Below are 245,457 nucleotides of genomic sequence, written 5' to 3'. Positions count from 1 at the left end.
AATATAGGCTGATTCATGTTCCCTTGCATTGTGTAACTAAGGGCCATGGCTAGTCTGGCTTTCACCAGACCAATCTCAATCTTTTAAGAAATCAAAAAATAAATAGCGGGCAGATCAGGCTGGGTTCACCCAGCCTAGTCCATAGGCACCCGATATTGTTTCATTTAATTGTTTAATTCCGATTGAGATATCCGCGCTCTGGCTATTCTAAATGCAAAAATGCATCAGGGAGTTATGACAAAACTGTAACTAACAAACTACATCCTAATAGAAAGCTGTTAGCTTCCCTAAGCTACAGGTAGGCTTATAAGGTAGGCCTATTTACAACATAAATTGTCAATAGGCTATGCTGGCGACACAAATAAAATCTCCTTTGGAAACCAATGGCTTACGCCTTACAGTATCAGGCGGACTTAAACTGCCATATCGTGGCGAAAAGTTGTAATAAAATTCACGCAGCTCCATGAGTCAAGGAAAGCGCGAATGAAGTAGTCACTTCACCCACTACACAGTAGCTTAAGGTGTGTTGCTAAAGCAGCCATAATGAAATGAAGGTGTCATTGTTTGGGTACTTCACACACAAGTGCTTTTTAATTTCACAGTCTACAACTACCAAGCTGAAATCAAAGCACATCGATTCCCTTCCGATACCCTGCACGCACTTAAAACAAAATAAACAGGCGTCTCAGTCTCACGCATGTATAGGCAAAACTGTATCAGACTGGTGTAACATTGGTAAATCTTTCATTGCACAGAATGATTTTTGTAGCACGTGCAACAAATGACAGTCGAAAGATACAATTACAGTGCTGCTATCAATTTGCTTGGTATAACCGCATTTATAGTTTTCTACAAATGCAATCGATCAAATTGGCCTCCATCGCTCAACCAACGCTAACGGTAACATTACCTAGGTCCTTATTGATATTATAAGATTAACATACCTGCAGTAAAAACCAAGCATGTCCGATAAACATCCTCAGATTTATTTCGGCTTCAAGAAGAAATGGGAATTACATTTCATGTGAACATCATCCTATCCTTATTAGACGTTCTCTGCGGTAAACTACAGTCCTTGTAGGAAGCGTCCATTGTTTTTCCAACCCACTTTTAACTTCCAACAAAATTACGTCTCACTGACGTACGACTACTTATCGCCAATACTGGAAATGCAGCCATGATGATGATGATGAATATTTATTTTGGCTTTCTTTTAATCCTACTGAATTTGTAATTATGTATCGGACGTTCTAATACCGATAGTATGTGGGTGCCTGTGTGTGTGTGTGCATGTGTATATGTGTGCACCGCCATCTACAGGCCAATGAGTGTACAGTCACTAAATGTACACATAACCTAATTTTTTTAGACCCCCCCATCGATGAAATTCCCCCAGAGAATGCCAGGTCAATCATACACATAAAATTTGGTGCAGCTCTGAACATCTTAACTGAAGATAGGGGGGATTAAAGCAGAATAATATTGCATTTTCATTTTTTACCGGGGGGGTGCAAATCACAAATGAGTGATTATGGGCCAGATTGATGTGGGCTCTTGAGACCAACATACCATAAAAGTGACATGTAAAACGTGTCCAGGCTATGAACTCATAAACATGAACAGCATTTTGTCATCATTTGTCATTCACCGTGCTGTGAACAGCATTAAGATGCTAGGTTAAAGAGCTTGAGATTCAGACAGGTGAGCACCTGGAAATGGTTGTGCATCGTGTCAGAAAATAGCAATTTGATCAGTGATCATGCATCATCAGCGCAAGCTTGGTTTGAAACTTTCTGGGGATGGTAATTTTACACGATCCTTCATCACTGGGCTAGTGTGCCCTGCTGTGTTAATAAATATGACCGTGCTGATGCTAACAGCTGCAGCTCCTTCAAATCTAGGTTCTCTCATGCATAGGCTCGCTTTTGCCAATCAAAATGAATGCAAAATAAAAAAAAAAAACAGTCCTGCTCCTAACTGAAGAAACGTTTACGTTACCAACAATGTTAACAACAAGGATACAAGGATACAAGGAAGTTTATTGTCACATGCATATAGTTACTGGAAGTAAGAAATGCAGTGAAATTATGTCTGGTGTCAGCCTATTTGTGCATTAATGGGGGTAAAGAGTGCAGTAGAAGAGGGGTTTAGTAGATTAAGTGGCAAGGGCTGCATTGGGTGGGGGGCACCAACAAGGAGCACCCAAGAGCAACAGGGGCAAGGAAAAACTCCCTTACCAAGGAAGAAACCTTGGGCAGATCCACGGCTCAAGGGGCTAACCCAACTGCCAGGGTCTTGGTGTGTGTGTTGGGGGATGACAGGGGAGATAGGATAGTGTGCTGTGTATGTGGGGAGAGGGCAGTGTGCAATATGTGTGTTGGGGAAGCTTCCTCATGAGACAATGTGCTGTGTATTGGGGGGGCTGTCTGCTGTAAGTATGTTGGGGATGTGTGTTGGAGAAGCTTCCTGATGAAATAATGTGCTGTGTATGTAGGGGGGGCAGGGACTTACTATTGCAAGCAGAGTACTGTATGTATGATGTATGTAAGTGATGACAGTGAAGATGTGTGTGTGGGCGGGAGGGGAGTGGAGCAGTGACTGTGTGTGTGTGTGTGTAGTGTGTAGGTGGGGGCAGTGTGCTGTAAGTATGTAGAGGATGTGTGTTGGAGAAGATCCTGAAGACAATGTGCTGTGTATGTAGGGGGCAGTGTGCAGCAAATATGTAGAGGAGGCTTACTGTAGCAAGCAGTGTGTTGTATGTATGTGAAGTGATGACAGTGATTATGTAAGTGTGTGTGTTGTGGGTGGGGGTTGGGGGCAGAAAGGCTAGGCAATCAAGGACATGGGAAGATGGAGGAGAAATCAAAAATAATAAATAAAAAGTTCTATGGAGATGTGCAAAAGTCAGATATGTGTGTGTGTGTGTGTTTTTTGACATGTGATGAAATAAGAAAATAAATAAAAGGTCTGTAGCATGGGGAGAGCGATGTAAAAGTGCTAAAAGTCTTGTAGGTGTGTGTGTGTGTGTATGTGTGTGTGTGTGTGTGTGTGTGTGGGGGGGTCATGATTGCTGAGTAGTGAATGAGTGCAAAGTCAGTATAGTGTGAGTTCAGAGTTGGGAAATGTTTGAGAGTGCTGAGGAGTGAATGTGTGCAAAGTCAGTATAGTGTGAGTTCAGAGTTCGGATGGCCTGGGGATAAAAACTTCTCCTGAGTCTCTCAGTTCTGGCTTTGTGACTACATAGGCGTCTTCTTGATTTCAGCGGTAGGAATAATCCATTGTTAGGATGAGAAGAGTCCTTCAGAATCTTTTGGGCTCTTAGGAGTACTCTTCTGGAATAGATATCTTGTAGAGCAGGGAGTTGAGTTCTTATAGATACGTTCAGCTGAGCGCACTACTCTCTGCAGAGTACTACAATCTCTAACTGTGGAGTTCCCATACCAGGTGATGATGCTACCAGTTAGAACACTCTCAACCGCTGAAGTGTAGAAGGCCTTCATGATGGATGTAGAAACTTTGAATTTCCTTAGCTGACGAAGGAAGTAGAGTCGCTTGTCTGGACTTTTTTTTTTCAGAACATATTGAGTGTTAACAGTCCATGTTAAGTCTTCAGTAATGTGGACACCAAGGTATTTAAAACTTGTGACTCTCTCTACAGGTTGCCCGCTGATCATTAGTGGGGTGTAACTGTAGTTCTGCTGCTACCTTCTGTAATCCACTACCATTTCCTTGGTTTTATTGATATTCAGTGTCAAGCTGTTAGATTGACACCACTGTAAAACACCTCATCAACCTGACCCAAGTAGAGCTGTTCATTGTTGTTACTAATCAGGCCCAAGATCACTGTGTCATCTGCAAACTTGATGATGGAGGTATGACTACTGTTGGCTTTGCAGTCATGTGTGTATATGTTGTACAGCAGTGGACTCAAAACACAGCCTTGGGGAGCACCAGTGCTGATGGTTAATGAGTCAGATGTCAGACCCCCACTCTAACCACTTATGAACGGTTGGTGAGGAAGTCAAATATCCAGTGACACAGGGTGGTGTTCAGTCCTAAGGCCTTCATCTTTGTGACCAAGGTGAGAGGTACTATCGTGTTGAATGCTGAACTAAAGTCAATGAACAGCATCCTCACATAATTCCCATTCCCTCCTCCAGGTGAGTTAAGGTGGTGTGCATAAGGTTTGAGATGGCATCCTCTGTAGACCTGTTGGCTCTGTAAATTGAATTGGAGGGGGTCAAGGAGGCAGGGAGGGATGAGCAGATAATGTTTTTCACAAGCTTCTCAAAACACTTCATCACTGTAGACGCCAGGGCTACTGGGCGGTAGTCATTCAGACATGATGGACTTTTGTTTTTCGGTACTGGAACAATAACAGACTGCTTGAGGCAAGTAGGAACTGTCTCTTGAGCCAATGATGTGTTAAAGATATAAGTGAACACAGGAGCTAACTGAGCAGCGCGGGATTTCAAAACCCTGTTAGAAATTCCATCCGGTCCAGTAGCTTTTTCTACAATTAACCCTCCTAAAGGCATTGCTCACATCGACCTCAGAGACACAGAAAGGTGCATCCTCATTTGCTTCACATGCTGCAGCTAGTCCAATATAGTCTGTGTTTTTCATGTCAAAGCGAGCATAAAAAGCATTAAGTTCATCAGGGAGGGGCATTAAGTTCATCAGGGGCTTTACTCACATTCATCATAGGAGGGGACTTTCTTTCAAAGCCAGTGATGGTTCGGAGTCCTTTCCACACTCGTGCTGGATCACCCTCCAAGAAATCAGCTTCAACTCTGTCTCTATAGCGTCGCTTAGCATCTTTAATAGCTCTACGTAAACAATAAAATGCTGCTTTGTAATCCGTCATATCCCCTGAAATAAGCCCAGCGTTATAAGTCATGGTACGTGTCTTTAATGCCGTTCTCACTTCTCTATCCACCCATGGCTTCTGGTTAGGGAAGCTTCGGATCTTTACAGTTGGGATGATGGAATCAGTTAGCATATTGATGTAACTCAATGATACTTCCGTAAACTCATTGATGTCAACAGAGGGAGACAACAAACTCCACTGCTGCAAGTAGGCCTACAAAGTTAGCTGAAAATATGCTTCGCCATAACTAACCAGCTAGCTTTGTGATAACAAAGTCTTACCTTTTATGTGTTTAGTCCACTGAAAGTTATCCACATATCAAACGATTAAATCCACAGTTATGGAGGAATTGTTTTGGGGAAGCAATTGCACTATATCCCACTTTTGCTGCACTTTTTAAAATTAAACCACTTAAATCCATAGCCTAGATGAGCATTGCGCATAACGTTACAACTATGTTGACATGATGGTAAAGCTAAATGCCCAAGAAACGTCACATCAGAAAGGTTGTACAAACGCAAAATTACACTTAATGACAGCTTGTTCGTAGTGTAGCCTAGTGCTGCCGAATTGAAATGGGATAGGCAAGGTTTATCTTATATTAGGCTATTATGTGTGGCACATTTATTGGGCTTTTAGCCTCTTTTAATTTATTTGATGAGGAACTGATAAAAACTGAGCAGCAGAAAGCTGTCATAGTCGATACATAAATAGTTTATTATTATAATTAGGTCATTAATACTATTACTTAACTACTATTACTGTTATTACTATTATTATTATTTGGATGAGCCAATAATGTAAATCTGAGTCTGAAAAGTTGGCTACAAACAGTCTATACTGCTGTAACCGCAGCTGCTGCTATTATTAATTGTTAACTTCCGGGAACTCTTTGAGGCTTCCATGAGCCGCCATTGTTGGAAAAAAAAGGAACATTAGCGTCAATGGAGTTGTCGCAACTCTACCTGCTCTGGCCGGAACCATTATGGCTCTGGCACTTGGCATATGAATGGCATAGGATTCCAAGTGCCCTATTGTGATGCCATAATCGGCAATGTTAAGTCTATGGGGAAATTTTCAAGTCAAGTCAAGTCAACTTTATTTCTATGGACCCTTTCAAGAGGGTTCCATTATCAGCATCATAGTTGGCCCCACAAGACTTCCTTTTCAACATTCCATATGTTATCTTAATGCAGAGGAAGTAGATTGGGGCCCAAATAGAACATTCAAGCATTGTTTTTGTTTTTATTGTTGAAAGGGTCTATAGCACATTTAAAAACAACTGAGTTGAACCAAAGTGCTTACAAACAAACATAAAACAATGACAATGGTACAACAACAATAATAACATAACATGGGAGAAAATTAAATACATAATTGAAATAATAAACAAATTGATCAAAAATAATAAAGAGAGTGTGTGTGTGTGTGTGTGTGGGGGCATCACCATGTCAGACCATGCTTGAACCCGCCCATAAGACCTTCATCCGAAGGTAAAAGTTCTCACAGCTGGTTCACCGCAGGAAGTTCTGCAGCATGCGCAAGACCCTCCTCCCGTCAAATTTGCGTTATTGAACGCACAATCTATCTGTAACAAGACTTTCATTTTAAATGACCGCTTCACGTCTTATCACCTGGACTTTTTGTTTATAACGGAGTCTTGCTCAGCGGTAATGATGTCATTCCACTTGGTGAACTCTGCCCTCCTCACTGCAGCTTCATGAATTCCCCTTGGGCTACTGGTCGTGGAGGTGGTCTGGTCACTGTTTATAATAACAACTTTAAATGTAGAATTGTACAAATTGATATGTTCTCCACTTTTGAGGTACAGCTTGTAAAGATAAATGCCACCCTCCTCTGTGCATTAGTTTACCGACCACCAAAAATTAAGTTTAATTGTAATTTCATTCAAGAATTTGCTGATCTACTATCTTTTATGGCCTCTCGCTCTGACAATTTCATGATTTTAGGGGATTCACATTCACATCTGTTGCCCATCAAAACCTTTGGTTAAGGACTTTTTATGCCTTAGACTGTGTTGCCCCACTAAAACAAAAGTGTGTCAAAACTATCACCACTCCATGGTTAAATGACACGACCCGTTCTGTCAGAAAATCTTGCAGGAAAGCAGAGCTAAATGGAAAAAGAGAAGCTTCAGGTCTTCTATGACCTTTTCAGAGATTCTCTAAAGACCTACCAAAACTCTGTTAAGGCAGCAAAGGTTGAGTATTATGCTCAGCTTATCAACAATAATGCTCATAGGCCAAAAGTTTTATTTAATACCATTAACTCTATTATAAATCTTGCCTCTGCGTCATCTACTCTTGCCCCTTCAACAGAAATCTGTAAGAAGTTCCTCAACTTCTTCATCGATAAAATTGACAAAATAAAATCTCAAATCTCACCTCCAGATTCGAATCCCTCAGTGATAGAACTTTCACCTAGCTGCCTCCAATAGTTTCAGGCTATATCTTCCTCCCAGCTTTCTGAGGTGGTCTCCCATATGAAATCTACATCCTGCCACTTAGATGTTTTACCTGCACGCCTTTTTAAAGAAGTTTTTACCAATCATCTGCCCTCTTGTATTGGCCATAATTAATCACTCACTAACCAATGGAGTGGTCCCCTCAGGTTTTAAACGTGCAATTGTGCAACCTTTACTTAAGAAACCTAACCTTGAGCCCAGTGACCTGAAGAATTATAGGCATATTTCTAAATTACCTTTTCTGTCAAAGATACTAGAAAAGGTTGTCCTCTCTCAGGTTTCTTCTTATCTGAGTTCAATATATGTGATAAATTCCAATCAGGTTTTAGATCTCTGCACAGCACTAAATCGGCCTTGCTTAAAGTCCAAAACGACATTCTCTTAGCAGTTGATTCTGGATCTTGCGCCCTCTTGGTGCTTCTTGATCTGAGTGCAGCATTTGACACCATTGACCATAACATCCTATTAAAACGCTTGGAGGATGAAGTTGGTCTCCAGGGTTCTGTTTTGCAATGGTTCTCTTCTTATCTTAGTGATAGATCATTTTCAGTTAGTTTAGGCAATTTCTCCTCTTCCTCTGCCCTTATAAAGTGTGGTGTTCCTCAGGGTTCCATTTTGGGCCCTCTTTTATTCTCTCTTTATATGCTACCCCTCGGCTCAATTTTTAAGTATAACATTCAGTATCACTGCTATGCAGATGACACTCAGTTTTACCTGCCTGTTAACACTAATGGCATTTGTTCCTTGGAGAATATTTTTAACTGTCTCAGTGACATCAAATGCTGGATGGCAAGAAATGTTCTTCAACTGAACGAAAGTAAAACTGATATAATTATTTTTGGCCCTCCAAGTGATGTTTCTATCTTGAAAAATGCACTAGGACCTCTCTCTGCAAACTGCCACAGTGAAGTAAAGAATCTTGGGGTTTTCTTTGACTCCTCTTTAAATTTTAATAAGCAAGTAAATAGTGTGGTCAAAGGCAGCTTTTTCCAGTTAAGAACCATTGCAAAACTGAAGCCCTTTTTGCCCTTCTCCGATCTTGAAACTCTTATACATGCTTTCATCTAGACTAGATTATTGTAATTCATTATATGCAGGCCTGACCCACTAAAATGCAGCAGCTAGATTATTAAGTGGCTCTAAGAAACATGAGCATATAACTCCTGTGTTGGCTAAGCTGCACTGGTTACCTGTGGAGCACAGAGTTAAGTTTAAAATTTTACTTTTTGTCTTCAAAGCCCTCAGTGGTTTGGCACCTAGTTACATAGGTGACCTACTAATTCCTTACAGCACTCCAAGATCACTTAGGTCTTCATCTCAGAATCTTCTCTATATCCCCAAAACACGCCTTAAAACTAAGGGTGATAGAGCCTTCTCTGTTGTTGCCCCCCAACTCTGGAATAGTCTATCTGTACATATTAAGTCCTCTCCAACCATTGACTGCTTTAAGTCTAACTTAAAGACTTTCATTTTCTCCCAAGCTTTTAATCTACCTTAATACCCTTAATACCCCCCCAGGGTGCGATTTGTGTAAAAACCAGATGGGGGGGTGGGATCCCCCCACCCAAAAAAAATAAAAAATGAACGAACGATTCATAGCCTAGTAATGTCATGGCTAATAATACCCTATATTGTTTTTGCCACCTTTGTAACATTTTAGTTTTAGTTCACTGTGGTGTATGACTTTAAACAGTGAGTGTGCTTGGTATGATGATCAGCTCCTCTAATGCAGGGTAGGACTACGTTTTGACAAGCATACTTCTCTTCTCTACTTCTCTACTTTTGCTGCCTCCATCCTTTCTGTATTTGTTGTGTAAAAAAACGTTGTATATGATGGCACTGAAGTCTTAAGTTAGTGAATTGGCTAACAGTGTTAGTTGGTAACCAAATAGCCTACACATTGCGCCACACGCCATGGAGGTTACGTGCATTCTCTCCCTGCTGATTTGTGTTCAGTAGCCAAGTCGTAATATTGCAAAAGTTGAAAAAATAAATGTGTTTATTGTAGCCTACAGAAAATAAATAGCCTATCATACTGTCAGTTAATTGCCTACAGTGCAGTGAAGAGTTTGGAGAGTAAAGTTATAGGGCAACTTGAAGTTTTATGAAAATAATTTACGAACCAGAACATAAAGACCATGAAGCTTCTATTTCTTGCAGCTGTTAAAACACCCGCTAGATAGTTTAAATACCCACCAACATTCGTTTTTGCAGTACAGATTATTTCTAAAAGTTATTTGTCTACTACTGGATGATTTATCAAACGAGTGCTTTCTCGTTCGTCTTCCGCAAACTACAGGTGTTTCTGTAGAGAGCCATTGAATAAGCGATGCCAAGCAATTTCTGTAGCACTTTGTGACATTCAGCAAATATCTCCTCATTTAATGCAAGTTCCTTCGGACAATAGGCCTACGTTCTACTCTACGTGCAGTTGTCCTCCATCTCAGTTGCATCAGTTTTCTAATTTTGAAGGTTCTAAAACATTATTATGCTTCACTGAATCCTTCTCGTTTTCTTTCATTTGTCCAGCTAACTTTTCCATTGAACCTAGCCATTTATGATGGATTACACACTCGACATTCTGAAATGTCCTGCACGATCAAGGCCAAATTAAGTTATCACGCAGCCACTGTGTCAGCAGCATTAGACGTTTCTGATGTCAGATTATTATGTAGGCTAGCCTACTAGACTGTTCTCACGTTGCAGCGCTTTACTTATATGAAGTAGCATTAATCAATATGAGGGGCAGAGGGGGATAAATGCTGTCCCCCCCCGACGATAAAAATAATTTAGCAGAGGTAGGGATAGGAAAACCAGAGGGGGGGAAATCCTAACCATCCCCCCCTACAAATCGCACCCTGAGTGAAGTTGTCCAAGATGTGAGAGACAGATTCTCGCTGCGTTGTTGGTCGCTGTAGATTCTCCACTGACATTGTAGGGAGCGAGTTGTTTGCGGGAGCGGACTGCTCTGGAAAACCGCGTTGATTAGGCAAGAAATCCCATGGAAATGATGGAGAGATGCTTTTGGTCTGTCGCCTTTTGGATGATAGAGCGGCGTGCGCCTCTGTGCAAGTAGCGTTTCCGCCGGAGGATCCCCGCTGCCCGGCAAAGGTGGAGCACCTCGATGTTGATGGTGTCGGTGGAGGCGAACTGTCAAAGTTCAAGGGGTGTGTACTGAAAGCCCCCCATAGCCAAAACACAAACTCCAACACGGCTTGATGCATCAGCCAGTCCAAAGTGTGCAATTTAATCACCTAGCTAGCACGAAGCCTCAATCTCAGTCAACCGACTAAACCAGCAGCTGGACAGTCACCGACTATATGAACCCAGCGTATTCAGGATAGAAAAGGAGAGACACACTAGCAAGCTCGAATCCAGCACAGCTTCCACCACACAAGCAGACAGCAAGTCCGATAGCAGTGAAGGCCTTGCTGATTGCAATCGGCAGGGGAAAAAAAAAAACAGCTGATCAGCAGGCGAAAAAACAGCGCAGGTAGAACTCGGACTAGAGGCAGACTTCATAAAACGCAATAAAAGTGTGGAAAAACAAAATAAACAGTTTAAATAAAAAAGGCTATCTATAACTGTACAGCTAAATTAACGAATCTACAATAATTGAAGAAAAATAATCAGGAATAAAATAGTAAAATATTAACTAGAAAACGCAATTCCAGGGAATTACCAGTGCATGAAAATGCAAAACATATGGTGTGAAATATATTGTTAAAACAGATGATGTGCTAATTGGCAACCAACATGATGAGGTTTAATATAGTTGGAATGACTGAACTAGGTAGATGAGGTTTAATATAGTTGGAATGACTGAACAGTTAAATAGGTGGATAGTTTAAAAGGTTAAATTATTTGCTAGGTAGATGAGATTTAATATAGTTGGAATGACTGAACTAGGTAGATGAGGTTTAATATAGTTGGAATGACTGAACAGTTAAATAGGTGGATAGTGTAAAAGGTTACATTATTTGCTAGGTAGATGAGGTTTAATATAGTTGGAATGACTGAACTAGGTAGATGAGGTTTAATATAGTTGGAATGACTGAACAGTTAAATAGGTGGATAGTTTAAAAGGTTAAATTATTTGCTAGGTAGATGAGGTTTAATAGTTGGAATGACTGAACTAGTCAAACGGTTGAAGCTGCATTAACTGTGTTAGAAGAAGAAAAAAAAATAATAAGAAGAAGAAGAAGAAGCCTAGGAAGAACAGTACAGTGCATTTTCATGCACTGTAACTAGAAAATGTAATTCCAGGGAATTACGAGTGCATGAAAATGAAGCTAGGACAGACATAGCATAGCTTAATACAAGTTGATAGTTTAGAAGTAGACAGTTTAAAAGTTGAATGTAGATAGTTTAACAGTTGTTAATAGATAGATAGTTTTAATAGACAGATAGTTGGATGTAGATAGTTTAAAAGTTGTTAATATACAGATAGTTTAATAGACAGATAGTTTAATGGATGTTGATACACATAGTTTAATGAATGTTGAAAATTTAAAAGTTAAATGTAGATAGTTTTGTAGTTTAAAAGTTGTTAATATACAGATAGTTTAATAGACAGATAGTTTAATGGATGTTGATATACATAGTTTAATGAATGTTGAAAGTTTAAAAGTTAAATGTAGATAGTTTAAAAGTTGTTGATAGACTGATAGTTTAATGTGTGTTGATAGACAAATAGTTTAAAGGCTCTATATAGGTAGATAGTTGACGATAACTGACAGTTGGAATGGCTCTAATGTTTGCTAGCAGTTATGCTAACAAAGCTAATAATGTTAACCAAGTTATTTAGCTAACTTAGCTCATGTTTTCTAGCAGTTTTGTAAAAAATGCTAACATGCTAACCATGTTACTTAGCTAACTTAGCTAATCATTTGTAGCAGTTCCTCTAAAAATGCTAACATGCTAATAATGTTAACATGCTAACTATGCTAACCATGTGACTCAGCTAACTTAGCTAATCATTTTTAGCAGTTATGCTAAAAAGCTAATTATGCTAACAATGCTAACTAGCTAACTAGCTAGTGAGGACTTTTATTTTGAAATAGTTGAAGGCAGAGGACACAGTCAGAGACTTTCTAATGTGGAGACACAGCACTCAAAAAAATAGTCCATAGAAATGCATAGGGCTAGTTTGTCACGCCAATATGGCCGTTGTCTACACATATCCCACCCCTTCCTCTGCAAAACATCGACATGTGAATACATTGAGCCAATCATGTGGTGTGATGTGAATACATTGAGCCAATCATATGGTGTGTTGTGAAGACATCGTGCCAATCATGTGTTGTGATCTCGCCGCTGGAGCAAGATTGGTGTCGTGAAGCCTTGCGCACGCGCAGTTCGACCCAAAGACTGTGCCCGATGAGAGCCCATAAAACGTTGGTATATGGCCACCGAGTGGAGGGACTTGCCTAAAAAGACTTTGATACAGTTGATGGGAGTCATAGTTGACTGACAGTTACAACAGTTGAACAGTTGACAGTAGTTGAACAGTTAAAAAGTTGGATAGTTTAAAGGGACTTTTATTTTGAAACAGTTGTGGGCACAGGAAGCAGTTTAACAGGATCTGTAGTCTTAATACAGCCATATTGTATGCTTAAAGACTGAGACAGCCTGAGACAGTGGCTGCAGGTGGCCTGAACACCTGGCATAGGTTTCTAATTACTGTGCATGAAAATGCACTGTACTGTTCTTCCTAGGCAACTTATTAAAGTGCATGAAAATGCACTGTACTGTTCTTCCAAGGCAACAACATCAACTAGAAATGCAATTCCAAGGAATTACCAGTGCATGAAAATGCTAAAGTTGTGATGTAAAATTTCATGGATAGTTAAAACAGATAATACAGAGATGGTTACTACGGTGATGCTAGGATAGACATGGTGGTTGCATAGCTTAATAAAAGTTGATAGTTTAAAAGTAGACTGTTTAAAAAGCTGAATGTAGATAGTTTAAAAGTTGTTGATAGACAGTAGATAGTTTAAAAGTTGTTGATAGACAGCTAGTTTAATAGATAGTTTAATGATAGTTTAAAAGTAGACCGTTTAAAAGTTGAAGGTAAATAGTTTAAAAGTTGTTGACAGACTGAAAGTTGAATGAATGTTGATATTCAAATAGTTTAATGGCTATGTATAGGTAGATATTTGTGATAACTGAAAGTTGGAATGGATCTAATGTTTGCTAGCAGTTATGCTAAGATTTTTAACTATGCTAACCATGCTACTTAGCTAATGTTTTATAGCAGTGCTAGCAATGCTAACCATGCTACTTAGCTAACGTTTTCTAGCAGTTTAATGAATGTTGATATTCAAATAGTTTAATGGCTGTGTATAGGTAGATATTTGACGATAACTGAAAGTTGGAATGGCTCTAATGTTTGCTAGCAGTTATGCTAAGATTTGTAATTCTGTTAACCATGCTACTTAGCTAATGTTTTATAGTAGTGCTAGCAATGCTAACATGCTAACCATGCTACTTAGCTAACTTAACTAACATTTTCTAGCAGTTTTGCTAAACATTTTCTAGTAGTTTTGCTAAACATGCTAACTATGCTAGCAATGCTAACATGCTAACTATGTTAACCATGTGACTTAGTTAACCAAGCTTATCATTTTTAATAGTAATGCTAACTATGCTAACTAGCATGTTAACTATGTTAACCATGTTACTTAGCTAACTTAGCTAATCATTTTTAGTAGTTATGCTAACTATGCTAACTAACATGCTAACATGCTAGCATGTTAACTATGTAAACCATGTTACTTAGCTAACCTAGCTAATCATTTTTAGCAGTTTTGCTAAAAATGCTAACAATGTTAGCAATGTTAACATGCTAACTTTGTTAACCATGCTAACTAGCTACAGTGGGTAGGAGTCATAGTTGATGAAAAGTGTTGACAGTTGATGACAAGTTAAAAGTTGTTGATAGACAGCTAGTGAATGTATATAGTTTAAAAGTTTAAAAGTTGAATGTAGATAGTTTAAAAGTTGTTGATAAACAGCTAGTTTAATAGATAGATAGTTTAAAAGTAGACCGTTTAAAAGTTGAATGTAAAAAGTTCAGTAGCTTAATGGGTTACATTGTTTAACAGTGGATTATTGTAGTGAGGACTTTTATTTTGAAACATTTTTTGGCAGAGGAAACAGTTGAATAGGATGTGTAGTCTTAATTGACCCAGATTGTATGCTTAAAGCCTGAGGCTGCAGGTGGCCTGAACACCTGCCATAGGATTCTAATTGCTTAACGGCCGTATTATGATGTCACAATCGGCAATGTTAAGTCTATGGGGATTTTTAAAAAGTTTTTTCTTTAATAGTTTAAAAAAAGTGTAAAAAGTTGAAAAGTTGAAAAGACATAGCAGCTTGGTCCGTTTGAAGACCTACGTTACAAAGTTTGAACGAAGTTAAACTGTTCAAGAGAAATTGCGTACGGAAAAAGTGGTAAGCGGAAGAAGAAGTTGTTGAAGTTGCCTAGGAAGAACAGTACAGTGTATGTTCATGCACTGTACCAACAACTTATTATTATTATTCCGCTTACCACTTTTTCCGTACGCAATTTCTCTTGAACAGTTTAACTTAGAAACTTCGTTCAAACTTTGTAACATAGGTCTTCAAACGGACCAAGCTGCTATGTCTTTCAACTTTGAAACTTTTATACTTTTTAAACTATTAAAGAAAAACTTGTTGTGCGGCCCGCCGGCCAGTTTTCAAAACCCAATGTGGCCCTTGAGCCAAAATGTTTGCCCACCCCTGATCTACATTCAACTTTTAAACTTTTAAACTATATACATTCAACTTTTAAACTGTCTACTTTTAAACTACCATTAAACTATCTATCTATTAAACTAGTTGTCTATCAACATCTTTTAAACTATCTACATTCAACTTTTAAACGGTCTACTTTTAAACTATCATTAATATATTATTTTATGTTAATATAACTCTTAAACGTGTTCTCACGACTAACTCAAGAAACACTACACCAGTGTGCTGATGTAGTTGATCAATGGTTAGCCACTCATTTGGCCAGTCCGTTCACATGCAACCTTGTCATTCGCGCCAATTGTAGAAGCCTCGAACACATCTCCTAAGACTTATCATTCAGTGCCCAGATCTTTGAACTGTGCAGTGCGGCTTTCCAGTCTTACATTGACGTTGTTCTCAAGATTTTCACACCACATCCAAGGTAGGTTATTTAGAGACCATCATTTCTGAAGTTGAATGTAGCCTTAATGTTCATTATGTCTTAAAATGTGCCCGGTATCTAAGTTAACTAAGTCTTGTCTGTTGGTTCTAGCTAACGTTAGCTTTTGGTAATCGGCTCGTAACTTGTCATATTTCGTACTTCAACCAAGGGAACAATTAAGTTGTAATGTAGTGGAACTTTGATATTGGACATAATTTTTCTAACGTTAACGTCTAACGTTAGTCAAATAGCTTACTGACGTTAGCTACTGGGTTACACTTAGCGAAAATGGTCTTTGGAGTAACGTTAGATATAAATGCAGTTGTTGGCATGCTAACGTTATAGTCACTTTCGTCACTTGCCTTGTAATGTTAACCGCCTTGTGTAGTTCACGTTATTGCAACCAAGGCTATATTAACCCTCTAGGCGCCACAGTCGACTTTAGTCGACAAGATGCGGTACTGAATAAAACGGCCGATTTAGTCAAATAGGGTGTCATATTTCGTTCGACCTCCACTCCACTAGATGGCAGACATGTCATACGTCATCCCCGAGTCGGAAAAAAGTCACGCTTTAAACTAAACTTTCGCGCTACAGCTGCAGTGAATCAGTGCGTGCAATACCGGAGCTAGTGTGCGCGTGTGAGCTATTTTTATCAGAGCGATATTGTCAACTTCAGCGGTATTTGCATTAGATTATCGTCTAATGGCATCAAAAAGTTTACCTGAAATGAAGTGTTGGGTCTTCTATTCATGGACCCTGATTCTGAAGGGGAATATCTGCCTTCAGAAAATGACGGTGATTCGTTTAGTGAGGCTTCAGATGCGTCCCTGCCTTGCAATGATGCAGCTGGACAAAGTGAGAGTTTACTCCATAGTTTAGCTTACACCAAGCACAAACGTTGAATCGTTTGCCCAATGTCACTGGTGGGAATAAAGTTTCACGGGTTCGGAGTGTTCATCGGGAAGTTAGCAGGGTGTTAGTGGTGTGGCAAACGAGGCTGGAGGTAGCCTAATGTCCATAGCGCTAGCTTCTGTCTTCTGAACGTGTGCCTCTCCACAATTGCGGTGACAGTAACGTGGTGGAGCCTTTGTCTAATGCCACTGGGTATGTTAGACGAGGTCGAAGTGCTCATAGGACAGTTAGGGGGGAACGTAGTGGCAGTGTGGGGAGTCGCAATGAGAATGACAGTAGGCCTAGTCCGAAAGCTGCATAAATTCTCTCACCACTTTCGGTGCCAGCTGAGGCAGATCTGGCCATGCTGCTCGCATGGTGGAGGTGGTAACACGCTCTCTCCCTCTTCCACACACACACACACACACACATTAGGTCATGCAAAGTCTATCACAAGATGATGGGAATGCCGGCCCTGTATGGATAGGGATAGGGAGTCATTATCTCTACAGCAAAAGGCCTGCTACAAAAAAAAAAAAAAAAATGTCAGCCATTTATTAGTAATGATTTACACTGTTGATTGTAGGACATACACTATGTGTTCCTTTTTGTGTGTTCATGTCCTTGTGATGTGTGTGTCTTTGTCAGCTAAGAAAAAAACAAAAACATCAACAAAAACAACAAAAAAAAAGAAAAAAAATACTAACATTGTCTCTTGTCTTGTCTCATCATCTCACTCCTGATCTGTGCCTTGCCGTGGCAAATGAGCTTTTGAACTAAACAGGTCTTGTCTACTTGTGTTTGTGTGTCATCTGAATAATATATATGTGCCCCATACATGGAATCAGAGTGCCTACTGTATGTAGTAAATGGAAAATCTCTACAGCAAAAGGCCAGTCTACCCGCTACATGCATTTGGTTTGTTTCTGCCATTTATTAGTAATGATTTACACAGTTGTTCACTACTTACTATTTACCTGAGCATTCAGTATTGTACAATATAGCATACAGAAGGTGAGGGACATTTTGGGGGGAAAGAAGTGGTATATTTTATCATTCAAACATGCGACTTTTCATGAAAATTCTATAATCCAAGATGGCCGCCACCATATGATGTCATAATATGCAAATTAGATATAAACATTTAATCTCTACATAAACTTTGGGTCATCCTTAATATTTCTCTAATTTACAGAAAGTCTCTATCTCTTATCACTTTTATGATATTTTATGTCAAAATTGATCGTTTCGGAAAAAAACCTCTGGCGCCTAAAGGGTTAAGTAATGTAGTACTGATTAGGGTTATGTGCATGATGTTGCAATTATGGAATCCGTTTACTAATACCGGGAAAAAACGGTGGCTTTACTGGAAAATTTCCAACATTGTGCTTTTCTTCCACAGGTTAGCGAATGTGACCTCGCCCTCCTATGTTAAGTCAATGTGGGCTCATAAATTTAGCGCATGCTAACGTAGAAATACAGAAAGTGAACTTTTTATCCCACCCCTTCCTCTGCAAAACATCGACATGTGAATACATTGAGCCAATCATGTGGTGTGATGTGAATACATTGAGCCAATCATATGGTGTGTTGTGAAGACATCGTGCCAATCATGTGTTGTGATCTCTTAGCTGGAGCAAGATTGGTGTCGTGGAAGCCTTTAGCGCCGCGCGCCAAGAAGTTCGACCCAAAGACTGTGCCCGATGAGAGCCCATAAAAACGTTGGTATATGGCCACCGAAAGGAGGGACTTGCCTAAAAGACTTTGATACAGTTGATGGGAGTCATAGTTGACTGACAGTTACAACAGTTGAACAGTTGACAGTAGTTGAACAGTTAAAAAGTTGGATAGTTTAAAGGGACTTTTATTTTGAAACAGTTGTGGGCACAGGAAGCAGTTTAACAGGATCTGTAGTCTTAATACAGCCATATTGTATGCTTAAAGACTGAGACAGCCTGAGACAGTGGCTGCAGGTGGCCTGAACACCTGGCATAGGTTTCTAATTACTGTGCATGAAAATGCACTGTACTGTTCTTCCTAGGCAACTTATTAAAGTGCATGAAAATGCACTGTACTGTTCTTCCAAGGCAACAACATCAACTAGAAATGCAATTCCAAGGAATTACCAGTGCATGAAAATGCTAAAGTTGTGATGTAAAATTTCATGGATAGTTAAAACAGATAATACAGAGATGGTTACTACGGTGATGCTAGGATAGACATGGTGGTTGCATAGCTTAATAAAAGTTGATAGTTTAAAAGTAGACTGTTTAAAAGCTGAATGTAGATAGTTTAAAAGTTGTTGATAGACAGTAGATAGTTTAAAAGTTGTTGATAGACAGCTAGTTTAATAGATAGTTTAATGATAGTTTAAAAGTAGACCGTTTAAAAGTTGAAGGTAAATAGTTTAAAAGTTGTTGACAGACTGAAAGTTGAATGAATGTTGATATTCAAATAGTTTAATGGCTATGTATAGGTAGATATTTGACGATAACTGAAAGTTGGAATGGATCTAATGTTTGCTAGCAGTTATGCTAAGATTTTTAACTATGCTAACCATGCTACTTAGCTAATGTTTTATAGCAGTGCTAGCAATGCTAACCATGCTACTTAGCTAACGTTTTCTAGCAGTTTAATGAATGTTGATATTCAAATAGTTTAATGGCTGTGTATAGGTAGATATTTGACGATAACTGAAAGTTGGAATGGCTCTAATGTTTGCTAGCAGTTATGCTAAGATTTGTAATTCTGTTAACCATGCTACTTAGCTAATGTTTTATAGTAGTGCTAGCAATGCTAACATGCTAACCATGCTACTTAGCTAACTTAACTAACATTTTCTAGCAGTTTTGCTAAACATTTTCTAGTAGTTTTGCTAAACATGCTAACTATGCTAGCAATGCTAACATGCTAACTATGTTAACCATGTGACTTAGTTAACCAAGCTTATCATTTTTAATAGTAATGCTAACTATGCTAACTAGCATGTTAACTATGTTAACCATGTTACTTAGCTAACTTAGCTAATCATTTTTAGTAGTTATGCTAACTATGCTAACTAACATGCTAACATGCTAGCATGTTAACTATGTAAACCATGTTACTTAGCTAACCTAGCTAATCATTTTTAGCAGTTTTGCTAAAAATGCTAACAATGTTAGCAATGTTAACATGCTAACTTTGTTAACCATGCTAACTAGCTACAGTGGGTAGGAGTCATAGTTGATGAAAAGTGTTGACAGTTGATGACAAGTTAAAAGTTGTTGATAGACAGCTAGTGAATGTATATAGTTTAAAAGTTTAAAAGTTGAATGTAGATAGTTTAAAAGTTGTTGATAAACAGCTAGTTTAATAGATAGATAGTTTAAAAGTAGACCGTTTAAAAGTTGAATGTAAAAAGTTCAGTAGCTTAATGGGTTACATTGTTTAACAGTGGATTATTGTAGTGAGGACTTTTATTTTGAAACATTTTTTGGCAGAGGAAACAGTTGAATAGGATGTGTAGTCTTAATTGACCCAGATTGTATGCTTAAAGCCTGAGGCTGCAGGTGGCCTGAACACCTGCCATAGGATTCTAATTGCTTAACGGCCGTATTATGATGTCACAATCGGCAATGTTAAGTCTATGGGGATTTTTAAAAAGTTTTTCTTTAATAGTTTAAAAAGTGTAAAAGTTGAAAAGTTGAAAAGACATAGCAGCTTGGTCCGTTTGAAGACCTACGTTACAAAGTTTGAACGAAGTTAAACTGTTCAAGAGAAATTGCGTACGGAAAAAGTGGTAAGCGGAAGAAGAAGTTGTTGAAGTTGCCTAGGAAGAACAGTACAGTGTATGTTCATGCACTGTACCAACAACTTATTATTATTATTCCGCTTACCACTTTTTCCGTACGCAATTTCTCTTGAACAGTTTAACTTAGAAACTTCGTTCAAACTTTGTAACATAGGTCTTCAAACGGACCAAGCTGCTATGTCTTTTCAACTTTGAAACTTTTATACTTTTTAAACTATTAAAGAAAAACTTGTTGTGCGGCCCGCCGGCCAGTTTTCAAAACCCAATGTGGCCCTTGAGCCAAAATGTTTGCCCACCCCTGATCTACATTCAACTTTTAAACTTTTAAACTATATACATTCAACTTTTAAACTGTCTACTTTTAAACTACCATTAAACTATCTATCTATTAAACTAGTTGTCTATCAACATCTTTTAAACTATCTACATTCAACTTTTAAACGGTCTACTTTTAAACTATCATTAATATATTATTTTATGTTAATATAACTCTTAAACGTGTTCTCACGACTAACTCAAGAAACACTACACCAGTGTGCTGATGTAGTTGATCAATGGTTAGCCACTCATTTGGCCAGTCCGTTCACATGCAACCTTGTCATTCGCGCCAATTGTAGAAGCCTCGAACACATCTCCTAAGACTTATCATTCAGTGCCCAGATCTTTGAACTGTGCAGTGCGGCTTTCCAGTCTTACATTGACGTTGTTCTCAAGATTTTCACACCACATCCAAGGTAGGTTATTTAGAGACCATCATTTCTGAAGTTGAATGTAGCCTTAATGTTCATTATGTCTTAAAATGTGCCCGGTATCTAAGTTAACTAAGTCTTGTCTGTTGGTTCTAGCTAACGTTAGCTTTTGGTAATCGCTCGTAACTTGTCATATTTCATTTCAACCAAGGAACAATTAAGTTGTAATGTAGTGGAACTTTGATATTGGACATAATTTTTCTAACGTTAACGTCTAACGTTAGTCAAATAGCTTACTGACGTTAGCTACTGGGTTACACTTAGCGAAAATGGTCTTTGGAGTAACGTTAGATATAAATGCAGTTGTTGGCATGCTAACGTTATAGTCACTTTCGTCACTTGCCTTGTAATGTTAACCGCCTTGTGTAGTTCACGTTATTGCAACCAAGGCTATATTAACCCTCTAGGCGCCACAGTCGACTTTAGTCGACAAGATGCGGTACTGAATAAAACGGCCGATTTAGTCAAATAGGGTGTCATATTTCGTTCGACCTCCACTCCACTAGATGGCAGACATGTCATACGTCATCCCCGAGTCGGAAAAAAGTCACGCTTTAAACTAAACTTTCGCGCTACAGCTGCAGTGAATCAGTGCGTGCAATACCGGAGCTAGTGTGCGTGTGAGCTATTTTATCAGAGCGATATTGTCAACTTCAGCGAGTATTTGCATTAGATTATCGTCTAATGGCATCAAAAAAGTTTACCTGAAATGAAGTGTTGGGTCTTCTATTCGCGGACCCTGATTCTGAAGGGGAATATCTGCCTTCAGAAAATGACGGTGATTCGTTTAGTGAGGGCTTCAGATCGTCCCTGCCTTGCAATGATGCAGCTGGACAAAGTGAGAGTTTACTCCATAGTTTAGCTTACACCAAGCACAAACGTTGAATCGTTTGCCCAATGTCACTGGTGGGAATAAAGTTTCCGCGGGTTGGTGTTCATCGGGGAAGTTAGCAGGGTGTTAGTGGTGTGGCAAACGAGGCTGGAGGTAGCCTAATGTCCATAGCGTAGCTTCTGTCTTCTGAACGTGTGCCTCTCCACAATTGCGGTGACAGTAGCGCAGTGGAGCCTTTGTCTAATGCCACTGGGTATGTTAGACGAGGTCGAAGTGCTCATAGGACAGTTAGGGGGGAACGTAGTGGCAGTGTGGGGAGTCGCAATGAGAATGACAGTAGGCCTAGTCCGAGCTGCGCAAATTCTCTCCACTCGGCGCGCGCGAGGCAGATCTGGCCATGCTGCTCGCATGGTGGAGGTGGTAACACGCTCTCTCCCTCTTCCACACACACACACACACACACATTAGGTCATGCAAAGTCTATCACAAGATGATGGGAATGCCGGCCCTGTATGGATAGGGATAGGGAGTCATTATCTCTACAGCAAAAGGCCTGCTACATAAAAAAAAAAATGTCAGCCATTTATTAGTAATGATTTACACTGTTGATTGTAGGACATACACTATGTGTTCCTTTTTGTGTGTTCATGTCCTTGTGATGTGTGTGTCTTTGTCAGCTAAGAAAAAAAACAAAAAAACATCAACAAAAACAACAAAAAGAAAAAAAAATACTAACATTGTCTCTTGTCTTGTCTCGTCATCTCACTCCTGATCTGTGCCTTGCCGTGGCAAATGAGCTTTTGAACTAAACAGGTCTTGTCTACTTGTGTTTGTGTGTCATCTGAATAATATATATGTGCCCCATACATGGAATCAGAGTGCCTACTGTATGTAGTAAATGGAAAATCTCTACAGCAAAAGGCCAGTCTACCGCTACATGCATTTGGTTTGTTTCTGCCATTTATTAGTAATGATTTACACAGTTGTTCACTACTTACTATTTACCTGAGCATTCAGTATTGTACAATATAGCATACAGAAGGTGAGGGACATTTTGGGGGGAAAGAAGTGGTATATTTTATCATTCAAACATGCGACTTTTCATGAAAATTCTATAATCCAAGATGGCCGCCACCATATGATGTCATAATATGCAAATTAGATATAAACATTTAATCTCTACATAAACTTTGGGTCATCCTTAATATTTCTCTAATTTACAGAAAGTCTCTATCTCTTATCACTTTTATGATATTTTATGTCAAAATTGATCGTTTCGGAAAAAAACCTCTGGCGCCTAAAGGGTTAAGTAATGTAGTACTGATTAGGGTTATGTGCATGATGTTGCAATTATGGAATCCGTTTACTAAAACCGAAAAAACGGTGGCTTTACTGGAAAATTTCCAACATTGTGCTTTTCTTCCACAGGTTAGCGAATGTGACCTCGCCCTCCTATGTTAAGTCAATGTGGGCTCATAAATTTAGCGCATGCTAACGTAGAAATACAGAAAGTGAACTTTTTATAGATGAAATTAAACAAAAAATTGACATAATCTTTGGTATGTGTACTGCTCAGAACTTTAAGAGTTTTTAAAAAAAAATCATATTTAGTATTTTTTTTAAAGCTTTGAAAATAAGTTGATGTAAAACCAGTAACCGCCACCAGGTGGCATCATTGCATGTCAAATTCCTGGAAGTTGATGTTTGCTTTGTTGGAAATTTGTGGTGGATCCCCAGGCTGCAAGCTGAAGGTAAAATGCCTTGGAGGGTGTGCATCAATTGGGTAAGGTAAGTGAAGAGTTGCCTAAGACTGAGAACCAGGCATAGTTCCTGGAACTAACCCTAGAATGTCCAAGTTCCGGTATATCACCTACCCGACTTTAGGTGCTCATTTCCCGCAGACATGTGATAGAGAGTGCCTACCTGGATCTAAGTCAAAAAGATGGATTTTGGAAGTGCACATCCAGGATATCAACTCCCCGACTTTAGGTGCTCATTTCCCCGCAGACATGTGGTAGAGAGAGTGCCTGTCTGGAACTAAGTCAGAAAGATGGAAGATGAAAGTGCACATCCAGGATATCAACTCCCCGACTTTAGGTGCTCGATTCCCCGCAGACATGTGGTAGAGATAGTGCCTGTCTGGATCTAAGTCAAAAATGTTGGAATATGGATGTGCACATTCCGGAATGTCAACTCCCCGACTTTAGGTGCTCGATTCCCCGCAGACATGTAGTAGAGAGTGCCTACCTGGATCCAAGTTCTGGTATATCACCTACCCGACTTTGAGTGTTCGATTCCCCGCAGACATGCAGTGGAGAGAGTGCCTGTCTGGAACTAAGTCAATAAGTTGGAATGTGGAAGTGCACATTCCTGGATGTCAACTCCCCCACTTTAGGTGCTCGATTCCCCGCAGACATGTGGTAGAGAGAGTGCCTATCTAGAACTAAGTCAGAAAGATGGAAGATGAAAGTGCACATCCAGGATATCAACTCCCCGACTTTAGGTGCTCGATTCCCCGCAGACATGTGGTAGAGATAGTGCCTGTCTGGAACTAAGTCAATAAGTTGGAATGTGGAAGTGCACATTCCTGGATGTCAACTCCCCGACTTTAGGTGCTCATTCCCCGCAGACATGCAGTGGACACAGCCTGTCTGGATCTAAGTCAAAAATGTTGGAATATGGAAGTGCACATTCCTGGATGTCAACTCCCCGACTTTAGGTGCTCGATTCCCCGCAGACATCTGGTATAGAGAGTGCCTGTCTGGAACTAAGTCATAAAGATGGAAGATGGAAGTGCACATTCCTGAATGTCAACTCCCCGACTTTAGGTGCTCATGTCCCCGCAGACATCTGGTAGAGAGAGTGCCTGTCTGGAACTAAGTCAGAAAGATGGAAGATGGAAGTGCACATTCCTGAATGTCAACTCCCCGACTTTAGGTGCTCATGTCCCCGCAGACATGTGGTAGAGAGAGTGCCTGTCTGGAACTACAGTGGGTCCCAGTTAAAAATTGACACTTCATTCACGATCATGGTGAATGGTGAAATGTAAGTACAACTGCAGCCGCTTGGGGGCAGCATAGTCCGCTGTGGAGTTCCACAGTCGAACCAGACGGCGCATTCGACAGCAAGGGCTGTGATTGGCCGAGTTTTCAGTGCGTTTTTTTAGCAGCCCCTGCAACATGCTAGTCCACTGTAGCCTAAGCCTTGTACATAATGTTAAACATAGTTTTGGATTCAGTGGCAAGATTTCTTGATTGTACAGTGTCTGTCTCTCAGTAATGTTTTAAAATGAGAGCTTCGTCAGCTGGCAGTAGGCTACTTTGTCGGTAGTCATGAGAAGTTCGCTTGCTAACAGAACATAAATATGCTGCCCAGAAACCTTGTGAATAGTTCTGATTTTTTTTACTACACTAACGAGGTTGAAATATAGACTTTGCCTACAGCATCTCCTTAACAGTAATGTTAACAAAATGACAGCATTCATATGACAAAGAAAAACGAATTCGGTCACTCAAGACTGTGCCACAGCAACCAGTGTAGGCTACAGTCCTACCCAATAGGCCTACTCGAAGCAGATAGCGTTGTCTGACGGTCGAGTGGGTTAATGCACGTATTTCCAGAACAGGTCTGCAAATTTCAGGTAGTTCTGAGTTCGAATCTAGGCAGGAGCAGAGCCATATAAAGGCCTAGGCCTATTGTTATCATTTTTTGCAAGGTGTTGCTCCTGGCAATACTTGTTTATAAGACGTTTGGTGATTAATTGATAGCTGTTTTTGGGACACGTTAAACGTTCTTTATAATGAGCGCATCCGGGGAGTAAAACGACTGTTACGCGCTGTTAGGGACCGTTTGTTATTTATAAACGGGGTCCCCGGAGGGATTTTGAGCGCTTCAATCAAAAGTTGCATGACCCTCCCCTGCCTGCAAGAAAATTATCAACAACCCTCCAGCATCCTTTTCAAAAAAGACATGACCCTCCCCGGCCAATTGACGATACTTTCCACCCACGCTATAAAGCGCTATGAAAACACATCGATTAAAGCTGTCGTTCTGAACTCACCCTCTGCTTTCTGATCTTACACATCACACTTCACCAAGATGGTGGCCATTTCAGTAGATTTACTCAGTAGCATTGTTGTGGAAACACAATAAGCATGGAAACTAAATGCACACTTCCTGCAACTGCATTAGCCTACTTGAAATAAGTTACTCCTCTAAATATTCACATGAAATAAAACATTGAGACCATTCAACAAAGCACACTGGGTAATAACAAATTCAACACATGAACTTGTTGCTATGGACTCATCTCTAGGCTTCCTCAGTCATTGTAAAGTTGCCGAAGCTGAACATTATCCAAAACTCAATTTCTCAGACGAGCGTCAATTTGGGAGCTTGCTACACTCCTTCCTTCTCAAATGACTTGAAAAGGCCGTTTGCACAATTTCACAAATAATCACAGAGACCGAAAAATACCTAACATGCCAACTTTTTCTGGGTTTAGGCCTATCATTTTAACTTTTCCCCGCTGTCTTGCCGTTTTAATATTTTCCCGTAGAATATCCCATATTACTGTTATACTCTCAATAACATTAGTCCTGCATTCTGTCCTGTCTCTGTGTTGTCCTGTTGTTACCCCTTGCCCTTCCAGAGAAACAGATTTATTCAAATCATCGCTTTGCTTGCTTGAATGCTTAACTCAGAGTGATGTTAACCTACAGGCCTATTTAAGTTAACGACGGGTTGTCGTGGAGAGCACGATTCATTGGCGCTGCAGTGTTCGGCCATAGGCTATGTCTACGTTATGCACCTGCCAGGCTAAGAGCCAAAGAAATCCCCTGTATATTCACTCCAAGTTGGTCTACCATAACTTACCAACTCTACACTGTAGACCATAAACTGGCTATTTATATGACCAATGTATTTGTTAAACTTTATGAAGCAGAATTACGCACTGCTACTTGGAACGTAACACATTTTTGTTGGCAGGAGAGAGAATGACAGCGATTAACAAATTGCACTTGTTGCTGGTTACCAATAAATAGGGCCTACTATATATTTTTTTGCAAACAACAAAAACAGAAAGGATGGAGACAGCAAAGCTAGAGATGGGCAGGAACAAGGTAAATTGGTAGAAATGCTTGTCAAAACGTTAGGAGCTGGATGTGTGGATGAATGAAGCACAAGTATGCTTTATAAGCATGCACACTGTTTAAAGTTAGGCTAGACTACACGGTAAACTACAAGCAAACCAAAGTTAAATTTAGCTTTTTTAGGGCTGGATTAAGTTGACCAAATGGATATAGGCTGTTAGGCGTGAATAAAGTAGGCTACTTTGTTGCTCCAACCCTTCCAACGTTAATGGGGACGGATGTTGACATTTTCCGTATTTTGCGTGAGAAACCCGGGAAATCTCACTTATTTTCATTGTTCAATGTTGACAGAGCTATGGAACGAAAGAGAACGTTATATGTTGAAATGACAGAAATCAACAATCAAACAAGCCACTTTCATTTTTTGCTGTTTTCATTAATACAAAAGATGGGTGACCCCCCCTCCTAGACAAAAAAAAGTTAGGTGACCCTCCCCTCAACAAAGAATAAAAAGACATGACCCTCCCCTATTTTCCTCCGGTGACCCCATTTATAAATAACGAACGGTCCCTTTCAACTGTAGGTTACAATGACTGCAATACAAAAAAATATGCTGTTAGTTTAGTTAGTTTTGTGATGTTTTGCACTTTTGCCTCATGTGTTTTCAGGTTTGAGGGCTTTTTTTGGCAAGATTGACCTTGGTTAGACTCTGCATATGTTATTTCTCCATGGAAAATAAAGTCAATTTTCGACACACGCCTGTTATTAGTTCAATAACAAGTGTTGCTTGTTAAAACATGTGACTAGTGAAACTCAAATGATTTTAGAAATATTTAGCCAAAGCCAAAAGTGTTAGAGAAGGAGAGACGCCGGTGAAGCTCAGATTTTCTTAATTTTCTTTATTCTTTAGTAAAGTAGCAGAACATTAAAACTTTGACTAACGCTTCGATGTTCGTTAGTCAAAACATCAACACATCGAAATGTTAGTCAAAGTTTAATAATGTTCTGCACCTTTTACTGAAGAATAAAGAAAATTAAGAAGACATCTGAGCTGCACCGGGCGCCTCCTCTCTAAAATATCTGTCCTGGCCTGGTTGCAACGAATGTGGCCAAACGACAGAAGTGCGGGAGAACCCTCCTTTGTCTACCAAAAGTGTTACTTTAGGCCCCCAAGGCCCCCCACTGCTTGTGAAAGAAGGGGATGGGGAGGGGGGGCTTAACGTGAAAAAAGCTTAATGTCACAAAACGGCAACGAGTCATTTTAGGCTACAGGCCTTCCTAATGGTAGGCTACAGGAAGTGGGGAGGGTATGGGATGACCAGAGCCGCCATCTATCGTATTTCCAGGCACACAGCTCGTTATATAGCCTATCGACTGCCTTAACAGATAGGCTTTGTTTGGTTTGGCCTTACAGCCAACTCAATGCTCTTGTTGCTTGCAGTTTGTTAAATAAAGCGATGCAGATTACATTATTTATTTCTGATTAATTGGTGCCTTTTGATGTATTTTGCAACATTTGCTTGTTAGGCTGGGCTACTGCCAATGTCCTGTACAGGTCAATGTTCAACAATTGCTGGTGTAGGCCTAGGCTATTAATCAATTAGGGACTGTTCGTTATTTATTTAATTAAGGGGCTACCGGAGGAGTTTTGGGAGCGTTAGTCAAAAAAGACGTGACCCTCCCTCGCCAGCAAGAATTTTTTCTATGACCCTCCAAAGTGATTGAGAAAAAACGCATGACCCTCCCCAGTCCCAACAATTTATTGATGCCTTAGGCTACTGGGTCAATTTGGGAGCTTGCATGCTACGACTCCTTCCTTGAAATGCCTTGAAAAGGCTGTCGTTTGCACAATTTCACAAATAATCACCGGACCTAAACAAACCTGTCAACTTTTCCCCGGTTTATCGCTGTGATTTTAACTTTTTTTTCCTCGCTGTCTTAGGAGGAGCTGCAGGGCCGTCGCAAGGGGATGCGAGGCCCTGTGCGAACTTGACAGATGCAAGGCCCTTTTCACTTACGTGCATGAAATCATGCGATAGCTTACTTTACACATAGCCAAGGCTACCGTCGGTGTATTTTAATAGTAGCCTAGTCTAATAAGCTACACCAGCTTGCCTTTAAGAGGGGAAATTCAATTGTATAGCCTATAACATTAGCTGAGTCACATATTTGGCCATATGGTGTTTATCATAGGCTACATCACGAAACCAAATAGTGTAACAAAGGCGAACACTTTAACAGGGGGAATTAATTGGGCATGAATCATTGTGCTGAACGGTATTTGTCAATGAGCAGAAACACACACGACATTCAAACTATTGATAAGATGTACTGGTCTGTATCTATAGGCTAACATTGGACAAATAAATGACACTGACTCGCCATATACTGACTCAGGAAAAAAAACATTTTCTTGCTTTGACGCAAACTCAGCAATGAAATCATAGGCCAGTTTGCAGGTAGCCTAACGTCTTTTTCATAGAAGGGAGAGCCCAGTCTCTCCTGTGACATGGAGGTGCGCAAATAGTTTTTAATAGCCTGTTCAACTTCGAAAAGCTTCATTCACCCGATGCCAATCACTGATCGCAATTTCAAAGTTCGAAAGCTTCATCTTTTAAGTTTTAAGTGCAGTGGCCCCTATCTGCCCCTTTGGAATTATATCTCGAGCCTATTATAAGGTCCAGTGCGTTATGTCCTGGGATTCGGATGTGCTCAAAAAAGAAAAAGAAAAACACTTTTTATAGATGGTTATGAGGAGCAATGTGAGAGAGAAATTTGATGATCATTGATCGTTGTTTTGGGACGTTAAGCCTTTTCCATAGGCGCCAGTGAAGGAGATTGAAGAATGACCATTTTTTATACTGAAAATATTTCTTAACTACAAAAACTCAGTGTCTAAAAACTCAGTGTCATTCAGACTCAACCCTCTTGTTGTTTTATTATCTTTTTCGTTGTCGTTTGAACGTTGGCAAGCAGGCATGTTGCGGTTGCTGGTGTACAGGTTATATAATCAATTAGCTAAATCATTTGTCCAGCTGTTTAAAAAATTTTTCGTGCTACATTCAAACGCAAAAGGTGCTTTGATATATTTTTCGCTTTGAACGCCGGCAAGCAGGCATGCTTTGGTTGCAATGAATGAGGATAATTGCTTTTTTTTTGCATTATTTTGAATATGACTCGCTCCAGTCTCAACAGCACGTGCTTTTTTTCCACACGCTAAGTTCTAACACACATAGGCCTATCCTCTCCCTTTCTCTCTCTCCATCCTGCACACAGTGCTTTCTTAAAGGAGCTGCACCATTTTACAACAATTGCATCTACATTTTCATATTAGAATGTTTTGTCAAGTGTAAGCTTAAACTACCGTGATCAATTTAAGTTCCGTGCCCCCGCTCGTCATGGAAGCAGTAAGTCAGTCGCATCAAAATAGTAGTGGCACCCAAGTGACACCTTGTGGTTGTTTGTGTCAACTGCAGTTTGTGCCATTTCTGCTGAGAAAATGGGGTGCGTGATTCATGAAGGAACCCGTCCAAACTTAACGGGGACCTACTGTAAGTCAATAAGTTGGAAGTTGGATGTCTATATTCCAGAATAACAACTCCCCGACTTTAGGTGCTCATTTCCCGCAGACATGTGGTAGAGAGTGCCTGTCTGGAACTAAGTCAGAAAGATGGAATGTGGAAGTGCACATTCCTGGATATCAACTCCCCGACTTTGAGTGCTCATTTCCCCGCAGACATGCAGTGGAGAGTCCTTGCCTGGATCTAAGTCAAAAAGTTGGATGTCTATATTCCGGAATATCAACTCCCCGACTTTAGGTGCTCATTTCCCCGCAGACATTCAGTGGAGGGTCCCTTCCAATATTTCCAAGAAAGAGACATCACCTTCCAGGAATTAGCTGACAGCACCAGGCTTAAGCACCCCTCCCATGAGCTTACCTTACCCGACAGATGCATGCCTTCCAAGGCTTCATAACTACAGCACCCAGCCATGGGGCTCCATGCCTATATAATATAACCTGTATAATTCCAAAAAAGCAATGTCACCTTCCAGGAATTAGCCCTAAGGTTGACCATAGGCATGGAAAAAATGAAAAAATGTGAGAAACTATGCCCTCTGTGGGCCACAGAATTAAGCAGGTACACCCTGGGTAGCCAGGTAGACCATGGGTAGCTTGGTATTCCATGGGTTTTCGTTCAAAACCTAAGTCCAAAAGGAGAAACTCGCTCAAAACCCTGGGGAGGCCCGCTTCGGGCTGCCGAGGTGTCAGGACCACCGATCCCTCCCTCCCCTCTTTTTTTTTCGCTCCGTTTTGGCGGGCGAAAAGCTACCCGGGAACTCACTTAAAAGCCCCCTCTCGGGGGGCTGACTGAGTACCAACTCCGCCGGAACGGAGGACCCCGAGAGGGGACCTCCGAGAGCCCCAGTTCCCAGCCCGGGGCACTCGGTTGAAAAGACTCACCCACATTCTTTTCATCCCCGGATCTCAGGGCCTAAACAAACCAAACAAAGAGTACAACTCTTAGCGGTGGATCACTCGGCTCGTGCGTCGATGAAGAACGCAGCTAGCTGCGAGAATTAATGTGACTTGCAGGACACATAAATCGACACTTCGAACGCACATGCGGCCCCGGGTCCATCCCGGGGCTACGCCTGTCTGAGGGTCGCTTTCCCATCAATCGGAGCTCCGCTTGCCGGGGCTCCGCAGCTGGGGCGTCGCAGGCTACCCGCCTTCGTCCCCCTAAATCCAGACCCGGGTGCGCCTCATGCGCCTCGGCGACGGTGGACGTCTTACCTCCCCCGCTCAAGTCGGAACGCCTAACCCGCCTGGAATGCGAGTGCCCAGTGGGCCACTTTTGGTAAGCAGAACTGGCGCTGCGGGATGAACCGAAAGCCGGGTTAAGGCGCCCGATGCCGACGCTCATCAGACCCCAGAAAAGGTATTGGTTGATATAGACAGCAGGACAGTGGCCATGGAAGTTGGAATCTGCTAAGGAGTGTGTAACAACTCACCTGCCGAATCAACTAGCCCTGAAAATGGATGGCGCTGGAGCGTCGGACCCATACCCGGCCGTCGCTGGCAAGTGAGGGGCCTTCGGGCCTGGGGACTTATGCCGTGACGAGTAGGAGGGCCGCCGCGGTGGTGCTGAAGCCTAGGCCGCGGGGCCGGGTGGAGCCGCCGCGGGTGCAGATCTTGGTGGTAGTAGCAAATATTCAAATGAGAGCTTTGAAGGCCGAAGTGGAGAAGGGTTCCATGTGAACTGCATTTGAACATGGGTGAGTCGGTCCTAAGGGATAGGCGAACGCCGTTCTGAAGCGTGGGGCGATGGCCTCCGTCGCCCCCGGCCGATTGAAAGGGAATCGGGTTCAGATCCCCGAACCCGGAGTGGCGGAGACAGGCGCCGTGAGGCGTCCAGTGAGGTAACACAAACGAACCCGGACAAGCTGGCGGGGGCCCCGGGAAGAGTTCTCTTTTCTTTGTGAAGGGCAGGGCTCCCTGGAATGGGTTCGCCCCGAGATAGGGGCCCGTGCCCTGGAAAGCGTCGTGTTTCCTGCGGCGTCCGGTGAACTCTCGCTGGCCCTTGAAAATCCGGGGGAGACGGTGTAAATCTCGCGCCGGGCCGTACCCATATCCGGCAGGTCTCCAAGGTGAACAGCCTCTGGCATGTTAGAACAAGGTGGGTAAGGTGGTGGGTAAGGGAAGTTGGCAAGTCAGATCCGTAACTTCGGGATAAGGATTGGCTCTGAGGGCTGGGCCGGTCGGGCTGGGGTGCGAAGCGGGGCTGGGCCCGTGCAGCTGGAGGAGCGGCCGTCCCGCGCCCGGTTTCTGCCTTGTGAGTCGCCGCCCGGAAGGCGCTACGGACAGGTCCTCGCATCATCGCGCCGCCCTCTCGGGGGCGGTCGTCGGCGGGGTCGCCCGTCGCGCGCCGCCTACGGCGTGCGTGGCTCTGGCGGGGCCGGGTAGCGGCGGTGCGCGGCGGCGACTCTGGATGCGCGCCGGGCCGTTCTCGCGGATCTCTCCAGCTACGGCGCGCGCTGGGCCCCTCACCTCGTCTGGGCCTCGGCCCGGGCGGACGGGGGTTCACCCGGTACGTGGCCTCGGCCGGCGCCTAGCAGCCGACTCAGAACTGGTGCGGACCAGAGGAACCGACTGTTTAATTAAAACAAAAGCATCGCTGGCCCCCCAGCGGTGTTGACGCTGATGTGATTTCTGCCCAGTGCTCTGAATGTCAAAGTGAAGAAATTCAATGAAGCGTGGGTAAACGGCGGGAGTAACTATGACTCTTAAGACGCGAGTGCAATGGGCTATGTGCTTACGGATATGCGGTTTGGGAGGCCGCCTAATCAGACCTGTTGAGCTCAGCTCCTACATCTCGGGGGCTGGCAAGGAATGATGGGTAACCTAGAAGTGGATCAAGGGTGAGCCCAGCACCCTTGGGTAATTACCCAAAGAGCGTGATTAGGGTGAGTTCACCCTTGTGGCTGGGGCGATAGCTCCAATGGAGTAAAGGATGAGGGGAACCCGAGCAGGAGCCCTAGGTTACATGATTGGGTGAGAGGGCACCCAGGGTGAAGTGGAGCACCCAAAGTGGTCTGTTTGAGGTGTGATCCTTGAAGGGAGCCTCATGTGCCATATCAAGAGAATGAGGGCTGGGGCAATTGATATCCTGTTGTTCTCCAAAGCCACATGTAGGCCGGTCTATCCACATGGTTATAAAGCCAATCCGAGGTGCCTCTGGGGGTGGGGTAGGCGGCAAGACTTTGCTCTGGTCGGGTGGGTACCTGGTCCCGTGGTATCTACCCCTTGAGAAGCTCCATTGGAGCTTTGGATTACTCACACTAAGGGCAACTTACAGAGATAAGCGGTAGAGGATTCCAAGTCCTGGTCCCAACTTGCACTTCCCGCGGGCCAGTGGGCCGTTCCCAGCTTATGTGTAAAGGCACTGCGATCCTTGAACCCCACCCATTCATAAGACGGCGACTGGTCATCAAGGTACCAGAGGTTGGCTGATGGACAGTCCTTGTCCGCTGATTAGATGGTACTGACCGACAGCCGGTCTTTGTGCCGTGATTGGAGGAAAGCCCTTGAATCGGTCTGGCCTCGTATGCTTTAGCGACCCGTTTCCGTGGGTGTGGTGAAGATGAGATATACGCCTTGAACCTGTGTTGCAACTGTGCGCAGGGGGGGACCCCTTTCCACTTCCCTCCCCTTCCTCCCTGGCGGTGCAACTGCCCAATGGGACAAGGTATTCCCTCCTGTCACATCCGCCCCTCTCCACAACCCTGGGCAGGTGCACGGTGGTCCCCAGTTGTGGATGGATGGCGAGCGAGTCAGTACTTGGCGTTGCTGGTGCTGATATAGTTCTCCTGTTCCCGTCTGCAGCAGGGCATACTGCTCAGGATAGGAGGCTCCCAACCTTCCCCCTCTTTCCCTTCTTTCCCGCCCCTCGGTAGTCCTCCAACACTCCTTCCCCCCTCGGCGGTACTCGCGGGTGGTTTGTACAGATGCTGGCTTGGATGGAACTCCTCTCAGGGCGGGAAGGCACAGTGGATCTATGGTGCAACCGGATGGGGGGTCCAGAGCCCTAAGAAGCTGGAAGACTCCCCTGTGCCCGGAAGTTGCCATGGCGGGGGTCCCACCGCCTGATGTCGCTATCACGATGCGTTGGACATCCCACCGTGGCCAAGCTCCGATAGGGCGACTTGGGACCCGAGCGGCTTGACTCGTTAAATGCCTAGCGGTGAGCAACAGCAGTCCCAATCCCTGTACAGACACTCGTACGGTTGTATGTCAATGTGAAGATATGCAATGAAGTGCGAGTGAACGGCGGGGGATAGCTGTATCTCTCTTGAGGTAGCCAAATGCCTCGTCATCTAATTAGTGACGCGCATGAATGGATGAACGAGATTCCCACTGTCCCTACCTACTATATAGCGAAACCACAGCCAAGGGAACAGGCTTGGCAGAATCAGCGGGGAAAGAAGACCCTGTTGAGTTTGGTGTCGATACGAGAAAATGTTGCAAATTATAGCACCCCTAGAGCGGTCAAGGTGCCAACATGAAACTTGGTGAAACTTGGTGAAATTAATCATGGGACTGTCCCCAATCAGTGTGCCAAATCTCACAACTTTTTACCAGTGGTCAAATGTCACTAAATATATTGAGTGTCTTCAGGATGTGGTCCCGAGTCCTTGTACCAAGTTTGGTGTCGATACGAGAAAGTGTCGCAAATTATAGCACCCCTAGTGGTCAAAGGTCGCAAAATTGATTGTGCATCCTCAGGATGTGGTCACAAGTCCGCATACCAAGTTTGGTGTCTATACAAAGTCAAAGTCAAAGTCAAAGTCAGCTTTATTGTCAATTTCTTCACATGTTCCAGACATACAAAGAGATCGAAATTACGTTTCTCACTATCCCACGGTGAAGACAAGACATATTTTACCAATTTTAAGTCCACAGACAAACATAACATTCAAGTAAACAAAAAAGTAAGTAAATAAGTAAATAAGAGGGCACATATAATAATGAAAAAATAAGAGCAGCAAAATTTTGTTGAAATTGTGCATAGACAGTCAATAAAAAACTAGTGCAAAGTCAGGCCAATAAGAGGCTTGGGTAGTTCTGTTTGACCTGAGTAATGAAGAAAGTGGCATAGTGGTGCAAGTTATGTAAGAGCAGCAGAAGTGTTGTGTTTTCAGGACAACAACACCAAGTTGTAAAGTGTACAAGTGTGCAAGTGTTCAAGTGTGCAAGTGGAGTAGTGCAGGCCCATTGTGGGTCCAATGTCCAGGATGTTATGTAGCTGAGGGTGGAGGGGGGAGGGAGGGAGAGAGTTCAGCATCCTTACAGCTTGGTGTATGAAGCTGTTGGTGAGTCTGGTAGTCTTGGGGAGCGCAGGCTTCTGTACCTCTTCCCAGAGGGCAGTAGATCAAACAGATTGTGAGCGGGGTGACTTGCATCACTCACAATTTTGGTCGCCTTCTTGGTGAGGTGGGTGGTGTAAATGTCCTTCAGGGAGGGGAGTGAAGCACCAATGATCCTTCCAGCTGTGTTCACTATGCGCTGCAGGGCTTTCCTGTTGTATTCAGTGCAGCTTCCGCCCCACACAGCGATACAGCTGGAGAGGATGCTCTCAATGGTGCCTCGGTAGGATGTGGTCATGATGGCTGGTGGAGCACTTGCTGCGCCTGAGTTTCCGCAGGAAGTACAGGCGGCTGAGCTCTCTTAAATGAGTGATGCAGTGTTGGTGGTCCAGGAGAGGTCTTCGCTGATGTGCACCCCAGGAATTTGGTGCTGCTCGCTCTCCCACCACAGCACCGTCGATGGTCAGTGGCAGGTGTTGGGTGTGACCTCTCCGAAGTCAACAACAATCTCTTTGGTCTTGCTGACGTTCAGCAGGAGGTTGTTGTCCCTGCACCACGTGGTCAGATGGTCGACCTCCAACCTGTATTGAGTCTCGTCGCCCTTGGTGATGAGACCCACCAGAGTTGTGTCGTCTATACGAGAAAGTGTTGATAATTATAGCACCCCTAGTTGTCAAAAGTCACCAAATTTATTGTGCATCCTCAGGTTGTAGTCACGAGTCCACATACCAAGTTTGGTGTTGATACGAGAAAGTTTTGCAAATTATAGCACCCCTACTGGTCAAAGGTTGCTAAAATTATTGTCTGTCCTCAGGATGTCCTGCGAAAACTTGTACGTGTTTTTGATTAAATCCAATATGGTGGCCGAATCAATTATGATGACATCACAAGTTGGCTTGTGTCGGCCTAAGGACCTCCAACAGTATTAGCAGACACCACTAGTGTACGTGTTTTTGATTAAATCCAATATGGCGGCCGAATCAATTATGATGACATCACAATTTGGCTTGGGTCGGCCTAAGGACCTCCAACCGAGCCCGTTCTTTACCAGACACCACTAGTGCGTTTTAATTCTAAGCACAACAGCAGCTACAGGCCAAAAGGCATGTTTCTTAATTACAGCGCCCCCTAGAGGTCAAAGGTCACCAGATTTCTTGAGCGTCCCCCTGATTGGGTCCTTAGTCCATGGACTAAGTTTGTTTATGATCATGGAGGTATTATATATAACTGGAGAGAGTGACTAAGTCCCGCCCCCATTCATTTCAATGTACCATGCTAGGCTAGCTATTTCAGCCAAAAAAGTTTGAAATTGACCGCAGCCATCTTTGCAAAAATGGCGTTTCATGGGTGTTCGTTTCCAGCACCAGCTAGAATTAGCCTATTAGATTCCACGTTACAGACGGAGACAACATAAGGTACAACGGTATGTCGTTGATGAAGATTGGACATTCCCTCAGAGGAAAAGAAGTTGTTGGGAACGCGCTTCACCTCGTTATAAAAAACAAATTTATTAAATTGGTTGGGATAACATTTTGGGAATGGCGGTAGAAGTTTGCCCTGTCTCTGAAGTCCTAGGTTATTTAATGTGATGTTCATATGTGATAATAAACAATGTGAATCAATATTGAGTCACTTTAGGCTACACCAATAATGAACCCTAAATGCTATATTTGGACAGGTTGTATTACGCAATAGGCTAGCCAACGAAAATTACTAAAATTAAGGAGACATATGGGATGTAAGAAACTTGTGGATAGCTGAAATATTTGCTGCACCCAGTGTGCATTTGCAGCTTGTTAAACCCGGTTAAACCTAGGCTACATTTGCAGGCAGACAAAATGAAGCCAAAGCAAGTTGGACTTACCGATAAGTGCACATCCCTCGGGTATTGTGGTTTGAGCAGGCAAAGAGTCTGCAACTGTTGTTGGATATTTGGCTTTTGCCTCAACTGGCAGCCTGGTCATTTAAATCAAATGCATAGCCTAATCATGTCAATGTTGCAAGAAAGCAAACTAAATAAGTCATTGACATTTGTTTCGTTTTAAAACACTTGGGGAGACATAGGTTACATCCAGATATTGCTTTGTCATGGACTACAGGTAGGAACTGCAGCCTGTGCATTTTAAAATAGTTTTCATGCACAATGCAATGAGTAGGCTAATAATTATATATATATATATATAATATATGTAATAGATGCAATGACCTATATATATATAGGTCATTGCATCTGCTAAAATGTATGGTCATAGTCAGTTACCTTGTCAACCCACACATAAGGCAAATAATAGCCTAATATGACAACATTTACAATTTTCTTTTATTAACGACAAAGTCCGGTATAATACAGACTAAACCATGTAGGCATTAAGTCAAATATCAGTAGCTTAATCCAAGTAGTTAGTTGTTTTATTTGTCGTATTCCAGAAATCCAAACCAACATGGACGTCTTGAGGGCCGCCGTGCCCAACACTAAACTCGTGCATGAGCTGTCATCTACCAATCAGCATGTGCAAACTGGTGCTGGAAGTTGCAACCATGTAATGCCATGTTTTCAAAAATGTCAGCGGCCAAATGCCATGCTAACTGGCTGACGCTAACCCTTCAAATCCTGACCCCCTGGTTATGATGGATGAATGGGTTGCTGAGATATGAGCTCACTTCCTGTTTGGCGGCTTTGCCGCAAAATTCGATTGGCTGTTACGCGTGAACGTTTTTAGTTCCGAAGACAAAAAGCGATGCATTAATGAGGCATGGTCAGTAGATGATATCTTTGAAGTTTGGTATCGATCGGACAAAATTTGTGAACTGTGAAGACTTTTAAGTGTTTTTGATGAAATCCAATATGGCGGAAAATCCATCAAGGCAGAAATTGACGTCATAGGGTGCGTTGAACTCGGCTTGGTCCAAGGATTCCAACGATACCTAATTTTTGACAATCGGCCATACGGGTCAAAAGTTACGTGCGTGAACGCACATCCAACTTTGGCCTGTTGGTGGCGCTAGAGCGCTTAAGTTGCCGACATGAAACTTGGTGACATTAATCATGGGACTCCTAGCCTAATTAGTGTGCCAAATTTCACAACTTTTCACCAGACGGTTCTATGGGCTGCCATAGACTTCAATGGCAGAGGAATAATAATAAGAAACAGTAGAAACACAATGGGTGCCTTCGCAGCTTCGCTGCTTGGCCCCCAATAAGAAAACATAGAAACACAATGGGTGCCTTCGCAGCTTTGCTGCTTGGCCCCCAATAAGAATACATAGAATCACTATGAGTTGCCTCGCAGCTTCGCTGCTTGGCCCCCAATAAGAATACGTAGTATCACTATGGGTTGCCTCGCAGCTTCGCTGCTTGGCCCCCAAATATAACCGCAAGCGGTGATTTACGGGATCCGAGCAAAACGAACATGAGGTAGCATACCTTTTTAGTTTTACATATGCTTTGATTGTTTGGGCCCAATTGTTCAAAAGAAACGTGATCGGATTTCGGTTATCGGATTTCAGTTACCGGATTTCGGCTATCGGATTGGATCAAATCTTGAAAATGGCTTGTTCAAAGGGAAACAAGGATCCTGAAATTGGGTTAGATCACATAATCTATTCTTGGTTTTGATCTGGATAAAACCTTCACTTTGTGTTGTTCAAAACTTTTGAGTTGGATTGGAATAAATTTGATGCATAAAATTAGGATTACCCTGTGCTTTAACGTTATAGTGTGCTAACGTCCACAACCTAATAGTATTCTAACAATACCCTATTCTAGTGTGCTAACCTCCACAACCCAACAGTATTCTAACAGTAGTATTCTAGTGCGCTAATCTCCACAACTCAATAGTATTCTAACAATACTCTATTCTACAGGACTATGCATTTGTCATGGATAAGATGAAGGGTCTGATAATAGAAGGCAGTGTTTCCCACAGAATAGGATTGTATTTGTGGTGGTAGGTGAAGGGGGGTGGGGGTGGGTTCTGTGTTGGAGTCAATAAGATGAACAGCCTATAATTACGCAGTTATACTTGCCTTGCACGACAAGTCCTGACAAGTAGCTGTAACGTTATAGTGTGCTAACCTCCACAACCTAACAGTATTCTTAACAGTATTCTATTTTAGTATGCTAACTTCCACAACCCAACTGAAGGAACTGTAGGGGGCGATGTGGGTTGAGGTAGAGTGAGTGTGTGGCGAGCAGGCAGAGCCTCGGTCAGAAGGCTCAATGGTATGGAGTGATGACACGGAGATGGCAGGTTTCGGTGCAACACAAGTGAACTTTATTTGAGTTTCAATTCATCTGTTCTTTTGTTCTTTCCTTGTATGTGTGCTGCATCAAAGAGGAAACAAACAGAAAATGGAGTAATCAGTGAAATGGGGTAAATGAGTACAGATCCCAACTCACAAACGACCCAATTGACATTTGAACAATAAACTGAAATCATATGGCTATATAAGGTACAACTAAACAATACTTGACATCCCAAGTCAACCAACATCACCTAATCATCTCTCACATGGGACTCCAACACACCAAACCAACAAACAAAGACCTTAACTTTACACATGATGGCAGAGCTACTCTACAAACTGATAAACATCACAGAAGTCATAGTGAGGGTCATTAAAGTGATGACTTACGTTAACTCAAAGACGCACACAGAGCAGGACACACTGGAGTGCTGGGTTGAGATGAACAAAAAGAGTCAACTGAGGCGAGCAAACAATTTATCCTGGTCTGAGCCCCTGCTCCGGAGCTACAGGGTTTCCCAGCAGGTAAACTGGGTGTGGTTAGGTGGCAGAGCCAGACAATCCTGCAATTTCTCCACAGCACTTTCACCTCAAGCCCTCCTTACACTGACAGACTTTGGAAAGATTTGCAAAGATTTGGAAAAGATTTTTGAAAGACTACAGTCTCAGACCCTCTCTCATCTAAAGACAAGTAGTAGAGTTTTAAGTCACAGACTATGGGTGTGTTCGAAACGGGTAAAGTTGCTGTCTTTTAAGATATCTAACTGGGGAGCAAGGCAGCAAGTGCGGTTCGAAACCGAAAAACAAATTCTGCTGCCTTTTAAGATATCTTAGAATTCCCAAATAACGGTCATTTTTGAAGGCAGCATCGATGCACACTTCATGCTGCCTCCTACCCATAATCCCTTGCGGCAACGTCTGAAACAGCTGTGAAAGGTAAACAAACATGGTGGATGACATCGGTAATGGCTGCTGAATCTGTTTAAAATGTCATTTGTGTGATCTTATTTTGCTTAGATTTGCAGATTACAGATTAGAAATAAACAATTTACTATCTGATTATGCCATTGTTGTAACCATTAATAGCGTCTGGTCTGATATATCTGCCGGCCGTAAAACTAATTTATACCGTTAGCCTGCTAGCTTACGTAAGCTAATTTAGTTTTACGTCAGGCCTTTGCTAACGTCATACCGTAGTGTTAACCAAAGATTCTAGAGTGCTACGCTCATTTTTAAAAGATGCATTTAATCCAAAGTCATGTCTAGTGAGACAGCTCTCTATGTAGGGAGGGAGGCAGTAGGCAGCTGTCTCCCGTTTGGAACACACCCTATGATTTTGCAATGACTAGGGATCTTGCAGGGTCACTATTTACAAGACTGCAACACGATTCCTTTAAATTATTACCCATCGTGCAATAGATAAAGAGGAACTGAAAATTATAGCCTACTAAACTCAAAGTCATATTTTCGTGTTTCTGCAGCATTGTTTCATGCGTGACATCCTTAACCGATATAGAGTTGTTCTGTCAAGTGGAAGAGCCGACTAAATATGTATAAGAAATGACAAATATTATAAGAATAACAAATAATTATAGGCTACAGCTGTGTCGGAGTCAATAAGATAAACAGCCTATAATTATACAGTTATACTTGCCTTGCACTACAAGTCCATATTGACAAGTAGCTGTAATGTTATAGTGTGCTAACCTCCACAACCGTACAGCATTCTATTGTAGTATGCTAACATCCACAACCCAACAGTATTCTAACACTAATGCTTCAAGTGGGATTTGAACTCTCAACCTAAGGATCACCAGTACAAGGCATTATCCCACTGAGCCACTGTCAACCCTACATGTTAGCCAGTCACATTCACATAGTAATAATGTGTATTGGTAAACACACAATAAAAAAAACTCCAAGCATACATTTGACAATAAAATAAAGGGCTTCCCTAAAAGAGTACACCTGAAAACGTTTTGAAATTCTGGGGCAATTAGACATTTGTAGAGATGAACACTAATGGATGAAATATAAATAAGATAGACGTAATGATGAAGGAAAAATAGTAAACAAAGAAGTTCCCCAAAATGTAATAGATAGTCCCGGCATTCTGATTCTTGGCAACTGATGAGTGTGAATGTTGATTGGCTGATGTTCAATGGTGTGAATCTTAAATGACAAATCCTAAAGCTCTAACAGGGATTCGAACACTCAACCAAAGAAACACCAGTACAAGGCATTATCCCACTGAGCCACTAACAATCATACACATTGGGCAGTCACATTCACATGGTGAAAATGTGTGTAAATATGATGAAGGAAAAATAGTAAACAAAGAAGTTCCCCTAAATGTCAGAGTGTCTCGGCATTCTGATTCTTGGCAACTAATGACTGTGTATGTTGATTGCCTGATGTCGTTCAGGTGCTGTTCAATGGTGTGAATCTTCAATAACCAATAGTATTCGACCTAGAGCCTAAATCACTACGGGGGATTTGAACTCTCAACCTAACAAACACCAGCACTAGGCATTATCCCACTGAGCCACTGACAATCCTACATATTTGGCAGTCACATTCACGTGGTGAAAATGTGTGTTGGCAAACACACAACATCAAGAAAATTCCTAGTATACATTTGACAATAGAATAAAAAAGAGTGCAGGTCTGAAAATGTGCACTGTTAATGGTATCCACATAATGATGGTTGTATGGTTGTTCTCCAAGGAAAAAAATGTACTCATATAGGAATATGGGTGATATAGGAGAAATGGGCTGAGTGGTCGAACTTTATTGGTCTATATCTCTGAAATGGAACAACATATCCAAATTCTTTTGATAACTTTTGTGAGGCTTTGTCTAAACATTGTCTGTGAGAATTTTGGTGAAGATTTGATAATTTTTGAAGCCTGTGAAACTTTTTATGATGTTGGCAAAAGTAAACAGTTTTAGAGCATAAGACCAGGTTGAAAAAGATGCATCTGAATGTAGAGATTAATATGATGAAAGAATTTTGAGTCTAGGTCAATCTGGTAAGGAGAAATAAGCATTTTTGACAAGAGCGCCACCTTTGGGTGCAGTACCCCAAATTTTGGGTTATGGGTAGTGGGGGGTACTGGTAACAATACTTGAAAATGTGAAGTTTCTAGGACTAACGGTTTATAGGAATATAGGTGATCTAGGAAAAATGGTCTAAGTGGTCTAACTTTATTGGCCTATATCTCTGAAATGGAACAAAATATCAAAATTCTGAGCGATAATTTTTGTGAGGCTTGGTCTAAACATTGTCTGTGAGAATTTTGGTGAAGATTTGATTATTTTTGAAGAGTGTGAAACTTTTTATAATGTTTGGCTTTTCCATGAAATTGTGTCAAAAGTAAACATTTTTAGACCATAAGACCAGGGCCAAAAAGATGCATCTGAGTTTAGAGATTAATATTATGTAAGAATTTTGAGTCTAGGTCAATCTGGTAAGGAGAAATTAGCATAATTAACTTTTTTTCCAATAGCGCCACCTTTGGGTGCAGTACCCCACATTTTGGGTTATGGGTAGAGGGGGGTACTGGTAACCATACCTGAAAATTTGAAGAGTTTTAGAGTTACGGTTTAGGCTGCAGTATGACTTTTACAGAATTTTGGCCAAAAATGAACGGTACAGAAACAATAGGGGTCCTGCAGCTACGCTGCTCAGACCCCTAATAAGAAAAGGTAGAATCACTATGGGTTGCCGCGCAGCTTCGCTGCTTGGCCCCCAATACGTTAAGGTGATTGAGTGCTGTATTTCAGTGTTTTACTTCTTTGTGTATATATTTTAAAAAAGACGCTGTTATTCTCAGTCCTGCATATAGCCCGTGAGGTTGTTTTTTTTTTTTTTGTGGGGGTGCCCTTTTTCCAGGTCGGAGCAACTGCCCCTCAAAATTCCTGTGCACGTCTCTGGATGTGAGTTTTGAGAAATTCATCTACTTTTTCCCCAAAACACACCAGCACTCGGCCACGTGAGAACCAGCGCACATCTGTGTGCAGGAGGAGTGTTTGATGTGCCTCATCCTTGCATAAATCTGCAAACAGACACTGTCTGGTGGCGCGACCTTTGATGAAATTTACAATTTTAATTACAGTCGCGAGTGTTTCACTGAGGTTGTCAGACAGTTTTTTGCTGGCCAGTGCCTGGTGGTGTATCATGCAGTGAAATATTATGCAGTGTTGGGCCTTTTCTTTCAAGCGACTGTTAAATCCCTTGTTTTTACCCATCATCGAGGCAGCGCCATCTGAACAACATGCAACTACATTCTCATAGAGAAGCTTTTGGGACGAGAACTAAGAATCCACTGCTGTAAAAATATCCTCACCCCTGGTAGTGGTGGTAAGGTTGACAGACATAAGAATGTCCTTCAGATCTTCCCCCTCTATAAATTGTACATAAACAATGAGCACAGCCTCATCTGCTACAGTTGTAGTTTCATCAAGCTGTATGGCGAACAACCCCTTTTCTACCAGCTGCTGCTCGCAGTTATTTGCCATCTTATCAATTTAGTCTTTCACTGTGTTGTTCGAAAGTGGCAAAGTTTTTAGTTTCTCCGCCACCTGTGGGCCACACAGTTTCTCAACTATTTTAATGCAAGCTGGTTTGATGAGCTGCTCGCCAATGTTGTGCGTTTTTTATGCTTTTGCTATTAAAAGCGAACACTTAAAAAGAAGCTTCAGTAGCCTTTTGTATATCACTGCCAGTCCTATTAAATGTGGCTCTGTTATCCATTGGCTTGTTTGCCTTAAGAAGCTGTTCTTTCAGTAGAAAAAAACCCCAATCATTCCCAATCGTTTCAGGATGCTTTGTCACCTGGTGGCGCTTCATTTTGGTGAGTTTCATGCTATCATTAGCTAGCCTTTCGCCGCATATAACGCACTCTGGTCGGCTGTCCGTTCCCTGTGTAAACCCCATCATAATGTAGCTCTCGTGGTAGGTCCTAATTTTCTTTTTCACCCTAGCTGAGCTGTCACTGTCATTTTAGCGTTTGTCAGCCATAGTTTCAAAAGTATTTATTCATTTCTTTACTAACGTTAACTTTGTGCGAACAAGTAAACTCGTGGGCTCAGTCAGTATTCGAATGTTCTATCTACGGAAGCTGATACAGATAAAAATTACTAAAGGTTTTCATAGTTATTATGCTTTGCTTTTAAACAACGACATGGGAAACAGTCAATCCATGTACGTGGGTGAGCTTTGGAATCTTTGACAACAATATTTCCCAGACATCCTTGCTAATCGAAAAAATAATCAACAGATTAGTGCAATTTTTCGTATTTAATATCTCCGGCACATAATTACAACACATATTTTTTATTTCTTTACTTTTTCAAACTTTCTCGCTTCAAATGGCATCCGTGGAATTCGTGGAATTTTGTTTTTACTTGACACTCGTTGGTGTCAGTCCATATGACTGTGTTTGCATTGTGTTAAACTTTAATGTACAGTGTACAAATGACGGTTCTTAAGATACTTTAAGATTCTGCATTCCGTTCATGCTTACTGTTCTAACTCGCTTTTTTTGTCACAGGTGTGTTTTGATCATTCCAATTTCATACTAGACTACATGTATTTTTCGCCGGGTAGCCTCTCTGTTCAGTGGAGGTGAATTGTTTTGTTTAGGTGCATTGGAAGACGACTTGTGTTTTTAGCTGCGATTTCTCTCAATAGGGAAGGGACAGGATTTAGGGACTTGGATAGTGGGGAGAATGGGGGAGAGTTTTACCTTTGTGCGTGTGTGAATGTGACTTGGTTTTATTGTTTTTTCTATGTATTCGTTACTCCTTTTATGTGTTTTTTGTATGGTTTTCATTATGTCTTTATTTTAGCTCAGGCTCTCTGGTTACTCCTGGCTGTAGGTGCTGTCCTTCCAGCTGTTTTATTACGCCTGCCTTGTTTTTTTATTCAGCCTAACTTCAGACATGGGTGAGAGGGTTAGAACTAATGCATCCTTAAAGGAACACGCCACCCAATGTCAGTAGTAATATATGTTCTTCCCTTAACTTTATCATACCTCTCCCGTGTCGGCACATGCACTCAAACGGTCTGGTGCGCGGCGCGAATGTGTTAGCATGTTGCGGGCTCAGACGTAGCCATAGAGGGAGGAAGATAGCACTAATCAAAAACATTCACGTTTTCCAGCATGTCGAGGTAGCTCCGTGTCTTTGTGTTTTTTTACCGTCTTTTGTTTACTTTTTACTAAGCAACTTTTTTGGATTACGCACTTTGAGGAGTGTTTTCATTCTATCCTATGGATATGGATCTATTACAATGCTCCAGCGGCAACAAACTTGTGTACACAAGGAATCAGCTGCTTGCAATATGACGGAATGCTGGTAGGGTTCACGTAAACATCCCGGAGGAGCTGTGGTGCTTTCGGGGGTGCAGAGCGGGAGTTAAAGTGAGGACTAGGCGTCGGGAGAAGAAGTGGCAACACAAGCCCTCAGTTCCTTCGATGGTTATGGGAAACGTGAACTCACTGGCCAACAAGACTGACGAACTGGCTGCCCTGGTAAGAAATCAGAAGTTGTACAGGGATTGTAGTTTGCTATGCTTTACGGAGACGTGGCTAACAAGCCATATCCCCCCGGCTAACGTTGAACTGCCCGGCTTCAGTGTAGCTCGTTTGGACAGAGACAATAAACTTTCTGGCAAAAAGAAGGGAGGCGGACTGGTGCTATACATAAACAACAGATGGTGCAATCCCGGACATGTTACAGTGAAGGAGACTGTATGCTGTAAGGATGTGGAGTTACTAGCGGTCAGTCTACGACCATACTACATGCCGAGGGAGTTCTCGCACGCCATTGTTGTTTGTGTTTACATTCCGCCTCAAGCCCTCCCAGACACAGCGTGACGTCATTCACTCTACAGTCGCTAGGCTCCTAACTCAGCACAGTGATGCCTTCTTTGCGGTCTCTGGTGATTTCAACCACATTTCACTGGATTCCACCCTCACAAACTTTTACCAGTTTGTTGACTGCCCAACTAGGAAAAACAGGACAACACTGGGGAAATTGGACCATAACCTCATTCATCTTCAGCCAATGTACAAGCCAAAAGTTCAGAAGCGGATGAAGCTTTGAGAGACTGCTTTGAGTCCACTGACTGGAGTGTGCTACTGAATGGAGAGGACTTAGAGGAGGTCACACATTGCACTACTGACTATCTGAACTTCTGTATGGACATTGTTGTTCCCACAAGGACTGTACACTGCTATCCAAATAACAAGCCTTGGATAACCAGTAATGTCAAAACCCTTCTCAATAGGAAAAAGATGGCGTTTAAAGAGGGGGACATGGCAGAGCTGAGGCGAGTACAGGGGAAACTCAAGAATAAGCTGAAAGAGGCTAAGGAGGACTACAAAAGGAAGATGGAACAGAAGTTGCAAGAAAACAACATGAAGGAGGTGTGGGACTGTATGAAATCCATCACTGGCCTTAAGAAGAGTAGCAGCTCTGAGGAGGGAGACCTGGACAGGGCGAACCAGCTGAACCACTTTTACAACAGGTTCGATTGCCCTGCACCAGCTCCAAGTACTACTCTTGTTTGCGTGCCCGCCCTACCCCCACCTCCCAGTCTCCCAGTCTCTCCAGCTCTGCATCCTGGCTGTTAAGGAAGGCTGGCTCTGTAGTGGGAGCTGAACTGGAGTGCATCACTTCAATATCTGACAAAAGGACCCTGAACAAACTGATCAACATCTTGGACAATGAAGTGGGACTGGCAATAAACGCAACTAAAACAAAATAGATGCGGGTCAAAACAGCTGGGAAGGCCAAACCTGTGTGCTGCAGAGGAACAGAGCTGGAGACAGTGAAGGAATTTACATACCTTGGGAGTGTCATAAGCAATGATGGAGGGACAACCAAAGACGTCGAGGCTCGAATAGGAAAAGCAAAGGCTGCATTTGCCCAGCTGAAACCAGTCTGGAGGGCCAGGAGCATCTCCCTCAAAACCAAGCTGCGGATCCTTGAATCCAATGTGAAATCCAACCTTCTATACGGATGTAAACATGGGGCTTTACACAACTCAACATCAAGAAACTCCAAACTTTCATCAACTCAAGACTACGCTTCATGCTTGGAATCTGGTGGCCCAGGAAGATCAATAATCAAGTTCTACTGGAGAAAGCAGGCCAGTGGAAGTCACCATCAGAAGAAGAAAGTGGAGATGGATAGGCCACACTTTAAGACAGCCTCCTGCGTCCATCACGAGAGCCGCTCTGGAGTGGAACCCTCAAGGGAAGAGAAGGAGGGGAAGACCGCGGCTGTTGTGGAGGAGAGGTGTCATCAAAGAACTAGCCAGAACCAACACCTCGTGGCAGGGGGTGAAGAAGACCGCACATGACCGGAAACGGTGGAGACACTTCGCTGAGGCCCTATGCTCCTGAAGGGGAGAAGAGGATTAGGTCAAGTAAGTCAAGTGATAATCATGATTAATCATGTTATAAATAAAGATGCATGACTAAAATCAGAATATGGTGTTGCAAGAGGGTATTTTTCCATTTGACATGAAATTGATCTCCCTCTCAAACACTGTTTTTTTTTCAGGAATAGTACACAAGTTCCAAGATGCTGTGTGGTGCTAGGGGAAGAGTCATCCAGTCAATGCCAAGGAATCCACTTTCAACCTCTAATCATTGGTGACCTGTTTAGAACTCCCCCAACAGTGCCAGCACCAACATCAGCTTCGATGAGAATGTCTTGTAAGCCAGCATCCCTAAAACGCTTGCCAATGCAGGACAAGCCATTCTTTCACACAAACATACAGGCATTTGAGGGTGTTTTGGGCGGTAACCAGGTACGGCATGCTGTTGGAGGTGCAAACAAACGCTGCATCGTCATTGAGATCACATAATAAGGAGCTGCCTCAAGGGTTATAAAAAGTATTTTGTCGTGTTTAGTTGTATAATGAAAGTACTGTTTTTATAGCCGTCCTTGTGTTCACTTCTGGCTCCTTGGCTATCAATTTGGTAACTATAACGGGCTATTTGACATCTTTAGAACACTAAACATATCGGAGGTGTCAAATATTGACTTACTCCAGTCTAGATTTTTTGACGTTAATCACTCCTATGATGTATTGTTATTGTCTATCCAAAGTAAATTGCCTGTTTCAAAGTTAACTGATGGTCAAATCAACCAAAAATCTGATATTGTTTGCACCCCCAAGTGGTCTGTGACATATGTTTGTGTTAAAGAATACAGGTATGAAACTCACCCAGTCTTTTCTTGTATGCGTCATTACTCCACCGTATCTCTTGAGCTTTGGCATAGTTAACTTTATCAAAGACTATTGCTAGATTTTAAAATCCACACATTTTTCAAAATGTTCAGGGCCTGTCCTCTTTTTTCTAATGCTAGTAGTCTCAATGCTAGTAGAGTGTGGATCAAGAGATCTCATTGTTTTTTCTTTCTCTGATTGATAGGGGTAGGTTTATCAAATTGAATTGTTTTTTGAATTATGGTGCCATTTGTGTTGTCGTACCTTTTCCAGACAATGTTTCCTCTCCAAAATCATTGTTATTCCAAACTAGAGTGATTTGGATATTTTGGGGATGTATGTTTCACCCAGTTCTAATTGCAGCTGTGCCAGTTAAAGGAAAATTCCGATATTTAGCACTTTGAGTCCCTTTTCTGGTTTGTTTTGGATGAGTGGTGGACACCGAAATTTTGACGATTGGTCCTGTCTCGACTTTTCTGACTCGTTTTGAATCGCCTTTGACTAGTCAGAGTGGCTGCCTACAGGCATGCTCAAACATGTCCTAAAACAACCCTTAACGTTCGTTTTCAAAACTGTTCAACTCATCGAGTGGTTAGTGGTGCTCGTTGATGTTCCAAAACAAGTAGCATAGCGAAATACAGTTTCTGTCGTGTTTTATTTGGCATTTTGTAAAATCCCATTGATTTCTGTTGGAAGACTCATTGCATGTTGATATTACTGCGCCACCGTCTTAACCTAACTCTCGCCAGATGAATTTCATTCCGCCTAGCTCCACTCACATCCATCTGGGATTGGTTCCGTTGAGAGTGATTTCAGCACAAGACTGTATGGTAGAGCCAATCAGGGCGCTTGGGCGGGGAGTTTCATAGATGTGGCGTGGCGTAGAAGCGACTGTGAGACTGTTCTCAGCGTCACGGGTTGGCTTCGATGTGAGTGGTTAAAGTAGCACGTCAATAGATGACGGACAAGTGGCTTATCCAATCTTATACAAGGATTTTTTAACAAGGCCCAGCCTTCTGAAGCACCACTCCAATGGATCGATCCCAGATGGATGAGTGGAGCTAGGCGGAACGAAATTCATCTGGCGAGAGTCAGGTTACCACGTCTATGCTTCAGGCTCAAATATTGAGCGGAAGTTTATACGCGGTTGTGAGGTGTCTGAAAAAATAGTTCCACAATAGCAAATAAGACGGCTGGAAATCATACATTGCGCCGATATATTTGATTTTAATAATCAACGAACACCACTAACCACTCGGTGAGTTGCATAGTTTTGAAAACGAACGTTAAGGGTTGTTGTAGGACATGTTTGAGCATGCCTGTAGGCAGCCACTCTGACTAGTTAAAGGCGATTCAAAACAAGTCAGAAAAGTCGAGAAAGGACCAATCGTCAAAATTTCGGTGTCCACCACTCTAGGTTATCCAAAACAAACCAGAAAAAGGACTCAAAGTGCTAAATACCGGAATTTTCCTTTAAGTAAGTAAGTAAAGTTAAATTTTAGAGCACATTTAAACACAGCTCGCACTGACCAAAGTGCTGTACATAGCGCTTTAGCCAAAGAATAATAAAAGGGGAGGAACAGTGGCCCAGACCATTAAGTATGCCTATCAGCTGTGCTGATCCATTCAGGTGACTCACTGCCATAGCTAGTACACAATGTTTAGGCATAAGCCATCTCCCCTTTGTGGACAGACTCAAAATGTCCTGACAAGTTGAGACAATTATCTCAGCCTCCTCTTCACGGACATTCACTTGGTCATTGCCAATGCAATGATCTGTTATCATGCCTGTAGCCAGGCAATAAAGTTGAAGAGCTTATTTGGTATTAGGCTTGAGGCAGAGGAAAGTGTTAACTGTTCTGCTGTTGGTGGCCATGTGAGTTTAGGGGTTGACTGTAAGTCTCCTCTCATTTGTGTCATCAGTTTGAATTTGATGTGTTCAAATGATCTTTTCCTTTGATTAAAATTCTCCAGGCTGCCAGACTATTAGTATTTTGTTGTTTATTTTGTCTTGTACACTGTTGTTTTGTGTTCCTCATTGTCAATGATTTCATCCTTTGTAACACAAATAAAGATACATTTAATAAAGACATAAATTCAACATTTAAGTTTACCAGTGTTTCTGATTTATTAAGTTTACTAGGCTACTGTCTCAGTGTTAACACATCCAGGTTAACTTAGCCGTGTACTTTACCACTACCAAAAGCCACTAAACCCTACATGCATTAGCACTCAATGTTTTAAGACATCTTCGTTCAGTATTCAGAGAATTTGACCGTTACTATTTTTAGAAACATTCTACTACAACATGTGCACAAAGGAACCAGGTAAGAGGCAGACAACGAATTTGTAATACATAATTGTATTTTTAAAAACTTGCAATAATGTCACCATGAAGTCAGGATCTGAGGAAAGTTTGTCAGCTGCTCATACCGCCGCTGTATGTAGTTCCGGCATTTCGATACAGTTTTACAGTTTGCGGTCCTGTTTAAGTTGTACATGGTTGGCTGACATGAATCAATGACGTTAGGTACTCTGTTCTGATTGGGTCAATGACTAGAAGTATCCGTGGATGTGCCCGAGTAGTGGTTAAAATAAAAGTTTGTGAAAGTGTACGATCAAACATGAGCTGCAAACAAATTTTGGTAGACATAGTTGAATTGTTTTATTCCATACATAAAATATGGGTTAGTCTATCGACGTCAATCAGCCAACAGTATCAGCACTGGTGCTCCACAGGGTTGTGTGTTAAGCCCCCTGTTGTACTCACTGTTCACATATGATTGTGCAGCCACTGACCGCTCCAACACCATCATTACATTTGCTGATAACACCACCATAATTGGCTGCATGAAGAATGGTGATGAGTCTGCCTACAGAGCAGAGGTGGCAACAATGATATCTTGGTGTCAGGATAACAGTCTGCTGCTCAATGTAACAAAAACCAAGGAGCTGATAGTGGATTACAGATGGCTGCTGGGAGAAGAATACGCACCCATTCACATCGGGAATGCAGCTGTGGAGAGAGTCAAAAGCTTCAGATTCCTGGGTTTAAACATCAGTGAGGATCTGAGCTGGACACACCATATTGGTGTGGTAACAAAGACAGCGGCTCTTCTTTCTGCGGAAATTTGGCATGGACTACAAAATATCGACCAACTTTTACCGCTGTAGAATAGAGAGCATTCTGACTGGTGGCATAATCTGACATGGTATGGTAACAGCACTGCCCAGGATCGAAAATCGCTACAAAGAGTTGTCAGATCAGCACAGTGCATTACAAGGACTGAGTTACCATCCATCCAGGACCTCTACAGTCAGCGCTGCAGAAGAAAGGCCAAGCGTATAGTTTCTGACACCAGTCATCCCAGCCACCGTCTTTTCACCCTCTTGCCTTCTGGCAGACGATACAAGAGCATAAGGACCCGTACCAGCAGATACAGGGAGTTTCTACCCGCAAGTCATCAGGTTGCTGAACCGTCCTTGGAAATCCCCACATAATGGCACTTCGTTTTTTTTATTTTGTTTTACACTCTCCCTCCTCCTCTCTCCATCCTATTTGTTATGATATTTTTTTAATTTATTCTTGAAGTTGAATGGACACTTGAGCACAAGGAATTTCAATGCTGATAAATACTTATTTGAGTACATGATAATAAAGTTGAATTTTAACTTTTCACTATTTTTGCCTAAATCATATTTTAAATCTATTGATCAAGCTATCGTTGGGAGGATAGACACCTAGAATTAGGAAATCCCTACTGCAGCAGGGCTCACTCAGTGGAGGGCTCTCACTGCCAAATTGTATGTATTATTACTGGGCAGCAAACATCCAAAAGTTTTTGTCTTGGGTACATAGCCCGCAAACCCTGTGGTGCCAACTTGAGTCGAGGTCATGTGTGTCGTCCTCTCTTCCTGCTCTTCTCTCCCATTCCGACATCTCCCACTCGTTACACAAACAACCCAGTTGTCTGTGCCTCTTTGAAAATTTGGGATCAATTCAGACGTCATTTTAAGTCATGCTCTCCCTCTTCTCTTATGCCTATATCCAGTAACCATCTTTTTCCACCCTCTTTTCTGGACCATGCATTCTGACTGTGGGAGAGGAATGGCATACACACATTCAGTGACTTATATAAAGACAGAGTTTTTGGTAGCTTCTCTAACCTTTCTGCCCTGCATGACTTGTCCACGACACACAGATACTTTACCGTCTCAGATACTTTCAAATTAGGCATTTTGTCTCAAACATGTTTCCTGAATTCCCCTTTCCACCCCCAAAGCAGGCATGGGAAGACTTCTTTAAACTCAAACCTACTCCGAGGTTCTGGTCTCGCAAATTTATCAGGGTCTTCTGTCACTTTACGCAGCGAGCTGCTCCAAAAGTGCAGCTGCTTGGGAACTGGGGGTACAGAGAGCCATTGACAGAATGTGTACTTCATCATCATGTGCCTGTTTTTTTGAGTCCACTGCTGTACAACATCTACACACATGACTGCAAAGCCAACAGTAGTCATACCTCCATCATCAAGTTTGCAGATGACACAGTGATCTTGGGCCTGATTAGTAACAACAATGAACAGCTCTACTTGGATCAGGTTGATGAGGTGGCACAGTGGTGTCAATCTAACAGCTTGACACTGAATATCACTAAAACCAAGGAAATGGTAGTGGATTACAGAAGGCAGCCAGCAGAACTACAGTTACACCCCACTAATGATCAGCGGGCAACCTGTAGAGAGAGTCACAAATTTTAAATACCTTGGTGTCCACATTACTGAAGACTTAACATGGACTGTTAACACTCAATATGTTCTGAAGAAGTCCAGACAATGACTCTACTTCCTTCGTCAGCTAAGGAAATTCAAAGTTTCTACATCCATCATGAAGGCCTTCTACACTTCAGCGGTTGAGAGTGTTCTAACTGGTACCATCATCACCTGGTATGGGAACTCCACAGTTAGAGATTGTAGTACTCTGCAGAAAGTAGTGCGCTCAGCTGAACGTACTATAAGAACTCAACTCCCTGCTCTACAAGATATCTATTCCAGAAGAGTACTCCTAAGAGCCCAAAATATTCTGAAGGACTCTTCTCATCCTAACAATGGATTATTCCTACCGCTGAAATCAAGAAGACACCTATGTAGTCACAAAGCCAGAACTGAGAGACTCAGAAGAAGTTTTTATCCCCAGGCCATCCGAACTCTGAACTCACACTATACTGACTTTGCACACATTCACTCCTCAGCACTCTCAAACATTTCCCAACTCTGAACTCACACTATACTGACTTTGCACTCATTCACTCCTCAGCACTCATGAAAATGAGGAGAATTTTGAAATTCTGGCTCGCAGTTTGGAAGGGGCATACAAACTTTAACAGAGCAAGCAGGACCCGTTTTCTGTCTGACTCAGGTGACGTGAACATTGGCTACCTGCATGATAAGGTTTTCAGTTCACTGCTGCTTGACACTACCTTGCATGGAGACATATTTCACGTTAACAGTGGAGATGTTAGCAAAACTATAGCGTTTGGTAAATGGAGATGCAGATCATCTTCCTAATTAATTTCTTAATTAATTCTTAAACAGCCCACAATATGCGCTCACTCCAGCGAGACGAGTGAAATAAATGTGGGCCTACAAGTCGCGATTTATTAGGCTACCCAATCGCTATGCTGTTTTCATGAACATTGCAGGAATCAACTTCATTCACCTATCCACGAGTGGTTCAGTTTGTCAGTTTCACTTTCGAAAACACGCATACACATTGAATGAGCACTCATAGCCTACCACTTCCACCTAATGTTATGCCTCTATATTTTATGAATTAAGAAGTATTTATTGACCAGGAAAACATTTAGTTTATTTTTCTTTCGGTCCGCGGTTCCATAACACCATTCAGTTGTGCTGCAAATTAACAGACAGAGCATAATCTAGCCTAAATTCATGGCATTTTTTTTTTTGGGGCCCCCATTGGCTCAGGACCCCTGTTCACGTGAACATTTAGCACAAGCCATGATCCATCCCTGACAGTGAGGTGAAGCACACACTAACCTGGAGCAGTGAGCTGCCTGCTACAGCGGCACTCGAGGAGCAGTGAGGGGTTAGGTGCCTTGCTCAAGAGCACTTCAGGCGTGGATGTGGGCAGAGGAGAGCAGTGCTCAACCACTCCCCCACCCACATTTTTCCTACTGGTCAGAGATTAAACCGGCAACCCTTCGGTTGCAAGCCAAAAGCCCTAACCAGTAGGCCACGGCTGGCCCCCAAGAAATGGTATGAAAGTCTTAAATTTAACTTGTTTAAACCTGTAGACACCTCACGCTCCCGGCACATATCATAGGCGTTTGTGTGCACCTGGCTGACGCTCTCTCCCATGCAGGTTTAGTCGGGCAGCCTTTTATTGTCAGCTGACTGTGTGATGTTAACAACCTAATTATGTAATGATCTTCAGATCAAGCCTCACAAAAGTTACCAAAAGAATTTTTTGATTTTCGAAAGCATTCGCCCGTCACAGCCAAACAAAATCGGTGATGAAGCCACCAAACAGGAAGTAGGGTCATATCATGTAACGGTTCCACATATTAAAAACAAACTTGGGACATGGACTCACTCAGGACTCCATCCACCTTATTCAGACGGCGGGCATTGTAAACCAAACAAGGCTACAAGGTACACAAACCATATGATTGTTGTAGGTGGCGAAAATACATTAATGATATAGTCGGTTTACCCTGTAGCCTCGCTTTGGTTTACACAATAGCCGCCGTGTGACAAATTGCAAGCATGCAACAAAGTTCACCTTGCACAAAGCGACTTAAAGTATATGAACACTGCATTAGTTAAAAATGATAGTTTTCATATTTACGAAAAACATACATACAAACCGTAACTCTGTAAGAGAAATAATTTTTTAAAAGTGCATAGGTGTTCTCTGTTCGTGTATATTCCCAACAGGAGACCACTATTATCTGGTGTGTAATCCTGGGGAAAAGCCTTGGGTTAGCCCCAATCCTCAATGGAAATATTGACAATGGTGAACCCATCAAATAATCACTGAAATTGTGCCATGTCTTACAGTCAATAAAGTCTTTATTTATTACATAATTATACTACAAATGAAACACTGACACATGTTCTACTGTAAATACACATGCATACATTTGTACAAGAGCATGTAATATTACATGCTGTGCCCTTAGTTCTAACCAATTCAACTAAACCATAAAACAGCCCATGACCCTTCAGACAAGCATGCAAGTGAAAGTGTATTGAAACAAGGTGAGACCAGAGATGCCTTTTTAATGGAGCCACATGACATAGGTGCAAAGTGTTAGGATCATTAGCTGCAAATTGTTCATGTAATAAATAATATGTGTATGTATTTGATTGATCAGAAATGACAGCACCAAGGCAAACATTTTTTGTTTGAAAATATGATGGAAATTGTAAAAACAGTTTTCATTTTCATTGGCAAACTGCAAAGTCTAACTAGAGCTAATTTAACCTTGACAACTCCTATATGACCACTACGCTTGCTATGTTAGTGGCGGTCCTAATAAATAGGTAATGTCAATTTGCTATTTTTTTAAGTATATTTTTTGGGGCTTCTTTGCCTTTATTATGATAGGACATATAAGAGGCAGACAAGAAGCGAGTGGGAGGGAGAGATGGGGTGGGATCCGGAAATGGTGTAGTCAGTTGTGCCCCAGCAGTTTACCATTACCACCATAACCATCAACACTGATGAATCAGCTCAATGCTCCCACATGCCACTTTATAGCTACAGTTAATGCACAAGAAATTTCCTGGTTGAATAGACTTTGCACTTATAAATTAGAGCCCAATGTCTCATATTTTACATCATTACTGGACAAAAGATAAATATAGTTTTGTATAAAAATGATAGCTAGTGACAATATTCAACTTGAGTCACAAGAAACTAATTTTCCCTTAATAAGTATAAGCTACTGATCACTACTACATTTTTTCTAGTCGTTGTCAGAAGCTGTAGGCCAAAGGTGAATGTCACTTGGGTGTGTGAGGATGGAAGCTAGGGCTTCTGAGGCTGAAAGTGTCACCGTTGAATGAATGGACAGATGCAGCTTTGCCACAGACCAGTGACGGTTCTGCATCCTTTATTTCCATTGCACGCTTGTAGAGCTCAGCAGCCTTCTCAAAGTCGCCTTTCTCATAACTGAGGGAAGGATGATCATATAGTAAGAAATTGGTTAGTTTTTTGCATTCTTCATTTTAATCAGTTTGTTTACTCTTGATTATATGATACGATACAATACTTCATTGTCCCATAGGGTCTCCTATGCTGCTCATATTTATATGATAAAACACATACAGTACCTGAGCACCGCAAGGTTTTTCAACGTTTCTCCAACACGAGGGTGAGAAGTCCCCAGACTGTCCTCATACACTCTTAGGGCTTGCTCATATAGGGGCAGTGCTTCATTATGCTTTTTCTGCATTGGGATCAACAAAGAAACATAATGGATCAAACAACCAAAATCGGATCAACACACAAAAGCACTATAATTCCTAAAGCAAAGCAGAGTATTGTTCTTCTAAAGTTTTCTTTATTAGGGTGCTTGCTAAAGCAAAGCACACCATTGTTCTTAAGTTTTCTTTATTAAATAAATTAATTGTGAATTAATATGTAATTTAATGTTTACATATGCAAATTAGGCATTATCTAATTAAATATATGCTAATTTGCATGCTCAGAGTGGGAGAGAAAACAGCCTTCAAACACAGCCAATGAGATTCTATTCTCAGCCTAGACTCGCCTTTGAACTTTCGCGATCAGTTGCTGATACAAAGGAAGTGTCCATATATGTATCACATAGCGTGATACAGGAAAAACAGAGCTTTCCAACGGTACTACACATGATGTGTTTTGGAGCACGGTCGCGGTAGTACATGCAAGGTTAGAATGCTAACTTTTGGTGAATTTAGGAGAAATATACAGGTGTGAGTAAACACAATGTAATGAAATAAACACTTAAATGTGTAAATCAGACTTTTTTGTTGTAGTAGTGTGACAGAATACATAAGGTAGCAATCTAGCACAAAATCTCGAAATTGACCAGTTCATGAAAAAACAATGCTTTCACCTGCCGTCAATCTGCCTCGTTGATAGGCAGATTGTTTAACCCAGGGGTGTCCAAACTTGTTGACTCAAGGGCAACATTGGGTTTTCAAAATTGGCCGGCGGGCCACACACAAAAAATAATATATATTTATTTTTATAATAATATATATTTATCATTTAAATGACAAAGTAATTTTGTTAATTTCTTAAGAAATACTGTTAATTTGATGCTGTTTAATTCATTTATAAATGGTGCGCTGTCACTTTAACATTCTTTTGCCAGCTCCATTCAAATATAGTCTATGGCTAGTGCTGTGCATATGGCTGTACTCTCCCACAGTTTATAAATTGTCAGTAGTGGGAACTACTGTTGCCATCGCAATTTCCTAACAACAATGACAATGCTCTCTCTTTCTCGTGCACGCTCAAATGCGTTCCCAATTAAATGGAGTAGCATAACGTAGTTAGATCTGCTGCAATGGAGATACTATGTATCTCGATGTAACAAGCTGTTTTGACATTGACATTGTAAATGTTCTCTAAGAAGAGTGTAAAGCAGTTTGGAGTAGCCTAAAGTTAACCACAAGGTCATCTGTCTTGAACCGTTTAACTTTAAAGGACACAACTGCTATGTACTTTTCATCTTTGTAACTTTTATACTTTTTAAACTAGGAATTAAAAACTATTAAACATTTTCCCATAGACTTAACATTGGCAATTATGACATCACAATACGTCCATTAAGCAATTAGAATCCTGTGCCAGGTGGCCAGGCCACCTGCAGCAACTGCCAGTCTCAGGCTTTAAGCAAAGATTCTATAGTTAATTAAGATGAATCTTAAGAGGATTCACCAATGGAACGAAATGGCACTAGTTCCGGACTCCTAAATAGGCGTGTCAAAACGTAAACTTTTCTCTGAATAAGCAATAAGAACATATATGCCAATGCAACACTCGGACATGGAATGGATAATTTAATTTTGCCCGTTAACCGAGCTAGCTAGTTAGCTAGCTAACGTTAGCACAGTAAACGGAAAGTGAATGGGAACGGCTAGTTATGTTCGCTACCTAGCTAGCAGCTAAGGACTTTGGTTAAACTTATATATTGTTGCAAACTAACCTGAAATAACATACGTTCTAGCAAAAAATATGTTAGGTTAGTTTATCAACTGCTCTGAGTCTAGGGCCTTTGAGAACAGGTGGCTGTGCACGAGAGCTTTGCTGAGACAGTGACAGATCACAAACAAAGCTATTTTTGTCTTTGTTTCGTTCGAAAATACAATTTCAATGTCAATGTTACGCAGACATGTGGGTTGTAGAAAATGGGTTCATAACTTACATTGCGCAACGTAGGGCTAAGGGAATGGTCATAATCCGAGAACATTTTCATTTCTCCCATAGGAATACATAGACACTGGACCTCCCGCTAGACTGCTAAATTTTGCGAACCCCACGTCACAGCATGCCAGAATTTACCCTCTTATGAATCGTCTCGCTTTATCAACCGTCTCTGATTTAAGCATACAATCTGGCTCTCTTAAGACTACATATCCTGCTCAACTGTTTCCTCTGCCCAGAACTTTCAAAATAAAAGTCCTCACTACAATAATTCCTTATTAAATAATTTAACCATTTAAACTATCCACTTCAGCCATTCCAACTATCAAACCACCAACTACCTAGCAACCAACATAGCAACCACCTCAAGTACCCTAGCAACAGCCTAGCAACCATGTCAAATACCCTAGCAACAGCTTAGCAACCACTTCCACAGTTACCAATAGCCACCTAGCAACCAATATACCAACCAATGAGATTAACCTAGCAACCAGCATAGCATCGGCCACAACTAGCAGCAGCCTAGCAGCAGCCTAGCAACCACCTTAAGTACCCTAGCAACAACCTAGCAACCATGTCAAATACCCTAGCAACAGCCTAGCAACCACCTCAAGTACCCTAGCAACAGCCTAGCAACCATGTCATATACCCTGGCAACAGCCTAGCAACCACTTCCACAGTTACAACCTAACAACCATTATAGCAACCAATGAGGTTAACCTAGCAACCAGCATAGCAACCACCACAACTAACCTAGCAACAGCCTAGCAACCACCTCAAGTACCCTAGCAACAGCATAGCAACCACTTTTACGATGAAAACCTAGCAACCAACATGATTACCCTAGCAACCAGCATAGCAACCACCATAGCCATCATAGTAACAGCCTAGCAACCACATCAAGTACCCAAGCAACAGCCTAGCAACCACTTTTACGATGACAACCTAGCAACCAACATGATTACCCTAGCAACAGCCTAGCAACCACCTCAAGTACCCTAGCAACAGCCTAGCAACCATGTCATATACCCTGGCAACAGCCTTAGCAAACACTTCCACAGTTACAACCTAACAACCATTATAGCAACCAATGAGGTTAACCTAGCAACCAGCATAGCAACCACCACAACTAACCTAGCAACAGCCTAGCAACCACCTCAAGTACCCTAGCAACAGCATAGCAACCACTTTTACGATGAAAACCTAGCAACCAACATGATTACCCTAGCAACCAGCATAGCAACCACCATAGCCATCATAGTAACAGCCTAGCAACCACATCAAGTACCCAAGCAACAGCCTAGCAACCACTTTTACGATGACAACCTAGCAACCAACATGATTACCCTAGCAACAGCCTAGCAACCAGTATAGCAACCACCATAGCTATCATAGTAACAGCCTAGGAACCACATCAAGTGCCCTATCAACAGCCTAGCAACCAAGTCCTATACCCTAGCAACAGCCTAGCAACCACCTCAAGTACCCTAGCAACAACATAGCAACCATGTCAAATACCCTAGCAACAGCTTAGCAACCACTTCCACAGTTACAACCTAGCAACCAATATACCAACCAATGAGATTAACCTAGCAACCAGCTTAGCATCGGCCACAACTAAGTTAGCAACAGCCTAGCAACCACCTCAAGTACACTAGCAACAGCATAGCAACCATGTTAAATACCCAAGCAAAAGCCTAGCAACCACTTTTACGATGACAACCTAGCAACCAACATGATTCCCCTAGCAACAGCCTAGCAACCAGCATAGCAACCACCATAGCTATCATAGTAACAGCCTAGCAACCACATCAAGTACCCTAGCAACAACATAGTAACCAAGTTAAATACCCTAGTAACAGCCTAGCAACCACTTCCACAGTTCCACAGTTACCTAGCAACCAATGTGTTTAACCTGGCAACCACCACAACAAACCTAGCAACAGCCTAGCAACCACCTCAAGTACCCTAGCAACAACCTATCTACCACTTCTATGATGACAACCTAGCAACTAACATAGCAACCACCACAACCCAGCAACTAACATAGCAACCATTTTAATTACAATCAAAGAAGAATAACAACTTTTGTTTAAAATGAACAGTAACTGTTGCTTCTTACCAGTTGGCAGTAAAGGACTGCTAGGTTGACCAATGCAGTGGCCACACTGGGGTGCTTCAGTCCAAAACTCTTTTCACGAATCTCCAGTGCCAGTTCATATAGAGGAACCGCTTTCTCCAGCTTACCCTACCATGCAAACATTGAATATAAGTCATAAATACAGGATAACATACTTTTTACTAGGGCTGTCAATCGATTAAAAAAATTAATCTAATTAATTACATACTCTGTGATTAATTAATCTAAATTAATTGCATATATAATTTTTGCTGTGAAAGTATTTTAAATATTTAAATTCAAATGAATAATTGAATAATCAGCATTAGTGACATTAAAGTTCAAAAACTCTTTTATTATTATTTTCACTGTTCAAATAATGGCCATAATAATCTATGATATGACCTAATATGCTGAGGAAATAAATTCAAAAGTGCTTCGGGTTTTCAAGTTTTTTTGTTCACATACAAGGCATTTCAGGCCACAGATATAACCTAGGGGACACTCCCCTCAATGTCAACACTTGCAGACATTGCAAAGGACTTTATTTTCAACACTTTATTTTTATCAGCACCATTAGGCCGTTTTTTTAAAAGTAAATGTTCCAATCAATGATCTAGGCAGCACGTTTTCTTCTCTCTCCTTCATTTTACAGTCTAATTTTTACTGACTAGAACGGCTCGGGGTCAAAGGTCATACGGAATCGATTAATCTGCACTATCTGCCCCCGTTTACACGAAGGGAAGACGCAGATATTTCCCTCCGGTTTGACCTCTCATTTACACGAAAATCCCGTTTTTATCACAGAAAACGATTATTTCTAAAAACTCTGACCAAAGTGGAGATTTCTGATAACACCGGTTATGTGTTGTCGTATCAACTGGAAGAAATGGGGTTTTAGGTTCTCAAATGTCACATTACGCGCCAGAAAATTCTTAACGTCATGTGAGCGCCCTATGTTTACAGTTTGTTTGGCTACTGATCATGGATGCTATTAAGGTGGTGCTCATTTTTACGTTTGTGCAAACGCTTTTGTAAACAACTGTTAAAATGTCATTCCTGACATTAAAATCCCTCAGCAGGAACAGGTGTTGCTGTGCCTTCTTGTACACTGAGTCAGGCCTCTACCTGCTCAACTGCCTGTCCATGCAGCATCAGGGGTTCAAAGAGGGGTGGGGGGAATTGGATGTTCGCTTCCCCCCACAGCACAGCTTCTTGGAAGTTAAGTTCATGAGCTTGCCAACCTATTAATTGTATGACGAGAGGGAATTCACATCCCTGATGTGAGCTACCAGGGCCATGTCATCGGCATACTTAAACAGTGAAAAGTCCTTGTTGTTGCAGGTGATGATAGATAGATAGATAGATAGAAAGAAAGAGAGAGAGAGAAAGAGAGAGAGAGAGAGATACTTTATTGATCCCCAAGGGGAAATTCAAGGTCTCAGTAGCATACAGACATCACACACAACATGCACTTACAGCAGAAAAAGTATATCATATAAAAAAAAAACAGTTGAACAATAAAGACAGTAGAAGATAAAAAATACCAATATACTAAAAATACTAAATATACTAAAACAAATATCCACATAGTGTGCTTAAGGATGAATAAGCATGAGGCGCTTGCAGTGACAGTTATGTTTGTGTAGACTGAGAATAAAATAGGGGATAAAACACAGAGCTGGGGAACTCCTGTGTTTAAAATCATGTTTTTGGATTTAAAACCATTGACCTCCACATGGCACCACATAATGGGTGTTTTGTAACCAACGAGGCTTGTGAGGAGAACTAAACATATAATTTTTGAATTAAACAGTATGACCAGATATATATTACTCTACTGCTGAATTAGTTCATGCAATCAGTAATTATGCTGCATATTCAATCCAATTTCCCACTTACCCTGCGCTTGTATAGTATGGCAAGATGCTTGATAGTGTAGGCCAGGGAGGGATGGTCTGGAGCAAGGGCCCGCTTGCGAATATCCAGGGCCTGCTCATAAAGGTCTTCTGCATTTTCATATTCATGGCATTCGCAGTGCAGTGCTGCTAGGTTATTGAGTGACTGGGCACAGTCTGGGTGCTCTGTCCCTAGTACACGCTGCCGCATCTCCAGAGAACGAGTCAGGAACATTTTAGCTGCACTGGGAAAAATGAAATGCACACACAGATGCTCACAACACTGAAAGGGCAAAACTGCATCATTCTAAAAATATATCGCCACAATTGGCTATGAATGGGGTACATGCAGAGGCGGAACACTGTACAACAGATGACCATGGTATTTGTTCAGTTAAGTAAGTTATGACTAGGCACAGTGGCAACAGCAGGCCTCTGTGACACTGAACATGGGTACCTCCTGCAACACTTGGTAATTGAACCTGGGGCTTCCACATTGTAAGCTGCATTGCTGCATTAACTGCACCATCATGTCTTACAAACACATTAAGAAATAAACACATGGGCATTGATAACTTGCCATGTGAAAAACAAAAAACATAAAACATAAACATAACATTTCTCTGACATATGTTGCTCTTGAACAGTCAATGAGTGCAGCGGAAGCACAGGTCAGAGTCGCTGAAAAGTCAGGCTGCAGATCAGCAGATCCATGGACAGACCTCTGATAGCAACACAAAACACCAGTAGCATTGTTGGCTGTTTAGATAGCTCTGGAAGGCAGCGCAGTCTGAAGCCACAAGTAATTTCTCAAGTCAAGTCACTTTCATTTATATAGCACATTTTTGTGCAACCCAAAGCGCTCCATATATGTATAGACATTGACACACAGGACAAAAGATGCCGGACAGAGCGGCATAGTCGCTAGCATACCCTTGACACCAAAACATGACAAACAAATTTACAAAATAACAAATGACACACAAGATGGCGGACGGAGTGGCGTACAGTAGTAGTTGCCAGCATACCCGTGACACCAAGACATACAACAAACAAATAAAGAATTAATAAAAGGTAAAAAAGAAAATAAATTTAAAAAGAAAATTTCATGTTAAATTAGTCCAATTGGTTGCATCTAACTGGCTGAAAAATGTCCAAGGGCAATGATGACTTGGGTGAAACCGTGCACAGCTGTGTCTTTCTAACTGACCAACCCAGAAGATTTACTGGCAGTCTGGAGAGCACATTGTACATTACAGTGCCTATAAAAAGTATTCAGCCCCATGCTAAAGTTGAATAAAAAGAGGAATAAAAAAAATCATCTTTTGGACATGGATCTTAATGCCTTAATTAAAAAAATGAGGAATTGAATGGAATTAAAATAGACCCACATCATCACATCCCCTTCACCATACCTAGAGACACTAGTGTAGTGTCATACCTTTCACATTTATGTGAGTACCTAATAGGGGTAAGTGTTGATTTTTGATTGAAGTGTTGTCACTCCCTTGTCAGTCAGTATTGTGATTGTATATAACTAAGTGTAAGACTTCAGCAGATCCCTTCTGCAGAAATGTGTTTACTCGTCCGTATGGTAGCACTGTGCCATGGTACATGCACTACTGGCTCTTAGGGAATGGGAGATGGCACTCTTACTGTTTTTCTTCTAATTGGTTATGGGTGTTACACCCAACAAACATTCATGCTTAAAGGTTCTCTCTGTGAGAGTTTCTCGCACCTAGTGGTTAGGTGTTATATTGCAACCAACCTCCTTAGCGACGCCTCATTTATAGTATGATAACTAGATGTCTAAGATGTCTTCCACCACGACCTCGTTGGATATTTCTTCGGGTGATGAGGTTCGTTAGTTTAGCTAATGTTGTGAAGTTGAAATTTTATTTAATCATTTGGTATGTAATTCTGCAATAACTTTTATGCAAGGCAGTAAATAATAATATAATAATAATAATAATGCTATTTTGGTACTATATGTCATTGATCAGCTAGCAATTCTGCAGATGAATCCAAGCTAATGTTACCAAAGTGCTAATGTTATTCAACAATCCCACAATGAGTTTGCTAGCTATTATGTTGGCATGGGTATATATTTTTTTCTTTCTTACAGCAGAGAGTGAGAGGAGAAAAAACAGGGAAAGACATGCAAGGGAGATAAAAGCATTGAAAGAAAAGGTTAAGAAATTAACAAAAGAGCAACACAAACTAAGAAAGCAGGAATGGCGGAAAAAGAAGGCTCAAATAGAAAAGTCAAATGTCAAACTAAAAGATAAAATTATTGTAGATTCTCCATGAACAGAAACAGAGAGGATGATAACGGGAAGCCAACATCGGAACTCAACATTAAGAGATATCTTCTTTTCCACAAGAGCTAAGAAGGAATTATACAACTCATGTGGCACAGAAACGAGCCGTTGAAAAATCAGGTCACAGACAACTGGCATTACACTGCAAAAACTGCGTATCTAATAAAATCTAACCAAGATTATTATTAATCTTATATCAAGATAAAAAAACTAGTTTGTACACTGCAAAAAATGAATTCTAACCAAGTGTTATTGATCTTATATTAAGATTAAAAAATCTATTTGGTATTGTTTTTAGTATGAAAAGACTTACCTAGCACCCTCTCAAAAGATCATTTTGACTTAATTTAAGAAGACTTTAACTTATTTTAAGGAGTCTTATCAAGACAAATCTGCTCAACGCACTGGCAGACAAATTTGCTTTTTATCTTGATATAAGATTAATAACACTTGGTTAGATTTTGTTAGATAAGCAGTTTTTACAGTGTATTGTTTTCAGTATAAAGAGACTTACCTAGTGCCTTCTCATGAAATCATTTGACTTAATTTAAGAAATGTTTGACTTATTTTAAGACATCTCATACTGAAAATAAGCTTTATAAAATATTTTTTATTCCAGTGCGATTGTCCTAAAAGCAAGCCAATTTGTCTGCCAGTGCTTTAAGTAAATTTGTCTTGATACGACTCCTTAAAATAAGTCAAAGTCTTCTTAAATTAAGTCAAAATGATCTTTCAAGAGAGCGCTAGGTAAGTCTTTTCATACTAGAAACAATAGCAAATAGATTTTTTGATCTTATTATATGATTAATAGCACTTGGTTAGATTTCATTTTTTGCAGTGCATCAAAGGCAAGGTTCTAAAGAAGTATCGGCTTCTTCATAGGCTTCGCCAGTTTGGTGTTAGGTACAGACTACTATCATGCTCTTGCAGTGAGCCATTGGATTGCCAATGCTTTCCCCCAGCTACTCTTTGTATAAGAGACTGCTCAGAGGAGCAGCAAACTGATGCATGGGCCAGGAAGAGCCGTCCTTTGGCCATGTTGATGGAGGAGATTGAAGACGAGTTGGGAGAAGAAGGGGATTCGGTCAATGAAATGTAAGATTTGGTGGATGAAATGGAAGAGGACCCATTGAAAGATCCTGGGGGTGCTACTGTTGATATAATTATACAATCCATCCAGTCCAATTCAATCCAGTCCAATCAACAATCACCTGAAGTAGTCTCATATCTCAGTAATCCCAATCCAGTCCAATCAAATCCAATCCAGTCCAATTAAATCCAATCCAATCAACAATCACATGAAGTAGGCTCATGTCTCTGCAATCCCAATACAGTCCAGTCCAATCCAATCCATTCCAGTTCAATCCAATCAAATCCAGTCCAGTCCAGTCCAATCCAATCCAATCCAATCCAGTTCAATTCAATCCAATCCAATCAACAATCACATGAAGTAGGCTCATGTCTCTGCAATCCCAATACAGTCCAGTCCAATCCAATCCATTCCAGTTCAATCCAATCAAATCCAGTCCAGTCCAGTCCAATCCAATCCAATCTAATCCAGTTCAATTCAATCCAATCCAATCAACAATCACATGAAGTAGGCTCATGTCTCTGCAATCCCAATACAGTCCAGTCCAGTCCATTCCAATTCAGTCCAGTCCAATCCAATTCAATCCAATCCAATCCAATCAACAATCACATGAAGTAGGCTCATATCTCAGCAATCCCAATCCAGTCCAATCAAATCCAATCCAGTCTAGTCCAGTCCAGTCCAATCCAGTCCAGTCCAATCCAATCCAGTCCAGTCCAGTCCAATCCAGTACAGTCCAATCCAATCCAGTCCAGTACAATCCAATCCAATCCAGTCCAATTCAATCCAATCAACAATCACATGAAGTAGGCTCATATCTCTGCAATCCTAATCCCAATACAGTCCAGTCCAATCCAATCAAGTCCAGTCCAGTCCAGTCCAGTCCAGTCCAATTCAATCCAATGCAATCCAGTCCATTTTAGTCTAGTCCAGTCCAATCCTTCCAACTTCTGCTTAATTGCTTGGCCCCCTCATTGCTGCTTGCAGCTATATTTGGGGGCCGAGCAGCGAAGCTGCGAAGCCCCATTGTGTTTCTATGATTTCCAAACAGGAAGTGAGCTCATATCTCAGCAACCCATTCATCTATCATAACCAAACTTAGTACATGGACTCAGGACCCAATCAGGAGGACGCTGAAGAAATCTGGTGACCTTTGACCTCTAGGGGGCGCTGTAATTGAGAAACATGCCTTTTGGCCTGTAGCTGCTGTTGTGCTTAGAATTAAAATCCACTAGTGGTGTCTGGTAATACTGTTGGAGGTCCTTAGGCCGACCCAAGCCAACTTGAGATGTCATCGTAATTGATTCGGCCGCCATATTGGATTTAATCAAAAACACGTACAAGTTTTCGCAGGTCACAAATTTCAACGGATCCTCACCAAAAATGGCAGAGACCATCTTCAGACCATGCCTTATCAGTGCATTGCTTTCTGGAACAATTGACAGAAGCATTCGGCTGTAACAGCCAATTAAAATTAGTGGCGAAGCCGCCAAGCAGGAAGTGAGCTCATATCTCAGCAACCCTGCCATGTATCATCACCAAACTTACTACATATATTCATAGTAAATGGTTTGTATGTGTAGTATGTGTCCATAGCTATAACATAGAATACGCTGTGGCTATACAAAAATAGTCAACAATGCTCTAGATTGCTGGCACTCTGGGCCAAAGCTTCCAAAAACAGTGCGGCATTCAAAGTGTTAATGCTACTTCATATAAGTAAAACGCTGCAACGTGAGAACAGTCTAGTACATAATAATCTGACATCAGAAACGCACCATCATTGTCAGCGCTCATGCTGCTGACACAGTGGCTGTGTGATGACTGGTTAATTTGGCCTTGATCATGCAGGACATTTCAGAATGTCGACTGTGTAACCAATCATAAATAGCTTCAATGTTTCAATGGAAAAGTTAGCTGGACAAATGAAAGAAAATAAGAAGGATTCAGTGCAGCATATCGTCATATTTCAGAACCTTCAAAATCAGATAACTGATGCAACTGAGATGGAGGACAACTCCACCTTGAGTAGAACATATTGTCCGAAGCAACTTACATTAGATGAGGAGGTATTTGCTGAATGTCACACAAAAAATGTCCCAAAAAAAAGTGGCGCAGATCCGACTGCCCCCAATGCTAAAAAAAAATCTAGAGGAAACACTGAGTACATATACAGTACATACATTCATTGTCAGCTAAACTAAAAATGGAAAATGTTGAAGTAAATTTCCAGGACAACACAAGATTTTGAAGGCTCCCTAGCAGATGGTGATATTATGAGAAATTATACTTACTCCAAATTATTCTGTAGGTAATAGAGAACACCTAGTTCGTTGAGGGTTTTAGCACAGTCAGCAGTGTCTTTACCCAATGTCAGCTCCTCCAACTGCAGAGTCCGCCGATGCAACAAAGTAAATCCATACTGCAGAGAAGTATTTGGAAACATGGGTACACTTACAAAGGCAAATATAGTAGTATTATCAATGTAGTACATGTATACACACAAATTAAAACAACGGTTTAAACAGAAAAATACAACTTCTTTTATATCTCACCATATGGCCTTTTTGGTGAGCCATCTTTTGACGAATCCTGACAGATCTTTTTCTCAACTTATCAGCCTGTTCATACCTACAAAATGAGATTTATTAATTTAATCCCAATGTGCTAGTGTAAACAGATCAGGCCTTACAACTTCAACTATAATAGACTACAAGCCTAAGAGAGCTACAACTTTACAAACAACAATCACACGCATGTCATATTGCTTAAGTATAATAGTACTAAACAAGTAACATATTTCTGATCTCAGATTATTAATTACCAGCCGAACCTGAATGAAAAACTAACTCCTTTTCCCTTTCCATATCACATTATGACACATTCATCAAAAAACAAGGACAAAGTTGTATGTACTTGTTCTTCTTTTGGTAAAGTAGGGCAAGGCAATCAAGTTCTCGTGCAACTGAACCATGTTCTGGACCATAAGCACTTTCACTGATCTCCAGTGCCTGCTTGTAGAGCTGCTCTGCATTTCCAAACTTTCTCCACAGAACATAGATTCCAGCTAGCTGGTGTAGAGACTGTGCAACACTTGGATGGTCTGGATCCAGAGCTGTCTCGCGGATCTCCAGGGAACGCTGCAAAGGTGCTACTGCCTATAAGAAAGAGCAGATAAATGAATATTCATCTCGTGTGCTAACCTAGGTCTTTTATTAATGGTTTAATTTTATAATAATGTGTCTACCAGTATTTTTCAACTTGAGATTATTAGGAGCTATCCTCGAATATCCTTGGAAAAAATATTCCTCTTTAGTGTTTAATGTAAACACGTAGAAATACACATGAAATGTTTTATTTCCCATGACTGATATTCAGTTTATTAGCCTGTCAGTGATCTGCCTCATTTAGGATCTTTGCTAGCAAATGCCTTTGGCTGATAACATTGTATCTCCCTGTAATAAACTAAAATTAGTGTGCTTGCTAAAGCAGGCACTGCTTCTTATTATTTACATTCACCTATTTTTTAGGCCAGCTGTTGCTCCTGAGCTAAAGCGTGCGGCTGGAACCGGTGTATGTTGCTTGAGAAGATGGCGTCACTGACCCTTGTCGTTCTTCCGCCCAATATTGGATTTTATCAAAAGCGAAACTAAACTTTCACAGGTCACAAATTTTGTCCAATCTTCACGAAACTTTACATACATTATCCTCAGTCCAAGTGTCACAACAGATAATGGAAGGATTTTTGATTTTTAAATAAACGAAATCTGTGTAGCTGCCAAACAGGAAGTAGATCATCTCAAAAACGCTTTTTACATATCAACACCAAACTTGCTACATGGACTCTGGACTCCATTGTGAGGATGCACAATACATTTGGTGTGCTTTAGGTAGGGGCGCTGCAATCGGCCAAGGTGTATTGGCGTTTTGGATGTTGCATTAATGCACGTTACTTTTGACCCATATGTCAAAAAAAAAATTCAAAAATAAGGTACTGCTGGAATCCTTGGATCAAACAAAGTTCAAAGCACTCTATGACGTCAATTTCCGCCATATGGGATTTTCCGCTATATTTGATTTTAGCGAAAGTGAAATAAAATTTTCACAGGTCACAAATTTTGTCCGAATTTGATGTAAATGATCTTCACAAAAGTTAGTGGAAGGATTTTTTATTTTTGAAAGCGTTCACCCGTCAGAGCCAATCAAAATCAGTCAGTCAAAAGGCACTCAGGACTAATGTAAATTATCAAAGAAATTACCAGGTAAATTATGATTTTGTATTGTGTTGTGGTCATGCAAGGAATTCTGGGTATACAGATGACAAGTCCGAACTCGACACACCCCATGACGTCAATATCCGCCATGTTTGACGTTCCACCATATTGAATTTCATCAAAAACACTTAAAAGTTTTCAAAGGTCAAAAACTTCATCCAATTTTCACGAAACTTGGCACAGATGACCTTCAGACCATGATTCATAACTGTATTGCCTTTGACACCCATACTAAAAACTGGTCGCCAGTCACGACCGATCTCGGCAAGGCTTTCACATATCAAAACCAAACTCAGTACATGGACTCAGGACCCAATTAGGAGGAGGCTCAATAAATTTGATGACTTTTGACCTACAGGTAGCGCTATAATTAACAAAACTACGTTTTGGCCTGTATGGGGTGATGTGTTTGAAATTAAAACATATTAGTGATCTCTGTTAATACTTTTGGAGGTCCTTAGGCTGTCACATATCAACGTTTGACATTAACATAATTGATTGGACCGCCATATTGGATTTCATCAAAAACACTTAAAAAGTTTTCACAGGTCACAAATTTCATCCAATTTTCACGAAACTTGGCACAGATGAGCTTTCATGGATTGAAACCAAACTTTGTACATGGACTAAAGACCCAATCCTAATCCAATCCAGTCCAATTCAATCCAATCCAATCAACAATCACACGAAGTAGGCTCATATCTCAGCAATCCCAATCCAATCCAATCCAGTCCAATTCAATCCAATCCAATCAATAATCACTTGAAGTAGGCTCATATCTCAGCAATCCCAATCCAGTCCAATAAAATCTAATCCAGTCCAGTACTATCCAATCCAATCCAGTCCAGTCCAATTCAATCCAATCCAATCAAATGAAGTAGTCTCATATCTCAGTAATCCCAATCCAGTCCTGTCCAATTCAGTCCAGTCCAATCCAGTCCAATCCAATCAACAATCACATGAAGTAGGCTCATATCTCTGCAATCCCAATTCCAATACAGTCCAGTCCAGTCCAATCCAGTCCAATCCAATCCAATCCAATCCAATCCAGTCTTAGTCTAGTCCAGTCCAATCCCAACTTCTGCTTATTTGCTTGGCCCCCGCGTTGCTGCTTGCAGCTATATTTGTTATAGTTTTTGTGTGGATGTGTGGCACCCCCAACCAGCGTTGCAAATGGTTGGCTGTGTATGGGTAGGCTATGCAAAATTCTTGCTGGCCTCTTGCTGGAGATGGCCTCTTTTAGGTTTCTGCTAATTACTTACCGTGTTGTCCCAAGTATACACTAAGTGTTACCTGCTCTGTTCTCTCCCTCCATTCTCCACTGTGCCTGTTCTGCTTATCCAGGACCATGGATGCAGAGGACAAAAAGGGTGAGCTATATATGACTGAAATGGTCCGATAAGATCATTTTTTATGTTTGAGGTCCCCACGATGGGACAGTCTTACAAAAAGGGAGGTGTTGATCCAGCATCTTCCACACCTCACATAACACTCCTGACTTCAGCCAAATCTGCTGCATCCTCCTTACCATGTCCCTCTTATAGTTGTACAGAGTATATGGAGAGCTACCTATCCCTTCTACATTGTGTCTTTTGTGTAGTTCACACACAATTGTTGTTCAAACTTATGTTACAGTGTCAGCATAGCTACCTCAGTCTTTTTTGCATTTGTTCCTGTTGTTTTAAACACACATTGAAAACTTAATAAACTGATTGTTATTTGTTTAGCCTGGTTCTAGTGTCTATTATGCTAACCTGCTTTTGCCCTATTGCCTGTGTTCTTTGATTACCTTCCTGATGAATGTAGGTCCCTGTCTTTTTAGTGTTCCCTGCTTGTCCATTGTGTAATGCCGCATTGCCCTTATGTTTCCCGTGTTCCTTGTATCCTTGACTTGAGTAAGTGAAGATCATTTTTGACTGTAACAGGTGCATCTTGTCGTGCATTTAGATCCAAACCCCTGCAACCTTGTCACATTTATGTGTATTTATATTTATGTGTAGGGGATTAAGATTTATCCATTCCATAGATATTTCACTTATGGCCATATAACAATCACTTCCCTCATTCCAATGCCAGATCTTTGCCACCAATGCATTGTGTGATCGAACAATCTCACAGTGGACTCAAACTTGCATTCTCAGACAAGGGACGTGGTGACATGTTAAGGAAGTGTCCAAAACCTACAGTATAGCCTCTGTCACTAGAATGTCTCCTAAGGTGTCAGGGATTGTGGTTTGAGGTTTATCCACTGCACAGACCTACCTGCTGACCATGGTTACATAGGCAAACAGTGAAAAATGATTCCAATGTTTGGAACGTTACCAATCATAATCAACCATAATCTATTTCATATGAATGGGCTGAGCAGAGAAAAATCTTATGTGAGTTTACATAGGCAGGTGTGCAGTATGTTGTGTTTCAAAACCTGAGTAAGTAGACCAAGGTCCTTTAGAAAACGGCCAAGTGTTTCATACAAGTTGGCTAGTCTTCTCATGCCGTCCTCAGTCTCACAGGTTTGCTCATAGCACTTCAGGGACTCAAAGTATTCTGTTGCCATGGATACCTTATCCTTCCCTACAAACTGCCAGTAGGTCAACAACTCTGAAAAATGTCCCCTAAAAGGGAAAAAAAGAGAGGGATATCCATTTGGACAATATTCAAGATAGTCAAGAGAAGTTAATAGCCATTCATATAATAAAATAAATAAATGTCCCATCACCTCTTGTAGAGATTCTGACAGACAAATAAGTTCAGCAGACTCAGTTGGAGCTTTGTCTTATCCTCTTGTTGCTGTAACAGCCATGGCAGCTCATCAGCTACACGCCACGTTACCCTGTGTTGACTATAGAACACAGAAACTGCCAGCTGTTCACTGTATATCCACATATACCCTGTACAAAAAAGTTTAGGTTGACAACACAAATAGAAACGTTACCTGAGCTGCCTGCTGAAATGGTGAATTAGCCTTTCTCTGTGTATAGAGACGGTTACCCCTCCATCCATCAGTTCAAGTCTGACTGCATCACATGCCTGCACAATAAGAACTTCACTGATTTTGTGCTGCAATCATGTAAATCCTTGTAAACCTTATTTCACAGATCACACATTTGTTTTGCCTTTATAATATCAACAGGGAAGTGGAGAGAGACAGGAAGTGAATGTGAGAGAAAGAGATGTGGAGGGATCGGGACATGACCACAGCCAGAACCAAACCTGGGTCCCCATGGGCACAGAGACCCAAATGTGGCACCACAGCTCCTCCCTCATATGATTTTAATAATAGCCCTTCAAAGATGGTTGTTATTCTGGCGATGCTGAGAGTGTGTGTGTGTGTGTGTGGGGTGAGTATGGCGTGTGTATGTGGGATCAACATCCCCTACCACCAAACCTTCACTCAACACCACCATCTACATGCCGATGAGTGTGTGTGTGTAAGGGGGTGGGGGGTGAGGTGGGGGGGTGGCTCTACTGTGCGCCCATTTCACTCGCACATGCGAGTAAAAATGATGGCGTGTGAGTGCAAAAAAATATTTAGGCACACTGGTGTGAATGACTTCTAACCATGTCAATGTTTGTCTACAAAATACACCGCAACATCGAGAAACATTACTGGTGCGAACCATAGAATCACATTGCGAATGCAGCATAAAAACTACACCTCCCATCAACGTTAGCAGTTTCGCATTGTGACTCGCTAGTAGTCGCTTCAATCAAATTCAAGAGCGCACAGAAAAAGCGGTACAGTAAGTTAGCCAGCCAACATGCAAAATAACTAATTTCTTCAATCCACCGAATTCATTGGATATTGGAGGAACAGGATGAGATTCTGAGAATGCAACGTGAGAGGCAACATGCCTTAACCCAGTTGACGTATTGGCTGCAATATGCAAAATATAGCTGTAGTGAACAGGCAGAAAAGTATCCTCCCCTAACACTCCCGTTTTCTTCAAAGGTAGAACACAACTGACAAGTCCAGGCTTCCACGCATGCTTGTTTACAAGCTGAAGTGCAAAACGAAAGTAGGCCTAACATTTGCCTACTGCCCCCATCAATGCAGATATTTCAAATAAAAATAAATATCCTTGATTAGACTATGTTGGGTTTTGTGGAAGAGAAAATGGACTGTTTTAGTAGTAGTATTAGGCAGGATGCAGTCAGATAGGTCACCATGGGCATATCTGGATTAGCTACAGATGGATTCACAAATAAATAAATTAGCCTACATTTGTCAGGATACTTGATATACAGGCTAAATGCAAATATGGCAATGCTTTATACTATTTTACATTAACAAAATGTAGAAAAATAGAACAGACTGAAAATAAAGTAGGCACTAATATTCTTTAAAATCTTGTTTCCTGTAAATGTCGTCAGTCATTCTTAATCTTTGCAATTGGTGCACTGGCTTGTAACTGTTAGCTGCAGTGTAATGTTAGATTATGTGTAAATTAAGTACAGAACTGACTGTGCGCCTGTTAGGGGGGGTGGTCTGGGGTTGATGGGGTGTTGGTGTATGTATTTGGGGGAGGTATTGGTGTGTGTGTGTGTGTGTGTGTGTGGGGGTACATTTCAACATTCACATCTTACTTTCCCCCTACTCAACACCGCCATCTACAGGCTGATAATAATAATAACAATAATAATAATAATAATAAGCTTTATTTGTATAGCACCTTTCATGCAAAGAATGCAGCTCAAAGTGCTTTACATTTGAAACATTTAACACAATAATAGAGAAAAAAATATTAATAACAATAATACATTTTGAGGCTAACGCAGCAAGTGCTTGCAGTAGTATAGGCTTTGTTATAGAGTGTGACTACCCGACCCGAGCCTGACGGGACCCGACGGGTCGGGTCGAGTTCAGACAAATATTTAGAAATTATAGTTGGGTTCGGACACATGGGGGCGATATGCATTGGAAGCTTTACATTTAAAATAGCTTATTATGTAGGGTAGCCAACAGGTCTGCTTCACATGATGCATACATTTGTTTTTTGAGAATAAAATAAAATGTAAAAAAAGACGTAACATCTTTCTACCTGTGTGCAAGATTTGTTTATGTAGCCGTGACAACGCATGTACATTTCAGTCTTGGGTGACGTTAAAAAATATAGTTGTTAGCCTATCAGGAGATTTTAAGACCAAAGAAAACGAAGCAAATTAAGTCTAGACCTATGTGGAGGTAAGCCTATTTGCGTTCCATACTGTGGTATGTAATAGGGGGAACCCATCTGCTTCTGGCTGGCTGCAGTTCTAATGGCAGCAATCGAATGTAGAATAATCCGAAAAAAGTAGTCTACAACATAAAATGAGTTAACTAAAACCTAAAAGTTAACTAAAAGCGCTCATACTCTCAATTTCAATTTTATTTGTAAGGGACAATGTGCAGTTAAAACATAAATGTAACCATTTGATGCATTGCTCCATAGTTAGCCTTAGGCTAATTTACATCTGCAGTCCCACAGGAAGCACAAATACAAATACAACATTTTAAAAATCAAACATCGCTCAATAAGTAAAAAACAAGTAACAAATAGCAATGAATTACATTTTGTATCACAGGTACATTCACACACATGCACCACATGATCCAAGTGGTGTAGTGGCATGCACAGCACACAACACAACCCATTCACACACACACACACCTTATCAGCACGATTGGAGAGAAGATTGAGACTAAAAGTTATGAGGAGTGATTAACTAACAGTGTGCATGCAGATAAGTAATTTTTTAGATCAGCTTTAAAGCTACCAAACAAACCACAGCTTTTTACATTGTCTGGGATAGTACTCCACTGGGTAATGGCTTTAAAAGAGAATGCTGTCTGCCCAAAGGCTGAAGAGCGAAAGGGTAGTGCAGTGTAGTTGTGTATGGAAGCTATTCTAGTGGACCTTACAGACCCAGCGGCACGGTAAAAGACAAACTTGCGCAAACAGGTAGGGGCCAAGCCTTTAAACATTTTGTAAACTGTACACAGATTTGAACACACTCTAAAATGTTCAAAAGTGAGTAGATTATGTTTGTGTAGTATCCCACAATGGTGATACCTTAATGGCTTTTTTCAAATACTTTCAAAGCCTGTTTGTACAAAGATTCTAAGGGCCTGATTGTTATTGGACTTGCCTGCCCCCAACAGGTAATAAAGTATGAGATGTGCGACAAAATGAGGGCATGGAGAAATATCTTTGCAGCCTCTGTGGACAGAGAGGATCTAATCTGTCTAAAACTTACCATGTTGTATTTAATAGTTTTTGTCATTTTCTTAATGTGTTTTTTGAAGTTGAGATTTGAGTCTAATACAACACCAAGATATTTAAATTCAGTGACAGTCACAATTTGTTCACCCTTAATGCAGATGTTTACATCTGGAGTGTGAAGCTTGGTTTTGGAAAAGAACATGCCTTTTACATTTAAAGTAAGGCAAGATTGGTATAGCCACTCAACCACTACATCCAGGGCACTGGCTAGTTTATCAGCTGCTAGCTGAGCTGATGTAGGATGTGTATATAGAACAGTGTGATCGGCGTATAGTTGTGCCTCTACTCCATGACAGTACTGTGGAAGGTCATTGATGACACTGTATTCTGTTGGATAGGTATGACGATATCCAAGCAAGTGTACTAGACGAAAGGTTGAAGTTGGCGAGTTTAGATATAAGAACGTTGTGATAAACGGTGTCAAAGGCTTTACACGTCTAAGACTACAGTTCCAACAACTCCACCTTTGTCAAGATGTAATCTAATTTGCTGTGTTAAGTGTAAGGTGGCTGTTTCTGTAGAGTAGTGTTTTCTAAAACCAAACTGGGCAGGATTTAAGCCAGGGTTGCAGCTGTTAATGTGGTCAGTTAGTTGTTTTATAACCACTTTCTTTGCAACCTTAGAGACTACTGGCAGTATACTTATGGGTCTATAGTTACTGACTACATCTACATATACGAACTACAGATTCGAAGATGGGAGTCACAATTGTGTTTCCAGTTGTTAGGAAAAGAACTGTGTGTAATGGAGAGGTTTACCAAGTGAGCAATTGACCGATCCCAAGCCCCGCCCCCTTTTACTATGTCACAATGAGGACGTCGGAGGACCTCGGTCAATTTAGAATTTTATAGTGTCCATTCTATAGCCTACAATACCGGTTATGTGAATGCTAATGCTTTTTAAGTAGCCTAAGTAACTAAATAACTAAAGAGCTCAAAAGGTTCAAATATATGCCTGGGATACTTGTAGAAGTGACATCCGATATCCTGACCGTGAAACGTTGACAGACATAGGCCTAACTTTGCATAACTTTGATAGGCTGCTACTTTTCAGTAAAGAAATCTGAGTGTGTACGAAAATATTCCCTTTTTTGTGTTCATAACTACATACAAAAACATAACTAAACCTGGTTTCCACTGTTGAAACGACAACATAAGCCTACGCAAAAAAATTATACCTAACTTGCAGGAACTGAACTCACCCTCATACAATTGGAAGTACGCGAAATAGGCTACACCTTCAATCACGTATGCCTTTTACACACAATAAGAATACTTTCAGCTTTTAGGCATAGGCTACCTTGCCATGTTTAACTTGGGATAGAAGACTGTTCACAGAAATAAGCTAATGACCATTTTTTCAACAAACGGAATAACCTACTGCGATGCATCATTGATGGCTGAACGAGAGATAGCCAATGTCTTCTAAAGATCAAATCATGTGCCGATTGAAAACCTTGCTGTATAGGCTATGCAGTCTCGAAATCGCCAATATTAGGCCTACTACATTGCCCACATTTAAATTAAGTATAGCCTAAGCGGGCACTGATGAAGTCTTGTGCAAGACAAATCACGCCTGCAAACTGCAGATATGTCGTATGCGCTGTATGGGTAAACTGGTAGATCTAGTGGTTTCTTTTCAATAGCCTACATTTGTATCATGTTTATTTGAACTCTTCCTTCTAAAGCAGCCATTCAAAATAATAAGTAGGCTATCGGCCTACCGGGCTTAAGCTATCTCTCCACCTCCCAACATGAGCTGCTTAACAGGCTAGCCACTCTCCCAAGTTGCGTGGGAACTTGGATCTGCAACACTTGGACCCGTCTTTAATAAATCCTCGAAATATGGTTAGATTTTGTTATGGACACGTCAACACCATATGTTTGCACAGACCTGTTTATTGAATCAGTCACATCTGCAGCAAATAAGGTAAACTACCTGCTTGTGATAACGTGCTAATTGTTTATCCCCTGTTAACATGCATCCCATTAAGATCCGTAACACCAGATTGGTTTGTCCTCAATTTGTGGTATTCCACCTCGTTGATAACAGCAGACATTGTGAATGTGTCCTTCCAAATACTGAAGGCCCTTCTGGCCTCTGTTTTTTGAATATATCAATATTACAATATTACTTGACGCCCAGAAATCTAGCATACACTGTTACACTCTGCTAAATGGTGCTGCGTACCCATGTTGAACACGCGTTCTCGCACACTTTCCTGCAAACTTGTCCGACTTCACAACAGTAACTATGGGACTGACAATGGGAGGAGGGGCTTGGGATCGGTCAATAGAGGGAGTAGATGAAAACTGTGTTCTGATGGAAAGGATCTCTGCGTTTTGAGTTCCTTAAGGTGCAGATCACTTTCTTTGCTTCTTCTTCACTGATTATGCCCCGCAACATTCAAATTGCCTTTTTAACCCTTGTGTTATCCTCAAATCTTACCGTCACGCTTTATCCTTGGGGTCAATTTGACCCCAGCTAAATAAACCCAGTTGTTACCCAGTTTTTTGTGACAGGTACTTAACAAGAGTGTAATAACCACCATCAAAAGCCCTACAAAACAATCCCACCCCCCCCACACCCCTTTATGAACCTTGGAACCCTGGTTGGCAATATTGCCCATCCAGTGTCAGCAGCCCAAAGGCTTGCTGTTGCTTCCCCTTTTGACTTACACAGTCCTGCCAAAATGATTTGATATGTAATATGTCTTGTTTATTTTTAGGTATTTAGGCATTTGTGGTGTGGTGTTGGTGTAGTGTTCTGAAATCTTTTTTGGTTAATTTCCTTGTCACCAGAGTTAAATTGTGATCAGACAAACCGGTGATTAGATTACAACTTTGTGTTATACTTTCATGTTTATTAGAGAAAAATAGGTCAAGTTGTGTACTTGAGCATTTTGTGATTCTGGTTTTCCTTTTAGTCTTATCTCCCCAGTTAAAATTGAAATCCCCCATGAGAATAATTTCTTTGTTATGATTACATTCTTTCAAAATACCAGTTAAGTTGTTCATAAAAAGTGTCATTGGCAGTCGGGGGACTACAAAATTCTATAATGGTCAAAGGCTGAGGTTCCCCTGTTAGAGCATGCGTTGTGCTAGCCGGTTGCCGGTTGAGAGGGGTCTGTTTGACGGGATCCGCAGTATCTGGTTAGGTTCAGCCATCAAAATTAAAGCTCATCAGGGGGTAATATTGTGGAAACAAACGTTGGGTAGGCTAAATTTATGGTCCATACTGTAGCATACTGGCATGTATAGACTCAAAGCGGCAAAAGCCGACGTTCCTAACCCTGCTCACAAGTGCCACCTGGTGGTTGTTTGGGTCGATCTCTTTGTAAATTACGTTTGATTAGAACGTGTTTCATTCATCCCGGCTCCCCCTGCTATAATTATCTCTAACACTCTGAATTACACCTCAACACTAAATTAATGATGTGTAATTGAAGCCTATCATCGGATAGCCTAGTAATATGGGTAGGCATTCAATGTGTTTGACATAATTAATTTGACAATATTTCCCATCTTTGCAGAGGAAAAGCTCTGTGTGAAGATAATTAAAGGCCTGTCTTATAGATGCCTGTCTCAAATACTAGCCAGTGCAGTTTGGCGATTTGGGAAAATAAAAGCCTGGGCTATTATTTGAAGTTTTACGTTTAACGTCTCATCCAAAAGGAAGGCATCTCCTGCAGTACAGTGTCCCAGTCACTGCTCTGGGGCATTGGAATCAACTTTTTGGATCAATCAATTTTTTGACCAAAGGGAAGAGTGCCACCTACTGGCCACCCACTAACAGGTGGAAAAAATCCGAAGAAAAAAAAAAAAAAATAATCCTATATGACTGACACTTCGCTACCACGGCGGTCATAATAATATCTTATTGGTAAGATAATAATAATAATAATAATAATACAAGTTTTATTGGTATAGGGCAGGGGTACTCAAATGTAAACCTGAGAGGTCCACTTATCAAATTTCCATTTACTCCAAGCTCCAGAAGATTTTTTTAAATAGGCTACAGAACTCCAAAAAAGAGAAAGTCTCAAACTACACAAAACAATGTGGTGTTAATGGGAGAAGTGACCCAGCCTCGTGAGACCATCCTGATCTCGCAAGCTTCAGTTTTCCACTCGCAGATCAGTCTGGCATCTCTCCGATAAAGAAAATTTGGAGCAGTTCGCCAAATGGACGTCCAATCAGTGTTGGTTTTGAGGCGGGTTTAGGTGTGACGCAACGAGAAGTTACTGTTCAATCTAAACAACATGGCGACTTCCACGGATGAGATGAGTATATCTATCACTGAAGTTTTATCTGAATTAGAGAGTATTCCTGGGGAAGCTAGGAATCTAGGAGTCTCTGCAATGTAGCTGGGAGGAATGAAGGACACAGACATCCTCCACGGCCAATTCCAGTTAGTGTTTGGTAGCCCTGAATCTTAGTTACTTAACGAGAAGGAATATGCTTTTTTCAGAAGTGTAGCCTACCATGAAAACTTGGTGGGGATTGTCGTTGATGAGGTTCATGTCACATACGGTAAGTTTAAAAACGTTAACGTTAAAACAGAGCACTATGACATAAGTGTCTAATTTATTAAACTTTGGAACCACGACTCCATCCATAAACTTCAACCACGACTGCATCGTTTGAGTTTTGACAGTGATTGACAGGTGATGGCGGGTGGCATGTGACAGGTTGGGTCGAACCATCCGGGGGGGACTCTGGGTTTTTAGGAAAATGAAATTGAATAGCCTACTGAAATATACAATTAATTTTATGAACTTATATTTTCCTAAAAATATTTATTAAATAATTGTTTTTAAAGTATTTTTGCATGGATTCTACTTTTTAAATATATGTATATTTTAACCCTAAGCTATTTTAAGGGCATTTTCACTACCTTTATTCATAAGGATTTATTCTGGTGGCACACACACATATTATATATTGTTTTTTTCAGCAGAGCCTAGGCTATCCAGATCATTTCATATTAGTACTAGCATTGATTTTATTTTGATTTTTAAAGAATTAAAATATAAAAATTATAATATAAAAATTCTTATATTTTGACATGCATCTCACCACAGCAAGCTCATAGCTCTACAGTGGGCAGTGCTTCGACTTGGCCAGCTTCACTCGCGGTCCGCGCGTGGGATCACGCGGTATCACGCGACTTTAATTTGTATTTTTCCAGTGAGACGCTGCAACAACCCAAACAACCGGTAGATGGCTCAAGTGAGAAGGGTGTCTCGTAAAAAGAAATGGAGCCTGGAAAACCCTACACAGACTTCACACTACAGACTTTAGCAGACTGGTTTAGAAATAATTTAATAGCCAGAAATATGCCTGCCCTGCCCTAATAAACAAATATGCGAGTGAATCCCGTTTGCAGCCGTAGAAGAAACGCAGGACAAATTAAAACATTCTGGTTTTCTCCGAGTGCAACGATGATAGACAGACATCATTTGGACAAAATATAGAGCATATTAACCTCCGTTGCTCAGCCAAATGCCTTCCTGTTACGTCCTGTTATCACGGAGTTACAGGCGATAAACGATTTTTGATGGTCACAACTTTACTTCATTAGCGGTTTATTTTTTTTTTTTTATTATTAAAGAGTGTTTTTCATTTAAAGGTTTGACTTCGTGCTTATTCAGTAGAGCATTTAGTGCTCTCCCCAATCCCAGACGTTCACATTGCATGTTTGTTTGTAATGGATGCAACCGCGAGATAGGCTATGCATTTGACAGCAATGAGTGGTTAACAGACATGAACCAAGACATATAGCCCAGCAGCAATCTAGGGACTGTTCGTTATTTATTGAAGGGGCCACCGGAGGAATTTTAAGTGCTTCAGTTGCAAGTTGCATGACCCTCTCTTTCCTGCTAGAAATCGTTCAATGACCCTCCGACAGAATTGTTAAAAAAAGACATGACCCTCCCCTGCCAATTGTTGCTGTCTTCTTCGCCCACCCACAGCCACACACTGTGATAACGTTCTTAAATCAATCTTTCCCCGTGGAGCTTGCATGCTACCAGTCCTTCCTTTTCAAATGTGTTGCGCCTGTTTGCACAATTTCACAAATAATCATATGTGATTAATAATATGACAAATAATCCCTGTGCAATGCATGCCAACTTTTTACGTGTTTATCACGTATTTTAACTATCCCCCGCGCTGTCTTGCCGTTTTAATGTTTTCCCGTAGAATATCCCATATTTTAATACTCTCATAACAGCCCTGCCATCGGGCCTGTCTCTGTGTTGCCCTGTTGCTACCCCTTGCCCTTCCAACTAAAACAGATGTCTTCAAATCATCGCTTTCCTTGCTTGAAGGCGAACTTAGAGTGATGTTAACCTATTTAAGTTTAACGGGCGTGAATGTCGTGAGAGCACGCTTCATTGGCGCTTGCATGTGCGGCCTTATGTCTACGTGCGCACCTGAGGCTACTCAGATACAGTGGGTCCCCGTTAAGTTTGGACGGGTTCCTTCATGAATCACGCACCCCATTTTCTCAGCAGAAATGGCACAAACTGCAGTTGACACAAACAACCACAAGGTGTCACTTTGGGTGCCACTACTATTTTTGATACGACTGACTTACTGCTTCACGGTAGTTTAAGCTTACACTTGACAAAACATTCTAATATGAAAATGTAGATGCAATTGTTGTAAAATGGTGCAGCTCCTTTAAGAAAGCACCGTGTGCAGCGATGGAGAGAGAGAAAGCGAGAGGGGATAGGCCTACAGTATGTGTGTTAGAACTTAGCGTGTGGAAAAAGTATGTGCTGTTGAGACTGGAGCGAGTCATATTCAAAATAATGCAAAAAAAAGCAATTATCCTCATTCATTGCAACCAAAGCATGCCTGCTTGCCGACGTTCAAACGAAAAATATATCAAAGCACCTTTTGCGTTTGAATGTAGCACGAAAAAAATGTTTAAACAGCTGGACAAATGATTTAGCTAATTGATTATATAACCTGTACACCAGCAATTGTTGAACATTTACCTGTACAAGTACATTGACAGTAGCCCAGCCTAACAGCATGTTGTAGGCCTACTGTAGAAATTTCACTTAAATTGCAACCGCAACATGCCTGCTTGCCAACTTTCAAACGACAACGAAAAAGATAATAAAACAACAAGAGGGTTGAGTCTGAATGACACTGAGTTTTTAGACACTGAGTTTTTGTAGTTAAGAAATATTTTCGTGATAAAAAATGGTCATTCTTCAATCTCCTTCACTGACCTTATGGAAAAGGCTTAACGTCCCAAAACAACGATCAATGATCATCAAATTTCTCTCTCATTGCTCCTCATAACCATCTATAAAAAAGTGTTTTTCTTTTTCTTTTTGAGCACATCCGAATCCCAGGACATAACGCACTGGACCTTATAATAGGCTCGAGATATAATTCCAGAGATGACGGCTCTGGTCATCCCATACCCTCCCCCCACTTCCTGTAGCCTACCATTATGAAGGCCTGTAGCCTAAAACGCCTCTGCCGCTTTGTGACATTAAGCTTTTTTCACGTTAAGCCCCCCCCCCCCCATCCCCTTCTTTCACAAGCAGTGGGGAGCTGGGCACAAAGTAACACTTTTGGTAGACAAAGGAGGGTTCTCCGCTTTCTGTCGTTTGGCCACAATCCGTTGCAACCAGGCCAGGACAGATATTTTAGAGGAGAGAGACGGTGCAGCTCAGATGTCTTAATTTTCTTTATTCTTTAGTAAAAGGTGCAGAACATTATTAAACTTTGACTAACATTTCGATGTGTCGATGTTTTTGACTAACGAACACCTTCCCACCTCTGACAGCTTAAAAGAAGTCAAGTTTAATAATGTTCTGCACCTTTTACTAAAGAATAAAGAAAATTAAGAAGACATCTGAGCTGCACCGGCGTCTCACAAAACACTTTTTGGCTTTGGCTAAATATTTCTAAAATCATTTGAGTTTCACTAGTCACATGTTTTAACAACCAACACTTGTTATTGAACTAATAACAGACGTGTGTCGAAAATTGACTTTATTTTCCATACGGAGAAATAACATATGCAGAGTCTAACCAAGGTCAATCTTGCCAAAAAAAGCCTCAAACCTGAAAACACATGAGGCAAAAAGTGCAAAACATCACAAAAACTAACTAAACTAACACACGATATTTTTTTGTATTGCAATCATTGTAGCCTACAGTTGTAACAGCGCGTAACAGTCGCTTTTACTCCCCGGATGCGCCATTATAAAGAACGCTTTAACGGTCCCAAAAACAGCTATCAATCACCAAACGTCTTATAAACAAGTATTGCCAGGAGCAACACCTTGCAAAAAATGATAACAATAGGCCTAGGCCTTCATATGGCTCTGCTCCTGCCTAGATTCGAACTCAGAACTGCCTGAAAGTTCCAGACCTGTTCTGGAAATACGTGTATTAACCCAGTGTTTCTCAAAGTGTGGTCTGGGGACCACTGGTGGTCTGCAAGCTATCCCAAGTGTTCCGCGAGCAGACGTGGTAAAATATGATATAGATGAGTGGTTTGCAATATTGAACCAACTTGTATGTAAATCCAAACAGTTCTGCAACACTGTCTATGTAAGATATGCCAGTTTAAATCATATGAATCCTCTGACACAATAAGCAAAGTGAAAATACAATAAGCAAGGTGGTTTAGTGAGTAGGCCTATTGTGCAGATATACTGTTGAAGTAGGTCTAATCTATTTTTTTTTAGCTAGGTGGTCCATGCATTTTTTATTGGTTAAGTGGTCCTCCATCTGAAAAAGTTTGAGAAACACTGCATTAACCCACTCGACCGTCAGACAACGCTATCTGCTTCGAGTAGGCCTATTGGGTAGGACTGTAGCCTACACTGGTTGCTGTGGCACAGTCTTGAGTGACCGAATTTGTTTTTCTTTGTCATATGAATGCTGTCATTTTGTTAACATTACTGTTAAGGAGATGCTGTAGGCAAAGTCTATATTTCAACCTCGTTAGTGTAGTAACAAAAAATCAGAACTATTCACAAGGTTTCTGGGCAGCATATTTATGTTCTGTTAGCAAGTTTAACTTCTCATGACTACCGACAAAGTAGCCTACTGCCAGCTGATCTAAGCTCTCATTTTAAAACATTACTGAGAGACAGACACTGTACAATCAAGAAATCTTGCCACCGAATCCAAAACTATGTTTAACATTATGTACAAGGCTTAGGCTACAGTGGACTAGCATGTTGCAGGGGCTGCTAAAAACACAGGTTCTGTGTTTCGTTCATGTCAGTGACTGACACGAGAGAAGCGGGGTCTGTGTTGTGTTGCGTTGCGTTAATTTATTTTCATTGGGCATACCGTGTCGCGGCCGCCCACAGCTCTTCAGTTCTGACAGAGCCAAAATTACTCCTTTTGAAACAATGAGTGCAGGAAGCGTTTGTATGGTTATATTGCTTGACGGGGGGGAGCCCAAGCAGCTTTCAGCCATAAGGCTACTTTTGAGAACATTTCAATTCACCCGACACTAATAGGCTATTCAAAATGTTGAAAACTATTTCGCCATAGCCATAAAGCAGTTTAATTAGATGGAATGTTAGTTGTAAACAAACAAGCTACTTGGTGAGGCTTGGCCTCACAGATGCGCCCGTAGATGGCAGGAAAAAAATCTTCACGATAGGCCTATTAACTAACCACCCGATTCACGCTGGCTGGGGAAGGGGGGCCATCAGACATTTGTGCCCAGTTAATCCGTCCCTGCCCCCAACAAATCACACCTTCCCACCTCTGACAGCTTAAAAGAAGTCAAGAGGACTCCTTCCTCATGACCTATTCACAAACCTGCGGCATTTTGCCGTGTTTTGAAATCCTGTGCAGCTACAGGAGCTTCCAATCGTGAGGAAGCAATTTTGCATTGTAGGCATAACTAACATGCAATAACGCCGCCAACAACAACCAAAACTATAGGCTAATCATTGTCAACATGTAAATTAAATGTAACATTATTGTGAATCAAATTAAAATGTTCTCTTTTGCAAACGTAGGCATAGTAACAGAATAATTTAATAATGTTACAAAGATACTACATCAATCCGTATGTTTCATTAGGCTACTAGGCTTTTTGTTTTGCCTTGATTCATTTAGGGCTAGGCCTTTTATTCAGGGGTCAGATTCACAAAAAGAATTTTAAGGCTAAAAGTAGCTCCTAACTGGCTTAATTTAGGAGCAACTCCTAAAAAATAATGGGCGTGTCACTGCTAACTTTAGGACTAATTTTTTCACAAAAAGTAATTCACGAAGCATTTTAGACCTAAAAGTAGCACCTAAGTCTGGGACAGCTTAAGTCGAGAGTACTCCTAACTCACTAAGACCTATTCATAAACAGCTTTTTTGTGGCATTTTACGTCGAAATGTTTTGAAATGCGTAGCCAATCGCGAGGGAACATTTTTTTTATTTTTTTTTTATTTGGGGCAAGCCTGCATTCATTTATTCATTCATTCATTCAACCTTTATTTATTCTCGGAGAGTCATTGAGGGAAGCCCTCATTTTCAATGAAGCCGAGATTACAGAAGCGAAGCAAAGCGCTCCACAAACAAGGCAACATTCGAGGCCTTCTGTTGAAGAATTGTATATAAAGCCTGCGCTAACAGTAATCCTCCTGCCCCTGATAGGCCTACCACAGCTGTGGATAGTGTGGAATGTTCAAGTAACATCCAATGTGTGTCTCAATTGTCCCCCGCTGACCACCTCACACATTTCTCTAGATTTTGCAACGAACTTACATGACACAATGCCATAAAATATGCCAGTTTTAGGACACAGAATAATGTTTGTAATGATACCAGGTAGGCCTACGTTTAACAGTAACAAGTGTAATGAGCTATTCATTGTCGAAGGTGCATGGTGAAGTGAAATTTTACTTTGAAAACAAACATTTGCCGATATCATCGCCGATCATCAGAATATTGCAACAGATTCTGTGTTCTGACTGCAGGTAACTTGTTAAGCCAGTTCTCAAACTTTTATTTCATTCCCCCACTTTGATCAAGGGCATGACTGATGATAGTGGAGATAGCGTTATCCCGGTGGCTTTTGCAAGTCAGCATCTTCGACGGTAGTCTATTAAAAATATACGTGCTGATGTCCCAAACGGAGAGCCGTACTTTATTGTTTTAACGATCTCTATGCTACTCACAAAAAATGTAGGCATGGGGACATGATGAAGTAGGCTATCCAACTGTCGTGTGTGTTAAATTATTGTGATTACGAGCCAGTGGTTTTCAAACATTATGCGTGACTCGGACATCTAACTAAATGCAACAGGCTCATATCGTCCTCGCATTCGCAAAATGAGGACCAGTGTTTTGTCAAATTGCAAATAGCTATTCGTTTTAACGATTTTTTTATGATAGTAGCCTATACAAAAAGCACTTCATACTATCTTAATCTTGGAATATGGGGAGGGAAGTGGTGTGTCTGCAGTCAGCCAAATATGAATGTAATTCTGCGGCATAAAGCAGATGTATTTGTTTATTGTAAAGAAAAAGAAAAATGACATGTCAAGCAGTCAATTGACTACATTGCAGTCAAGAAGTAGGGCAAATTGTTTTGATTTGCGTAGTTGCGTTACCCCTAACACTGACAATAACATAGACAGCAAATTAAGATATTTTTTTGTTTTGTGGAGCGGCACTGGTAGGCTATCAAAAGCAGATTTCGATTTTCGCTACCACCGTGTAGTCAAGCCTTAAACCATACCCAAGTAGCCTTAATCGAGGTAATGTTTAATTACGATTTATTTTGTTATTGAATTCGTAGGCTGGGATTCCTCTCGATAACAATTACGTTTAAAGGTAGCCTAGCCTCCTGCTTTTTCAGAAGGGGCGGCAGTCAGGCTACTGACAGAGCGATGTACAGTGGCAGAGCGACGCACAGTGGCTGAAAGTGGTACTAAAGCTTCACGCCTCGTAATGCGCGACTGAAGTGGCCATTTGAAAGCGATGCCCACTGTACATGCATTAAATGTGTGTGTGTAGGGCAGACTGTCCTGAATCTGGCACTATCATTGCCATGGTGGAGGAATTCTCTGGGGCTGAGCAATTTACAGACATATGTGGTATGTGCCTTACAGAAATAAATGGCATTTTTTTATTTAGTGATTTAATGACCTTTTTGCGCTCCATATCTGTGACACAAACTGATCTGACCTGACTTAACCCGAGTTTACGGATTATAGCCTGTGTGTGCCTATGGTGTCTGCACTCATGATTCTCTACAACATTTTACTGCATTGCCATGAACAAAGTAAAGGCAAAAAAGGTGTTTCTTTGCCGAACAAATTGGGATGCAATATATGAGCCTTGAATTGGATGCCATGCAGGAATTTGTTTAAGATCTCAAAACCGGATTATGAACATGCTTTGCCATAGAGAAACACACAATAGCGTTGGATTATAAACATGCTTTGCTACAAAAACAGACAACAACGTGAGGTAAGTCGAACTATATGAAGTTATTATTTTGCGGTCACTTTGTACGTTTTATAACCCAGAAGGATGTACTTGGTATCAAATGATAGCTCCGTGTCTCCTCTTTCATCTGACATGTGTGGCATATCTATCCGATCACAAGTCCACAAGTAATTCAAACGAGAGTAATGGCTGTGCAGTATTGGTTTTTGTACATGATTATTTTGTAGTCACTTTGTCTGATTTCATAAGCCAGAAGGATCAACATACTTGCTATCAATGGATAGCCCTGTGTCTCCTATTCCATCTGATATGCTTGCCATATCTATGCGTTCACGGGTTCGCGAGTAATTCAAACGAGAGTAATGGGTGCGTAGGTGAACGCAGAGAAGTATAGAAATATGATGCAATTTGATTTAAATTCATGATTTTTTAGAATGTTCATAGTTGATCGTACAGACAAGTGCGTTGTCTCGTTGGAAAGCCCCACTTCTGCTCTGTCACGCAAGAAAGGTTTCATCTAGCTGCGATGAACAGTTGCGGAGCAATGTAACAGAGAAGAAAGGGTGTGTTTTTTGACGCACTTTGCGTCAATTGGGTTCTAAGGGTTAAAATCTCACGTACCCCCTGGAGGGCCTTCACGTACCCCCATTTGAGAACCACTCCAGTCCGGATGCGGACTGGAGTCTGCCTATTGAGTACCCCTGGTATAGGGCCTTTCTCAATCTCAAACTTTATACGAAATAGTACTAATTCATGACAGAAGTCTTACAGGTCCAGCATGCAGTGCCGCTGCTGGCCATTTCGGTACCCTAAGCGAGTTACTTTGTGGTGCCCCCCCTTAATTCTTAAATTGTTAAAATATTTAGATGATAACTCAAAACACCTGAAGTAAAATACAAGGCCTATAATTTACAGACCATTACTGTGTGTTGTTAAACACTCATTTCTTCAGAAAGTGCATTGTCACTTTAAGAGCAATGGGCCTCATTCACCAACCGTTCTTACGAAGAAATTTGTTCTCAAAACCCACTGACGCAGTTTTTACGAAGATTCTGGCATTCACCAATGTTTTCTTGTTCTTGGTAAGAACAGAATCTACAGACACTCAAGAGCACTCTTACGCACATTTGAGAACTTGACTTGTTTGTGCAAAATCAATGGTTATTGCATTTTCATCATATCTTCAAATATTTTATAATTTAATATATTTTTGAATAAAATGTCATAATTATAATAAAAGAAATATAATAAATAAAAAATAAAATAATGCCATTATTTTACAAAGCATTAAGGTATTTTGAAATAAATAAACAAAACAAATAACACTTTATCACTTTTTATACTAACTACTAACTACTAGTCTATTTACTGTTCAATTCTGGCAGCAGTGCTTTCACTTTAAAACATGTGTCATATATGGTAATCAAATTGTCTTGCTCATGTAGTGTGTGACATATGGTAGAAATGAAAGGTGGTGTCTCACCCTCAATTTGTGTGCACAATGCCCTGCAGTATCATGCCCTTTTATGGGGATTGACAGGGTGTTTACCTATGCTAATTAAGAACAATTGGCACACCCCGTCAACTTAAGAAGAAATGGTATTCAGCATGATGAGAACGAAATTGCGAACAATTCTTAGGTTTCAGAACACCTTTGTGAATCTGCTTAAGAGTTTTCGTAGGACCTTCTTAAGAACACAGTTACGAAAATTCTTCAGAAGATATTGGTGAATGAGGCCCATTGAGTCTTTATGTTCTCATAATACCCTTTTGCCAGCTCTTGTTTACAAGCCTTGTTTGTTTAAGCCACATTGATAGCACAATATTAACAATAAAATGCACAATATTAAGTTTTTATAAGCAGCCTTCATTGCTTTGGAAATGGAAGTGTGTAATGACATATTGCTTCACATTTCTGTTTGCAATTATAATTGAATTATGAGCCTAGTAGCCACCTAGCTATCTAAATGGAATGTGTTTCAGTCGGCTCGGCATATTCATGTAAATGCTTAGAAAACAAATTATTGAGGACTCACCGATTCCATTCTACAAAGGCAAAGTACAGTAGTAGACTAGTCTTTATATTCTTGTCCATGTTCCAAATCACATTGATTGCAGCCTATGTTAAAGAGCCCTCTAACCAATCTGAGTTTAAAAATGGTATGTATGGGAACTGGATAACCAGAGGCGGTTGATAAAGCGAGACGATTCATAAGAGGGTAAATTCTGGCACGCTGTGACGTGGGGTTCGAAGCTGTCATGCCCATATAGGAGTCAAGTGAGAGGTCCAGTGTTTATGTATTCCTATGAGAGAAATTATAATTTTCTCGCAATATGACCAATCCCTTAGCCCTACATTCAGCGATGTAAGTTATGAACCTATTTTCTACAAGCCAGTTGTCGAGGATGAGTGAAACACAGTTTGCCGTATGTGTGTAATGTACGTGGTGGGAGCGGCGACACTGCCTGCATGTAAACAAAGGCTTTAATACAATACTCCTAAGACTAAAATTTCGTTAAACTCAAAGGAATAGTCAGGATTTTTGTTAACTGTGAACAGAAGGGAATCAATCACCTTTTGCAATTTCCTAAAAAAAAAAAAAAAAAAAAAGACAAATGCCATGTAAGTGAAACTACATTGTAGAATAGGTCAGGGGTCACCTAGAGCCTCCCATGATATCATGGATTTTCATGAACAAATGCATTACTATTTTTATACCCTTTATTTTTTCAGTAATCCTGAAACACCTGTAAATTTAACAAATGGCACTCATGAGGTTTATACGTTTAAATCTCACATGGCTATACTTTAAAACATGGTTACACGTTTCAGCATTACTGCCTTTATAAGCGCATGTGAAAATGGTTGCCTTCCTTCCACATTTTAAAAGTGATCACATGATTGTACGAACAACAGGTAAGTGGTCACCTGTAAAACTTTTTGGATCCCTAAACTGAAGAGCACCAGAGGAACACCCAGTCCTTTACACTTGCAACACCCCTGGCAAATTGTTTGTGAATACACACCTGTAAATGTCGGAAGTGTATGATACCACAATCTAGAGTCAGGATCAGCAGATATTCCAGTCTGAACAGCATAGAGCAGAGGGTGGGGAAGGCCAGTTCAGGTAATAGCTCCAACAACTCTGATTCGCTGACACCATTATGACTGGCATACAATAAACCCAGCAACTGTGAAGATAAAAATATTGTCAAACACACTCACACAAACGGAGGGAAAATGTCATCATAATTTTATTAACAGTTAAAGATAAGCAAAGATTGTTTATTTATCCAAGTCAGTTCAGAGGGTGTCACCTGTTTCATAATGTTTCTCTCTTCATCTGTTCTTAGTGAGCCTAGCATCATCCTCAGGCAAAATCGAAACAGTGACACTGTATCATGGCACATTACACACTGCAGAATAGTCTCCTCCAATGACCAGCTGATCCTACTGCTAAAACACACCACATATCACTTTATTATAATAACAAGAACAACAACAATTGTTATTATTACTATTACAGTGCATGAAAATACACTGTACCATTATCCCTAAGCTTCTTATTACAATGCATGAAAATGCACTGTACCGTTATCACTGGACTTCTTATTCTTATTACAGTGCATGAAAATGCACTGTTATCCAAAGTCTTCTTCTTATAATTATTATTATTATACAGTGCATGAAAATGCAATGGACTGTTATCACTGTTCTTCTTATAATTGCATTGCATGTAAATGCAATGGACTGTTATCCCTGTGCTTCTTCTTATTACTCTTCTTCCGACCACATTAATACAGCTGAAACCACTTAAGCGTTTGACTTCATTCAAACGCTCCCACATTGGTCTTGTAACGGATATGTATGCGTGCCAAACAGGAAGTGAAGTGATCTCAGCAAGGCTTTCGCGTATCAACACCAAACTCAGTATATGACCTCAGGACCCAATTAGGAGGAGGCTCAATAAATTTGATGACTTTTGACCTATAGGTGGCGCTATAATTAGCAATATTACGTTTTGTCCTGTAACGGGTGATGTGTTTGGAATTAAAACATATTAGTGACGTCTATTAATACTTTGAGAGGTCCTTAGGCCGACACATGCCAACATGTGACAACATAATTGATTCGACCGCCATATTGGATTTCACCAAAAACATTTAAAAGGCATCAAAGGTCACAAAGTTTCGCCGATTTTCACGAAACTTGACGCAGATGATCGTCAGACCGTGACTCATAAACGCATTGCTTTTTGGAGAAATATTCAAAACCGGTTGCCTGTGACGACCAATCACGTTTGGCGGCGAAGCCGGCAAACAGGAAGTGAAGTGATATCTCATCAAGGCTTTCGCGTATCAACACCAAACTCAGTACATTGTCTCAGAACCCAATTAGGAAGAAGCTCAATTATTTTGATGATTTTTGACCACTATGTGGCGCTATAATCACAGTAAGTGGGCTCATATTTCAGCAATGCTTTCACATATTGAAACCAAACTTAGTTATGGACTTGGGATCTTATCCTGAGGACACAAAATAAATCTGGTGACCTTCAACCACTAGGGCGGCGCTATAGTAACACATGATTAGGTCATATCTCAGCAATGCTTTGACGTATCAAAACCAAACTTGGTTCATGGACTTGAGACCACATCCTGAGGATGCACAATCAATTTTGCGACCTTTGACCACTAGGGGTGCTATAATTTGTGACACTTTCTCGTATCGACACCAAACTTGGTACATGGACTCGGGACCACATCCTGAAGATGCTCAATATATTTAGTGACATTTGACCACTGGAGGCACTATAATTATCAACACTTTCTCGTATCGACACCAAACTTGGTATGTGGACTCGTGACTACAACCTGACTACGCACAATAAATTTGGTGATGTTTGAGGTATGCATATGTGTGGGGGGTTATTGGGGTGTGTGGGAAAGGAGGTTTATCCGTGTATATGTGCGTGTGTGGGACGGGGGCGTTAATTGGGTGTGTGTATAATGTAACAACATTGGGTTGCAATGTTTAAAGTGCTAAGATTGTTCACAAAAGTTTGTGAAAGCATGCACATCAGAGTACTGCTTTACTAATGTAAAATATAATTAGGCCTACACTAGTTTCATTGTTTTTGCATTGTTGCATGATGCTTGCATGAAAAATACTTCTAAAAACAACAGCAATTATATGGGTGCCGTTGTTTTGGGATGTTTCCTCATGCATGGGATGTTTCCCTCATGCAAGCATCATACACTGATAGAGTATATATATGCTATTTAATTACATTTCATATGAAGGGACTCATCGTTAGGTCGGCTTTAAATAACATACATAACCTATAGTAATTTAACGTTGTCTGTAAGCTCCACAGATCGTGGCAAGATAATTGAATTGATTGTGGACTTCGGGCAATGATGGGTAACTTAACTTGAATAGTAGTGTTGCGTGGATGTGCAAAATATCTGTATGAAAGTGTGTTTCTTAATGTTATAATCTATACAACTGTAATCATGACTAGGTTTGAATGGAGCTAGCTGGGCATAGAACTGGGTTGAATGGATTGGGAAAATACTTTTTTTTTTCTTTTTTTTTTAATGACCTATATGAACATGGTTTGGCTTTAAAAAATGATACATGACCTTTACAACTGGTGCTGGCAAGGCATTGAACTGGGCTGAATGGATTTGGAAAATATATATATATATATTTTTATATATATTTTTTTTTTAATGACCTGTATCAACATGGATTGGCTTTAAAAAAAGATGGCAGAGCGCGAACATTACCTTTAGAAATGGTGCTGGCAAGGCATTGAACTGGGCTTCATTCGAGGATTCCAACGGTACCTCATTCATGAGACATACGGGTCAAAAGTTACATGCACACACCTTCATATACACAGACAGCCCAGCCCAGCCCATTAGATGGCTCAGAACTCTGCCAGGTGCAAGCTTAAACAATTAGAGCTGTGATGTCACAATCGGAATTAGAATCCTTGAACATTCTGCCATTCATTTCAATGGGGCCCAAAAAACGGGAATACCTCGAAAACGACAAGGGCCAGCGACACGAAAGTAACAAGTAAGTTACACCGGTTCGGGCCTGAATTTTTGGAGTTCGAACTGCCTCGATAGCTCAAACGGTCTAGGAGCAGTAGTTCGTCCAAAAAGTGGGTGAAAAGGAATAATAAATAAATATAAATAAATAAATAAATAAGAAGAACAATAGTGGGCTTGCTGGATCAAACCCACTAATAATAAGTAAACTTAAGAAGAACAATAGTGGGCTTGCTGGATCAAACCCACTAATAATAAGTAAACTTAAGAAGAACAATAGTGGTCTTGCTGGATCAAACCCACTAAAAATAGCAACTTTGAAGAAACTAGAATATAAGACATGTTTTTGGTTATTTCACACTTTTTTGTTAAGTACATAATTCCACATGTGTTCATTAAAGGAACACGCCACCCAATGTCAGTAGTAATATATGTTCTTACCTTAACTCATTGTGTGCCAAAAACGTAATATTACGTTTTTCCTTTCCATGCGTTGAGTGCCAAAAATGTAATATTACGTTTTTAGTTTTTTTTTTTAATTACGAAACTAGACACTCTAACACACCTTATATGTGATTTTGGGAACTCTGTGATGAATGGAAATGAAATATATGACGATCGAAAACTCATGAAAACGCACAATCTGGACATTTTATCTGGACATTTTATCATAACTCGGTTGCCGCTTTGGGTCGAATCAGTGATGCATGCACGTCAGATCAAAACCAGGCCATTTTCGTGGGTCTATCACTAGGTGGCAGTCTCGCCAGGTCTCGCTGATCACTTCCCGGAAAGTTTACACAAGTAAGTAACAGGCAACACTTCATATTTTATGAAAGACGTTATATCTCCATTTCTAGAAAAAAAACAGTGATGGCGTGTAGAAATACACGGTTTGCACCCACCGAGAGCTTAAAGTCTCACCTTTTAAACGAGCCATTGTATGTGTTCATAGCTATAACACAGAATATGCTGTGGCTGTACAAAAATCATCAACAATGGTCTAGATTGCTGGCACTCTAGGACAAAGCTCCCGAAAACAGCTTGGCATTCAATAAGTTAACTTTCACGAGTTGAGTCAAACCTCACCCGTGTCGGTACATGCACTCAAACGCTCTGGCGCGCGGCGCGAATGTGTTAGCATGTTGCTTTGCTAGCGGGCTCAGCCGTAGCCATAGAGGGAGGAAGATAGCAGTAATCAAACACATCCACGTTTTCCCTACTTAAATACAGTTGCACGAGTAGTTGATAAAAATGTGTAAGGTCACACAACATGAAATGTGGCAATTTTCCAAGCGAATAAACAGGAGAACTACAATGTGTGGCACAATAGCACTTAGGAGTACTTCGACCTAGTGCAGTAATATTAATTAACACCTAATTGTAGATGCGCGCCAGAGCGTTTGAGTGCACGTACCGACACGGGAGAGGTATGACTCAACTCGTGAAAGTTAAGGTAAGAACATATATTACTACTGACATTGGGTGGCATGTTCCTTTAATAGTTTTGATGAATCTACAAAGTAATAGTCATGAAAATAAAGGAAACGCATTGAATGAGAAATTTGCGTTTATTTCTCTGTGATAACAATGCTTTTTGGCAAATCTTATACCGTTAGAAAGCCTGTTTAATTCCCTTATAACCCTAATGTCTGACTAATAGCTTAAAAAAGTTATTTGGCCAAATCCAAAAAAAACTTTACTTACTCTGTTAAAAGTCTGACCAAAACGGAAATATAGAGAGCATTGCAAGTTGCCGCAGATTTACAGTGTGTCTCCAATTTCCTCTCCTGCAAAAGACAACCATGTTAAATCTTTGAAAACACAAATGTCATATGTAATATGTACATACAAACCATAACTAACACACACACCTGTTCTTTGCCGAGTTTAATCCCAGCTGTCATGCAATGCATTGTCATCATGTTCCTCATCTCTTTGCTGCTCAGTGGGTCTAGGTGTATTGTAGGCCACAGTCTATAGTGAATCAACAAATAATATTCTATTTAAATGACTTATTAAAAATCAATTAATAAGTCATTTATAATTAATAACATTTAAAAGTAAGCAGGATGATCCAAAGTGATTTACAAGACTAAGAACAACGCAAGAAGCTCAAAAATAACATAATTCAAAGGAAAATTACATCAAAACATTGAGGGGATCAAATATTCAGGGGGTTCCTAAAACAAATAAAAAACCTTCTTTATTTAATAATTGTAAATAAAACATAGTCAATGGAGTGACGGGTTGATGTAATGAGTTTTGTAGTTACCATGTCTTAAGAAAGACATGAAAAGTAGTGGTCGAGACAGCAAGACTATAGAAAGAGCTGTTGGAGCCTTATGTAGCTTAATAGTAACAAAACCTAGGCTATAATATCTGCATAATGTTGGCTGTCATGAATAAATAATCAGAAATACATCTTTTTATTTCAATAGTTAATATAACAATATAGTATTAACATTTTAATAACAATAATAATAATAATAATATCAAAATACAAAAGTGATTTCAAAACAAAAGCTCCCCAAAACAGAACTGGAAATAAGGCAAAAAAGTAAAAAAAAAAAAATTAGAAATGCATTAGTAGTAATACAAGAGAAACTATGCAGTTTTGGCAATTCGCTGTTTTCTTGCTTTTTGCTCACAGGTTTCTCTGCAGAGCTCCCCCTACAGCCTCGCAGTATATGATTTACGACACTCATCAATCGGTCAGTCTGTCATTTTCCTCTTCCCTGTTCCTCCGACAGCGGTTTACTTGCTTTCGGCTTCTTTTCGCTGGCTCCGTCATGACGAATGATTGAGTGAACTCCATCGCTACATTGTTGTAGCCGGTGCCTGGAGTGTATGTGTGTAAATGCAGTAAAGCAATTTGTTACACTCGTTGCTTTCTGACACTGAGGCCGTCGGCCCGCCGGCCCAAAGTGGCAAGGGTGGTTTTTCCGCTTACAGATGCTAGGGGGAAGCGAGACGACCACCATTCAACCCGAAAAAAGTAATATAACCATTCCAATGACTCCGAAGCTGTTAAACTAAGGTAAATTAAGCTAAAAACCTGCATAGTTCCCCTATAAAATTCAAGGATTCAAAGATTTGTGACACCCCAATGGTGACAAATGTTACTCTACAAAAAGTAACAGTAGAAAATTATGAAAATACATAACCAATTATCAGTCTCCCCAACCCAGGCTATCATAGCCATCACATGCCTAGCATTTTTCACACTGCTTCCATCTGGCCGCAGATACAGAGCACTGAACTGGGCAAAAGCCCTATTCAAAAAACTTCTGTCCTCACCGCCATCACAGTGCTGAACAAACTCTAATGTGGACTTTGTACTATTTCATGGTAAATATAAGCACATTTTCAATTCGATGCCACATTTCACAAATAATTAGGTAAACTGGAAGCATGAATGGGGAAAAAAAAGAGCATCCCAGAGAGACTGAGTCTCTCATAAGTAAATATGTGGATACTCTGCAGGCGCGTAGCAAGCGTGGGGGATGTGGGTGTTATAACGTACACACTTTTGCTGGAACACGATTCTATCCCCCACACTTTTTGTCAGATTAAAACGAAAGTAAAATATGGAAATAAACGCTCACGTAAAGAGTTGGAACCGTATCTACCATAACGTACACACAGACACAAATAGGTCTGTTGATTTGATTGAACGGTCATCCAGCCAATCACATCAAGCCAGTGAAGAATCAGAGCCGCTCTGATCAAATTCAAAGTGTGCTTCTTTCAAGGCTGTGCTGCTGCTTGGGTCTGCATTATAACGTCTGCAGTGAGCAGATTTCAGGTAGAATTGAAATGATAATTGTTACCGCATTATGCTAATTTAGTAAACCAAAATTCACTGTCTGACTGACAGTTTTTGTCACAATGTAGAAATGCAGGGAGTCAAAGTGAAAGCGGGAGTGCGTGCACCAAGGCACTTTCTGCAGAAAGACCTTTGGCTACTGTTCTCAGAGCATTATGCTTTCTCTGTCTATGATCTGCAGCTTTTCTCAAACTATGGGCCTCCTCAACAATTAACCTACTGGTCCACGTGGCCGCGAAATTAAAAAAGGCTAAAAGTTTCCCCAATCAGAAATACTTATTAATTTGGTGTCATCACTAAGGGCGATGAGGCTCACACTACAGAGAAGTAGACCTGCTGGCTAAATGGTGCAAAGACAACAACCTCCTGCTAAATGTCAGCAAGACCAAGGAGATTGTTGTCAACTTTCAGAGAAACTAGGAAACTAGGATCCTGTCTACCCTAACCCCCCCCCGCTTATGAGAACGCTTATGAGCGCTCATGCAATGTGTGCGTCCCTGCAGCAAGTAAAAATGGAGCTAACATGGGCTAGAAGCAACAATAGTTTAAACAACAACGTGGCTTCCTGTAACTATCAATGAAAAAAGCATAGAAATTGCAAATCATAATCTTTAAATTTACATCAATTAAGCTGGCTATATGCTGCAACACAATTTATTTATATTCCCTTTGCATATGTTTGGGTAGACTTCAAACGTTTTTGAATTTGAGCTTACAGTTCTGTCACTATTCTGTGTCTTTTACATTTATTTAATAATAAATGTAAAAGATACCTCGAAATTAGGCTGCTGTCTGTTAGGCAATTTATTGTAGCCTGCTAACCCATATGCACAAAACATAATTTCTGAAATGATTTCTTGATTTATAACATGAGAGATAGTCTCCATGTAGGGTAGTGTCAAATAGTGAAGTGATCATGTAGGCCTACACACATATGAGGGGCGCTGCTTCTTCTGTCCCTCCCAAACTGCATTAAAATGGTGCGTTTAGCAATCAGAATTTCAATTTTTTTTTCGGGGGAGAAACTCCTGGACACCAATATAGTCCGCACCCCTCTTAGAAAATACTTACAACGTCCCAGTAGGGAGTTATTTATAATTTGGCCAGATTGTTTCATTTTCCTATCCCACATGTGCACACTTTTAAAAAGCTTGATACGCCTCTGATACTCTGTGTAAACCTGTGTGAGCAACTGATGACAATATAAGAATAATGTTTCTTATCATGAAATTGCGAACGATTTGTGGATTTCACCATCTACAGTACATAATATCAATAAAATATAACAAATAACAAATCCAGAGAAACCTTTAAAACGGGTCAGAGTTGGGGGAGAAAATGTCCGTGGTCTTTTGGACCTCAGATGGCACTGCATTAAAACAAGATTTTTTTCTGTAAAGAAAATCATTGTATGGGCTCAGGACAGTTTAATGCTCCATGCACAAATTGTACATTTTATTAAGACATCATACAGAAATGCTACCATATTATCTGAGCCTGAGCTCATTTGGAATTCATAGACTCCTCTTGGCTAAAGAGGAGATAAACTATTCAACTGTCCAACGCATCAAACTTGTTATAGTGCTCAGTTCAAAACCGAGCATCCATGATGGTGTAGAGGTGCATTAGTGCCTATAGCATGGGCATTTTGCACATCTGCCAAGGCAAAATCAATTCTGAATGATGTACACAGGTTTTGAGCAACATAAACTGTCATCCAGACAAAGTCATTTCAGGGAAGACCTGGAATATTTCAGGAAAACATGAATTCTGCACATATTTAAACAGTATCTCTCTCGCTAAAATGGCCTGTCTTCAGTCCAGACCTGTCTAATTGGGTGCATCTTGGAATGAAAAACCTAATGAAGTCTCCAGAATGTTGAGCAAATGAAATCCTATATCGGACAGGAATGGGACCCCATTTCATCCTCAAAATTCTTTGCAACTGGTGTCCTCAGTTCCTAAACATTTACAGAATGTTAAATAAAGAGGTAATGCAAAACAGTGGTAAAAATGCCCGTCCCAACTTTGCTGCCATTAAATTCAAAATGAACATATTTTTTTCCAAAAAACAATAACATTTCTCTCCTTCAACAGTTGATATGTTGTCTTTGAACAATTCTCAATTAAATATAGGGTTTACATGATTTGTAAATCATAGCATTCTTTTTTCATTGACACTTTACAAGGCGTCCCAACTTTGTTGGAATTGAAGTTGAAAATGGGGATGGTATGTATGTTACATGTTATATGTCATGTGTCTTCATGTATTTTGCTGTGCCCACATTCTTATCTGTGGAATATGGAATGATGTGTGGAAACTAGGGCTGTCAGCGTTAACGTTTAAATGTGTACATACTGTATGCACTTTGGTATACCCATAAATATTGGTGTTATTCATATACCTCCAAGCCTGTGGGCAGGTCTCCACATTGACCGACACCAGGACTCTAACATTAGCAGGTAGAGGGTCAATCAGCCATTTCATGTTTCGCTCTGCATTCTACAAAGACCAAAAATATTAAGTCAAAACAAGTTCTTTCATATACCAAAAACATAACATATCTCTTGGCATAAACAACCAAAGCTAATAGGGCTATTTTCATAGATAGAGTTCACAAGTGAAGCTGTCCCTTATTGATGTGAGCATGAATAAACTCTCACAGAAGAAAACACATTGATAACACATTAATAATAATTACAATACAACAATATTATTAAAAAATTTACAAAAACAATAATTACAAAACAACAATAGAGTTGTATATCCGCTGTATCCATGCACTTAGTTTCTAATATTCTAGTATTTATTTACATTAGGCTTTGACATTGTTGTTTATTAGTGCTATTCACCTTAATGTAATCTTACCAACTTTTTAAAATAGTTTAGTGTTTAGTGTAAATTCAACTATTGTATTGTTGTTATTTGTATGCTGATTTGGACAAAAGCATCTGCTAAATCAGTAACAGTAAACCATGATTAAATTCTCAACCATAACAATTACCGTTTTAACTTTCATTATCTTAATTACCACGGTGAATTATTACAGTGTGAAAAGCATGTGTGAAATTCTTTCCAGCATCATCCAAGTCTCCTAAATCAGCTGCACGCAAAATGGCTTGTGGGCCTGACAACCATTTTGTGATGTTAAATTGTCATACCGTTACATCTTTACTCAGAAATGTATCAGTCTTTAATTTCAACTTTAATTGTCCCCAAAGGGCAATTCATTTTGCAGACAGAGAAATACATAAAAATAATATTAGGCACAAGAAACACTGGGTGATTCCAAATTGTTTAACAGTATACAATTCTTTCTCATTTAAGCAGTGTTCATTCAGAAGTTACATGCATGCCAATGTAAAACTAGAAAATGTAATTCCGAGGAATTACCAGTGCATGAAAATGTAAAACATATATTAACATAAAATGCAAAACAAACTTTTATTTGGTTTGGTTATTTCACAGGGAATTATTGTAGTGAGGACTTTTATTTTTAAACAGTTGTGGGCAGAGGAAACAGTTGGTGGGAGTCATAGTTGATGACAACTGACCGTTGGAATGGCTGAACAGTTCAATAGTTGAGTAGTTTAAATAGTTAAATTATTTAATAGTGAATTAATAGATGTGCATAGGTAGATAGTTTAATGGATGTTGATAGACAGATAGTTTAATGGATGAAGTGAAGAAAAAGAAGTGAAAGAAAGTGGGAAGAGAAAAGTGAGCTATCCATTTCAATGGTGAGAGACACAGGGTCTGTTCGAAATGGGTAAAACTGCTGGCTTTTAAGATATCTAACTGGGGAGCGAGGCAGCAAGTGCGGTTCAAAAACGAAAAAACTAATTTTGCTGCCTTTTAAGATATCTTAGATTTCCCGAATAACGGCCATTTTTGGAGGCAGCATCGATGCACACTTCATGCTCCCTCCTACCCATAATCCTTTGCGGCAACGTCTGAAACAGCTGTGAAAAGTAAAAAAAGATGGCGTATGACATCGGCAATGGCTGAAGAATCTGTTTAAATATAATTTGTATGACATTATTTTGCTAAGATTTGTAGATTTGAGATGAGAAATAAACAATTTACTATCTGATTATACCATTTTTGTAACCATTAATAGCGTCTGGTCTGATATATCTGCCACCCGTAAAACTATTTTATACTATTAGCCTGCTAACTTATGTAAGCTAATTTAGTTTAACGTCTGTTACTGTAGTGTTAAGATTCTAGAGTGCTACGCTCATTTTTAAAAGATGCATTTAATCCAAAGTCATGTCTATATTCTAGTGAGACAGCTCTCTCTGTAGGGAGAGAGGCAGCAGGCAGCTGTCTTCCGTTTTGAACAGACCCACAGATAGAGGTTTCATTGAAGTTGCTGCAGTCAGTGAGAGAGCACAGGTGCAGTTGATTGTATTCTAAGTCGTTAATAGCCTTTTATGATGCTAATGCAAAGTCTATGGAGAAACATAAGCTTGTTTTTTTATCTCAAAAAGTATAAAGCTTACAAAAACGAAAAATGCATTGCTCAAGTGTCCTTTTCAAAACCTACGTTACAAAGTTTCAATGAAGTTTCCACATTAAACGGTTGAAGCTAAATTAGACGCAGACATTTTGGTTAGAAGAATAATAAAAAGAAGAAGACTTCGGCAAACAGAACACTGCATTTTCATGCACTGTAATAAAATATTGGGATAGATAAGAAACATGCGTATCCCCTATTTATTAGTTTTGCTATTACACTGATATCTGTTTTTATCAACCCCCAAGTGACCATAACCACATTGAACCCCAGACATAGACTATTTGCACCTGTATTTGGTCAACAGAATCAATGACAATAATAATGTTGCCATGACGACGTGGTGATAATCGTTCCAACCAGCGAGGAAAGTCTTCCAGGACCTTGCATGGGTCCATGGTAAGCCCTGAGATGGACCAGAAGTTCTGTAACAGCTGCAGCAAGCATACATATATATATATATATATGTGATATATGTATATATATATATATATATATATATATATATATATATATATATATATATATATATATATATATATATATATATATATCACAAATACAACATTGGTAACCATCAGGCTTGTCACTCATAAATTAAACACATGCACTATGCATTAAAATATTTGGTAACTTCAAAGAATATTTCTTGGATTTGTATCACAAAACACTTCAGGGTGGCAATGCCTGTCTACACAGCTTTACCTTGACTGTGAGGCGCCTGATGATGAGCACTGGCTCTGCACTTGTAGAAGATGGCCGACCAACAAAGTGATAGAGAATGACTGTGTTGGGAGAGTGTCTTTGCTGCAACTCAATCCTGTGGAACATTTATAGTTTCAAAGCGTGTACATACAGCTACTCCATGAAAATTCAGAACCTTCATGCACAACAATAGCAGATATTTTCCCTCAGCAATTGGTATCTCGTGTGATCTTACATGCATGTGATACTGCATCTCAATTGCTGATTGAATACACAAATACATAAGACATCGGAAATATACCTGCATATCGATAGCCGATTTTGCACAGTTTACAGCTATAGAACTGTAAATATAGCCAGTGTTCTATTGCTACAGAATTAACAGTGCCGTTGAAATAACAAACACAGATCTGGGAACATAAACAGTACACTATGACTATAGAATTCCACATTTTATTTTGATTTTGACACCATCTTAACCCCAAACCAACTGATTAAAGGATGTAAATCAATTAGGGCTGGGATAAACGATTATTTTTTAAACGATTAATCTAGCGATTATTTTTTCGATGCATCAATTAATCTAACGATTCATTTTTCAGTCCGATTCTATTTCTATTCGATTATCGATCATCTCCCCATTAATTGACTAATAGCAATTTATACATGTTGATTTACATATCTGAATGAAAAAACATGAATTCCTTAACATTGCAATATATGTTTATTGCTCTTAAAATTCCAAAATAAAAGACTATACAAGTGCAAAGTAATGCATTTTTAGTCAGAGGTAGCATTCAATAAAGTTCAGTAGTGTATAGGTCTAATTGAGTGCCTGTCACTTTAAGATGTTCGTAACACTAACACAGTTAAAAGGCTGCTGATGTGTGGATGCAGTTCATAACGTAGTTAGTTCAAATAACGGTTCATACTTCTCCTTGGGACAAGCACTATTGAGTCTTGGAAAACACTTTTCCATTTACATCGGGATTTTGTAAACATTCACTGTCAGAGTCAATAAAATGAGCCCTGCATGAGTAACAAAATTGACAAGCAGCTGTAAGTAAGCATGCTAAACTCGACATCCAAACAGTAGGCCTATTCTAACGTTAGCTTTGAGATACTGCTTGATTGCATAATTTAACTTAGTTTAGTCAAAGTCCTTTTAGGCAAGTCCCTCCACTCGGCGGCCATATAGCAACGCTTTTTGGGCACTCATCGGGCATCCTATTCAGCAGAAATCTTGGCGTGCGCAAAGGCTTCCGCGACACCAATCTTGCTCCAGCAGCGAGATCACAACACATGATTGGGAAGATGTCTTCACAACACACCATATGATTGGCTCAATGTATTCACATGTCGACGTTTTGCCGAGGAAGGGGTGGGATATGCGTAGACAACGGCCATGCATGTCTATGGAGGATTTTTTGAGTGCTGTGTCTTCTCATTAGAAAGTCTCTGGTTTAGTCTCCTCAATGTACTATGTTGTGATAAGACCTTAGCAGAGTTAACTTTAATGCAGCAGTTTTGAACAAATTTGTGCTGCATCGTCACGATGCTAAGCGGATTTAATAGCAATTTAGCCAGCCATCTTCTATGCAATGCTTCTATGTGGCAACAACAATCCTTCAACAATCGTTACTGTTTTGTTAAATGCAGCGGGCTCGTTACGAGAGAGAGAGAGCGGGCGGGTCAAGGAAAGGCTGCGTGTGTAAAAAGCGCAGCTCAATTAAAGGATTTGATCTTATCTTTAATTTAAATAGGCCGGTTTTGATTTTGTGGTGCCCCGCCACAGATTAGCCAACATATGGGAAACACTGATGGTGTTACGCTTGACGAATCGACGCGCATATTTTGCGTCTACGTATTTTTTGCGTCGATTACGTCGACGCGTTGTCCCAGCCCTAAAATCAATGTTTGCCATCTGCCGGTTGTTTGGGTTGTTGCAGCGTCGTTGCAGCGTCACTGGAAAAATACAAATTAAAGTCGCGTGATCCCACGCGCAGACCGCGAGGGAAGCTGGCCAATTTGAAGTAATGCCCACTGTAGTTGTGTGTTTGTTTTAATAAAGCTCTTTCTTTGCATAAACATGTTCCTGGCAAATGTTCCTTTCCTCTATAAATTCAGACCCCGTTTACACGAGCATGTGTATTTTTATAAACAAAGACATTTCCCTACGTTTGAGCCTTTCATTTAGACGCAAACAGAGAATTCGCCCTGTAAAACGGTTATCCAAAAAAAACTGAAAAAGTGATTTTTTTGGAAAACTTTGTTTATGCGTTTGGTTGTAAACTGTGGTAAACGGAGTTTTGGGCAGCCAACGTCACAGTATGCGACAGAAGTACACCAAATGTGCGACCAATGTTTACATTTACATGTTCTCATGTGCGACTTTTCAGGGTTCTGATTGGTTAATGTGAGCTTGAGCTTATCGTTAGACTGCCACTGTGGTTTGGCGTGCTCATGACAGCATGTTTGTACACGGGTTCGTGTAAACACATTTTAAAAAAAAACGGTCTCGTGTAAATGCAGTTTTATTTGCAAACGTAGATGGCCAGATATTAGTTTAGGAAAATATCCTGCTTCGTGTAAACTTAGTCTCATTCATGCCCTTGATAATAGTGTAGCCTACATAGGATAACAATGACATGAATATACAGCATAATAACTAGGGCTGTCAAAATAACTGATTAATTTCGACTAATTAATTTGAGAAAAAATAACTGATTAAAAAAAATAGTGCAGATTAATCGATTCCGTATGACCTTGACCCCGAGCCGTTCTAGTCAGTAACCAGACTGTAAAATGAAAGAGAAAGAAAATATGCTGCCTAGATCATTGATTGGAACATTTACTTTTAAAAAACAACCTGATGGTGTTGATAAAAATAAAGTGTTGATTAAAATAAAGTCCTCTGCCATATCTGCAGCAAGGAATTTGCATATCACCAGAGTTAGTCAACTCTAAAGTCGCACATCAATGCAAAGAAATAGAGGTCACATCAGCCAAACTGAACTGAGGTTTCTCACCACTAATCACCCTGTGACTCCTGTGATATACATCCTGCCAAAGGTGCACAAAACATTAGTCAAGCCTCCAGGGTGCCCAATTGTTGCGTGTAATGACAGCCTCATGGAGCCTCATTATATGTTGACTGCATTTTAAGACCACTGGTCGTAAAACTCCCCTCATATCTACGCGACACCAATGACTTCATCGAACAGCTTTCCAATGCCCAAATTAATTGTGACACTAACAACATGTTCTTGACCACCATGGATGTAGTTTCACTATATACGAACATCCCGCATGATAAGGGCATTATTTCCATCGAGCACTTCCTGAACCAACGAAGTGATCCACAACCCCCCACACAGTTTTTGGTTGATATGGTCCATTTACAGTGGGCAGTGCTTCGACTTGGCCAGCTTCACTCGCGGTCCGCGCGTGGGATCACGCGGTATCACGCGACTTTAATTTGTATTTTCCCAATGTGACGCTGCAACAACCCAAACAACCGGTAGATGGCTCAAGTGAGCAGGGTGTTTCGTAAAAAAAATTTGGAGCCTGGAAAACCCTACACAGACTTCACTACAAACTTTAGCAGACTGGTTTAGAAATAATTTAATAGCCAGAAATATGCCTGCCCTGCCCTAATAAAGAAATATTTGGTTAACTGCGAGTGATTCCCGTTTGCAGCCGTAGAAGAAACGCAGGACAAATTAAACATTCTGGTTTTCTCCGAGTGCAACGATGATAGACAGACATCATTTGGACAAAATATAGAGCATATCAACCTCCGTTGCTCAGCCAAATGCTTTCCTGTTACGTCCTGTTATCACGGAGTTACAGGCGATAAACGATTTTTGATGGTCACAAGTTTACTTCATTAGCGGTTTATTTTTTTTATTATTAAAGAGTGTTTTTCATTTAAAGGTTTGACTTTGTGCTTATTCAGTAGAGCATTTAGTGCTCTTCCCAATCCCAGACGTTCACATGGCATGTTTGTTTGTAATGTATGCAACCGCGAGATACGCTTGTCATAGGCGCCAATACCGTGGATGCTCCGTCTCTCGGGCACCCACTGAAAACATCGAGCACCCACGCGGTGACAGCTTACAGTCCCGCTAAATTTACATTCATTTAAAATCAAACATCGCAGTTTATGTTAAATTCAGCATCTCTCATAATGTGATTGGATATGTTGCTGTCAATTCCCTACTTCATATACTAACCACCAATGAGAGCGTCTCTATATGAAAATTCCTGACACTTCCCACCTGAAGAATTAACGAAGGCTTTTATCGGGGATCTTCAGCCCCCTAATGTTTAAAATGTATATAGCCCTGAATATCATTTTAAAAGTAATAATAATAATAATAATAATAATAATAATAATAATAATAATATGCTTTATTTGTATAGCACCTTTCATACACAGAATGCAGCTCAAAGTGCTTTACATTTGAAGCATGTAACACAATAATAGTCAGTCAGTCATTATCAATCACTTTTCTTTGCTGTTTATGATCTACTCAGCAACATACCAAAAAATATAGAAAATGGCGTCATAAGACTGGCAGCCTTAACCCTCTTACCCCCACAAGCACGCCATATGGCAACTGTGGCAAGGAAAAACTCCCATATTCCAGGAAGAAACCTTGAGCAGAACCTGACTTAATAGGGGAGCCCATCTACTTCTGGCTGGCTGCGCCTCCAATAGTAGCAGATGTAGAATAATCTGAAAAAAGTAGTCTACAGGATAAGAGGAGTTAACTAAAAGCTTTCCTGTACAGGTATGTTTTCAGATCTTTTTAAAAAATATTTACTGAACTCGCCTGCTTGATGTACAGAGGCAGGGTGTTCCATAGTTTGGGGGCATAATGGATAAACGCAGCTTCTCCACTTTAGATTAGAATTGGATGATCTAAATTTCCTTTGTGGTTGATAAGATATTAAAAGCTCAGAGATATATGAAGGTGCTATGCCATTCAGAGCTTTGTAAGTAATTAACATAACCTTAAAATCAATTCTATAGGAAATAGGGAGCCAGTGCAGTTCAGCCAACACAGGGGTGATGTGTTCTCTCTTCTTAGTCTTAGTTAAAAGTCTAGCCGCAGAGTTCTGTATGAGTGCCAATTTCTTTAGATGTTTTTTGGGAAGACCAGTGAAAAGTGCATTGCAGTAGTCTAACCTGCTAGTGATAAAGGCGTGAATTAGTTTTTCTGCATCTTGTTGAGTTAAAAAGGCAGCACTTTGGCAATGTTTCTCAAGTGGAAATAGGCTGTCTGAGTAACTTTACTGATATGGGGCTTAAAACTTAACTCTGCATCTAAGATGACACCGAGGCTTGTTACTTTTGGTTTGACCTGGTGTGCCAAGTTCCCCAGATTACTAAGAATAATATCTCGCTTTAGTTTTGGTCCAACCAGAAGTACCTCTGTTTTGTCATCATTTAGTTTCAAAAAGTTTTTGCTCATCCACTGATTAATGGAGGTTAGGCATGCAGTGAGGGAGCAAAGGCCATCTGGGTTAGTTGGCTCCACAGAAATATACAATTGGGTATCATCTGCGTAGCTGTGGAAGTTTACATTATGCTGACTTATGACGTTTCCCAATGGAAGCATATATAGAGAAAATAGCAGGGGACCAAGGCAGCTCCCCTGGGCCACACCAAAAGGCAAGTCATGTTTTTCAGATACATGATCTCCTAGACTGATATAAAAAATCTCTGCCAGTAATGTAGGTTTGAAACCAGTTTAGAGCATTATCAGAGAGACCCACCCACTTCAAGGCGTGTGAATTAGGATGCTATGATCAATGGTGTCAAATGCCGCACTCAAATCCAGAAGAATAAGGATTGAGACTTTGTTTGAGTCAGTAGTCTGAGATCATTGACTATTTTACTAGAGCCGTTTCTGTGCTGTGATTTGATCTAAAACCTGATTGTAATTTTTTCAAGGATACTGTTTTCGTTGAGGAAGGTATTTAACTGATTACAAACAACTTTTTTTTTTTTTTTTTGCTCAAAAACGATAGATTTGATATAGGCCTGTAGTTGCTCAGATTGGTATGGTCAAGATTTGACTTTTTAAGTAAAGGTTTCACAACAGCGGTTTTAAAAGCAGTTGGAAATATACCCGTTCTAATGAGGTATTTATTACCTTGAGAAAAAAGGGAGCTAAGCTATCATATACTTTTTTGAGGAATGTAGTAGGGATTGGATCTAAAACACATGTTGAGGAGCCGGTTTGAGTTATAATTTTACCAAGCTCAGATTGAGTAATAGTGCTAAAGGACCTTAATTTTGGGGGGCTGTTTTTGGGTGTACTATCAAACATATTACTTGTGTTACCAATAGCCTCCCTTATAGAAATGACTTTGTTTTTGAAGAAGTCTGCAAATTCTTCGCATCTTAGAGAGGATGCCTGACTGAGTGTATCAAAAGGTGTTTGATGCAATAGCCTATCAATGGTAGAGAACAACACCCTAGAGTTTCCACTGTTTTCAGCAATTACCTTAGAGAAGTGGTTCCTCCTCTCATTCGAATAGCTCTATTATAATTTGCTATTTTTTCTTTTAGAATGGCACGATGAACCTGTAACTTAGTTTTTCTCCATGTTCTCTCAGCTTTTCTACATGATCTTTTTAGATCATGGATATTTTCGTTCATCCAAGGTGTCAGTTTGCTACAGGGCCTTTTTTAAGTCTTTAGGGGTGCCACTCTGTCAAGCAGAGCACCTGATTCACGATTGAGAGCCTCTACCATTTGATCAATGGGATGATGTAAAATATCTAAATTTATGGAGTCTATAAGAGCTATGAACTGCAGTTCTACTCTAATGTCCAAGAGTCGCGATTTGATTGCAATTTCGGGATGAATTTTTGGAGTATGTAGTACTATATTAAAAGATACACAATGATGATCAGACATATTTATATCATTTACTGATAAGTCTGTGACTTCTATCCCTCTAGAAATGACTAGATCGAGGGTGTTGCCAAGGTTGTGGGTGGGTCCTGTAACATGCTGCTTTAGCTCTAAACTGTCCAACACATTAAGGAACTTACTGGCTTTAGCATCAGTTGTCTTATTGACATGAATATTGAAGTCGCCATTTACAATTATCCGATCATAGCTAGTGATGATGAGCGACATAAGTTCAGAAAACTGGTCGAGAAAGCCAGTCCATAGTTTAGGAGGGCAGTATAAGGTTAATAGAAGTACAGCTGGGTCAGCCTTCAGAGTGAGAGCAATATACTCAAAGGAAGCGAATTCGCCAAAGTTGACTCTAGTGCAGCTATATTTGTTTGAGAGAATGGAGGCAATTCCACCACCTCGTTTGCCTTGTCTAATTGAGTGGAAGAAATTATAATTTGGGGGACAAGTCTCAACAAGAACAGCTTCGCTGTCTGAAGTCAGCCAGGTTTCAACAAGAAACAGAAAATCCAATTTTTTTTCACTAATAAAGTCATTGATTGCAAAGGTTTTGGTAGTAAGTGCACCTATATTTAGTAAACCCATGTTAGCTGAAAATGCCTCTGGCTTTTGAGGAATATGCTGAGGTATGGAAAGAATATTTGTTAGGTTTCTAGTTTTAAATTTGTCTTTTCTTTTTACTATACGTTGGGTAGAAATCAACGTTGGAATAGAACTATAAGCATAAGTCATGCTATTGCATGACGCAGCTTGATCTATGGTAGTAGTATTGTATGTTACCCTGCAGAAAACATTCTCAGACCCATCCACATGTATAATGCCATTCGAATCAATACCTGGGGGGCGTGAATCTGTAATATTTTCTACAGAATGTCAATGCCTCAGTGTGGACGCTATGTTGTCAGAGAGTAGCCTGGCTCCATGTTGGTTTGGGTGGAGACCATCACGCTTCAGCATACTGGGCCTCTCCCAGAACAAGCCCCAGTAGTAGTCTGACAAAGCTTATCGTTTTGTGACACAGCTAAACACTGGTACCTCATAGAACGTCTATAACATAGCCTAGGTGGTCGCAACTCACAAAAGTAAGCAGATAGAAAGAACTCACGCAAATCTAGCCTACAACACGCAGACAGCTTTATGCTGGGGGAGAGAGCATTGCCAAGACCAACACTTTTTATGATTGTTGCCTTCTGATGGTATCTTGCTAATTCACTGAACTGCATTAGGTGACACAAATGGTATTGCCTTTATCTTATAACTCCTTGTCTGAGCGACTACCAGGCCTATGGTTTTTAAAAGTCAGATGTTCCCTGACAAAGACATTCGAAAATTAAGAATGTTTATTGACTTGAAAAATACACACATTTTTGCAAACTCCCTTCATTCAACCCTTGAAGACATCGCGGTCTGGTGCGCTATGTAGATCGTTTCTCGTACCATTTAATTTCTCAGAATTTAGGTCTCCTAGGCCTACAATAACGTCATCACCAAATACATCTTTTAGTTGATCAACCACAAAGAGTAGCATAGGCCTACTGTGCTATTTCACACGCATTATAGCAACCCCCACTCACCGGGGTTAGTGGAAGGTGTTAATAGACGATTGGCGTAGCCTACAGTGGACTAGGGCTGTCAAAATTGCTCAAAAAATGACGCTCAATATCCCCTCTAAAATAAACACATGTATTCAATATATTGGAATATCTAGGCTATATTATTTGCCAGTGATGCGATCATGTCATCTGTTTTTAACTTTTTGTATGGTTATTGCTTGACAGGGGGGGATCCCAAGCAGCTTTCAGCCATAAGGCATTTCCTAATTCACCTGACACTGATATTCAAAATGTTGAAACTATTTCGGCATAGCCTATAAGCAGTTTAATTAAATGTAATGTTAGTTGTAAACAAACGGGCTACTTGGTGAGGCTTGGCCTCACAGATGCTTCGTGCCTTAAATGGTAATACAAATCTTCACGATAGGCCTATTAACTGACCGCCCGATTCATTTGGCTGGGGGGGCAGGGGGGCCATCAGACATTTGTTCCCAAGAGTCTATGAATTGTTAACCCGGCCCTGCCCCCAACGAACGCAACTTTCCACCTCTGAGATAGCTGAAAAGAAGTCTAGAGGACTCCTAACTCACTAGACCTACTTACTGTAGGCTGCACAAACCACAAGCCTGCATCGAGGCAGGCCTTCTGTTGAAGAATTTTATATAAATCCTGCGCTAACAGTAATCCTCCTACCCCCGCTACCACAGCTGTGGATAGTGTGGCATGCTCACGCTTTATGTCTCCTTCTTGCAAACTAGGCCTATAGCCCAACCATTTACGTCTTCAAAAAATAACTTGCCAGATATGCCTTCATAAATTTGGGCTTCATTCAGCATTTTGTTCTTCCACTGGAAATGACTCTTCTACATTTGCTGCCTCTCTGCATCCTTTCTGTTTGTATTGTTTAGAAAATGTTTGACGTCTTGAGTTAATGCATTAAACATTGTTTGCTGGTAACCAGCCACAAATAGTCTACAGATTCTTGCGTGCGTTCTCTCCAAAATGTGCCCATTCTATAGGCTATCCAAGTGCATAATTCTGCGGCATAAAGCAGATGTATTTGTGTATTGTACAGAAAAATAAAAATAACCTGTCAAGCAGTCAACTGACTACATTGCAGTCAATAAGTAGTGCAAATTATGAAACCAAAACGTGGGTCATAGTTGTCTAAGCCTCTGCTGTGAGGCCAAACCCATGAACAAAGGCGCATTGATATCTGCAATAGTTTTTTTTTTGGCGAAACAAGCTCACAACCGAACCAGTCATACTGAAGGGAGAGGCAACTGGCATGTGATCTCCCCACGGGCCAATGGATGTACAAGTTTTCTCCTGTGCCTACGATATTTAATCCAGTGTTGTCAAGTTGCAAAATGCTATTCGTTTTAACAAATTTTTATGATAGTACCCTATACAAAAAGTACTTCATACTATCTTAATTGCTTTATACTCAATACTTGACCAATGGCTATTGCATCTGACTATTGAAAGTGAGAATGTGGCATGTGATATACTGTGTAGGCTTCATAAAATAAAATAAAACAGATTGCTAATGGCCTACAAGCTGATCTGGGGGGCGTTTCCCGTACAACTACGGTTAGCTTTTTACTAACAGGATGCATCGTTCAACTAACCAACATGTAAGTTACGACTGTTTCCCAAAACTGTCGTACTTACATAGTACTGTAAGTTTGGACCATGATAGTTTCCAAACTTCAGTAGTCTGGACTAAGGTGGTTAATGACGTTTAGTAGCACGTGAACGGGCACCTGCACATACTTCTGTGGCGCATTGCGTTAAGGCCGGCAGATGACAGCCGCCGTTGCACAGCAGTTACCAGTCCCCTGTCCAAGAGTTCGAATCTGGGTTAAGATGTTGACAACAATATTGACATCGTTGTTTATCTTTTGTGCAGATCATATTATCAAAATCAGAATCAGCCTTCTTGGCTTGGTTTATGAAACTAACAAGGACCCCCTCCATGAAAATCAAAGGCTACATATTCTCAGCTGACTCGTCAAAAAGTGCGCACCACCTTATTATTATCTGCAAGTGTGTGACTTCTACTTACGTGCACATGGCTGCAAATTGACTTTTAATTTATGTATTTTCTGGTGGTTAGAAGTGTAAATATCAATTAGAAACCTAAATATATTTATAATTATTAATTTGCAAACAAATAACTGGCATCAGTGACAGGTCGAGAGGTGTAGTTGTAACTACACAACTTTACGATAGTGGTTGCGAACGCTCGCTGCTACTATGGTTTTGGGAAACACTAACGTAGTGGAACGATGCATTGACTATGTAAGTTCCAAATATGAATGTAATTCTCATGCATAAAGCAGATGTATTTGTTTATTGTACAGAAAAATAAAAATGACATGTCAAGCAGTCAATTGACTACATTGCAGTCAAGAAGTAGGGCAAATTAATTTACTAAAACCAAAACGTGGGTCATAGTTGTCTAAGCCTCTATTGGCGTAGCCTGTTAAAAAACGCGCCAGATAGTATTAAATCGGCAACAACATTGTTTTCTGCAGAAGCCTACCCAAGGCTACAGATTAATTCTGAACAGTTATTTCTCTACTGGCTCAATTATCACACCACTGTTTTGATTTATGTGAAGGCGCTAACCCCAACACTGACAATAATGTAGACAGCAAATTTCAATTTCGATTTTCATTACCACCGCGGTGGTCAAGCCTTAAGCCATACCCAAGTAGCCTAAATCGAGGTAATGTTTAATTATGCATGATTTATTTTGTTATTGAATTCGTAGGCTGGGATTACTCTCGGCAACAATTATGTTTAATGGCAGATACTGCTTTTTCAGAAGGGACCGCAGGCAGAGCGATGTACAGTGGTAGAGCGACGCACAGTGGCTGAAAGTGGTACTAAAGCTTCACGCCGCGTAATGCGCGAATGAAGTGGTCATTTGAAAGCGATGCCCACTGTACTTTTGCATAAGAACTTTTTTCTGTTTGAGAATCAGTTTTACTTACAAACACAAGGGGCAGCAATGGGTTGGAGATTTTCCCCAGATTATGCATGTCTTTTTATGGGCTACTTGGAGGAGAGATACATTTGGAACAATAATCCCTTTTTTGAAAACATTGTGTTATGGAAGAGATTTGTGGATGACGTGTTTTGCCTGTTTAAGTGCCCTTTGGAAACCTTCAATGACTTTGTAACATATCTCAACAACATGGTACACTCCATCAAATTCAATGTAGTCATTGACAAAGAGTCAGTGTCTTTCCTGGATACTGTTGTACACCTCGACGGGCTCAATATATGGACGACGCTCTACACGAAGCCAACCGATAAGAACAGCATCTTACACGCCACCAGTGTGCACCCACCTGCCTTGAAACATGGCTTACCCTACACGCAGTTCCTCAGAGCTAAGCGCATATGCACCAACACATCAGATTTAAATTTGGAAATAACCAGGATGTACAAACAGTTTAGTTTGAGAGGATATCACAGTACATGCCTGAACGAAGCTCTAGATAAGGTGCTCTGCACCTCAACCCCTCCAAAAAGAGACAAGCGCTCCTCCGTGGTCTGTACCACTACGTACAGCAAGCACAGCACGCAGATCAAGGACGCTGTCAAAAAACACTGGCACGTTCTTAGCAGTGATGACACATGCCGTGCCCTTTTCCCAGACCCGCCCCTTTTTGCCCATCACAGGGCTAGGAACATAAGAGACTTCTTGGTCAAGGCTGACAACTTTAATGCACGCAGCGGCGTCGAGCGATTAAGCAGTCGTTCATGCGCCGCTTGCCACAATAACTCAGTTAAGAAAAATACCGTCACTGGTTCTGTTACCAACAAAACATACAAACTGAAGCAATTCACAACCTGCTCCACCCGTAATGTTGTCTATCTAATCACATGCCCATGTAAAAAACAATATGTGGGAAAGACTAACAGACAAGTGAAGACACGCATCATCGAACACAGTGCCATTAGGCGCAAGGATGAAAAGTCGCCAGTAGCACGGCATTTCAATGAAGCGGGCCATCCTGTGTCCTCTCTCGCATATACTGTGCTTGAACACATCACACCTGCACTCCAGAGAGAGTGCTTCTGGATTTTTACATTGAAAACGGTCTATCCTTTGGGGATGAATGAAGAACTGGTTCTTTCTTGCTTTCTATAACCTCTTAATGTATAATCATTCAAATGCTTTATAATAATTTTCATGTTATTTCTCATATGTATATCTGTACATTGTGATCTCTAGAAGTGTATCTATTTATTTATTTATTTATTTATTATTAGGTAATGGGAACTACCCAGGTCCTCTTAATGGTGTTCCACCTTATGGTGAACGGGGGAGCTCCTGAACCGACACGTCACCCTATATAACACCGGAAAACCTGCCATGCGCTTCCTACTGGAGACATTGAAAATGGACTAGGCCAGAAACGTCTGTTGCTCCAGTTTTAGCCTCTGACTTCTTTTGTAACTTTTCGGCTACAATACATATTTTTCCACACGAGCCTTGTGTGCGCCTCCTTGTTTCATTACCTTAAGAAATAGTGTTGACATTGAGGGGAGTGCAATGAATTTATTTTCATCGTCTCCCCTAGGTTATATCTATGGCCTGAAATGCCTTGTATGTGAAAAAAAAAATTGAACAGTGAAAATAATAATAAAAGAGTTTTGAACTTTAATGTCACTAACGCTGATTATTCAATGATTCATTTGAATTTAAATATTTAAAATACTTTCACAGAATAATTTAGATGAATTAATCACAAAGTATGTAATTAATTCGATTAAATGTTTTAATCGATTGACAGCCCTAATAATAACAACATATATATTTATACAACAATTGGGTTCTATGGAACTATTTATTTGTTTCTGATTGGCCGAGAGATGTTCCATGAGTTGGAATATCCCTGGACATTTCAACTCAGACTTTGCACAGCTATTAAAATAACTCCGCGATACAATGCGAAGATTTGACACAATGTTCTCATCCCAGCTCTCCACTATTTCAAGCAATGGGTCCCTATCTTTTACTGTCTATGGTTACTCCTTAGCAAACCATAACGAAACAGTGCTTCACCACATCTGTGGATTAAGCCACACAGTCAACTCAATGTAAGTAAGATAAACAAGGATGCTAATTGTTCTTAGCATTGCCAGCATTGTGTATAATATGATTGTCACTTGGAGGAGACTAACGTTAGCATAATTAGCTAACCGCTGCTAACGCGGCTAGCATCGCACGCCAGGCTGTGCACAGTAATATAACATTTATTCACCATAAATTAATAAAGTTGAGTGGTTCTGCAATGTAGACAATGTTTCCGTTTTTTTGCAGTACCATGTCCCTTACATGACATGGCCCATTGTCCTTGTAACATGCATTCAGCAAACCTAGATATGAATGTGATTTCAGCCCGACTTTCAACATTTCTTTCAAGAAGACATGTAAACCACCAAGACCCGTAACGAGGAATATGGAATGTTGGTTACCTAGCAACCAAGATGCTGTCTATTGAAAAGGGAACTATTTTTTGATGCGTAAGAACGATGTCGAAATTAACATTTTTAAAACAATAATGGGGTGTTTTCAGATTATTTAGTTTGTTGTAGAATTGTTGTATAAAAAAGCAATATAGCACTCGTGATCGTGGATTGGTCATGGATATTCCCGGCTGTTGTTTGTTGCCTGCACCACTCGGCCTCCGGCCTACATTAGCTCTGGCCTAACAACACCCGTGGGAATATCCATGCATTGACTAATCTGTGGCGGGGCGCCACGAAATCGGCCGCCACACATAATTATTCTATGTTTAATTTAATTTAATTTAAATTAAATATAACATCAAATCCTTGCATTGCCATTGAGATGCGCTTTTTATGCACGCAGCCTTTCCTTGTCCCGCCCCACTCTCTCTCGCAGCTCCCTGCCCCTCCTCTGCATGTGCATTTAACAAAATATTCACGATTGTTGAAGGATTGTTGTTGACACATAGAAGCATTGCATAGAAGACGTCTGGCTAAATTGCTATTAAATCTGCTTAGCATCGTGACCATGCTGCGCAAATTTGTTCAAAACTGCTGCATTTAAGTTAACTCTGCTAAGATCTTATCACAACATAGTAGGCTACATTGAAGAGACTAAACTAAGTTAAGTTATGCAATCAAGCAGTATCTCAAAGCTAACGTTAGAATACTCTTTGGATGTTGAATTTAGCATGCTTAGCCTACTTACAGCTGCTTGTCAATTTCGTTGAAGGGCTCATTTTATTGACTGACACTGAATGTTTGCAAAATCCCGATGTAAATGGAAAAGTATTTTCCAAAATTCAAAAGTGCTTGTCCCAAGGAGAAGTACAAACCTTTATTTTAACTATGTAGAAAACGTTATGAATTGCATCCACACATCAGCAGTGACAGGCACTCAATTAGACCTATACACTCTGGCTCTCCACATACGTCATAGTACGGTTCCGACAATTTGTAGCACAGACAAACGCGACATTCGCGGGTTGCAAATTGTCGGCAACTGCTGAAAATGAGGGAGATCTCCAGGGGTTTACGGGGACAAAAATCACACTTTTCACGCAGTGTCAATTTCTTTATTTTGAGTTTGGTTTACCATTCCCTGTCAGGTAGAAAGCATAGACACTTGTCTGTCCTATATGCTTTTGCCTATCCTTCTAACACAGACATAGACAGAGGCACCAATTCCAAATAGCATTTCCACGTGTAATATGAGCGCGAAAGATTGAAACTCTGTAGTCTGATAGTTTGCCAGAAAAAAGATTTGCTAATCATACAATTGCTTGAATTCAGCTCGCTCCAAAACAAATAAAAATGTGAGAATGCTGCAATAATAGATAAGCCATGTGAAACTGCTTAAAACTGCAGAAACTTTTGCTAAAGCCTATGGTACGCTCCCGCGTCTGCGTCCCGCGGCCCGCGGCACTGGTGAGCGTGTGACGAGAATTGCGTCATTTTTACGGCATGCGTTGTGTCTGAGTCGACCGAAATTTAAGACCGCGCGTCAAAGTGATGCGTAGACTGCGCATGTGTGAAACGGAACTGCTGTAAACACTCCCCTCCAGTAGGTGGACCACATAGAAGAACAACACTTAAAACCAAAGATTCTAGAGCGCTTTGCTTAAAACCTAGAAACAAACCTAGACAGAAGAAGACTTGTTTGGTTACCAGAACGTCGATGGAGCAGAGCGCTCAGCATAGGTCCTCAGCTTGCCTGGCTATCGAGTTACGTGAAACACCACGACATGGAGTCAACTTCGACCGATGTAAAGCCACAATCCAGAGATACATTCTTTAACATTATCTTTAACAGTTACTTTACCATCTGTGGTGTAGAACCCAGTATTTCAAGACACCACATTTTAGATGAGTTGGGGACGTAATTGTCCGCTCAGGCTGGCCGTTCTGTGCGTTATCTTTCATTGTCGAAACAGGGTGGATGCATGGGCTCATTGTGGCTACTGGCTATTGGCTTGATTTGGTCATGAGCCCTGGATCATAGAGCACTGAATGAGATGGTAAACAATAAAATAAAACTAATCATAGACTGTAGAAATGCGCTACACAGCACTAAAAACCGAATAGTTTATTTATGGTTCGACTACGGATATTTCACGTCATGTTCAAATAAAATGTGACAGCCCTACTATCTGCATAGAGAGCTGACATGTCTTTGGATTAAATGCATCTTTTAAAAATGAGCGTAGCCTAGCACCTATTATTGAACAATGCTAAAATCAAATCGCGAAACCCAGAGCCATGTCTTTACTTTGTATCGCACCAATATTGCTGCCCTCGCGGCACCGAGTCACTTAGCTATAGGCGAAGTAGCCTAATAAGCAAATAGGCTAAGCTATAAGCAAATAGGCTAAGCTATAAGCAAGTCTCCCAGCTATACAAACAGGTGTAATGTGTGTGTTCTGGTGGATGATAAATGGAGCGATGGGCCAACTTATCAAACTTCCCATCAGACAGGCAAAAGTACTTGTGGTGCTTTTTCCTTCATTAGCTCTTCCTTCGTTCAGTGCTCGCACATCCCACGTTCTTCTTTTCTTCAGGCGTTTCAGGCTTCTTTGGTGGTTGTGTCCTACTTTCAGGCTCGACGTACCGCCCCCAGTCAGTGTGGCAGAGTATCACAGTTAATCCGTAGTGCGCAGGCGCTAACCTTAATGATTTAACGAGCATTCAGGACAGCAGAAGTTGGAGTATGCTTCACGTTCACGGCAAAAATGACGCACGTCTTGGACACGCGCAAATGTGACGCAGGACCGTACCAGAGCCTTTGGACTTAAAGAATGTTTGCTCAAAACTTAAAAATGTGTTGCTTAGATTCAAAAGATGTTTGCTTAAAACTTGTGTTTTCTTAGATTTAAAAAGATGTTGTGTTAGATTCAAAGTGTGTTATGTTTAAATTTAATTTAATTAACTATATTTAAATGTCTCACTTTGGCCTATAGGACACTGACTGGATCTGCTCCTAGTTATTTTAACTCAATAATCAAGGTGTACATCCCCAACCGCCCACTGCGGTCTTCTGATGAGTGTCTTATGTCGACCAGTCTTAAACACTAGGTCTAATTCAAGACTCTTTTCCTCAGTGGTTCCATGTTGGTGGAATGAGTTGCCCAGTGCTCTCCGTTCCTGTGGTAGTTTTGGGTCATTTAAGAGGGGTCTAAAGACATTCCTGTTCAACATGTACTTAGTTCTTTATGGTTTGTAAAATATTGTTTTATTTCCTTTAGGCTGCTGATTAATTTGACATTATTGTTTATTATTGATATTCTCCTTAATTTAGTCTTACCATGTCATTGTTTTTTTTATATTATTGATTGAATGGACATTATTGTTTATTATTGCTTTTTCCCTCATTTTCATTGCTTATTTTATTAGGCTATTGATTGAATTGACATTGTTGTTTATTATTGCTATTCTCCTTATTATAGTTTGACCAACATTCTAATCTGTTCCCTGTTAAATTTTTAAATATTAGTAAGTAAGTAAGTAAGTATTTAATTGTCTCTCTGGCGAGAGAAATTTGTCACACAAGGAGCATCGGCGATACAAACACAAAGATTTAATAAAAAATTCCACCTTGGTGGACATTAAAGATTTATTCTATTCTATTCTATTCTTACATAGACATACATAAAACATGAAACACATGGTATCCCCCCCCTCCACAAAAAACATTATAAAAACAATCATAGTCTAGGCACTCCAGCGCATGCACACACCTGCTCACACACCCCATACCTCCCCCGAAATACACACACACAATCCCCACACACACCCACAGCTCATCCCTGCTGAAAAAAAACAGCAAGAAATTACAAACCAGCTTATGCTGGTAGCTGGTTTTAGCTGGTCTTTGCTGGTTTTCTTCCAGCTCTTGCTGGTCTTTGCTGGTGTAGCTGGTTAGGCCGACACCAGCTGGATATGCTGGCGTGATCATCTGATGAAGTTGGTCATGCTGGTTTGACCAGCCTGTCGTGTGGGATACAGCTGGTGCAAGATGGTGACCAGCCTGTCAAGCTTGACATTGTTGGTGTAAGATGGTCATGCTGGTTTGCTAGAATGACCAACATAAGCTGGCATGGCCAGCTAAACCAGCAGTGTAGACCAGCAACACCAGCTGAAATGACCAGCCTGAGGTGGTGCGACAAGCAAAACCAGCTGAATTACAATCATAAGTTGGGTAAACCAGCTGAAGGTATGTTTTCGCAAGAGTTTTGCTGGTCTGCAGGTCAACCATCATAGGGTGGTCAAACAAGCTGGTTAACAAGCTGGTCAACCAGCAAACCACCTTAAGCTGGCCATGCTGGTTTTTTCAACAGGGATCAGATAAATAGTATATATAAAAAAGATTAGTCCATAAGGATGATTGCACTGCCACTAGTTATTGCACTATTGTCCCAGCAGTTATTGCACTATTGCCCAACCAGTTATTGCGCTATTCCATCATTGAGTAGCTTAATTGATAATGATACTAGGGATAACTTGAATTTATTTAGCCTACAGAATGGGAGTCGGTACTCCTTATTTAGGACATGGGTTGGGTCTGTGGCTTAAAACTTAAAACTTCCTAAATGTGTCCTCATAGATCTCCTTTAAGGAGGACGGTGGCTGAGTCCCCATTATTTTCCCTGCCCTCTTAACAAGGTTCTAGAGCTGTGCTTTGTCTTTTAAGGTCAGGTTGCAGAACCATGTTGTGATGCCATAGCGTATTGTGGACTCAATAGTACCTCTATAAAACAACAACATAATCTACTTATCCACATCATGGACCCTTAGTCTACGCAAAAAATGTAGCCGCTGACAGATCCTTGAACAAACTCCACATGAGAGCTCCACTGTAGCTTACAATCCAAAGTAATACCCAAGTATTTAAACTGAGTGACTTGATCTACTACCTGTCCTTTGATGGACACAGGCATATGATCACCCACACCCCTGGGATCAAAGATCATCTCTTTTGTCTTTGTCGCATTTAAAATAAGGTTGTGACCGTCACACCATGACACTATGCACTGTATCTCTGTATGATACACCGTTGTGTCTGAATTAGCATACAGAAGGCTTAATAGAGCCGTATCATCAGAAAACGTAATAACAATGCTCACTGCACTCACTTCTACAGCTATTGGTATATAACGTGAAAAGAATTGGAGAACTTACACACCCCTGTGGGGCTCCCATATTGATATCCTTTATGCTAGAGAGAGTAGAATTGACCCTCACCTGTTGCTGCCTTCCAGTGAGGTATCTGGGGGAGAAATGTGTTAAAGCTGAGCTAAAATCCATGAACAATAGTCTGGCATAGGCCTTGGGGTTTTCAGTATGTTTAAGTACAAAATGAGTTGTTGTATTGAGAGCATCATCAGTACCCCTGATAGGCAAATTGGTAGGGATCTGGAAGATGTTTTACCTCATGTTTTAAAATACCCACCATTATACGCTCAAAAACTTTTATTATTACCGAAGTCAGGGCCACAGGTCTAAAGTCATTATTATCCTTTGGCCAAGGTTTCTTAGGGACTGGAACGTTAAATCTTCCGGGTTGGTCTGTTATAAAAACACAGCTGTGCGCCATTTCACGCAAGTCATCATCATCATCATCATCATCGCCCTTGGACGTTTTTCAGCCGGTTAGATGTAACCAATTTGACTAATATAAAATGGAATTTTCTTTTTTTAAATTTAAAATAAATTTTAAAATGTATATTTTATTATTTGTTCGTTCAGTTGTATGTCTTATATGTCTTGGTGTCACGGGTACGCTGGCGATTACGCCACTCCTCCGTCCGGCATATTTAGTCTTTTTTGTAAATTTGCTTGTTTATGTCTTAGTGTCATGGGTACGCTGGCGACAACAACAGTCCGTCCAACATCTTTTGTCTTGTGTCAATGTCTTGTGTGTGGAGTGCTTTAGGTTCATGTGAGCACATGAAGATTTTGCATGTGCACACAAAACTTTCACGTGCGCACATGAAACTTTCACGTGCGCACATGAAACTAAACTTTAGATTTTGTTTTGCTCATGTCCCCTTAGGGACTCCGTACAGTACTGGCTTGTTATCCTTGGTAATTAGGGCTGTATTTAGTTATTTTAAGGTGTATATTATGTAGATTTAGATCAGGGGTCTCTAACCAACAAATAGACTTCCTCGTAAAATCCTTTGACTTGGAGTTTGACTTACTTTAAGACGTCATCCTGAAAACAAGCAAATTTAGCTCCCAGTACATTAAGCAAATTTGGTTGTCGGTGCATGGACAAACGTGTCCTGATAAAGTCCTTAAAATAAGTCAAATTATTATTAAATTAAGTCAAAATGGTCTTGAAACGAGCACTAGGTAAGTCTTTTTATATTTAAAAAATATCAAATACATTTTTTGATCTTAATATAAGATTAACAACATTTGGTTACATTTTATTTTTTGCAGTGTGAAAACTTCTGCCAGTGACAGTTGTCTGTACCAATTGCCTTTCATACCACAAAGGCAACAACATGATGTTCAGTGATCAATATAAGGAGGGTTACTTAGTATCACAAAGACATAAAACTGTTTTTTTCCAATACCATTTTGCAAGCAAGACAGATTTTCCGGAACCTGGTCCACCAGACACAAGCAGAGGGGGAGTGGGAGGAGGGGCTGCCACCAGATCATTCAGACGAGTAATATACTGACAAGGGAAAACCAAGAACAAACTATATTAGTCTCCACATTGCAATGCATAAACTGCTTATTTCATACAATCTAACCTGTTACATTGTAAGTGTAAGTGTTATTAATCTTATATCAAGATCAAAATCTACTTGGTATTGTTTTGAGTGTAAAGAGACTTGCCTAGTGTTTTCACATAATACCAAATAGACTTTTTGATCTTAATAGAAGATTAATAACACTTAGATTTTATTTTGTACAGTGCATAAATAAATTAAGATATTATTGCTCATATAATGATATATTATGAGCTTCATACACATTATAGAAAAATCTTGGATTACAAATGAAAATTGGAAATTTGGCATGAACATAAACGAAAATGGGAAGAAAAAAATTCATTCGTTCTGAAATTCATTTTTGATAACCAGTTAATCAAAAGATAGAGAGGAACCTGCACACCTGTATTACATATTGCATTCAAGCAGTTTATAACATAATGCGGCAGATTATAACAAAATGCATCAGTTTTTACAAAATGCAGCAATTATTACATAATGACGTGAAACTTTATTACATTTTGTCAAGTTGTTACATAAAGCGGTGAAATTACATAATGTGTTGTTACAGACCTTCATTACATGAACTTTGTTCAAGAAAACACTACATATTTATCACGAGCTCAGAGCTGGAAACTGCCAATTGGGTGTCCTGACTAATATTTCAATTAATTAACAAGGCATTCAATGGGTCACCACTTAAACATCCGCATCCACATATTAGTCATTCTCCAGGTACAAGAAATATACTGTATATTTTGAATTACAACAAATACACATGATGTGTACAAATTACTACATGACATTAAGAACAAGTTTTTCATTTAACCAATTGTTATAGCTCTGCAGGTGTATATTGTCTGCTAAATACCATAACCATAACCAGACAGCTTTGTGTTGTAATAAATTAGTATCTAAATCACCGCCTCTTTTTGGACGCTTCACTTTCTTTATACCACATACTTGGAAGGTACTGATGTGTTTAAAATCATTAGGGTGAACCGCCACAGGACAGGGTGAATCACAGTCAGTTTGTTTAATGGTAAAATTGTTTGTAATGTGTTTGCTTATTCTTTGTTTGAGGGGCCAACTTGTTTTACCAACATAAACTAGGTCATGAGTGAAGGAGCATGTTATCGCATCATTGATTTTGTATGTTCTGTTGTTCAGTACAACTATGCACTTTCTTTTCTCGTAATGGCCACACCTACTGCAAAAACTGTTTATCTAATATAATCTATCGTAATGGCCACACCTACTGCAAAAACTGTTTATCTAATATAATCTAACAAGTGTTATTATATCAAGATCTAGAAAAAATCTAGATAAAAAATCTAGTTAAAATTGTTTTCAGTATAAAGAGACTTACCTAGCTCTTCCACGTAAAATCATTTGACTTAATTTAAGAAGACTTTGACTCCTTTTAAGATGTCTCATCCTGAAAACAAGGAAATGTGTCTGCCAATGAGTTAAGCAAATTTGTCCTAAAAATAAGCAAATTTGTCTGCCAGTGTGTTAAAGGGATATTCCACCATTTGGGGAATTACACTCATTTTCCAATTGATTTTTACCTTTCTCCAGTTCATCCAGCCGTTCTCCGAGTCTGGCGATACCACTTTTAGCTCCAGCCTAGCATAGATCATTGAATCGGATTAGACCATAAGCATCTCGCCTGCTAGCATCATGTTTAAAAGTGACTACGATTTCCGGTAATTTTCCTTTTTAAAACTTGTCTCCTCTCAAGTTAGAAAGTGTGATAAGACCAACGGAAAATGAAACATGGTGATTTTCTAGGCAGATTTGACATGGAACTATACTCTACTATACTGCACTAGCCTCTGACATCCTTTCATCCATCCATGAGCCGGTGCTGCGCTTCACTGTCTGGTCGAAGGGATTTCTCGGGACAGCTGGACCTAGGCTACTCTGCGAAAGATCTGCCGAGGCCGCCGAGCTGTTCTGCCCTACAAAGCCAAAGAGCAGTATCTGCAAAAATGCCAAACTGAGAAAAACAGCTTTTTGTGTTTTTCTTACACCAAGTATAAGCATCAAATTATATTCAACAACAAGGGGTACCATTAGATAGATGAAAGTGAGGTGAATATTAAACATTTTGTTTTTTGACATTTAGGCAACATTTGATAGTTTTATAGGCTATACTGCGCTTTGCCTTTGCATTGCTGCTTATACTTACATGGCCATACAATAACATGTTGCAGTAAGTGTAGCAAGTGATCATAATCACTCACTTTTTATATTAATTGAGGAGGTAATTACTACATTTTTAGTGAAGACATGCTGCTTGATGCCTTAACAATGGCAACTCTGTCATTTATAAACATTTATATAAAAATGGAACAAAATCAATCGGGTATTCATGTAGACTTTTATGTCAAGCAATATTGCATTGCTGCACACCAAAATCTAACCTTTGACACCTTTGCACACTGCTGCTTATATTTGTAAAAGTACATGTTAATTACTTTGTAAAATCTGATTGACTATTTTGAATGAATATGATACTTTCACTGGCATTTAATATTGTGAGACATGTATCATGAGTGTGAATGGTAGTGTGCCTTTTTAGAAGAAAGTCCAGGGCCTTTTTTAGTCTCAGTCCGTCCCTGTGCACACACACACACACACACACACACACACACACACACACACACCCTATTAGAGTAAGGGCAAGTGAAACAAAGGCAGAATGCAGTAATGGCAAGTGAAATCAAGGCAGTAAGGGCAGATACTGCACTCTGCCTTGGTTTCACTCTACTTTTCTATACAAACTGCAAACTAAAAATGTAAATTTAGCTAAGAAATGTATTAACCCTTAGAACCCTAAGTTGTTTTTAGGGCATTTTCACTACCTTTATTCATAAGGATTTATTCTGGTCATTGTAAGTGCCACACACACATATTATATATTGTTTTTTTCAGCGGAGTCTAGGCTATCCAGATCTGCCATCAGTTCATGTATTAGTACTAGCATTGATTTTATTTAGATTTTTCATCTGATCTATATCTCACCACAGCAAGCTCATAGCTCTACGTGCATTTCATGTGTGTGTAGGGCAGACTGTCCTGAATCGGGCAATATAATTGCCATGTTGGAGGGATACTCTGGGGCTGAGCAATTTACAGAAATATGTGGTGTGTGATTTACGGAAATAAATGCCATTTTTTATTTAGTGATAAAAAATTACCTTTCTGCGCTCCATATCTGTGACACGAACTGATCTGACCTGACTTGACCCGAGGTTGCGTGTTAGCCTGCGTGTATGCACTCATAATGATTCTCAACTTTTTACTGCATTGCCATGAACAAAGTAAAGGCAAAAAAGGTATTTCTTTGTTGAACAAATTGGGATGCAATGTGAGCCTTGAATTGGATGCCATGCAGGAATTTGCTAGGATCTCAAAACCGGATTATGAACATGCTTTGCCATAGAGAAACACACAATAGCGTTGGATTATAAACATGCTTTGCCACAAGAACAGACAAAAAGCGTGGGTAAGTCCAGCTATATGAAGTTATTATTTTGCTGTCACTTCGTCTGTTTTATAACCCAGAAGGATGTACTTGGTATCAAATGATAGCTCTGAGTCTCCTCTTTTATCTGACATGCGTGGCATATCTATCCGATCACGGGTCCGCGAGTAAAACGAGAGTAATGGGTGTGCTGCGTTGGTTTGTGTACATGACGTTATTATTTTGCAGTCACTTCATCTGTTTTTATAAGCCAGAATGATCGATAAACATGGTACCAATGGATTGCCCTGTGTCCCCTCTTTCATCTGATATGCTTGCCATATCGATGCGATCACAGGTTCGCGAGTAATTCAAAACGTGAGTAGACTGAAAATATGATGCAATTTGATTTAATTCATGATTTTTTTTAATTTTCATACTTGATCGTACAGATAAGTGTGTAGTCTCTTTGGAAAGCCCCACTTCTGCTCTGTCATGCAATAAAGGTTTCATCTCGCTGCGATGAACAGTTACGGAGCAATGTAACAGAGAAGAAAGGGTGTGTTTTTTGACGCACTTTGCGTCAATCGGGTTCTAATGGTTAAGTAGCCATATGGAATTTTAACAGATTGAAGACCAGACCATGTACATCTTATTTGTGCAAAAAATTTTTTTTTGAAAAAGTGCAGATACTGCTCTTAGCCTTTGTAGGGCAGTGTTTCTGACCTGTGAGCTGCCATGCCAACTGCCTGGAGTCTTAATTGAGCAGACTAACGTTAACGTTGAAGTCCACTGAGTTGCTGATCAACAAGATCGCCCACGACTTCAGACTGTTATGCTTCCAGTGATCTCCAGACTAACAAGGCCTAACATTAATGTTATCTCCAGCATGCTAGTGAATCCACCGGGTTGGTCAGTTGTAAAGAACTTTGTTGGCATTGCATCGGTTGTAAAGACACAGCTGTGAGCAGTTTCACGCGGATCATCATTGCCCTTGGACATTTTCAACGGGTTGGAAATTGGACTAATTTAACATAATTTTTCCCCTTTTTAAATGTATTTTCTTTTTTTGGTACTTTTTATTTGTTTATTTGTTTCATTGTCTGTTGTGTATGTCACGGGTACGCTGGCTCTGTCCTATGTTTGTTATTTTTTAAATGTATTTGTGTCACGGGTACGCTGACGACCACGCCGCTCCGCCCGGCACCTTTATTTTTTAAGCGAACTTGGGTGTCTTGAAAGACGCTTTATCAATAAAATGTATTATTATTACTATTATTATTATCATCTTTGAGCTTTTAACATCTTATCAACCACAAAGGAAACTTAGATCTTCTAATGCTAATCTTTTCATTGTACCCAAAGTGCTCCACAAGCAAAGTGGAGTGGAGAAGCTCCTTTTTTCCATTATGCCCCAAAGCTATGCCTCTGTACATTAAACAGGCAAGTTCAGTGAATATCTTTTAAAGACCTAAAAACATACCTGTATAAGAGAGCCTTTAGTTAACTTTAACTCTTATCTTGCAGACTGCATTTTTGGATTATTCTACATTGGACTGCTGCCATTAGAGCTGCAGCCAGCCAGAAGCAGGTGGGCTCCCCCTATTAAGTCAGATTCTGGTCTAGGTTTCTTTCACAAATATGGGAGTTTTTCCTTGCCAAAGTTGCCATATGGCGTGCTTGTAGGGGGTGAAGGATTAAGGCTGCCAGTCTTCTGGTCGTTGAGGTTCTTTAAACATTTTAATATAAAATCATGTAATCACAACACATACTGAGATCTAGTGATGGGGACGAGACCGTCTATGCCGAGTCCGAGTCAATACTGAGTTTTGAAGGGTCGAGACTGAGTCCGTTGGTTTTCAAATACAGTCGAGTCTGAGTCAAGACCAAGTCTTTGAGGAAGCAAGTCTGAGTCGAGACCGAGTTCTTTAGGAGTCGAGACTGAGTCAAGACCAAGACCATAAAAACATGTCAGTTTTCATATTCATGATTTAATTTCACCCCAGTTAATAATCAACAGTTAGACCTACAGACTAAGCTAGATTGGGAATTGTTTAGAGGAGCAGTCTTAACGTCTTAATATGGACTATGCTGACCTACTGACGGCAGCAGAGCCATAGAGATAAATACAGGATAGTACAAAAATACAGGATAAATACAGGAGAGTAGAAAAAAAATCCTGAGCCTGAACTTTTTTTCCTGGGTGGTAAGCAGGCCCCTAAACCAAGATATATGCCTTGATCAACATAATTGTCAAGCGGAATCCAGGGGTGTCCTCCCATGGGAGAAGATTTTGATAAAAAGTCCCTTAGATGATAGATTCTGGTGACTTTTGTGGATATAAATGAACATCATTCAGACATGAGATGAACAATGGGACCCTGGGCCTGGTAGGCCTGTTCATTAATCCTGCTTTAACTAGTCACTGACTTACCTGCATACTTATTGCTTGTATAGCATACTGAGACTACAGATACTACAGCCATACCAAGAAAGGTCAGTGGGTGGCAATTATAATACTCAAAAGTAAACTAGGAATTGATTAGTAGCCTAACAATTGACTAAAGGGTATGAACAAGTAGACACCATTTATTTTAAACATGTTATTCTTTATTCTATAAGTTTGTCGGACAGATTTCTTTTAAATTATTTAGTATATTTAGTATTTAGTTTTGTTAGTTTTCCTTATCTTCTACTGTCTCTATTGTACAGTGGAGTTTTGTTATATGTATATACTTATATTTACCCTTTCTGCTGTAAGTGCATGTTGTGTGTGATGTCTGTATGCTACTGAGACCTTGAATTTTCCCTTGAGGATCAATAAAGTATCTATCTATCTATCTATCTATCTAAATTCTGGCGAGATGCCGTGTGTAATAACATATCCCGCATGCCTCGAGACGGACAGATGCGTAAGGACTCGTGCCGTGGTCTAGTTCCATATAATATTTTCCTTGCGCACAAAGTGCAGAAACATGCTCCTGGTTGCAGGAGTTTTTGACATCAACTTCCAAAGGGCTTTTCGTCTCTACCCACCTCCTCTATCCAAGACCAGCGCCATTTATTCTTTTTACCTTTATCGACAAGTTTGGTGTCTTCCCCTGGCTTCATAAAGTTGCACTCTATGACTTTGGCTACGTTTCACGTTGCCAGTGTGGGAAACACATTCGTATTGTATGGGAAACACAAAAGAAATTTGCACGTGAGATCCCGCAAGCTCAAACCTGATTTTTTTTTCCCGCAGAAGCAAAGTACGTCAAAAACACACCCTTTCTTCTCTGTTACATTGCTCCGGAACTGTTCGTCGCAGTGAGATGAAACTTTTAATGCGTGACAGAGCAGAAGTGGAGCTTTCCAATGAGACTATGCACTTGTCTGTACGATCAACTATGAACATTCTAAAAAATCATGAATTTAAATCAAATTGCATCATATTTCTATACTTCTCTGCGTTCACCTACGCACCCATTACTCTCGTTTGAATTAGGCCTACTCGTGAACCTGTGATCGCATAGATATGGTAAGCATATCAGATGAAAGAGGAGCTCTCTGTGAGACACAGAGCTATCCATTGGTACCAAGTATAATGATCTCTGAAACAAAAAATAAAATAAAATGGCACAGCACAGAAAATTATTATTGATAGTTTTAATTCTCAATTCATTATCAATAATAATTTTCTGTGCTGTGCCATTTTATTTTATTTTTTGTTTCATATCAATTCTACCAATAATGTACTGTAAATGAAAAAGCTGAATAATCCTGTCTATGCTGAAACTAATGTTTTTGTTGTGGCTGTTAGGGGCAGCCGTGGCCCACTGGTTAGCACTCTGGACTTGTAACCGGAGGGTTGCCGGTTCGAGCCCTGACCGGTGGGCCGTGGCTGAAGTGCCCTTGAGCAAGGCACCTAACCCCTCACTGCTCCCCGAGCGCCGCCGTTGAAGCAGGCAGCTCACTGCGCCGGGATTAGTGTGTGCTTCACCTCACTGTGTGTTCACTGTGTGCTGTTTGTGTTTCACTAATTCACCGATTGGGTTAAATGCAGATATCAAATTTTCCTCACGGGATCAAAAAAGTATATATACTTATACTTACTTATAGTAAGTCCTGCGATAATCCTGCTTTGTAACTGGCATTTTTTTCTATAGCAGATGCCTTGAATCTGTTGATGGTTATTCTATGTTATTTGTAACTCAATCTGTCCATTATTAGTAATTTTTCAAAAATGTATTCCGGGGGAGCCGCCCCCCTAGCTTAACTGTGACTAACTCCTGCTGCTGGAAAAATATCTCAGGGAAACAATGATTTTAGGTTCCCAAATCAAAGCCTACGTGATGTTTACTAGGAAAATGGTCCATTCATTGTGCCCACCCAAAAATTACACTTGCCCCCCCAATCTGAGCAGTCTAGATCCGGGCCTGTAAGAAATGGTTATGGATATGGTTATGGGATTTGGCAGACGCCTTTGTCCAAAGCGACACACAAATACAAAAACAATATAATATTTAAAATTCAACAGGGAACAGATTAGAATATTGGCAATAATAGAATAATAATAAGAGAATAGCAATAATAAACAACAAGAAGAGAGAGAAGAAATATTCTTTTCTGATTGGCTGGTGGGGTGGCTATTAATTCTGAATAACAGGACACGGTTCCATATCAATGCTTATGAATGGTAACTATAACAACCGGACGACAGTTGCAGCGCTCTAAAATCTTTGGTTGCAGGTTTCGCTACAATGGAATCAACTGTAAACAAGCTAACTGATGCTATTGAAAGTTGTACAACTAGCTGAACTAGTGAACTTTTTAAACGGAACCACGTGTTTCCTTTGCTTTACAGTGGCAACCGGGTGATAAGCGGGGAGTTGGGGAGTTTTTTGCCCCTCACCCTCGTCCATTAATTCCGTATAACAGGACACCTCGGCGGCCGTTATCCCTTACTTAATCAACAGCCTAATGGAAATAAAACAATATTATACAAACCATAACGCATAAGAAGCGCTTAAAGAAATAAGTGCCCAAAACGATCACAGGAACGGAGAGCACTGGGCAACTCATTCCACCAACATGGAACCACTGAGGAAAAGAGTCTTGAATTAGACCTAGCTTTTATGAATGGTCGACACAACACACTCATCAGAAGACCGCAGTGGGCGGTTGGGGATGTACGTATGTCTTGATTATTGAATTAAAATAATGAGGAGCAGATTCAGTCAGTGTCAAAAATACAGAAGCCAAAAGCGTTCAGCCGTGACAGCCAATCGACATTGCCGACGAAGCATAGACGCATGACCCCATTAGGAGGACATGCAAACATTTTGGTGACCTTTGACCTCTAGGGGGCGCTGCAATTAGCAAAACTGCATTTTGGCGTGTAGCTGTTGATGTGTTAGGAATCAAAACTTACTAGTGTACTAGTGGTCTAGTACTAGCGTACTAGTGGTGTCTGGTAATACTGTGGGAGGTCTTTAGGCCAACACATGCATGTCCGTGACATCAATTTAATCAAAAACACTAAAAAGTTTTCATGGATAACAAATACCAAAATTGGCACAGACCATTTTCAGACCATGCCGTATACATGCATTACTTTCTGGAATTATTGACAAAAGCATTCGCCCGTAACAGCCAATCAAAAAGCCACCAAACAGGAAGTAAGCTCATATCTTAGCAACCCTTTCACATATCAAAACCAAACTTGGTACATGGACTAAGGACCCAATTAGGTGCTCAAGAAATTTGGTGACCTTTGACCTTGTGCGCTGCACAAATTAATTTTGGCTTGAAACTGTTGATTTGTTTGGAATTAAAAACTTACTAGTGGTGTCTATTAATACTGTGGGAGGTCTTAAGGCCGACAAATGCCAACTTGTGATCAATCTGGCTGCCATCTTGGATTTTGTCGGAAACACAAAAACATTTTCACAGGTCACACAGTGACCTTATATCGAAGCTGTGAAGGCACCCATTGTGTTTCCACCTATTCTTCTTCTTATTATTCTCCACTGGAAGTCTATGGCAGCCCATAGGTAAAAAGTTGTGAAATTTGGAACATTGATTCAGGACAGTCCATAATTGATTTCACAAAGTTTAAGGTCTGAACCACAGCCAGTCTAGTGCCACCAACAAGTCAAAGTTGGCATTACATCCATGCGATTAACTTTTGAACCGTGTGCCCGATTTTGAACATCGATATATAGTATCCTTGGATGACGCTGAACTCAACGCTTCCGCCATATTGGATTTGATCAAAAACACTAAAAAGTTTTCACAGGTTACAAAATGGGTCCGATTTTCACCAAACTTGACACACAAAATTTGGAAGCTCATTCTGAGGAGACCTTCGACCACTAGGGGGGTGCAAGAGTTACAGGAAATCAGCTAGTATTTCAGCAACACTTTCATGTATCGAAAACAAACTTGGTACATGGACTTGGGACCCCATCCTGAGGACGCACAATAAATTTGGGGTCTTTTGACCACTAGGGGGCACTATAATCACAGGAAGTAGGCTCATATCTCGGCAACGTTTTCATGTATTGAAACCTAACTTTGCACATGGACTCAAGACCCAATCCCGAGGATGTAAAATGAATTTGGTGACCTTTGGTCACTAAGGGGGCACTATAATCACAGGAAGTATGCTTATATTTTAGAAATGCTTTCATGTATAGAAATTAAACTTGGTATATGGACTGGGGACACCATCCTAAGGACACTTAAATTTGTTGACCTTTGACCACTAGGGGGCGCTAGAGTTACAGGAACTGAGCTCATATCTTGGCAATGCCTTCACGTATCGAAACCAAACTTGGTTCATGGACTGGGGACACCATCCTGAGGACGCACAATCAATTTAGTGACCGTTGACCACAAGGGGCGTTATAATTAGAAACACTTGTATCAACACCAAACTTGGTACGTGGACTCATGACCACATCCCGTGGATGCACAGTAAATTTGGTGACGTTTGACCACTAGGGGCGCCATAACCCAACCCCCCCATACACACGTACACCATTTCATCATCCACCCCCATACACAGACACACCATTTCATCATCTCACCCACCCCCCCAAACACACACACTTTGCTCTGGTGTAAAGTGTACCCATTGTCACTTCCGGAACAGACGTCATGGAGGACTACATAGAAGAAGCCCTCAAACAAGGATATAACCGTTATTTAATGCTTCCTGCTGCTTCCAGCTTCTTTTTCGTGCCCATGAAGAATAGAGGGCTTCGCCCATGCATCGACTACAGGTCCTTGAACAAAATAACAGTTAAGTTTCAATATCCCCTTCCCTTTATATCCTAATTCACCGCCTTGCGAAGTGGGTGGGTCTCTCTGATAATGCTCTAAACTGGTTTCAAACCTACATTACTGGCAGAGATTTTTATATCAGTCTAGGAGATCATGTATCTGAAAAACATGACTTGCCTTTTGGTGTGGCCCAGGGGAGCTGCCTTGGTCCCCTGCTATTTTCTCTATATATGCTTCCATTGGGAAACGTCATAAGTCAGCATAATGTAAACTTCCACAGCTACGCAGATGATGCCCAATTGTATCTTTCTGTGGAGCCAACTAACCCAGATGGCCTTTGCTCCCTCACTGCATGCCTAACCTCCATTAATCAGTGGATGAGCAAAAACTTTTTGAAACTAAATGATGACAAAACAGAGGTACTTCTGGTTGGACCAAAACTAAAGCGAGATATTATTCTTAGTAATCTGGGGAACTTGGCACACCAGGTCAAACCAAAAGTAACAAGCCTCGGTGTCATCTTAGATGCAGAGTTAAGTTTTAAGCCCCATATCAGTAAAGTTACTCAGACAGCCTATTTCCACTTGAGAAACATTGCCAAAGTCGCGGCCCTTTTAACTCAACAAGATGCAGAAAAACTAATTCACGCCTTTATCACTAGCAGGTTAGACTACTGCAATGCACTTTTCACTGGTCTTCCCAAAAACATCTAAAGAAATTGGCACTCATACAGAACTCTGCGGCTAGACTTTTAACTAAGACTAAGAAGAGAGAACACATCACCCCTGTGTTGGCTGAACTGCACTGGCTCCTATTTCCTATAGAATTGATTTTAAGGTTATGTTAATTACTTACAAAGCTCTGAATGGCATAGCACCTTCATATATCTCTGAGCTTTTAATATCTTATCAACCACAAAGGAAACTTAGATCATCCAATTCTAATCTTTTAATCATACCCAAAGTGCTCCACAAACAAAGTGGAGAAGCTGCGTTTATCCATTATGCCCCAAACTATGGAACACCCTGCCTCTGTACATCAAGCAGGCGAAGTTCAGTAAATATTTTAAAAAAAGATCTGAAAACATACCTGTACAGGAAAGCTTTTAGTTAACTCATCTTATCCTGTAGACTACATTTTCAGATTATTCTACATCTGCTACTATTGGAGGCTTAGCCAGCCAGAAGCAGATGGGCTCCCCCTATTAAGTCAGGTTCTGCTCAAGGTTTCTTCCTGGAATATGGGGTTTTCCTTGCCACAGTTGCCATATGGCGTGCTTGTGGGGGTAAGAGGGTTAAGGCTGCCAGTCTTATGACGCCATTTTCTATATTTTTGATATGTTGCTGAGTATAACATAAACAGCAAAGAAAAGTGATTGATAATGACTGACTGACTATTATTGTGTTACATGCTTCAAATGTAAAGCACTTTGAGCTGCATTCTGTGTATGAAAGGTGCTATACAAATAAAGCTTTATTACTATACAAATAAAGCTTTATTATTTGTCCCAGCAGTCCTAGAACTCCTCAGAGGTGCCAACATCTTTACAAAACTTAATTTACGGATTGCTTATAACCTGATACGGATCAGACAATTATGGCCATTATGGGCTCACGAATGCCCTCTCTGTTTTTCAGGGCTATATGAACAAGGTACTTTGAGATGTTTTGCACCGTTTTATAACAGTGTACATTGATGACATCATGAGAAGTGCTCTTTTGACACCTCCGAGTCCCCGTTCCTGGGATTACCACATCGGCTTGGAAGGTGTATAGACGAGGGAAAGGTCAAGGCTGTGCGAGAGTGGCCTGTGTCTACCTCCAGCGAAGAGTTACTATGCTTCTTGGGGTTTGCCAATTTTTATAGATGCTTTATATGTATGTAACCCCTTTTTAACGAGCGCTAAAGGTTAACTTAGTTACACTAAACAATGGCTTGACAGGATCCTGAATTCTCAGTGGTGGAATAGTGAGTTGGCTGAGACTCCTGATACCATAAATATAACTGCATAGCTGTGTAGTAGGATTATAAATGGTGAATATAAATATGAATAATTATAAATACAAATTTAGTAGCGCGGTGCCTCCACTGTAAAAATACTACACTTACCTTGGGCTAGTGTATTATGCACTTCTACAGAATTTAAATAACAATGTGAAAATAATAACGGAGTGTCTATTTACACCCCTGGTACGAATAGCCTTGGCCACACAGCTGAGTTATTCATACCCTGTGACATAACAACAAAAAGACGTTGCTCACGTGCACAAAAAACATGGCGGACATTCGTTTTTCGTCAGCAGAAAGTGAAGAATTCTGAAAGGTTTTAGATTGAAAAGTCTTGTTTTATTTTCATAATCTTGGTTCAGTGAACACATACAACTATCAGTTTGTTAGTTAACAGAAATTTTGTGAATATGACGTTCAGGCCTAGAAAATTATAAGTTTACCTGCAAACACTATTTCCTTGTGGAAGCAGATAGTGCAGTGGTCACAGACAAGGGCTGGCATGCGGGAGACTGGGGTTCGATTCCTGTGTGATGTGTTTTGGCAGAGTGAGTGTGCATGTGTACTAAAGTGCGGATCGGGCCGCAAATTTCTGTCCGAACCCGGCCCGCGTCCGACAGAGTTGCGTTCGAACCCGACAGGCATTTTCATTTTTATGTCCGAACCCGACCCGAGCCTGACGCAGATGATGCCTCAGTTATTCCCATGCTAGTGATTAAACGTTCACGTTTGTGGATAGCCTGTCTTTTTAGCCCATTAAACGGAACACACAACAAAATATAGCTGCAAGCAGCAATGAGGGGGCCAAGCAGTTAAGCAGGAGTTGGGATTGGATTGGATTGGATTGGACTTGACTGTGTTGTGTTAGATTGGATTGGATTGGACTGGACTGGATTTGAAGGTCACCGAATTTATTGTGTGTCCTCAAGATGTACTCCTAAGCCCACATACCAAGTTTGGTTTAAATCCGTGAAAGTGTTGATAATTATAGCACCCCACAGACGAGACGAGAGGAAAAATGTTCGTCAACAACCTTTTTTTCCATGACTAAGACGAGACGATGACGAGACTGCACTAATGTCCTGAAACACTGACTAAGACTATCTTAAGATGCATTATTGTTGACGAAAAAAGACAAGACTAAAATGTTTTGCATGAAATAAAAACTAAGATAAAATCTCTCTTCATTTTTATCTACAAAATGAGAAGATAGAATAGCTGTTACGTTTTCAAAATATTCCGAATGAGTTGGTTCATGCGCAGCAGCTTTCCTGTAGGCTAGTCTACGTGCTGTTGCTGCAACCCTGTGGCTGCAGCACAAAACTACATGGACCAAGAACACTGGAGATTTCTGCCCGAGTTAGCAAGCTAACTACCTAAGCTTTATGCCACAATGCTACATACCCAGAAGTTGAAGCTTCTCTCATACATATACAAATTAGCATCCTCCAGAATGTCCATACGAAAAATTTCAGCAAGTAATGTCAACTATTTTACTAGTTACACTGATGATGCAAAGTTTGCTAGCAAGTAAGCTAATATGGAAAGTTCGCTAGCAAGTTAGCTAAGATGGAGAGTGTGTGTTGCGTTTGGGCGCATATCGCCATCTAGCGTGGCGGAGTAAAACATTCATACTTGGGTCTAAGACGGTGTTTCTCAAACTTTTTCAGATGAAGGACCACTTAACTAAATCAATAAAAAAGAAACGCACGAAACACCTAGCTAAAACAAAAATTAAAAAAAAAATAGCCTACACAATACTCACTGAACCACCTTGCTTATTGTCTTTGCACTTTGCTTAATTGTGTCAGAGGATTCATATGATTTAAACTGGCATATAGACAGTGTTGTAGAACTGTTTGAATTTACATACAAGTTGGTTCAATATTGCAAACAACCCATCTATATTATTTTACCACGTCTGCTCATGGACCACTTGGGATAACTTGCGGACCACCAGTGGTCCCCAGACCACAATGTGTGAAACACTGGTCTACGAAGATCATGACAGGTCTACAAAGATCAAGATCAGTCAAATCTTTTACTGTCTATGGTCAAATCCCAGCCGAAATATAACTGTAGCTTGACTTACCTGTGCATGTAAACATACTGACTGACAAAAAATCTAAATGAGTAATTATAACAGACGAGTAGCCCTGTGGACACACAATATTGTTAGAAAATTGAGATGTGTGAAACATTATTTGACTGAAATGGTAATCAGAAATAATTTGTTATAAAAAAAGACTAAAATGTTTTGACTAAAACTGACTAAGACTAAGATAGCTTTAGTTTTCTTTTGACTAAAACTAGACTAAAATGACGAGACTTTTTGTTGACTAAAACTTGACAAACAAAAATGATATTTGAATGACTAAATATGACAAAGGCTAAAAAGGACATTTCGTCACAAGACTAAGACTAAGACTAAATTAAAAATAGGTGACAAAATTAACACTACTAGTGGTGAAAGCACACCAAAATTAATTGTGCATCCTCAGGATGTAGTCCAAAGTCCACATACAAAGTTTGGTTGCGATAGGTGAAAGTGTTGCTAATCATAGAGCCCCTAGTGGTCAAATGTCACCAAATTTATTGTGGGTCCTTAGGATGTGTTTACGAATCAACGTATCAAGTTTGGTGTCGATACGTAAAAGTCTTCCTAATTATAGCGCCCCTAGTGGTCAAAGTATACCAAATGTATTGTGTGTCCTCAGGATCAGGTCCCGAGTCCATGTACCAAGTTTGGTTTTGATAGATAAAGGCGTTGCTGAGATATGAGCTAATTTCCTGTATCTCTAGCGCCCCCCTAGTGGTCGAAGGTCACCAAATGTATTGTGTGTCCTCAGAATAGGGTCTCAAGTCCATGTACCAAGTTTGGTTTCAATATGTGAAAGCATTGCTGAGATATGAGCCCACTTCCTGTGATTATAGCGCCACACAGTGGTCAAAATGTACCACATTTCTTAAGCCTCCTCCTTATTGGGTCCTGAGCACATGTGGTAAGTTTAGTCTTGATACGAAAAAACCTTGCTGAGATATCACTTCACTTCCTGTTTGGCGGCTTTGCCGACAATTTTAGTCGGCTGTAACGGGTGAACGGTTTTAGATTTTAAGACGAAAAGGGATGGTCTGAGGCTTGGTCTAAAGATCATCTGAACTAAGTTTCGTGAAAATCTGACAAACTTTGTGACCTGTGAAAATGTTTAGGTGTTTTTGATTAAATCCAATATGGCGGCCGAATCAATTACGATGACATCACGAAACATTCAATTTTGACATCTTCATTTCAAAAGGCTATATCTTAAAAGTGATAAGAGATAGAGACTTTCTGTAAATTAGAGAAATATTAAGGATGACCCAACGTTTATGTAGAGATTAAATGTTTATATCTAATTTGCATATTATGACGTCATATGGTGGCGGCCATCTTGGATCATAGAATTTTCATGAAAAGTTGCATGTTTGAATGATAAAATGCACCACTTCTTTCCCCCCAAAATGTCCCTCACCTTCTGTATGCTATATTGCACAATACTGAATGCTCAGGTAAATAGTAAGTAGTAAACAAACTGTATAAATCATTACTAATAAATGGCAGAAACAAACCAAATGCATGTAGCGGTAGGCTGGCCTTTTGCTGTAGAGATTTTCCATTTACTACATACAGTAGGCACTCTGATTCCATGTATGGGGCACATATATATTATTCAGATGACACACAAACACAAGTAGACAAGACCTGTTTAGTTCAAAAGCTCACTTGCCACGGCAAGGCACAGATCAGGATTGAGATGACGAGACAATTAGTATTTTTTTTCTTTTTGTTGATGTTTCTTTGTTTGTTTGTTTTTCTTAGCTGACAAAGACACACACATCACAAGGACATGAACACACAAAAAAAAGAACACATAGGCCTAGTGTATGTCCTAAATGGTCAGGGAAATAGGTAGAAAATCAACAGTGTAATCATTACTAAAAAATGGCTGACAATTTTTTTTTAATGACTCCCTATCCCTATCCATACAGGGCCGGCATTCCCATCATCTTGTGATAGACTATGCATAGCCTAATGGCTCCCCTGCCCCGTGTCACCATCTCTGCTCCTGCTGCGAGCAGCATGGCCAGAACTGCCTCGCGCGCGCGCGTGCGTGCCGAGTGGAGAGAATTTGCGCAGCTCGGACTAGGCCTACTGTCATTCTCATTGCGACTCCCCACACTGCCTCTACGTTCCCCCCCTAACTATCCTATGAGCACTTCGACCTCGTCTAACATACCCAGTGGCATTAGACAAAGGCTCCACCATGTTACCGTCGCCGCGATTGCAGAGCAGCACACGGTCAGAAGATAGAAGCTAGCGCTACATGGACATTACCTCCAGCCTCGTTCGCCACATCACTAACACCCTGCTAACTTCCCGATGAACACTCCAACCCCGTGAAACATTATTCCCACCACTGACATTGGGCAAACGATTCAACGTTTGTGCTTGGTGTAAGCTAAACTCTCACTTTGTCCAGCTGCATCATTGCAAGGCAGGGACGTATCTGAAGCCTTACTAAACGAATCACCGTCATTTTCTGAAGGCAGATATTCCCCTTCAGAATCAGGGTCCGCGAATAGAAGACCCAACACTTCATTTCGGGTAAACTTTTTGATGCCATTAGAGCGATAATCTAATGCAAATACTGTGACGTTGACAATATCGGCTCTGATAAAGTGGCTCACACGCATTTTACTAGCTCGGTATTGCACGCACTGATTCACTCTTTAACAGCTAGAAAGTTTTGTTTAAAGCATGACCTTTTTTGGACTCAGGGATGACGTATGACATGTCTGCCATCTAGTGGAGTGGAGGTCGAACGAAATATGACACCCTATTTGACTAAATCGGCCATTTTATTCAGTACCACATCTTGTCGAGTAAACTCGACCGTGGCGCCTAGAGGGTTAACAGACCCCACTAGTACATTTTAATTCCAAACACAACAGCAGCTACAGGCCAAAACACATTTTTCCTAATTGCAGCGCCCCCTAGAGATCAAAGGTCACCACCGTTTTTGAACATCCTTCTGATGGGGTCTTGAGTCCACGTAGTAAGTTTGGTTATAATACATGAAATGGTTGCGGATATATGAGCTCACTTCCTGTTTGGCGGCTTCGCCACAAATTTCAATTCGCTGTTACGAGAGAACGGTTTTAGTTCCGAAGACGAAAAGGGATAACTTTTGTGCGGCTTGGTCTGAAGATCATATGTACAGTGGGCAGTGCTTCGACTTGGCCAGCTTCACTCGCGGTCCACGCATGGGATCACGCGGTATCACGCAACTTTAATTTGTATTTTCCCAGTGAGACGCTGCAACAACCTAAACAACCGGTAGATGGCTCAAGTGAGCAGGGTGTCTCGTAAAAAGAAATGGAGCCTGGAAAACCCTACACAGACTTCACTACAGACTTTAGCAGACTGGTTTAGAAATAATTTAATAGCCAGAAATATGCCTGCCCTGCCCTAATAAAGAAATATTTGGTTAACTGCGAAAGTGAATCCCGTTTGCAGCCATAGAAGAAACGCAGGGACAAATTAAACATTCTGGTTTTCTCTGAGTGCAACGATGATAGACAGACATCATTTGGACAAAATATAGAGCGTAACCTCCGCTGCTCAGCCAAATGCCTTCCTGTTAGCCCTGTTATCACGGAGTTACAGGCTTATAAACGATTTTTGATGGTCACAAGTTTACTTCATTAGCGGTTTATTTTTTTGATTATTAAAGAGTGTTTTTCATTTAAAGGTTTTACTTTGTGCTTATTCAGTAGAGCATTTAGTGCTCTTCCCAATCCCAGACGTTCACATTGCATGTTTGTTTGTAATGGATGCAACCGCGAGATAAGCTACGCGTTTGACGGCAATGAGTTGTTAACAGACATGAACCAAGACATACAGCCCAGCAGCAATCTAGGGACTGTTCGTTATTTATTGAAGGGGCCACCGGAGGAAATTTGAGTGCTTCAGTCAAAAGTTGCATGACCCTCCCTTGCCTGCTAGAAATTGTTCAATGACCCGCCGACAGAATTGTTAAAAAAAAGACATGACCCTCCCCTGCCAATTGTCGCTGTCTTCCGCATGCGCTGCTTTGCGCCACAGCCACACACTGCGATAACGTTCTTAAATCAATCTTTCCCGTGAGCTTGCATGCTACGTCCTTCCTTTTCAAATGTGTTGCGCCTGTTTGCACAATTTCACAAATAATCATATGAGATTAATAATATGACAAATAATACCTGTGCACAGGGACCGAAACAATGCATGTCAACTTTTTCCGTGTTTCTCACGTATTTTAACTTCCCCCCGCTGTCTTGCCGTTTTAAATGTTTTCCCGTAGAATATCCCATATTTTAATACTCTCATAACAGCCCTGCCATCGGGCCTGTCTCTGTGTTGCCCTGTTGCTACCCCTTGCCCTTCCAACGAAACCGATGTCTTCAAATCATCGTTTTCCTTGCTTGAAGGCGAACTTAGAGTGATGTTAACCTATTTAAGTTTAACGGCGTGAATGTCGTGAGAGCGCGATTCATTGGCGCTTGCATGATCGGTCTTATGTCTACGTGCGCACCTGAGGCTACTCAGCTACTAGAGAAATAATTTCCCCTGTTTGTATGTTCACTCCAAGTTGGCCTACCATAACTTACCAACTCTGCACTGTAGACCCTAACTGGCTATTTATATTTTTCTGTGAAATAAGCAAATGTATTTGTTCAACTTTATGAAGCAGAATTACGCACTAGGCTACTTGGAACATAACACATTTGACAAAGGACAGATGTATGTTATAGTGACAAAATATACTTTCAGTCTTTTACGATGTCTTTGTCATGGGAAAGTTTTTTTCCCCATGCATTTATTCTAGGCTACTGTCAGTGACTGCCGTGAGAGAAGGGTTCTGTGTTTCGCCCATGTCAGTGACTGACACGAGAGAAGCTGGGTCTGTGTTGCGCTATGCTAATTTATTTTCAATTGGGCATGCCGTGCCGTGTCGTCCACAGCTTAGTTCTGACAAAGCCGAATTTACTCCTTTTGAAACAATGAGTGCGCGCGTTTGTATGGTTATATTGCTTGAGGGGGATCCCAAGCAGCTTTCTTATAAGGCTACTTTGAGAACATTTCCTAATTCACCCGACACTAATATTCAAAATGTTGAAAACTATTTCGGCATAGCCTATTAACTGACCACCCGATTCACGTTGACTGGGGGGCAGGGGGGGCCATCAGACATTTGTGCCCAGTTAATCTGGCCCTGCCCCCAACAAATCACACCTTCCCACCAGCTGTGACAGCTTAAAAGAAGTCAAGAAAGAAAGGAAAGCTGGCTCTGTAGTGGGAGCTGAACTGGAGTGCATCACTTCACTATCAGACAAAAGGACCCTGAACAAACTGATCAACATCTTGGACAATGAGTGTCACCCACTCCACAGCACTATTGTTAAGCAGAAGAGCCTGATCAGCTGGAGACTTCGCTCACTGCCTTGCACAATGGACAGACTGAGAAAGTCATTTGTCCCCAGGGCCATTGAACTGTTCAATGCCTCACTTAAGGGAAGAGGAGAGATATACTTCTCTGCATAGTCTGTCTGCCTCTTCACCCCCTCCATGTTTGGTACTGTCTGTCCACTAGCCACTTGTACCACTGTCTTTATGCCTCACTGTTTGCGTGCTATATTAGCACATTAGCACATATGCACAATATATAGATATATAGACTTTACTTTACTTCTGCATTGTTGCACTGTTGGACTTACTCATTTGCACTCACCATGACCACTATCACCATTGCACTACCACCATGACACTCATTCACACAGAGCACCTTACCATACCTTACTATGCACAGAGAATCACAGGCTCAGTCCCTGCCTCAGTCATTGCAAGCGCCTCTGATTTATTAATCACCACTATGTGGATACTGTTTTTAGAATTGATTTAGATTAAGCTATTTAGTGTTAGTATAATTTGTATTTTTGTCATTTGTATTTTAGTATATTTAGCATATTCTTTATCTTCTACTGTCCTTATTGCTTAGTTGTGTTTTTATATTATATACTTTAATTATTCTTTCTGCTGTTAAAGAATGTGTTTGTGTTGTCTGTATGCTGCGGAGACCTTGAATTTCCCCTGGGGATCAATAAAGTATCTATCTATCTATCTATCTATCTATCTATCTATGAGGACTCCTAACTCACAGACCTATTCACAAACCGGTTTTGTGGCATTTCGCCTGTTTTGAAACCCTATGCGGTTCAAGAGCTTCCAATCGTGAGGAAGCAATTTTGCACTGTAGGCATAACTAACATGCAATAACACCACCAACAACAACCAAAACTAGGCTACTCATTGTCAACATGTAAATTAAATGTACATTATTGTGAATCAAATTAAAATGTTCTCTTTTGCAAACGTAGGCATAGGCATAGTAACAGATTAATTTAATAATGCAACAAAGATACTACATCAATCCGTATGTTTCATTAGGCTACTAGGCTATTTGCTTTGCCTTACTCTTGATTAATTTAGGCTAGGCCTTTTTATTCAGTTATTCATCATCTTCTGTCCTTGTGTAGCGCACGCATTCTCAGACCTGTCACCTGCCACTCATCGTAAGGGAGGTGTTTGGAATCATTCCCGCGTTACAATCATCAGCCAATCAAGGTGGTCACTTCAGTCAAGCTCGTGCATGACGTCATCCATAGCAACGAAGACTCACTCACTCTTAGACTGTTAGTCAAAGATTCTAGAGTGCTCAGCTCCAGAATCTGTTCAGGAGTTGTCATTTTCCCTTGCTAAGAGTAGCCTAGGTCTGAAAGGCTTTGTGAATAACTTAATAAGAGAAACTCCTATAGCTAAAATCTTTTATTGCTATTTAGGAGTAGCCTACTCCTAGTGGTAAGATAAAAAGCTTTGTGAATATGGCCCCTGGTGTCTAACCCAATGCATAGCCCATTTACACAAAATAATGGTCGAATATTAGGCTACTGATGATCATTGTTATTTAAGAAAAAGCATCATACCGCACATTGTGGCGGGTCTGTTATTTAACCTACTTACTGTAGGGCAGGCCTTCTGTTAAAATAATTTTATATAAAGCCTGGGCTAACAGTAATCCTCCTGCCCCCGATATCACAGCTGTGGATAGTGTGGAATGCAAGTAATAACACAATCCAATGTGTGTCTCAATTGTCCCTCGCTGACCACCTCACACATTTCTCTAGATTTTGCAACGACCTTACATGACACAATGCCGTAAAATGCCAGTGTTTAGGACACCGAATAATGTTTGTAATGATACCAGTTAGGCCTACGTTCAACAGTAACATAAGTGTAATGAGCTATTCATTGTCGAAATTGTCAAATTCTTACTTTGGAAAACAAACATTTGCCGAGATCATTGGATAGGGACTATGCCTACTTGTTTATTTTTTACAATTCACTCAAGGGGAACAGGGTAAAACCGAACGTTAACAGATGGTAACGTTAAAGATTAACATATAATGCTATCCTGTTATCTTAAGCTAAACAGACACCAGTGTGGAAAGAAAAACAGTCAGCGATACATTACAAACAATATACCATACAAGTCACAAGAATAATCACATTAATATAGTATTAATCCCATATATATATTAAAATAAAACCCCAACCCCCCCAAGCACTGGCCGTTGGAGCTCGGTGGTGCACAGGTGGCAGCTCTCTGAGCTGCAGGCAGGACAGCAACCGCTGAACGGCCCTCCAACTCGCCGGTGATCCAAGCAGAGACGAGAACGTGTGTGTGTGTCAGTGTAAATGCAGTTGACGTTACTCACGACCGATCACTCAGAACCGGGAGATTCCGCTCAGTCCTGACTCAGAGGAATGGGAGGCAGCTATGTCCCAGCTAGCCGAGGATGCCACTCCGGTGGAGGATGTTGCTACAGTCAGCCGGCAAACCTCAACAGCCGCGGGTAGTTGGCACTGGCTGTTGGCGGCTCAGCACCGGAGGCAAAACGCAGTCGTCCCTGGGAGGTCTGGCTCCGGTGGGCCCAGCACCGGAGGCAAAACGCAGTCGTCCCTGGGAGGTCTGGCTCCGGTGGGTCCAGCACCGAAGCACAAATCGAGTCCGTCTCCGAAGGAGAATGCAACAGGAGCTAAGTCAGCTACCCAGGTCAGGATAGCTTCAGCTACAAAATAGCACCGACAAATAGCTAGCGGAAAGTCTGACCAGCACTTGACCCGTAACTTAGAAGAGAAAATCTAAGGAGTAAACAAGTACGATGCGCCGATGTTACGGAGTAAGTGGGCCTATTAACTTGTCCAATGGTCTCCACAAACTACAGACAGCAAAGTATTCTCTCTCTCTCCAGTGCAAACTCGGACCGGGACTGACTTTGAGCAAAGATTCTAGTTCCTGAGGTGTTAGAATGTTGTAAAAACATTTACAAATTATTATTGGATAATATAAAATTCAAATAAAAACACAGAGAACAAACAAATCTGATTGGTCTGTACCGAATTCCAATCAACATATTGCAAAAACATAAAGCATTATGGTCATTGTAGTGACAAAAATTAAACAGTGCGGTAATAAACACTATAAACAGATTTTACAGGTGCTTACATGTAATTACAGCATGATCACTGCGCCACTGAACTCTCTTAAAGGGCAAGCCCAAGGACCTCAATTGAAAATCCCAGGGCACAGGTGGAATCCCAGAGCACAAGGAAGCCTTCACCTCAGCGCCCATCCTTCAACACCCAGATCCATTGAAGTCGTTCATCATTGAGGTTAATGCCTTAATCACAGGGGTGGGCGCAGTCCTCTTTCAATAACAAGGGACATCTCCTGACCTCCTACCATGCGCCCTCTATTCCCAGAAGCTCACCTTGTGAGCTCCTCACCATCAAGCTGGCTCTGAAGGCGTGGTGCCACTGGCTGGAGGGGGCCAAGTATTTCAAGATCCTGACAGACCACAAGAATCTTGCATACCTGAGAGAAGCAAAGTGGCTGAACCCCCGACAGGCCAGGTGGGCCCTCTTCTTTCCTAGATTTAATTTTCAGCCTATCGTCCAGGGCCCCACAACATCGAGGCTGACACACTGTCTAGGATCCATGCTGCGAATGACCTCGAGGACACTCCCACGTGCATTGTCCCTTCCGAGAACATCGTGGGGACCATCCAGTGGGGACCATCCAGTGGGCCCTGGATGACGAGATTCAGGAAAGGGCCAACTCCCAACCTGCTTCACCAGGGACTCCCGTTCACACCATGTGCGTTATCAGATTTGTAACCCCAGTCACACAGTTGGTCTAACACAGATTCAGAGCTCCAAATCAAACCGCTTGGCAACCAGCATGAGTTGGAGCAGTATCCTATGCATCTCTGTGGAAAAATAATTACTAATGTATGGAATAGGAAAGTGACAGACACACCTTGTCAAAGTTAACGTGGGTTGACGTGCTGCACATTTTCTGATATGTTTCAATTTGTTCCTGTTCATCATGTTCGTCCCACAGAACATCACTTGCTTCCACCACTTGGTCCTCCTCAACATGCTCATGATCATCAACTGACTTTAAGCCCAACAACTCCTGGGAGCAAGAAAATTAACATTGAAGATTATTTTTGCAGAAATTAACATGATCAAATAATGTAAATAATATTTCAAGAGCAAATTTAGAGAGTTATTTAAAGAAAACAATTAGGATCTAGCCTACATGTAGATTCATAACAAAATGCACATCAGCCTAAATCCTGATTATTCTCAAGCTTTATGTAATAACTTGACAAAATGTAATACATTCGCTTCATTATGTAATAACTGCTGCATTTTATTTTACTGCAAGTTATTACATATTGCAGTTGTTATTACAAAATATAGGTGCTGCAAAAAAAATGGATGAACATGTTGCATTATGTAAAACCAACCAACCAAAATTGATGGCTTCATTGATAAAAACAGCATAATGTGTCTCTTAAATTCTTCTGTCCTCAACGTTTCCCGCACTCGGCACTCTCCATCGCTTTCTCGACTCATGCAGCCTGACTTTTTTGGGGTTACGTTTGAACTGCTTGATTAACTTTGGGACGTTGACTGATGGAACATTGAGGCCTGAAGGGAATTTGTTTGTTTGTTAAGAAGTTTTTGCATCGTTTCACAGGTGTCAGGAATTTTCCTGTAGCCTATTACAAAGGCAACTTTGAACTGCCTCAATCATTTGTCTACTCTACTCAGTCATTTGTGTTTAAGATAAAATTCTTCTTTAAGTTATGGTGTAACGAAGACAAATGGTTTAATCAAATTGTGTTGACCTGACCAATATTTGGCAAACTCAGCTGGCAATATAATTGACTACTGTAAATTAATCCCGTCATATAGAATAGTAAATTAATCCCGTCAATCCCGCTACATGATCATGACAAACGGAATGTTCTGTAGGCCTAGGACTATAGGAAAAAATATAAATTAGTGCTGAAAATAAACTTGACCATGTGCAGGCCTGAACATTTTTAATTAAAATTTTTAATTTTAATTTAAATAATTAATTTTTCACTTCTTAGAGTTTTTTTCTTCCGTTTTTTCTCTCGCATGTGTAATTTTCCATCAAGGATTCCCGGGACACTGAAAGACCGGGGTGCACGAAACTTGGTGGGCATGTAGCCCCACAAGGATAGCATGGAACCAGGCTGGACTGGACCCCCCGAAAGGAGGGTAGGGCGGATACAGTTTTCTATGAATATCTCGAGAATTGTAGGGCCTAAGAGGACCATCTTTTTTTGTATGTTGGTCTTAAGCGGCCATGTCAAGCCATCCCATAACCACTCATTTCATGTATAGCGCCACCTAGTTAAAAATGAAAAAGCAAAAGAGTACAGAGCACAGAGTTTTCTGTGAGAACTGTAGGGCCTAGGGTGACCCATTTTTTGCGTATGTTTTCCTCTTCATGACGCATTTTTTGACTGGTGCGACTTATGTGACTTAGAGTCCGGAAAATACGGTATATACACTTTACATTTGATGTTTGTTAACATTGTTAAATGATGGTGATTCACTAGTCCCCTACAGTATTTTGAAGGAAGGAACCAGTTCTGTATGCATTACTGTAACAGATGGGCTAGGTTATTAGTAAAGTAGTTGGACACATGCACACACACATACATGCACACACATGCACATAAACACACATACACACACACACACTCCCTCACACACATGCACCCACACAAACAAACACACCTACATACACAAACACACACACACACAAAAAAAAAAAAAACACTTGCATGCAGGCACACACACTCAATTAACACACACAGAATCACACATATACACAAAAACAACCACACACTTTAAACACACTCAATTACACACAAAAAACACACACTCTGCACACACTCAATCACACAAAAAATGTAAGCACAGCTCAACTTTAAGATACTCAAATAGCCTACATGCATGCTTGTGATCATTAAGGCTACTTTGACAAACTCTTAGTCATGAGCTGTATCCTCTGATTTTAATATTTACAGATATCTAAGCGATATTTGTAACATTTATTTTGTATTAGGCCTGTTATGAAATCATGTATTGAACAATTTAAACACAATGTGAAACTTAAAGCCCAAAGATGGATACATGCATGTAGAAATTTGCTGCAAATTCAAAACCGGATTACTCTGGAACGGTTAACTGTACAGGGGAATGCTTTACATCTTTTTGTTTGGTAAGGTCTGTTGTTTATTCTGATTTATGGTATGTCCTGTGTTGAGTGAAGAGTTTGTGAAATATTCCACCAAGATGAATGGGTGGGGAGATGTATGTAGAATAATATGATTAAATTCCCATGATGTCATACATGTGATGTCTGTGTGATGAGTAGGCTACTTTGTGAGCAGACGTGTACGAAGTACACAATTCCTTTACTTAAGTGAAAGTATTGATACACCTTGTCAAATATTACTCTAATGCAAGTGTAAGTCAGGGGCCGTATTCATGAAAAAAGTCTTAAGATAAATCCAGTAGCAGCAACTGGAATCCATGCATTTCCACAGAATTATTTTTGGAATCTGATCCCTTATCATGCCTGTTCGTTCGTACTCGTCGCTCGACTTATCGTGACTAAATTCAAGATGGCGTCGAACGGTAAAATCCCTTAAGGTACTGTCTGTATAAATCGTCTTGTAAATAAACTACCAGTGCTTTTTCAAAGTTCTCAATGCCTCGTTTTAAATGTCAAGGCCCTTGGAAGTCTACCAATAAAGTATGGAGCTACTTTGAGCCTCGTAAACAGTGATTTATTTGCATGGCTAGGCCGATGCCCGAGGCACCCCCAACGAAAAACTGTTGGTAGCATTGACTAACTAGCGCCAGAGTGCAGGGGACAAGCCGAGGTGAGCTATGAGACATACGTTCACACTCGGTATCATGTTTCAACACACTTTAGGTCAAAATCACACTGGAATTCTCCTTTAAGAATGTTCTTAAATTCACCAATATTTTCTTCAAGCAACACCAAAGAACTTTTCCTCTGTCGCACGCACTATTTGTTTATCCAGCACCGGCTTTGCAAATAACAATGTCCACAGACAAGGTAGAATATGTTGCATGATTTTATGAAAGTACGATGTATTGCGACATCAGATGCAATTTGTAGTTTCTCATGTCTCATTCCATCGAACTACAGATCCGTTACCCGATCCGGCAAACTTACATAGTGCGGTTATAGCCGATAGAGGGCCGCGAAGCGAATACAGAAAGTGCCGTTCACCCTGTTACGAGTTGATGAACCACTGAAACGATTTTGGAAACATTATTTTAAGGTACAAAAAAACTCTTTGGTGTTGCTTTAAGAACTGTCGTATTTCTTTGGAACTTTTGTTTTCTCACTTAAGAACTTCTTAGATAAGAAAAGCCTACATCATTCATCAACAGTGTTAGTTACCATTAAATGATGAAACCACGTTTCAATGACAGAGACACACCATTCAGTGCCATTAAATCTGACTAGCGAGTTATCTGCTAAAAACTTGCTTTAAGAACCGTTGCTAAGGGGGAAAGCCATGCCTTCAACAGCACTCGCGTTAGCTTATGTTTGAAACGGTAGGCTAGGTATTTTATATTATCCAGATCTATGTATTTCTAGGTTGAAATGTGCAGTTTTTACTAGAAAATACGGTCATTTCCATGGACTTTGTGTTTAAGAAATGAAACATGTTCTAAACGCTGACGTCGATGTGCGTCACATGCTGTCAAGAACCCTTCGGTTATGCCAGTTTTGAGTAGACAGAGGGTTTACCGAAAACAATAGCAGCAAGCTAAAATTAGCAATAAATGGTAAGCTTATATATTGTAAGTGCACATAATAAAGACTGATATTTCAAACGAGCTGTCTAAAACGGTTAAATGTCTTTATATGAATGACTTTAAGAAGCTCAACTTTACACTGTAACATTTTTAAGACAGGTGCAGGGTTATCTTAAAGTTACAAGGAAAATTGAGAAGAAATGTAAGAATTTTGTTTTCAAGAATCTCATTTGTTCTTAAGTGTTTTCTTAGGAAACATCTTAAGAAGAAAGTTAAGAAAAAACATAAGAACTTTATTCATGAATATCAAATCTTCTTAAATTTGTTCTTAAGACAAAAGATAGCACCACTTAAGACGCTTTTTTGTCTTAAGAAGGCTTTGTGAATACGGCCCCACATTTTTGACTTTGTTGAAGCACAGAAGCTTGCTTTTAAAAATACTTAAGTATTCAGAAGTACTTTTCCTTTTTAATGTATTGTAATGTAATGTTTATTTGGTCATTAATAGGGTATACATCCTTTGGTCGGTCATAGGACTTGAAAAGACCTTTAGTTCCTTACAGTGGGCATTACTTCAAATTGGCCAGCTTCCCTCGAGGTTCGCACGTGACCTCAAGCGGGATCACGCGACTTTAATTTGTATTTCTCCAGTGACGCTGCAACGATGCTGCAACAACCCAAACAACCGCCAGATGGCTCTGGTGAGCAGGGTGTCTCGTAAAAATAAATGGAGCCTGGAAAACCCTACACAGACTTCACTACAGACTTTAGCAGACTGGTTTAGAAATAATTTAATAGCCAGAAATATGCCTGCCCTGCCCTAATAAAGAAATATTTGGTTAACTGTGAGTAAATCCTGTTTGCAGCCGTAGAAGAAATGTATACGCCCTGGTTGACAGTAGACGGAGGAGGAGCGCACAGTCTACGAACACCCGATGCTGCAGCTCAGCCACGGCAATACTACTTTTCAAAGTAGGCTAGTATTGCCTGGCAATACTAGTTTTCATACATGAGACTACACTAATAAATGTAGACGTCACAAACTGCTGCTGCGCGGCGCTTATCATCGAAGTGTTTTTCACCATGCATTTATTCTACTGTCAGTGACTGCCGCGAGAGAAGAGGGTTCTGTGTTGCATTCATTTCAGTGACTGACGCGAGAGAAGCGGGGTCTGTGTTGTGTTGCGTTAATTTATTTTCATTGGGCGTGCCCTGCCGTGCCGTCCACATCTCTTCAGCACAGCAGCAGCAATGGCAACTCTTTGTTTAACTTAAGTGGTGTTCAATGGTGTTGGTAAGTAAGCCGAGTTAGGCCTGTAGGCCTAAATCAACATTGAATTAGTTATTGGATGATATTAAAAAGAATCGGAATTATTTGTGGTTGAGCTGGAAATTTCTAGCCTAGAAATCTAGACGCGCCCCTAGCGGCTGCAAATTACATTTGCTGCCAGGGCTAGTCTAGCAACTCTCCGTTGGCTTGTGACCTCCAGAAATCGAAACTTAATCAGGCCAATGAAATCGTGTATAGAGCCGTAGAGACGGTTTGGCTTGAATTCCCTACTTGAAAACAAATAAGATGGATGTTGCTGCTGGCGAACAGTGTGACACGAGTTAAGCTTTTATTAAGGAGGCAAACGTTTGAACTAGCCAACTAGCTCTGCTGGTGGGAAACGCATGGGACTCATAGCGCTGCCGCTGTCCTATTGCGTGCAGAGGGAATTTGAAAGACAACTGATTATCCCGCCCCTCGGTCTGAGCACTGCGAACGGTGAGTGCCCAGACCCTACATTTTAATGTGGGTCTGGCTCGTCAGGCTAGGAAATTTCAACTTGGTGATCAAAAAGTTTTGGATTTCATGTTGACCGCGACTTCAGAGCATTGTTATGTTGTGTCAGTGTAAAGTTAGCTAGCCTAGTCTAACCATTATTTGTCTAAAACCACAGGCTCACGTTAATCTAATGGGCTTTGAGACATCTGTTTTGTCTTGTGACAAAGTCTCCTGGTTCAGTTGTTTCCAGTTTCATAGAAACGAGGGTGTTACATTTGCAGTAGCCTAACTACAAAATCCAACCTAATAACATTAGGCCTACCAAGGCACTGCGTTGATGTTTCTCCATTTCTTGTTCTCTTCACCTATCAGGCAGCCAGTGACGTTGGAAGTGGGGGTGCGGCCACCCCCGAAGCGCACTAAGACATTTTCCTTGTAGACATACCCATGGTTACACTAGGCAGGCAACTGTGCTCTGTTCCCAGAGCATGCTTTCTCTGTCTATGATCTGCAGGCTTATAGTGCCTCCTCGACGAGGAGATTGCTAGTCCTTGGATAATGTGCTGCAATTGAATGGTAGCCTATGGAACCGCGGACCGAAAGAAAAATAAACTAAACATATTCCTGATTAGAAAGTATTTTCATAATTTAGTGTCATCAAATAAAGAGACATGCAATTAGGGGGTAGTGGTGTCAGCGCTCATCCAATCTGTGCGTCTGCTGCGCAAGTGAAAGCGAACCACTGGAGATGGCGTGTGCAACAAACAACGTTATTTAAAACAATGAATGAAGTGGGTCTTGCTGTCCATGAAAACAGCATAGAGACTGGCTAGTCTAATCCAAAAATGAAAATAACAGGTTTTTGAATTGTTTTTCATAAGGGTTATATAGGTTTTCTATATAGGTTTTCAGAACAGACAAGTCACATACAATCCACTTGGCTTTTCAAAATTAGAGCTGCAACAGATGTCACGCAGCTCAGAATTGATTACAAACCGTGTTCATAGACATAAACTGTTTGCTTTTGTTTTAGTAATGATTAAAAAATAATATAAAAAAGTCAGTTTGGGTTTTCGAAACACATATTTGAATGGTAGGCTATGGATACATTACTTGGTTTAAAAAAATTAAACCCTACAGCAAGTAGCCTGTCTTGGTAGGGACGTTTGAATCATGTATATCCGACATCAAATCAACTGAAACACTTCAAAATAAACGTTCAAATAAATCCCAGAGTTCGGTTTCGTTAAGGTTGCATTATTTACCTAATTTACATCTGCATTGGATGACTTTTTTACTGGAAGGGACCGAAATCCTATTTTTAATCGATTTCCTAACGTTCTGGGCCTACCCGTTTGGGCTTACTCCTTTTGAAACAATGAGTGCAGGCATTTTCAGGACTTTCAGGATATTCTCCTCCAGGCCCGCGGTGGGTAATCGGGAGAATCCCCGGTGGGCCGCTTCACTTTTGGGCCGGTCGAGGAAAAAAATATTGACATTTGTCATGTTAGTCTATAAGTAGGCTATACATGTTCCGCATTCTGTGCATGACACCGTTGCCTCTGCATGGGTTGTAGCCTACCATGTGAGGGAGTTCTCCCCTCCCAAAAAAGGGTTGGTTAGGTCCATATAGCCCGTCTTTTCCAAAAGGTTTTCTCAGTCGGGCGGGCCCTACAGTAGCCATAAGCGTCAGGAAGGATGGATGGTAGAAAGAGGCCAGGAGGGACTGAAACGGCCAGGTAGAATGCTGCTAAATGTGCATAGCTTCCAGATTGCAGACAAAAGTGGCAACTGGTAAAGAGAAATAGCATATAGGCAATGATTATTAGCAATGTAATTATTGGGCTAATATTGGACGTTGTAGCGTTGTCAAGCTATTCGCAAGCAACATATTAAATTACTGAAAATACTAGCCTTTTGTATCTGATTCAGAGACTTTGCAGTATGCAAATATTGATCACAAAACTGAAGCTTGATCTGTGTAGGCCTATGCGGTAAAAATTGTAGCCTCTGAACAGCAGACTAACCAGTCGACCATTGAAAATGATGAGCCCTAAATTAGTGATGAGGAGGCCATGACTAAGGGACAAGTAGAGAGGATAAATTAAATATATTTAATGTAAGAAAGAGCAATTATGCTACATGATAAACCTATATGCCTTGTTTGCTCAGAAGAGGGTGTAGTAAAGGATTAGCCTAGGCTAAATCACCAAACAGCCCATGCAAAAAGCATGTAGCCTAAACATTAGTTCAATATGCCTCTTTGTGGAAGCGTGGGATTGGCTACATTTCAAAGGCTTTTTCTTTCTTTCTTTCTTTCTTTCTTTCTTTCTTTCTGTTTTTGTTAACTTGTGGAATAGTGGAATATTTTGTGTTAACTTCTCAGTTGAAGTGAATTATTATATAACCTTTACACATTTGTTGAACCATACTAATAAAAACTACATTAATTTATCCAATTTCCACCACTAAAAAGTGGCCCCACTCCGGCCCTGTTCTCCGCTAAATGAAGTGCATACAAATCGAACCCAGGACCTAGACTATTTCCACCTCTGGGACAGCTTAAAAGAAGAAGTCGAGAGGACTCCTAACTCACAGACCTATTCACAAACCGCTTTTTGTGGCATTTCGCCATGTTTTGAAATCCTATGCAGCTACAGGAGCTTCCAATCGCGAGGAAGCAATTTTGCATTGTAGGCATAACTAACATGCAATAACGCCACCAACAACAACCAAATCTAGGCTACTCATTGTCAACATGTAAATTAAATGTAACGTTATTGTGAATCAAATTAAAATGTTCTCCTCTTTGAAAACGTAGGCATAGTAACAGATTAGTTTAATAATGTTACAAAGATACTGCATCAATCCGTATGTTTCATTAGGGTACTAGGCTATTTGTTTTGCCTTACTCATGATTCATTTAGGCTAGGCCTTTTTATTCAGTTATTCATCATCTTCCGTCCTTGTGTAGCGCACGCATTCTCAGACCTGTCACCTGTCACTCATCATCGTGAGGGAAGTGTTTGGAATCATTCCCGTGTTACAATCATCAGCCAATCAAGGTGGTCACTTCAGTCAAGCTCGTGCATGAGTAATGACGTCATCCATAGCAACGGAGACTCTCTCTTAGTTTAGGAGTTGTCATTTTTCCTTACTAAGGGACCGTTCGGTATTTATGGAAAGGACCACCGGAGGAAAATAGGGAAGGGTCATGTCTTTTTATTCTTTATTGAGGGGAGGGTCACCTAACTTTTTATAGTCTAGGAGGGAGGGTCACCTAACTTTTGTATTCATGGAAACAGCAAAATTTGGGCCGTCGCCCAGGGCCTCGCGTCTGATGGGCCTCGCACCTGGCCAAAGATGACATTAAGCTTTTATTCTTCATTAACACCTATTGTAGCCTAAGCAAAAAGCTTAATGTGGCTTAATGTCCTAAAACAACGATCAGTGATCACCAAATATCTCTCATATTGTTCCTCATAATCACTAAGAACCTTCAAAAATGTAGCATGAAGTTACCTGACGTGACGGCATGTTTTTCTTTAATCTCCTTCACTGACGCCTATGGACAAGGCTTAACATCCCAAAACAACAATCAATGATCATCAAATTTCTCTCTCATATTGCTCCTCATAACCATCTATAAAAAATGTTTTTCTTTTTTTTCTTTTTGAGCACATCCGAATCCCAGGACATAACGCACTGGACCTTATAATAGGCTCGAGATATAATTCCAAAGGGGGCAGATAGGGGCCTACTGCACTTAAAACTTAAAAAGATTGAACAAAGCTTCCCGAACTTTGAAATTGTGATCAGTGACTGGCATTGGGTGAACGAAACGTTTCGAAGTTGAACAGGCTATTAAAAACTATTTGCGCACCTCCATGTCACAGGAGAGACTGGGCTCGCCCTTCTATGAATTGAAAAAGACGTTAGGCTACCTGCAAGCTGGCCTATGATTTCATTGCTGAGTTTGCGGCAAAGTAAGCAAGAAAATGTTTTTTTTTTCTGAGTCAGGATATGGCGAGTCAGTGTCATGCCTACAGACCAGTTTCCATAGTGCACATCTTATCAATAGTTTGAATGTTGTGTGTTTCTGCTCATTGACAAATACCGTTCAGCACAATGATTCATGCCCAATTAATTCCCCCTGTTAAAGTGTTCGCCTTTGTTACACTAATTGGTTTCGTGATGTAGCCTATGATAAACACCATATGGCCAAATATGTGACTTAGCTAATGTTATAGGCTATACAATTTCCCCTCTTAAAGACAAGCTGGTGTAGCTTATTAGACTAGGCTACTATTAAAATGCACTACGGTAGCCTTGGCTATGTGTAAAGTAGGCTATCCCATGATTTCATGCACGTAAGTGATAAGGGCCTAGCATCTGTCAAGTTTGCACAGGGCCTCGCACCCCCTTGCGACGGCCCTGCAGCTCCTTCTTAAGATAGCGAGGAAAAGGTTAAAATAGGCTATGCGATAAACCCGGGAAAAGTTGACAGGTTTGTTTCTGTCCCGGTGATTATTTGTGAAATTGTGCAAACGACAGCCTTTTCAAGGCATTTCAATGAAGGAGCCGTAGCATGCAAGCTCCCAAATTGACCCAGTACAAAAGGCATCAATAAATTCAGTGTCATAGAAAAATTTCTTGCTGACGAGGGAGGGTCACGTCTTTTTTGACTAACGCTCCCAAAACTCCTCCGGTAGCCCCTTAAATAAATAAAGAACAGTCCCTAAGAGTAGGTCTGAAAGACTTTATGAATAACTTAATAAGAGAAACTCCTAGCTTAAATCTTTTATTGCTATTTAGGAGTACTCATAGTGGTAAGATAAAAGGCTTTGTGAATATGGCCCCTGGTTGAATATTACTGATGATATTTCATTGTTATTTAAAGAACATGCAGTGCGCGTAGGGCACCAAAAACATCTTGCTCGTAAAAAAAAATCATCATACTGCATATTGTGGCGGGTCTGTTATTTAGCCTACTTACTGTAGGCTGCGCAAACCACAGGCCTTTATTTTGGGCAAACCGAAGAATTTGATATAAAGCCATGCGCTGACAGTAATCCTCTTGCCCCCGCTACCACAGCTGTGTGAGCACGTCCCTGGATAGTGTGGCATGCTCACGCGTTATGTCTTCTTCTTGCAAACTTGACCTGTAGCGCAACCATTTACGTCTTCATAAAATAACAACTTGCCAGATATGCCTTCATAGCTTAGGGCTTCATTCAGCATTTTGTTCTTCCACTGGAAATTACTCTTATTTGCTGCCTGCTGCATCCTTTCTGTTTTTATTGTTTAGAAAACGTTTGAGGTCTTGAGTTAATGCATTAAACATTGTTTGCTGGTAACCCGCCACAAATAGCCTACAGATTCTTGCGTGTGTACATTCTCTATTCTCTCCAAAATGTGCCCGTTCTATAGGCTGGCCAAGTTCGTAATTCTGCGGCATAAAGCAGATGTATTTGTTTATTGTACAGAAAAATAAAAATAACCTGTCAAGCAGTCAATTGACTACATTGCAGTCAAGAAGTAGGGCAAACGTGGGTCATAGTTGTCTAAGCCTCTATTGCGTAGCCTGTTAAAAATGTCGCTAGATAGTATTAAATCACCAACAACATTGTTTTCTGCAGAAGCCTACCCTAGGCTACAGATTAATTCTGAACAGTTCAGAATTAATCTGAATTAATTCTGAATTAATTCTCTACTGGCTCAATTATCAAAGAGGTGCTTTCTCTTCGTCCTCTGCAAATGAAGCAGGTAGTTCCGTATAGAGACGTTAGAATAAATTAGCGTTTGCAATTGACAACGTTGTGATATGTACACTATCACACTAACTTTGCAAAGTTAACTTGAATGCATCAATTTTGAACAAAGTTGTGTAGGCTACACCGCGCCAGTTGTACAGTAGTCTGCATGAACAGTTCTTGCACAAGACACTGTTTTGATTTGCGTAGGGGAGGTGCGGGAGGAGGTTCATTCTCTTCACAAATCTAAAACATTTTCACTGCCGAATTCAAAACAAAATAACTTAATTATGAGTAGATTATGTATCATTTAATAATGTAGACTAAAGATCTAGCTATTTGGTGAATGCCAGGTGATTGTCTAATTTTATTCCAATTTTGCAATGATCATGGAGGATAGCCTGGTTAACACCAGACCACTTCTCAAATCTCAATTGCTAACAGATTCATCTGGGTTCTCCCAGGCTACATGGAGGATGTTCTGATGAAGAATCTGTTGTCACCATCATTACCACAGCCAATTCAGCCAAGTTCATATTGAACTATTGAAAAAATTAACTTCAAGATGGTCATGCATTTAAAGAATCACAAGTGGTTAAAAGTATTTCATGTTCATATTTCCAATGTAGTGGAGTCAGAAGTACAGTATTTGTCTTTCAAATGCAGCGGATTCATTTCAATCGGATTAAAATAAAAATGTCCATGCAAAGGTGGCTATTGATTCCAATGGGAAAGACAGCTAGATGCTAGTCACACGTTACATATTGATTCACAGGACATTCAATCCTTTTAACTAACACAATGGTTATGAAGAAATGTGTATATGTAACTGACTCATGCCGAAACTGTGTACACTACCAACCTAATTCGTTTCCAATACCCCAGTGTTGAGAGGACAAATTTAGCCCCTAGCTAACACTTACCATAATCTCGATGTAAAACGGTTAGCTTGCTAGCTAGCTATCTAACAGTGGAACTTCAGTAGCCTACGACATAAGCTTAGCTATCTCACCTAGTTGTAGGAAATATGTAAGTGATGGAATTAGAATGAATCCCATGAACAAAAAGATAACTCTTACACCAACCTTATTTTGTGCATTTTATTCACGTTTGTTCAACGATTTAGTAAGTATAAATCCTGTTCCCTGCCCACTTCGATGCAGCTCCATAGGTTTCCATTATATCCACGTAACGTAATTGCCCTAAAAGGAGGTGGTGGGTGGGAATATTGAAATGTTTCGGCTTGTGATGTCAAAAGCCTTGCCGATTTTGACCAGCTCACCCTGGAGGCTAAAGGCAGGATACATCCAGAAACCCTTAGCTCACTAAAAACAGCATGGATGTTTTTTTTTTCCAAGTTTGTATGTGTGTGGAAGCACCAGAGACACACAATAACACATCAAATCCCAGAAAAAGTGATTTTTTCATAATATGGGCACTTTAAAGTCGACACGTCGAGATTAAAGTAGATATAATATTTCAACTTTATTCACGAAATGTCGAGTTTAATGTCGACATGTCGACTTTAAAGTCAACATGTCGAGTTTAATCTTGCCATGGTAAAAATATTTTTTCTCTTCATGTGTGGCCCTAATACTCCGTCGTAATTTTCTTTATACTGTCACAATGTCTGTTGACGGCACAGACTTTGAAACATATCCACTCCCTTGCAATCGACATCTTCCACACACAATAATGTGTAACTTTGTAGTTTTGAAATATGCCACTTAGAAAATAGTGCTGCCTTGTGCACTGTTCATTAGAAAATATGTACAGAGTAAACTGTCATATTGACAACAAGACAAAATAGTTTGACAATCTTGACATAAACAATAGGGTAAGGACTTGTCATTTTGATTGGCAATCTTGTAAACAACAGTTTTAAATGCAGTTGTTTAGTCAGTTCCAAAGAAATACACATCCATGCTTGCATTATTTCCATGCATTAGCGATTGTATTTGCATGTCTGGATTTTACGGACATTGGAAATAGGCTTCAATGGCGGACTGCATGGTGGCAGAATACTTTAAGCACTAAGGCCTATATGTTTTTATTTGTTCTACCTGTATATGTGGCTACTGGATCAGTGTCTATTATAGGCTTATATTTAAATTTAATTGCTAATAAAGTATGATGTGTGCTGAAGAAGACATCAATTTTGGTTGTTTATTACATTATGCACCATATTAAAAAAAGTCTTTGCATCAGTCAGCATCAACAAAGTTACAGTTCAAACGTAACTTTGGTACAAAATGAAAACGAGATTTCCCCCCAAAAAAGTCAGGCCATGTGAGTGGAGAAAGTGATGGAGAATGCCGAGTGTGGGAAACGTGGAGGACAGACGAATTTAAAATAACATTCACCGTGCTTTCTGTAATAAACATGTTTCTTCTTCAATAGTACCATGGCTTTATTTCTTCATTCAGAGCTAATGACCATCAGTCAGCCTTTGCGTAAAGAAATGGGCTTTACATTTGAACAAGTGAACATTTGAACAGTTTCACAACTCCTATATATGACCTATATTAATTTTGAGTAAAATACACATTGTTATGCTGTTTTTATCAATGAAGACGTAACTTTCGGTTGGTTATTATATAATGCACCATATTATTACATTTTCATATTGTTTTTTCTTTGCAACACCTGCATTTTGTAATAACAGCCGCAAAATATGTAATAACAACATGGTCAAATGTATTACATATTGCATTCAATCAGTTTATTACAAAATGCGGTAAATTATTATAAAATGCGGCAGTTATTACATAATTAAGTGATATGTGTGTTTGGTCAAGTTATTACATAATGCAGTGTTACAGGGATGCCTTTGAAGTTTCAAGAGAACCCATGGCAAACACTGGAGAAATTAAGCCTTGACAAATTATGTGCGCACCCTCTTGGCAAACTTCAATTGCACCCGGGTTGTCATTCTGTCTACTTTCCCCTCCAACTTTCTATCAAGGAACATTGATCTTGGACTGCAATGAAGTTGAAAACTATAAATTTGCCTTCTTTAGGCAGACCATTAAATGCCAAAACAGGAGAAGCTGTAACTCTGATCAAAGTCCTGAAATTGCTTAATGTTTTTTTTATTTATTTATATATATATATATATATATAAATAATATAATATATATATTTTTTTTTTTTATTCTCATATAATATAATATAATATAATATATATATATATATATATATATATATATATATATATATATATATATATATATATATATATTATATTATATTATATGAGAATAAAAAAACTAAGCCCATATTCTTTTGTCAGATGCTCTCAGAATTTGCTCTTCAATACACAGTAAGGGCACTGTTAAGAAATGTCAAGGTTTTAACACAGCTCACACCTGCTTAATTATTTCGTCCAGCTGATGGTAGATCAGAGCAGCGCCATCCTCTGGAGATCCAGTATGGTCCACTACCTTAATACAAAATTGTCATAATGTATTAAGATTTTACAGACTGCACAGAATATTCCATTTTTTTCAGACTGGATGCTTTTGGTGTGGTTATGCTACATGGCAGAGATAAAATATAGCCACCACTGTAATCAGGAGAAATAGCACTTTAAATGGTATAAAATGTAATTAATAAGTTTGAAGGGAACACACATCATTTTTAAAACTCATGAAGATGAGTCTTGCTGGGGGCTAATCTATTGAGGAATAGCTGTTTTAGCTGGAAACACCAAAAGCTCAGTTTTTAAGAATCTGCTGGGAAACGCTATCTGCAACATCATTCAGTATGACCGGTTCGGTGGTGGGTCACTTGTAGTCTGGGGAGGCATATCCTTGAAAGGGCGCACAAACCTCTACAGGCAAGACAACGGCACCCTCACTGCTTTAAGGTATCGGGATGAAATCTTCAGACCCATTGTCTGACCCTGTACTGGTGCAGTGGGCCCTGGGTTCCTCCTGGTGCACAACAATGGCTGGCCACATGTGGTGAGAGTGAGCAGGCAGTTCCTGGAGGATGAAGGAATTGGTACCATTGACTGTACCACACACTCCCCTGACTTAAATCCAATAGAACACCTCTGGGAAATTTTGTTTTGCTCCTTCCAACACCGCCAGGTTTCATCACAGACTAATAGAGAGCTCAGTGATGGCCGTGTCCACATCTGGGAGCAGATCCCCCAGGACACCATCGCCATCTCATTAGGAGCATGCCTCAACGTCATCAAGCATGTGGGGGCCATATGAAATGTCATATGAATACCATTTTGAGTTGCTGCGATGAAATTTTAGGCAAAATGGACTAGCCTGCCACATCATTTTTTCACTTTGATTTTCAGGGGTCTTTGAACTCAGCCCTCTCTAGGTTGATAATTTCCAAAAAAACATGTGCCATCCTTTCATTCCTAACACATTACCCAGTCCATATGTGTATAGATATCCAGCAGTATTTTAACACAAAACACTGCTGGCTCAATCAAAGATTATTTACCAGGAATAAAATGATATTCAACTCAGGCCTGGCCCTCCTAAAGTCCACCACCAGTCTAGTTCCCTAGTTTTAGCCACATTTAAGACAAGGTGGTTGCTCCCACACCATGTCAGAAAGCAGTCCACCAGTTGCCTGTTCTTCGCCTCGTCTCCACCACTGACAACCCGCAACTGCAGAATCTGAGAATTTCTGCGGGTGACATGACATTTTCCTGGAAGCCTGAGGTGTTCAGTGTGAAGAGGAAAGGCACAGTCAGACAGCACAGTCCCCTGTGGTTATGGATTATTATACTGTGATATTATGATTATTGCAATTACCTTGATCTTTGCATTTTTGTCTGCTTTATTGATCCTTTCCAGCAGTTCTCTGGTCGTCCCACTGATGCCAACCTTCCCCTCCGCTGTTCGAAGATACAACAGGAGAGGCCTGGAGTCTGGGGTCTTGACAAAGGCCTCCTCTGTGTCCTCTACCACATAGCTACAGAGACTAACAGACAGGTAAAAAAAAAGTATATGTTGGCACTTTACAGTTATACTTACAATACTTTGGTTTGTCTGTAGAAACCCTCACCACACTACCACAGACGTGTAATTATATTTTGAGTAGTGTTAATTTCTTCAGATGAGACGAGAGAAAATATGTTCGTCAACGACCTTTTTTTCATGACGTAAGACGCGACGATGACGAGACTGCACTTATGTCCTGACTAAGACTATCTTAAGATGCATTATTGTTGATGAAAAAAGAAGAGACTAAAATGTTTTGCATTAAATAAAAACTAAGATAAAATCTCTGTTCATTTTCGTCTACAAAATGAGAAGACAGAATATCTAGCCATTACCAGGGTTCGTACGGGTGCTTGAAATCCTTGAAAATGCTTGAATTTTAATGTTGCGTTTTCAAGGTTTGAAAAGTGCTTGCATTTCGGATAAAGTGCTTGAAAATGCTTAAAATTGTAAGTGTATTTCTTTTGACACAAATAACTATCTGACGGAATAGTTAGCTTAGCCCTTACAAGCCCGACCGTTCTAATTTCGTTAAAATTTTAACGATGACCAATCATCTAATATCTCAGCTGTCCAATGACTGATTTTATTTCTGAAATCTTCCCCGTAATGCTGACAACATAAGCTTCAATTTGATATGATTGGTTAAAAGGGGTTTATGGCGCCAAATGTTTTGGATACTTGAAGATGAGTCGTGAAAAAAACTTTTCACTTCAGTCGTACATTTTAACATGGACCGCCAGATGCCACCTGCACTTCGTTGGAGTTTACCTCGACTGGAAACCACACAGCTGGATAAACTGAGGTAATATATATTTTACATCGTTTCTAGTTATGGTTAATCTTAATTTGTAGTCATAAAATCATGTTATTTGACAGTAATATGCTTTCTCATCAGCGTCAACATTATGGCATAGCGGGGGCTAAGTGCATCGTCATGTAACTTTAGCTAGCTGCATTACTCTGAACTGTTTGCAGTATTCTCGTTTGCTTTTTATATCAGTTATTTTCATTTGACAATTTCATTTAAAACCTGTTAGTATATAACCTGTAAGTAAGTTTGTTTTCTAGTACCAATTTGCTTGTTAGGTAAGCATTATATTGGCAAGTCAGTATAGCATACCAAAGCTGAATAAATCAATGGGCCCCAGCGTTTCTAAGTTCGCGTTCTCTTACATGAAATAAGTTGAGCGATATTTTTACTCCTCTCAATACGTAGTTGTAGAAAACAAGATGTGAAATCACGGTTCTGTCAGAAATGTAGTGCTAATTAACGTGTTGCCTCTCATCGGGGTTGTTACCTCGCTAGGCAGTTTGTAGTGAACTGTTTTACCTTGCTTCTAAGTGACAAACATCAGACGTGCTTGTCTCAACATTTTCTAAGATGGCATGACTTGATATTCTACTCTTCTCAATATGTAGTTTTATAGAAAACATGATGTGAAATCACATATTATGTCAGAAATGTCATTATTGCATTTAAGCAGTTAGTTACTAGGTGAAATGTAATCTGTCTTTATCTTAATGCCAGCCAGGCAATCAGATTTAGGGTAGCTAAACCCATGTGTAATAAAATGACTTTTCATACTTCTTAATATTTTTGAGTTACTCAAAATGCTTCAATAGTTTAGGCTACCTCTTCTTGTGTATGTATGTGCACACACGCACACATCTGTAGTTTTGTGATTTTATTTTTTTAATTAATAAATGTATTACATTTGTACGATTTTACTGTTGTTTCAGATGGAGGATGACAAGACCTACACAGACCTCCTTGCAGGCCTGAAGAGGTGGCTGACTGCTGATGAGCTTGCGCTCACAATGTTGAAGACCATGTGAGGATGGAGGAAGAAGGTATAGATTTAGGTGGCGTGCGTAGGGTGGTGTAGACTGCCACTAAAACACTGTGAAATAGACTTATGTTGATTTTTATGTTGTTGTCCCAGGCATATGTGGTTTTACCAACCGGAACGGGTGGGAGGTTGTGCTTAGTAGGCGTTGTATGCAAACACACAGTGCAGGGGCATGGGACGAAGAGACCCCAGAAGAGTTTCACAGTTTTCTGGGATTGATCATTGACATGGGACTTCACTTCCCTCCCTAATATCCATTGCTACTGGGGAACCAAGTCTCTGAAGGGATCAGGGAGCGTTGACCAAATGAGAAATACATATTGTGTACACTTTTTCTCCATTGACATTGCCGTTTCAGTAGTTTCTTATTATTTCAAGTTTGGCAATGCAGAATCTGGTGTTGAACCTAGGTTTGGTAGCTACAGCCAAAAAGATTTTGGCTTAAAATCTATCACAACAGCTGGCAGGCATTTCCGTCAAAATTTCAGCCTCGCCTTCAGCTGCTCCAACTACTACTCTGTCATCTTTTCATCAAGTACATATTCCTGTACAGCAGGAGCCAAAGAAAAATTGTTGGCTTTGTTATAAAAACAATACATAATAATACTAAAGTAGCTTGTATGGCCTGGAGTTTAGCGGTAGGTGAATGCTTTTTTGGTAAACAAAATTGCTGTCAGATTTGGCATTCTACAGAAGGGGATGCGTTTCGTTATGAGTCATAGGTCCTCTGTGTTTAACCTTCAGGTTCCCCACCCCACCTTTCCCTATCCTCCTCTGTGTGTGTGTGTGTGTGTGTGTGTGTGTGTGTGTGTGTGTGTGTGAGTTTGTGTTTATATGTGTGTGTATGTGTTTATTCTCAACAGACTTGTTCTATGTAATCCACTTTCAAATGTTTAGAAACATTGATTTTTGAGTGATGTTGAAGTTGATTGTATTCCTAGCTTTTCATAAATAATACATTTTATAGATGTATATCATTTTCATATTACACTAATTTATATAAGGAAGTTGTATCTGTTGAATCAAATGTATTCTATGTCTCTTCAGAATTGATCTTCAATAAATATACAGTATACTTACTTCCTGTATTACTGGTAAGGTACATGTTTTTCTTTTATATATCATTATTGTTGACTGTAGCATTTGCTTATATACAAATAAATGGTTTATTCTTATGGACCAAATAAATCTAAACCATTGTGTCTGACTTCATTATTAGTTTTTATGCATACTTTTATGTTTTTGGTGAGAAAGAGAATGTGATTTCTGTCAACATTCTAAAATCCCGTTTCCTGCATTATTTTACACTTATCACTTAATTTATCATAACTTTTGAAAGGTTAATGATATTCCAATTCAGTCTTTTTTGTTAAATAGCCCACAACTTGCTGAACATGTCATACACTCTATATTTTTCTCCATCTCGTATAGAAATATGATGAAAATTCATTTTTATGCGAATGAAATTAAATTTTTAACAATTTCGGTATACATTTGGAGAGGATTTTCAAAGACTGTTCATTACTATATCAACATTACCATATGTATTTTACATCATTTGATAGAACTGACCCTTCTGATTACAATGGTATGTATATCCCATTGATGGTATGTATTATACTCAAGAAATAAGGTTTTTTGTGTAAGGAGGTCATCCAGCACCAAAAATGGAATGTTCGGCACAAGCACGAAAGGGTTAGCCTATTAGATGCAGAAAGTCGGAGAGTTTAAAAATATGAAAACTTCTCCACCATGGTCCTCGTTTGCGCCTCTGCGTGTGTGACTGATCTGCCCAGTCTATGGATCTGCCAGTCTGTTTTCATGCCTGACAACGCCCCCCTGCACACAGTCGGAGATGACCATCAACATGAAGTGAGGTTGCCGTTTTAATGAGCGTTGGTTAGAAAACCGCTATTTCGGACTGCTGAACAGAAATCATGGATCATACAGATGCATTGCTAGCTAGTTCGCCATTAAAGCGAACATATTGTAGTGAACTGAGCCTAGCTGGTTATGTGTGTGTGTGTAATGTTGATTTTAGTGAAAGTATTTATTTGCGTTTACCTTGTCATGTATGTGTTAGCTTGTGTAGTTTTTCTTTATTTTGTACCTCATGTATTTACCCCATGTATTGTATGTGACTACCCTGTTTGTGTATCGTGCTTGTTTGATTGACCTCCCTTGTGTTACCTGTGTAATGGTGTTCGTGTGTTTTAAGTGTTGGTTCAATAAAAACCCTTCAAAGACAACTTTGCAGTTTGTTACATTGGTGTTAGAAGTGGGATGTCGACCCCTACTGGACGGGAACCGGCCGGTCCCTGGTGTGACAGCGGCGGCAGAAGGGAGCGCCCCAGCGTAAAGTTGCCCCACTACAATGGCGAAAGGCCGCTGGCGACATACCTGGTGCAGGTCCGGCTAGCAGCCGAGCTGAATGGCTGGTCGGCGGAGAGAACGGGCGTACAGGTGGCGTTGGCTCTGGAGGGGGAAGCGCTACAAGTATTAGAAGACCTGCCACCGGCGGAGCAAGCAAGCTGGACCGCAATGGAAGCAGCTCTGCAACGGCGATTCGGCCAGAGAATCTTCAACAGCGATGCCCGAAAACAACTCGCTTCCAGACGGCGACACAAGGACGAGAGACTGGGCAAGTTCGCGGCTGACCTGCAGCTGTATGCCCAGTGGGGATACCCAACGTACAGCCAGAGTCTACATGAAGAGATGGCACTGGAAGTGTTTGTGTGAGGCATCCACCCAGAGCGGCTGAAAGAACACCTTCGCCTGAGCAGCCCCAGCTCGCTGTCCGCGGCCCTCACGGAAGCCGAACGGGTGGAAAACATCTTCCGCACAACGGAGTCGAGGCATTGCGTACGCCAGACATTGATGGAGGAAGACTGGGAGGAACTGGAGGTGACGCGGCAGACCACGGCACAGCCACCACAACGCCGCCCAGCGGAGACGGATGCCAACGGTGTGGCGAGCCGGGACACATCGCGTGGTACTGCCCAGCCCCGGCACCCCTCACGCTCGCGCCCCAGTTACTAGAAGAAGGTGGCACAGCAGGAGGGGCTATGGATTGCATACGGCTGGGCCGGCTCGGCCAAACCAGAGGACTGTATGTGGACTGTACGCTAGACGGGACCCAGAGGCTGGGAAGAGACAAAAAACCGCATCACAACAGTTACCGGAGAGCGAGCGGAACTGTATGGACAAAAAGTGGTGTGCGCGTGCATCAACGGTGAGACGGCGAGCCGCCGGCTTTGGGTGGCTAGCATTCAGGATGATTGCATTCTCGGCCTGGACGTGCTAGAGAAATGGGGGGCTGTGTTGGATTTCCCGGTTCACACTATACTTGGGGACGAGCAGCGTAGTGTTGCATACGGCGGGGAAAACAGAACATGAAGTGCGGAGAGCTGGCGCGACTAAGGACCCTCCAACTCGCTCCACACAAGCCCACAGAAAGCAAACACGCAAAGAGTGCTCGTCATCCAAGACTCCGCCCCTCCCGACACAAGCCCGCAAAACTCAAGCCCGCGAAAACAACAGGTCTCATCCAGGTCCGCTTGCTGAGTCCGCCACTGATCAGCTCACGCCCACCAGGGAGGAGCCAAGAGAGCGGGTTGAGCAAACACAACTCTCTGCTTAGAGAGTGCAGCCCTCTGTAGAGACAAGGCAAGCCGTAAATGAACTCTGCACTCTGTAGCTGTAGCTGTGAGGGGCTGAGTGAAGCACAGGGTAGCCAGGTGTGGAGGCTACTAGCAGCGTACACCGACATCTTGGCAGCAAGAGATGAGGACTGCACCTGAACGAGCCTGGTCCAACACGATATCGACACCGGTAATGCCCGGCCCATCCGACTTCAACCTCACCGCTTGCCGTTCGCCAAACGACAAGCAGCTGAAGAAAAGATCAAGGAGATGGCCGCGGCAGGAGTAATAGACCCAAGCAGTAGTCCCTGGGCTGTGCCAGCTGTACTCGTCCGGAAGAAGGACGGCTCGTGGCGGTTCTGTGTTGACTACAGGCGGCTCAACCAGGTAACCCGGAAAGACTCCTACCCCCTCCTCCGCATTGATGATGCGCTGGACAGCATTACCGGCTCCTGTTGGTTTAGCTCGCTGGACTTGCGCAGCAGCTACTGGCAGATTGAGCTAGCCCCGGAAGCTCGGCCGAAGACAGCGTTCACCATCGGGCAAGGGCAGTTCCTGGTACTTCCGTTCGGCCTATGCAACGGTCTAGCGAACTTCGAGCGGCTGATGGAGCGTGTCCTGGCAGGCATTTCACCAACATGCTGCGTGGTTTACCTGGACGACATCCTGTGTCATGCGACAGACTTCACCGGTGCCATAAGAAATCTGGAGAAGGTGTTCGACGTCATACGGGGTGCTGGGCTCAAACTGCATCTGAAAAAGTGTCACCTGTTCCGGAGGCAAACCAGGTTCCTGGGCCATGTCGTGGGGGCTGCTAGCCTGACGAGCCAGACCCACATTAAAATGTAGGGTCTGGGCACTCACCGTTCGCAGTGCTCAGTCCGAGGGGCGGAATAATCAGTTGTCTTTCAAATTCTCTCTGCACGCAATAGGACAGCGGCAGCGCTATGAGTCCCATCGTTTCCCACCAGCGGAGCTAGTTGGCTAGTTCAAACGTTTGCCAACAATAAAAAGCTTAACTTCGTGTCACACTGTTAAGCCAACAGCAACATCCATCTTATTTGTTTTCAAGTAGCAGGGAATTCAAGCCAAACCGTTGCAACTCTGCCATCAATCATTATGTTAGGCCCACCCCTAGCGACTCTATACGATTTCATTGGCCTGATTAAGTTTCGATTTCTGGAGGTCACAAGCCAACGGAGAGTTGCTAGACTAGCCCTGGCAGCAAATGTAAATGTAATTTGCTGCCGCTAGGGGCGCGTCTAGATTTCTAGGCTAGGGGGCTGCCGGAGTCGCCACCGACCCAGCTAAGGTGGAGACGGTGAGATGTTGGCCTGTTCCAGGCGAAGGTGCTGAGCTACAGAGCTTCCTGGGCCTGGCGTCATATTACCGGCGCAGGTGGTCGCATACTTCAGCCGCTCACTGGACCGAGCAGAGAAGAATTACTGCGTGACCCGCAGAGAACCGTTGGCTGTGGGGGTGGCAGTGCGCCATATCCGAACCTACCTCTACGGCAAACGGTTCCTGGTGAGAACGGACCACGCGTCGCTGACCTGGCTGCTGAACTTCAAAGAACCAGAGGGCCAGCTGGCTCGCGGCGCTCCAGGATTAGACATGGAGATTTGACACCGGGCGGGCCGCCTTCATGGCAACGCGGACGCCCTGTCCGCCGGTGGACGTGATGTCAAGGGAGGAGATCCGGAAGGCGCAATCGGAGGACGCCACACTCAGCCGAGTGTGGTCATGGATCGAAGCCGGTCAGCGACCGCCATGGACTGACGCATCAGCACTCGATCCAGAGACCAAAGCGATTTATTCACAGTGGCTGGGAATAGTAGCACGTCAAGGACTGTAGACACTGGCGAGCTCGCAATAGACAATCTAACATTTTCCAGTTGCTGGTTCCTGCTGGATTATGAGCCTGTGTACTGGAACATGTACATGGGGCAGTGGGGGCGGCTCATTTTGGCATTGCAAAGACTCTTCATCGGCTGAGAAGCCACTTCTATTGGCTGAGATGCAGGCTGGACGTTGAACTCCATTTTCACTGCTGTGACGCCTGCACAGCAAAGAAGGGCCCCACGCGAAGCTCGCACGCTCCGCTGCAGCAATACGCAGTCAGGGCTCCCATGGAGCGGGTAGACGTTGATGTCATGGGCCCACTGCCAGTCACAGAGCGGGGAAATCACTACATGCTCGTAGCCATGGACTATTTCACTAATTGGCCAGAGGCGTATGCAGTGCCAGATCAGAGCGCCCAGACGACAGTGGACAGACTGGTCACTGAGATGTTCTGCCGGTTCGGGGCACCGGAAGAGCTCCACAGCGACCTAGGGCGGAATTTCGAGGCGGAGGTGTTCGCTGAGGTTTGCCAGCGCATGGGCATCCGGAAAACGAGAACGAAACCTTTGCATCCACAAAGCAATGGGCCAGTGGAACAGTTTAATCGGACGCTGGCAGTACAGCTGGCCATATTGGCCGACCGCCGACAAAAGGACTGGGACTTACACTTGCCCAGAGTTACATACCCATAAGTTGAAGCTTCTCTCATACATACGAATTAACATCCCCCAGAATGTCCATACGAAAATGTTCAGCAAGTAATGTCAACTATTGAACTAGTTGCATTGATGAGGCAAAGTTTGCTAGCAAGTAAGCTAATATGGAAAGTTTGCAAGCAAGTTAGCTAAGATGAAACGTTTGGAGAATGTGTTGCGTTTGGGCGCATATCGCCATCTAGCGTGGCGGAGTAAAACATTAATACTTGGGTCTACGTCTACGAAGATCATGACAGCGGTCCAGTCAAATCTTTTACTGTCTATGGTCAAATCCCAGCCGAGCTATAACTGTAGCTCGACTTACCTGTGCATGTAAACATACTGACTGACAAAAAATCAGAATAAGTAATTATAACAGACGAGTAGCCCTGTGGACACACAATATTGTTGGAAAATTGAGATATGTATTTGACTGAAATCGTAATCGGAAATAATTTGTTTTATAAAAAAAGACGTAAAATGTTTTGACTAAAAAGATACCTTTAGTTTTCTTTTGACTAAAACTAGACAAAAATGACGAGACTTTTAGTCGACTAAAACTTGACTAACAAAAATTATATTTGAATGACTAAATATGACAAAGACTAAAAAGGACATTTCGTCACAAGACTAAGACTAAATTAAAAATAGGTGACAAAATTAACTAGGGCTGCACAATTAATCAAATTTTAATCACGATCACAATTTTGGCTTCCCATGATCAAGTTTGAGAGATCGTGCGATATTAAAAATGTGCGCTCTACCCATAGAACTCTCCGCTACAAAACAAATCAAGCATTCCTTAAACCTGTCTGACCATGCGCCTGCATGTAGCCTTCTAAAAACAGCTGTTCCCTGCACTGCTCAGCCTGAAGTTTCCTGGATGCACTATGGTCTAGTAGCATTATGTTAAAAGACTATATAAAAAAAACTGTCAAAAATCAAATGTGTGTCACAGCAGAAGGCGAAGAGCTTCGAAGTGGATCATCTGTTGTTTGGATTCGGATGTCAGGCAAGTGAAGTTAACCAGGAACAAGTCATAAGCAAAGCAGGGCTCTCAACTCACACCGTGAAACACATATATCACACAACGTCACGCCACACAGGTTAACTTTTAGTCCTTGTTTGCTTCCTCCGAGGCTATAATAATAAGAGTTGAGCTGGATTTTGTTTAAGGCCTATGTAATTTACAGACTACATGTGTGCAACCTACGATGCGTTTCAAGACACAACAGTCAAAACGAATTAGCAATAATTCAAATGTAGCCTACGCATCAGTGTTTTAGGTTAGGCCACTTCAACCTTCAACCACTTCAAATAACCAAATGACTAAACTCATGGACGAGAAGCAGAGCCGGAGTGGCTAATCGGGAGCTTTGGGAGGATTCCCGGTGGGCCATTAAAGTTTTGGGCCAGTCTGAATATTGTGAGCTTAAATACAGTAGGCTATTGTTTTTAATGCTCATTTGCTCTCGTGGCACTTAAGCAGCTGAGCTGTGCGGTTGCAGCCCTTCAATAGCAGTCTCCCAAAATTATACAAAGTAGCACGCACAAAATTAGATTCGCAACCAAATCTATATTCGCAGTAATTTAGGGTAGGAAATGTAGGGGGAAAATTTGGGTGAGCCAGAGATTTTTCCCTGACAAAAACTTTCCATGACTACTATATAATGAATGGCACAATATACCGACCAATGATTTCAAGAGAAGCCATGAAGCGTTCAAGAATATTTTACTTTTTTAGAGCAGGAGAGGAATAAATGGGCATTAAACAAAGTTGGGCTACTCAAGCAAGCAGTAAAGCTTATAACCAGATAAAGGCTCACACCAATCTGCGTGAAATATTTGTATTAATGTATTTTGGCAAGTAAATTTTAAAAACAAAATTCCCTGATATTCCATGACTTTGCCCTAAAAATTATAAAATTCCCTGACTTTCCATGTCTGAAATAGACTTTCCAAAATTCCATGATATTCCAGAAATTCAATGACCTGTGGGAACACTGATGTTGTCACTAAAATTAATGAATAATCGTGATCTCAATATTGATCAAAATTGATTATCATTTTGGCCATAATCATGCAGCCCTAAAATTAACACTAATTTTGAGCATTGTTAGTTGTATAAAATAGCGATGTGGCACCTTGCCTGGTTAGCATCACTGCAAGCCCATTCATTGATCATGGAAATCGTAGGTCATGGTTTAAATGGCAACACCAATGAGCCATTTCCTGAATCCCACATTATTTTCCCACATGCACAACAGTAAGTACCGAGGACAAAATAAAACCTCCAGAGATTTAAAAAATAAATCTTTAGTGAGACCAGTTCCTTATTATGTTTCAGGCGGCATTAAATTCAGCCATTTCATCACAACTAACCTGTTAACAGAGGGTTTAAGTAGTAACACACACATTGAGCTCCTCTCCATCTCTCGTTGGCGTTCTGCAGCACTTGCTGTGTTTTCAGGAAAATACACATTCAGATAGAAGTGGCCCATGCGCTCACAAAGCCTCTGCAATTTGGGGGAATATATCTGCAATAAAGAGAGGAAAACATTAATTAGATAACCACTATGTCTCTGTTTGATGCACATTCTGTTAATAAAAACTTAATGACTTTGTGGCCATAATACCAGTAACCACCAAGAGAAAAACATTTAGGCACAATCTAGCCAATTGGATCTGGGGCTCGTTTCTAGAAAGCGTCGTTTGCTAACTTGCGTCGCAACCTTGGTAGTTCGCTCCATCGTTCTTGGATTTGGTGTTTCTAGAAAAGGAAGTTCGAACTCTCAATCGCAAACAAGGACGCAAAGTTGAACCACTGCCCCTGGGCAGTCGCACTTGTGTTGTTCCTTGGTAGTTCCAGTTGGTGTCCGGAGCGCCTAACCACAAATCACAACCGCCTAACTAAAAATTACGAAGTGGATGTTTATCTTGTGACTTAATGATTGATCTATCCTGTAGCTTAATTTTGATTAAGAGACTGACTCCCCTACTTGGCTCATTCTTGCTATTTATGTTAATTCAAGTATTGCCTTGCTTTTTGATAGGCTAGTAATTATAATCCGCACAGACTCTTTAAATCAGCACAGTGATAAATGGTATAGTGGCTAAAGCAGGTGACTTGTTATCCCAGCGTTGTAGGTTCGATGTTCTTATGATGTGAGATTGTCCTCTTGCTTCTAGCTACCTGCAGGTGAACTAGTGTGACACGTAGATTCAATTGTTTTTGACTGATGTCTTGGTCTCTCGATGTAGAGTAACTAAATGTATGGTAAAAACTATTGTTGCGTCTCATAGGCCTACTCTTACTCAGAGGTGAAAAGAAGAGGTTGCGAACTCCGGCCGAGCGCGCAGTGCACCGACGCGCTACCGTTAAGCCACGAAACAGTTGTTAAATTTTGCGATACCCAGAAATTTGTCCAGGCTATATATTTTTTCCAACACAGATATTTAACACAAATAATGACTCATATTAGTCGGCTTAAGTTAACTGTTTTATATGCTTGCAATAGGTTTAGGTTTTTGCTGAAGGCAATGACAATGCCAGCATAAATCACTCGGTTTCAATTAGAAAAATGTTGACATTTGCCGTGACGGGACATTTCTAGGGGGTGGGGTATTACATGTTGGCACTGTTTCCCCACCAATTACATATATCGCTGCATCATCAACAATGTTGTTGGAACTACGGTGTTCGAACGTCCGAGGTAGCGAATTGCGACACAGGTACGATGCTTTCTGGAAACAGGTGTAACAATGTCGTTGTGTGATCGCAAGTTGCATCGTACCACGGTGGTTGAGCAACGTCGTTGCTAACTTTTCTAGAAACGACCCCCTGAGCAGTGGGTGGTCTGACTGCTGACAAGTGTTATGTTTCTAAACATACTGTTACTAAAACGGCTATGACCACTCTCTCATGTCAAGGTTCCTAGAGGACAGAACAGCGACACTAGACTGGATTGAGGCAGAGTGAGAGTGGCTAATGAACAAGCATTTCCGTATTCAATGCTTGCAAGAGGTAGGGAAGACTATCCCCCTGTATGCAGGGGTCAGGATTTGGATGGTTAACTTCAGCCACCGACATTTTTTTTTTAAAAACATGGCGTTCCATGGGACCACTTCCAGCACCACTTTTTACATGTTGATTGGTGTATGTTTCCTTGACAGCTCATGCATGAGTTTAGAGCCGAGTATGAGCTTCCTTCATGTTGGTGATAAGAGACAATAAGACGTATAATGTCTATTTAATTTAAGGATTTAAGAAATAATGTCTATTTAATTTAAGGATTTTTGACCTACTGCATCGTTCAGGCTATAGCCTATTATATCAGACCATGTGGCAAATAAAAGAAAAAAAGTAATATAATTAAATATTTCTGGGTTGGCATGGTAACTGACTGACACTGAAATTACATTTTAGCAGATCTGTAGTGACTACCTCAATTCAATTATTAGCATTCTCACTGTGTGTTATGTGTAATGAAGATTATTTTTGTAGTTTGTGCCAGTAGGTAGCCCATGACAATGTAGCATTGGGATCATGTACAGCCCCAAAACAGAAAAAATTGGGACGTTGTGTAAAATGTGAATAAAAACAGAATGTGATAATCTGCAAATCTCTTAAACTCCTATTTAGTTGCAAAAAGGACACAGACAACATATGTTGAAAATTACAAATTTGACTGGAAAATATATGTTAATTTTGAATTTGTTATCAGCAACATGTTTCAAAAAAAGTTGGCATAGGGGTAACAAAATACTGGAAAGGTGTAATGATAAAGAAAAACAAAAGGAAGAATGTGAAAGTCTGTCAGTGTAAGGAGGGCTTAAGGCAAAGCAAGGCACCTAACAGCTCACTGCTCCCCGAGCGCCGCTGTAGCAAGGCAGCTCACTGCTCTGGGTTAGTGTGTGCTTCACTTCACTGAGTGATCGGTGTTTACTAATTCACAGATGGGATAAATGCAGAGACCAAATTCCTTGTATACCCAGGTATACTTGGCCTAGAAACCTTTACATTATTGGCCTTAACCCTTAAAGGTGTAGGTTTTTGAACATTCTAAGTTCCGCAACAATTGAAGGTTCTAAAATTCTATGTTGAATTCAATGAACCCAGATATTCTTTAGAATGTTAATTTCCCAACATTCCCGTCACACCGGTGTGACGGTACTCCTTTAAGGGTTAAGCCCTCCTTACACTGACAGACTTTGGAAAGATTTGCAAAAGATTTGGAAAAGATTTTTGAAAGACTACAGTCTCAGACCCTCTCACATCTAAAGACAAGTAATAGTGTTTTAAGTCACAGACTATGATTTTGCAATGACTAGGGATCTGGCAGGGTCACTATTTACAAGACTGCAACTAGATTCCTTTAAATTATTACCCATCGTGCAATAGATATCAACAGGAACTGAAATGATAGCCTACTAAACTCAGTCATATTTTTGTGTTTCTGCAGCATTGTTTCATGCGTGACATCCCTAACCGATATAGAGTTGTTCGGTCACGTGGAAGAGCCGACTAATGATGTATAAGAATCAAAACAACAAATTATCATATTCATGGGTTTCATCACGTTCCTTGCTACAGCTGTCACCTACTTTGCCCCTTCCTGTTTGGTGTTGGAGAGAGGTCACTATTGTTTTTTATAGTTCACGTCACTATTTGCATGAGCCACGACTAGAAAGACTTGATTCATAACGGCAAAACTAGAAAAGGACTGACTCCGACTGACTTAAAACCGCTAAGATTGGCACCTTAGCGCGCCGCGATTCCAGTACAACTCCCATGATTTCTGTCCGACTTTAAAAATGTAGTCGCTGACTGTGAAAACAGACCAAAATCGTACAATGTAAGGCCGCCATTAGTTAAAAGTCTAGCAGCAGAGTTCTTAAATGCTTTTATTGGAGACCAGTAAAAAGTGCATTCTTTTGTTAGTAGTCTAACCTACTAGTGATAATGACATGGATTAATTTCTCTGCATCATGTTGTGTTAAAAATGGCTGTACTTTGGCAATGTCTCTCAGGTGGAAATATCATATCATGACAATAGGAAAACAATTCACATCATACAGTACAACACAATCTACTATCATTAAACCATCATGAGACTGTTCTCTCTTAATATGGTCTGTGAAGGCCCCCAGATCTTTGCGGTGGATGTCTGACAGTGGGGCCCATCATGACAGTCTAAAGCGCATCGTCACTAGTCAAAAGCTTATTCAAATTAAGTAGGATGTCCAGTCCACATTGGGAGTGCTTTTGTTATCAAACGTCGAGCACATGGCGCAACAAGGTGTTCCTAGGTTTCAGTCATGGGTGTGTTTGGGGCGTAACATCATTTAAACCAATGAGAATGACATCTGTCATTTCCTTTAATGGTGCGAAGCGCATAGTCAAAGAATGCATCAGTATTTTGACAGTCAACAGCGCATTTGAAGGAGGCTACTTGTGAGACCGTATGGAATAGTCATTCCACTAAACCATGCTTTACTAAAACCTAGCATAGCTTCATGCATTTGCACTTCTCTATTATTTGAACTCAAAGTGAAACTAATAGGGCTGTCACTTTACGTTCGAAAATTGATTGCACAATCGATTGGACCAACCAACACAAGTTTCGAAAACTAAAATAGGGAATCGATTTTGACCAAATATGTACACTTCATTTTAAACGAATTAAACAAATAAAACAAATAGATTTAACAAAACCTACAAACAAGCAGAAAAAGAAAATAAAGAATTCCGAAAGTGCAGTTGGCATTGCGGAAGCTAAAAAGAAAATTCCCACCAATTTTTCGCAACGGAAACAGCTGTTTCAATCGGCTGCTTTGCTGCTGGTGTTTTGCCAAAAAATGGAGGACAAACGCAATCAACCTGTGCGACATGAGAGAGAGACGAGTGATAAACCCTAATAACTTGAGGACTTCGGGTTTTGGGTAGATCAAACTATGGAGAAGGACAAAGCGGTATGCAGTCCTGTGCAGTGTGCAAGGCTGTGCAGCCGTGAGTTCCTACGTAGGCGAAATTTGTGACATTTATAATCGTAAACACAGCCACGTTGAAGCCTGCAGTAATGTTTTTCACTGATGTTATGGCAGTCCACTCTGCTTATTGTTTTTCGAGAATGTTGCACTCCTGTTTGTCATTGTGCACAAAACTTCACGCCAATAAATCATCAGAAATATTGCTGGCCTGTGCGTCTTTAAGCGCCCTCTTTACGTTCGTCCTAATGCCCGTTAGTTGTCCGTGGATTGGATTTGGCGTTGAAAATGGAAATGTCTTTAGACATAGAAAATCGATTTTACAATCGATTCAATGAACACTTGTTATTTGAACACGTCTCAAAACGACACGATAAGTCAACGACAAGACAGTTATACGCAGTAAGTTACTTTTACTATTAACTGACAATGGGTTACCATCTAAAACATAGGCTGGAAAAAGCAACACTTACCCTAATATTGTTCAAATGATTGAATAAAACAATATTTATCCTGCAGAGGAGTTGCTTATATCTCGTGACAGTGCGTCTTCAGCCATACGTGTCTCTCGCCTCTCCCCTAATCACTTTTAACCGTCATTACCAATTTGCAAATGATGGTGAATAACTGCTCATCATGAAATGTACAGTATTCCATAATATCTTTATTCTAATTATGTTTCCCATTGTAATCGTGCAATTTGTAATGTTTTGCATGGACATGCACTGGTTTGCGTTCATGGATGATAGAAGGATGGTTCATTGTGCACCCACCAATTATGACTGTTGACAATGCGCTCTTAAAATAACAAACTCGCCATAGACTTCTGACGAGGATTCTTTTGGTCAGTGGCGTAATGGTGTACAATAGCGATTTTTAGACAATGCGCTAGGCCACTCCCTAGATTGTTAATTGCCACACCCCTGGGCGCATTGTTTAAAAAGTAACCGTGCAAAATAAGAAAATAAATTTTGCGCCGGGTGGAAAACGAGTTTTACGCCATGCGCCAGGGTGCAAAATAGGGCCCAAAGTGTAGCGCAGCTCTTCCAGGTACAACGAGGATACCATATCATTCAAACATATCTTACAGCAAAGAGGGGATACTGATTTCCATTCCCTTAAAATAACCCTTTTGGCTATGACCATACCAAACATAAGGGCCTGTTGTAATTCTATAAAGAAAGTCACTGAAAAAGGGGAGCAACCCAGTATTGCAAAGAGTCCGTCAGGTCTTAATGGCATTTTGAACCAATTGCAAGCGGCATAGAGAGTTACAGTAGTCCAGTCTGGTTGTGATGAAAGCATGAATTACTTTTTCAAAGTCATTAAAGGTAAGGAAAGGCTTGATTCTAATACAATGTGCATATGGAAGTTGCTCATATTGGTGAGGTACACACACTTAGGAAATGTGGTGTGTGTAGCTGAAACTACATGCCAACCACGAGACTCAGGCCCTGTTTAGACGACAACGAAAACGATGCAACCGGTGATGTTTTTCTGCGTTTGACCCTGTCCTTTAGACACAAATGGAGTTTTTAAAAACTCCGGGCTAATCGTTTTTTTGGGAAAACTCTGTTTGTTTGTTTGCGTCTAAAGAGGTACAAACTGAGTTTTTTGGCAGTTCAAAAGAGAAAGAGGAAGTGATTCGTTGTTGTTGTTGATATTTTTCGGGATTCTGATTGGCTAACATGGGCTTGAGCTTCTCGTTACACTGCCACGTACAGGTTTGGCATGCTGTTGAAGGCATATACCCGGGTTAGTGTAAAGCAGTGGTCGCCAAACTTTTTCTTCCGAGGGCCAGCTTACTATGCCTGGCTCTAAGAGAGGGCCAGAGACTCGGAGTATATCAGTAACCATAAATAGCTTAGTGCTGTGAACATCAGCAGTCTACCTTAGTTGAATATTCCATTACTTTTAATCTATAGGCTATTGTAATTTAATACCATTGTTAGCTGTGTTTATATTGCCATCATGCCATATCAGTGTAAAATGTAACTCAAATTATATAATACTAATAAAAAGGCTTTTGCATTCCCAAAAGTATATTTTATTAAAAATGTGTGAACTCTGAACTCTGAAAATGTAAAGTTCTCAAACTATGAGAATTTTATGAAGCGCTATAGTGGTCTGAAATTACCACCATTCTAACTTTCACTCACCTGAACTTGTGACCTCTTTGTAGGCCTATGAACATTTGAACGAGTGAATACAAAATAGAAATAATTATCCCAGAAAGTCCCAGAAATATGCCTTGAATAGAAGTTAGTTAGTTATTAACAATTAATTGATAAACTTGTGCAATACTTTGAGCACTGATGCAGTCAGCATAGGCCTCTTACATTGTTTGCAGGTAGGCCTACATTTCATTCCGTTTTTGATGGCAAACACGAAACAGCGCCAAAATAACCACCAGTGGACAAAAATAGTATTACATGTGTACTGTTAAGACTCGCCATAGAGAATGAATAGGGGAAATTGCGGAGGTTATAGTTTGACGATGTCGTACTCCCGTGCGGGCCGGTTGCTATATACCACGGACATGTTTTGGGGGGCCACCCAAAATGAGGTATCGGGCCGTAGTTTGGGGACCACTGTTGTAAAGAAAAACTTTTCTGAAAACTGACAGGTGTGCACAATGTTATTTTTGAAAACGAAGAGGGTGAAATCCAGGGCTTTCTGTGACATCTGTTGAATGTGCCAAATTTCATGAGATTTCGCCCATGGGAGTCAAATCCACTACAATAATCCATCAGAAATAGGGATTTGCACCTTCAGTGCAGGCTACAGCACTGAACAAAATATTTGAATAAGCCTGGTACATTACAAAATGTGAATAAGTAATGGACCTGAATACCTTCTGTATGCACTAACAGATGAATTTAACGAAAATGTATAATTACAAAAAATAACTGTGACTACATAACCACAGTTTAAAGTTGCTTGTGTTTGTACCTCTATAAAGTGATGGAGCTCTTCTCTTGTATCCTTTGTGTGAATGAGATAGCAACGCACTGTGTTGCTCCACAGGCCTTTAGAGATATGAGGAGACACCTGCAGCAGGCTCACAACAGCTGCATCCCAGTCATCTAGGAGAAGCACACACACCATCAAACACACCTTGTTCATTTTGCAACACTACAATGGCATTAATTCATTAATATGTGACCTGTTATTTTTGCAAAAATTAATGCATGACTAATAGATTTCTTTATTCTTTACCTTATGCCCCAATGACAAAATATGTCTCTCATGTCTGACCCATTGTTATTAATTGAGCAGTTAAATATGTTGTTCCTTTTTTCTAGAGGTGACTTTTTATTTATTTTATGTAAATCATAATACTATCGCATGCATTAGTTTTGCGCAATGTTGCTAAGCAACATGTATTTATATATTTACACAATTGTAAAGTAGATGTGAGGGGTAAGCCGATACATTCTTTTCTACAGAAAAAACAGCATTAATTATTTGTTTTCGAAAATAATTCCTAATAGAGCCCAACCAATTTATCAGTTTTGCCATTTATAATGGTGGATAAATATTTTTAAATGAAATAAAGGAAAACAGAATACTGATCCTTCATATAGATCTCCCAGTATTGTCGTTACGTGGCTTGTCCACCAGATAGTGCAGCTCCTTGCTGAAAGACATGCATGCTGCTTGACTTGTTTTGTAAGGTAGGAAGTGGAACCAACAACAAATTGTAGCTTGCCTTTCATTATAGCTTTCTGAAGCGGTTTGTGTGATCATGGTCGGATGATTTTCACATGAATTGTAATCGGACATGCTTGGTTTTTACTACAGTAGGCTAACGTTAATCTTAGGGCCCTACCTAGGGACTGTCTAAAGCGCATGGTCACTAGTCAAAAGCTTTAGATTTAGTAGGATGTCCAGTCCACATTGGGAGTGTTTTCGTTATCAACCGTCAGGCGTATGGCGCAACAAGGCGTTCCTAGGTTTCTTAAGGCGAGACACTACAGGGTAAAATGTTTAAATAATAGATATCACCATGAAACTTCCTCAGTTGATTACTTACCTTACTCAAGTATGAAAAATGTATTGCAAGTTTTTGAAAATTGTATGTTTAATTATGCAAATTATGCATTATCTAATTAAATATGCATGATTTTGCATAACTATATATATATATATATATATATATATATATATATATATATATATATATTTTTTTTTTATATTTTCGGTAGATAGATCTGAACATATGATATAGGTGGCCCCCTAAAACATGTCCGTGGTATATAGGATCCGGCCCCGCACGGGAGTACGACATCGTCAAACTATAACCTCCGTAATTTCCCCCATTCATTCTCTATGGCGGGTCTTAACAGTACACATGTAATACTCTTTTTGTCCACTGGTGGTTGTTTTGGCGCTGTTTTGCGTTTGCCATCGAAAACGGTATGAAATGTATAGTAGGCCTACTGTACCTGCAAACAATGTAAGAGGCCTCTGCTGACTGCACCAGTGCTCAAAGTATTCTAAAAGTTGATCAATTAATTGTTAATAACTAACTAACTTCTGTTCAAGTAATAATTCTGGAACTTTCTGGTATAATTATTTATATTTTTTATTCACTCGTTCAAATATTCATAAAGAGTTCACAAAGTTCTCATCAGGTGAGTGAAAGTTAGAATGGTGGTCATTTCAGATGTTTCTGCCACCACTTCATAAAAATCATAGTTTGAGAACTTAAAATTTGTAGGATATTGCTTGTTCACAACTTGAGCTGTGTATGCAAAGTTCAGAGTCCAAAATATACTTTTGGGACTCCCTGCTTATAGTTTTGAGAATGCTATTATTAGTATTATTTCATTTGAGCTACATTTTACACTGATATGGAAAGATGGCAATATAAACACAAAGATAGATTAAATGTAATGGAATATTCAACTAAGGTAGACTGCCTTTGTTCACAGCGTTAAGCTATTTATGGTTACTGATATACTCAGAGTCTCTGGCCCTCTCTTAGAGCCAGGCATAGTGAGCTGGCCCTCGGAAGAAAAAGTTTGGGGACCACTGGCCTACACACATTATAAAGGGCATAACAAACAGAAAATATTATATTCATTCTATATTCATTATCTTTGAGTTCAGTTGAAAATAAGGAACTTTTCAACATGAGTGCATTGCCATTTTATAGGCCTACAGTCTATGGTGCACTGTCACTTGCCACACACATCAACGCCGAAGTTTTTAACAGGCAAACACTGGATGAACAATGGATTTTATGGAGCAGGGACCAAATGAAGTCGTGATTTACACGGCTGCAAAGTGCGATGCTGGTGTGCGGAGTTGTATTGAAAAGAATGGAATCTAATGTGAATGAATGTCGAAAGCAGAGTGCATCACAAATAGTAGCAGCCAAAGAGGAATGTTGATAACAGAACAAGTGACGGTGAAAAAATCTTTGGCGGCACACAACCTCTATGCACACAACTAATGTGTCAGTCTAGGCTACTACTACTCTTTGGCCGGCTCGTTAGCCCAACCAAGTGTGTGCAGCATGCCTTTACGTAGCCAACTAACGGCGCATCATCATAAAGACACATTTAATCTGCATCACGCCCCATTTTAGCGGAAAACACATTAACATTATACCAAAGATTGTTAAGGCGGAGCAAGATATTTCATCAGGAGCCACTTCCGGGAACCCGGATCGCATAGGGGGTCAAAATCCCCTTTATGCAGAGCAGAGGCAGCGACTGCTCCATTGAAGTCTATGGACATAGCTCAGAATTTCACCACATATCACGAGGTCTTGGTTCTATAGAGTTAGGAATGTGAATTTCGGGCACATTTTCATGATCCTCAAACCCTTCTGAACATTTCAGGTACATTTTTAGCATTTTTGAGCAATCCAGTCTGGAGAAAATCAACCTTATATCAGGTGTGCGCCGGTTATTTCTGCCGCTGCTGTTGGCGGTTGCAACTTACGCTTCGTCAATACGTCATCGACACGCCTCTTTATGCAGACAGGATTCGATCCCCATTTCGCGCCCATAGACATGAACTACGACGAAGTATCTTGCTCCGCCTTAACAATCTTTGATTATACCATTGAAAGACAGCTAGTAATCACACGTTGACGTTACATCTAGTTATTAATTCACAGGACATTCAATCATTTGGCAGTTATGAATTACTGTGTTTATGTAACTTACTCATGTCGAAACGATGTACATTACCAACCTTATTCGTTTGCAATACCCCATGTATTATACAAATTTAGCATGTACACTTACCATATCCCATGCAAAACAGTTAGCTTGCTAGCTAGCTAACTGTGGAACTTCAGTATAACATAGCCAATTATCTCACCTAGTTGTAGGAAATTGGCTACGTTCATATTACAAGTGATAGAATGAATGTGTGACTTATGTTTAGTTCATGTTATGACATGTAAAGTTAAGCTTGCTGAACTTAGTCAGCCACGGGCAGTTTAACTGTGCCTATCTATACATTCGTGACACTCCTGTTAGTAAACTGGAGAGAGCAAAACATATAGTCCAGGCAAAGTAAGGTCTGACCCAAAACTAATTGCAACAGAATTTCTTTTCACATTTTTATATTTCAATTGGTGATCTAAACACCATAGTAAAAGTCCATGCAAATCCAGTTGGTGGAAATATGTTAAAATGAGGGTTGTTTTATGCATTATCCTTCAGCAAATACTGACAAAACTGTAATTAGAATGTTATAGAATAAGCATTCTAAAGAATATCTGACCCCATCTAACTTAACATGGAATTTTTGAATATTGCATTGTTGAGGAACATTCTTTTATTTTCAAAGAGTTAGTACATTTCTCAGGCTTATTTCAGACTGGTTTGTTGCTAATTGGTGTCTATTTTTACATGTTGGCCCTTTAAATCAATGGAAATGGTTGTTGAGTCTTTAAATAGAGCCAGTGTGTTGTTGCATGTAAGTGTTCCACAATGTTAAAGTTGTACAAACACATAGTTAAGCATTATTTAGCCTAGGAAAGTGTTTTTGGTGGTCTGATTTAGAGGCCACTGAATCATATACAGTATAGGCCTATCACACAAAAGTATCAGTCCATCATTTTCCAAGACTTATAGTAATTGACCTCTTGCCCGGGGGTTGACAGAGACTGTCTATCCAATCAGAGGGGCCTGTATGATGCCTCTTTACTTTGCACAATTTTGGCTAAAACAGTAATCAGACAGCACAGTATGTTTATGTAAGTGAATGAATAAAGGAAAATTATAAAAGGCAAAGTTGAAGATGGACATGACAATGTCCAAATTCGACAGAAAGGTGCAGATAACTGCAGCTAGCCTCCAAAGAGGTGACTGTTGTGACGTCTGGCAAAAGGTGCATGATACTAATAAATATAGTTTAAGCTTAATAATTAAAATGCCTGCCTATGCATGGGTCATGGTTTTGCCAAAACTATACATATTCTAAAAGCATATGCCCTGTACATGAAATATAGCATTAATCAACTTATGTCCCATCTTCCTTCATACCATGCATAATACATACTCATCTATTCTGTATAGGCGAATCAAGTGAACAGCTGATACATTTTGGCCTGCACTATTAAGGGAAACAAATTAAACATCATAAACTACATATTTTCTAAAAACATATAACCTCTAGAAGTGATGTGACACCAATTAGGACATGTCCCATCTTCCTCCATGCAATGCACAATACATTGCCATCTATTCTGTATAGGCGAATCTAGTGTAAAGCGGACACATTTTAACATATACCGTCTAGGGAAAGCAAATTAAACACCCTAAACTATATATTTTCTGAAAGCATAAACCCTCCAGAGGAGATATAACACCATTTAAGATATTTCCCATCTTCCTCCATGCCATGCACATACATTGCCCTATATTCTGTATAGGTGAATCTAGTGTAAAGCGGATAGATTTTAGCCTATACTGTCTATGAAAAACAGAATAAATACCCTAAACTATATATTTTCTGAAAGCATATTACTTGTAGATGAGATATAACACCAGTTAAGACATGTCTCATCTTCCTCCATGCCATGCACAACATATTGCCCTCTATTCTGCAAAGGCGAATCTAGTGTACAGTAGATACATTTTGGCATGTACAGTCAAGGGAAAACAAATTAAACACCCTAAACTATATATTTTCTGAAAGCATATACCCTCTAGAAGAGATATTACACAATTTCAGACATTTCCCATCTTCCTCCATGCCATGCACAATACATTGCCATGTATTCTGTAAAGCTGAATCTAGTGTAAAGTGGATACATTTTGGCCTAAAATGTCCAGGGAAAACAGATTAACCACCCTAAACTAAATATTTTCTAAAAGCATATGCCCTCTAGATGAGATATAATACCAGTTAAGTATTATCTATGCCTTGGACACGGTACATATTCCTACATTGCATTTACTCTGTATTAAAACACATTGATTTTAATATATCGCTGAAAAAGCTAGAGCATTCAAAAATGTTCAATGTTAACATTTAAAATCATATTATTGTTTAATTTGACCATCATTTGTCCTCAGATTCACCCCTGTGGGCTGAATAGTAATTGAGATATAGGGCTATATTTGTCTAATACACATGGTCACTAGCAAATAGCTTAGGGGTTTGTCCAGTCCACATTGGGTGTGGTTTTGTTTTCAAAAGTCCGGCAAAAAGGTGGATCTTATGTTTCTTAATTAGTCATGGGTGTGTTTTGGGCTTAACATCCTTTAAATTAATGAGAATGACATCGGTCATTCCCTTTAACAGCAAGCAGTACGACTTCAAAAAGCGCATCGATATTTTGATAGTCAGCGGCGCATTTGAAGGAATCTGCTTGCATGCGAGACCGTATGGAACAGGTATTCCACTAAAATATGCTTTACTAAATCCAAGCAGAGTATAGCCTACACACATCTGCACTTGTGTATTATTTGAAGTCATTGTCAATGTGAAACTAACTTCTCTGTGGTATCATAGTCAACGACAAAACAGTTACACACAGTTAAATACTTTTACTATTGACTGACAATATGTTACCATTGACAAAATAGCCTGAAAAAGGCAAAACTTACCCCAATAGTGTTTAAATAAATAAGAAACCTAAAGGACTTTTATCCTGCAGAGGAGTTGCTTACATCTTGTGACTTTGCAAATGATGGTGAATAATTACTCATTGTGGGACGTATTTCCTGATATCTTTATTATAATTATGTTCCCCATTGTAGGCTAATCGTGTAATTTGTAATGTTTTACACATAGACTGTATATATAGAACTGGACAGTGTGGCTGCATTCTACAGTGTTCTATGGAATTGAAGCCGCCGAGGCGACGCCATTTTTGTCTATTGGTGTTCTTAAATACGTCTAAGAGAGCTTATTATGTTGATTATAGACTGTGACAATTTAGTATGGTGAATACTAATGAGCTAAAAACAGAAATACGGACAGCGAATTAGATGCTAACGTTAGCAGCTACATTAACTTTACCGTTAACGGGAGGCTAAGTTAGTCGTTGAAGTGAAGATTAGCACACAGCTCCCGTAACAGTCGATGCATGATATACTTGGTTTTATTAGTTGTTGCTGTTTTCAAATATCTCAATCTTAGTGTATGCCATCTCAACATGGAGTAACCATTGACTGTACATGGGGATTAATAACACTAGACAGTCAGTACAGTATATGATGTGATAAAGCAACGGTATGATGTGATAAAGCAACGCAAGTTAACGTTAACGTAATGTGAAGCATGAACCTCATCAACCCGTCATGTTAATGTAACTACTTGCCAGTTTGCCAGCGTTGCATTTTTTCTAACGTTAACGACAGACACCTCTGTTAGAGCTACTTCTGTGATGGTAGGTCGGTAGCATAGACTGTAAAAAATAGGTAGCACTAGGTCGGTAGTTGTAGACCGCATAAGTGAATGATCGATAAATGAAACGCCTGCATTAAACACTCACGCCAAGAACCAGTCACTTCCCAGGATATCGGTGAACATTTGAGAAAGACCTTAGTTTGTCATCTAACGTCCATGATCAGTCATACTGATAACGTTATTTTTCAAGCTGACGCAAGTTAATAACATTCACACCGCATATTTAAATGTGTAGTTAACATTAGGTAGGCTGTGAAGTTTATTGCACACATATATTTAATTAATTGGTATTACTAGTGGTGTTGAGTGCCTGATTAGATGCTTTGTAATGTTGTAAAATTGTCTGACTAACTTTATTGTAACTTTCCTTTTTGCAGGTAAGATATGGGTAATGGCTGAATGTACTGGAGGTGGCGGCAAGGTGGTCTCCATGGTCTACATTAGTCTGCAAGCAAGGGAATGCCTACGTGAAGTGGTTTGGCTGGAGTGGTCTGAGGTGGCATGTCCTCCCCCTTTCTCCAAGTCCCCTGACATCCATCTCCCTGACATAATCACCCACCGTCACTGGATCAACCTGAAGCCCCTTATACATGGGACATGGCACAGCACCACTACGTTCTGAAAACGCATGACTTTCAATAACTTGAGTGGCACCAAGAAAGGTCTGCCGCTGCTCTGAACCTTCTGTTAATGTGACATCATTCATACTTGAGGCTGTACACATCCCTTTGTTTCTATTTTCTTTATTGAGGTCACCCAAACTTCAACTTTCTGTATGCCCCTGAACTCACACAAATTGTAAATTGCAATGTGCCATTTAACCAGTGGTGTAGTCTAGTTAGTTAGTTGTAGTGGTGGGTATACTGTGAGCAACCCCAAATGTTATTAAATATGTATCCTTGCCTATTTTAAATGGGTATACTGAGATGATGATGCTTTTTAAATGGGTTTACTGTGTAGTCCTGTGTATCACGTAGACTATACCATACCACGGTCATTTAACTGCCTTGGTATTTAAGTCAGAGGCCATTGCTTAGTATTTAACTGTAGCCTACACAAAGATGTAGACATTACAATAATATTAATATCAGAATAATTATTGGTTGATACTAAATCAATATTGAATGTTTTTTTAATTTATTTTGTGTGATATATCATTCAGAATGCTGCAACATGACTGGTCTTCAATCAGCCAAAGAGGACACATCGTAACTCCTCTCTTAGTTACTCTTCATTGGCTCCCTACTGTAGCCAGAATGAAATTTAAATCTCTCACTTTGGCCTATAGGACACTGACTGGATCTGCTCCTTGTTATTTTAATTCAATGATCAAGATATACATCCGCCCACTGCGGTTGTAGACCTGTTGAGCTCAGCTCCTACATCTCGGGGGCTGGCAAGGAATGATGGGTAACCTAGAAGTGGATCAAGGGTGAGCCCAGCACCCTTGGGTAATTACCCAAAGAGCGTGATTAGGGTGAGTTCACCCTTGTGGCTGGGGCGATAGCTCCAATGGAGTAAAGGATGAGGGGACCCCGAGCAGGAGCCCTAGGTTACATGATTGGGTGAGAGGGCACCCAGGGTGAAGTGGAGCACCCAAAGTGGTCTGTTTGAGGTGTGATCCTTGAAGGGAGCCTCATGTGCCATATCAAGAGAGTGAGGGCTGGGGCAATTGATATCCTGTTGTTCTCCAAAGCCACATGTAGGCATAGCATCTACGAAAGAACAGCACATATCTTTTTTCACAAAGAATCGGTCACAACTAACAACGATGTCTCTTACAAACAACTACACAATGTATGACTATCAATATGTATTTAGTCAGACTGTGATAAGATATAGCCTAATGATAATGACAGCATGGATGTGCGCTGGTGCACGTTCCTGTGGACGAGAAAAGCAGGGTGTAATTGTGCACTCGTCCATCACTGTTGATAATGCACTCTTAAAGGGACACCAGGCAACGTTTAATTACTCATCTTCGTAAGTTGGTATATGGTTAAATGACTCATTACAGGGCGAATGAAGACTCTCTCGCCCGCCCCTACTGCCTGTAGGAAGAATATCCCGCTTGCAAGTTCAGTGTATCGTACCCGCCGACCGAAGCAGGATCAGTTTACATCCTGCATTCACAGCACAGGGGCAGGCTAACGAAACGCGATTGTTGCAAACGTGTGTATAATGGCAGAGCCGGCGAAGAAGCAGCGAAAACCGTTGACGGAAGATGCAAACAAAAAGGAAAAGGGCTTCAGACCGAGCGTGTGGGAGTTTTGTAGAGAAAAGGCATCAGGCTTGCCTGGTGTCCCTTTAAAATAACATAAACAACTCGCCATGGATTTCTGACCAGGTATTTCTTGGTCAGTGGCGTAATGCGTTTTAGGTAGTGTACGATAGCGATTTTTAGATAATGCACTAGACCCCTCCTTAGGTCGTTAATTGCCACACCCCTTGGTGCATTGCTCAATAAAAGAGACGGGCATAACGATATTGTACAATAGTGTACAATATTCTAAAGTAGAATAGTGTTGCATCGTGATGATTATACGCTTTGCGCCGTGCTGTTGACTGTCATGATAGGGCCCATAGCTATTGTAACCTCTTGGCAGCCATTTTGGTGGCCATCTTGAAAATGACCCCTTTCTCAAAGTCAGATTTTACTAGATTTTAGTATGTTATTTAGCATGTCTAACAGTACCAGAATCCATAAAAAAACCTTTTGTATCAATTCTTTTGATGTTGAACCCTATATTGACCCACCTAAAGTTACTCAACTTGCACTGGATCATCTTCCTGAATGTCAATATTATCACAAGTGTGGGCAAATTTCTAAGTCAGCACCAGTCAGAGGCTACATTCAATGTTTTGCACTTTTATGTCATCACATAACCAAAAGTATTGGTTTTACCAAAAATAGTTGTCAATATTTTAAACTACAAAAATACATACCTATAAAGCATTTTGATACAAATTATTCAACTCCGTCAAATACAAATTACGTATATACGATATATTTTGTATTTGAAATATGGAATACATGTACCATAAATACTGCTCATCCCTGTAGGCATCACTTGTTCTGAGATACCATGTTTGGTTCAGGAGATATAATGAAGAATATAGGTGTAATTCAGTTATAGTGGAACATTTAATAGTTGCCACAACGACCATTAGGGTTTTTTGATAATTGTTTTATATCTGAAAATGTTCAGGGCTCCAAACTGTACAAGTTCACCAAGTTTCATGCTTATATGAAAGAATTTGACCTAATTTTCACATCCTGTACTATAAAAGTTCAATAAAACTGCCAAAAGGTGCAGCTTTTCGCTATTGACCTATGCACACATAATTCCAATTTTGACAATGTTCCACCACTTGGATTTTCATGGACTTTTGGTATGTGATTTGGGAAGGTTTCATGAACTGAATACAACAAAAATCATTTCTGTTGCAATTAGTTTTGGGTTGGGTGATTTTTTCACATAGATTGCCTGGACTAAATAGGAACATGGTCACATTAACCCCATAAACACACATATAACTCTTACACCAACCTTATTTTGTGCCTTTTATTCATGTTTGTTTCAAGATTTAGTAAGTTTACTATAAGCACGTTTCGCTCTCCACTTTGATGCAGCATAGATTTCCATTATATCAGTCATCTTCCCCCTAAAAGGGGGCGTGTATGCAGCACATACAACATTCTGTTCCATTCCATTCGTCAGTGCTTATTGTTTAGTTTCTGGTCTGGCTAGATCGGTGTGGTGTTGTAGTTGTTCTAACGTTACTAGTTGTTCCAACAGCATGTGAAAAAAACGACAAAGTTTGTTACACCAAAATGAACGTTAATCTCGCGATAAAAAAATTGACGCCGTTAAAATAGGTTTCCGTTAACGCCGTTAATAACGCGTTTAACTGACAGCACTACTAATAACTGATAATGGCCCTCAGTTTTCTTCAGGCTCCTTCTTCTCATTTGCCACAGACTATGATTTCAGACATGTGACCAGCAGCCCATACTTTACACAGTGCAATGGGCATAGAGAGCTGTGAAAATTGTCAAGGGCCTATTGAAGAAAAATGCTGACCCATACAGGGCTCTGTTGGCCTACAGTCACACCGCTGCATCACAGACTATCACCAGCAGAACTCCTGATGGGCTGGAGACTGCACTCACCATTGCCAGTGTCACCTGTTCAACTTAAACCTCAATGGCCAAACAGGAAAGCCTTTGCAGACAAGGACAAACAACTAAAACACACACAGACAGCTGACTTTTAATCACAGACACAAAGCTACTGTAAGACCGAAGCAAAAAGCAGGAGTCTGGATCACAAATACAAAAGAATCTGCCACAGTGCTTAGAAAAGCAGACACTCCCCGCTTGTATGTAGTGGAAACAGACTCAGAAGAGGTGAGGAGAAACAAAGCACACCTCAGACCCCTCCCAGAGATACAAGCCCCACCACCAGCCGTGGAGGACACAGAACAGGCAGCAGGGCCAGAAGAAGGGGAAGGGGAGGGGGGTGGATACAGAGGGCTTAAAGACTTTGTAACATAGTATTCAGCACCTAGAATTAAGCATAATAGACAGTGCCATGTTTATGTTTACTCTGTCTAATATCTTTGGTTCAGGTTTAATATTTCGAATAGACTAGGTGATCTACAGTTAAGGCAGTCCTATCAGGTATGAACACTTTTATTTAAGGTTTTGTCACTACTTTGGGAGAAGGGGAGATGTAGTATGACCCTCAGGATGCCCCGTACCTGGGGCCGTAGAAATATATCTGTGTGTTGTCATGGAAACAGTTCAGTAAATATGCCAGCAGGTTAAAGACATGTCGTTGTCTGTGTTCATTTATAATACAAATTACTACAATGGGGTGTGTTGAGTTTGCGGTCATCTTGAATTTCCCCTTGGGGATCAATAAAGTATCTATCCATCCATCTATCTATCTATCGATCTATGATAAGTTGGTCAGGTATCATATTGTCACAATGTTGTTGATTTGCTTTCAGAGGTGCAGTAAATGTTGCGGTCAAATATACAATGCGGGTGTATGCATGATTAATCCTGGATGCTTTGGCCCTTGGTTTGGCATGCTTGACATAATTTGGCCTTTGGGCCAAACTATTTGGGGACCCCTGCACTACAAAAATTGCTTATCTAATCAAATCTAACCAAGTGTTATTAATCTTATATCAAGATCAAAAATTCTAGTTGGTATTGTAGCCCAGGGTTAAATCACAACCCTCTAGCTACTAGCTAACTGCTTTTTCACATATGGATAGATTGATAGAAGATAGATAGATGCTTTATTGATCCCCAAGGGGAAATTCAAGTTTATTTTTGTCTAACCTACATGGTATAGCTATTAGTCTGCTAGCTAGCTATTAGTCTACTAGCTATTCTCCCAAATGGACCATTGGCATTTTGCTACTTTGTTTACTTTTGTGGTTTGTGTGAGATGAACTGTAGTTTTCATGGTGGGGAAACCTAGTTTGAAAGCGAAGACAACAAATGTCATAGGACAAGTTAACTGTCAGCTGTCACTCTCCGCCTATTAGATTGCTCAGTGGGTGGGATCTGGTGGGGGAATAGGGGTGGAACCAGGGGGTCAAGAGAGTGCAGCTTCGGCATGTTAGCATACGCCATTTTCAAATATGGCACTGCATGGAACATTTGGACCCAGCTCCATGCACGAAAATCCGTGTTGGGCACGAGCTCTCATGCGCGTACATGTTGGTGGGCGGGTACCCATCCGGCGGCTACAGCCAAACGTTATTCAGTGCGTAATTAAGGAGCTTATGAGAAGACATTTATATTATGGTTATGCATGACAAATAAAGATAATTGTATTGATCTTGTTTCGTTATTGTTTGTCCCGAACAAAAATAGCCTAAATATGATGAAGGACAATAAATTACACAACAGCGGCATAAAGCCCTTAATTGTCTCATTATAGCCTACACCATGGGTTTCCAACACGTTGCTCTCTACCCATCACTAGCAGCCCCCTTTTGAACTTGCCAGAGGCTGAAGCAGTATGCTACTACATTTAAACACAATTGTTGCAACAAACAAGTGCACCATGCATTATAAAAAATAACTCAACTTAGGCTACACAATAAGGTTTCCATTACAGCACAGCGCACATTCAATGAATGAAAGCGGCTGCCTTGTCTCGCAATAAACAGCTGGAAATTCCGACACTTTTTCAACTACATGAAACCTCACAGTGAGCCATCAAATACCCCCTATATTTAAGTGCCCATCAGTCTCAACATTTAGATATATAATAAAACAGTCCTAAAGTAAATTAAATCCCAAACCAAACCGAAAATCATCTGCTTTTGATAGCCTGGTATGCCGCTCCAAAAGAAACACACGTCTCACAATAAAACGCACAAAGTAAGAAATAAAGGTCTGCCTCTCGCCCTAAGCCCAAGTAAATAGCAGACCCCGGACATAATTTGAGGATTTACGGAAAGTTTGCAATCATACATGGACGTCTGGCGATGCTCTGGCCGTCTGTGGCTCTGACACCCATTTGGATGGTAACTCGACAGGTGAGCGCGAAAATTGGATGTTGTGGATGCGTAAGTAAACTGTTTTTTGCAGAGTCCGCAGACTACATTCTCTTTAACGGTTACTTTACCATCTGCGGTGTACAACGCAAAGTATTTCCAGACACCACATTTTAGATGAGTTGGGGACGTATTTGTCCGCTCAGGCTGGCCGTTCTGTGCGTTATCTTCCATTTTCGAAACAGGGTGGCTATTGGGGGCTCTGGCTCGTCATTATTGTGGCTACTGGCTATTATTGGCTTGATTTGGTCATGGGCAAACGCTAGAATACGTTTAGAGCACCCGCTATGAGATGGCAAACAATAAAATAAAAAACAAACTAATCATAGACTGTAAAAATGCGCTACACATGGCACTAAAAACCGTTTTTAGTTATTGACATTGACGTTATTGAAGTTTCAGCCCCCTCAGCTTCGGAAGATTAACCTAGCATACTGCTGCTAGTGATGTTAGGCAAGCAGTCAGTTGCTCTGAGGTAAACCGTAACGTTAGTTTTAATAATATCCTATAAAAATCGATGTTGGTCCATGCGTCATTTCCAGCTTTGGAACTTGGCGCGTGGTCAGAGCCGACTGGCGCTGGATCTGAACCCCAGTGTTCAATATGACGTTGACTATGAATTTACTAGCCTAGCCTCCACCATTCATTTGTATGGATGGCGGGACTGAGGGCTGTATTTTGCACACTGGCGCATAAAACTCGTTTTCCACCCGCGCAAAGTTTAATTCGGTATTTTGCACGTTTATTTTTTTTTTTAAACAATGCGCCCAGGGGTGTGGCAATTAACAACCTAGGGAGGGGCCTGGCGCATTGTCTAAAAATCACTATTGTACACCTGGTCAGAAGTCTATGGCGAGTTGTTTATATGTTATTTTAAGAGCGTATTGTCAACAGTCATATTGGCAGGTGCACGCACCATCCTTCTATCATTCATGAACGCACACCAGCGCACGTCCATGCAAAACATTACAAATTGCACGATTACAATGGGAAACATAATTAGAATAAAGATATTACGAAATACTGTACATCTCATGATGAGTAGTTATTCACCATCATTTGCAAATTGGTAATGACGGTTAAAAGTGATTAGGGGAGAGGCAAGAGACACGTATGGAGCACAGCTGAAGACGCACTGTCACGAGATATAAGCAACTCCTCTGCAGGATAAATGTTGTTTTGTTCAGTCATTTGAGCAATATTTGGGTAAGTGTTGCTTTTTTTCAGCCTATGTTTTTGATGGTAACCCATTGTCAGTCAGTAGTGAAAGTAACTGCATATAACTGTCTTGTCGTTGACTAACACCTTGGTGAAGTTAGTTTCACTTTGCCAATGAGTTCAAATAATAGATGAGTGCAAAGGCTATGCTAGGTTTTAGTAAAGCATGGTTTAGTGGGATAACTATTCCATACGGTCTCGCAAGCAGCCTCCTTCAAATGTGCCATTGAATGCCAAAATACCGATGCATTTATTTGACATCTGTCATTCCCTTTAACTGCGCAAAGCGCGAGATGTCATTCTCATTGGTTTAAATGATGTTATGCCCCAAACACACCCATATAACTTATTAGAATACCTAGGAACACCTCCATGCGCTCGACGTTTGATAATGAAACCCTTCCCGATGTGGCCTGGACATCCTACTAAATTTGAATAAGCTTTTGACGAGTGACCATGCGCTTTAGAATGTCATGATGGGGCCCTTAGTCACTCTCTCCAGTTATATATAATACCTCCATGGGTGAAATACACACACACACAGACAAAATGACAGAAATGTGGGTTCCTACAAGAGAGGTAACTACCAAAACAGTATGTTACATTGAAAGTAGGTAGTAACCCCCACCCCCCTTCAGAAAAAGCGAGTAAAAGCGGGAGGTTAATACACACCAGCGCGGGTGTTTTACGTTTTTAGTTATTGACATTAACGTTATTGAAGTTTCAGCCCCCTCAGCTTCGGAAGATTAACCTAGCATACTTCTGCTAGTGACGTTAGGCTAGCAGTCAGAGTACACAGCTTCATTACTTGAGTAAAAGTACAGATACCCTTTGCTAAATTTTAAAAAGTACAACAGTCAGATGTACATTTTCTAAATATTGCATTACTACCGCCAAAGTGCTTACATTTATGTACAGAAACATCCTACATGGATTTATGAAAAATGTTAATACCTTGGAGAATGTAAAAGGAATTGAAAGTAAAATCAAGTAATTTATATCTTTTTACCATGTTGCCAGGGATGGGCAGTATTTCTAATACATGTATTTCAAATACATATTTTAAATACAAAATACTATTTTGTAATTGAAACACTTGAAGCGAAAACTATCATTAACTTGTTCAGAAAATTCAAATAGTCTGGCAAGGTGGGGCCACAGGTTGGCACATTCCCGGGATGGACCTGGTTTCGTCTCTTATCGAAATCTAAGAAGGTGAAGGTGATTGCTGGCTGTCCCAATCAGCGGCGCCTGCACAATCCAATCACGTTTGAGAGGGAAACAACAAATTGAGGGTTTCCGAGATTTTTGCTTTTTCCTTTTTTAGAAGAAGTAGTAACAGGTACTCACGGCTATGGATAGAAATGTAGTGGAGCAAAGAGTACAATATTTGCCTCTCAAATGTACTTGAGTAAAGTCATGAGTACTCCCCAAAAATGATACTCGAGTAAAGTATAGAACCCTCAAAACTGTACTCAAGTACTGTAATCAAGTAAATGTACTCCGTTACTGTCCGGCTCTGGTCAGTTGCTCTGAGGTAAACCGTAACGTTAGTTTTAATAAGAAACGTCTCACTGAGATTTATCTAGTTTAACCGGTGTTCAGTTAGCGCCACAGGATTCCAGGTAAGCATGTGGTTCCACTGAGTGGCCGTCGAGGGAGCACCGCCGCCCGGATAGCGCCACTGGTGACCAGGAGAAAGCCAGTGGTTCCTCCGACTACGAGGAAGAACAGCCACCGAATAGCCACCTGTTGATCGCGCGGCCCTATTGTGCGGGAAACACACTCTGGTGCATGTTGGTATGTTGCTTAAAGGAGAATTCCGGTGTGATATTGACCTACGATAAACCATGTTTCAACACACTTTAGGTCAATATCACACCGGAATTCTCCTTTACGAACTTCAACAGGCCTGCAATGGGGGTTTTATTTTTATTTAGCAAGCTTGTCTATGTCTTTATATGTTTACTGTATGTTGAGTGACCAGTCACCTTAGGGTAATGCTATCAGTTTTCAAACGTAGAGATTATTTGCACTACACTGCATACTTGTTACGGATGATTGATGTCAATGTTGATTTGTGGGAGTTTACATACAGGTTTATTGGCGGGTTATGACTACTTCCACACCGAGATTTATTGATTAACCTATACCTACCTTTGGAATCGCTACTTTTTAGTGTACCTTTATATATCCACACAGAGATTTAGTAGATATAAGCTAATTACCTTTTGAATCACTACTTTTTAGTGTACATTTTTGACACATATCCACACAGGGAATTATATTTACATTTTACTCATTACTTTTGATATTCTGTTTCAATATTTTTCATGGAGACTGACCTTTAAGGTGGTCTATACTGACGCCATTCACTGGCTAATACAGAGCGAAGTATAACCTTTATATCGTAGGGGTGCTTAAGCTACTCTGGTTAAACAGCAGGCTTAACAGGTGAGAACCATACCCTGGGACCCAGGTTACACTAGCACACCCCTCTGAGGCAAAAGAGGGCTAAAGCATTGTATTCAGTATAATGAGACTTACCTAGCCCTTCCTCGTAAAATCATATGACTTGACTTGATATGAGTTTGACTTATTTTAAGACGTATCATCCTGAAAACAAACAAATTTGTCTGACAGTGCGTTGAGTAGAATTGTCTTATTAATAATAATAATAATAATAATAATAATAATAATAATAATAATAATGTTCTTTCCAGAGAGCGGTAGGTAAGTGTCTTCATACCAAAAACAATACCAAATAGATTTAGAAACATGATTCCTTCATCAGCAGCTAAATAAATGACTATTGGGCCCAAAATATCTGCATATCTGCATCTCCATTAGAAAATGATATTGCTATTGGTCCTTAAAAATACATACACCTGTAATGGTCGACCCCTGTTTGTGGTTTATTGTTAGTAGGACATTACAACCTTAGTTGGTAAGACACACAACATTTTAATAAATATTGAAATGTGCAGACCTCTGCTAACATTGGCGAAGGGTCCCTCCACATCCATCAAACTATGAGCAAACTCTGGCCCCCGATAGCTCTGTTGAAGCTGCATCATACTCCCCATAGATGGCTCACTGCCAAGCACACACCCATTCCAGTATTCACACTGCATGCCACCAGCTGTAGATGAGGTAGAAAAGAGGCAAACATTAAGCTATGATGGATCTCCAGATGTTATGTAATTATCGGTTTTCAATCAGTTCTGAATAATCATCTAATTGGTCGTACCAGCCACTGTTGTTTGGTTTTCATCAGAGTCAGAATCTTCAGGGACATAAACCTGGACACCTTGAGCCTGTAGATGCTGCAGCTTTGACTCCAGATCCCGCTTGGCTCGCAACAGATCCTGGATTTCCTTCTCTTTTGTTTCACGAAATATCTGTTGATAAATAAAGAGCATTTTCAAGTCAAGGTAGTTGAGATTTGTGAAGGATGTCAGTCATGGTCATGGTTAGTGAACGGTGCCTGCTATGTCAACATATGATGTCTTAGGTGTTTAAGGAAGTGAAATTCATTAGACTATAACTGTACAATATAAGTTGACAAAGGTGTTATATCTTTTTACTTATGATGGTTTAGGATTAACTTTATGGCCCAAACCCTCCCCCAAAGGGGAAACTGAAACAGAAACAACAGCAACAAGACAAAGGAATTTTAATTGAATTGGCTCTGCCCCAGAGGAAGTTGAATTTGAATTGGAATGACAGGAAGTGGAATAAATTCATGGCATTTAAAAGAAATTCCACACAGTCACACAACAGAAATAATGTGTTGAATATCACATACATTCTGTGTTGGAAAGGTTACTTTAGAAATGTAATTGGTTACCGGTGCTGTTATACACTACCGTTCAAAAGTTTGGAGTCACTTAGAAATGTCCTTGTTTTCATCATTAATGTTGTAAATGACTGTTGAAAGAAATGGCTGATCTTTAATGCAATATCTACTTAAGTATACAGATGCTCATTGTCAGTAACCATTCATCCAAAGGCACATTCTGTTTACTAATCTGATATAATTTTAAAAGGCGAGAAAATATTGTAGAACCCTTTTGCAATTACGTAAGCCTATAATGTAATCTAAAAACTGCTGCCCTGATTAAAAAAAAAAAACAATGCAACTGATCTCTATAATGGAGTGAAATGTAAATTTCTAAGTGACCCCAAACTTTTAAACGGTAGTGTAAGTAACCCATTATAAATATGGTTTTCATTACTTTTTTTTTTACTTTATCAAAGCAGCATTCAAAATATTTTTTGATCTTAAGATAAATAACACTTGGTTATATTTTATTTTTTGCAGTGTAAATAAATTAAGTAATTTTGTGCACAAACTGACCCAAGGTGTGCTCAATTTCTCTGACTTGTAATAAGTTTATATTGAAGAGGTTCATTAGGCTTACTGTTTTACTAATTCTTACTGTTTCTCTGTACAAGCCAATAAGGTAAAATTGTGTACCTGACAAGTTTCGGCTACCTTGCCTCTGTAGCCTTCATCAGAGGGGTCACGTGATGTTGGTGTGACGTCGTCTGAGCTGTGTTATATGGAGTTTCTCTCCTATATACATTTTATTGCATGTTAGGCAAGGGATCTCGTATATCACATCACACTTTTTCTCAGGGGGAATCTGATCCTTAGGATGTACTAGGATTTGGCGAAGCTTGATGTGTGGCTTCACTGGTGTGGTGATGTGGTGTTTCCTCATTGCTCGCTGTACGCGTTCTGTGACCCCCCTGACGTATGGGAGGGTGACCATGCCTAGGTTCTCAGGCCTCGAATCTTTTTCTCCTCCTTGTTATTTCTCTGGACCTCTCTCTTGCCTTTGTTTATGGCCCAGTTTGGGTAGTTGCAAGCTTTGAGTGCCTGTTTTATGTGGTTCTCCTCCTCCTCTCGGTCATGGTTGTCAGTGATGACCTTGGTACGGTCATATAGGGTGCGGACCACTGATAGCTTGTGTGCTGTGGGGTGCTCTGATGCCCATAGTAGATACTGGTCTGTGTGTGTGGGTTTTCTGTATATTTTTATCTTGATGCTACCATCCTCAATGTGATGTATTTTCATGTCCAGGAAGGCGATGGATCTATGGTCTTCCTCCTCATGAGTGAATTTTATGTTTCCAGTTTAGCCTATGGTGTTTAGATGGTCTGTGAGTCTTAGGGTGTGTGGCGGTCTTGATCTTCTCCAAGATGTCGCCCACATAAGCGTCTCCAGAGGGTCAACCTACATTCTTTGGGAGCAGTGGCGATGGCTTTGGCTTCCAGGTCCTCCATGAAGAATCCACTCATGATGGCTGAGAGGGGGTCCCCCATGGCAAAACCCTCCTTTTGTCTGTATATGATCCCTCTGAAAAGGAAGTATGTGGACTTTGCTACAAACGTTAGCAACTGGACTATGTCTTCAACTTTTAAGTTTGTTAAAGGCGGAGTGTTGAGTCTGCTTGTAGACGGTTCTGCACTATATTTATTGTGACGTCCACTGGAGTTTTTGTGAACAGAGAGACTACATCGTGGGATATGAGTATCTCGTCTGCCTCTACTTTCACTGTGCTTAGTTCCTGTGCCAGTTGCTTTGAATTTTTACAGTGTTGCTTTGTTCGGCCCAGGAGAGGTTTTATAATCTCAACTAGGGCTTTTGAAAGGTTGTATGTTACTGAGCCTATGCTGTCAACAATGGGACGGAGTGGAACGTCTTTTTTGTGAATTTTGGGGGTGCCATATATTCTGGGAGTGATACTGGCTGTAGGTACTAAGTACTTGTAATTGTCCTTGTCTATTTTTCTCTCGTCCACTAATGGGTTTAGCAGAGTCTTCAGTTTCTTCTTTTTCTCCTCTGTAGGGTCCCTCTTGAAGATTTCATAAGTGTCTTTATCGCCCAGCATGTCTATCATTTGTTTTTCGTATTGTTCTGTGTCCATGATGACTGTTGTTCTGCCTTTGTCTGCGGGTAGCACTTTGATGGTTTTGTCTTTGGCTATTGACTGTATAACTGGCCAAACTGGGCCATAAACAAAGGCAAGAGAGAGGTCCAGAGAAATAACAAGGAGGAGAAAAAGAAAAAAGGTTCGAGGCCTGAGAACCTAGGCATGGTCACCCTCCCATACGTCAGGGGGGTCACAGAACGCGTACAGTGAGCGATGAGGAAACACCACATCACCACACCAGTGAAGCCACACATCAAGCTTCGCCAAATCCTAGTACATCCTAAGGATCAGATTCCCCCTGAGAAAAAGTGTGATGTGATATACGAGATCCCTTGCCTAACATGCAATAAAATGTATATAGGAGAGACAGGCCGGCAATTCAGCACACGAAAAAAGGAACACCAGAAAGAATGTGAAAAGGAAACATCTGGAACGCTCACCCGTGCAACAAGAATGAAAGCAACACAAGAAAATCTGAAATCTGCCATTTCAGACCACTGTAAGAGGGAAAACCATCTTATGAACTGGGACGCAGCCAAGGTCATCAGAACGGAAAGCAACAAATTCCATCGATGGATCAAAGAGGCGGTTGAAATCAGGAAGCGGGCCCCAAAGACTGTGAACCGGGATGAAGGAGCCTACCAGCTATCCCACACCTGGGACACAGTCCTGCAGGGCCGCCCCCGGCTGTATGAAAAACCACCAGACAGCAGAGGGTGCCCACCCCGGGCACCCCAGGGGACACGGCCATCCCGATGGAAAACTCCATATAACACAGCTCAGACGACGTCACACCAACATCACGTGACCCCTCTGATGAAGGCTACAGAGGCAAGGTAGCCGAAACTTGTCAGGTACACAATTTTACCTTATTGGCTTGTACAGAGAAACAGTAAGAATTTGTAATAAGTTTAGTTTCACATTAAAGTTTTTAAACTATTTATCATGGCATCCAGTTTCAATGAAATGCATAGACCTGCTCGCAACAAATATATTAGCTCTATTATTAGTGACCCAAGTTTCGGCATTGTTTGACACTTCTGTGATATTAAACCAGTATGAATATATCTTGATGCATCTTGCAATGGACCGGATAGCCCTACACATTAAGCTTAACAACAACAAACAAGCTAGTTTATCGAAAATAGTGTTGTGAACAGAGTTGGGTGTAACACGTTCACATTACATTTGTCAGTAATGAGTAGTGTAACACGTTACTTTTCTAAATTCAGTAATCACACTACAGTTACTAACAGTGTGGGGCAGCCGTGGCCTACTGGTTAGCGCTTCGGACTTGTAACCGGAGGGTTGCCGGTTCGAACCCCGACCAGTAGGAACGGCTGAAGTGCCCTTGAGCAAGGCACCTAACCCCTCACTGCTCCCCGGCGCCCGCTGTTGTAGCAGGCAGCTCACTGCGCCGGGATTAGTGTGTGCTTCACCTCACTGTGTGCTGAGTGTGTTTCACTAATTCACGGATTGGGATAAATGCAGAGACCAAATTTCCCTCACTGGATCAAAAGAGTATACTTATACTTACTTACTTTGTGTGTGAGCAGAGATTACTTTATTCTCCTATTTGAGATAGGCGGATTCCTATTTCCTAGTAGGCTATTTCCATACATGGGAATATTATTGTGTGTGTGTGTGTGTGTGTGTGTGTGTGTGTGTGTGTGTGCGCATCTTCTGGGAGGGCGACAAGAATTCACAAAAAATAAAACCCATCAGAGTATTTGTTAGCTTAACAGTTTGAGTGCCAAAAACGGAATATTGCGTTTTTTGTTCCGATGCATTGAGTGCCAAAGACGCAATATTAAGTTTTTAGCATTTTTTTAAATTACGAAAATAGACACTCTAACACACCTTATGTGCGATTTTGGGAACTAACATTTTGGATGTCAAATGTCAAACATTCTTCTTACTGCACATTAATTATAGGCTAATATATTATGATATAATATTCAGCTGGAATGATGTTTTTTCCTATCATCCTATTTTTAAAGCAGGCGTGCAGGCGTGTAATTGGTCTACGGATTTTCTACAGGCATGGCATGTTTGAATGGGCACTGCACTAGTGTTGTTGATGTTGAATAGTGAAGGGATTGTTGAAATGTGTCAAAATGGTGGTGCAAAGAATATAAATATCTCGCTGAATAAACACAAAATCTGTCAAAAAGACACAATATATTGGCTGATTTGGCTGAAACTTCACAGTTTAATGATCATCTATCTATTAATGACAGGAATGTCTGTCTGTGTGTGCATCTGTGTGTGTGTCTGTTATTTGCATATATGTCGAACCGTTCGTCTGAATGATTTCAAACTTGACAAAATGTCTTGCTACGGGCACAAGCAGTGCCAAATTTGATGTTGTTTGGATAAGAAATGCAATGGCTTTTGCCGCTCTATCCGCACAGCGCATGACCAGAGACAGAAGTTTAATCGTCAGTAGCTATGTCTGCAAGTCTTGACGCCATTGCGTGTAAGTAACTTTTACTGTTTTCTCCTTCCTTGTTTAATTTTACAGTGATTTACATTCATTTCTACCACTCTCTTTTAATTGTTTTCCAGCTGCCTGTTAGACCTAGCCTATTACGAGACAGTACGCAGGAGCTTACATAACCAGTGGGGTATACTACGAATCTCGATTAGTGGGTTAGCGAGTTATGTTGGGCTCAAAGCCAGGGTATGCTGTGACACGAAAGTGGATCTGTTTTAGTGTCGCTATATCACCATGGTATCTTATGCCGTCAACCAAACCTGGTCGGGAGGAGGTTATGTGCTAAGTTATAGCTCAAATCGTGTAATTTACCACCCACTGACCAATCAATTGTCTTAAAAACGAAGTTCTCACGTGTAGGATTCGGTCATATATCTTACAGGTGGAGCTCCGCCTCTACTAACATTTTGGATCTCGAATGCGCTTTAATAGTGCTGTGCATGCAAATATCCCACTATGGGCGTGCATACCATACAACAACTGATGACAATTGATTTATTTGATGTTATAGGTTAGACACAAAATTACCGCAGTGTAGATTAAGCTATCGCTCATGAATACGTAAGTAATTGTTTTTAAATAGAGGCGGTCTTGTGCGTCTCCACGTTTCACGATTGGCCAACGTCATCCCAACACCGAGAACGTGCACAGATCTGAGCTGAAGGCCTAGTTTGACAAATATCACATAACTGCTATCGTAGTATTACTTAACGTATACCCCTGAGTCAAGGCTTTGTGAAGCCTCGATATGTCTTCATAGCCTAGATATGTCTAACGTGCTTCGTAGTATACCCCACAGACCTTCGCAGGCGGAAGCTGTGAACAGTTCAGCTCGGAGTTGATCGTGAAGAGGGTAAGATCCGTTTTAGGGGACTATTTTTCAGGTGCATTAGATGTGTTTTTTCCATAGCCTACACAGTGCATCGTGCAGTACCGATTGTCTTTATTGATTGTTTTTACAGCTGCTGGAAGCGAGACAGACTCTGAAGTAGCCTACAGGGCTACGCACCACAGACATCTCCAAAACAGACCAAATTCAGACAGTATGCCGCCAGTTACCTACTGCTCCGAGGCGGCAAACAGCCACTTTGTGGATTTTGGGCTTCTCATGAGCTTACCATTTGTTGTGAGTGCAGATCTCGCTTTGTAGTTGTGTGTCTGTGCTAATAAAGCTCTTTCTTTGAATAAACATGTTCCTGGCAATTTTCCTTTCCTCAATAGGCCTAAATTAATTTATGTCCTTGATGGTAATAATAGTGTAGTAGCCTACATAGGATAATAATGACATGAATATAGGCTACAATATATTTTGTTGTCGTATTTTCTCTCTACAGAGCTCCACCTACAGCTTTGGGGTGCATATTTCAAGAACTGGTCTGCCGCTGCACTGAGCAGTGCAAGTGGCGTTTTTCTGCTTTGTCGCTCCTGCATGTGCCACAGGCAAAGTTCAACCATGACCACGCCGCACTGTAAATCATTTACTTAAAGATTTACTACTAATTCTTTTGCACTAAGCCTGACCACAACAAAAATCTTTGGGACATTATTACCTCAACCAAGAGCAACCTAGCGGCGAGCAAAGCGCATGCCACATGCAAATGTGAAGTCCCCTGCTTGAGGGGGCGAATGTATGTCCAGAGAATTTTAACTCGCTTTTCACAGGACTTCCGGATTCAAACACTGCCGGACACGCTAGTGCAGATCTTGCAAGGCTGGTTTCCGCTAGGAGACAGTAGAGGGAGCAGGGAAAGCCACCATTCTCACCACAACAGGTAATTTAACCATCACAATTATTTCTAAACTGTGTCATTAAAGTTGCAGTTGGCAAGTCTGACAGATTGAAGGGACTTTTGAATTTTGACTTTTTGCACCAGACTGCACCAGACAGTGATTGACAGTCAGATCTCACACAGCCCTGCTCTGATTGGACCAGAAGAACCGGGAGCTGTGGATTTTTGCAAAACAAATAACAGGTGGAGGTAAAAGTGTTTTTTTTTTTTTTTTTTTTAAACCCGACTGATTTATGTTGTTCTGTCGGAGCATAGTGTCAGTTTCAGTGAATATGATCAAAAAAATCTTACTTGCCAACTGCAGCATTAAGTTGAAAATGTTGCATAATTCCCCTTTAAAATACAAATGCACTTTGTTTAGGACAAAACCATCTGCTAATTATTTTAAATATAAATAAATAAATGAACAAACAAACAAAACACCACTTCCTGCACAACCATTGATCTTTAAGTATACTAAAACACACTTGCAGCAATTAACCAAATTTAATTTATGGTTTAAAAATTTAAAACAATAACATGACGATGCCTTCACCTTGAACTGTCGCTTGACCTTGTCTCGGTCATGCTCAAATGTAGAGGCCCTCTCCATGGCTTGGTACTTTGCCTCCAGAGCACTTTCTTTCTCACGCAGGATCTTCTGGTAGGTTTTCTGCAAAGCCTTTACAGGTTGACAACAAATTATTAATTTATATGTGGATGTTTTTTTTCTCAACAAATAACAGTCTGAATTACAATACCCTCCAGAATTATTGGCACCTCTGCTAAAGTTGACTAAAAACCAATATAAAAAATAATCTGTTGGTGATTTATTGTAATCTCACAATGAAATGAATTAGGAAAATCTCATAAAGAAATAAATACGAACTAAAACACGTTGCTCACAATTATTTGCACCCCTGAAAAATATTATAAACAAAACCTAAAAGAAGCATTTTCCTATCTAATTTCAATTTATTTAAGTTAATCAGTGTCTGAACTTTCAGAAGTAGTTCATGACTTTCTATTTTCACTATGGTATGAAAATAAAGTCACAGAGAGGCTAAATCCTCTAGTCATTTTTCAACATCGGAAAGACAAGACAATACACTAAATTTAAATAAAAAGAATGTCTTTGACAACTAGGTACTTTGTTGAAAATGTCTATATTTACAGTTAAAACAATTATTTAAAGGTTCTAATCATCTGAAAATGTGACAAACATGCTTTGATAAAGACCGATGGTTATCTTGCCCCACGTACATTATGGAGGATGGCAAGATAAGAACCACTGTTGGAGAGTTACAGACAAGGGTATCATCTTGGGCTCACCAAGTCCCCAAACAAAACTTCAAAAGTGGCCTCACTGCTAATGGATTATTTAGAGGGCATGCCAGTTAAAAGCCTGTAAACGGCATGAGTTACTGAATGGTACAGTGACTTTGTCTGGAAGTGTGGTCTATTGTCAGATGAAATGGAAATTGCGCTCTTTGGCTAGAAACACTTTAGGTGTGTCTGGCATACATAGAAGAATGGATATACTGAAAAGAATATGTCTAATGATAATTATGGTGGAGGGGCAGTGCTATTGTGGGGTTGTTTTTATTCCCAAAGGCCTTGGGAACCTAATTAAGGTGCATGGTTTCATGAACACCAAGAAAAACCTGAACATTTTCAAAGAAAATCTGTCAATCTCTGCCATGACACTAAAAGTTGGTCATGATTGGATCATTCATCAGATCAATGAACCAAAACAAATGTCCAGATCAAAACAAATATGGTTTGCTGAACACAAAATCAAGATTCGGACATTGGCATCTCAGTCCCCTGATCTAAACTCCATAGGAAAACAGTGGGGTGAGTCAAAGAGGAGAATGCACTAGTGTAGACCTAGGAATCTGGATGATCTGGGGAGATTTTGTAAAAACGGTCTTAAATCCCTTGCTTTGTATTCTCCAACTTTATAGGGTGTCATAGGAGAATATTTCAAGCTGTTTTATTGGCAAAGGGAGGCTTAAGAAGGTACTACAAGCAGGGGTGCCAATAATTGTGAGCAAAGTGTTTTTGTTAAAAATATTTATTTCTTTATGAGAGTTTTTCCTTTTTCTCAAAATAAATCTGCTTCTCTTGTGAAGGTTGGATTTTTCCTAATTTATTTCATTGTGAGATTACAATAAAATCACCAACAGATTATCTTTTATTCCAGTTTTTAGTCAACTTTAGCAGAGGTGCCAATTATTCTGGAGGGTACTATATGTGTTCTACCTGTAGCTCAGCACGCAGTCGCTTGTTTTCTTCATCCAACTTGGCCTCTTTCTTTTGCATGGATGCAATCTCATTATTCTTGCTGACTCTGAAAATGTCATAGTCTTTACGAAGACGCTCATATTCTGCTGTGTATTCTAGGTCTACAGACCCAGTGGATTTAAAGCTGGCACCAATCACTCTGGGACCACGACGGAAGGAGCTGCGTAAGAGACGTGCTTTAGGCTTCACCTCTACTGGTATTTCACAAGCTTCACCACCTTCGCCACCATATGCATCTTCAATGACTTCACCAGGGCTCACAAGTGAAGAGGCTGTCCCCATGATGACGACGGAGAATTTGCAAATTGCCCTTCAGTAGAGGTTGGTGTTGGTGCATACCACTGAACAATGCTCCTGATTCATCTTGCATGATGGAAAACCAGCGGATCAACTGTGGTAAATTAAACAATAAATAAATTGACATTACAACCCCACACCAAAACTACAAAACCACACACTAATTCTCAGCCTTTGACTCGTTTTGACATGTTTTTTTTACTCAGTTTTTCAGGATAACGGCCTCCGTTATACGGAGTTAATGGACGAGGCTGAAAGAACGGCGCACAGTGAAAGAAAGTTTCTTCCTCCGAGTCCATTCATTTTGTATAATGGGACATTAACGGTATTTCTTCTCTCAGGGTGATAATTATAGCTCAATATGTAATGCATGAGAAAAAAAACAAACATTAAATCCTTTTACAGTCCCCTAATTACTAGGTATTTACGTAGTAGGTACGTGGCAAGTTTTGGTATATTAGACAATTATCACAGGTAACATGAGGGTAAGTACAGAGAAAATACACACTTTACTAAGCAACATCTACAATATTATCAATAAATTACACAGCATAATTGGATAATTACTACAGAAACAAATACTAAGACAAACTTCAATTATTAACTATTAACTCCTACCAAGAACCATGTGAGCAAGTAAGTAGGGGATAATGGCCCCAACAGCCCCAACGCGCAGCGGAGTAAACAAGTAGTTCTTAGAAACACCTTCTGTATTATCCATTATTTTAGGTACAATTTTAGTTGTCACAGGCTTATGATGGTAAAAGCCCGGGTTTAACCCTTAGAACCCTAAGCTGTTTTTAGGGCATTTTCACTACCTTTATTCATAAGGATTTATTCTGGTCATTGTAAGTGCCACACACACATATTATATATTGTTTTTTTCAGCAGAGTGTAGGCTATCCAAATCTGCCATGTCATGTATTAGTACTAGCATTGATTTTATTTAGATTTTTAAAGAATTAAAATATAAAAAGTGTATTATAAAAATTCTTATATTTTGACCTGTATCTCACCATAGCAAGCCCATAGCTCTACATGCATTTCATGTGTGTGTAGGACAGACTGTCCTGAATCGGGTAATATAATTGCCATATTGGAGGGATACTCTGGGGCTGAGCAATTTACAGAAATATGTGGTGTGTGATTTATGGAAATAAATGCCATTTTTTTTTTAGTGATGAAAAATGACCTTTCTGCGCTCCATATCTATGACACGAACTGATCTGACCTGACTTGACCCAAGTTTGCATGTTAGCATGTGTGCCATAATGATTCTTAACTTTTTACTGCATTGCCATGAACAAAGTAAAGGCAAAAAAGGTGTTTCTTTGTTGAACAAATTGGGATGCAATGTGAGCCTTGAATTGGATGCAATGCAGGAATTTGCTAGGATCTCAAAAAACCGGATTATGAACATGCTTTGCGGTTAGAAACACCGCGATAGCGTTGGATTATAAACATGCTTTGCCACAAGAACAGACAAAAATGTGGGGTAAGTCCAGCTATATGAAGTTATTGTTTTGCGGTCACTTCGTCTGTTTTATAACCCAGAAGGTTTCAAATGATAGCTCTGAGTCTCCTCTTTTATCTGACATGTGTGGCATATCTATCCGATCACAGGTCCGCGAGTAATTCAAACGAGAGTAATTGGTGTGGAGCGTTGGTTTGTGTGCAGCGTTGGTTTGTGTACATGACGTTAATATTTTGCAGTCACTTCATCTGTTTTTATAAGCCAGAAGGATCGATATACATGGTACCAATGGATAGCCCTGTGTCTCCTCTTTCATCTGATATGCTTGCCATATCTATGCGATCAAGGTTGCGAGTAATTCAAGCGAGAGTAATGGAATGCGCAGGTGGATGAAAAGTATAGACTGTAAATATGATGCAATTTGATTTAATTTCATGATTTTTTTTTTTTTTCATACTTGATCGTGCAGACAAGTGCATTGGCCTCGTTAGAAAGCCCCACTTCTTCTCTGTCACGCAATATAGGTTTCATCTCGCTGCGATGAACAGTCGCGGAGCAATGTAACAGAGAAGAAAGGGTGTGTTTTTTGACGCACTTTGCGTCAATCGGGTTCTAAGGGTTAATAATGTTTTTGTTCTTATAATACTTTTTCATCAGTTCACAGGGCCATCGCAAGGGGGGGGGGTTAATTGGGCCGTCGCACCAGGCCAAAGATGACATTAAGCGTTTATTCTTTATTAACACCTATTGTAAGCAAAAAGCTTAATGTGGCTTAACATCCTAAAACAACGATCAGTGATAACCAAATTTCTCTCATATTGTTCCTCATAATCACTAAGTACCTTAAATTTAGCATGAAGTCATATTATGAACTTTAGGCTGATGTGACAGCATGTTTCTTCAATCTCCTTCACTGATGCCTATGGAAAAGTCTTAACAGGCTTAACACTTTGAGTGCCAAGAACGCAATATTGCATTTTTTGCTTTTTTAAATTACGAAAATAGACACTCACACACCTTATGTGCGATTTTGGGAACTCTATGATGAATAGAACTGAAATAGATGACGATCGAAAACTCATGAAAACACAAGATCTGGACATTTTATCATAACTGGCTTTTGATGGTTGCTGCTTTGGGTCGAATCAGTGACGGCTCCCACACACAGCTGCGTGCATCGCGTTGCTGGAGACGCATCCCATTCACTTTAAATGGGCTCACGTGATCCGTTGCCGAACTGAATTGTGGGTCCGTCACGTCGCGTTTCTCCCGCTGCTCGCATTGAGGAGTTCAGCTGTTGCTGCACCGACAGACGGCACCGGCCAATCAAGCCAATCTACGGACGGCACCAACCAATCACATTACACATAGTGTGTGTCCATAGCTATAACATAGAATACGCTGTGGCGCTACAAAAATCAACTACTAAGTCAACAATGATCTAGATTGCTGGCACTCTGGGCCAAAGCTTCCGAAAACAGCGCGGCATTCAAAGTGTTAATGTCCCAAAACAATGATCACCAAATTTCTCCCTCATATTGCTCCTCATAACTAGCCTGGAAAATTCAGACCCTGATAATCTAGAAAGATTAAGGGTCTGGCAAAGAGCAATGTAATGGCCCAACTCTAGGGGAGGCAACAAGCATGCATTTAAAAATCTCACTGCACGCAATTGGATAACACTAGACCATGTTTACTCTGAATGATTTCGGATTTCGGCAATCGGATAACACTACGACCAATGTGTACTGTCCTCCAACGTTGCAGCGCCGTCTTCACCAGTTTAGCTTGTTCCCCGGAATGCAAGGGGAAAAAGTAACGTGCATCATTGCTCTTTGCCAGAGTGTCTCGCAGAGACAATTCCATTGTGCTCTCGCGAGAACTCTGGATTTCCAGGGTACCTCATAACCACTGGAAACTCAAAAAATCTAGCCCTAAGTTGTTTTTCCCAGGACCTCAGGAGCTGAATAGGCTACTTTAATATATAATTCCAAAGGGGACAGATAGGCTACTACATTTAAAACTTAAAAATATTGAACGAACCTTCCCGAACTTTGAAATTGCGATCAGTGACTGGCATCGGGTGAAGGAAGCTTTTGAAGTTGAAACTTTTGAAACTATTTGCGCACCTCCATCTCACAGAAGAGACTAGGCTATGTGGGCTCACCCTTCTATGAATAGAGAGACGAAGTCACGCCCCTTCTGTTAGACACCATGGGACCTATCTTTCAAAAAATTATGAATGGCAGTCAATGGCGAAAGTGAAATTATTTTCCTGGTCCAGATCGACTTGTGCCTTCAATTACCAATATGATGTTTGTCAATTTTAAAGACAATTTTTCATGTAAAGACATTTGCAGTTTGTTTTTTAACTACTGAATTACAACATTGTGAAAGATCGTAATTCCAACGCAGCGACTACAAACCCATCAGTCGCGCTAGTGACGTTAGCCCATTCACAGCCACACCGGATTACACTAGCAACAGGTCTTACCTGAGCTTCCCTTGCCGATGAAAATACCATGAGTCAGGCCCTGGGGATTAAACACATCAGGTAAGTTGTATTCGTCCAAAGACTGTACATAAACTACTGTTAAGTGACATAGCTGGCAGCAAGATGTAACCATCGCCTAGCATAACAGCTAAGCTTAGTCGTATCGTTTTATTTCGTTGGTGACGAACACCGTTTGAGACGAGAGATGTAGTCCACTGAGTGGATTCGCACAAAACTAACATAACTTTTAAAGTCTCTCTTTTAAATGCACATATATTATATGTGAAATTCATGGCACAATTGGAATGGGACCAAAAAAATCATTATTATCTCTCCATTGACTCCCGTTCATATTTTTTTGAAAGACAGGTCCCCCCAAGGTTTAATGGGTGGATGAGTGAATGGTTTGAAGAAGATGGATGGATAAAAAGTATGTAAGTGGAATGTAGTGTTGCACGGTGTATCGATACTAAAAAGGGATCACAATGCCTTCACGCAAAAAACGATACGATTTCCGACGTTTTTAGAATCGATACTTTATTAAAATAATAACGTTCTGTGTCTGTGTGAACTGCTGCTCTCTGCTCCTTGCATGCATATAGGCAAGTGGGCGTGTCAGGCAGGCAGCTCGGAGTGAGTGAGTGCGCAGTAACGTCAACATAGTTCTTTGCCGACAGTCCTCGGCCTTGTGGATAAAACAAAAGGTGATGTGAAATCTGGACTGGAATTATTTCGGATACATCGCGAATAGTGAAGGCAAGCAATCAGGTACACAGAGGCCCGTTTGTATGTTGTAATATGTTTCAAAGTCATTTAAAGTGCGTATGTCAGGTTAAAAAACATTTTTGACAAATGAAGGGACATGAAGCAAGATAGTAGTGAGTAGTGATTTTTCTTGAAAAATCAACTTTAAATACAATAGAACAATATTTACAGTTATTTTTATAACTGAATTTATGAACATTCCAGGAAACATTCCAGACACAATGATGACCTCATAAGAGGTAGTCCAGCAAAGTTGGTCAATTAAAACACATGGGATAAGGGATCATACAGTAGGTTTTTTTTACACTGATGAGGCCAAAAATATGACTTCATTCCAGTATGTCATGGTAGAGTCTACTACCTGCCTGACATAAAAATATCTACCTTTTTTCTTTACTGGCAACCATTATTGATCTTAAAATGTGATGAAGAGGATATGGGCAAGTAGCAATGCTTGAAAATGCCAGTTGTGTCATTTGCCATTCACATATAGACCATTATATAGCCTAAACTAAGTAGAATCAGTAAGCAACTCATTAGTCTGTGTTCAGCCAACCATGGGCATATATGCTTTTCTTTAGAGACCTGACTATAAAACCATCAGTGTATATGTGCTACCACACATTTGCTCTTTATATATATATATATATATATATATATATATATATATATATATATATATATATATATACACACACATACATATATACATACATATACATACACATACACATACACACACACACACACACATCTGCTTATCAACTAATGTTAGCTATAGACAGACTATTAATTTGCTTACTGATTCTACTTAACTTGTTGTATATGAAAGCCTATGTGATGGCAAATGACACAACTGGCATTTTGAAGCTATGATACATACTAATAGTGATCCGATCCTACTCACACCCCTAATCAATTTCTCACTGATGATTTGATGGCCATGATTTACCTAAATGTTGTAGCCTATTTGTCTTTACTTTGTCCCTGCCAGTCAGGCTCATGCTTATGAACCACTGGTATGTCATAGAGACATTTTTGGCCTTATCAGTGTAAAAGAAAATGCAGTTAAAACCCATTCTCCCCTATGGTCAACTTTGCTGGACTCCCTCTTATGAGGTCATCACTGTGTCTGGAATGTTCATAAATTCAGTTATAAAAATAACTGTAAATATTGTTCTATTGTATTTAAAGTTGATTTTTCAAGAAAAATCCCTACTCAAATACTATCTTGCTTCATGTCCCTTCATTTGTCAAAAACATTTTTTAACCTGACCTAACCTGGCACTTTAAAAGCAGTAGGCTACGCATGGAACTTGGCTAAACACCTTGCAGACATCCCAACATTTTTAAAGAGTTCAAAGAACGACAGGTTAACGAATATGCTATAGAAAAAACACAACTACATGGTTAGTGCCAAGTTCTTCTCTTCTGTTTTAGTCTAGCCTAAGTGAAACGAGTATGGTTCTCTGGGATAAAGCGAACCTTCCTTCATCACTGAATTTTGACGAGACATAACGAGCTGTAGGCTAATCATTTTGACGAGACATAACGAGCTGTAATCATAGGGTGCTAACGTGATGAAAGCGCAATGTCCACGCCATAATAACATTACCAACACTACCAAACAATCTATTTCATGTTCGGTCAGTACTACTGGTAATATTTGTCATGGTATGTAGACTGCAATTTGTTCAATAATTATTGCCCAGATGTAGGATAGGCTACCCGAAATGCGCTAATTAAAGCCCACAGCATATATTACCACCAAAGCGTGTTGAGTCCTAATAATAATAGCGGCGTATTGTTACGTGGTAGCAAATCATGTTATCGAAGAAATAGACGTAATGTAGGAATGCACACAGATATATTGCAACAGGTAATGGTGTATGCCTATCTGACGAAGACCTGGATGGTTGGAACGTTGTACTTGCACACTAGGCGCAAAGAAGACTATCCTCACATTTTCCCTTTGCAACTGTCAAAGAAATCCCATGAACACGGGAAGGCCTAGGGTAGCCTATACTGTACATCAGATGGCCTAAAGATTAGGCCCCTCTGCATAGCATTCAGTGATTTGCATGCAGTAATTTCAACACTGACCTTGATCTAGCCTAGTTTGGCTATTTAAAGCTACTTTATTGCCAAAACACAACACAATGTAAATGAACTATAACAAACAATAAAGGATTTAATCACACAGGTCTACTATTTTACTGACTATAAAAAATAAATTATGTAGTAAGTTTAGAACCCAGAATTCACCCTTCGCTAAATCCCGCACTCCTTTCTGTTGCTATGCCTGACAAGCTTTAGCACCCTGCATTTCTATTACATTGGGGGAGAACCGGGACTTTTCAATGAAATGTCATTTACAAAGACATTGTACCACACTGAAAGCTAATATTTCGTCACTAGCAACCTACATCTGTCCTCTGTCAAATACAGTTGGAATTACAGCTCTGAACAAAACTGTTCATGAGTTATTCAAGCAGAAGTCGAATGTGCGTTTTGTTTCATTCGACTCTCCCGGCCAGAATGAATGGAACAGGCATGGGGGACGAAAGAAACATACAATTTAAGCTATGTAATTCCCACAACTTCAATATTTGACAACATATCATGAATGGTACTTCAAATAGGTGTTACTTTAAATAGATTGCTGATGGGCTATACATCTTGGTGAACGTCTGTTAACAACTGTCTGTTAACTTGCAGTCATCGTGAAGCGTGTATCTCGTGGTTATGGAAATATCATGCAATATGCCATTTTTTATAGTTAGAACAATGTTTTCACAATTATATCATGTTTCTATAGTGTAACATGTTATTTCACTGTGTCTTTACGTGGGTTAGGGCACCACACATCCAAATAAGTGCCCTTCATGACCCACAGGCTTTCAGTCTCCACAGGTTAACATGGCAAAACTCGAAAGCTTGTCAGACCTCCCGTGCCTAGTGACGGGTTGCTAAGCCACGATTGGCCTGTGGCGGTTTTCGGGTGTGGCTTAGCGAAGGGTGAATTGACCTGCACACTACAAAAGTGCACCGAATTCAACACAAATGACTCAATACACTTGGAGGAGGTAGGAGTCCTTTCTTCTCCAGATATCTTAGGATTTCGCCTTAGTATCGTTTCAGTATCGAGCATTGTGATATTTATGGCAGGTATCATATCGAAGTCATAATTTCGGTATCGTGACCACACTAATGGAATGTGCCTTATATCCTTGTAGAATGGAGAGGCACAGAGACAGTTGGCCTAGTTGAGCAGAAAAAGTTGATACAGGTGCAGTCAGATTAATTGACTCTTTGAGGGGGCCTAGTTGAGCAGCTGGCAGTTGATACAGGCGCAAATCAATTTAATTAGCCCATTGTGATGTCATAGTGCCAATTAAGTAACTAATAAGCTTGATTTTTGTTAATATTTCAAAAAGTATATAGTTTACAGAAACGAAAAGTACATTGCACAGGTGTCATTTTCAAGACCTACGTTACAAAGTTTCAACGAAGTTTCTACGTTAAACAGTTGAAGCTGAATTAGACGCAGGAATTTAGTCAGACAATTAGTCGTTAGTGGCAGCACTAGCCATTCTAGGTTCATGTTTAGAACAGAAAATATGGTTGCCCGAACAATGTGACGTTTTGGCTATAGCAGGGGTTCTCAAACTTTTGTGGGCCGGGACCCCTCATGGAGTGGAAAATTCTCCAAGGACCCCTCATAATCGCAACACATAAAACTTAAGTTAATCATGTAGCTGTATAGCCTTTTTTTTTCTGTTAGATGCTTATGTTATGTATTTTTAAAACAGAGTGCTAATACCACAAGTCATGTTAGCAAACTTTGACAGTAGGCCTATGTAGGATTGTTGTTTCTTTCAAATGTAGGCCTATTGTGTTGAACACATAGTGTTTGCTTCACTTTCATTTTGTTGGCGGTTAATTAATAAAGTGTTTTGACGTATTGATGTAACGTATCAGCAGATCAATTGGGCAAATACTGATACTGTAGCATTTTTCGTCATATAAGACAATTTCATATTTTGTAGCAAACTTTGTCAGGGACCCCCTGACAATGTGCTGCGGACCCCTGGGGGTCCTCGGACACCACATTGAGAACCAATGGGCTATAGTACTCTGGCCCCTCTGCTTCCAGTACCCATGTAGGCCTACAATTAGTGCAATGCATTTTTTTCATGTCCAAAATATTGCCTATTTCCTCCAAAACTGCAGTTTTTTTCTACTACTTGAAGTAGTAGGCTACAATTGTTTTGTGGGTGTTATGACTTCTGTATCCCACCAAGTAAAACATGTTTATACCGCCTACATTTAACAACAATGTGAGATTGAAATGATACCACGTGTCTAAACGCTAACTAATGCTTCGAAAGAGTTTGGATCCAGAGAGGCTGCTGTCATGGAAACGGTCACACTTAGGTAAGGCCTACTGATTACTCTGCACATGAAAGGGTGATGCATTGAAACATCCTGCCAAAAAAATGGGCCTAAATAGGCTACTGAAAAGTAGAACACAACTCTAGACTATGCAAACTAACAACCCTGCATACACACAATTTAGCTTTTCAGGTTAAACTAAGACGGAAGCAGACCATGACTTGATTTCGTCAGCAAACACTTCTATGTCATTCAGAGTCCAGCCCATGTTTTTCGTTCGAACAAAAAGTTTTTACCAAAGATTCTATAGTTAACTCTCTGGTTACCATCCGTGTGCAAACATCAGAACTCTAACATTAGTCATAGCCCTATGGTCATAGCCTAGTCATCCACCAAGTTGTGTTCACGTCAGCAAGGCTAGCCTACGATTAATTTATCTTAACGTTAACTTAAGCATGTTCTTACCTAGTTTGCAACATTAGTGAGTTTCCAACAGCGACCGCCAGCCATTGTCCATTTCATCAGAATAAAAAGGACTACAGAGTGCTTCTGAAAATCCTTGGTCACAGACCCGCCTATTTTGTTCCGTAACGTCCTCCAATCACAGCGGTGTCTTGGGAGGCTCAGGGTCCGCCACTTAAAGTGGCAATTGAAACCAGCTGTGCGTTCATGGGCACGGGAAAAAACATTTTTTCCCAGTGAAAACATCATAATTTACGTCACTTTATGTGGGGATATCGGGATTGTGCCGTAAAACCGCTAAGAATTGTGAGAATAGCGGTATCGGCGGCTGTAGCCTACATAGAAATCCAATGGGGTAAGCAAGACTTAGGCTACGTCAAATAGACCTCTTTCACCAAGCTACTGACAGATTCAACATGTAGGCCTAGGCTAATCAAATGCTGGCCAACATGGAAAGGATCTCTATGGATATGTCTTTTACCCAGTGGATGTAAAACAACTCTCCCTCTCTTGCCTATTCTCACCAGGCTATGGTATAACGCTATACATAGGCTAGTGGGCTACCATATGATATACTTACTGATATTAACCATTTTGATTTATAGTAATACTAACACACTCTACATCTCTTTCTTCCCCCTCACCTCACTTGTGAGGTATACTATCACCAGTCATCAGTCATCTGTGTGTTTGGCCCTCATCTCATCTGAAGTCCCATACTGCCCTATCATCGCCTATCCTCCCTGCCCGGATTCCTGGCACAGCCCAGCGACCCACCACTTGCCCTATGACAACTCTGCCCGGATTCATGGCCCGTACAGCCTACCCACACAGCAAAAGGACTCGGCGGCGGATCCGCGTTTATCTAATTTTCAAAAGCCCTTCTGTTCTTGTTGTAGGATAAAATAGGATAAACTAAACTATAGGGTGAAATTCTCAGGCGTAGCCTATGGCTACTACAGCAATAAGCTTAAATCTGCATTGCCTTGTATTTTTAATCTAACAATATTGTCAATAGGCCTAACAGAAAAGATTCAAGTCATGCATTTACTGTACAAAAGTGATAGCTCAATGGAAATATAAAATTGACATTTATGGAAAGTTATAGGTTATAGCCTATTATGTTTTTGTTAGGTTACTACATTCATTTTGTAGTCAAAACCTGATTTAGTGCTTTATATAGGCAGGTCGGTGCAGACATAAAATATGTTATCTATTAGGCTACAACTTCAATGAAATGCTGCGCTGTTTACAGCTAAAGTATCAGAAAATGAATATGAACGACAAGAAGTTCAATAAAAAATATTTTTTAATTCTTATTTCTCTTATTAGCTTAGGCTACTCCGTTTGGAAGGAGGCGGGACGTCTCCTAGTGGCCCGATCTTCTGCCAGGTTGAACCTGATGGCATGCTTTGTGACCTCCTCGTCCGTGGCTGAACGAGTCACTGAGTTTTTCCTCACAGCACCTGTAATGAAACAAACATATATATTTATATATGCCTATGGCAGTGGTTCTCAACCTTTTTTCAGTGATGTGCCCCCTGTGAAATATTGTTTCAGCCAAGTACCCCCTAACCAGCGCACAAGAATTACCGCTATGCTTCAACCACGACTGCATTGTTTGAGTTTTGACAGTGATTGACAGGTGATGGCGGGTGGCATATGACAGGTTGGGTCGAACCATCCTGGTATCAAAGTCAAGTCAAAGTCAAAGTCAGCTTTATTGTCAATTTCTTCACATGTTCCAGACATACAAAGAGATCGAAATTACGTTTCTCACTATCCCACGGTGAAGACAAGACATATTTTACCAATTTAAGTCCACAGACAAACATAACATTCAAGTAAACAAAAAAGTAAGTAAATAAGTAAATAAGAGGGCACATATAATAATGAAAAAAATAAGAGCAGCAAAATTTGGTTGAAATTGTGCATAGACATACTAGTGCAAAGTCAGGCCAATAAAAGGCCTGGGTAGTTCTGTTTGACCTAAGTAAGAAAGAAAGTGGCATAGTGGTGCAAGTTATGTAAGAGGTATGGGGGCACTGGGTTTTTAGGATAATGAAATTGAATAGCCTACTGAAATATAAAATTCATTTTATGAACTATTTTCCTGAAAAATTTATTAAATAATTGTTTTTAAAGTATTTTTGCATGGATTCTACTTTTTAAATATATGTATATTTTAAAATATCACGTACCCCCTGGAGTGCCTTCATGTACCCCCAGGGGTACGCGTACCCCCATTTGAAAACCACTGGCCTATGGCATGTAGCATCCAAAGCCAAATGCTTACACAATACAATATGCTATTGTAATCATTAGGATATAGGTAGGAGATTCAATTAAAAAAGAAACATGACTTACAAAGTTATAAACAGGGCTGTGGATGTTAAAATTACAGGTGGGTACAACTATGAATTTGTGAGTCGGTGATTAAATTGAAAAATGACGCTGCAATGTGGCGAGTGCGCTTAAAACATTGCAAGCCATTTCTTTTTAGGGGCGGTGGTAGTGTAGTGGTTAAGGAGCTGGGCTAGCGTGCTAGTAGCCTGAAAGTTGTCGGTTCAATTCCCGGCTTCCACCGTTGTGCCCTTGAGCAAGGCACTTAACCCCAAGTTGCTCCGGGGACAATGTGATCCCTTGTAATATAGCTGACATATGTAAGTCACTTTGGTCAAGAAGTGTCTGCTAAATGTAATGTAATGTAGAAAAGAGAACCACTTTACAACTCACAATACGTTTGTTGATTGGCTTTTGTTAGCCGAAGAGTAGCCTATCAGAGCAAGGCAACGCAGCTGCCCTGTTCACACAAGCAAATCAATCAGTATCAGGGACTATCGGGTAGACCTGGCAAACTCGATTCCTTTTAAGGATCCGGGTTATTCTGAATCACTCACTAAACTGATCCGGGTGTACGAGTCACTTGAGTCTGTATTGCTAAATCACCAAGGAAATTCTGTCCTACTTCAAGCAGTGCAGTGGGGTGCTTCATTTTTAAGTGCCTTCTCATGTTGGATGTGGATCCTCCATGATTTAAAACCAGTTTTTGCAGTACTTGCATTTAGCCTTCAGAGTTTTGCTCTCCTGGTCGAAGTGCATCCACACATTGTTCATCTTTCTGGTGCTCATGTTCAGAAACTTCTTGAAATTAACCTCCAAATTGTCTTGACACTACTCTCACTTTTCTTGTCACTTCTCTCTGAGGTGTTTTTGGACTTTGGGGTTGGGGACAATAGGTGGGGGATGGGGACTACTAGGGCTACACGATATATCCAAAATCTATCGTTATCGCGATATCAACGCTTGCGATGGACATACCGCAAAGATTACTTAATTTTCGATAAATTGCGATACATTTTCTGTGCCGTGCACATTCTATACAGTCTATGGGGTATTCACATTCTGAATGTCAACATATTTTACCAAACCGATGCGGTCATGCTGCCCTAGAAGCCCGTCCCCTACCAGTTTAGGTGTGTGGTGTTTTAGGTGTTGAGGCGGGAGCTAATGTTGTGATGGCTTAAGATAGTGAGTCGAGCGAGGTAGGTTACAGGGTGAAGAGGAATTGGTGACTAAAAGGAAAAGCATGTCTGTTATATGGAAATATTTTGGTTTTATTAAGGATGACTTGTTACAAACACAGCGCCAAATGCCTCCACCGTGTTAAAATAAACAATTTCTTTCGTTATAGGATCAGAAGATATCCGTCTTTCACTGTAAGACTTGTGTTTCATGATTTGCATTTAGCAAAAGCCCCAGACAGCAGCAGAGAGGTAATCAGGATTCGTTATTTGTAAAAGTTGTTTGACTTCGTTGGACTGTGCGATTGCAACCCCTTACTTTCACTTTCCGCTGCACTTGTAGTCGGCATGCCGGTAGCCTAATAACGTATGATGTGCAGCGTATGAGGTTACAGACTGGGCCAAAGTCCTTTTAGGCAAGTCCCTCCACTCGGCGGCCATATGGCCACGCTTTTTGGGCACTCGTTGGGCATCCATTTCGCATGCGAAAGGCTTCACGACACCAATCTTGCTCCAGTGGCAAGATCACAACGCATGATTGGCACGATGTCTTCACAACACACCATATGATTGGCTCAATGTATTCACATCACACCACATGGTTGGCTCAATGTATTCACATGTCGACGTTTTGCCGAGGAAGGAGTGTGATATTAGTGCTGGGCGGTATACCGGTTCACACCGTATACCGGTGTATATTTTTGTTATGATATGAATTTTTAATATACTGCCATACCAGTACTTATCTTTAGTTAAGGAAAAACATTAAGGAATACTGCATTGAAAAGGATTTAGCCTACCGTCACGAAAATTCTATTGAGATTGTTCAACAGCTGTAACTAGCTGGCTAGTAGGTGATGTCGTTAGTTAGCAACCCACCGAACACAGTGAAGTTTAATAATCTTATCATTCATCTCACTTTAAGAATATTCGCTGAAATTATCCAGGTAGCAAGTATAGCATGTTATAGACGTGCACTGAGCAATACTAGCTGGGCTAGTTAGAAATAATCCACCAAAACAAACTTTTTTGTTAATGTTTTGCCTAGCAAACCGAACCGAAGCTTATGGCAGGCTAAGACATCCACATCAAGTTAACGTTAGCCTACCACTAACGTCATGTAAACCACACAATAACAATACATTTCTGATAGGCCTATTTGACAGAGTAAGCATATTAACAGAGGGGTTTTATTTTAAATTGCATCATTTTCAAAAAAGTATAATTATTGCAAGTTGCACTACTTTTTGTATTGGTTTTATACAAGATGTTTGTGAAATTTGCACAGTAAAAGTTCTGTATTTTGACTGCAATTGTCGTTGCATTCTGATTAGATTCTTCATTAGAATCATGAGTGGCTCTTTGTAAACAGCATCATTTTCTGGGGCCATGCAAAACTGCATTACCACTAGTGTGGAGTTATTCTACATCATGACAGTAAAATAGATCATCCTTAGTCAATGTACTGCAGCAATTCCTCTCTCAACCTGTAGAAAATATTGTGAACATCTGATTATGCATGGTAAAAAAAATACCGTCATATATCGTGAAACCGTAAGAATTTTGAAAAATACTCAATGTACTGCAGTAATTCCTCTCTCAACCTGTAGAAAATATTGTGAACATCTGATTATGCATCGTAAAAAAAATACCGTGAAACCGTAAGAATTTTGAAAAATACTGTGATATACATTTTTGGTCATACCGCCCAGCACTATGTGATGTGTAGTAACGGCAAACTAGCCCCATGCATTTCTATGGAGGATTTTTTGAGTGCTGTCTCTCCTCATTAGAAAGTCTCTGACTGGGCTACTTAAGATTTTAGATGAGTGACTGCCGCGATATACCTTAACCCTCTATACCCCGTAGCGGCCGTCGACGGCCGTTCTGTATTCTCCTGTAACGGCCGCGGCCGGCCGCAATTCTTAAAGAGACATCTGCTACAGTATAACCTTCATACATGAAATAATACAGCGTTAGTGGATAAATAAACACCAGACTTTTATTTTGACACACTTAAATGGCTAGGTCGCTATTGACATTTCTCCGGTATTTTTGAGTTTAGCCTGTTGACTGACCGGCTGAGGACTTACGGTGCCTCTGGAGTTATGACTTCTAACAAGCGTCCGCGTCTTTTCTCATTAGATGAGATGGTATTGATGTGCATCCACCATGTTTTGATGTAAGTGACGATCATATTGATGTAAGAAAATGACAAAATAAAAACATGAAAGTGTAATAAATTTAACGTTAGCATCCTCCCGTTTGTCATGACTGACTTAGCTGCCTCTCTGGCATAAAAAAAATTGTATGGCTGTCACTGTGAAAGTCAGTTTGAGTTTAGCTAGCACCAGCAAAATATAGGCATAATTCAATGATGGGTCATGGCCTAATTAACAATAAAGTTTATGATAAACCCATGCCAGGTTTATTTGCAGTTATATCTTAACACATAACATTAACATTACCCCTTTCTGGCATGTACAGTAAAGCTAACATTATCGTTATCCCACTTACAGATAGTTATTGCAAACTACTACTTATGTATGTCTCTCTAAATGAGTTTTGTTGACTAATAACCAAAGCGGGAACCACCGTTGTGTTTTCTGCTTATGGATGTCAGGAAAATGTATTTGTATACAAGTAGGCCAATGTCTAGTCATCTTCGTGATTACAAAAAAGCCTGCTAATTTGCTACCTTCACTGATGTAACGTTAACGTTAGTCTGAGACTCGTAATGTTAGCACAGGATAGGTTGAAGGTTAGTGAACGAGTGCAACAGGTTCATTATCATCAACTGATCAAGTTTAGATAAATTATATAACATGATGTGCATATAAAACAAAACGTAAATCCATGTCAGGATTAACAGTCCCTGTTGTTGGTGACATGCTTATCAAATGGGTCACGATTTCATACACGCTATGCTTCATGGCCCTACGTTAGTTCATATCATCATTTTTTTTTTTTTAGCTGTAAGGCTCACTGTCCAGCTAAATCCCAAATAAGTGCAAGATATGCCAGTCTATTTCAATGAAATCAGTACTCATATAGTATCGTGTTTCCCAGCTTCTAATACAGAAATATGTGAACCATATTTATAACTTTTGTTAGTGAAAACTTTGAGACTGTAAGTGAGTAGGCCTATGGCTGTCTATGGGAAACATGAATATATAATTTTTAATGGATCATATATCATTTGAAAGAGCAATTTCTAATCTTACAATTGACACTTTTCATTAGATTTTTAGTTATTCTTGGTTATTTAAAATGTTTCTCAAATTGCCCTTTTCTCTTAGAATTCCCAGGAATCTGAAGCATTGTTGTAGAATTCCACTGGGGTATAGAGGGTTAAGTATCTTTTTTGCTAGGCCCAGCGAAGGCTGGCAATGTGGAATATTCCGCTGGTTGGTGCACAAGTGTTCAGATTGGGTGTCTACCCGTCTTTTACAAGGATTTTCTTGGAGCAGATCTTTCACACAACTTCAATAGCGTAGGTCTCTTAGCTGTCCACTTTCATCAGGCCATATATAACCTAGGCTACATAATGTTTTATATTGTTTATGTAGAGTATTATACATTTATTTCTGTACATTTACCCCAACCCTACAGTCTATGCTTGCAGCAAGTAGAATGTAGAAAAAATTAAATATTTAAATATCGCAAGTTATATCGTTATCGCAGTACTCAATAATGTTATTGCATATCGCATGTTTTCCTAATATTGTGCAGCCCGGGATCATCCCTATGTTCCCCGCTCGGGGTTAGGGTTAGGGCTAACCCTATGACGTCAATTTCCGCCATGATGGATTTTCCGCCATATTGGATTTTATCGAAAGTGAAACTAAAGTTTCACGCCTCACATAGTTTGTCCGATTTTAACGAAAGTTAGTACATATGATCTTCAGACCAATCCGCACAAAAGTTATCGATTTTCGTCTTCGGAACTAAAACCGTTCACCCGTAACAGCCAATCGAAATATGCGGCGAAGCCGCCAAACAGGAAGTGAGCTCATATCTCAGCAACCCTTTCATCTGTCATAACCAAACTTAGTACATGGACTTACATCCCCATCTGTAGGGCACTCAAAAAAATCTGGTGACCTTTGACCTCTAGGGGGCGCTGTAATTAGCGAAAATGCATTTTGGCCTGTAGCTGTTGATGTGTTTGGAATTAAAACATACTAGTGGTGTCTGGTAGTACTTTTGGAAGTCCTTAGGCTGACCCAGGTCAACTTGTGATGTCAACATAATTGATTCAGCCGCCATATTGGATTTAATCAAAAACACTAAAACGTTTTCACAGGTCACAAATTTCATCTGATTTTCACCAAAATTGGCAAAAACCATCTATCAGTGTTTAATTAATTAACCACTATCAGTGTTTAATTTTCTGGAATGATTGACAAAAGCATTCACCTGTGACAGCCAATCGAAATTGGTGGTGAAGCCGCCAAACAGGAAATGACCTTGTAACTCAGCCAATCTTGGGTTATTTGGCATGGAACTTGCTGTGACTGCTTAATGCTATATACCTGATGCAACCACATTGAGTTACATGGCAAATTTGGACTGCTGAACTGACTGCTTGGCCCCCACATTGCTGCTTGCAGCTATATTTGGGGGGCCAAGCAGCGAAGCTGCGAGGCAACCCATAGTGATTCTATTTGTTCTTATTATTGGGGGCCAAGCAGCTTAAGCTCTTGAGGCAACCCATAGTGATTCTAATGTATTCTTATTATTATAACGAAACGCTCATTTGCCATTGAACCATCCAGTAAAAAGTTGAGAAATTTGGCACATTGATTCGTTACAGGCATATGTTTAATTTCAGAAAGTTTGATGTCTGCACCTGGAGTGCTCTAGCGCCACCAACATTTAAAATGTTGTATTACATCTATGCACTTACCATACACCACATTTTGAACATTAAGGTATATTTGGAATCCTTGGATGAGACCGAACTCGACGCACCCCATGACGTCAATTTCCGCCATGTTGGATCACTAGGTGGCGCTATTATCACAGGAAGTGGGCTCATATTTCAGCAATGCTTTCACGTATTGAAACCAAATCTAAATTTGGTGACCTTCAACCACTAGGGCGGCGCTAGAGTAACAGAAGATTAGGTCATATCTCAGCAATGCTTTCACATGTCAAAACCAATCTTGGTTCATGGACTCAGGACGAAACCCTAAGGACACACAAAAAATTTTGCAACCTTTGACCACTAGGGCGATTGACGTCAATTTCCGCCATGTTGGATCTTCCGCCATATTGTATTTCATCAAAAACACTTAAAAGGCATCAAAGGTCACAAAGTTTGTCCGATTTTCACGAAACTTGACGCAGATGATCTTCAGACCATGACTCATAAATGCATTGCTTTTTGGAGCCATATTCAAAACCCATCACCCGTCATTACCAATCAAGCTTGGCGGAGAAGCCGCCAAACAGGAAGTGAAGTGATCTCAGCAAGGCTTTCGCGTATCAACACCAATCTCAGTACATAGTCTCAGGACCCAATTAGGAGGAGGCTCAATATATTTGATGACTTTTGAGCTATAGGTGGTGCTATAATTAGCAAAATTACGTTTTAACCTGTAACGGGTCATATGTTTGGAATTAAAACATATTAGTGATATCTGTTAATACCTTGAGAGGTCCTTAGGCCGACACATGCCAACATGTGACGTCAACATAATTGATTCGGCCTCCATATTGGATTTCACCAAAAACATTTAAAAGGCATCAAAGGTTACAAAGTTTGTCCGATTTTCACGAAACTTGACGCAGATGATCGTCAGACCATGACTCATAAACGCATTGCTTTTTGGAGACATATTCAAAACCGGTTGCCTGTGACGACCAATCACGTTTGGTGGCGAAGCCGCCAAACAGGAAGTGAAGTGATCTCCGCAAGGCTTTCGCGTATCAACACCAAACTCAGTACAGCGTCTCAGGACCCAATTAGGAGGAGGCTCAATAAATTTGATGACTTGACCTATAGGTGGCGCTATAATCACAAGAAGTGGGCTCATATTTCAGCAATGCTTTCACATATTGAAACCAAACTTAGTATTTGGACTTGGGACCTCATCCTGAGGACAGACAATAATTTTAGCAACCTTTGACCAGTAGGGGTGCTATAATTTGCAAAACTTTCTCGTATCGACACCAAACATGGTATGTGGACTCGTGACTACAACCTGAGGACGCACAATTAATTTGGTGATGTTTGAGGCATGCGTATGTGTAGGGGGCTATTGGGGGGTGTGGGAGAGGAGGTTTATCTGTGTATATGTGTGTGTGTGGGATGGGGGGTTAATTGGGTGTTTGTATAATGTAACATTGGGTTGCCATGACAACTCCTGCTAACTGCTTGGCCCCCACATTGCTGCTTGCAGCTATATTTAGGGTCCGACCCCCGAAGGGCGCAAGGCCCTGTTGTTTTTGTAAGGATTATTATTATTATTATTATTAGGGCCCGAGCACCGAAGGGCGCAAGGCCCTATTGTTTTGGTAAGGATTATTATTAAGGCCCGAGCAACGAAGGGCGCTAGGCCCTATTGTTTTTGTAAGGATTATTATTATTATTGAGTATTATTGTTATTCTACTTTTTTGCTTTCCTGTTTTTGAGGTGGTTAACATGGTCGAAAACTCTTGAAATTTGGCACACACGCCAGGTGTCACGATCGCAGTTAGGTACAAGAGCTTGACCACGGGCCCAAAGCCCAGGGACTAAGCGCCCCTTAGGTGACTGATCCCGTGGTTGGCAAATATTTTGAGGTGGTTAACATAATCGAAAAGTCTTGAAATTTGGCACACACATCAGGTGTCACACAAAGCAGCTAGGTAAAAAAGCTTGGCCCCAGGTATGGCCCATAGACTCGCTAGAAGCCCCCCTTCCTTAGATGACTGATCCCGTGGTGGGCATATACTTTCAGCTACAAACACCAAATTTGGTAGGTGTGTGTATCTCCCCAAGATGAACAACTTTCGTATGTACAATGCATTAGCCACGCCCAACAGGAAGTGAGGTATTTGGGATTTTGTGCAGACTAATATGTGATGAAATATGTTATGAATCATGATGCCAAAAGAGGTGCTTCCCATGGGTGAAAACGCATGAAATTTGGCACACACATCAAGTGATACAGTGAATAGACAGGGATAAAAGCTTGGCACCGGGCGTTGCCCAGGAACTCCATAGCGCCCCCTTATGTCACTGTGACTTGTGGTTGGCATATAGTTTTAGATACACACACCAAATTTGGTGGGTGTATGTAACTTCCAAAAACAAACAACTTATGTATTAACATGCCATTAAACACGCCCACAGGAAGTGAGGTAATTTTACAGGTCATTGAAGACCATGTTAATGATAATATTCACATGCCCATAATGCATGTTTAGCATAGCGCCACCAACTGGCAACAGAAAGAATGGCAATTATGCTGATTTCACATGATCAATTTGAACATACTCCTCCTAGACGGTTTGTCAGATTCATTTGAAATTTGGCAAACATTACGCCAAGATGTCACTGATGTTAAATTGTGAAGGGATTTTTGATATGTTATATATTTTATATGATTTTAATATCTCACCACATAAACAGGAAATGTGTCATAAATCACAGTGCATTGAATGAATGGTCTGAAACTTCTCAGGTTAATAGATATCATGATTGTGATGATATCCAGACACCCAATGGGCCTGCCTGACATAGCGCCACCTGGCCAAGCAGGAAATGTCCCAGAAATGGACAATGCCTTAAGTGATTGATCTGAAACTTTATAAAATATCAGATATCATTATTGTGATGATATTCACATTCGTAATTCACAGGCCTAGCATAGCGCCACCATCTGGCCAAGCAGGAAATGTGCCAGAAATGCTCTATGCTTTGAATAAATGGTCTGAACCTTTCTCATGTTAATAGATATTATAATTATGATGATATCCAGACACCCAATGGCATAGCGCCACCACCTGGTCAAGCAGGAAATGTGCCAGAAAATGGACAATGCCTTAAGTGATTGATCTGAAAGTTTACAAAAGATTTGGATATCATTATTGTGATGATATTCACATGTGTAATTTCCATGCCTAACATAGTGCCACCATCTGGCCAACCAAAAAGTGTATCAGAAATGTTCTTTGCTTAAAATGAATAATCTGAAATTTCTCAGGTTAATATATATTATGATTATGATGACACCCAATGGGCCTGCCTTGTATTGCGCCCCCACCTGGCCAAGCAAGTACATGTGCAGAAAATAAAATACAAAAACAAATAGCACACGCATCAAATATACATTTCACAAATGCACGACGTCGGTGCTTTGTTGGATTCCGACATGTCACCGGTTGCGGCCTGCAGGTGCTCGGGCCCGCCATTGCCACTTGCGGCTATATTTATGCATTATAATGCGAATTTCGTTTTTAATTATTAATTTATTATTACAAAAACCATAACCGTGAGAAGCAACCACATTTTACTAGACAGTAACTGTTACAATTGTGGTGCTCACCGTTGTCTGAACCGTCAGTCGCTGGGTGCATTTCTTTATGTTCATCCATCACTTCTTTTTCTGGGTCCTCAGACTGCATTTCACCTTCATCAATCTCTCCAACTCCAGGTTGAACATAACTCCCGCCGGTTGGGTCATGACTGGATAGCAACAGGCTCTGTGCGTTATCTGACCTAGTCCTTTTGTGTTTTTTTCTCCCAAACTCCATTTTTGAAATAGCGCTTTCTGTGGTCATAATACTGTGAATTAGAGAGTTCAGTGTTGCAATGTTCACAGAAGCGCCGAGGTCTTTTCTTCAGTCTTAGGACTTCCATCTTTCAACTGACAGCTTCATAGGCGGGCACACCGGTCTTGTTATAGACGCCAGCTGGTCTCATGAAGTCCTTCCAGATAACAATGACCTCGTATGTGATTGAGGAGCCTGACGAGCCTTCACTCCTCGGGTCCAATCACGCAGGAGGTCATGGGCATGACGATACAGCAGTACTTGCAAGACCAGCATATAAATAGACATGTTTGTGTTACTATACTCAGAAGAACTTTATCTCCAGTTCCTGTGTTTGGATTTTGCTGGTTCGTGATCAATGGCTGGACGACGTCTCGCGTTCAACTCGCCTTCAACTCCTCTTGGACGTGATCCACAACTTTCAGACAGTCCGCAGACTGACGAGAAGAAACTGCTGATTGCTATCAGTGGACTGTCTCGTCAGCTTAATCAACATACTGCCGATATGAATGAGCGGTTCACTCAACTGCAGAAATCTGTAAACTCCAGGTTGCTGTCCATAGAGGACAAGTTGGTGGCTCTGGAGTTGAACAACTGTGCGGGAGAGACTAACTCCAAGAAGAGAAGACGGGTGCACAATCCCAAGATTGCAGTAAGAATATGTTCGATGACTGCTAGCTAAGCTAAAAGTAGCCTAGCCTAAAACCAAAGCTAAGAGTACCCTTGCAAAAGAACAAGCTTTATTAAAGTGTACTTTTTTGTCATTTACAGGAAGCAGTACGCCGTCTTCACAACTCGGAGACAAATTGCGGGCGCTAAGAACCGGAGCAAGGATAAGATTTAAAGAATATGCTTTCATTCTGCGGTATAAGGAAATAGATACGTATAGATACCATAGGATAGATACCGATCATAACTGTACATTTTGTACATTACATGTGTTGTGTCCATACGCAGTGCATCGCACAGTACTGATGCATTGTTTTTTTACATCTGCTGGAATCGAGACAGAGTGTGCTAGCAGATGACGAGGTGGAACTCTGGAAGTCCGCCACCGAGACCCATGTCTGGACCTAAGAAGATGGCGCTTGTTGGCGGGTCTCTGGACGGATTGTACGGTCGCCGTCATTTCGTAAGCCGGAGCTCTCTGAACTCTGTGCGAAGCTGCAGTCCTGGTTAGAGGCGACGCCGAAGTACAGAGCCACGCACAATCGGTGTCTGCACAACGGACCTGCCTCGGAAAGAACGCCGCCAGTTACCTACAACCCTGAGGAGGCAAACGGACAGTTCACGGAGTTGTAGTTTTTGGATCATCCTCTACCCATGTGTGGGCAGATCCTCGCTTTCTATATAGTCGTGTTTGTTTTAATAAAGCTCTTTCTTTGCATAAACATGTTCCTGGCAAATGTTCATTTCCTCTATAAATTCATTCATGTCCTTGATGGTAGCCTAATAATAGTGTAGTAGCCTACATAGGATAACATGAATATACAGCATTATATATATATATATATATATATATATATATATATATATATATATATATATATATATATATATATATATATATATATATATATATATACATATATACACACACACACATTATTATTGGTGATCTGCCAACCAATCACGCGTGATTTTTCTTGTTTGAAAGTAGTGGTTTCATCCAATACTGAGGGCCTGTCCACACAGAGACGCTTTTTAGGTTAAACGCAGAGGTTTTGCTTCGTCTTTGCCGTTTCGGGCAGTGCGTTTACAGGATTCGTTTGGACGCTCGGCCCTTTCTTGAAACCTGGTCCCAGACTGGAAAAATCGGAAACCGTAGCCCGTTTGAATTCGTTTAGACAGCGAAACCGCATATCCTGCTTGCGTATCGATGATGTCATCGCCACACCTCAGCTGCCCTGGAGTTGCACTTATAGTATTGCCTAACAATACTAGTTTTCATACATGACATTAACTACCATTACACTGTGAAGATAAATATCACAACTGAAAGGCGCAGCCGATAGCTTATGACTTGGTGGACTGAACACTGTTTTTTCCCAGTGTTTTTTGCATTCTAGCTACTGTCAGTGACGCGAGAGAACTTAAGTTATTAGGAAAGTGCGGTGCAAGTTTAGGCTACATTAATTTGTGCGTAGTGCCAATGTCATTCATTTATTTTACATGTCTTACAACATATATACATGCATTCACAGTCGAAAGGAAATCAGATATAAGCATACAAAGACGCTTTTAGAACTCACGCTTAAGCCGATGGTAGCACACTGAATGCAAATGCGCCACTTGATGCAGGCAAAAAAGTATTGACTGTTACTAACAAAGGTTTTCTAGCAATATTATAAATGTGGCGACAGAATAGCCTACAACTTGGGTAAGCCTTTGTGTTTAGTAGCCTAATTAAGTGATAGCCAAAACTAATGTGAATCATGGACTATCCTACAACCAAAGAAAGTAAAGGTGATTAGTAGGCCTACCATGCGTAGCCAAATAAAGGACGGACTGCACCCTTCACAAACCGTGAAAATAAAGTGTATTAGTTTTACAGTTGACAGTTCACCATCAGTCCACACAAAACAATTCTGGTTTCCGCACTAGCCATTTCGTCCGTAGCCTATTCTGTCTGTTTGTAAAGCGCAAGTTTTGGTCAATTTCTGTAAAGAAACAGTGCCACCTATAGGCCTGTGGTATGAAGTAACGGTTGAGTCGCGGTTGAGATGGATCCTTTGGACGAAATATTCTTGATACACGGTTCCAGGGTAGACGGAGGAAAAAAAGATCGGTCTGGTACGTGTGGGCTAGGCCTGAGTAAGGATATTCAAGCCAGGCCTGGCCAGCCGCGGTTTCGCTGCATTCATATGCTAATTAGGGCCATTAGCACTCTGAAAGCTCTCCACATACGTCATTGTCCGGTTCCGACAATTTGTGGCACAGACAAACGGCGACAAGCGCGGGTTGCAAATTGTCGTCAACTACCGAAAATGAGAGAGATCTCCGGTCGTTTACGGGGGCGAAAATCACACTTTTCATGCAGTGCTCTCCGCTGGCTAATGACTTCAGGGATTGTTTGGGGCACGGTGGTGTGAAGTAACCTGCAGCTGGTTTCTGAGCACACACACTCACAGACACAGACACACACACAATCTGCATTCTCCACCAAAAGCGTGTTTTTTTTTTGCCGAGAACGTTAATTGCCAGAGTTGTGAACTGCGTACCACCTACTCGAAGGGAAAATCTCTCCCAGCTGTGACCCTTTGATATGGCGTCATCAGACAATGCATCTTAAATGTGGTAGTGCTCCATCCACCTTTTCATGTAGGTACCTAGATGGTGTAGTACAAGTCCTCTATTTGTGTTCTCTACATGTGTGGCAATCCTCAGAAACCTTATATGTGAGTTTGTGTTGTCTAAACAAACCTGAAAAGTGTCTTAGAGGCCTTAACCAGCCCTAAAAAGAGCTGCGTGTTGTAATTATCCAGGCTTAGAAAACACTGGATAGAGAAACTGTACTGTAGATTGATTTACTGATTATGTGTTTGTTTCACATGGCCATGCTGATCAAAATCATTTGTTATTTTACAAACTCGTAAGAATTTGTCCTGAAACTCTCCAGACTAATGTTGAGCTTGTTTAAATGGTCTGTTTATTTGTCTATTTTGTTTTCATAAATGAAACATTGCTAGTTTTGAAATTACAGCCTGTCTCAGTGCACCATAAGGTGTCAAGCAGTGTAACAAATGTTAGTGATTAATGTGTAATAATGTTATTTTGTTTTTTTATGAACTGTAAAATAATAAAATGTGTTTGAATTATTTGTTTGCTCTGTAAATATTGTCAAAAGCATCTATGAAAAACCATGGCATTTAGCCTACTTTCATACACTTACAAACAACTATACAAAATGGTAGGAACCACTAAAACTCCCTAAATTTAGATTGATTGTATGTTTGCTGTTTTGTAAGAATTAAAATCACTGAATACTTTGCTATAGCCTGCACAATTGAATTTGCCATGTTAAACTGGTATAGCATTCAGGATGTGTGCTTGCTTATATCCATTCAGACTTGCTAGGATGTGTTACATCAAATCGTTAGCTAATAGGACTTGCATTTCACATGTGCGAAGTGCTGCTGTGCTGTCAAATGACAGCCTTTTGAAGGTAAGATGATGGTGATCAGCCAGCACATATTTATACACCTAACTGATGACGTATACTGGAATAAAGTGTATTTTAGACATAAAGATTTCCAGCAGATGTAGAACTAAAATGCATCTTGACTGAAATAGCGCCGACATTTGTGAGATCAAAATAAGACGTTCTAAATGGAACGCGATCATATTTAAGACATTAAGATCTCCAGTAGATGTAGAACTACGACACGCATTGACAGTGAGATGCCGCCGCTGTTTGTAAGATCAAAATAAGACGTTCTAAATGGAACGCGATGTAATTAAGCTGTTCAGATCTTTTCCAGGCGTCTTGGAGACGTATGTGTGCTGACTGGGTATATATTTGTTTGTTTATATTGTTAACCATTAATCACAGTGTAATCTTTGTTGTATATATATATATAGAGTTTTAGATTAATTTAGATAGCGTATAGTATTAGATAGTGTTATCATAACACCCCCAATTATCAGTATAGTATAAGTATATATACTTTTTTGATCCCGTGAGGGAAATTTGGTCTCTGCATTTAACCCAATCGGTGAATTAGTGAAACTCAAACAGCACACAGTGAACACACAGTGAGGTGAAGCACACACTAATCCCAGCGCAGTGAGCTGCCTGCTACAACGGCGGCGCTCGGGGAGCAGTGAGGGGTTAGGTGCCTTGCTCAAGGGCACCTCAGCCATGGCCCACTGGTCGGGGCTCGAACCGGCAACCCTCCGGTTACAAGTCCAGAGTGCTAACCAGTGGGCCACAGCTGCCCCTATCACCACTTTTGAACAACGATGTTTTTTAACACTTCAAAATAACTTTTGCTAAATTAACCTGACATTTTTCAGTAGCCATAGGTGTGTAGATTTGAACAAAATCTGGTTTGTTTGTTAACGGGAGCATTTTCTGCCTGAAATATCCGATTTTGTTTACCAAGCTCGGAGTTATAGTGCTGGCCTGATGGGTCGCCTATTTACACCGTTTCAACGGCACATGAACGGTTAGACCGAGAATTCTCGTCGTGAAATTAAAATTCCACTGGAGCTCCAAGCGGTTGTGTACACGCAGCCTTACAACACTGTCTACAGCTCTGAGTCACGGTAAAATGTCATTTTTGGTACATAGCTAATTTAGATACACCTATGTGGGTGGTTGCGTTTCTTTAGGAGTCTGCTGTCTTGGTTTGTATAGAAATTAATATTAAGTGACACATACACGCAAGACGGTGGAAATACGGGACTGACGGTAATAGGGGAAGTTCCGATATATAGTTTAAGCAATTTTTTCCTTCCTTGAGCTGTTGAAAAGGTAAGTTTAAGTGTAATGATAGTGACTACAATGTTAAAAAGTCACTTTAGTGTGCTAACGTTAACGCTAGCATGCTAACGTTATTAGCCAACGGCAACCGCGACAACCTAGAACATTTGCTGCGCGAGCACCTTTGATCTCCATTGATAATGTCAACAACTTCACCTCTCGTTAACGTTATCAAATAACACGACATGTACATAATGTCATGACGAATATGGGCTATTTTTGTACCAACGCCATCAGCTATGGCAAACGTTAACTCTGAGTTGATTAGACTTGATATCTAACGTTAACAAAGTTAAGTTAACGTTTAAAGTTACAGTCCTCACTAGCAATGCAACATAACACATGACATGTAAATAAATGTCATGAATATATAAGTCAAGTTAACTATTGAAGGCCTAACGTTAAGTTACATTTCCGACGGGTATTTTGTGTATCAAGTTAATAGCACTAACGTTAACGTTACTAGAATTGAGACCTTGAATTTCCCCTTGGGATATAGAATGCTATGATTGGCTATTAGGCTACATTAACGTTGGCTGACGAACTTTAATCAAAACATGCTATAGTTGGCCTACATGTACTACCTTATCATTAAAGAATAAATGTCCGTTAACACAGCGAAAATGCGCGAGGCATAAGAGTTAGCCAGGAATCGTTTGATTCAAAGTTCGTGACAGTTTAGCTAACGTTACAGCAGTTAACACCGCAGTCTAAGGTTTCCTCCCCAAGGCAATTGTCGATAAAATATGACCGATTACATGTTTACACATTTGTTCCGTTTGCTATACTACGGTATTACTATACCAATATTACTACGAATATCATTCATAATATTGGTAACGTTATTTAGTACAATTTATTTCTAAGAGAGAACGTTATTGAGTGATGTCAGGATGGCGCGCTGCGTTCCTTACTAAATACCCGGGAAACTGTCAAAGCTAATGAAGCCCATGCTTAAACTCATCTGACTATACTACTAAAACAAATTTAAGTCATTAAAAGGGTGATTCGCTACGGGAAATCGACCCGTGGACATGTCGGTCCATTCTACATAATATTGTACCAAATACTGCGACTCAATTCTTTATATTACGCTTAGGAAACAATTCTGCTAACCTTGCTATGCCACGTGAAAATCCATCCACCACCAACAGCATCCTTATCCATCCATCTGGCAAATCCGCGGCGCAGCATCTAAGCGCTGTGCTGCTCTCCCTCCGTTTTAAAGGCATTGAACCGGAAGTGAATTACAGGCAGCCCCTGGCTTTTAACCAATCTGAGCGCTGTTGATTAAATACGTTGTTGGCATAGGCCTTATAAGAATGCATAGGCTTTTTTCGACGTGGAGGGACTTGGGCAATACCATTTTAATATATTACAAAACTAGAAATCACGTTATTTAATGTTAACACTTAAATTCATCCTAATTTCACTGTGTCATATTAAATGTAATTGTCAATCGTTGCCACACTATGCCATTGAAACTAATTTTGTGTTTGTTTTTTCCCTTCAATTTGTATATGGGACACTGAAGACCATTTCAAGCTCACAGTAAAGGTATCAGCCTAATTTCTTTTTCAATAGTGGCCAATACACACAAAAATGGCCTCTTATTGGAGTAAAAGAAGGCGAGTCTTGTCAAAGAAGCAAGGGAGACAGAGAATGAGATTTAGCAGCAATTTAATGTGACAATTAGTCAGGCCGAAAAGGTTCCGCTTAGTGAAAGCTCATCACATCTACCAACACAGTACAAACAGTGGTGTCAGTGACAGTACAGACAGCGAAGATTTTAGTGAGTCATCCAGCTCTGATGAAAGTGATCCTGGGGAGATGAGTCTACGAGAGAAACTTAAGCAATGGGCATCGACTTTTGGCATTAATCTTGTTGCAGTTACTGCTCTTCTGTCAATATTGACAGTATACCACCCAGAGCTGCCTAGAGATGCTAGGACACTTCTTGGCACTCAAAGGAGAATAGCTGTGGAAACATTAGGTGGGGGTGAATATCACCATTTTGGATTGGCTAAGGGAATTTTGTCCAAATTGAATTCAATCCACCTACAAGTATTTCCACGTGAGGATATGCAGTTTCCCAGTTTCCCACCAGTTTTTTCCACATGAGGATATGCAGTTTCCTACCAGTTATTTCCACACGAGGATATTAAGTTTCCCAGTTTTCCACCAGTTATTTCAAAATGAGGATATTAAGTTTCCCACCAGTTATTTCAACATGAGGATATTAAGTTTCCCAGTTTCCCACCAGTTATTTCCACGTGAGGATATTCATTTTCCCAGTTTCCCACCAGTTATTTCCACATGAGGATATGCAGTTTCCTACCAGTTATTTCCACGTGAGGATATGCAGTTTCCCACCAGTTATTTCCACATGAGGATATTAAGTTTCCCAGTTTCCCACCAGTTATTTCCACATGAGGATATTAAGTTTCCCAGTTTCCCACCAGTTATTTCCACGTGAGGATATGCAGTTTCCTACCAGTTATTTCCACATGAGGATATGCAGTTTCCCAGTTTCCCACCAGTTATTTCCACATGAGGATATGCAGTTTCCCACCAGTTATTTCCACATGAGGATATTAAGTTTCCCAGTTTCCCACCAGTTATTTCCACGTGAGGATATGCATTTCCCAGTTTCTCACCAGTTATTTCAACATGAGGATATTAAGTTTCCCAGTTTCCCACCAGTTATTTCCACGTGAGGATATGCAGTTTCCTGCCTGTTATTTTCACATGAGGATATGCAGTTTCCCAGTTTCCCACCAGTTATTTCCACATGAGGATATGCAGTTTCCTACCAGTTATTTCCACATGAGGATATTAAGTTTCCCAGTTTTCCACCAGTTATTTCAACATGAGGATATTAAGTTTCCCAGTTTCCCACCAGTTATTTCCACATGAGGATATTAAGTTTCCCAGTTTCCCACCAGTTATTTCCACATGAGGATATGCAGTTTCCCACCAGTTATTTCCAAATGAGGATATGCAGTTTCCCAGTTTCCCACCAGTTATTTCAACATGAGGATATTAAGTTTCCCACCAGTTATTTCCAAATGAGGATATTAAGTTTCCCAGTTTCCCACCAGTTATTTCAACATGAGGATATTAAGTTTCCCGCCAGTTATTTCCATATGAGGATATTAAGTTTCCCAGTTTCCCACCAGTTATTTCCACGTGAGGATATGCAGTTTCCTACCAGTTATTTCCACATGAGGATATGCAGTTTCCCAGTTTCCCACCAGTTATTTCCACATGAGGATATGCAGTTTCCCACCAGTTATTTCCAAATGAGGATATTAAGTTTCCCAGTTTCCCACCAGTTATTTCAACATGAGGATATTAAGTTTCCCAGTTTCCCACCAGTTATTTCAACATGAGGATATTAAGTTTCCCAGTTTCCCACCAGTTATTTCCACATGAGGATATGCAGTTTCCCAGCCTGTTATTTTCACATGAGGATATGCAGTTTCCCAGTTTCCCACCAGTTATTTCCACATGAGGATATGCAGTTTCCTACCAGTTATTTCCACATGAGGATATTAAGTTTCCCAGTTTTCCACCAGTTATTTCAACATGAGGATATTAAGTTTCCCAGTTTCCCACCAGTTATTTCCACATGAGGATATTAAGTTTCCCAGTTTCCCACCAGTTATTTCCACATGAGGATATGCAGTTTCCCACCAGTTATTTCCAAATGAGGATATGCAGTTTCCCAGTTTCCCACCAGTTATTTCAACATGAGGATATTAAGTTTCCCACCAGTTATTTCCAAATGAGGATATTAAGTTTCCCAGTTTCCCACCAGTTATTTCAACATGAGGATATTAAGTTTCCCACCAGTTATTTCCACATGAGGATATTAAGTTTCCCAGTTTCCCACCAGTTATTTCCACGTGAGGATATGCAGTTTCCCACCAGTTATTTCCACATGAGGATATGCAGTTTCCCAGTTTCCCACCAGTTATTTCCACATGAGGATATGCAGTTTCCCACCAGTTATTTCCAAATGAGGATATTAAGTTTCCCAGTTTCCCACCAGTTATTTCAACATGAGGATATTAAGTTTCCCAGTTTCCCACCAGTTATTTCAACATGAGGATATTAAGTTTCCCAGTTTCCCACCAGTTATTTCCACATGAGGATATGCAGTTTCCTACCAGTTATTTCCAAATGAGGATATTAAGTTTCCCAGTTTCCCACCAGTTATTTCAACATGAGGATATTAAGTTTCCCAGTTTCCCACCAGTTAATTCAACATGAGGATATTAAGTTTCCCAGTTTCCCACCAGTTATTTCCACGTGAGGATATGCAGTTTCCTACCAGTTATTTCCACATGAGGATATGCAGTTTCCCAGTTTCCCACCAGTTATTTCTACATGAGGATATGCAGTTTCCCACCAGTTATTTCCAAATGAGGATATTAAGTTTCCCAGTTTCCCACTAGTTATTTCAAAATGAGGATATTAAGTTTCCCAGTTTCCCACCAGTTATTTCAACATGAGGATATTAAGTTTCCCAGTTTCCCACCAGTTATTTCCACGTGAGGATATGCAGTTTCCTACCTGTTATTTCCACATGAGGATATGCAGTTTCCCAGTTTCCAAACAGTTATTTCCACGTGAGGATATGCAGTTTCCCACCAGTTATTTCAACATGAGGATATTAAGTTTCCCACCAGTTATTTCAACATGAGGATATTAAGTTTCCCAGTTTCCCACCAGTTATTTCCACATGAGGATATGCAGTTTCCCACCAGTTATTTCCACATGAGGATATGCAGTTTCCCACCAGTTATTTCCACATGAGGATATGCATTTCCCAGTTTCCCACCAGTTATTTCCAACATGAGGGATATTAAGTTTCCCCAGTTTCCCACCAGTTATTTCCACATGAGGATATTAAGTTTCCCACCAGTTATTTCAACATGAGGATATTAAGTTTCCCAGTTTCCCACCAGTTATTTCCACATGAGGATATTAAGTTTCCCAGTTTCCCACCAGTTATTTCAACATGAGGATATTAAGTTTCCCAGTTTCCCACCAGTTATTTCCAACATGAGGATATTAAGTTTCCCAGTTTCCCACCAGTTATTTCAAACATGAGGATATTAAGTTTCCCACCCACCAGTTATTTCCCAACATGAGGGATATTCCCAGTTTCCCACCAGTTATTTCCACATGAGGATATTAAGTTTCCCAGTTTCCCACCAGTTATTTCCACATGAGGATATGCAGTTTCCCAGTTTCCCACCAGTTATTTCCAACATGAGGATATTAAGTTTCCCAGTTTCCCACCAGTTATTTCCACATGAGGATATTAAGTTTCCCACCAGTTATTTCCAACATGAGGATATTAAGTTTCCCAGTTTCCCACCAGTTATTTCAACATGAGGATATTAAGTTTCCCACCAGTTATTTCCAACATGAGGATATTAAGTTTCCCAGTTTCCCACCAGTTATTTCAACATGAGGATATTCATTTTCCCAGTTTCCCACCAGTTATTTCCACATGAGGATATTAAGTTTCCCAGTTTCCCACCAGTTATTTCCACATGAGGATATGCAGTTTCCCACCAGTTATTTCCACATGAGGATATGCAGTTTCCCAGTTTCCAACCAGTTATTTCAACATGAGGATATTAAGTTTCCCAGTTTCCCACCAGTTATTTCCACATGAGGATATTAAGTTTCCCACCAGTTATTTCCACATGAGGATATGCAGTTTCCCAGTTTCCCACCAGTTATTTCCAACATGAGGATATTAAGTTTCCCAGTTTCCCACCAGTTATTTCAACATGAGGATATTAAGTTTCCCACCACATGAGTTATTTCCCAGTGAGGATATTAAGTTTCCCAGTTTCCCACCAGTTATTTTTCAACATGAGGATATTAAGTTTCCCAGTTTCCCCACCAGTTATTTCCACATGAGGATATGCAGTTTCCTGCCTGTTATTTTACATGAGGATATGCAGTTTCCCAGTTTCCCACCAGTTATTTCC

At 40.5% G+C, this 245,457-nt stretch overlaps 1 protein-coding gene, 1 long non-coding RNA gene and 1 other non-coding gene across 9 annotated transcripts; 1 reads left to right on the top strand and 2 right to left on the bottom strand.

Moving 5' to 3' along the window:
- The first annotated feature begins 31,433 nt into the window (after nt 1-31,433).
- On the top strand, nt 31,434-31,583 carry LOC125310051. The gene has a single exon (XR_007196232.1). It is a non-coding gene; the product is annotated as a 5.8S ribosomal RNA (ribosomal RNA).
- A 24,763-nt stretch (nt 31,584-56,346) lies between these two features.
- Nucleotides 56,347-221,752, bottom strand: nphp3 (nephronophthisis 3). Of its 7 annotated transcripts, none has more exons than XM_048265979.1 (29): nt 221,674-221,752; nt 216,049-216,088; nt 211,742-212,174; nt 210,033-210,158; nt 202,519-202,669; nt 202,258-202,410; nt 184,533-184,666; nt 176,976-177,130; nt 166,374-166,542; nt 164,958-165,032; nt 150,197-150,355; nt 125,846-125,949; nt 105,243-105,357; nt 104,828-104,971; nt 102,423-102,520; nt 98,063-98,165; nt 97,896-97,978; nt 93,444-93,582; nt 93,153-93,317; nt 74,351-74,445; nt 74,135-74,257; nt 73,841-74,030; nt 70,058-70,299; nt 69,697-69,772; nt 69,436-69,563; nt 63,735-63,975; nt 61,836-61,961; nt 57,631-57,746; nt 56,347-57,469 (listed from the first exon to the last, which is right to left on the bottom strand). In XM_048265979.1, the coding sequence occupies exons 3-29, from the start codon at nt 212,063-212,065 to the stop codon at nt 57,301-57,303; spliced, it is 3,903 nt and encodes a 1,300-aa protein (XP_048121936.1). In that variant the 5' UTR covers nt 212,066-212,174; nt 216,049-216,088; nt 221,674-221,752; the 3' UTR covers nt 56,347-57,300. The 7 variants fall into 7 exon arrangements, with proteins under 7 accessions (XP_048121936.1, XP_048121938.1, XP_048121939.1 ...); XM_048265981.1 differs by having other exon boundaries at nt 93,444-93,579; XM_048265982.1 differs by having other exon boundaries at nt 177,009-177,130.
- Nucleotides 221,753-222,961: 1,209 nt separating this feature from the next.
- LOC125309603 lies at nt 222,962-240,678 on the bottom strand. Its single transcript, XR_007196154.1, has 2 exons — nt 240,560-240,678; nt 222,962-223,136 (listed from the first exon to the last, which is right to left on the bottom strand). It is a non-coding gene; the product is annotated as an uncharacterized LOC125309603 (long non-coding RNA).
- Nucleotides 240,679-245,457: the final 4,779 nt, after the last annotated feature.

Source organism: Alosa alosa, chromosome 16, assembly GCF_017589495.1.
Source record: "Alosa alosa isolate M-15738 ecotype Scorff River chromosome 16, AALO_Geno_1.1, whole genome shotgun sequence".
In the NCBI taxonomy this organism is placed as follows: Eukaryota; Metazoa; Chordata; class Actinopteri; order Clupeiformes; family Clupeidae; genus Alosa; species Alosa alosa.
This window is presented reverse-complemented; position numbering and strand designations above follow the sequence as displayed.

Bases quoted from the DNA above. Each gene is read 5' to 3' on its own strand.
- nphp3 (XM_048265979.1), bottom strand. From the start codon at position 212,065: ATGGGGACAGCCTCTTCACTTGTGAGCCCTGGTGAAGTCATTGAAGAT. The intron at 166,543-176,975 runs GTTAGTTGTGAT...CCTGTCTGTTAG, and splicing joins CTTAAACCCTCTGTTAACAG to TCTCTGTAGCTATGTGGTAG. The intron at 74,446-93,152 runs GTGTGTATTCAC...CTTATTGTGCAG, and splicing joins TACACTTCCGACATTTACAG to GCATGTGATGCAGTCAGACT.